Here is a 260268-nt window from a genome sequence, read left to right on the forward strand (position 1 = left end):
CATCTGCCTCCTGAAGACTGATCTAGGTCATGTGTCTGGTAGGGGGCAACACTAAGGAAGAAGCAGGAAAGTGAAAAGCCAATTAGTGGCTACTGAATCAGCACTGCAGACTTTGTGCTTCCCCTTACACGTGCACTTTCAGGCAGGCCTCCTTTGTCTTCACTGGCAGGAGTCCCTGTGGCGGCTGCGATTGCAGCACACATGCTACAGCCGTGCTGACCCGAGTGTCCCGTGTTTTCCAGGGATCTGCTTTCCGGCCATGCATCTGGCTTGCTAAGAACAGGTGTTAATTCCATCACGCTTCTTCCAACACGCGGCTGCCCCACGAGACAACCAGGGACACTGCTCAGGCAGGTTCCTGACTGTCTATTAAAAGGCCTACAAAGCCGCATCCGGCCCCTGAATGTAAATTAGACTGATCCAAACGAATGAGGAGCAAGCAGAAGAGAGCGGGCTCCTAATCTGCCGTGCTGTATTGCAGCTGCACCCCGGGACTTGCTGGAGAGGAGCCGGTCGCTGAATGTGTGCTGTCATGGACTAAGCACAGAAAATGCAAGCTGGAAGGGACCCGAGGAGGCCTAACTAGGACCGTCCCCCAGCCCAGGCTCTGGCTAGCTGCCTCTTAAAAACCTGCAAGGGCGGAGACTCCACAAACTGCCCCCGTGTTTCCCCACCCTGCTGGCCTAATATCCAGCCCAACCCCCATTGCTCCTTGCCCTGTCGCCCGCCACCGCTGAGGGCGGCCCAGCGCCATCCTCTTTGGGGGCTGAGGGCCGCTCCTGAATGTCTCGCCCGGCGCCCCACATCCTTTGGGCCGCCACGCGGCCTCCCCCCGCCTTGCCGGGGCGCTCGGGAGTGGCGGCGGGGGCCGGCGGAGGCGGCGCTGCGCATGCTCGGGCCGCGCTGGGGGCGGGGAGCCGGCGCTGCGCGCGCCGCTGGCGGGGCCGCCCGCCGGGCGCTGTCCGCGGTGCTGACAGGATCCCGCGCCCGGCCCGGAGCCATGGCGGCGGCGGCGGCGGCGCGGGGCTGCGGCGTCTCCGCCCTGCTGCTCGTCGCCTGCGGTAGGTGCTGCAGCCGGGGGGCTCAGCGCCCAGCCCAGCAGGGCCATGCTGCTGACCGGCGCCGAGGAAGGGCACGCGAGCGCCCGTTTGCGCGCCAACCCGGTCGACGGCGAGGGGCCTGGGCCGAGCCCGTCCACAAAGCCCACCGCGAAGGGCGAGTCGTGAGGGGGGCTCTGGGCACCCCGGCGTCACGCGGCGCGGCGAGGGGGAGCTACGCCTCCGTGCCCGCTCCCGGGGGGTCTTTCACACCGGGCTCGCGAAGTGCTGTCCTGTCTATAGCGGCGTTAAGTACTCTGGTGGGGGGAAATAGGTAAAACTGTGGCAAAGCGGATGCTGGTGAGGTAAACTGGCATGAAGCAATCGCGTGCCATTAATTATGGTTGGTTATGGATTATTTATAGAGTTGGTGTGGAGAAAGCAAGTTTTAGAAAGCTTCCATTTTAGACTTTTCTGTGCGAACAGTGGCGAACAAAATGGTTTGCCATCGGGGGATATGAGAGGTTGGTAAAACAACATCCTGAATAAACAGTCGACTTTTTTTTCTCCGCTTCCCCCCCCTGTCTGTCTCGCCTCTGCTGCGGCTCCTCGCTGTCTGCTCCCAGTTGGCTTCTGCTCTCCCGTGTGTGTCGAGGTCCCGTCGGAGACGGAGGCTGTCCAGGGAACGCACATGAAGCTGCTCTGTATCTCCTGCATGAAGAGAGAGGAGGTTACCGCCACCACGCTGGTCGAGTGGTTCTATCGGCCTGAAGGCGGGAGAGATGAACCTGTACGTATGTTTGGAGCCTAGCTCTTTGTTTTCATAGCTCTTTGCGTGAAGAATGCAGGTAGCAAATATACGAAGGCAAGTGCTACCGTTGCTTTGTCTTGCCTTTGGGTCCCAGTTGGCATGTCTATACATCCGTTACTGTGCTGTAATTACGGCACGTTAAGTTTAGCACCTGCAAAAACAGGTACTAACTTAATGGACCGTAATCGGTACTACTACCACGCAGTAATGCCGATGCATGTCTTTTGCGTGATGCGATTGCGCAGTAGGCTAATGCTGTGCATCGCACGGCGCTTGCTGTGACACGCTAATGCACGGTAGAATTGGCCTACTGCACTTTTAACATCTCATGTAGATGCACCCAAGGTATTGTAAAGAAAAGAGAAGTGAGTGGGGATATGAGTCTCTCAATATTTTAAGTTTGATTTGAGAAAGACAAAAATGTCCAGAGGCCACTTGGAGGTTTCTGATGATGCCCCTCATTCCTGAATTACAGAGCTTTAATATCCAGTTTTTTTCATTCAGTATTTGGCATACATTAATGAAGTTTCACAGTCTTCTCCCCACCTTCACTGATCAGCACAGCGAGGCACAGATTTTTTGCATTGCAGTGGCACTTTGAAGCCCCATCTGAGCTCAGAGCCCCGTTGTGCTGGCAGCTGTACACACAGGCAGCAGCAGTGCCTTTCCCGAAATGTGTTAAAAGCCTAAACAGACAATCTGAAGGACAAGCACGGAAATAGAGGTGCAGAGATGTGAAATGACCTTTGGCATCTTCCATTCATACAGCGCACGCTTTTGGTTTCCATCATTGCTATTTATAAGTCAAATCATGTCCCACTGAAGTGCACAGCATTTTAGTAATTGAAATCAGTGGGACTAGGATTTACTTTTCTTCACCAGACATTTTAATGGGGAAAGTGATCCCATCCTCTGGCCCAGGAAGCAGTTAGACTATCCCAGTGTTCGGTTTCTTCCTGGCTGGAAACTGGAGCCAAATGAGTCAAGAGAGAAGAATGTGACTCTAGTGAACAAGAAGCAACTGTTGGTGTAGAAAAAATAGGAGCCGTGACTCCTTGGAGGCCTGCATCTCCTGCATACAAGCAATTACACTAATATCCTTCCTTTCTTCCACAAAGCAGAGTTCGTGGCAGATGAGACACAGAATGATTCCCCCATCCTTTGAGCTTGGATCTGAAAAGGCCACTTTGAAAAGCAAGAGAGGAATTCAGGCTCCACAGGCCTTTTGCTCATTGGTTTTCCAGCGTCAAGAAATGCTAATGAGTTTGATGGGAGTGGGATTTGCATTTTAATAGCACCGACTCTTGATCTCTAGAAATTGGCAAAAGCCTCAACGAGCTTCACAGGCGTGTACAGAAAGGGAGCGAATGGTAACAAGTTCGTTGCAGTGCATGCAGATGTTACTTGTGACATATTTGGGCTATTTTTTAAAATTGTATTGAACCCAGTCATTTTTGTGGCTGCAATTTTGCCTAATAGAATAAGCACCGGGCTGGAAGCCAGGAGATACAGGATTCTGCCACTGGCCTGCTGTATGATCTTAGTCGAGTCATTTTTCCTGTGTGCTAATCAAAGCTTTTGTCCCATATTTCCTGACAGATCTATGAGTACAGAAGAACCTACCATGAATTTCCAAGCCGTTTCAGTGGCCGGCTACAGTGGAATGGGAGCAAAGACATGCAGGATGTGTCCATTACCGTGCTCAATGTGACCTTGAACGATTCGGGGATCTACACCTGTAATGTCACACGGGAGTTTGAGTTTGAGATTCACCGCCCACTCTTCAGAAGCTCCAGACTCATCCACCTCACCGTGGTTGAGGAGGGTATGAAGGATTGGAGGGAATGTCAGTTAAGCTGTCAGTTGTAAACTGCTGCATCAAGGACAAGTTTATTGCAAACCAGACTAATAGTCTTTCAGTAGTATCCCTGGAGAGAGGCAGAGAAGCTGCTAGCTGCTGGGTTATTTGCAGACAGACCTATCTTCCACTTTACTAGATCAATAGTCTGGCTAAGCTTGGAGATGAAACTGTCCCCTTGCTTGAGGGATCTGACTATTTTAAGTGTGAATCAGGGAAGATGTTCAGATGCCATCAGAGTGGGAGGAAAAACCAGAGCAGCACCGTGTACCAAGCAGATACCTCACCAGGCTTTTTTCCCAGCTCAGGACACAGGCTATTCCCTGGTGCCTGTAAGACAGTATCAGGGCTTCAGTGGGTCGGAGCAGCACTGAGGTGGTGACGGCTGACCCTTCCTCTTTTCTTCCCTCTCCCACTGTGAGCAGCTCTCCATGCATAACTCCCTGCCTTTGACCCACACTGCACTTTCTCCCTCTGACCTTTTCCCCTCTTCCATCCTACTAGTGAAATCTAGGGCCCATTAAAGTCAGTGGGACTTCTGCTGCTGACCTCACTGATGCCAGGACTTCACCTAGTCCATTCCCTCGCATGAATTTGTCTCCGTCCCCCAAATCACATGGTTTCTTGGTCTCTCTCACATGCCCATCCTCAGTGCACTACCAGACAAGTAGGGGTATATCAGGGACTAGAAAGCACAGTGTAAACGAATCAAAGTCCAGGATGAGCTGGGCTAAAGCTGGCAGTCTATCCATGTGTGCTACAGAGAGTGTAACATGGAATTAGGGGGCAAGCCCTGCCCAACAATCCCCCCTGAACCTGGAGGTGCAATCCCAGTTTCTGCCTTGGGGATAAGGGCAGGAAGCTTCAGTCCAGGGGCATTCATTCAAAGTGATGTACTGACGGATTATCCCTAGGCTGCTTCAGTGCTACTGGTTCCACTGGCTGTAGAAACTCCACACTCCTATTCTGGCGGGTCCTTGGACTCCTGATCTTATTTCCAGTAAAGGAGATGGTGTAAGCCCTGCAGTCCTGTTGCCCCTTCCTGTGAGGTTTTGCATCCAGTTGAGGAGAGGAGGGCACTGGTCCTTTGAAGACCAGTTTTGTTTTGCACCCTCTGAGAAGGGGACCAGTGACACCTTTATTCTATTTTGCCGACAGCTGGAGATGACTTCACTTCAGTCATCTCTGAAATTATGATGTATATCCTTCTGGTCTTCCTCACCTTGTGGCTGCTGATCGAAATGGTCTATTGCTACAGGAAGGTCTCCAAAGCAGAGGAAGCTACCCAGGAAAATGCGTGAGTATAAAAACCCTGCGGGCTTGCAAACACGTGCAAGCTGTCCTCCTCCACAGAAATACCAGGTCATTCAGAGGGTTCACCAGACCTCTGACCCTGGAGCTGTAAGGAAAAGGGTTCTGGTCTCATATTAATTTCTCCCAGATGCTTTTGCTATGTCTCTCTCCATTGCAAAATGTAGCTGTATCGTGAATGACAGCACACCAGCTTAGCAGAGGGTGGTATTAGGGATGGAGGTGGATTGGGTAAATGTGGGCAGGGCCTTGTTAAAATGCTACAGATGTTTTCCCAGGACCTCCATGCAACACATTTGACAGGTTAAAAAAAAATAAGGCCCTTTAAGTGTTAGCCTGCTTTGTCCCTTTCCCTCTTCTTGAGGCAAAAATGCTTTTGTCCACTGTGGGCGTGAGAAGTATTCTAGCACTCGATAACTACATCCAACTTTGCCTGGTCCTTGAGAGAGATGTTTGCTGATGGTGCTTTCTGAAGGGAGGTCACAGCTGCTGTGCTGTCGACTTAGCCAAAGGCAGTTGAGGCCTGGTATTTCAGAGGTGCTAGGTTATGGGTGCTTGGTCTCGGAAAACCAGGCCATGAAAGCTCTCCAGCACCTGGGGTGACCCTTTGCTCTTCCACCCACAGGACTGACTACCTCGCGATTCCATCAGAAAACAAGGAAAACTGTTCGGTGCCTGTGGAGGAGTAGCAAAGGGGAGACGGTGGCAAGATGCGCCACAAGGTAGGTGAGTTCAGTCCAGTTCCAGGGAACGGCTGATTCCACCTTTTGGAAGTGGTAGGAGAAAGGAGCCACTTCCTCTGGGGTGGGCTTGAAATGGAGAGATGTGTTATACTGACAAAAATCTTGGAAAATTGATGAGGTGAGGGGAATGATCCATGAAGTCCCAGGTTGGTTCTTTGTCTAAGGCTTCCCTGGTGGCCTTCGAAGCAGTTGGCATGTAGACACTAGGGGTGGGTTTAGATTATTTTTAAACTCAGTAGCACAAGACCTGGCTGTGCCTGAGCGTTTTTCTGCCAGGAATCTATCAATCATCCATTGATCTATGCCCTCCACATCACCAGGAGCAGCTGAGCACTTCAGTCTTTAGTGCGTTTATCCTCACAGCAGGGAGGTGCTATTATCCCCATTGTGCATATAGGGAACTGAGCAAGGGAGACTAAGACTAGATCCAAAAAAAGGACTTTACTCAACTGGGCCTCAACCTCCCCGAGTCAAAAGGTGTGTATTTGTGGTGGGGGGAACCTGCTTCTCAGCTGCTCTGCAATAAGTGTTGTGCATCTCCTCAGAATATGGTAGCCTTTATGCCAGGGTCACCCTGCCCTGCCACCTGCTTGGCTTTGGACCACTACAGCTAACTACCTCTCTCTATCCCGTGGTAAGTGGAAGTTTAACCCTGAATAAAACAACTGCTAAGTTAATGTAGTTTAACAGTTCTAGTTTTGCTTCCACTTACTGCAGAATAGCACCAATCCATGGACAATACATATTGCATGTGGTAAATCCCACCCCCACCCCCACCCCTCCTTCTTTTAACTCATAATTTGTTCATCTTGTTCCTCTCCACATTAAAAAAAAACAAAAAACAAGTTACTTTCCCTTTCCCCCCCACCCAAAGAAGCCCCCAGTACATATATCATTACACCAGAATCCCAGATCCAAATTTTAGACATCTAAACCCCATCTCTACCTTTCACATGACTTGCTGTAGCACTGATCTGCATCTGCCTACACAGACCCAAGGAAACATTGCCATAATACAAGACCATGTCTCTGTGGATGAGGAACGAGTCACATCCGGGGTTTTCTGTCTCTTGCAGGGGCTCTGAAGTTGGAAGGACCATGCAATTCCAGTCAGGTTTGGGGGAACCCTACAGCATCAGGAGGAAATGAGGGAAAGTGTAAAAATCCCTTCTGTTTGCCTTGGACTTTATACAGCCTTGACATCAGCTTCATGATTCCATCCTGAGCTGCCAGCCTGTTTGCTAAAGGACTCTCCTTTGAAGCATGCTGAGCAAAGGGCATGGGGGTATGGGCAGCACGGCTCCTTCCCAAGTTTCAGCCCCCACCTCACCCTAGCGGCTCTGTAAATATCGGTGTCATTTCTCACCCCCCTCCACATTCTCCTTTGTTTGCAAACGATTCTAATCCTGCCTGGGAGCTTAGTGGTGTGTCACATTACTCTGCCCTGTGTGACCTGGAGAGGGGTCATTTTAGTACAATGCTCAGCCATTCAGTAAAGCAAACTTAGTCACTAGAGTATCCCAACCCTGCACTTGCTGCCTCCCCTTTAGGTGCCTGCTTCTTGGTTGTGGCTGCAAGCATGAGACAGAGGCTGGGGGTACCAGAGTGCCTCAAAAAGCCTGACACTGCACCAGCTGTCTGGGATATGGGCACTGCTTGTTGCTGAGGAAGGGATTGCGAGAATTCACCCCAAATGGAAAGCATCACTGCCAATCTGGGAGCCCCCCACGCTGATTTGTAACAACTCTACACTGATGTCTGTTGCATTCAATGACTTAGGTGTCTGCTAGTCTTGCATTGCCACTTCACCCTTCAGATAGTCTGAGTGTTTCCTGATCGCTGACATAACCTCCAACAAACAGCAGCAACACAGAGGAGCAGCATGAGAGAGATTTAGCCTACTAGAGGATGCTGCTAATTTCAGGAGGACTAGAAAGTCAGCAAGCCTGAAGACAGGAGACTGGTTTAGGTAAGAAAGTGAATGAAAACAGATTATTCTTTCATAGGGAAGTCGGGACAAGGCTTTAGGAATTTGTGGAGCAGAGATAAGGCAGGCTAGCAGCACCACCTAGTGATTTTAGAAAGGAAATGCTTGTTTTCTTTATAACCATTAAGGATGCATTATTATTTCCCCTTGATAATATGAGCTGCTATTGCACAAGATTCCTATTGCAAATCAAGTTTCTCTTAAAGCACAACTACAGTTTGTTAGGGTAAAGGGTTATGGCGTTATTAAACAGACCATGTAGCATGATGACTGAAGTTTAGAGTTAGAACCCAAGCTGGTTAGAGGTGTTTCTTTGTGGGAGGAAGGGCAAATAAAGGGGAAGCTGTGCCCCATTCATGAAACGGGATGTGTCCTATTAGCAGAGAGTGTGACATCCCTGCCGCATTAGTGGCTTTGCCGCTTGTAAGAATGCGGATGGTTCTGCCACACTGACTCTTTGCTTCCAAGTAGATAAAATGCTCCCCATCCAGGCATGCTTCCTGTGTAGCCTTCCTCTGCTTTATGCTACAGCTTAGAGATGACTCTCCTGTGACTGAACCAAATTGGATGAGAATCTGCCCATTGTCCTGGTTTTAATAATAGGACAAATTGAAAGCCCAGCTTCAGAGGGTTGAACGGTAGCATGTCCAAAACCAGATCCCAGTCTTGCATCTCAAACCTAAATTAAGCGTGCTTTGTATATAATGCCACTAAGATTGGGCACTGTTTTCTTAGTACCCCGTGTTTAAAACAGAGGAAAGTGTCTCCACTTTTGGTTCCTTTTGGATGTCTTCATTTTTCTCAATGCTTGCTCATCCAGCCTAAGATACTATTGTGCATAATACTAACCCTGGGGGCCTAGCCCCAGGGACTCAGGCAGCGGGAATAAATCTTGACTTCATGGTTTCAGGTGGCCACAGCCTTGGTGCACTGTGTGACTTTAGGTAGGTCACTTAACCTTTTTCATGCTTCAGTTTCTCCATATGTAGGATGAAGATGCTCCAGCAAAGCCATAGGGTTCTTTAAGAGTTATTGAATGATAAAATGCTGAGAGCTGCCTCAGAGGGAAGGAGGAAAAGAAGGGTTGCATTTAATCCCCTATCCTTTCCTTTCATGATTTTGTCTCAAGATGCTGTTGTGTGTGGCTTTCATCTTCTACTCACCCACTTCTTTAAGAGGCACTCCAGCAGACAGGCACTACCAATCTCCTGTGAGTATTTTCAGGCAGGGGGAAGCATTAAGGTTTCACCTCCCCATTGGAAAAAAAAAGGGTGTTAAAGGCTGTTTGTGTCTTCTGGGAAGATCTTCCCCAGCTGGTGTCAGGAAAGACCCTCTGTGTATATGGAAATGACATGAGAGACTTTAGAAGTAGGTAGGACAATAAAACAGAAGCACTCCATGAACTCAAGAGTCGCTCTGTCATTTGTTCAATACTTTTTTATTCATACTGTACTTCCGTTGTACTAGCTACTTTACAGTAAGATTTGGCTGTGTAGCCTTTATAACTCCTAGGATCTAGCAGGTAAGTTTCATTATCGGGCTTATCGCACCTTGCGCACAGCGCAAAGTTTATTACAGTTACAGAGCCAAACACAGAGAGCCAGACAACCCCGAAAACACAACTGGTGTTCATTGTGCACGTGGCCCAGCCCCAGAGTCTGTCTTACTACTACAACCCATGTCCGCTCTAAACCAGGCGAATGTAGGTCCTTGGCCTGTCAACCCTCCTTTCCCACCACGTGGTGTTACAAGTCAGAAGGGTTGGGCACTCCTTGGGGCTGACCACACAACCCCCTCCTGTTGAAATAAATCAGTCCTTACTAACCAGGGATGATTTGCAGCAGTCAGGGTTGCAGGAACCTGGCCCATGACTGGGGGAAAAGAGCTATTTCAGGAACGCAGCAGCTTTATCCAGCCCTGGAGCACTTGGTGAGCTGGGGAAAATAATGCAAAGCAAACTGCTGGAAACACCCCAAACGTGCGGTCACAATACTATACCAGGCTCAGGGCAGGCAGCATCCGCTCACAGTGGGGAGGTTCAGTTTGCTCAGCCTTCCCTTCCAACTGCGCTGGACCAAGAGTGTGGGTAAGTGCTTCCATGTTTGTTCTGTTAAGTACCCTTTACAGGGGAAGGTGGCCTAGCCAGCAATGCAGATGAACAATGCAGAGCTGCTGCTGCTTAGCAGCTCACAGTCTCTGGTGCTGCAGGGGATAGTTTGTACTGAGACTGGAGCTACAGCAATGCAGCTCAGCTCTCGAGCCTCCTGGTGAGGGTGGGGAAGGCGGCTGCTTAATGTGAGCAGTAACATTGGCCAAAATGAGTGAGGTAACAGAGACGGTCAGAGGAGAAGCCTCCCTGAGCCACGTGCAAATAGATTTCCCTCTGCAGAAGGAAGTCCTTTTCCAACCCAAACCGGAACACATTCGCTGAGTAGCAGGGCACAAACTGCTGCAAGGAAAGGCAAACCAGAGACAGCACCAGGTCTGTCCATCTGGGGTGAGGGTGATCTGGAGAAAAAAGGGGGCGATTGTCCAGCAGCAAAGGTAGGAAGGGAGGAGGTGGAGCCAGGCAAGCCTTGTAGCTGCAATACGTGTTGGGGGGGCCCCATGCCCATGTGAAAGACCATATTCTCCCCTGCACGCGCGGTGCTAAGAGTGATGCTTGCGCTCTCCGCCTTGTTAAAGGAATAACCAGCTGGGGGGCTGAGCAAGAGAGGGAGAGAACAGCATTCCTTTTTTGGCTGGTGTGCACATCTAGAAAATCAGGGTTATGGCACAAACGGGTTTGCGTGCAGAGGGGGGAGAGAGCGAGCACGGGGCAGCGGCTGACCACAAGGAAGAGAGCATGAACCTTGAGCACGGTTCCCTCAAACAACATCCCTGTGATTGTTTCTCAAACCAGCTGTTTCAGATGCTTTGGTCTCCTGGTTGCCAACCAGAGTGGTAGTTCTACAGTTCATGCCCTCCCACTTCTCCAACCTCAAACCAGGCTCTGTCACAATAAGAAACCCCCGAATGGCAGCATCGCAGCCTTGCAAGGACCCCACCAGAATTAGCCCTTCAGGCAGCTTCCCAGGAGGCACAACACACTCTAAAGGCTACACGTGGGGTTTGGGGAAGCAGAGCAGCTGCCTTGGCAGAGATGACAGGCTGGATACAGTAATGGCCCAGTTCAGTGCAGTGGATTTATTGACCACGACAAGACAGGCCTCTCTTCCTGCAATGGGCAGCAACTGAAACCTTTGAATAGTGAGACCTGCAGCTCGGGCCTTAAGTATTGTATTAGCTGCGCTCTTTTTCTGTTGCCTGTTGGGGCACTTGACTAACTACCCAGAAAAACTTGCCCTCAGATGTAAGATGTAGTACAAATGACCCAGGGTGGGTCCACACACCGTCTGGAACATCACTTGAGAAATATGCAGGTCAACCTGGTGGTGGAGGGGAGAAAGCCTGTTTGTGCTGAGGGATTGATAGTGTAAGGCTTGTTAGACACTTGGGTGGATTCATCTCATTCAGGAGCGATGTGACCCTAGAGCACTGAGCTTAGGGCTTGTCTACAGGGGAAAGTGCGCTGCACTCGCCCTGCTCTGAAAGTGGAGTTGGTTGCCTTGCATTTACCATGCCTTAAGAGTCTCTACACAAAAAGCAAGCCGAAAGTAGGTAGTGCACTGTAAATACAACCCCTCCCTGACTGCACATAGACAAGCCCCTTGGATTACTGTGGATCAAAAGGCTAGTGAAGCCACGTGCCTTTGGAATGGAAGCGCCCTCATGAAGGTTTAATGTGCCCTGACTTCAGTGCATTTACTTTTAGTTTATGCACCTTCACTTTCCCATGTGTCCCCATGCAAACAAGCCTTAAGGGTAGGGAATCCCTGGAAAGACACTGGGGGAGGAGAGAACATACCAACCTGAGGTGACCCATTTCCATCCAGTAGGGCTGGGAGACCCTACACCACCAGCTGGCAGGGAGAAAGGGGAGGGGAGGAGACAAGGCACATTGACTTGTTTGACGCTAACCTCTGTCTTGCAGGTTGTCTGACAATAGAAACACTGGCCGTTTTAGCTTTGGGCTGGATTTGGAGTGGAGAGCTCTCCTCCAGTTCCTCTCTAGTGCCAAATGATGGGAAAGCCACCGCCTGCCCCACTCTAGCTTCTCTCCATTCAGGCACCCCTAGAAAAGGTGAGGAAAGGTCAAGCCCTAAAATACAAAGCTACTGTGGAAAGGAACAAAGTCAGGCCACGTGCCACAAGTCCTCTGCTCGCAAGTCCTCTCCTCTGTTCCCAGGACCCCCCTCATTTTCTACTCCTCCCCTGCTCAGCGTGCTCCCAACTGAAGGTTATTGCCGTTATGCCCTGCAATCTCTCCTGCCATTCTTCAACATCACAGGACATGTGGAAAGCAGGTATCTGGAGAAGCCAGAGAGCAGGAGAGCACTGGACAAGGTTTATATTTCTACCTTATGTCACTCAAAGTTTCAGCTTAAGTTTTTCCACGTATTTGCCTCTTTCCCATTTGGGTACAGGGTCAAGTTCAAGCCAAACCAGTCATTTCTGGTGTTTGTCATGCACCCATGCTGTACCCAAGACTGGGGACAGAGGAGCCTGTGCATCTCGCGAGAGGCACTTCTTATGAGACTTTCTGCCCAGCTCCACACCTTCCAGCCATTCAGAAAGGTGTCCAGGTAGGTAGTCAATCTTCTGAGAGCTTAAATACCCCATATGCAGCTCCTTCATCACGTATGCACATAAATAAGGTACTGCTAGTCATTAAAGTCAGAGCAGAGCCTTTGCAAAATGTCTTGTGGTGATCAGCTGAGGTCCAGGTCTCTACTGCAGCCTTCCTTTTGTGACAAAAGAGCTCCCCCCACACACTTGTGTGCTATAATTTGGCAAAAGAGCTATACTTTGCAGCTTATGGAACTGTATGGCTCTACATAAGAGAACAATTAGGCCCCACATCACTGACGTTTTTACTGAGGTGGAAAAATCACTTCATTTAATCGCAGCAGCAATATTGCAGGAGAGCAGCTCTCAGACTAGGAAAGCCAAAGCAGCAAAACCCCACCTCTTCCTTTAACCTCTACAAGAAAAATAAGCTGTAGACGTGCGTGAACCTAAATGCTAATGGAGACGTGATGTACATCTCCAAGATCCCCTTGCAGAAAGGAGACCTAGAGAGATAGATAATCGGTTCCAAGTGCGATGGGGTAGTTAAAACTGCAGTGCAGTTTTACCAGTCGCAAACATGGGGTGCTGACTGCAGGTTTAGATACTAACATTATCATTAACAAATACAGTCCAAAATCAAGATATCCACATGTGCTAAGGGTGGAGATACTGTGCCCTTTGTGCGTCTAAATAGGAGCTTTTTAATTGTGCAAGTATAAAAAATGGTACTTATGCCCAAATGATTCTATTACTCCTGCGGTGTGGATGTAGAAATGTGCATGCAGTAGGCTGCGCATGGGCCAGCTACATACCTGGACATGTACAAATACCTATTCTGGACCTGGACCTGTGTCTTAAGTTCAGAAAATGTAGGCAGCAAGAAAACCATGATTAGCAGGTGTTAAATGGAGAAGGAGGAAGAAGATTTTCTCGTCTTAAAACTGAGTGGTCGGTGCATGTGCCAGGGTGGCAGAGTCATGGGGTCCCCTTACCCAGAGTGGGTTTGACCATTTGTCACTCTGACTTTCCAGTCAGCTGCTGCAACCCCACCAAAGGTCAGGCATTAACCAGCTAATTCTCCAATGTGCCTTTTGAAACTTGTGCTTTGGGGAGCCAAGCAATGGAGATGTGCAAGGCCAGGAGAAAGGGAGAAGGAAGAGGGTGTGAGGCTTAGCGAAAGTAGCTTTTAGCCTGAAAGGGAACAAGGTTCTGGGTTCCAGCCTGAAGCCTTACTGTCATCTGTCCTTTTTTTTTTAATCCAATGACTTATTAATTGCATCAGGCAGTGGCTTGGGCCTGTCAGAGCAGGCTCTGGATAATGCCAGTCCTGTATTACCTCTAAAGGTTAAAAGAACTTACTAAAAGTGTGGTTGCCCTATAAGCAGCTGTACACTGGCTGATTGTACCCACTGCTTTATGTACTCTTCTCTTCCAGTAGGAATTCAGCATGCCCAGCTGTGCCCGTCTTAGACAAACTTGAAAACATGCTGCTTAAAATGAGCGTAAGCCTGTTGGACCCCTCCTGTCTCCAACACCAATGCTGCATGCATGCTTAACTCGCCTACAAACCTGACACCCACACAGTGTGAGGCTCACTTCTCCACAGCTGCGGCCCATTTCTCCAGCGCAGGCAGAATGTAGATACCTAATTTATACGTTCAAATCTGAAACCTGGGCTTACCAAAAAAGGTCCATTTTTCCACACATAGAAGGGTTAGTGCCAAGAGCCACTGTCACGTATATAAGTGTCCCTCCCTGCATGCAGCATCTTACACAGTACTATTTAGGCCATTAGCTGCTGCAATTAGTTTGCATTAATTGCATTTGGCTACTGCATTAGTTGGAGTGGGAAGAGAAACCTTTTCTGCAGCAGACACTGGACATGAAAAACAAAGCATTCTGCCTGTGAAACCGAGCTGTCATCAACAGCAGAAGGGTCAGGGTTTTCAGGGGTAGGGCAGAGCATCACCATGACCTGGTCAGCAGAGAAATAAATATGGCAAGACATTTGTGCAAAGCATGTGCCTACTGAAGACCCTGGGGTGGGTGAACACTAACCTTCACTTTATCCAGGCTTGCAATGCTGCAAAGGCAGTAGAGCTCTCCCTTCCTGATTACACCCTTCAAGTCAGTCCCTGTTTTACCAGTAGAGCTGCTGGATTATTAAAGGCATTGAACCATAAACATCACAGCCTGGACTTTTTAAAGGATCCCAAAGGGCAAGAAAACCCCTAACAGGGGCCTGTGTCGAGTGGAGGAGGTGAAGGCAGGTCTCAAAAAAAAAACCCCAAACTGCCTGAAACTTAGCACTGACCTAAAAGACAAAGTGTAACAATACACTGCCCGTCGAGAGGCAGGGAGAATTATTTTTGGTGAGCCATGAGACTTATTATATAACTAGGCATCAGAGAGAGGCAAACACCAATGCTGAGGAACAGAATCAGCTCCTGACCCTGAGGGCTTGTCTATAAGCAGCCATATTTTTGTTTTACTAAGGGTTTGACTTGTTTAACTGGAATAACCTTATGCATGGAGACTTGGATATCAGCTTAAGCCTAGTCTGTAGTAATTTAAGCTTCCACCTATGAATTTGCTGGCTCAAGTTAAGTTAACCACATGTAAACTGATGTAAACGGCTTCATGAGAGGATGCACCAGTTTATCTAAAGCTGTGCAAATCTGCATGTAGACCAGACTCCCTGATCTACCTGCCTACAGAACCAGTCTCCTTGGAGAAAACTGTGGTGTTTGGGATGTAGAACTAGATTAAACAAACCCCCAAAGCTGTGCTTCTGACCAAGTGAGCAGGGCAAACAGGTCTTTTCCCTCTACCTGGCTGGAGATTAGGACTGAGAGATTAGGACAGATTCACAGAAGTTAAGGGCTGGAAGGGACCCTGTGAGATCACTGGGTCCAGCCCCCCAGTGACGATTATTTGTGGCCTGAACAGACGGACAGGTTCCAGCACCTCTTGGCAGATCTGCACGCTCAGTTACAGAGGCTGAGATGCCAACTGTGCTTGCAGGAACCAGGGTTTCCCCTGGCACAGCTAGGGCAGCAACCACCCAGCTCCCCGCTGTCCTCCTGATTAAACTCAAGAGAAGAGGGAACCAGAGGCAGGGCAGTTGCGGGAGAAAACCAAACGCAGAGCAATAGGGGAAAGCAGCCCCTTCTCAGCCAGGGTGCTGCCTCCTCTGACGAGCTCAGACTTTCTGTCCTTAGCACAGGCCACCCACCCCAGCAGCACCTGCCCCATCTTTGCTTTCTTCCTCCCACACATCCTAGGGCTCTGTATTGCTCTACACCTAAGCACTGCACCAGCAGTTTCTGGTTCATCAGGGAAATGCTAGGGAGCTGTACAGTAGTGAGCAGCATTAAGTTAAATAAATAATCATAAATACAATAAGTTATAGCAATCCCTTGGTGCCCAGGCACGTATCTGTCCTGTTCTTGCTCTCTCCACTCCCTTTTGACAGCCTGACCTCCCCTTTGCTTATGAGAAATTTCACAGTTAAAGTTTGTTCACAGAATCATAGGTCACAAATGACACTAAAAGCCTCCAGCCAACCTAGACGACAAAGCCATGGGGAAATAGCTTAGTCCCACACACTCCTCCCAGGTTCACCAACTGTGGAGGGCAGGTCCTCATGCCGCAGGGAAGCCCGGTGACCCACCAGTGCTCGTTCCCTGCTGCCTCAGCGCATGCAGGAACAGACTGGCTACCTCAGCTGGTCCATGAAACTGTCCCTAACTGGGGTGATGGACCAGGTGCTCCCACCTTAGTGAAGAAGTCGGGATATTCTTCCAGTGTCAGACAAGGTGGAGCTAGAGAGCTTCACAGACCAGCTAATCCACCTGGTCGGCAAGACAGGAAACCGTGCGTTAGTCACCAGAGCAGACAGCCACCTCACTAAAACACAGTCCACATTCAGCACAGTCCTCTGGTTTCTTCCCCTGGTCAATACTGGCTTCAGATTTGCAAGCCAAAAATTTCAGCATTTGAAATAAACTTTAAAAATAAATTAAATGTAACATTCACACACAACTGTAAGCATCTAAGCCTGCTCTGTGGACCCTCCTGTAGCTGCCCTGCTTTAGACCCACTTTGCCTCACGCTAAGGGCGCAGCCTTTCAACTCCCCAAACCTTCCTCAATAAGAGCCCTCTTTATATAACGACTGGTCCCCATCCCCGTTCCTACCCTCTCCAAGTATCAGCCATGCAACGGCAGGGTGGGTAGGTCCCTGGGCCAGAAACAGCCGTATGGTTTATTGCCATCAAGGTTTTCTTCTTTTTATTTATTTTAAGGAAAGCTGCTCCCTCTGCATACAAGTGGCCATCAGAGGTGAGATGAAGCCAGTGTATGCAGGCGCATGCAGAATGCCCTCATTCCCTCCTAGGGCAGGGTGGGGAGGGAGGTGTCAGTGCCAAGGAGTATGAGTTCCAGGACCCTTGCTAAGCACCAGCGCTTGGTCCCAAGATACAGCCCATGGTTTTCTGTTTTTGGCAGAAGAGGGATTGGAAAGTGAATAACAAAAATAAATACCAGGGTGCTTTCCCAAGTGGGGGTCCATTTAAATCAACCGCTCTCCCCACTGGGGAGAGCAGCACAGATATAGCCCTTTCAGCACAGCTGCAGTTGCTTCGCATAGGGATGGCTTATTAATGGGGACTCAAGTACGTGGAGGGCTGAGCTAACTACAGAGCATGTAAAGGGGACACTGTCATGCCGCAAAGAACCCAATTCATGGCTGGCTGAACTCTGCTGATGGAAGCAGAGTGACACCCAGGTAGATCTGAATGAACAGCCCACAGCAACCCCCATTTCCTTTAGCAATAATGAAGCACAGAGCATTCTCACAAGGATTTGATTCAATTTGGTAGGTTTCTGTGCTCCACTGAGTGAACCTGGGCTGAAGCCAAAGGGTTTCCCTGCCACAGAGTCCTTGGGGATGGCTCCAAACAAGCCCCACTCTCTATGGAGCAGGTTCAGTCCTTGTGCAACTCTCCTCATTAACAGGCAGCTGAATGCACTAGGGACTGATGGCAGTAGTGAAGCCCCTGTCCTTAGTGGAGCAGGGTGAAGTTGACAGTGCCCCCTTTATACACCTGCGGGTCCTTCGGGGGCCCTCACACGCAGGGATGAGCAGGACGTTTGCTCCAATTCTTCCCTTTTAAAATGAACAAATACAACAGACAGACAACTAGACAGGACTCTACAGAAGAGAGGTGCGAGGGCCTAGGTGAGCGCAAGCTGTGGTCTCCCCTGATGGCACCAAGGTGCTGGGAGAGCACAGCCCTCCCCCCACTACATCCCAATTCTACCCCAAAGACGCTCCATTTCAGCCAGTGTTGGAGGTCGGCACCCACTCCTCCTCAATACATAGGCTTTTTTCTCTTAAAATCTGTATATAATATATATATATATATTTATATTCTGTGTGTATATATATATATATATATTTATATATATATATTTATATATTCTATATACACATATTGCACACAATCCTCTGGCCTCCTGTGTTCCTGCCTGTTAGTGGAAGCGCTTCCTTTTCTCCTCTGGGTCCGACCCATAGTCACGGGAACCAATGCCGTTCTGAAGGTTTATTAGTGAATCCTTCATCTGCAAGATAAAATAGGCCTCATATGTGTCACTGCTGTAAAGTCAAGCAAGCACTGCAGCTTGTGGCTTTTATCTACTTATCAGTGTACCCACAGGACTTATCTGTCTGTTTAAGGTTTCTAATTGCACTTGTTCACCTGGCACCCAAGCACCTGGACTGGGATATGGTGGAAGTTGGCAGCAAGACAGGGACTGAGAAATGGATAGGCAGAGAATCAGCGCACAGAGAGCTGGCAAGGGACTGGGGCTCAGAAAGACGGACACATAGCCCTGTGCACCTTTCATCCCAAAGCACGTTCGAAATTCACAGTCTGTACAGGCAGCCATCTCTCTGTAGTGGAGTCCAACCAACAAAGAAACTGGGGAGGCTTTTTTTCTGAAGGACACTGTCTTCCTGTTTTGAAGTTCAGAGGGATTTCTAATGCTCCCAAAGAGCAGCTCCCCTCTGCCTCATCTCAATGCAAAGAGTCACACACACAAAATCTGCAAGGCACCCAGGTTATCTATTCTGCTGAGGGACTGAGAAGGGTTAAATGGACCAAACAGTTCAAGCTTTCCAAACCTGGTCTCTGATCCCCTAGCTCCTGTTCTCTGGCCTACCATATAAGTCTGTTTAGTCTTACCTTGAGCAGCCTTAAATGACTGCTTGCCCTGGTCCTGTTTGATATGAGGCCTAAAGTGTGTATGTGGAGATAGCAAGACAAGAAACAATGGAGGAAAGGAAGCAAGATATGGAGACAAAGCAGGGTGAGTGGGGGAGTGTTCAGGAAATGGATACTCCTGGTCATTCTCACCTGGTCTAGAAGCATCACCGAGGATTTGATGATCTCGCGCCATTTCTGCAGCTCTGAGTCGTGATACTTCTGCTGAGATTCTAGTAACTGGGCCCACTCTGTCTGGGACTGGGGTAACCTGCCAGGGACACACAAAATGCAAAATGAAGTGGCTTTACAAAGGCACTTGCTGTTGGCGGGGTGGCTAGATAAACCGCATCGTGTTCCTGTGCGTATAGGCTTATTCAAATTAAAACGGCCTTCATTCCAAATGAGCTACACCGTGCTAAGGTGATTCATTTTGTAAGAAAATGCCCATGCAGGGGGCCAAATGTGGTTTAACTAACTCACTTTAGTTCACAACCTTAGGTTAATATGGATTACATTTTCCAAGTGTCCCCCAAGGACAAGCCCCTTAGTCTCACTATCGAAAACATCCTAGGCACTTAAGAGCTCAAGTCTCATGGAAAATCCAGATGATTTGCATTCCCTGGCGCCCGAGATACTTTAAAAACTTTGGTCCTGGATACAATTTTCATATGCCTTTTTATGTTGCATGACAACCAGCATTCTTGGGGCGCACAAACCGCTGCCTCATCCCTGCCTTTTCCTCTTTCAACCCCTGATTCTGTAACAATTTGCCCAAACCTCAATTCAATTATCTTGAAATTTTTTTTTCTGCAAAAATGTATTGTGTTCCACAATCCCACAGCCAGGTAAGGGGCTGGGGGGTCCCTGTTACTCAGTGCAGTAGAGGAGGAAATGAAACCCCAGAAGGAGACTACTGGAGGGCCCACAGCAGTCATTCATAAAGCCTGGAAAGGAACAGAGTCTTCAACTCCTGCACATCCCACAATCCTCCTCAGAGCTAAGACCTTTGCCTCCCTTTCCCCTACTGCAGCTATTCATTAGCACCACTTATCCAACCACTTTATGACCACAGTGTGTCCACTGACCGCTATAGTGTATAAGGCTGGAAAGACGGCACCAGGGCACCTCTACGCCGCAGAGATCAGGAAAAGCTTGCAACGTTTGCAAGAACAGAGCAGTGGGGGCACAGAGAAAGCCGATGCCACGTTACCTTTCGTGTAGCCGCAGGCCTTGCCAGGCAGTGAGGGTCTGGGTGGTGTATTCCAACATCCAGAGTTTGTAGAACAGCATCATATTAAGAATTACCAACAGCACCAAACTGGGAAGGAGAGAAAGCAAAAGGCACCTATTAAAGGGAGGCTTCCCATACTCTGCTCCCTTCCCGACCCCCGCAAAGGGGAACTCCCCTGATAATGCAACTCAAGCCCATTTCTAAATCGGGTTCTGGGCCTTGCTGCCTCAGTCAGCCCATTCATCAGCTGAGATGCATGGGAGTTTTGTCAGAAGCAGGAGTGCGTGCTTGGGGCTTGGAGCTTTGCTTTGAGAGAGACAGGGAGAGAATTTCAAGAGAGACACAATCAAGGACAGATCAACAGGTGAGACTTGACAGCCCAGACTGGACAATACGCAGACCAAGCTTTGTGGTTGGATAAAGTGGACGCTGAACAAAGGCAGGTGAAAAACAGGAGAGTAAAGAGGTAAAAAAGAGACAGTACCTGAAACAAATCCTAATGGGAGCAGGAAAGAGAAAAGATGGAGGAGCTGCAGGTTAGAAACAGACCAGCACAGAGACGGAAGAAACTGGGAGTGGGTGGGGATGGGGTCCTGGGAGGTACATGAAATACACAAGAGAAGGCAAGAAAAGGGCAGAGGGAGGAGAAGAACTAGAGGAGAATAAATGCCCATGCACCTGCAGCCAAGGACGATGCTTTTTTTTCCCACTAGTGGGAAGGTAGCTCCCAAGTGTCTCCTGCCAGCACACGGGGCAGTTCACCTGCTAGGGTTATGAATCCACACAGCGAGTTGCAAAAGTCTCTCTCACTGTTGGCACTACGCTGTGTAAGAGGAAGCCCATGGCAGAGCACATCAACCCAGGCTCTGGCTAGCAACATGCAGTTCTCATAGTTATTGGCTGCATCAGCACTTCAGCAGAGACTCCAAATGAACACGTTTAGGGCTGTCCGGAAACACCCCCGTGGCTCCGGAGACTGGGGAGCAGCCCGTTTTCCTGGCAGAGGGTTTTGTCTGCTTGCAACTGGCAGTGCACAGGAGTCTGACCATGTCACGGACACTTTGATCTCTGGTGTGCCGCACTGAAAGGCGTCCAATCGGTTGCAGCTAAGTCCTCCCCAACAGGCAGCTCTCTCTGGAAGCCTATCAACCAGGATTGTTGCACACTGAACCTTTGCACTTTTCTACCTGAATTGTTGGATGTATCAGGCTGACCCAGCAGAAAGCACCCAGGAGATGGGGCACTGGAACATCCTTCTGCTGTCTGATTAGTTTAACTGGAAATATCAGCACTGCTGTTGAACATGCATACAGCAGGGGGCTTGCTATAAAGGCAGGTAACATAACTGCCTCCCCCAATGAGAATTTTGGGTTGGGGGGGAAAAAAAAAAGACAATTTGCAAATGTGAAGCATTATTTCCCATTGCCTGTTTTGTGTTAAAAGGGCCAAACTGACAGTGTTGGCTTTATGACCAACACATCTGTCCAGGCGAAAGCCTGCAGATTCTGAGCCTCTCCTGGTCAACGTGGCTTCAGAGCCCATCAGACTGAAGCCCAGTTTTCCCACTACCTGGATCTGAAACGCTTCTCCCCCATGTTGCCAATGAGGTTCCTACCCCAAGGGTACTGGAGACATCCTCTGACATAAAATGCCCTGGATGCACTAAGCTCTTGGCATGCACCTGAAACCTAGAACAAGCTCCAAAGGCGCATGGGAAAGCCTGTGCAAAAATAAGCTTGTGCCCTTATTTCCAAATGTACCCAAAGCCCTCACAATTCCATTAACCTTGTCTGTATCAGTCACAGTGGGGAACATAGGTTTTCATAACTTAACCCTATAAAGAGGCGTTCATGTTTCATCGCAGCTCCGTCTTGGCTACTGCGCTGGGCTTTCATTTCATTTGCAAGCCAAACTGCAGAGCGCTGACCTGATAGCTGCCTTCTAGGGGCTCATGTGCAGTACAGCAGGAATGGTGAACTCTATTAAAGAGGTTACCACTAGCCCCAAACCTTTGTGGGTGGACAAAAAGGCTTCAAAGGACTAGTTGTGGGTTTGGTTTTCAAGCTCGTCGCTCTGTTTCATCCTTGCAGTAGCCCCAATAAAAAAGCACGGCGATTCTGATCCTCCTAGTACCTTACTGGGGAATCAGCAAGTTACTGGGGAAGGGCAATAGAAAGTGTCCCTGCCTATCCCTGATCTAGCAGATGCTGTCTGCCCGAGTGCCAGTTACTGAGACACACCCAGCAGGAAGCTTCTGCCTCCTGGAGAAGGTGCAGTTGTGTTAATCAGGAAACATCTGTGGCCCATGTCCCACCTGGGACCAGGAAGCACAGACAAAGTGTTACACTGAACTTGCTTGAATCTCAGGCAAAGATCTGAGGCAGGGGCTGCATTTTCCAAACAGGTTCAGCCAATACTGGACTATCAGGCTAAGTCCTAGGCATTAGGATTTCTCCTTCTGTGAATGTCTTACTACATCCTTCATAACGTATCAACCTTGTGTATGTGCCTTTTCTTCCAGAGTCCCCACACTGAGCATGAATGAATGCCCCAGCAGGCCAGCTGACTTGAAGAGGCAGGTACTGAGTGGTATGCATGTTTTACAGACCAAAGACATCTGTCAGGAAGCCAGGGAACAGGGTGAGGAATAGAAGCTACAGTCCTGACCTTGCTTGCGCTAGCTAGTAGGCTGACCTGTTTCGGTCTCTCCAAACCCTCTGCTTTCATCTTCCTGCTTCATCAGTTTATCTGCCTATTTCTTAGAAATCTCCTCCAAAGTGGCCTCATTCCTTTCCAAGAGAGGATTTCTCCGCAGCCCTGGAATGTGCCCCTTTGCAAGTAGGTTTCACTCCTGGACTTGATCAGAGGAGAATAAATAGGAAACAGGCTTAGCACATCCAATAAATGCCCACGGTGCTGAACACACTGCTGCTGCGGGGTAGCAAGTTTCTTATTACACCACAGTAATGTTTTAAAGGACACATGCACCACATTTTCCCTTTCCTGGCAACTGCTGGGTTACCTGGAGCTGGTTCTGAATGTCTAAATTAAACACGACAGTCTCTGCAGGACTTGGAAAAACCCTTCTTTGCAAAACATCTAAACCAAATCCCCCGGGTTCAGCGAAGGAAGCCTGGCTTATTTCTGGCTCTCCAGAAACACTCCCGTTGTTCCTTCCAGCTCCCACACTTTGGTCGCTCTTTCAGTGGCTCCATTAGTTTCCCTGGCCTCAGTCTCCCTCGTCAGACTATAGCTTCCCCACCTTCCCACCCAGTCTGCCCTTTCCCCAGCACACAGTCTGCCCTGTTCCCCATACACAGCAGCCAAACTACCTCCCAGGGATGGCAGGAGTGTACAAAAATGCAGGGCTCTGCCTGGTTGAGAGCAAGGTCAGGGAGTGCTGGAGCTGATAAAGAATCTGGGGTGGATCTGGGATAGGCTCGTCTCCAGCAAGAGCTGCCTCAGCCCTGCAGCCAGAGCAAAGCCAAACCTAACCTTTCAAAAAGGGCTACTTTTCATTTAAAGGCCCATTTAATTTACGTTTTGCTTTTGTGGCTTTTCGGCACTTCCCAGCTTGGGAATGGAGACCAGGAATGGGGTGGGGAGTCGGAGAAGAGGGGATGGGTGAGCAGAAAAAAGGCAGAGACAGGAGGATTAGAGGAGAGATGCTGAGCAAGTGGAGAGGGCAAAGGGAGGCACTTACACACAGCTGATAATGAGCAGCAGTTTGGAGACACTCTGCAGGTGGAAGCCACCGGGACTCTCCTCCGGGACGTGCCGTGTCTGAGTGGAACCTGAGGGGAAGCCGGTTGCTGTGGTTAAATGATCCTAGGGAGCATTTGAGACCCTTCCTCCCCTCACTTCCATGGCCCTGTCACACCCCCCACCCCTCATCCCCCAAGGCCTGATGCCCTACCTGGCTCTAGCCACACCCCAACAGGCCCAGCTCCAACCCCCTACCTGCCACATGCTTGATTCGATGTACAACCTCCTCGTCGGTGGGGGTGGTGACAGGGCTCAGCACTTCCTCCAGGTGTGGCACCCGCAAGTGAGCGTGGGGCCGTTTCCGCCGGCGCACTGTAGATTGCTTATTCACCTTCTCTTTGGGGGATTGTCGATGGAGCTCAGCCAGGTACATGCTCTCGGTTTTGGTCAGCTCACTCTCTGCAGGGAAATCGGGTTAATAACTGAGTCTCCCTTGATCCAACGGCACCTTTATAATGAACTAGGGGTCCTCCAAAGGCACAGCTGCTGCCCAGTGCCCGCTCTAGGTCATTCTAGCAGGGCCCAGGGCTGGTCCCTGCAGCGGGTGATAAAACCATACGCACGCCTGTTATGCGTCTGATCGAACGTTGGGCACTGGCCACCTGTCCTTGTGCTAGAGCAGGAGATGTGATTGCCCACAGATCTTACATGCAGGTCTAAAGAGGGCAGTAATGACCTCAGCTGACCCGGTATGAAATCTGGCTGCAGAATCCAATCCCCGCTGGTCCAGGGCCAGATCCCAAGCCTGGAGTCCGACTTCCCATAAGGGTAAGTGTGCACAGGAAACATGCCTGTGGACTTCAGGGCTTCCCACTCCCTGGGTCCCTGCCGCAGCAGGCACCACTGCCGCTCTCACCTAAATGACGGAAATAGTCTTCGAGGCCACTCCAGAAGTTTTTTTCAATGAAAGATTTCACCAGCCCCCACGGCTGCTTCCTGTAACGTAGCTCTGTGGAAACCCTAAGGGAAGGCAAGAAAGAGTGCAGTCACACCTGAGTTGGCGCGTTAAACACCGCCCTCCTTATGGCACACCGTAAGCCTTTCCTAAATCCCCCAGGCATGACCTTTTTCACTCTCCCAGTATTTCTATGGTAGCTTCGGCCCCCCTGGATCCGGATGGGAACTAGGGCATCAAACCAGCAAGCCAGATTCTCTCTCCCCACCCGGGAGAGAGAAAACTCAGTATTTTAAAGACCCATTTAAACTACGGTGCTGGTCCAAGCCAGACCTGAACCCCCAAAGTTTCTGAGATTCACCTGGCCCTACCCTGCCCGGGGGTCTGATTTTCCGCCTCGCCCCTGTGATCCCTCTCCTGCTCCCTGAGATGGTGTCACAGTGCCACTGCTTCAGTTCACAGCACCCAGAAGCTGATGCTGCAACCACATATTCTGTGACAGAGAAAAGGGGGTTTGTTGGGTTGCGGCCATCTCCCCACCCTGGCTCCACACCTTTGCTGCAGCTATTCTGTGTGCTCATGATCCAGTGCATTAGACAGCTACCTTGTTTAACTTGCCCTACAGACAGGTCTTGCTTACAAGGGGCAAAAACAGTGGCTCCTTGTGGTCTCTTCACCCTCCTTTGACACACCATGGGGCAGGATTTTCAGCCTTTAGTTTCTATACAAGCCTGTGAGACCATTAGAGGGGAGGCGCTATTCATAAATGCAGAGCCCCATAGATACTGTACCTGAGTCGGCTTTTGTTTTTGGCGACACGAGTCAAAGTGTAACGGTTAATGGTGTAGAAATAATCATGGTAGGGGACATCATGGGTTAGCACCTCTGCATCTATCACATAGCACTCGCTTTCTTGGCTGGCTTTGTACATTGTCTGCATGAAACAGAGGAAAGGACAGGGGTTAGTCTGGTCACAGTAATGCCAAACAGAACTGCAAAGTATGGGTGGGACTTGGGTGTCTAAGTCCTTCTCAAGCAGCTGAGCTCTCCTGGCCAGAATGCTCACAAACACCAATATACTAAACTCAGTATTTTCCAACAGCAGATTTGTTATGAGAAATCCAGTGATGATGCTCCGAGCTCAGGCAGTTTGGTTGGTTCCTTGCATCAGGCAAGCCAGCACCTGACTTCCAATACAGACGGGTGCTAATTGTTCTCGCCGAGCTACAGCTCTTTACAATTTACAGGGGAAAAAACCCAGCAAAGAATTCCACTAATGGTTTTCAACACCCCAAGTGGCAATTATTTGTCGGCATGAGGGCTGGTCAGGGGACTTCTCTGCATTGCATCACTGATTCTGAAGAAAAAGGGGCCTGTTCTCCACTGTCCTGCACCTTGCAAGACCATCTATGCTAGTGCTGACTAAGTGGAACCTGTTAACATCCCAGTTCGGCAGCCTTTCACCCTCGCTTGGAGAGCCGGCTGCGCAAGGTGCGGGAGAATGGAGAGCCCAACCATCTACTATCAGGTATCTGCGCTAGTTCCTGCACTTGGGATACTTTGGCAAGCCTGAAGCCTTGTCTATACTCGCCTGTGTCAGCCAGAAGAACTGGAGACAGACAGCAGCTGCCGCTGTCTGGCTGCTAGAGTCTATGCATACCCACCAGCTTTGGGAGCTCTGCCCAGCTCCCCCAGCCGCTGGGCCAGAAGAGCACTTAAGGAAGGCACCAGCTGCTGAAGGGAGAGCAAGAGCTAGTGGTAGGCACAGAAGTGTCTACACCAGTGGCTCTCAACCTTTTTGGACTCCAGGCACCCTCGGACTTAAGGCAACCCTCCCTGAACTCCACATAACTTTTGTGCAATGAGCAGCCCCCATTTCAAAAGCTGATTTATTTATCGCAATACTTACCTTCTTGCGGAGGGGCTGGTTAGTGGGGGCAGGGGAGCAGCCAAGTAGGGAGAGCCTGAGCCTGCCCTTACCTGCTTTTCTCTTCAGACTTCCTGGCACCTTTCCAAGGACTTTGTGGCCCTAACACCCTAGTGGAGAATCACAGGTCCACACGTATGCATATCCAGCCCACTGCTCAGCAGAGGGGAGGCAACTCTGTCAGCAGAGAAGAGGGCTGTGCTGCTGCAGAGGAGCTTTGAGTGCGGCTAACCCTAGTACGTGGCCCAGGCCCCGGACTGTGCACACACAGGGTGCACAAGTTTGTCTCCACTGCAGGCCTAACCTGGGTTATAGCCTGCGCTGTGACCATTGGGATTAGCAGCCAACAAGTGGTGCTTAAATAACATACAAGGGAAGCACGCAGGGGAAAACAGAGGTAGGCAATGGTACCACAGAAAAGACAAAGAGAAAGAAGGGTGAGAGGCAGAGAGCTCGGCCCACCGATCAGCGTGTGAGACGGTCAGTCTCTGACCCTCTTTGCCTGGCACCCACCTGCTCTACTTCCTCATACCTGAGTCTCGGTGACAGTGGCAGTTTTTGGGGCCAGAGGGTTGGTGAGGGTGATGGTGTACAGGATCACTCGGGTCTGATTGCCATTTTCTTCCTTCTTCCAGGGATGAAAGATAATTTCTGGAAGGGGAAAGGCCACTGTGTTAGACTCCTGAACTGGCAGGAAGAGCCCTCACGCCCCGCTCCCAGAAGGGATGCAGCCACATACCCAACCCCAACAGGAATGGCAGGCGGCTCCCGCAGCAGGCTGACCACAGCTCTCATGTCCCAAGCAATAGTCCCTCTAGAGACAGAGGCGCATTGGTGCTGGGGGGAGTGGACTGGGGAAAACTGCTGCCTTTGTTGTACCTGTCCCAGGGTTACATCAGGACATTCGTCTCCAGGCCTGTCGAGCTGGCACACTCAGACAGTGCTAACATTCACATATCATTATATGAGTATTTTACTGACCTTTCCAAGTCCTGCATGCCTGCCAGTTGCGGAGGGAGGGGGAGCACATGTAGAAAGAGTCTCATTGTTGTATTGCTTTACATGTAGAAGGAATTTGGATTTGGAAGCCTGGGAGTTTTTTCCCCTTCCAGTGCAGGGGCAAGGGGACCCTTTGAATCTCACTGGAGTTTCAGTGAAAGGAAAGACTGTAGTGTACCAAGGAGCCCTCTCTTCCTAGGCTGCAAATGACTTTCTGGGCTATTCTGTTGCGTGCACGTGGAGCTGGAGTGGTTTTCTACTGGGGACACGGTATCTCATGCTGGGCCTGAGACAAAAGCCTCATCTTAAAAACTGGGTCTGTGGCTTCCAAAGACTTAGTGTCTGCTGGCCAGATCATGCCAATCCTCCCAGCCCCATTCTCCAAACGCTTCTGCAGCCCAACCGCATCATCCAGTTGAGAAGTGCATGCATTTTGTTGCAGAACCTCCAGAAGGATGTGGGGGTGCCCCTTCGACAGGCACCTCGCCTGCTAGTGCTCAGAAGATCCTGCCTTAATCAGTCCCTGGGCATAGGGTACGGTGCTACGGGCTGTGATGGAACATGTCTCACCAGAAAACCGACGCTGTTCCATGAAGTCCCTCTGGAACTGGGAGTCAGTGAAGAGCAGGTCATAGAGTTTGTCCACACTGAAGTTGAACACATCGTTCACATACTGCCGGCCGTTCAAATCATCATAGAAGGCCTGAACCTCCCCTGCAGAGAAGGGAGTGGTAAGCATCTCCTGACCAAGACTGCGCTTTTGAAGGGCCAAGAATACAATTTAATCCAGGCTGAAGAGGAGAAAGCCTAGAGGAGATTCACCCAGGTCCTTCTCTTGTAATACGTCCAGGGCAGTAACTGCCCCAGGAGAAGGGTAGCAAATCACATGCGGTGATTGTATTATCCTATCAACTGGCCCATGAGTGGGCTTTCCCCAGCTCAGAATACTGAGTTAGACATGTCATCCTGGTGTTAATGAGGAAGACGGTGCGGCACACCCACCTTTCCCTGTCTTGCTCACTCACACACATGCACCCCCAAGGAGAGATAGCACAGGGCAGCATGACACACCCCAGAAGCTTGGAAGCCCTCACTGAGCACCTTCATCGTGGGTCTCTGACGAGTCGCTGAGCTCGGTTGGGATGTCCTCGTTGTCATTGAAGTCCAGTGAGGGGGAGTTCACAGGGGCAATGATCTCTATCTTCTCTCCTATGATGTTGGCAATGGCCAGCTCCTTCTCTATGGGACTCTCAGCCACAGCCTCCTCCTCCTCCTCAGGCAGCACACCGTCAAACTAGGGCAGGGGCAGAAAGGCAGCAGTGAGACCACTGCAGAGAGCGGGTTTTTTTTCCCTTTTGCAAACTACATATATCAATATTGGGGCCAACTTTCAGAGCTCTGGACAGCCACGTGTCCCGTGATGGCTCAGCGCTATGTGTGGGCAGACAAGTGGATGGGCATGCTGGCACAGAAGTACAGCAAGTCCAAACCAGGGTGAATACACCACCAAGGCTGTTTAAAAGAAAAACCCATCCCATGAATGATGTTGCAATTGCCACCAAACAAGCCCTACACATGCAGAAAACACAGAGTTCAGCTTCATTGAAGCAAGTCTGCCCTGAAGTGATGCCAGGAAGGAAAACAACATTCTTTTGAGAAGGGGAGAGGAAAAGCCTGATCTGCTTTCACTAATCTGTTTTCTCCAACCTGGGATCAGAGACAGGAAGGCACTTGTAACTATCATCATATAATAACCCTGTTTCATTCACTTCCAGGCAGCCTGCAAGTTCCGCTTGTTCCCCTTCATAAGAAGGCTGTTATTTTGTCAGCGACCTGAGCAGCCAGTTACAGGCTGGTTAATATAAAAACTGTCCTGGAGAGGCTGGGGAAAGGGACTGGTACAAGGATCACACAGGCCTAAATAAACCAGGAACTGGAACAACAGTATTCCCCAGCAGGCTCCCTGCGATGTCTGCAGTCTGGCGTGCCTGCATCCTGCCTCTGTCCACTCAATGCACAGGGCCACAGCCTGCCTTTCTTCCCACCTGCCTGCACCCGTCTGGTCCTCAGCCATGATCAGAGGGCTGGGGTAGAGGCAAGGGGTACGTACCGAGGCCGGTGCTTCACTGCTTCCTGTGGACGTCAATGTGCTGGCAGTGCCAGATGTGAGAGACTTCTTGGGCAGCTGTGGACTTGCATCAGGCTTGGCCTCCATGCTGCTTTTAGAGGAGCTGTCATTCACCTCATTCTCTTCTACGGGGATTTCCTCGCAGTAACTGCAAACCCAGACAGTGGACATGCGTTCACAACCCTCCATGCCTCCCTACGGCCACAGGGAATACCGGAATGGGAAGGTTTCCGAGGTGTCCCCAGCAAGAGCGCACGCCAGTATGGCTTGGGTCCATGCCCCGTGTTGCAGGAAGCTCAGAGGTCTTCCAGCAGTGGGAAGCACTGCCTTGCCATACACTGTCCTGTCTCCCTGCTGTGGCAAGCCCTGCTGACAGGGACAGCCTGCTGTTTGCTAAGCGCTAACAGCATTCGTCCTTGAACTCCGAGGCTCGGGGACAGTGCCCGCAGTGTTGAAGGCCTTGAGTTCAGTTCCCACGGACAGCTGTGACGACTGTACGCACACGGGGGCACAAGGTGCATTTGAAACGTTAGGTGCTCAGCCACAACTTCTGGCCTCACCCAACACTTGGTTGTACACTGACGTTCATGGTTCTCTGAGACGTGCCATGAACCGGAGCCCTGTCGTTCTATAAGAGCTGTCAGTGTTTGTGCATCTTCACCTTCGCACGCTCACTCACCCCATCGTGTTGAAATCATCATCAGGAGGCACGTAGTCTTCATCGTCGCTCGTCAACCCCAGTTCATTCCCGTAACACTGATGGACAAAGTGCCAAAGCTCCTTTGGACACAAGGGCTACAGGGGAAGACAAGATAAAACCATGCAACGCTTCACCTGAGAACCCCCCACACTGATGAATTCATCTCCCTTCGCACTTATCCAGCACTTCGCACCTCAAAGTGCTACCCTAGCAATGACTCAATAATGTGCAAGATGCCCTGGGCTGGACTCAAGTAAAGCAGCACCGCTGTGAAAAGAAGTGAGGACTCCCAGCACTTCTTTCCCCTGCTCTAAGCATTAATTGTCACTGCCTACCAACAGGTGCCCAACCCCAGGAAAAGCCTTGCTGACATTCAGTAAACCCACAGCTTTCTCAGGCCCTGTGGAGGCTTCTCGCCATTCTCCGCAGCTTTGAAATGTTATAGTGTGAAGCAGTTTCTTACAGTGCTGCTGTCCCTTAGGATAGCTGTGTTTTAAAGCCAGGCCTTTCACTGTCAGGGGAGGGTTGTGTCCTCCCTTGAGGGCTCGTGCAGTGTGCTTCCCATGGCATAGTGCCCTCTGCTTCAGGGTTGTCAGCCTCTCTCTAGCAACTACCCCTGGTTGCTGCAAGACTGACTGACTGCTCCACTGACCCTGGCACACGGCATTAGGTGACTGAAGCTCGGCAGCAGGCATACTCCTAGCCTGAGCAGGGACCAGCCTGGTTTAGGAGCCCAGTTTTCATCCTGCCTGCTTTGGTATCATCTCAGGTGCTGCTCTATATCAAGCACCACTAGCCATTAAATAAATCGTGCTGATAAGAGGTTTTCTCTTTTAGGAAGCTTCTCTCCTTCATGTACGTTTTCTTCTCTCGTGCTACCAGTGCTGCTCCCATTAATGTGCCTCCCATGGACGCTATAAAAGATTTCTGGGTCTTTTATCAGGCTACATTGCTCTCTTAATGGAGGCTGCCCACAACTGAAAGCCTCTGAGAATCATGTTAAAAGCCAGTCCTGAGGGGACAGAAATATTTTTGTAAATCGAAGACAAAGCGAGAGTTATGCCGAAGAGGCTGATTCCCCGGGTGTCATTGTGCAAATATCCCATGCCTCGCAAGCTTGGAGGAGAAACAAAAAAATACCAGGAATGTCCCTCTGGAAAGCCCAGCCCAGCTGGGAAGATCAGTGGTCACGGTCTGATCAACATCTTCCAGTTATTGAGGCAAGGGGCCGGGCACTTGTGACTTTGATTTCTTGCGGACAATAAAGGGCTGGTCTGCTTCTGAAGAGAAATTAAATAACGGACCACAAAAATTTCTCAGTAATTGGAGATGGGAGGGGGAAATCCAATGAGCTTTTCTGGATCTGATAGGGTTGGATTTTTCCCAGTTGGCGCTGGTTGAGATGAGATGGGAAAAGCCATGATAACTTTGGGTTTAATAGCGTTAAAGTAATAGTCAGAATATGTCAAGGCTCAACCGGGAAATGTTTACCCAGGGAAACGTTCATCTTCTCCAACATGCTATGAAATTCAGATGTCTTATCAAAGGGACCTGGCTGGCTTCTCCCTCCCTCGTTCTCATCAGCCCTAGACCCTGAATTCAGGGAAAGAGCACTTCAAGTATTTCCTGTCTGCACTGCTCCAAATCTCAGTTCCTGTTTGTTTCAAGCCTTGAAACCAAAGGCTACAGATTTTCGCTATGCGTGTCAATAAGGTTGTTTAAATAGCAACATGTGGTGGTGACACCAAGCTCAGTACAAGGCTACTGTTCTGCATGCTGCCCTGTCCTGAAATCAAGGCGTTTTGCTGCTACTCCAGTTAATGCTCTTTGTAGGCTGTGAGCTGAAGCTCCGATGGCACCGCAGAGCACATCTCCAAGCGCTCGCACTTCCATCCAGGAGCCCTCACTCCAGCCACGAGGACAGAAGCACATGGTGCATTATAGCATCACGGCCTGCTAATCAGGCCAGAGGCACTCCAGGCTGCAAATCAGCTCCGTCTGTCTGGTGGGTTTGAAGCTCCACTCGTCCAAGCCCTACCCAACACATCCTGCACCCCTCATTGCTCCAACGTGTGCCTGGGCTGTCCAGGACTCGCACCCTTTCCCCGTCTCCTCCCTCCCGCACCTGCCTCTAAAACCAACTTGGAACTGTTTTCTTCTGGAGCAGCTCATCTGGCATGAGGACTTTATGACAACTACTACAAGGCAGCTCATTCATTTCCATCCAAGATGTGGTAAAAGAGGCAGAACATGCCATTTAAAGAGGGGTATGTAATCTGTGTGCAAATATGCCTATGCATAAAGGTCATTTTGTGAGTCATAAGGGAAACGGGACCCATGCAGTTATGTGTTTTATTTGCACAAGCGTGCAGTTACTGATTTTCCAGGTTCATAGATACAGTTCAACCACAAGCGCTGTGGATTTCTGCAAGGGTCTGAGCTGGGCGAAAACACTGCTGTCCCCTCTGATAACGAGGCCCAGCTGCCTGTGTGCCTGGAGTCTCTTTACCTTGTCAAGGAGAGCGTTCTGCCAGAGTCTGAACATCATCATGTACGTCCTGTCTCGGGCACCAAAGGAAGTGAAAAAGTGCTGGACAGAAAGAGAAAGAGAGAGATCCTTTCAGAAGAGTCCAGCCAAAAGGGAGAGGAGCCCGGTCAAAGCATTTCACAGGCTGAGCGGGTGGAGAATTATAAGCCCATTATAAGCAAAGGAGGTGAGCTTCTGAGTGGGAATGGAGGAACACCATAGTGCCTTTAAGCCCCAGCAAGCATGTGAGAGGAAGTGATGCTAACCAGCAACTCGGCAATCTCTGGATGTGATATAGCAATCTAAGGGTTTACAGACCTTTCATCAGCCCCTTAGGTCAGGACCATCTCCTGCCCCACTGGCCACGTGTGCTAACCCTGCTCCGGACTCACCCCTACTCATTACATACCATCGCCCCCCCTTCCCTTATGCACTTCCCACCAGGCCACAGGTGCCATAAGCCAGGAGCACAGGGGTCTGGGACATACCTTTTCAGTGTCAGTGCAAACTTGGATAGCATTAGGAATAAGCCGTGCTGTTTTTTCCTTGGTCATCGAACAGATATCCTTCAAACGGACAGTCAACTGCAACGAGAGGTGTGAAGAACGGGAAAGAGGGTGAAAGGAAGGAGAGAGCAGAGAAAGGAACAAGTTTATGAGTAAATCAAGCTCAAAATGCTTCTAAGACAGCCCCAAAAAGCACTAGACTGACAAAACAGTGAAAGCGTCTTTACCAGTGTTTCCCAGCGGAAGATGTTGCTGTAGAAGCAGATCCAGTTTTCGGAGAGGTAGAGTCGGCCCTGCAGGAGAATGTCTCTTTGAAGCGCGCACGAGTAATCTGTAGACAGAGAGCAGAAGATTAGCAAAGGGTAGGCCAGCAGGTATCTTGCTGGGACAGGCGGGCACATTAGAGCCTGGTTGTGCCAAACCCAGGCACAAAGCAGAGTCAGAAAGTACACTTAAACCAGGCACATGCCAGAATCAGTAATCCCAGCAACACCAAGCTGCAGCTTGAAGTGGCAATCAAATTAAGCCTCACAACTCACAAAAAAGGTAATACCGGGCAAAGGAGAGCATCAGCAATAGAGCCAGAATCACAGGAAACCACCACCATACACAGGCCAGAACTAACCATCGAGAACCAGACCCCGGCCATGTACCAGCTCGAGCGAGGTCTGGCAGTGCACCAGTAGAAGAGTAAGGACCTGAAAAATCCCAGAGCCAATACCCAAGCCATCTCCTGAAGACCGACCAACTCAGGGCTGCAAACACGCTAGAGGTGATCATACACCTGAACCTGCTGGTATTTGTATTGTGGTACCCCTACGAGCCCAAATTGAGATTGTACAGCGTGCAGCACAGTGGACATGCTAGAATTAGCCCTCAGCTCCAGAGTTTTTAATTTAAATAGACCAGCGAATCTATGTATAAGGGGAGATGCTCCACGAGGAGAAGTGCCTTGGTTGCACTGCAGAGCCAGGAACATAACTGAGGCTCCCAAGCTGCCAGTAAGACCACCCGTCCTTCCCCACCTGGCACGGGGGGTGGTTCCCGGCAGCCGGCTGAGTGGCCATTTGGTAGTGCCTCAGGAAATACGTCCACAATTTTAGCCTCTCTCTTCCTTTCCATACTCACTGCTGTCATCTGTGTACCTCCCGCAGCCCCACCGACCATCCCAAACAGCTCTTCTCCCTGCGTTCAGAGAATTATCAGCAGCTATCAGATCCTCACTCCCGAGAGGTACGAGGTGGAGGGCTGGTCTGCAGAAGGCAGCAGTTAAATCACTGCAAGGCTGTTGTTTTGTCTGGCCGGGGACTGGGGAGCTGCTATTAACCAGGAGCACAAGGTACCTGCAGAGAGGCTGGAGATGGGGCGATGCTGCAACACAGAGGTGTGGGACCCAAAGCAAGCACGGAAAAGACCTGAGCAGCTTGCCAGGTCTGGGGAAGCACAAAGGTGGACAGGAACTCTGCCGTTTGGAGCCATCTGCACCTGAAACTTCCCCACATGCCTACTGTAGACTGGGCTCGGTTCCTCTCATCGCCCTCCTTTCCACGCACCGCTCTGCTCATTTATACTTTGTCCATCTCTCATTAAATGCCTTCAGCAGATGAAGACTGTGATGTGGAAGGGAAGAGTTAGCAGCCACAAGCTCAGCTACCGTGCTCCCCGCCTCACCTGACAAACCCAGGAGGAAGAGCGGAGGAGGTATTAGAGGCCAGATTCTCAGTTAGCGTGAACCAGCACCGCTCTACTGAAGAGTGCAAAATTAAGCTGACTTGCCCCAGCTGAGGACCTGGTTGTGCGTGCACAAGAGGCAATTAAAGGGCTTGCTCTTTGGGGGTGATCTCTGCCCAGAGATCCACCTGCTCTTGGGCGTCCTCCTGGAGCATCTTCCTGCGGCACAGCAGGATGCAGCGCAACAGGAAGCAAAGGGGCTGACAGAGGTCCCACTGGCCTTACCGACTATGAGGCGCTCAGTGTCGGGAAGCTGTTTGAAGAGTTTCCTGAAGTCTTCGTTCCGCTGTTTATACGTTGGACTCAACACCTGCAAACAAGAGAGCGCCTGTTAATGAGAGAGGCAGGGGCTGGGGCAGGAGGAGAAAGACATGGGCGTTGTGGCAGAGGGAGGGCAGGGACTACAAGTGCTTACCATGCGTGAGACCAGGACTTGCTTTCCAACCTGATGCACACGGGGTAAAATTCGGGGCGCCCTTTACTAACTGCATAGGAAATGGGAACAGAGGAGGAAGAGAACCTGACTTGTCAGAGAAGTGGAAATTACTGCGCTGAATCCTAGACCCAGCAAGGGTGATCCCTGGGAGTTTTGCCACTGACAGCAGGAGCTGGCTTGTCTCTGCTATTTACTAAGCATTAACACGACTTTCCTCAGCTTTGTAATGCTAGCCAGACAAAGTCTCTCACATGCTCCACAAGGCTGGCCCCCTGGAAGAGCCGAGCCCTCCCTGCACGTGGGGCTGGCTTGGAGCTTCGTATGGAGACAGAGCAGAGATGCAGCTTGTCGGCATCTGCACCTGTCTCCTGTAAGTAGAGGGAGGATGACCTGGAGTACACGCTGATTCCCTCCTCTCCCTTTCCTAGCAGGACAATATATGTCCCCAGAATCAGAGACACACAAAGACCTTCCAGTCAATCCAACAGACCTGCAGGACCCGATGATCTTCTGAGGTCCCTTCCAGCCTTGCAATCTATGAAACCCCTGAAGACATCTCTTTCTAGAGGAACATGGGTGGGCAGGGAGAGAGAGAGGGAGGCAGGGACATTACTGGCCACAAAGTCTAGGACTGGAAGGAGACATGGAAAAATCACAAAAAAGCATCCCCGCTTTCTTCCTCTGGGAGCTACCTCCCTGCGGTTAGCTGCACCCTACTTAGCCCCCACAGTTTAATGACTGATTTCTTAATACTGGTGCACAGACCATTAGAGACATGCTAACTGATCCCTGTAGGCTCGAAGGCAGAGCATTTTGAGAGTGTCCCGGACTCAGAATGGCAGGCGTGTGCAGCGGGAATTCACTCACCGAAGTGTCGGTCCCAGCCCCTGTGCCTGGGTCCTATTTAGAGGTGCGCCCAGCTGGGTTCAGGCCCAGAATTTCATAATGGGACTACAGACAGGTCTGACACCTGGGTCCAGCCCACTGTAGAGACTGAACTGACTTTGGATCTGGATTGGGACGTCCCTCCCCTGCAGGCAGCGAGGCTATGAGCTAGGGTCTGGCTTTGGGAAGCCCCATACTAGACAACTGGACTCTCTCAAGTCTTCCCTGCAGCTGGGGGATCTAAGTGACAGGAAGAGGTGGCACAAAAGCTTCTGCTACCCTGATAAATTGCTCAGTTGAGACACTCACAGCTGGAATTTCTTCTGACCATGGGCTGACATGTCGCTGGGCCAGGTCCTGCAGCCTCCCCAAGTACTGCAGCAGCCTCTGGTTGTCTTGCTCCAGATTCAGGCTCCAGAGCACCCCGCATTGCAGCAAGGAATCCATTGCACCTCCTTAGCACTCGCTTAGTCCCTTCACACGCTCCAACCCTTCCCGTCTCCTGTTCACACTGTCACTTGCTCTTGCTCAGCTTCAAAGCAGACAGACACAAGAACAGCAGCCTGGTAGAGAGACGCGTGGCTTCCCCTTCTCGTCTGACATCCAGCTGTTCTGCCCCAGCAGCCCCTGCAGCTCTCCAGGAGACTTGGAAGAAGGGGCTCATGAGGGGAAGCTTATCGGTCAGTGCTCCCTGGGCGCCTGTGGCTTCTCGCCGCTTCGCTCTTGCTGACCTGTCACTGCGGGGATCCCAAAAGCGCCCGACCGGTCCAGAGCAGGAGCTTGTTGGGAGCTCACAAATCCAGGCCCAAATTCCAGGGCTGCCCAGGACGACGGATGACTTGTCCCGTCCCAATCCGTAGGACCACAGGATTTGCAGGACCGCACCGGGCTAGTTTCGGCTCCGGAGCTGCATTGCACAGCAAGCGGCGTGCAGACCTAGCCTGCTTATCGGAGCAGCGGGAACTCTTGTTTCGCCAGCGCCTGCCTCAGGCACTCTGCTCCCATCCCCTTTCTGCTCTGAAAGGCAGCTTCGGGCTCTGTTAATTTTTCTCATGGAAGGAGCGGGTGGGGAGATACCAAAATGACTCGCACATGTTTTAAGTTACTGTATCTGGGTAATTCTGTCGGTCAATGCCCGACAGTAACCCGGGCTCAGCCCTGCCTCCTAACAGATGTTTCCTGTAATGGAAAACTGTTGGACGGTGCGTGTTTGGGGGAGGGGAAAGGAGAAGGAGAGACTGGCCTGTTGAGCCCAGTGATGATGAAATCGGCAACGTGAGACCCAAACAGCTGGACTGGTCCGGGGCTCTCTTACCCCAAATGCCTCCAATCTCAGAAAAACTAGGGTGCCTTGTGGGCTTTATTCACTCCCCAGTGCAGTAGGACAAAGATTTCCTTCGGACACTGCCCCAGGAGCGGTCTGAGAGCCTCAGGAAGATCGGATGGACCTTTCTCTGGAATCCACCCTCACCCCTTCACCTTCTTTACCTGTCCCCATGCAAGCAGACAGGCAAAAAGAGGCAAGCAACCCATAAAACACAGCTCCTGTTCGGCTACAATGCTGGTCCTGTGAAGCTGGACATAGGTACGGCAGGAAAAGAGGAAAGATTCAAGTCCCTACAGAACTGAGCACAGGTACACCCCCGAAGCCTCAACTTTGCAGGGCCAGAGGAACCAGGCTTGCATGCTAGCTTAATTTCATGACCAGAGGCTGTGACCATCTGATAGAAAAGCCAAGCAGGCAACTTTCATTTAAATCAGTAATCTCTCACACCGCAGACCCTCTGAAACAGAAGTTCGTGTGCATGCAGGTGTATCTCTGCGCCGACAAGAGAGAAAGCAAGATGCCTCATCTGCCATCACAAACGGGGAGGCTTCCCTTATGGAAACCCCTGCCCCTACGCGCTCTAGAGCGGGCTACAATGGTGCAAGCAACTGCAGTGCGAGGCCCTGGTCGCTTGAATGAATGGCACGTTTTGCTGGAGCTGGACGAGAAATGACTTCCTAAACCTGCAAGCATGGCTGATGGGTCTGTTTCTGCAGAGCAGGAGCAGCAGGGAGCAATAGCAGGAGCCACGTAGGGGTGGTGATGGTAAACATTAACTCTAGCACAAACACAGGGAGCTGGGACAGGATGGCACTGGAGACGTGGGGAGGAGGGAGGGGTGGAGATCGGGGAGAGGGTGGATTCCTCAGTAGTGAAACCATCCTGGGGGAGCTCAAGCCCGTGAGGTTTCTCTCCAAGTCTGCAGGGAGGGTTCACCTGACTTTGGGACAGAAACGGACAACTCCTACAACCAAGGCCTGCCCTGTGCCCCATGGATATACTGAGTACCCGAGGAAATTAGGGTTGCTACCCCCTTGAACAACAAGGGACCTGGCTGCCATCCTTAAATCCAGACAAGTTTCCAGCATGAGCTCTGCAATGCTCGGTTGGGGTCTGCAGCCCCTCGGGGCTTTCCTCAAACATGTTAATGGAGGAATCTCCTGGCAGAAACGGTGAACAATTTTCAAGTGGGCAGACAGCAAATAAGTCAGGTGGTTTCTAAGAAAGTATTCGTGCCTTTGGGTAGCAAGAAAACTCTGAATACAGGATCATGAGTGTCTGTGCCCACAGCCCGGGTGTTAGCAGTACGTGGGTGCATCTACATGTTCATTAATGCGCTTTAGGTAATACTGATTACATTTAGTACCTCCACTGTGAGGTACCAGGAAAAGGCGCATTCGCCTATTTTATTGCACATAAGCAAAAATGCACTTTTTCTGTGATGCTTTAATGTTCACTAAAATGTGCTAATGCATATTAAATTGCGAGTGCAGACACACACTACTTCTCCAGGAAGGGAACAGACAATGCCCACAGCCTGCAGGTTATGTCAAAAGTACCCGATGCAACCCAAATTCTGGACGCTGCCGACAGGTGATGATGACTGGCTGGTGAACAAGGTGCGCACCCATACTTCCTTGCAGGAACGCCTGCATGAATCTTTTCAAACAACAGCAATATATCTCAGGAAAATCTCAGGTTGGCAGCAGCCAATTCACCCCCAAAAAGAGACTGGGTCTTCATTAAGTGAACTGCTGCCTCACCTTGAGCACGGGGCTTTGGGCACCACGTCTGCCTGCTGCCGAGGCAGTAGCTCAGGCTGCCACGCTAGGAAGCTGCCTGTGCCAGCACTTTCCTGCCTCCCAAAATTGTTTCCCTCTCTTTTGAAAGGGGAAGGCCTTTGGTCTTTTCAAGAGCTGGGGTCGCTTTCCTCCTCTCTCTTATGCTACCTTTTGGCATGCTGGAAGCACAGTCTGGGTTAAAAAAGGTGGTTCTAGTCTCTCTTCCTCTAGTGAGAGATTTCCACTCTCATCCCTTCCACCTCTCAATCTGTACTCCTGGTTTGTGTATCCAAGCCCCGAAATCCTGAATACTGCACCACCATTTACTGTGGCATGCTGTTCTAGGGTGAGGCATACACCACCAAACCTCCGCCTGCACTCCAAGATTTCTCTTCCCCCAAAACAGTCCTTCCCTGGGACCGCTGCACTGATTGTGCTAGGGTTTGGTCTATCCCGAACACATCTCTGCACAGAACAGGGCACAGATGGAGTTGTCCAGGCCCGAGAGAGAGAGCTGTGCTCATCACGTAGCGCGCGGTGTTGAGGGGAGGCACGCGTGGCTGTGCGTGAGACGGGACTAGAAGCTGCACGTTCAGTTGTCAGCAGAGGTCGACTCTGGAGCCGTTGTGGGGAATACTCCCCTGTGTGTGAGTGCAGCATTTGTATGGAGAACTGCAAATGCAGGGCTTCTGTCAGGGTTGTGTCCCCTACCGCCGCCGTCTGTGGCACAGACTTTGCCTTCATAAAGACAAATGGGCGGAGTTGTGCTGCCACCAAATCTCTTCAGCAGGAGTCTCGCAGGGAAGTGAAATGTGTCTGTGGGTATTTGAGTGATGTAGTGGGTGATTTTTTCATTGTAAATTGGTTTTATAGCTTGTCTGGATTTCTCTGCTGCCCATATGTACGGTTAGGGGTGAGCGATAGGGGAAAGCAGGTTGGAGAAATAAGGAAGAACGAAGCCAAACATGGATGGGGGGGTGAAGAGAGGGAAAGGAAAGCAGGTATGCACAGAACGAACTCTGAGGGCGCACAGCCATGCGGGGTAGCCGTCCTTGGGATCCGAGTAGCCCTGCAGATCCCATGGGTCTCGCACGGCCCTCCACTCAGTGCTGTTTGCTCTCTTTCTTGCAGGACATCACCCTCCTCTCTAAGCTTTTTCCCTCACCGGGATCCAGAGAGGACTATTCAGCTCTGCTGCATCCCCTTCACTCTCTCTGTCTTTCTCTGCACATCGGAGGCCATTTACAGAAGCAGCACTTGCTACACACAGCAGCTGGAAATGCTGGAGAAGGCCCGACTCTCCGGCACCAGGCAGTGACTAACCCTGAGGGCATGCACCCTACTTAAGGAGAGGCGGGTCACCAGTGATTTATGGTCAAGCAGACACAAAAAGCAGAAGCCTGGCGCCACTCAGCGTCCCCACTCTGACCATGAGGTCTGGGGGATACAAACAGGAAGCTCCAAGCTCCAATAGGGAATAGGGCCCCATGCATGGGGTGCAAGAAGGGCAGGAGACGACCTCTGGGATGCTTCCCAAGTGGGGGATTCCCATGGCCACCTTCTTCCCACGTGGTAAGCTCTGTGCCAAGTGTGGCCCAAAACAAAACTAAGACCCTGCCCCCCTAGACTGCCAATCTTGGACTGAAACTGCATCCTGAGCCCACGGCTGGGGTCAGCCCGTGGCCGGCTGCACCAGGAATCCAGATGCAAACGAGGAATGCTGGACAAGTCCGATTCTGGGTCTGCACGCTCTGGTTGATGCCCATCGTTGTTGTGTAGGGATTAGCACCCTGACTGTCCAAGTTCAGCCTTGCACATGGCTTTGCACCTGTCCCTGCTTCCTGACCTCCCCCCTTTCACTTTCTGCTCTCCCACTGCTGCTAGCGCTTGCCATTTGAGTGATATTAGCTGCTTATTTTCCCTTAAAGACTCTGCTCCAGGAGTCAGGCTATTACCGGAGAATGACACCTCTCGCGTAACTAAAATCATTTTCAGCCCTGGTGTTTGCAAAGAGAAGCTTGAAAACATGTAACCTGAAGCCTTAAAAACCAAATCCACTATTTCCTATTGCTGCCCTATTTCCTATGATTAAAAAGATCGCTCGTGGTTTACAGAGCCCTGTTCATGACTTTTGACCATGTGGGACTGGCCATCCCTGTCGTTCCTCCCTCCTCCCCCACGTTCTGGTTTCCTTTCCAATGCCGTTTGCACAAGACCATGCTGCTAAACAACATTCTTCAAGGCAAGAGGTGTGGGCAAGTCAACCCGCATTGCACATCAGGGCAAAGGCTCCAACCAGGCGTACCAGAGTGCAGAGAAAGCCGCAAGGCGACTCCTCGTGCCCGCCACAGCACTTACGCATGGGATAGCCCAAAACAGGGACTCCTCTCCCACCCTCTTTATTTAACTGCAGCCCAAGCTGGTGAGCTGCCAGGTGCACTGCCCGTGAGCTCGTGCAAGTGATTACTACTCGTAACTATTATGAGGGATGTGTGGGGGCTCGGGAGGAGAAAAAGCACATCGATATATCTAGATATGGGAACCCTCCCACAGTGCCAGCGTGTTCCTCTGCATATAGGAAAGTCTGAGCGCTCTTTTTTTTCTTATAGTGGGGCATCAACGGCCCATTATTGCTCTCTGTGTTCTCCAAAACTGGGTGCTAGAAGCTCCTTTTCCTCCGTGCCTCAGGGAGGATCTGTGTGCTCAAAGCTGTTGCCATTGTAGCCATGCCAATTAGGTGACATAATTTTCACAGCATTTGTATTCTGATAAGGCCCCGGTGTAGGCACAGCTGCATTAACAAATACCTGGTTCTTTCTGCTTTTATAGCTTACTTAGCCCAGGGACCCTACCTAAGCTATCCCAGCAAAACCACTCTCGCTTGACAGTGCAGGCTACATCTTCATTAGGAAAATCAGCTGGGATGGCTGTAACAGTCCAGCTCCCCTGGCCAACCGTCCTGGTGCCTGGATCCGAGTCACCCTTCACTTCTCCCCAGCCTTGGCGGGTATGGGATACACACACACGCGTGCACATGCATGCACACACATGCCCGTGCACACACACTGACAAGCTCCTGTACCTCAGAAGCCCAGTGCTGAAGCAGGCTGCCAGCTTAAGGCTGCACAGGCAACTCCTCAACTCAGTCATCCTTAATCCTACCCTCCCCTTTTTTTATCAAGGAGACACGCAAGCCCAGAGCAGGGGCGCTGAGTACAGCCCAAGGGCTAACATGGACTTGCAAGAGCCTAAGGCATGGCTGACTGGCACTTAAGGATAGAATTGTAATTCATTAAGCCTACAAATTTAACAAGCCAGAGGTTTGGGTCTGGTGTTCCTCACTAACAGCACAGCGAAGGCCTCAGGGGACTTTTTCTCTCCGCTGCCAGGGAACTTAGCCCCACCAGCCAATCCTCGTTCCTCCAGCCAGAAGATGTGAGCAAAGCATGGGCATCCATTCCTAATCCACATCAATGCAGGAGAGGTTGTTTAGCCACCGCGCCGGTCTCCTGGCTATGTGACCTCCTACAGCTGCTGGTAACAGAGGGGTGGCCCCACCAAGCCAGGGTCAGGCAGGGGCACGTCTTAGGCAGCGACAGAGTACAGGTTGCTGGGAGCTGTAGATGCCAGGCTACTTAAACTGCTAAAACCAGCCCACAAGGAGGAGACTTGAACTGAACCTGAACTGGCATCATTATCTTAATTCACTGACTGGGCACCTGCCTGTTTTGGGGGACAGAGGAGAAGGGAAGGTCCCTTAGGATGGAGGAAAAAGACATGTCTATTATTTGAGTTTGGTGCCTACAACTTCACAAACTCTAAACACCTTCCCGCCCCATCGAGCTGGTTGGGAAAGCATGGGTGGATCCAACCAGAGCATGTGCTTAGAGGCAAAGGAACAGCGATCAAAGCAAATATTCACAGCTGGAGGTTGCTAATGTCTTAGAAGAGAGAAAATGGGATATAGGAGGAAGTCTACTTTAAAGGAGACAAAGGGTCAAGTGGGGTAAATGTAAGAAAACCAGTTAAAAGCAGCAGAAATAGAGCTGTTCCCTTCACAGCTGAGGCTAATATTTCAACAGGCAGCTGGAGTATAGGACTGAGGCTGGGACTCTGTTTGGCTCATGTTTGTGTAGCACCTGGCCGTGACTGTGCCTCCTAGGTGCAATGATAATCCTGATCCACAAGTGAATGTGCATGTGGTAGGAACAGGTGCGCTGCACGTGCATATGTGCTTGCGCATGCGCACGTGGATTTAAAGACTCTACCCTGTGGTAGCTAAATTGCAAGCCAGCTCAAAGGTGGGCTGTCTACACCATCAAAGGAGAGGGACTCTCCTTTAAGAGTCTCTTCCAGTAGGGATGGGAAGGGGAAGTGTCTGGCTGTCGTCAGCACTGGAGAATCCTGGCAGGACGTGTGGCTCTACAGGGGGGGAAATCCAATGCAGTAGGACATTTCTGACAATGACAGCACTATTGTCTCTCTCCCTGGGGCTTGGGTAGCCCAACCCTATTTCCAAAGGGCTGCTTTTATCTGGCCAGAATGGTTCTATGGGCTAGAACAAAGCGGAGAAAGGAAAATGAGGAAAAGAAATAAAACCACAAAGAATACAGCCAGTGCTTACTCTCCGGATGTGCTGTCTCTCATGCTGAAAATATATGGAGGAAAAACAAGAGAACAGAAAGATAAGATAGAGCGGGCACCAAAACACAAGAGAACCATAGAAGCAGACCACCTCAAAGCACCATGAAGCAGGGACGGCTCCCAGCAGCCACAGATACAAGCAGCTCTCGACTAAAACGCAGCTACAGTCAATGGTTTCTTCATATCTGGAGTTACGAATCTTCCTGGCTGCCTTCTCTCTGTGTCCATCTCTAGGTAACTCAACTTCTCTGTGCATGTCTGTCTGCTCTGAATACTTCACACCACCCCCTGCCTTCCTTACTGACTCCCATCTATGCTCGCTCGCGCCCTGCTTGTCCATCCTGCCTCTCCCCACGCTCTCACCACTTCCCAGAGGGACTTATCTAGATCGCTCCTGGCCTTGCTTCTGCCCAGCTCCTATCATACTGGTGCCATACCTATGGCCAACAGAGTCAAAGGGAGTTTAGTCACTGCCTCTGCTACTTCCCCTGCCTGTCTACGCTCATTACACCATGTTCTCGTCCACACTGAAGTTGCCGTGGTCTATGTTCCACCCCGGCACAAAGAGTTGCCATTTTGAAACAACTCATTTAAGACCTCAAATCATCAGCAAAAGAATTTGGTTTTAGAGAGACAACGGGCTTAGAAGGTATAGAATTGCAAAGCCAGACACGTGGGCTGAGTTAGTGGAGGAGGGTAGAAAAGACCTGCTCGTTTCTCCGGACATGAGCAAAAAGCAAGTTCCAGCCTCTTCAGGTTTGTCCACACTGCAATCCAGACTGCATTTTTGGCATACCCCAGGCAGCCCAGACTAACCAGCTTGCATCATGACAGCAGGGCACGTGTGGCAACATGGATTTCGGGCACCCAGTACTGACCTAAGTTTAGGCTCTGTGTGGCCAGCACTGAAGTCTGTGCTGTCATGGCTGTCAGCACTTGAACTAGATACATGAAAGCTAGCAAGGGGCAAGCCTAAGATGAGCTGCAACCACACATCTGGATTGCCATATAAATACATCCTGAGATACCAAGAGGAGAGAGGTGCAGCATAAAGAGTAGAAGACCTGCATGTTGATATCTGTTGAATGTAACACAGTCCACAGTCTCTTCTCTGTGACTACTTCACATGGATCATGCTAGAGCTGTAGGGCAGGGTGTACAGAACTCAACACATGGGAGCTGTTGGACATGGGCACTTGGCTACCACCAGGCTCGTCCTTGTAATGACCGCCTCAAAGGCTAGGCTCTGGTTTCTCCAGCAGACATGTCCTAAGCCACCTCACTTTGGGTCCATCAGGGCTACCCATCATGGATACCAGATGGACGCTCCGTCTCGAAGGTTCAAGGCCTGCCTGAATGGATGCCAATATTCAACCAGCACCCTGCAGCGAGGGGTAACCAAATTCAGGTAGAGGATAACATGACCCTAGAGATACCCAAGGGAAAGAGCAGGAGGAGGTGGTGGCAGAGGAAGCCCTAGCAGGATCACTTAGAGCCACATATGGATATCACCCTGTATTTTCAGTTTTTTGGGGGGACGGGATGGGATGGTATTTGTTTTTCATCTTAATTCTGGATGGCCAACACGTTAATGGGAAAGTAGGGAAAGACCCTCTTCACCTTTTGTGGGGGCTGGTAGCCTGGAGAGCCTGATTATGAGGAGCTACAAAAGCAAATCAACATGGATTTGTCATAGCTGACTTAGCATCTAGTCCAGACCAGAGGACTAGGAGCTTATGATGTCCCATTTCAGCACAGCATTCATTTCTATTCTCTATCAGTTGTCAGAAAACCATTTATGTGCGTACTTAAGTGCCTTCCTAAATAGGGACAGGCTACTAAATGGAGGAAAACTCCTAGGCCAATATCAACTTTGAGTCAGAGCATGAGAGTTTAGACCATGGGGAACCAGAAGAAACTTCTCTTCCCTAGAAAAAAAATCTCATAGTCTGAAGATGCTTCAGCCTTGATACTACCCTACCGGGTGCTTTCATGTCAGGTCAGATCACACAGAAAGGAAGAACAGGACAGGGCCTACCTCTTCACAGAAAGAAGTGGGTACTTTAACCAGTCCGTCTGGGATTTCAACCAGCCTTCCCTATTAATGTACCCTGTAGATGCCGAGAACTCTACATTGATGGATCAATATATAAGATAAGGAATGTGACTTTAATCCTTGTTAGGCAACAATCTTAGATGTACCTACAAGGCCAACTGTCCAGTGACTCATTCACATCATGATCATTTCCTGGGCTTGTGAAAGGCACTATTATCCACTGGGCTAGAGTTCAAGGGCAAGATTTTCAAAAGTGCTCAGCTCCCAGTACCTGCTGCTGTTTGATATGGGAGCAGGTCAGCACTGCGCGCTTCATCTGCGTGTTGATGAAAGGTGAGCTGAATTCTCTGGAAAATCTGGCTTTGAAGTCCACTGTTTATACAAAGAAAGGTCACAGTAAATCCAGCAGCCCACAAAGTCAAACACTTGAGCAAGAGCCCAACCTAGGGAGACAGCCTTGGCATGAAAGGGAATTCTTGGCCTCTCTGCTGAGACTGCGGCTTTCACCCAGCTACCTTGGGCACCAACAGCAGCGATGCCACAGCAGCAGAGTCTTCCTCACCAGCTGGCCACCCAACTACTTACAGTCCCTGCCTAGCTTGCACGCCCTGTGCCAGCTTTTAGTCCCCAAGGTAGCTATGGCATGGGTGTGCTCACCCATAATGCAACCATCCCTCCTGATTGCACCGCAGATGCCTGAGAGACTTCCCAAACTAGGAAGACCTGTCACAGGATAACAAAGGCCTCATCCCTAAAACCTGCCAGTCCCTAACAAAAATGTGTACGTCTTCCACCCCGCAACCACAAAAGAAACTCTATGTCCATACAGATCCGCTTTGAGGAAAGACAGTGAATCCAGTGCAAGCTGGAATGGCACCGCCCTTCGAATGAAGTGTTAAGTGTAAGAAGCTGATGTGCAGCAAGGTAAAAGATACAGAAGAAAATATTCTTGGCATCATTCTGCCGCTTTTGATCAACAGAGTTCAGTGCAATTACCCCATACAAATGACTGGCTCAACAAGCCTGCGGCACTGGCACATTAGCCCTTCGCATCCTGGCTAAAATCACCCCCCTTCAGCATCACTGCTGCTAAAGTCTGAGGCTGCGAGTAAGTGGGAGTGACTGCTGGGGGCTGGCTCCCTGCTGCTGCATTTGCCTGCATAGCCACAGCACTGCTGGTCCCTACTGCCAAGCACTGGAGGAGGTGGGGAGCAGTTCCGCTGTGCAAAGCTGCCGCTTTGTTGCTCGTGGAAAATTTGCAGGCTAAGCTTTATGCCTGCGGACGCGGCCACTCAAGCTTGCAAAGGGAAAACCAGCAGCAAGACCGACGAATGGTGGCCTGCCTTTCTGTGAGCTCTCTGGGAAAGAGACTGCCCCTCACGCCACAACGGACACGGACATTTTTGCGCCCTGGAGGCTCCAAGCTCAGCTTTCTCCCACTGGGATCCGAGGGGAAGCAGGGTGTGAAGAACGCAGCAGGTGTGATTGAGAGGACGCGGCATCCTTGGGCCCTGCCCCAATCTGCGCTCTCTCCCCCGGGGGGAGGCCTGTCCGGCTTTGTCAGCCCGGAGCCAGTCCCCCGCCTGTTTTGGAAATGCTCCACATGCCCCAGTGCTACTGCAAAGCCCCTCTGCACCCTCACCTCCCCAGCCCCCACATGCACCAAGGGACAAGAGAAACGGGAGTACTTACATTATACCAACTCTGGCTTTTCTGTAAGGACAAAATAAAAGAGAAGCATTAGTTAGCACAGAGATCTTAGTACCAAAGACAGAAAGAGAGCGAGAAAGAGACAGGCAGGGAGACAGGCAAACCAGGACCAATCTGGCATGTATATCGAATCAGCAGAAAGTGAGATTAAAGAGAAAATATTTTGATGGGTTTCAGAGCAGTCTACAGTGTTTACTCCCAGTTATCTGGCTGAAGAACCAGCCCAGAAGTATGTGGCTGTAATAGGAAGCAACTGAGGCTTATCCACTGCCACAGACACACACACACAGACACAGACACACACACACAGACACAGACACCCCCCCCCCCATTTCTGCAGAACAGCAGCGCTCACTAGCAACGCAAAAGCTAATTCACCAAATCACCATCCATTTTTAGTACAAGCTTCATTTCTGCACAGGCCTGCTGGCTTGGCCCTAAAACCCACAATGTGTTCTTTCCAAATAAACCCTGGAGAAACTGCCAGGTGAGGGAAGGGCTGTTTCATTTGAACCACTTGCAATGGGCTTCAGAGACATCCTTCAAAGGTAACAGAGAGAGAGAGGGAATATTCATGGAAGCAAGCACCTGAGCCAGATAAAGCGGATGCTGCAGTTTTCAGTGAAAGGTGTGCAGTGTGAGGCACTTGGCAGCACCCATGTGTGTGACTTTCATTTATCCACTTCACATTGTTCGGGGAGCCTGGGCCCCTTGTCACATTGGAGCATGTGGAAAAGGCAGTTCGGCTTGCAAAGTCGCACTTGCCAACAGTGAGCCGGGGGTGAGCTCTGACTGCAGGGGGTGGCTGGAAGGCAATCTGTTTTGCATTTCCGCCTGCTGCAGGGACACCGGGTGAGGCTGCAGAAACTTAGGTGCCACTTTCCATTGTTCAAATGCTGAACAACGTTACCAGTCCTCCAGAGCCATGGGCAAGGATTATTGCTCCAGTTTACAGAGGAGAAAATGAGGCAGGGGACAAGTGGGCCTAGCGGATAAGCCTGGGGCCTGGGGATCAGTGATCTGGGCCCTCCTGTAGCCCTCTTTGGGAAGGGACTTGACCTACGACCTTCAGGCAAGTCCCAGGCCCTTGGTCTCCCTGGTAAAGGGAAATGGGGAAAATGTTACTTGTGAGGCAAAAGAGGGCATAAAAGAGCTGACTTTGAAACACGCACGAGCCGTGCTTGTTCACACAAACAGGCTGACTGCACCTGCGCTGCTCGCAGGAGTACGGGGCTGCGGGAGACGGGACCCTGCTGCGTGCGCATACAGCCCGTTACTAAAGACAGCGAGTGCCGGCAATTGGAAAGCACAGGGCTGCTGCTCCAACCCTGCGCTGTCTCCACCAGTCAGCACCGCTTCTAAATTACACCCCCCGCCCGATTGTTCCTTGTTGGGACACTTTGCCCATGTCTAGGCATCAAGAACAGGATTTATTTACCTACGCCTCGGCACAGGAAAGCTCCTGTACCAGGGATTTCAGGGCACGGTTCTGCTTCGAGTTCCCGCTGCTCCCAGGGCAGGTTGCATAAAGTGTCATCTGTCCTAATCTGCCCCAGGCTGGGGACGAACAGGAGCCACGGCATTAACACACGCATGGCCCATTCTGCAACATACGTTCATGATATCAGCAGTGTGCTGGGTTCATAGCTCTCGACCTGGAAGTGATGGTGAAGCCTGAACTGTGGCTTGGACCCAAACGGTAAGTTTTTCATACTGTAACTCAACAATCAATCATCGCGCTTGACTGAGGCCTCCCAAAATGCTCTGCTCCCATTTCCATGAAAAGTTAGCATCAGTGTCAGAGTCCTCAAGTTGCTTTGGTAGAAAACCAGAGGCAATATGCTCCAGAAAACAAACTCCCTGGGGCATGTCAGTGAGGTGGAGAACTAAATCGGCACCAAGACATCGGTCCCAAAACCAACCCTTCGCAGAGACCTCATGCAACCTTGGCTGCTCTTGACAGCAGTGCACACTCGACTGCCTGCACTAGCCTCCGTGAAAAACAACTCAGAAACACATGGGGTGCAATGCCACCCTCCGGAGAGCACGGGAGCCACGTGCAAAGAGCTCCCAGTGGGCTGCCCACCAGATCTTTGGAAAAGGAAATGAATCACAGAACTGAAACACCTTCCCGAACCATTGACTGAATCATTGAGAGAGGATCTCTGACTGGTCACACGCTTCTGAACTCTAGCCCTCTCCAAGACTGGCTTTGTGCTCTGCTATATGTCCGGAGGCAACTTGCATCCAAAAGCCACTCATGTCTATAAGCAGCCCAAGGAAAGGGCGCTGTGTGGCTCATTTCACTAGATCTGAGCCCGCAAGAGGCTGAGAAGCGATGCTAGTAAGAGAACTAATCCAACCACTCGTCCACCCCATGCTCATCATCCGGTGGCTGGGGTACAGTGGTTCCCCTGTGGATTTCTTTACTCTCGCTAACAATCTCTGGATAGAAGGCGGAACACAGAAATGCCAGAAATAAAAGCCCTAATCAAATCAAAAGTAACAGAGGGAGAAAAGACACATCACATGTGCAACATCGGTGCATTGTAGCAGAGATTTGGCCCCTTTGCTGCAAAACTGCGGCACCTTGCTGTCAGAGAAACCTGCGCTCAGGTGGTTTGTTTTCTGACGTTCGGTGTCAGCCGCCACGCTCGTGCCCCAAGCTGCCACAGTGACCTCCCTGGCACATGCTCTTCCTGCTGTGGTCATGCACAACCCCCCTGTTTAACTGATTTCCTTCACCTTTGTGTATTGAGAGTGCATCCGGTTAGAGTGTTTATTCCTGCATGAGAGATTCATTTCCTAGGGCCCTTTTATTTCTGCCAGAGCTCGATGTGAGTCATGGATGTGTTTCCATGCATAAGAGGGGATTTCAGGAGCAGTGAAGGCTCTTGCAGGGAGACCTCAGGCATGTTGTACCCCCACCCAATTGCCCTAAGCCTCTCGGTGCTTCCCAGACTCCTATCTTCTGATATAGGTCTGTTCCCCGAAGTTTTACAAGAGAAAGCCAAGAGACTACTGAACACACAGTGAAGTTAAGTTAAGCAGTAAAGATGCAAGTCAGAGTTAGGAGGAGGATGGCCTTTGTGGCCTAAGCGGCCTGGGGATCGCTTCCTTCTAGCACAAGAGCAACAGGGGTCAGAGACGGGTCCCACTATCCCGCTCCACATTTCTTCACAGATGACTGCTGGTGGGATTGGGTAACAATAACATTGATCGAACTCCTTGCTTTCCCTTCAAATTAGTCCATTTACTTTCTTTGCTGAGCCAGAGGGAGCCGGGATAAAGGAAGATAGAGTCTGAAAGAATCAGCAGGGGGTTTAAAGTGGGGGGAAAAAGAAAGAAACACGTTCTTACTTTGATCAGGTTAAGTCTGTCATACTGGAAAAAGAAATCATAGAAATTAGAACTGAAAGGCGACAGGGAAATAAACAGTGTCTGCAATAACAGGGGGGAGCAGTCACACACAGGCTGATGAGAGGTGCCACGGACACAACGCTACTGGGCATAGAGAAGCAGATGCCAGGGATATCATTGCACACAGTTACTCATCTCCCGCAGCCAGGCAGTGATGCCGGGGGAGGAAAGTTGGGCTCTTTGCTGAGCCTTTGATTAATGTGCTGCTGGATCTCTCTGCTTAACAAGCACCTGCTGGCGCTAGCAACCATCTTGTGCATAATGGCATCTCTGCCTTGGGAGACTCCAGGTTACACTACAGCAGTGGCTCATGCAGCATGTGTATGTAATTTCGGTTGCTGGCTGCTTCGGCCAGGCCTATCCTGCTCCCAATAAACTCACCAAAGGCTTTCGCCATTGACTTTAATGGGAGGAGAAACACTTTGGTCATCTATGCTAATGCCTCCACAGTATGCAAAACATTTGGGCATGGCCGCACCTTTCTTCTCATTTTACAGCTGGGGGAACTGAGGTACACAGGTTAAATGCCTGTCTGAGGTTATAAAATGAGCTGGGACCAGAAGCCCAGCCTCCTGAACCCCAGTCTAACCACTGGGTCCTGTTCTCCCCAGCCAGTTACCAAGAGCTGACCCTCCACCGCCAGGCTGGACTTTGGGAAATCTTTGTTTGCACCACTAAAGTGTTCAGGGGGGTTAAAAAGCCATCTTACTCCTGGGAAGCTACAGAATTTGCTCCTATTCCCCATTCAGGTGCAAAACAGCTCCAACCTGTAGGCCACGTGGCAAAGCTCATCTTTCCTATAAACCTAATAAATAAATATAGACCGATTCATCCTCAGCATTCAGACTCATCACAAGAGGATCTACAGGCTCTAGGGGACAGGGAGGGGACTCGGTGTAAGGATCAAAAGCAAAAAACATGCAGTTCGGCTTTAGTAGCAAAGCAATAGCTGCTGTGGTCGCGGCTAGCTGGCTGCCAACCAAAGCCCGAGATAGGGCAGGATGTTTCTCCGCTGTGCTGGCGGGTCTCTGTTTCACCTGACAGCGGTGGGGGGGAATAGAAACAAAGCTCCCTAACAGGAATTATTAAAGCATTCAATATTACTTGGATGCTTAAAACTCCAGGTATAGTGGCTCCCTCTGATGGCAAAACGGGGTCATGACAATTAGCACAAAAAGCAGACAAAAGAGGGGAAGTGCGACTCCAGGGAAAGCTGCTGGCAGTGGTATAAATGGTGTCAAACTCATGGGCTCAGGCATTCTTGTCTCACCAACATGAGCTGGTTATGGCTGAAGTAGCAGCCCATTTTTTTTCTGCTTGCAGAGGGAAAAAAATGCCCAAGGCAAGGGGGTGAGAGAGGAAACAGGGATTTCTTCCTCCTCGGCCTGGCTGCTCTTGTATGCGATTCCCACCCTGCCGCGAGGGAAGAATTCAGCCTGCCACATTCACTAACCCTGGGATTCCTCTCTCCGTGCCGTGCCTGCAAGAGGAACCGACTCTGACGGGCTGCAGGGGAGTCAGTCTTTACGCCAGTGCATCCCAGGCAGCTCGCCCTCAGCACAGCGTGATGCAAAAAAACCAAAAAAGGGCACACGGCACGGAGCCACGGCTGGCTGTCCTCAGGGGATGGGCTTGTAACCCTCCTCCCCACCCGAAGCCACCTCCCTTTACCCTCCTGATTTCCGTGCTCATCAGAGGTTTGTCTCACTGCTGTTTGCTCTATCGCTTCTAAAGCCTTGACTTCTCATGAAAGCCAAAGGTTCACCGCTAGTGGAGCAAACCAGCCCCACATGGCTCTTCATTGCTGTGCGGCTCCCCTGCCCTAGAGAGCTGCTTGCCATTCGGTGCTGAGCCTCCACACCGCTCCGCCAATGTGCCTTCAGCTTAACACATCCCTCCACCATCTCCGCTGGCCCTACCAACAAGCCTCGCGTAGCAATTCAGTACCTGGGCTCCCCAAAGAGTGCTTCTCATTCTTGCCCTGTAACGCCAGTCCCCATAATCCCAATTTGTACCATCTTGAGTCGTAAGCCTCGGGGAAAATATGGACCGAACAGGGATCAATCAAGAAAGACCGAGCCATATTTTGCATCACGAACAAGCAGAACAGCAGAATAAGGCCAGTGGCTTCACTGTACGCTAACTGGAAGTTGGGAGCCAAGATCTCTGCTGGGGAATAGCCAGAACATTACCTCTATGGGACCCCACACCAGTGGGAGCCAAACTTTTTGTAAGTGTGCCATAAATTAGCTTTGCACCCTCCCCAAGAGCTACCCAGTCCCTTTTCCCTGCCCAATCTGCTGCTACGCTTTCTGCTCCCTGGCCCATCTGCCACCATGCAGCCTGTCCACACAGAGGCTGCCTGTGCTACTTGTGGCATTTGTACCACGGGTTGCCCACCTCTGCCCTATGCCAGCTAAGCTATTTCAGCTTTAAACCTCGCTCGCACGTACTTGGAAACATCAGCGGCTTCATGCTTTATCCCTCCACCTTCTACCTTTTGATTTTAAGATCCTAAGGCTGACTTAAGAGCTCTTGTTTGAATGCACTGAAATCAACCCTAAAATACACCCCTCATTGGGAGCTGGCTTCCTATCCAGAGGGACATCTTTCATTTAAAACTTTTCACAGTGAGCCCATGAATTCTGAGGGGTCCTTAGGGAGTAGGTCTTTTCTCAGGGGTTTAGCTGGGTTCATTTGAGGTCATAGATGTTTAATATTCATGCCACACCAGAAAACACTCGGGGTCCAGCCAGATCGCGATCAATGACCATGAATTCCTTACTACAGAAAGGGCAGGCGTCCAGTTATAAAAGTGGTGTTGAAACAACACAGGCACACTGACAGGTCTCAGATTTCTAAGAGCTACTAAGTGGGAAGAGGAGAAAGGAAAGAGGGGTTATGGAGCCAGATGACCCATTGCAGACAGCTGGGCTTGTACAGCATACTGAAAGCCAGCCAGTTTAAGGGACAGGGTAACAAAAGTAAAGCACAGAGGTTTAAGAAGGGGCCAGTTCTCATACCATGTGAATGAATATTAATGAACCCCTCGGTGACTTCAAGCGAACCCAGCCTCACAGCTACAGGCAGCAGGGTGAGCTCTCACTGACATCCCCACACACAAGGACTGGGAAATGTCCTACTCGGAGCCACTTGTCGGGACTACAGGAGGATTTCTGAGCACTACGACAAGTCTACTGAGGGGGACAAGTGAGAAGAAAGAAAGCTTACTTTGGAGAGGCGCCTTTGTGACTAAATCAGAGAGACAGCATGCAGGAGCGAAGAGAGAATAATTACAAAAAACAATCCTCACAAGGACAAAAAGGGAGGACAACCCACAGACATAACAGACATTATCTCCTTCCGTTTCCTTGGGGCCCATATAAATAAAACTCCATTGTGCAGCGAGTCCTGGCTTCTCCGCTGGGACTGACAATGAAAGTGCCCTGGATGGTCCTATAAATATATGTGTGTGTGTGTGTGTGCATGTGTTTGGGTGCACTAGTAAATTATCCAAGGATCAACCAGCTCCTTTCATGTAGGCCAACAGCATAAAGATGACCAACGGCAACATCGTGTAGGTACTCAGGGTGAAGCTGGAAAAAAACAAACCCTATACAAATGCACACTTCCAGGAGCAAGGTGCCCTTTAACAAAGTCCCATGGTATTTAAAGTTTTGGGAAAGCTCCTGTTGTGTTCACATACACCTGGAAACCTGTATTTCACAAGGCACCGTGGACCAAGACTGGTCTAGCAGGGCCCAGCTCCAATATCCAACCACACACTCATCAGACAAATCTCTGTCTTAGGAGGGTGTACGGTGACAGCTGACTCAAGGAAAGTAACAAAAAAAAAGAGAAGTCCTGCCCCATCTGCACTAAGGATACCTGCTCTGCCATAGAATAAAGCAATTTTTACATTGCTCATTCAGGCTTGATATGTGAGGACATAAAGGGGTGAGCTGTGGGTAGGCCACTTCTGTTAGGTGACTTTTCCTTCATGACTTCTATGTCCTTGTCATAAGAAGGAGCCAGTGAGGGCAGTATGACCAAAAGGAAGAGACAAAGGGATGGCCAGGGTACCTGGGAGCAAAAACTGACCCTGCTTCCAGCTGGGATGGGATACACTGGCTGTCGGTAAGCCTCTAGTTACAGCCAGGCACTGTGGGGGGGAAAAATGAGTCCTGTGCAAAGCACCAGCAAAAGGACATCCCACTGTGCTTTCAGTCTTGAACAGGACTTGAGTACTGCCCAGAAGGAGCGTTGCCCTTAGTGAACGAAAAGTTTGTTGAAGACCCTTCTGCATCCCTGCGTTCCCTCCCCACAGTGTAAGCCTCAAAGTCTCCAGCTGAGTGGATAAAATGAACTGGTCACAAAGGCTGGTCTTCTGAGTCTCACTGGGGTTGGTGTAGAGACTCCTGAGAAAAATCTGAATTCACAGAAGCAGCAGCATGGGCCTGCTTACCTCACCAGCCAGTGTCTCACGGACTGAGGCTAGCGAAGAGCAGACGGGCCATGCTAGTACCTGCCCGGTTCTGCCCCAACCGGTTGAGTGCTCCCGTGGCCGGTGACACCTCAGGTGAAGGTCTTCAGTCATTTAATATGGTAAAGAAGGGGAGTTATTCAGTTGGAAATAAAAAGGAGAGGGCAGAAAGTCAACACAGCACCCCAGGGAGTATAAAGAGATGTGTCTGAACACAAGTCACCTTTTCCTCACCTTGGAGTTCTTGGCCCCGCTGCGACCCGACTGAGAGGAACAGCTCCGCTGCACGCCCTGCTCTGGTGTAGAAGGGGATTTGTCTGAAGAGTGGTCCGAGCCTTTCTCCACCATGGCGTCCCCTTGGGAGTCCTGCGGCGTCGGAGACCGGGAGCGCTTGCGCAGGATGGGGGAGCAGGCAGGCGTGCTGCGGTTCGAGTTACTGGCAGTGCTGGACAGAGAGAAAGCAAAGTCCATTAACCATCAGGAGAAAGACACTCTGTTCACAGTACCTGCACTGCGTGTGGTCTAGCACAGGTGAGAGAGCGCCCAGGGGCTTCTCCATGTGCGTGCTGGCCAAACTTGGCATCCTCAAGTGAGAGGCTAATGCCACGCAGTCACGTTATTCTCCGGTGGAAATTTAACCTGCTATAGCTAAAACCACAATACAACAGCAGGCACTTTACTTTGGGGTTTTTTCTGGCCGCTTTCATAAAACAGATGCAGCTGAAGGTTGAGAAAACCGCACACAAAAACACCCACTGCACTTTTGAATCTAGTCCCATTCATGTCATGTATTCTTCCCTCCCCTGTAAAAATTGCCCAGCTCACAGCAGACTGGTTTGGTTTCTTCAACACTTGGGGAAATGCCCTTTTTCCTCCTACAAAGCCCTGCCTTCAGACATGGGAACAGAGTGATTTTCCTCCTGTGTAAAAAGCTCCAGTCATTCGGCCAGGGAGCAAAAACAGGGCTGTAAGGTTTTATTGACCAATCACCCACCCTGCATAAAGAACAGTGGACAATTCACTAATTAACCATAGGGTGCATTTTGTTTGTAAAATTGGATCTGGTGACGTGAACTTCAGATATAATCCAGGCAACTAACAAATATGTTAACAAAAGTCAGGACTTGTTCATGAATAGGAATAAAGGGCTAAATTGGAAGGGCAATGTACTGGTAATAAATAATTCAGCCAGCTACATTATACAGAGAGGATTCCCCTTTTTATGACTCACACTGATATTCATCATCTGTTCAAGAGACAAGCCTAAGCCACATGGTTTGGCCAACCCCAGCCACTGAAAACCCACATAATTGGCTTAAAAAGAATGAGACACTGGGGCTTTGGGGAGGGGGCAGGGGTTGTCATCTGGTTTCTGAGCCTTAAGATGCTCTGAGGTCCCGTGCACAAGGCTCTGCTACCAGGAGGAACCTACTTGCAGAAATTCAACAGGGATTCCCCCTGCAACCCCCCGGCTCCAGAAGCTGGGCCTTCTAGGAAGATTACTTATACCGCGAGACTGGCAAGAAAAATCACAAGACTTGGCAATGCTGAAACAGAAAAGGATAAATCCTTTGCTCTGGACTGTACAATGGCCTTCACTTCCAAGTTTTTCAAAGTCTCTGGGTATTTAGGGAGGGGAGAGGGAGAAAGAAATGAAGGCCCAGCTCTTGACCGATAATGCTATCTTTATCAGGTATCAGTTAACGATTTGCAGAGGAAGTCTTCAGAGATCCTGAAGATATCCAGGACAGTCTCTTCCAGCAAGTACACTTGTGGTCCGAAAAGTGGGTGTGTAAAAATATCACTTTTTAACCTAACAAATTGGTTTCTTTTGTTCATGTCAGGCCAAAGCTGCGTATTCTAGTGACGCAAGCAAGCTTTAACTCTTCCTACCCTATTATTCCTGCAACACGGAAGAGGGAACTGAATACTGCTCCGGCTCATGCATCATCTACAAAATGATTTTGTTTCAACAGTCAGTCAATCTTTTTCACCAGCACGTAGATCTAAACCCGGCAGGAGGACAAAACCTGAGAGTGGCTTTACATCCCAAGGTTGTGTTTGCAAAGCCAGCAGCTAGAATGCAATTTTTTAGTTGTAAATTGAGACAATGTAATATGGACATTACCAAGAGAGAGCAAATGGGGAAACCTCGTTATGTCTTTTAAAAAAAGAGCAACACTTTCCAGATAAGAATCACCCTTAAAATATAGATCGCTCACCGAAGCACACAAGCTCACACCAAGAAGTTCTTCTTTAAACAAGATGGGAAAAGCATTGCCTTGAATACACAAATGAGACACCAACACATCATACCTCTCTTATCTATCAATGACATTCATATGCCTCCCATTGCTAAAGTGCTGGAACACTTCGCTAGCACTCAAGCCTATTTATCCTCACAATGGCCCTGGGCAGTAGGGAAGTGTGATTATCACTATTTTGCAGAGAAGGAGCTGAGACACACAAGGCCAAGGTCACCAAGAAAGTGTGCAAATTGGACACTGGTCTACCAAGCCCCTGGATAATGCCGTGACCATGGACTGTCCTCGCTCTCTCCTCTATACATCTATCCCAGACCCAGAGTGCCCATATAACATGGGAAGGCCGGCCCTACCAAGAGTGAAGCAAGTGAGATAAACAGGCGGAGACCAGGACACATGCAGTACCAGCCGAGGGAAAGGAAGGGTCTCAGTATTAAAACACAAGCAAGAGCGAACAGGAAGTCTCTAGGCTTTCATCGTTGACATTGAGGACTGTTTTATGCACATAAAGACTTAAACTCTCTCACTTGAACTGCAGACAGGGCTCATCACTTCTGTACCCTTAGGAAATTTGCCTGGCTGGAGAACAAGCAGGAAAACAGAAAGACAAGACACACACAGACAACACAGGAGAACACTTTAGACTGGAACAGAAAGGGATGAGCAAGAAAGAGAGCAAGAAACCAGAAAGAGATAAGGCCGGCCCTTTATTTGTACTGTGGGTGAATTCCCCAGTGCATTAATATGCATCAGGGAGATATCTGATAAACTTCTGACCAGCCACTCACTTCTTCATTTGCTACTATCTCTCCCTTTCCCACACTCCACCCTTGTTTTTTTGATCTTGGCAGAGTGCAGCCACCTCCAAGGTATCCACTGCACCCAGTCGTGTCGGTTCACAGGGGTCCGCAGCACCTAGTCGCACCGGTTCACAGGGGTCCGTAGCACCGAGCCCCGTCAGTTCACGTGGGTTGCACACAAGGTGATCACAGCTCCCTGCGGAGGGTAGGATGGGACTCAGTAAACCCGGTTTCTTGTTTCCCAGCCCCGGCCCTTCTGACGGGAATTAGAGCAGGGCATGAAATGGTCTTCCTGTTACAGAAAAACCTTCCTAATTAAATATTCCCACTGCACATTAGGGCAAAACCAAGACCTTCCAGCGTTTTCATCTAAGTCACTGGACATTCGTTGAAGCAGTCGTTTGAACCATGATTTCCCACATTTCCAGTGGGAATGACTAGGCTATATAGAAAGTCTGTCTCGCACTCAGTTATTCATACAACATGCAGCATACCTAGTAGGAAAGCTTGAGCGTCAGTAGCCCCAAAGTAACCAAAAGATTGGTAGCTAGGGCATCCATCTCAAATGCTGGAGACAGAGAATCAGCTGTCTGGTCCGACTCAGACAGATCAAGGGCTTGAACCAGGGTCTCTTGCACCTCAAGTAAGCGCTGTTGCCACTGAGCTAATAGGTACTTAGCCTCTCCCCTGAAATTGCTACCAAAACAGCTATGCAGACGCTCATGAAAGCTTCAGTTGAAAAAAGCGCTTTGTAGCTGCACAGCAAATGAAAATGAAATTAGGCTGCCATTCACAGCTAGGCTTATCTCCTCCCTTTGGCAGCATAACCGAAACTGCAGAACTCTGCCCTTCACCCACCCACCCATGCCCCCAGCTTTAGTCACCCTTGAGTCCATGACACTGTATATAAGATCTCCTTATTTGCCACTTGACCCCAACCTAATGTTATTGCGACATGCACATCTGCCATCACTCCCTTTGCTTCTCAAACCTATATGAACGATGTTAAGAAAAGGTTGTTCTTCTACCAGGGGGAAAGGAACAGCAGAAAGGAAGAGAAAAAGTCACTGTATTTTCAAAATGTCAAGAAGGGTATAGGTTTACATCTTGATAATGAACAGAGGTATTGGTGGCTACTGTGTCGGAACACTTAATTTGAGGCACGCCCACGGGCTGTTTTCAGCGGCAGGTGCACGGCACTTTGTGAGCACTTGCTGTCTCCAAAAATCTCTCAAGCTAGGCAAGCAAAATCACCAAGACACTTTTTAAAGTCTTGGAAATGGTTTTTAAATGGGCCAAAAGTATAGTCAACGGTGGTGGCAATCTTTCCAATTCTTTGTCACCTTTCCATACCACGGACAGCTAGATAGAACGTATTCACCTATTTATGTTACTCAGCTAGACAGATACCCACTCATGGCACAACCCTGGGATTTCTTGCTCTTGTTATCTCCTTCCCCACTGAAGTATGCATTATACTGATTCAGTGGACATGTACCATCGCCCAGCTCTGTAACCCATCTGCATTTATTTTTCTGTGTACTCACAATGTTGGTAACAGCAGGTGGCTTTCTTTTTTCCAGTCCTCTCTCTCAGTATCCATATTGGCTTCTTGCTGAGAAACCATTGATTCAACATAAATCATTGCTCCAAAAACCCAACTGAGCTGGTCCCATTTTTATTTGCTCACATCCCAGGAGTGCCTGAGTGATGCAGTTTTTCTAGCACAAACGTTTCAGGAAGCAAACTGAAAAGCGTGTGTGCAAACAGTCACTGAAATCAAGTGCCTGTATGCTTATCCTATCAGGGAGCAGAGAGACGAGCATGTGACTTACTAAAATAAAATTAAAAAAAAAAAAAAAACCAACCCAAAAAAACCTCAGAGTGACACCATATGAGTTCTGGAGGCCTGAGGTCAATGCAAAGAGCAGAAAGCGTGAAATATTCATGCAAATAACAAACAAACTGGAAAAAAACTAAGATGCTCACAGATGTTCTGTGAGCAGGAGGAGAAGCTGAATGAATTATTCACTGTGAATTATTCCATTTCCTCTGTTACAAAGCAAACCAATCTTTTGAGATATAGATGGAGAAACTGAGGCAGGGAAAGATTAAAGGACTTGCTCCTGCCAAGAAGTTAGGGCGAGAGCAAGGAGGAGAAAGAACCCAGGACTCCTGCCGCCCCCATCCCCTCCTGTAACCTCTGAGCAAAGAGGCACACTGAAGCCGGTGTTTAATGCAACGTATGATGACACCACGGGCCAGCCAAACCTTTTGAAATTCTCTTCTCTATTGTATTCTATTGCATCTGATCATTATATGGGAACCTTGAACCCTACCCATGCTAATAGAGCAGTTACGGAAACATCCAGGTATTAATTCCTTGAGGACACTACTAGAAATATGCCACTCAAAACAAAAACATTGAGCAAAAGTATGCGGGCCATGCTTTCACCGATAAGAGCTCAGGTATCCCTCTGAAGCTTATGAGAAATTGTTAGAGACTCTTTGGTCTAATAAAACACAGGGCAGGGGCAGATTCCTTCTTGAGACTTCAGTTCTGGGGATTGGTGCTTCCTCTCCTGGCTGAAACCAGGTGGGTTGTTGCTCGCAGCTGTCATGACTATCAGTACAAGTGGCAATATTTTGATTGTGCCTCACAGCACTAGTCACAAAGTGCTTCCCATTGCACTAGGCTCTATGCAAAACTTCTACAAGTTTGCCAGAAACGTTTGCACCCACTCAAAGCCAGGGTGAAAGCTCCATGCGGTCCTAGATGCCATGTTACTGAGCACTCTTCGAAACAGAGCAACAAGACTTAGTAATGCTGAGCATGAGCATCTGCATAACCTAAATACCTGCACCACATTATACCAACTTCCAAAGTGCCACTTCCACGTACTGGGCTCAACAAAACATTGCTGATGGTTTCTCTAAGGGTAACGCTCTCAGTTTAGTAGACTCCAAAATCCAGGCCAGGAATGTATAGGAAGACAGGCACTAAAATGAGTGGTTTACTCCTCTCCACTATAGCTGCTTCGCTGATTTTTCTTTGTAAGCCTTCAGGGGACCTTCCTCTTTGTTTCACTTCACGCGGGCTCTCACGCATGCAAGTTTCACTCCGCTCCGGCTTCAAACCAACCCAAAAACACAAAGTGAAATTGTACAAAGCTCTGTCTAGTTTCAGATTTAAACCACGCGAGAGCACAGAGCTTTTCCTGGCTCTCACCTGAAAGCATCTGTCAGCCTTGCCTGCAAAACTCAGGCAAGATTTGATGGAGCTAGGAAAACTTAACCAGCCTCAGATATACGTTGCCTCTAAAGTCTGTACTAAATGATGTATACAAACTCCAACCCAGCATTTCTGGCATGGGAATATGCATGCATGTACGTGCACACAGCGAATCAGACTAGCTTTTAAGCTCCCAACTACAGCAAAACTGCGGTGTCAGCAGTTTGTGCAGACATGCCCAAGCTCGCTTTGAACAAACTACTCTGAGTGTCACTGACAGGGTAACTACCACCTGAGCCTTCACCTGGGTCTTTGGGCAGGTTTTTAAGCTATGCTGAGCTCCGTGCTGTCACAGCTACATTACCAGCAGTACCTAAGCTTTCTAGTTGAAGCTGGCTAGGGAATGTCTACCTGAACTACAGTGTAGATACAACCTTTAGCACCTGCCTTAGGGGCCTAAATGCTGCGGGGGCATTTCTGAAGAGCAGAGTTTGGCCCATAATATTTACTATCACTTCATATTTAAAAAAAATAATAATAATAATCACTCCACTTGATAATCCTCACATGCTTCAGCAGGATGCTGGGCTAAGCAACACGGCACATACAGGGACCACAAGGCTCAGACAGACTTTGCTGAGGCCCCCCACCCGGTGACAGGGCACTGATTTTGGGGTGTTGGTTGTGTTGGTCTAAGGACATTGGCAGACAAGGGGTAGCTGCGATATCTTTTATTAGACCAGCTAAATCATTGGAAAAATTGTTCTCTGCAAGCTTTCAGGCACAAACACCCTTCTTCAGGCAGAGGGAGAGCCTGCTGCTTTTTTGTGTGCTCTCCTGGGTAGAACACAAGCCAAAATACAAAATGCAGCTTGGGAGGCCCTGGCTCCTTGTCATATCAACACTGAATATCCCAACTGCTTGCATGGAGACCTCCACTGGAGTATATGTAACGTGCATGGAGAGTCTATTTGTTCAGCCTTTCAACCCGTGTACAAAGAGGCAGAGAACAGCGCGCACAAGTGCAAAGCTCGGCCTCCACTCGCCTCCCCCCATCTCAGCTCTCGCTGCTCCCGTTCAGTCCCGGGGTTTTGAATCTGACCCAGGGAACAGCCATGACAAACGCTTTCTGTCGTTTCCATAGTGACCAAGGCCTGCAACAGAACCGGGAATCCACGCTTGAAATGCCAAAATGGCTTGACCCACTTTGAAAAAAATATATATAATAGTAATAAATAATGCTTTACAGGCCCAGTTGCCCAGAGGCCATTCAGAGCCTCGCAGGCTTCTGCAGGGGGGTCTCCAGATAGTCCCTGGGGGCAAAGCAACACCAGCCCGAGAACAACAGACTGTATTAAATAAAATCCCTTTGGGGCACCCCCCTTGTGTTCTGTGTTTGAGTACAGCACTGAGAGCAATGGTTATATGAACTAGCACTTCAGAAATAGTGAAACCAAGCATCACAAGCACCATGCACATGTGCATGAGAGAGAGATCAGATTTTGTTCTCCGTTATGCTCCAGTCAATGCAGTGCTGAGGTGCCCTGGCACAACTCGGTACGTTACCAGGTTCTGCATAAGAGGAGACAGAAAGGGGAAAAGGGCTTTCCTCTTTCAGCAGTGTGTAGAGAAGCCCACTGGTCGCCTTCGCTCTACCGTCACTCCGATGAAGTCAATGAAACGGAGCAAAACTGAGGATGGATTTCAGGAGAGAAAGTCCAGCTCCTAACAGACTGCCTAGAAAGGCTCGCCCCAGCTAATGGATGGAGAATCCAATGGGCAGCAGCGATTAGGAATGGCTGCAATCTACAGCGATAAAGGGATTCCTGTGTCATTTCTCTCCTCCTCCTCCTCCAAGAGAGGAGTCAAGCACTAACATCCCATTTCACTGAAGTTTGTTGACTACTTCTGAAGCCAGGCTCTTCAAAGGGCCTTAAAAACAAGGAAAATGAGCTTGCCTATCCTAACAGATTATGAAATCACACCAGTAAATGCAGCCATCGCTGGGTTCAGAAGTGACAGCTGTTTAACAGTCCATGCCAACGGTACTCAAAGAAAAAGTACAGCTCTGCGGCTATTTTCCAAAATACTTCCAAACACATTTTATCCAACTATTCAGCTGGACTAATAAAAGATATCACATCTACCCAAAGACCCTTGCCTGCCTATGTCCTCAGACTAACACAGCTACAACCAAAAACCCTGCAAAATACTTCTAATGCACTGACCTCCTGATGCCCCTTCCAACCCTAATTTTCTATGATGCTTACAACTGTGACCTTGAAGCATCTGGCATTATTAGTGTAAAAGGCTGGAGTATTTTTTTTAAAGGAAGGGATGATACACAGCATTTAGGAGAGGAGATGAAGAAAACTACATCTATTTAAGTCTGCCAGTTGCAAAATGCACACCAGAATTTAGCCAGGACCCAGGCTCATAATCATTACGCTCCAAACAGGGATCTGTAATGACCAGGGAAACCCAGCTGCAAAAAACTGACAACTTCCCCTGCACAGTGCTCCCTTCCATCACCAAAAACTCAAACAGAAAAAGCTCTATCTACTGAATTGCTGATACCACTTCCTGTGCACACTCCGCACAGGAGCCTCCACCCGGTTAACCCAGAACAACCTGCTTCATTTTGGCTAGCTAACAGCATCTGAGGCCTAGGTAACTTGGCATAAGTAAAAGGATACGAAACTCTGATTCCCAAAACGATGAGTTATAACTTGGGTTACATTTTAAAGAACGAGCACAATGAAGCCCCTCCCTTCCCTCCCCCTCCCCCATGTCCTGTTTGCTAGACTGTGCGCTCTAAGGGCAGGAAACTAAGGTATTTGAGGGTACTTACAGCACTCTGCAAAATGGGCTTATCCTGCCAGGTGCTGAGGGCTATGGATAGCACTGAACTCAATGCATATACTCAATGCTACATGGCCATTAAGTGCTAAATCAGGACCAGAGTGCTCTGTGCTAGTTAAGACCGAGCCACAGTCGGTGCTATGTGATCAATAAGCTAACTGATTACTGGAAGTCCTCGGTCTCGGGAGACCACGGAGGTTGCACCTTTGGGGGGTTACCCCATACCACCGCCGCTTCTCGAGTGGCTGAGAAGTCCGATGGGTGACAAACAGACCCTATGACATGTTGCACATATAGACTCGGTTGAGCTTGTGCCGGCGTGCTGAGTACCATCTTGCCTTGCCTGCCTCTGATGCCTCTTTTCTCTCTCGTCAAGCCATCTGAGGACACTGCTGTAAACCGAATGCAAAATCCTAGCGCGGGGTGACCGTTTGGGGAAGCTGGGGACAAAGGGATGCTGCTGCGTGGGTACGCAGTGTCTTTCCAACAGAAAAGCGAATAAAAAAGCTACCTCCGTGTTCAAAAATTAGACCCAGACCCTTTTTCCTCCCTGTGCTATTTTGACTGGGGTAGAACACAGGCCATCCATCCCAGGCCTGCTCACTGAAGACGGGCGAGCCAACCTGCACGAAATAAGCTGCAACAAAAAGCAGCTGAATTCAAGCCAAATCCAAACAGAAACGTGAGATTCCACGCTACCCGCAACTGGCCGTTTGTTGGTCAATTTTTCCACCGTCTCTGCATAGCTGCTGAAGTGACAAGTGCCACATTTAAGCCTGCTCTCTCAGGGCTTCTGATTCAATACAAAACAGAGATCACTTGAGAATTTCCTGCCTGGTTGTACAGGCCACAGTGGTTCAGGATACTTCTGATAAGAATCGCAGCTTCTGAGAACTTAATCAAACCTGCAGACATGCTGAGGTTCACTCATTTCTGCTCACAATTTACTCGCGAAATGCTCTGACCCTTAATCTCCACCATCACCACGAGCCAAATCCATTCGGCAGAGCTGAAATTGAAAATGTTGTTCTGTGATCAGAGGTCAGGAAAGAAGCTCAGCTGCGAGGCCTCAAGGAATAACCATTTATGACATTATATACACATCTATATACATATACTGCGGGATGCAGCAAAGGCAATACAAGAGCATGGCCCAATTGCCAGGCCTGCAAGTCCGGGAGTCAGGATACCAGGGCTCTACTCCCAACTTTGTCACTGGGTTTTTGTGCGACCCGCTGCCGCAGTCGCTGTGTTTATAAGCCGAGGCATAATACCTGCATGTCGTTGGAAAGTGCTTTGAGGTTTGTGGACAATAAAGCCCTGATTATGCAATCGGCTTATGAGGCTCTGTAGCAGGAGACACGGGGTTCAAGTTGGTGACTACAACTTTGAAAAGGGCGAGATGGTAATGTATGAAATTTAGTAGCTGACAGTGAAAACGGGCAGCCCGCAGTGGATCTACTAGAAAGCTGATACAGTACTACGGCGAACGCCACCCGGTCATAAATATGCCCCAATCCTGTTTAACAGCTGGTATAGATCCTAAAAAGGATCACACATGTAGCAGAAACAGAAGAGTTCATTTCTCTCTGCAGAAGCTGCCGTCTGTGGAGCCACTTTCTGTCATGGTCTCATCGCATCCCCTGGCAATAGGGTAGAGACTCACCATCAGATGGTCACAGCTTTTGGTTGCAGTCAACCCTGACTGGCTTCAAAGTAGCAACCGATGAATGAAAAGATCTCTATATGCCCAGAGCCAATCCTCTGGACTTTCTGGTCCCTTACCTTTCTGCCAGTAAAACCTATAGACCTTCACAAGGACAAAACTATTAGGCTTGTACAGAAGCAAAAAAGGATCGTGTGTGAACTGTTCAAAAACAAAACACCAAAAAAAACCTTAACTGAGGAGGGGATCTTTTTAAACAACCCAGTATACTTTAACAGAAAATCACCAGTATATCCCTGCTACAGAATAGGAGGAAGTCTGTTCAAACTTTCTAAGGAAAGGTTTCTATTCTCTGTGAAATTTCACATGTTTCTTATGCAAGAGAAAATTAGCCAAATCCTCATGTTTCAGGACATTAGCAGATCATCGCGGAGGTCAGGAAGAAACTGATCTTTTCCCCGTATATGGACGGTACTACATAGTTGGTCAAATCTATTATTAATAATGCCATTGTCTTCCTCAGCGTTCCTCTGACATTGCCTACTGCTCGAGACAGGACCTCGCATTCAATGGACAACCGGTCTGATGGCTTATGGAAATTTCCAGCTTTCTGCAAGACCCTGAAGTGCTTGCTCCCTTCCCTGCTTCAGCGCTTCAGAAGATCCCAAGGAAGGGCGGAGAGGCACTTTCAAACGAGGGTGGGGAGGTTCTGGTGACCCAACCTCTATTAAAATACGGCCGATGGTCTCGTATGCCAGTCTGCATGTTCTTCCCAGAAGGTCCTCAAGCCCTTTACAAACTATAGGCTGAAAAAGGCCATCTCCACAACTGAGATGCAACTGAGGGACATTGCGGCGCGGCGCGCAACGCAAGCAGTAGAGAGGCAATCTGGCCAAGGACTCCGAGGCAAACGTCTTAAAAGAGGTATTTCCCATCCCGCTGGAACAGCAACTCAGTGTATATTCCTCACAAGGACAAAGTCATAACTTTGCACTGGGGCTTCCTCCCTACAACACAACTGACAGCTATCAAGATTTTCTTTCAAGTTACACTGCATTTGGGCTCTGTGTAAACCCCCAGGTGCCCGGAGTCCTCTGCTTAAGTGAATCACGGCGGTTGCTTTCATTACAAAGACAACAATTTCTAATCCCTCTTGGCTGCACAGAAAAGCGGACCGAGGGCACCCCAAATGTTCAACAACCAAAAGGCAAATAAAAAGATAAATTACTTTCAACTGCATTATTTTCAAGGTAAAGCTCATGATTTGGTGGATGCTTGGTGGGGCGGCTGGGGGTATAACGCCGTTACTGCATCAATATTCATGTGCAGGGCTGCCATACGAAAAAAAAAATCCAACTCTATGAAACACCCAGTGATAAGGGTGAGTGCTAATATTTGAGAGGGCAGCTATTTGTATACCTTCCTATATCCTGACTGCATAAAAGGGGAGAAAGGATCCCCTCCTGCTCAGAAACAACTCCAAAAGCATCCCCGAAGGGGCTTGGCACTGATTAGCGCTAGCATCTCTCCAAATGCATGTTATTCTTTGGGCAGGGGGCTGCGCAGTGTCTAGAGAGGCCTCACAGCGCACCAGAGGCAGCTGGTAGGGGGTGCACGTACCCCCCCCGATGGGGCCGGTGCCCCCCCGGATTCAGGAGGCGCCAGCCACTCACGCGCCACATGGCGCTGGGGGCGGGGGGGGGGGGGGGGAGATTGCCTTTCCCAGGACAGGAAGACGAAGCCAGAGCCTGACATCCTCCCACTCGCAACTTGCTGCGGATCATCTTCCCGGGGCTAGTGGAAGGTGCTGCGGGTAATGGGATCAAATGCTGCAATAAAAGAGATCACCTCCATCCCCCCCCCCCGCCCCCGCTTGCTTTTTTTTCCTCCCCCCCTCCGCCGGTCACTTGAGGATCCGCCTACAGGCCACGGCAGCCCCATCCTCCCCGTGCCCGGCCCGAAGCCGTGGCCAAACCCGGGGCGGGGGGCGCGGGGCCCGGCAGCATCCCTGCCCGCTGCAGCCATCATGGACTCCGGCGTGCGGAGCGGCACTGACCTGGTAGCCATTAGGCGGCGGCGCGGGCGCTCATTCATTCACTCGCCGCCCGGCCCATCGCGGCCCGCACCGCCGCCCGCCCGGGGCCGCTGCCGCGCCCGCGCCCGCGCCCGCTCCCGCTCCGGCGGCGGCGCGCGGGGAGCCCCCCGCAGGACCAGGGCTCATGCGCGGGCCGCGGGCGGGAAGGGGGAGGGGGCAATCCGTGCAGACCGGGACAACCTTGCACAACCCCGCCTGTCTCCAGACAGACAGGCTGGGGAGCGGGCCGCACTGGAGTTGGGGGTTGGTTGTTTGTTTGTTTTTCAGATCGGGGTGACGCTGCTCAAGCAACACCTCTGTCTGGGGCTGGCCGAAGGCCCCCCATGAGCTGCAGCCTGCAAGGGTAGCGGGGTTTGGGGGGGCATCGCTTCAAGACATCATGGGCGCTGCTGGGTCGGCAGAAGGAAGCGCGTCTTTAGGAGGCAAGGGGTTGGGAAAGGCTGGGCCCTGGAAATGGTGCGGTTGCCCATCCGGGGGTCTTGAAAAAACATCCTGACGCCCACCTTGCCGGGTCGTCTGATCCCAGCGGTCTTTCCCGCCCAGGGCAGGGGGCTGGACCCAGTGGCTGGTAAGGCCCCTTCCAGCCCCTTTCAACCATAAAACTATGAGTTTAGTTGCGACTATTAAGTGCATGTGCATCCATAAGGATTGGTAAGGCCCCTTCCAGCCCCTAACAACCATGAAACTATGAATTTAGTTGCGACTATAAAGTGCAGGTACATCCATAAGGATTGGTAAGGCCCCTTCCAGCCCCTAACAGCCAGGAAACTATGAGTTTAGTTGCAACTATTAAACACGCATGCAATCACAAGGATCAGTAAGGTCCCTTCCAGCCCCTAACAACCATGAAACTATGAGTTTAGTTGTGACTATTAAGTGCATGTGCATCCATAAGGATTGGTAAGACCCCTTCCAGCCCCTAACAACCATGAAACTATGAGTTTAGTTGCGACTATTAAGCACACGTGCAATCACAAGGATCGGTGAGGCCCTTTCCAGCCCCTAACTATGAAACGATGAGTTTAATTACAGCTATTAGTTTCTACCCAGGAGAACTTTTACAATCTTTTCTCCGATGCCTGAAGAAGGGTGTTTGTGCCCGAAAGCTTGCAATTAAACAGTTTTTTTTTTTGCAAAAATCTTGTTGGTCTAATAAAAGATATCATCTCTACTACGAGTCCTGATTGCCTTTTCCTCTAGACCAATACGGCTACCATCTAGCTACAACTATTAAGCACACGTGCAATCACAAGGATCGGTGAGGCCTCTTCCAGCCCCTAACAACTATGAAACTATGAGTTTAGTTACAGCTATGAAGCACATATGCAATCACATTCATATTTGCTCTGCAGCCAAAAATTATCCAGCATCCTATGTTATGTTACCCCTTGGGCCAGTTTGCTTCATACGGGATGTCAGTGAATTCAGGGATGAGAAAAATATCCGGGCATCTGAATGTCCGTTGACCTGACAGGCAGCATGAGCTTCCCTAGCCAGAGGTGCAACTTGTATTAAAAGTCGTGGCCTCGTTGTCCCCCCTTAGCAGCTAAAATGACAGGTCAACAGTAATCACCATAAAATATTACACATGCAGTCCATTTAGTTTAACAGAGGAAGCAGACAGGTGATTTGATTTGTATCTTTATCATGTCGTAACAATGGGCTCTTCATTCTAGCAGACAGGTCTAACAATACCCAATGCCTGCAAACTAAAGCTAAACAAACTGTGGCATATGTTCTTAAATAGTGGGGGTACTAATTAACCACTGGAACAGCCTCCCAAGGGTTCTGGTAGACAGTCTCCACCACTGACCATTTTTATGCAAGAAGCTATGTTTTCCTGAAAAATCTGCTCTCATTCAAGCAGAGAACAATCCAGGGCAGTCCTATGGCCTGTGGCGTGCAGGCGGTCAGATCAAAGTGCCCTAATGGTCCCTCCTGCATTTATAAAATCTAAATTTTTGAAAGCAAGCTGCTTTGGCTAGATGCGGTATCTTTTAGTACAGTAGACCAACTGAGTAGCTGGGAAAAAGTTGTTAGTAAACTTTCGGGTGCAGTCGCCCTTCTTCAGGCATAGGGAGTCGCTGGTGGTCCGAGACTGCAAGGAATGAGAGAAGCTAAAAGCTTTTGAAACTTTAAACACTTTCCCCCCCCCCAACTTTTGATGGTAAAAGCCAAAGAACTTTTTCATGCTTTTTTTCTAATGCTTTTTGAAATCATACAAAAACAAGCCCAAGCTGTGAAAACAGACACGTGCAATTCTGTGCTGGGGTAGTTAAGAATTACGTTTGTTAAAAGTTGCAACACATTTCATATAAATAGTCAAGGCTTTAAAAAGCTACTATATTTGAATGCGCATGAAAAAACTAAGTTGCCAAAGCATTCCTGATGACACAATCTTTGACAGCAGCATAGGAGTAATGTCAACACCATCTTAAAAAGCAGGAGGACACAATAGATCAGAAACAAAGCTCACACAAACATTAGAAGACCTCAGAAGCTGCAACTGTAGTTCACTCTAAAAAAAACCCTCTTTCCCAACTGGAAGAGCTGAATCACACAGTGGTTTTATGAGTCACCTCCCACCTTTCACTTAATAGACTTGGATCTTTGGCACCTTTTCCTACTGGATCCCAAAGTCTCAGGTTCAAATCCACCAACTCACATCTGGGCATTTGAATGCCCATGGACCCTGACAGACAGGATGAGCTTCCCTGGCCAGAGGTGAGACTCATGTTAGCAAAGGGTGGTCTCTTTGTGCTTGTTAGCACCTAAAATGCCAGGTCATTTTACTCAGGTCAAGAGTGGCCAAGTGAACACTGGATTTGTGCACTTAAGCACGAGCTTCGGCAAATGGCCAAGACCATTTGACCAAACCACAAGCTGACTCATAAACACTACAACGTGTTGAAGACATCACTGTGTTATCAAGCGCTACATGATATTTTGAGTGGAGGAAGTAGTTCACAACATTTTAGACTGCCCAAGGTATGTTACGCCAGTCAAGTAAAAAGTGGGTCAGTGTCTGCACAACACTTTTCTTTCATGCTAGCTACCATCCCCATTTGCCACCCCCCGCTGGCCCTGACTGTCGGGGCACACAGCCTTCTCCTGCTGTGCTTTCCTTCTCTCATCAAATCACATAACCACAGCAGTGAAGTTGGCACTGCTAAAGCAAAACTGTCTTCTTCAATGAGCGGATTACGCAACGCCTGAACATGTCCATCTGTTGCTATAAGGAGCATCAATCACAATCAAGTTTTTTTCATGCTAGAGCTGAATGAAGTCAGGCTACCCATTTGGTGCATATTAGGAATGGTAGCAAATGGCTTGGAGGCCAATACTGGCAACAGGATTGTCACTGAAATGCTAGCAATAAGGAACGGCTGAAGATTTTTTCTTTAACTGGTTACTTTCAGGCTTTGAGGTTTTGCATGGGTTCTACACTTCATTAAATGCCATTTTTGTTTGGGCCAATAGAAAACCCTGGGAAGGCTTTGCCCCAGATTGTGATGGGCAGGTTATAAACATTAAGGGTCAAATAGAAGTTTGCCTACATCTCTGAACTGCTGGGGCATAACAAGTGTATTGGAAGTCTCATGAAAACAGGCTTTCTGGAAAAAAATGTCCAGTCAAACCCTTAGGCTCATTTATAGTAGCAGGCAAAGGTCAAAACAAATGACAGTTTGGAAAAGTGTGCATAATTTCAAGTATGTTTCCCAAGTCTTTTCAGAGGTGCAACATTTGGCCAGGCCTCCTGTAAGACTACGTACTCTTATTACATTTCTGGCTCTTCCTACTACTATTCTTGCTAATAATACCATAAAGCAGCTTTTCTTGTGGCATTTTGGTAGGACTAATCTAGAACTAGAGGCCTCTACAAAAAGAACAATACGGTGGGAGACATGGGAGTTATTTTATTTGACCCGGTTTGTGCATCCCTCTGCTTGTCATGGTCCTCCTGCAGGCCCCTGCCTATAATGACCAATACTCTCTGGCTTGTCACTAGAAGACAAGGGACCGTCTGCAGCATTTGCAGGCACTAAGCAAAGAGACGAGGCAAGGCAAATCAAAGTCTAAGATTCAAAACATCCCAACTTTGAAACAGCTTGGAATCAAAGGAGCAAAAGCAAGTCTCCAATGCCAAACCACCCTGAGTTTGCTAGAGAGGGGCCTGGCTCGAGTCACAGGATTTGGATTCCAGCCCCCCAATGGCAGAATTAGATTTAAGACTCTTCTCAGCTCTACCAAGTAAGGATTTAATAATGCAATCCCTGAGGTTAGGGCAAGGGTCGAAGTGCTGGGTTAGCTGTAGAGCTGATGGACTGTGTCAGTAGTCAGGGCCCCGGGTGCAACCTGAAGACTCCTGGAGGCAAGGTTTTGGCACAAGGAGCAGGACTGGAAGAGGATATAGCCTGTAGGGCAGCACAAGCTGTCATGCCATGGATTTCACAGTAGCCAGTCAATATTAGGAGATTCTGCTGTAGGACCTGCATTAAGCACTAGTTATTTCTGGCTGTAGGGATAGCATTAGGATGCCTTGAATGCTGAGTTGCATATAGTGTGACGTTCCCTCAACCCCTAGCACTAGTGAGGAGACAGACAGTACAGCAGCACTCCCAAATCTTCTGGAAAGGAGAAAAAAAGACACAGAGAGGAGCTCTCACGCTACATGGGCCTCTTCTGGGTGCTTCATCATGACAGGCACCTCTCAGGCAGACTGCTTAGTGCTCACCCTGACAGCAAGAGCTATACCTCTGCCGCCTGCTGAAATCAGGCTTTCTGGGCTGGCTTCTGTTCTGCTGTCTCAGACCCAGGTGTAACACAAGCTTACTCATTAATATTGCACATCTCAGGTGATGGGAAATGACGCATCTGTCCAGGTAATTAAAGCCCGAGGCTGATGATGGATATGTGGGAGGCAGTCTGGTAACTCAACATTCATGTTTGTAAAGACACTCTGGTTTGGAGACAAAACTTTATACCTAAATGAAGCAACTCTAACCTCTCCTATGGAGCATGCGTTTGAGGCAGACATCACAGACAGCAGGCCCTAGAAAGCTTGCCTGTGCCACCAATACAAGGCATGTGTGAGTGATTTCACAGGAATTCGTCTGCTTTCCAATTTCTCCCTGCCCAATGACAAGTCCTATGCTGAAGATCTAAAATCTCTGGAAGTCTCCCCCGGCCCTACATACATACACACTCCCCTATTTTCCAACTGAGATTTGAGCAGAAATAAACAGACATGATTATTCTTATGGTATGTCTGACCTTGAATCAAAGGAGACAGGTCTGAAATCTCATGAGAACACTTGTCCACGGGTGATTTCTTGCTCAGTTTTTCAGTCTCCAGTTGCAGGTCATTGGCACAGCAATTAATACCCTGCAAATCTGGACAGCCTTGCATGAATATAGCATCCTTCCACAGAGGATGAAAACAATGTTACAAAGTTATATATCATTATCCTACAGATGGAAGGTGGACAGGCTCGACTTAACATCGCACAGTTGCAAGAGATCTTCATGCATTTGACCCTGCTGCCAGATCCAAGAACTCTAAACCCCACGAGGTGCCTCCATTCCTAGCGACTATACGATAAGCCCATCTCCAGAGCCACCTCCGCTCTCTGCCTCCATCTCTTCCACGCAGAAGGAAACTCATGCATTAGCAGCACATTTAGTAACAGTGTGCAACAGCAATGTGGGCAACGAGGAGGGAACGCTCAGAAACCTGTCAAACGAGGAAATTATGGAACGTGGAAAAATCAAAGACTTGTTCGTGGCAGATGCAGCCCCGCCAAGGCACCGACAGGCAAGTCTTCAGGAGGAGCACCCCAGACGGTGGCTCACCCTGACCCGTGGATGTACAATCCCTGCTTTACCGAGGGCACTAACTCCTCCCTGTTGCCCCTCCAAGAAAGGAATTTGAAAAGCAGAGGTATTAGGACAGTGTGGGGAGATAAACCTCGCTGCTCCCTAACACATGGAAACGTCTGATGCAACACAAAATATAAACACACGCCCTGGATATCCTCCACAGGCTCTGTGCCCTTGCTAGCATCTAGGGCAGAATTTAGTATATTCTTACCTCCACTTCCAGCCTACAGAACCATGTCTCCTCCATACTGGGTGCACAAAGGGCCCCCTCCTTTTCCCAGACTACAACATGGGCCTTAATCCCAGGGCACAGAACAGGTTGAAGTTCCCAATGCATAACGCCCACGTCTCCCCAAGGCACAGAATCAGCTCCCTTCTTAAAGCATAGTGTAGCCTCTCTTTCCCAGCCATGCACAGATTCTGCTTTTTCATTAACACCCAGTATGTTACTCTGACCGGGGCATGGATACTATCGACTACTTTCTGCTGGGAACAGAACCTGCCCTCCCCACCTCTGACACACAAATAGGCTTTATGCCTCGGTACCCAGTATTTGCGGGAGCTCTGCTCCCACCCTCAGACATGGGACAGGCCCTCAAAGTCCCTGGGCAAAGAGGGGTACTGCCACGGCTCAGCCCTCTCCCTGCTGGAGGAGGCAGGCTCTCCATCAGACACCAGATCAAGCCTACCTCCTGATGTGCACCCGCTTTTGGGTCTTCGGCACTGGCAATGGCATTTTCATGGCGTGAGACACTGGGGCCGCCAAGCGCGGGCGGATTCTCACCGAAACAGGGGAGGGAGTCACTCACGTGATCAAAGGTATAGGGAGGAGGGGGCAGAGAGAGAGAGTGAGAGCCGTCTTCAAGAACAAAGTGTCAACATCTTAACTGGGACATACAAAGAGCTGTTCTCAGTAAGAACTTAATCCACGATTAACAAGAGGTCAACTACCTCGGCAAGGAGACTGCACTAAAAGGAACTAATTAGGTCTCCTTAATGGCACAAAGAGAGCCCCATGCAGCTAAAGACACTCATCACACCAGATCCCCCACCTCAGCGCAAGGAAGACAACTCCACCCATTGTCCCCAACACGATGGCCTGGGAGTGTGCATGGAGGGAACCACTTCTGGTAACCAAATGGAACGGGATGAAGTAAAAAATGGGAAAGAAGGTGGTCTGAATAGCAAGGCAAGAAGGTCTACTACACTTCTGGTAGAAGATATGGACGCTCCATCACTTAAGACAACATTTTCGTACTGGGGACCATCATCTACATAGATTTCCCCAGGGATCACGATCCCCTTCTGTCTGAAATTGCATAACTCTCCTATGGGAACTATACTAGATGTTTCCAGAGAAGTAAGATTGGTAATTCTAGCTTTTTTTTGCATAAAACATGCACCAGAGGACAAGCAGGCGGGACAGCACTAAGTGCACAGCCAGGTCTCTGCATACCCAAAAAAAAGGAAGTGCTTCCTTGATCGTGGGTGGATCAGAGACCCCAGCGTGGGAACCACTCCCTGGGATGCTTACAACAACATAAGATCAAGCACTAGAAAAACATAGGGAACTGTGCCGAGGGCTGACCTAAGTGACCTCGTGCATCTTCTCCATCTAGAATATCTACGACACACCCCGAAGACAACGGCTTGCGAAACGAACACCTGCGAGACTCCCAAGGGAATGGCTATCACTTGAGACATTTAAAGTCTAAGCTGTACTCTTTAGCATGTGCAAGGACACTTGAGCTTTATGGCTGGGAAAGGGTTTTGGATAAGAGTGACTTGGATCAAAAACGGGACTTTATTTTAAGCCCTGCAAAACTGAATCATCTGTCATCCCCCGGACCAGGAACGGCCGGTACTGCTAGGTCACCAGTGGGACATGGATGTCTCTAGACATAAACAGGTCACTGAAGTGTCACGCCTCTCACCAGAACAGCTTGTTTCTGTGAGATTTCCAAGGCAAGATGTACAGGGACTACTTGAGGGTAGTGGGACTAAACAGGGGAAACAATGATACTGGTTAAATCTAGGTCTGCAGCTGGCCATGAATGCTGTGACTTTTTGCCATGCCACCGAGCTGAGAAAAGCTAGGCTTCCAGATTGAAACAGACTCCTCTAATCACCTTCTAGTTACAGAACCCTAAAATAAAACCCAAAACAAAACAGAGACGCTGCCCAAATCACATTTTACATCCATATCAACAAAACACCCCCTCGTATTTCACATGCAATGTGTCCCTGCCATCATGTCTTGTAACCCAGGAAATAGAAACTGTCACCCCTTTTCACACCCACAGCAAGAGCCCACCCACAAGACATCGCTCATGTTTACAGACACCCGGCACAATTCACGAGCCTATGAACGTCGGCTTTCTTCACAGTCCATACCGATGCATACAGGACATCCCATCGCACCAACAGTTCTAAAAAGAAACCCATCCCAGGTCCATTCAGATCCCAGGCTGCTAGGAGAGACTGACATTTGCATAAACAGGACCAGCTCCATCACATCTATTACCATATTCTTACTAAGCCACGCCACATTTGGTACTCATTTAAGAGACGCCACTCTTAACATTACGTATTGCCCCCAAACTCCATCTTAAAACAGATCCACATAAGCACAGGTCTTTTTTTTTTTTAAAGAAGAAACATAACGCCAAGCCTTTAACCATATGTGGTCATCAGGGAAACTACGGGACTTTATTTGAAAAGGTGAACCTTAGACACAAGGCTAAAGTCTAAACGCTGGTCGCATTTTTCAAGTTTTTCCAATTAACAAAAATCTCCAAAATATTTCCATGGATGTCGATGACCTCGAGAACTGGTGAATAAATGTTCTGTGCTTGACAAGATTATGCTGGAGTTTTGAAATGTTTGTCGTCTTTTCCTTTAAAAATGTCAACTGGGAAACACTCCTCCAATATTTTTATTGTTATTAATTTTTTCTAACCATCCCTATCTAAATCCAAACACTTCTCCTCACACAATTCCTCTGTCAGTTTTCAAGGACCAACAGGAATTTCTTCATTTCATAATCCAAGCCATCTTGTCCTAACCAGCTGCTGCATGTCCCACCCCACAGCTGGCTACAATCCACTCATGCATGGAGCAATCGTTTTATCTAGTAGGTGCACTTTAACGAGGGCATTGGGAGGCTAAATTCGGCAAGGTGTTTAACATATTTCTACATGTATTCTTACTTATTTATTCTACATCAGGAATTCCCTAACTGTGGTACACTTAGCCATGGGGGTTTGCAAGGCATCTTGCAAATAATAATAATGTTATCATAATGTTGCTAGTAATTGGTATTGAAGGGGTTAAAATGCAAACCGTATGCTGGTCGGGGTATGCGGGCAGCTGGTAAGTCTGGAAGGGGATACGCAAGAATCAAAAGTTTGGGAACCTCTGCTCTGCAGCACTCACAAGAGTGCTGGGCCTGCTGCAGTACGGACGGTTTGGATTGTAAACTCTTCTAGGCAGGGACCAGGTCCTCTTGATGGGGTTACTGCCCTGGAGAATCTAAAACCTCAACCCATCAGGGCCTGCACCTGCTCCAAACCCCACGGGTGCCAGTGGAATCTCTTGAACATACATGATTGTCTTACAAATTGGAACTGAGCCTGCAAATGAGATGCAATGATAGAAAGGAAAAAGAAACAAATAACAGTGTGGGGATGAGAGAAGGAATTCACATGCAAAGAACAGCAATGATCCTTAAGAAGAAGAAGAAGAAGAGATCCCCTTGAATTACAAGTCCTTGCAGAAACGCATTATAAGGCTGTTTCCATTCTATTTTTTTTGCCGGCAGGCTAGGTTTGTATTTGATGCTCTTCCATTGTCAGGTATATGGAGAGCATCACCATGCAGAGCATTTTACATAGCCGCTAGGCGGGGTGAGGACCTGTGAAGCCCCAACCCACTTGGTGAGTACGAATCCCATGCTCACATTCCCACCCGCAGTGCAAAGAGCCCTTGCTGCGTTTCCACTCTCACTACTGTAATGGGAAAGGGGCCCTTGCGTGCTTCGTTCTTGTACACACCAGGTACGAGACAGAAAAAAATTTCCCAACATCTGCATAAAGCATCACTAGCTGCCAATGGAGACACCAGACTGTGTATCAGCTGTCCTGTATCACTCTCTGCCCCTTGATACCCTAGAACTGCACCCGACAGATTGGTCCTGAGCCCCCCCTTCTCACAAGACGCTCCTGCATGAATGCTTTCAAAGCCCCATCCCAAAGACACTTTCCTGAATCCTTCCTGACTCATGAGGATTGACTGACAGAGACTCCCTAATCCCCCCCAAGCCCTTTTCCTCAGCGTCCCTAATATCTTTATGCTTCCCCTGAGCCCTAAAGGGCTCCTCAACCCCTCCCAGTAAGACCCCCTCTGCTTGCGTGTGCTCCCATCCCTTCTCACCAATATCCCACCTACCTGCCTGAGCCTTTCCACTGCATCCCTTCCACGAACATACCTTGCAGAGACTGCCTGGCCTCACTACCTACTTCGTGCATACATCCGCTGGCACAGGCTGCACTGCCACACTCATCTGCAGGCAGCTGCATCCACCCATTGCAGCGCGACAGCCTGATTTTTATATGAAAACCGGTGAGCTGCCAGCATCACTTGCTCGCACGCTGCGCTGTCCAGTAGTTGTGCATCCCCACCCCCTGCTCATCCCATCGAGTCCAACACCCCAGGCTAAACAAAAGACACGAGTGATTCTGCTGGAGGAGAGATCATTAAACCATACAGGAATCTTACTGCTCTGATGCATTTTATGTTCTCAGAAGAAGCTGACAAAAAGATTCCCCAGTCTGATAACGGCCCCGCATGGCTGAAACAATGGCCTCTTTACACCACACTACTCAGCTCTGGCATCTGAACTGGCTGCAGTCCACTAGAAAAGAAAAGCGTTCCCTGTCCCTTTAAGAATGCCTCCTATTCCTCATCGGCTGGTGCTTTCATTAACCCTGCCTCTTCCTTCCTCCAGTGTTTGCAGACCGCTAACAACACCTCCAGAGCTTCTTCTGGCGTGTAATCAGTCCTCTCTGCACCTCCTTCTCTGCCTGAAGACCGAAAGCTTCCTCAGTCCCTCTGAATGCAACCCTCTCTTCCACACATGACCATTCCCTGGTGGTTCATTCTCCCACGTGGTTGAGACGCTTGTTTTTAAAGGCCACCCTAGCAGTTCTCCATCATGCTCATGCAAATAAGACCTCAATGTACCCCAATGTCCTTGCGCACAAAACTAAGCTCACCAGCTTTCCCAGTGCTACAATGCTTGCTTCCACCCAAGCTACCAGTGTTCCTGGTCCTCACTTGCACTCTCTTCAAATGCGACCGTCACTCCCAAGTGAGCACAAGCACTGGCTTGGAGGTGTTAGATGATGCAGAAAGTAGCAAAATAAGCATCTGGGAGGGAAAGGAAAGTGAAAACTGCTCCCATCAGAGGGACAATAACCCAAAGCAAAGTTGGGGGGGGGGGTGGAGCTGGTTCATGATGGTCTTTTACCCCATGACATAATTTTTATCAGTATAACGCAGGGGTGCAAAGCTAACCCTCGGATGGGTGCAAATAAAGGTCTGATATGTCAGTTCCAGCCTCTGAGCAAGAAGTGAGATGCCTAGAAAGCAGTAAAATGGAGACAGTCTTCGGGGTGGCAGTGCCCAACAAATTAGACGTGGGTTTGCAATGCGATATGGTAGCAAGAAAGGGTAGCGTAATTTAGAATAGCAGACGCTCATCAGCCATGTCGCACAACAGGCAGATGATACACTTGTTGTGTATGACCGGTTTACCTGTACCTGGAATACTAATATAGGCGCCAGGAAGACCTTAACAAAACAGGAAGGATTTCAAAGAAAAGCAGCAAAAATTATTAAGGGGCTGGAGAGTGATTTATGGGGCAAAACCTGAAGGCCAAGATGCACAATGGCACCATGATAGCAGTCAACAAATGTGTGAACGAGGTCAAAGCCCAGAATGGGGAGGAATTATTTATCATACTAAAAGGTAGTGTAACTAAAAGTAAGGAGGTGAAATGAAGCAAGGAAAATTCTCCCAAGCAAGGATGAGCGCTAGACAAATTCTCCCAACAAAGAGAAGTGGGAGAAGCCTTCTCAGCTGGCACACAGGTAACACGACAGGACAAATCATTAGTCAATGCACACTAGGAGACACTCCCACACTGGCAGGGAGAAGGATTAATCGCTCGATGCCAATAAGTCTTCTCCTGTCTCCGGTATACTGCCTGTGACTGACTTAACTGGACAGCAGCAGCCCAGCCTCACTGGCCTTTCAGTTCCTGCTGAAGACCTTTTAAGGGTTGGGTCTGCGTTGCGCTCGGATAAGCACTAGGGCTGTCTGACCACTGTATACGACTCCCACGTTCTCACTGGGTTGACTCAATGTATGTACGGTCTCCTAATGCCAAGTGAGGAGCCCCCAGAAACTCCCAGGCTTGCAAGCAACACCTTGCTGAGTGCTGTCCAGGCCACCTGAAGTTTGAGGCTGTCATGCAGAGCTGGGAATCCTGGCAGGAACAAAGGGCTCCTGGCTCCGATCATGTGCAGCTTTTGGGCACTTCGGTTTTTTAAACCAGGCATCAAAATTATTATCCAAACATTACTGAGAACAGGTGGGTTTGAAATAATGGCTGGACAAGAACTAGGCTCTGTGGATGCAATTCCTGAGTCTTCAACAGACGCACAAGGTCACCTTGGTCAGCTCACTCAGGCTTGCTCTACGCTTAAAAGGCTCGCCAGCAGGTTTGTATTAGTGTGAGAAAAAGCCGTCGCTCCCCCGACCAATGTAACGGTGCCAGCAAAAACCAAGTCGCTTTGCCAGCATGGCTTGTACTGTTCAGGAAACAGATGTAAGCTACACCAGCTAAAGAACTTTTCTGCTGCCTTTGCAGCAACACCTGATAAGAGCAATAACCGCTCACCAACACTGCCCCTGCCAACGCTTTCCCTACTGGATATTCTGACGACACTACTCGAGAGCAACATAGCACCCAGGTACCAACATGTTGCTCCTGACAGACTTATATTGGATATATAAGTTGTACTCTTGCTACTACAGCTCTACTGGTGCAGCTATTCCAGCAAGCTTTATTAAGTGTAGACAAGCCTTAAATCTCTCCGTACTTCATCTGCAAGACAGGGATAATACAGCTTCCTTTCTTCCACCCTTTGTCTGACTTGCCAATTTAGGTTGTAAGCTCTTCAGGGCAGGGATTGTCTCTTAATATGTTTATACAAACCTCCTGGCACAATGAGGCCCTTATCTCCTCTGGGTGCTTCTGTGCACAAAGAGCAGAACCCTAGAAACTCCTGAGTTTCTGCAGTTCATCTGTCAACATTTCTCTACCCTGACTAAGGCACACAGTCTTTAACAGGGACACACAGACAGCTCAGTTTGCCTCTTACATCGAGGATGGACACTTGATCAATGGCCACTGAGTGGCTCCACTATTTCCTAACGGCTGTACGGAAACGAACCCCAGTTTTTAGGGACCTCGTCGCCAATGGAGGACATGCCTTGAAAATCCCCCACACCAATTGCAGAGACTTTTGCACCCTGACAAAGGGTTTTTAAACCTGAAAGCTTGCTAAAAAAAAAATCCAGCTATTTCAGTTGGTCTAATAGAAGATATCAGATTCACCCAAAGAACCTTATCTGCCTTTGTCCTTAGACCAACACGGCTACAACCAACACCCCTCTCCAACTCCGTTTTTATCCCTAAAGGGTCTGAAAGGCATTTGCACCACAGCTCTAGTCTTCCACAACGCCACTCCTTTTAATGCACGCCTTTTATTCATAGCGCTGGATGTGTCACCACCACCCCCACCTATGTTAGGGACGGGTAAAACCTTGTGAACTATTTTTCCCGAATTCTTAAGACTTTGCCCGATTATTCCCCTGTCATTTAAAATGGTGGCTGTTAGCTGTTGTTTCAATTCAATGAATAAAGCTAGTAAAACAAAGATCTCTCGTCCCTATTTCAGAGGGAGGTAAGCCACCCAAAAAGCTGAAATGGCATAATTCAGTGCTCTGTTGGGTACATTTCTTTTTTCAGTGGATTTTTTCTTTCCTGAAGCTCTGCGTCTCCTGCGTACACCCCCATCTCTATTTCACTTGACCATTTTCCAAACTGAGATTTCACTGCTTCTATCTAGCAAATTCTCTTAAGCAGGATCTGAATGCTTCAAACTCAGTGCTCAAATTGGTTTGAAATTGGGGGAGGGGGGGAAATCCAGTCTCCAACTGTGCTCCCTTGACATATGGGCAGGCTGGGAGGAGCATGTATGTTGAAATCAGAAAGGCAATGTTCCCCACCTGCTTTACATTCATCCTGAAAGGCAGCAGAGAATCAGTTTCCAATGAATCTAGCCAGCCATGTGCAAGAAAAATGTCTCTGGAGAGTAAGCCACAGACAGCTGGAAGATGCCGTGTGCGGTCACTAGCGTGGCACCAAATCTAGCCAAAGGGAAAATACTGGAAAGGAAGGAGCCTAGAAAACAGTCTAGTCCCTTATACGTGGCACATGGCCTTGGAAAAACACAGAGGAGTTACAGGAGGGAGGGAAAAAAGCTACCCAGGCTACATAGCATCTCTCCCCTGTTCTTTGAAACTGCTCACTCCAGAGTTTCCCAGATGCCTTATACGTGTCTGCCATTGTTTCTAGCGTGTATTGACTGATATAAGTGACCTTTACAAAGTGCTGAAGAGAAAAGCTATTGGACATCATAAAATCTCTAACAATGACATAAATGAATGCTTTGCCATTATATAGCATTTTCCACCTGCAGACAGGAAATCACAGGCATGCTGTGTAAGGCCTGTGTCACCATACAACTGAAAGGCTCTGGGGTAGGCACAGCAGTTGTTTAATAAGCCATGTCATCTCTAAACAACCATTTACATACACTAGCGCGTGAAGAAGAATCCTGCATTTATCCAAGTCGAACTTCAGGAGGAATTTGCGCTGGCAGGATTCTTGCAGAAAGTGTCAAAGGATCCTTAATGACCATTTTAACAACATTTCGCTCTTATAGAGCATGGTCCTACAATTTGCTGAACGCGCAGTATTTTTACACATGTCAGTGCTTCCACCACCGGTTTGGGAGCTTTACATGAATCATGCACTTAAATATTTTCGAGCTTGGGAACAGAGATCTCAGTCATTGGAGACTTGCGCCCCTCTGGCACATTTTATCACTGGAACTCCAAGAGCAGATATGATGAGCCTCATTTTACAGATGGAGAAACTGAGGCACAGTCCAGCAAAGCGGATTAGTGATACAGGAAGACCTAAAACCCGGCTCCTGGCTTCCAGCTCTGCACCCTATCTACTAAACCACAAGTACTTAGCATCTTCTTCCTGTCCCCTCTGCAAGGTGGACAGCACCTCTGTTAGTTCCACAATTAAGCACCCGAAAGGAAAATTGCCACTTAGTGAATTTTACCTGTTACCTCTAGGTGACTGCCTCCCTGTCTCTCTGCACTTCCTTGTCTCATGAACTAAAGGCAGAGCAAGAGTTTTCTCTAATCTCTTCTTAGGTCCCTGCAGAATCAATGCTGATAAAATGCCAGCCCCTGTCCTAAACAGCTGCCCTTCATTTGACATTTCCAAGATGTCTGAAAGACTGTACAGAGCAAGGGGACTTTGCAAAGCTCCACTTGCAACACCCCTGTAGCTCTTCCTTCAGATCTGTGCTTGGGCTGCAAAACATGTTGGCTCAATGAATTCCAGTTTCTTGTGACAGTCCAAAATTATATTGCATTTTTTCATTAAATGGCAAAGCTAGAGCCTCCAGATTGCAGGAATCAGGGAAACTTTGTTTTTCTGGCCTCAAAGGGGTCCAGGATGTCTCATGCTTTAGCTGAGCAATACTTCGTGTGCATGCACACACAGAAGAGAAGAAAAGGCCGAATTGTTGTCGGGTTTAAGGTCAAAATCGGGCCAACACGCACATGGGGACATGACTTCTGCAGAAGGCAAGAAGTGCAACAATTTTTTGCAGGGTTTCCACCAAACACACCCTCTCAGCCCACAGCAACTCAGTTCTCAGGGCCAGGCTCACATCACACTTTTATCAGGTTCTCTCCAAACAGGCGACATACACTGCAAACAGCCTTACCACAGTTGTCATTTTATCAGTATTTTTGAGGGTAGCATGAATGGCAGTCTTGACTCAGAACAAGCAACACAAGGTCCAACATGACAGTCTGGACCCTTTGCTTCTGTTCGGTGTTAGCCACCAATTTGCTAGTGTGAAGCCACGGACAAGTCCTTAAAGTATGACCAATGTCAAATGAAAGTTAATGCAATTTTTTTTTATTGACTTGCAAGGCTTTGCAATCAGCCCCTTCTAGCCTCTCTATTCATCAGCTCCCTTTTGGCTAAAAAGGAGATAGATAGCAATGCCACTTCACCTGCTCAAAGTGCTTTGAGACCAGGGGATGAAAGCATGCCAAGCAAATGTTGAAGAGTCATCACTGTATCCCACGGCCAAAAAAACACAGGGAAACTAGCACAAAGCTTGCCGGTAACTTGACCTCATTGTAACACATAACCATTTACATGCTGGGTTTACAAGATACTGGTCAGCAAAGTTTTCTGATGGAAGGAAATGTAGAGCATTTATAGATGCACGGTCAGACAACTGAAATCAAACATATTTTGTGCAAGTTCTGGTCACACAGGAGGACATTTGACCTGCCACAGAATACACCACACTCTTTTCCTATAGTACTGTCAATGGTCAAGTTGGAAAGTTTAGGTTCCAAAGGTTAAATAATAAAACTTATAAATCCAGAGAGTTAAAAAAAATCAAACATAAAAATCTTGCCCAAACTGTAACTGAATCATGTTGCACACTGTACATCTGTGGGACTATTTTGATTGGTTTAAAAGAGAGAGCGATCATCACTGGTTTTTATTTCAAAAGGGTAGATGGGTGGGGGGCAGAGACAGGAGAGTTACTGAATATACGGAAAAGAAGAGCGTTGAAGTGTCACCCTTGAATCATTAATAAGAGAGAAAACCCTACTGAACATAAGGAAAAGAAGAACACTGAAATGTAACCCTTGAACCATTAATAAGAGGGAAAACTCTACTGAATGTCATGTCATTTTAACTGAACTACTTTGTAAGGCCTCTTCAAAAAAACTAAGCAAAAGTTTAATTTTCAATTGAACTTTTATTCCCACATGCAACAGAACAAAGTTCATTTCCACTGCATTTCGAGTAGCTCTTAAATCTCTAAAATATCCAGACAGAATTGGACATTATGAAGGACTCTGCTGTTAATCTATGTAACCACAAGGTAAATGCAGAGAATCCCAGACACACAGCCAAAATTCAACTCTGTTACAGCAGGGCAAATACAGATTACACCTGTGCTAGCTGAGAGCAGAATGCATCTCCCCTGCTTCACTCTTGGCTGGCCAATTATTTCTGACTTCAAAGAAGTTGCATTGATTTGATTTTTTAGGAGCAAAGTCACATGCAGCTGATGCAATGTTCAGGTGCCACTCCCCATCTTCCCCACAGACAGTAGCGAGCCCTGGGGTAGGGGGAAAGGAAAATCAAGGAACAGGGGAGCTGTCATGTGCACGGCACGGATACAAAGCGATTCTCAAAGAAGCAGCCTCAGAGCATACAGAATGGATACTGCCTAATATTAATACCCCATCTCCTGAGATCAAGCAGTTGCTAATGTTAGTTTTGCTATTTTATAACCCTCCCTAGAACTTGAGCCTTGCCCCACTTCCACAGATGGATAATAAGCCTATTCCTGCACAGGGACACTGGAGAAGAGAGATGGGTTTGGTTTTTTTTTTTTAAATTGAACTCTTTGGCCTGCCTTTTTCTTACTGGTTCCCCAGAGCAGAATCTGCTGATCCTCCAGAAACATCCTGATCAATAACCTGACACCAGAAATGGGGAACTGGAAAAAGAACAGAACAAAACCAGGAGCTATTCCCAGCACCTGTATATGACTAGGGATAAAGGGGAAGAGAGACCCAGCTCCAGCAGGTGGCCTCTGGCTGCCAGAAACAGCCGCTGCATCTGCTTTTGTAGGACAGACCTAAATTAGCACAGTCTCTAATTGCATCTGCTCTGCTTTGGACCATGATCTCCCCAGATCTCAACACATAGGCTGGGGGTGGGCAATTATTTCGGGTGGAGGGCTGCTTACTGAGTTTTGGCAAACCATCGAAGGCCACAGAATAGGCAGCCAGGGGCAGATAAAAATTAATTTTTAAACATTTTTTAGGGACCAATGGCCTGGCAGCCCACATCTGGCCCGCGGGCCGCATTTTGCCCGCCCCCGACATAGGTCCTAGCAAAGAGCTCCAACAGACAAGTGCGCAGGGAGCTGCTAGAGACTCGAGAGGTGATGTTCCTCCCTCTTCTGCATTTTGAGTCCAAAGCCCAACTTCGACGTGAAGGAAGTTCCACAATTTCAGTGGAGCAACGGACCGGGCTCTGACTGCTTACTGTCCTGAAGAAATCGGGGAATTATGAACCCAGAATGAGGCAATACTACTTGATGAAAATTCAACAGGTTGTGACATTATGACACCGTTTTATAGCCTTGCGATACTGGATGCTATGCCACGATACGCGGCTGTCGCAGGCCATCGCAATACCGGATCCCGCCGTGAATTTCAGTTGCGACATGACAGTAATGCACTCCGGCCCTTCGATATCAGAGGTTGCATCATTTTGTGATGTCATCACGTTACACCATTCATAAAACGTATTTTAGTAGGACGAACGCTCATCAAGTAATAACACGGATGTCACGAAGTCTCACGACGACGTCATTAGACTGTTTTGCGATGCCCGCGTCGTGATAACCACTAGGTCCCAAAAAAACTTTGCACAAGAACTCCACAATCTATCGTGCAGTGATGCTGGACCGTGGCATACCAGTCACGATGTGTAATATTACACTGTTTCACCCTGAGAAGGTTGTGCTGAGCCGCGGCTGCGTTTTCTCACTACGTCAAGGTGCGAGGGCCTACGCGTGCGCCGCCTTGTTGGCGCGACGCATCCTCCTAACAAGCCGTATGAACCCGCACGGCCCTGGGAAACGCCGGTTTTGTCCTACAAATGACCAACAGCGAGTGGACGTCCTCGCACTCAGAAAAGGCTGCTCTCGCTTACAGCAGTCTGTCCCTGTGCTGTTGCTCTTCCTGGCGCAGAAAGGCATCATGTGCCTTTCTGAAAACTGCTCCGTAAGGAAATCTGCAGTAACCCCACCGATACCATCTGTAACTGGGATCAGTGACTTAGGCGCGGAGGACCGAAAGGGGCACTAGTCTGCTCCCCGCCTGCAGGCGCCGCTTCAGAAATGCTGCAATCCAAAGCTCCGGTTCTTCCGTAGGAAAAGTGCCGAGCTCCCTCCTGCTAACACTTTTTTTTTTTAAATTTTTTTTTTCCCCCTCTGCAAATTTCAAGGCTTGAATATAACCCGGCAGGCCTGATCAAACACGAGCGAGCAAAGGAAACCTGCATCCTGGCCTTGAGTCTAACCCCCTCGCTCCGATTTACCCTGCACATTGCAGCATTCAAAAAAAAAAAAAAAAAAAAAAAGCACACACAAAAGACCCAGGTCAATAGGACTGTTGATAAAAGGGGCCAAGCACCTGGGTACCCCAGAAGTAGTGGGCGCTTCTGGCTCAGGAGGGGGCCAGTCCGGTGCACCTGCCCCTGAGCCCAGCCCGGGGAAGAGCGACGCCCCCCGCCCGCCCCTCCCCTCCCCTCCCCTCCCCGCCGGGCCGGGGATGCTGCAGTGCGCGGGGCCCCGCCGCTTACCAGGCGAGCTTGAAGCCTTTCATGAGGACAGCCAGGGCCAGCTCCGCCGGTCCCAGCACATAGTGCGAGAGCCCGGCCGGGCCGCACCAGCGCCGCCGGGCCCGGGCGCCCCGCACCGCACGGCCCCGCACCGCCGCCCGGCCGGGCAAGGGCAGCGCAGCGCGGGACGGGCGCCAGGGGAGCGGGGAGGAGCCGGCTTCCCCGCCCCGAGCCCCCCCGGCAAAGCAGCAAACTCCGCGCCGGAGGTTTCGGCAGCGAGGAAAGACGCCGCGGGGGGATAAAGCCGGCTAACCGGGGGGGCACGTACCCCCGAGGGGCCTGCGGATAGCTTTCAGGGGGTCCGTGAACTTGGATGGGGGGGGTGGGGAAATGACATCTTTATTTTCGCTAACCTCTAACCGAAATTTAGCGTTTCCTTCAATTACCAATGTAGGCAACAAACCTCAGGAGCAACCCGGTCGCCAGCAGAAATCGCGGATCTTTTCGTATTACATTACAGCTGTTGCAGATATCTGGAAATATCGTTGACGCGCATCACGACGGTGAAATTACGGTCCCTTCCAGCCCTAATGTCTATGAAAATTTTAATCTATGAAATTATTAGACCCGCCGCTAGATCGCACGTGATCGCAGTCTTCCCGTCTACGGATGCTCGTTATTCTGAGGAGGGGTCTGTAGGCTTCAGCAGACTGCCAAAGGGGTCCATGGCACAAAAAAGGTTAAGGTTAGACTCTAACTCCTTCCAAATGCTTCCCAGCGGCATCTCAGTCCCAGCTGGAAACAGCAAAGGAGGTGTTTTGTAGGGAGCCACATGCCTAAAAAGCACCGGAGGGGATGTACTGGCCTCTCTGGAAGCATCCTCCCATTGCTGGGCCGGAGTTGGAGGTTTCTAGCCTGGTGCGGGCTTAGAAAAAAGACAGTGGAGGGCTGAGTTCAGTGAAAATAAAGCAAGAGGGTCTCACTCCTTGCAAATGTTTCCCAGCGGCATCTTAGTCCCAGCTGGCAATAGCAAAGGAGGTGTTTTGTAGGGAGCCACGCACCTAAAAGCACCGGATGGAAGATGCTCCACTAGCATCTCTGGAAACGTCCTCCGATTGCTGTGCCTCCTCCACAGCAAAAGAAAGTCCGGGTCAAGATTTCTGTTCTGAACGGGCCTGGGGAGTCAGCCAGCCTCCTCACCCGAGACAACGCTGCTGATAATCAGGTGGGAGAGGACAAAGAGGGAATAGTTGGGCGCCCTTCCCGTGGAAGTGGCCGGTATGGGAAGCCTTCATCCCCTTTATGTAACAAGGACTAGCCCGCCAAAGGATCCAAATGCCATCTTTGTTCAGATGGGCCGGACCTCTGCTAAACAGCTTACGGTCAGGCTGGGACAGCGTGTGTTGTAGTGCTTCTGGTAACTTCGTGCCCAGCCTGAAACTGCGGGGGAGGAATGAATAGCGACTGCCAGGAATTAAAAAAAAAAAAAAAAGAAGGAAAGTTTTTCAGAAGTTTTTCAACCCACAATAAAACATCTGTCTGGGGGGCTGAGGCAGATGATAAAGCTCAGCTCAGTGCTAGCTTTACGCAAAAAGGCTGAGCGACGTCTAGGGAAGAGGGAGCGTCCGCTCTGCATCAGTCAACAGTGGATGTCCCAGTACCTGCTTCAGGTTAAAAAAACTGCTAAAAGGCCCAGCCCTGTAGGGTGCTGAGCCTTTTTAGCTTCCATAAACTGAGGATGCCCAGCACTCAGGAGGACTGGGCCTAACACCGAGCGGATATGGACATGAACTAAACTCTTGATGCCGAACATCCCATGACTTAGGGGGCAGCTGGTTCTGAACCAGACCTCATGGCTGGCCTTGCTGTCTACTGCTGTGTAAAAAGCATGGTACATTTATTAATAACATTGGGCAAATGCATCTTTTCACAACCAGTAAAAAGAGTGAGTTCCCGCTCTCCTCTCCCCACCTACACACGCCAGGATCCAGCCGCTCTGGTGATGCACAGGCCTGGCCCATCTTGGTTTCTGAACTGCTTCCCCAAGCTGGGATGCTGTAAGCCTGCGGCCTGGTGAGAGGCAAACTGCAATGCTGTAAAATGGGTCAGCAGACCTGAGAGCCTGGCAAATCTGGGGCAGACCGATGCTGCAGAGTCCCACAGTTGGAAATGAAAGCTCAGGTGAGGGAGGCATCGGGGGCTGAACGTGCAGGCACGTGCTGGTCTTTTTTAAAGAGCAGTTTGGTCATGAAATAACCGAGGGAGAGCCAGACCGAGGGGAAGGGGAGCAGATAGCATCTGAGGAAGCAGCAGGCTCCAGCAGGATCAACCATGTCTCGGTCGCAATTCAGCCAGGATTTGCATTCTGGCATCTTTGCAGAGGGAGCCGGGGGAGAGGGCTGCAGCTGGCCAATCATCGGTGGCAGCTCCCCATCAGGTGACTCCCACTGTCACTCTTCGTTACAGTCCCAGCTCTGCACTTCAATTGCCCTGTCCATCCCTGTCAGCTAATTCTGCAAGGCACGACCTGGCCTCTCTGCTCCCCCTTCCCCCGGCCATACCCACAGCAGTGGAAAAAATAAAGCAGCATTAAATACTCAGACCCGCTAACAACACTGCCCGGGCTTGGAGGGGAGTGCCCCAGGCATGGCAACTCCATCTGCCTCCACAGAGTGATGAATCATTGGAGGGAAAGCTTAAAAACAACTCCATGAAAGGTGGATGCCAGTGAGATTATCAGCTGCTGTGCCCTGAACACCTCCCCTGTGCTTCAGACAAAGGGAAAGGAAGGATGGTCTGTTGGCTTAAATACAGCACTGGGTTCAGGAGATCAGGCTCTGACACTGCTTCTGTTTTGGTGCTGGCCAAGTGACCGAATCTCTCCGTGACTTTGTTCTCACCTGCGAAGCTGAGATCATGCTACTCCCCCACCCGCCCTTTTGAACACTGGCAGGTAAATGCATTCATTCTAATAAAAGACATTGGATTGACCCAAAGAACCTCGTCTGCCTGTGTTTCTTTAGACCGACACGGCTACAACCTACACCCCTGCAATAAGCTTCAACACTGCGTGGGTCTGGATTGCGTAAACAGCCGGATAAATACTGCAGCACATCAATGGTTCTGTTAAAAAAAGAAAATCCTTTTTGACCACAACAAAATTGTTCATCGTTTTCATTTGTTTTTGAAAGAAGGTTTTAGATGGAAGAAGGCCAAAACGCGTTAACCAATACATTGGTATGTTTAAACTTTTGCTTTGTTTTCATTGACAAATAAAAACATAGTAAGAAACTAAAAAGAAAGATTTTTCCTCCCCAAACAACGTTTTCCAGTGAGTTGCAACAGTCAGGAAATCCTCACACCACCACTGCAAACTTTTCTCCATTGTGTCTCTCCTAATATAACCCATTCTGGATCCATACACTCCAGCTGTGGCACATATAAAACATCTGGAGGTTCAAATCCCTTTGGAGAACATCTCTTTTTCTACCAGTAGAGCACCCTGATCACCAGAGATCCCAGTTTTCTCTGATTAAAAAAAAAAAAAATCCCCAATTTTCAGTTTAAAAAAGGTAACCCAAAAACAGATTGTTCTGTGATTAAAATGAAACACCACTAATATATAGATAGCTATATAGCAGTGCTTCATTTTAATCATGGAAAAATGTGGATTTTGGATTGCATTTTTTTTAATCCAAAAATTGGTTGGGTTTTTTTTTTCAGGGAAAACCAGGATCCCTGCTGATCACCACAACCAGACTGCACACATGTTAAGAAGAGATCTTCTCCTGGCCCTCCCCAGAAGGCTGTCTCTCCCAAGACAAACATGCACTAAAATCACCTTTCGCTCACACAGCGTCCCCCAGTCTCAGAACTGCTTCACTGACAGCCTGCTCTCTTTTCTACATCCAGCTCAAGTACCTTGTTTTCACTTTGAAGGTCTGACATGGCTCACTTCTCCCTACATCTCCTACTCCTCCTGCACTTCTCTTACATTCGTCCCTGGCCACACTGCTTGTGTCCCATTCGTGGCTTCACAGCCTTTCCTGTGTTATGCCTTATTCCTGCACTTCTCCACTGTTCACCACGCTACCTCTTCTGCTCCTCCAAAGCTTTCTCACACAAAGCCTCCTTGAATCAATCTCCTTCCAGCCCTGGCATTCAAACCTGGTGTATGTGCATCCATTTGTATTTGATCCAAGCCCCCAAAGTAAAACGTATTTTCACTGATGGGTAGAATTTACTGGCTGGTGAGGGGTAGGATGGCCACTTTATTGATTACAATGCTTCCTTCAGCCTAAGAAACCCATTCATCCATCTCTTGGAGGTAGTCCAGGCAATTGGTCCTTTGGGGAAGGACCTCATAAAGGACTGTGTACGCCTGTTCACCAGAACGCCGCAAGGGATGACAAGGTCCAAGGGTACAAACTCCTCCAAGACCATTTTAGGCTGGACATAAGGAAAAACTTCTTTACAGGCCTGGAACAGACTTGCCCCAGAGGTGGTGCAAGCACCTACTCAGGACACTTTTAAGAAACATTTGGATGCCTATCTTGCTGGGATCCTTTGACCCTAGCTGACTTCCTGCCCCTTGAGCAGGGGGTTGGACCTGATGATCTCCCAAGGTCCCTTCCAGCCCTAATGTCTATGAAAGCTATGTCTATGAAATCAAGTGTAAATAATAAGTAACAAGGGGTCACATCCACAGGTCTTTTCTTAGGCAAAATTCTCAGGGAGTTCAAGAAAAACTGAGCAAGATATTCAGAATTCAAAACTTTTTCACAGTTTCTCCTCTCAGACAGACCCAGGAAGCAAAGCAACATTCAAACGTTAAAAGCAACAAGAGAAATAAATGAATTCATAACTAAATAAATAACAACAATAAAACCATAGCATTTTTTTTTCCCGAAACCAGAGACAGGCCTAGAGATTACAGCTGGCAGAAGCTGCTCAATAAGTCTTGATGCTTTTCTGAATCACATCCACAAACTTTCAAGACTTTCTGTTCCTGTCAAACTAGACTAGAATTCATGCGGGAACAGTGGGCCTAGTTCATTCTTGACCGGCGCCTTGGATGAAACAAGTGTGAGATGCTACCATTCAGGCTGGGTAGGGCTTCACACTTATTTTATACAGGTGTGAGTAAGAGGTAGTGAAGAGTTAGGCCTGGGCCTCTCCCATGTTACCCTTCCCCTGAACCAGCTCTCCTCATAGCATCCCGGCATTTACTCTTCCAGTCCTTCATGGAAGTGCAGAAGTCAGCATGGAAATGAAACACACTTGGAAGTAACTGTACTCTCCATTGCATCTGAATGTTGTTTGATAAAATAATGTTTTGTTTAAAAAAACCCCAAATATATTTTAATTGTGTTTTTCCACACAACGGTTCACGGGTTAGGTTCAATTAAAATCCCTCACATGCTATCTCCACCCCCCAACACACACACCTCAATCCCAGTCTGAGTAGGTGCTGGCTAATAAAAGCCATGGAAATAAACAATCTTTAAACCAAAGCCCTGAGATACAGTAAATGGGCATCTTTTCTGGCTTCATTCATCATTCTAATTACAGTTCCTAACAGAGGAAAACACGTCTCCTGCCAGATGGAACAAGTATATCAGGTGTTTAATTAACTCCCCTTCCCCCCAGTTTCTCCTAGGATATTCCCAACGAGTACAGAGATAAGCACTTTGTCTTCAGCATCAGAGGATTGCAAGGCAGATCTCCGATGTGTATTGTCCCTCGTTCATTGTGGGTCACTTTTACCTAGGACCCAATTCCCTCCTCGCCTCGCTGTCCCTTGGCTGGAGAATCCCAGCCTCACGCTGGGGCTGGTTGTCTTTGCGTTGTGCCAAATGAACTGCTTCCCACCTCTCATTTAGCAGCAGGGACAGGCTGAGTATGCCACCACTTTTAATGCTATAAATTCATAGCAACATGCCGTGGTACAATGGTGGGAGGTCACAACAAGTTGCCCGTCTTGCTGCAGCACAATATCATTGCACTGTAAAATGATAGCACAGAAGAGTAAGGCTCAGCTTCTTCCAGGAGTACTGGCCAAACCCACTGGGAATGAAATAGGGACTTGCTGATGGGAACATTAAGGAGATGCCAACTCCTGAGATGTCATGACTAGCAGAGAGGAAGGACAGCGCATGTACAAAGGAAAGAAATTGTAGCAGTAATTAACATCCTGCTGCTTCATCCCATTGATGATCTCAGCGCTCAGGCTGAGAGAATAAACCCTTTTCTCATGAATTTCCTGCGAGGCCCTGGAGAAACTGAAAGGACTTACAGAAAGTAGGTATCATCCTTCTGAAGACTCCAAATGAGCAACAAGAGGAGACGGAGACCGAAAATAGGAAGTGAAAAAATGCAACAAGTAGCATAAGTCTACTTAGGACTCTCTTCTTTGACAAGGTACATGGGAAAAACTCACTGTTATTTACCCCAGGGAAAATCCAGAATGTCTCTACTGAAGCTAGGGCTGGCTGAAAAAGCAAGTTTCAGAAGCCTTCGTGCTCAGCAGCGGGCCAAAAGAATTCCACTTTTCACTTAAATGTTTTTTTTTCACAAAAATATCACCAGGCTCTCTGTGTACACCTCTGCCCGCTCGCAATGACGGGTTTGATAAAAGTGTCATGACAAATTACCCCAAAACAAAAATCATTGCAAAATATCTTCAGATTTTTTTTTAAAGGCCCTTGTTCAGTGGAGAAAAGCTTGGGAGTATTTTTTTCAGGAAACCAAGCCCTAATTGACATCAGGCTTATTCCAATACCAGCAAATTTCAGAAAGTGTCCCCAAGTCCTGGGCCTCCAACATTTGTGACAGTAACTCCAAGACTAAGGACAGGCAACCTCAGTCCTAGGTGAGCCGACTGTCACTGAAGATCAACAATGATGGACAGCAGGTAAGCCAACAGGGTAATGGGGATCACGTTAGATGTTATAGTCCCTCCAGAGCTTAATCACTGGTTCTACAAAAACCAAAAAGCTGTTGTAAAATGCAGCTGCTTCTGGAGTAAAACACCTAGTTGCTCAACACCACAGCCGTTTGGGACAGGAAGTGAAGACAAATACCAGATCCAGACGGGAGTGAAGAGGAGAATTTACTTAAGGAGCAAATACGTATTCAATTTGAAATTTGGCCAAGCCATGGGGATAACACTAGACCTCTGTGACAAGCACCATGGGTGCTTTAGTAACTACAGGTGCTCAGCTGAAAGATCGTTCCCTCCAGGAGCACAGCAGCTCCTCCGACATCAGGTTCAACGCTGCTTTAAATGGAAGAGTTTCTTAATCACTAATATTACCTCCTGGTTTTCCCCACCAAACTTTGAGTCTTGCCAATCCTGTTCAGTCCCATGAGCTGTGGAGGTGATAGGACTGCAGACACATGGGCCAGTTCCACTGTGGGGTTCACAATACTGGTAGGCTGGTGCTGTGAAAAAGCTGCTGCTGGGGCGATTTGCGGGCACTGACCCCGAGATATGCCACGGTCCAGTGGCCAGATATATACATGCACCCCTGGTCCCAACCATGCTGGAACAATGCATAACATCCACCTCTCATTTCTGCCTTGCAAACCCAGCCCAAACTATCCAGCCACAGTCCCGCGGTTTCAGGCCGTTTCTGATCAGGAAAGCAGCACCTACAACCTGGCAAAAGCAGCTACTGCAGGCAGCATGCTGCAGGGACGCAGAAGGCCCTGCATCCCAGACTCTCCACTGACTTGCTCACTTCCCTGCTGCAAGTTCCCCTGAGGCCCTCTGAAAAAACAAATCAAAAAGCTGAAAGCCATTTCTGACACGCCAGTTGGTTTCACGGGGATGGGAATCCTGCCTCTGCCATGCCCTCTAGCTTTGCTTAGGTGTACTACAGCAAAGCTGCCTTTAGCCAGCAAATAATTCATCCCAGCTAATCCCTGCCTTTCCTATGAGGGCCAGACAAAGGAAACACAAGTGCAACAGCAGCCATCAGCCAAGGGACAAACCCCATCCCTGCAATGGCCTAGACTGGCGCGTGACCTCTCTAGGGCAGGAGGATGCTAAAGTCAGACCTCAAGGGAAAGCAACACATGCATCCTCCTGCAGACGGGTTCCCCTTACTGTTGCCCCTGGTGCTAATGCAACCCTGGCAATCTGGGGTCGGGAGGGAGGAAGTAAAAGGATGAGTGAAAAAAGAAGTTGCCAAGCGAAGCCACTTACGCACAGTGAGGCCGGCAGCATTTCCATCCTACCTTTGCTGTCGCCATATCAGACGCCTCCATGTTTTCTGCTTGGCCTATCAGTAAACAAAATCATTGGGGGAGAAGAAAGGGGTGGGGGGGAAGTCAAAGATGAGGAGGAGGAGGAGGAGAAGACAAACAATTTGACAGGTGGATGAGAATCCAACAAAAGCCAGTTAAGGATTAGCCCCAGGCCCTCCAAGTTGCTCCCACATGGGGGGAGGAGGAACAAATGCCCTGGGGGGCTGACTTCCCTGTCACCATCCAGGTTTAGACTCTTGGCTAGAGGAAGGCACAAGATTTGATCCATTCTTCTGTTCCTTCCCACCCCACCCAACCCGTGATGCTGAGGAAGACAGCATCCTCCCATCTTCCTCTGCAGTCTGAGCTGCTTCGGGGAGTCGGCAGGCCAGCTGCCTTCCTCTTGCCCTATGGGAAGGAAAGGCAACACCAGAAACCTCCCCAAAAAACCGTAGGACACCTGGAGGGAGGGCAAAAGCAAATGGGTGCTAGACAGTGCATGGGTGCAGCAGGGGGACTGATGGGTGACAAAGAAGAGGGTGCAGGGAGGGAGCAGGTAGCTTCTGAAGAGAAAGGTATGAATAAGTGCAGGGGGAAAGCCAGACGGGTGGAGGAGAGATGGTGCAGGGATAAACTAGAGAGATTCTTAAGAGAGATTTACAGGTGCGGGGTGGGGGGAAAGAAAAGCAACTGGGGTTTGATCATCCGCACCCTTCTGAAAACACTCACCTCAAAACAACACTCAGAAATTATTAGGCCTAATCTGGGAACTCTGGTTCCCACTCTCAGCTCTGAGCCTGAAAATATCAAATCATCATCTAAGGTAAATTTGTACCAGTGCTGAAAGGCAGCTGCATCTGCAGAGGCCCCTGCCTCTCTGAGACCGGCTGCCTGATTGGAGGAGCAGGATGACTTCATACAGCCCCATTCATCATTCAAGGTTTCCTGCCCAGCAGGGACAGCTTCTCCGTTCTCCGTTACTGCAGTTTTCCTTTTTGGTCTACTTTATTATAGTAAATCAATCTGGATTCTATTAGCTGGCCAGCCTGGGAGTCGAGGCCTGCAACTGGTCACAATGCTCCGGTCCTGGCAGACAAACGATCCTAGCAGGAGGGACAGGAAAAAGTGCTGCAGGGTCAGGCCAGTTGAAGTGTCTGAGAGCCAACAACATCACTTCCTGAAGGCACTTGCTCTCTCTCTCACATACATGGCCAGCACAGCACTTCACTATGCGTGCACGTATGGGGCAGTACCGTACAGCAAGCACAGACTATGGGGCACTGGTAAAAGATGCACAGCTCTCCTGTACTGTACACACAGACTGCAGGGCACTCATACACAGTTCACAGACCGCATATGTGCACCCTGCAAGGCACTAGATACAGCAAGCAGCTTGAGGACACATGCGAGCTGTGCCATCTAATATGCAGCACGCACACACAAAAACAAAACATAAGATACTGGCGCCTGAGAGCCCACAGATCAACACGAATAATGCCAACCTGCCTACACCCGAGGCCGATACACAATATGCACGTTCAGAAACACTATTGCAATCCTGGGTGGATGCATGTGGAAAGTCTGCATGTCTGTGCACCCCAGGCAGTGTGATTTTGCTGAAGAGACTGGCACACAGCACTTACCCTTCCGCCCAGTCATGGCCTGATGCGTCCCCATCCTGGCTGTGCCACCCGTTATTCTGGCAACTCGGAACCGCTCCGCACAGCACGTTCTCAGGGAAGTGCTGGGATCCTTAACACCCGTTCTGTGGGCACCCATACATACCCATCCTCAGCCCTGACCACGAGACTCACAGCTACTGCACTGATTTTTGTGACCGTTATGTCAATTCCTCCCACCATGGCTGTGACTATTACACATCCTCAGACCTAACCACCTCCCAGTCTCTGCTCCCCAAAATATTTAAGTTGGCTTGTCTTTGCTGGGATGGCAATGATCTTCTTCGGCATTTGTCTTCACAATGCCTAGCACAATGAGACACTGAGTGCTGACTGGGGCTCCCACATGCTACTGAGAGATAATAAGGTATCTAAAAGCAACCACAATACATATATGTAGCTACACAGGTGCCCAAACAGCAAATACACACACCTTCCATAGTCAGTCTAGGCCAGTGGTTTTCAATCTGTGATCCATGGACTATGTCTAAGGGGCCCATGAAAGATGGCTACAATCAATCAAAAGTATATGCATACCCTCACACACAATTAAAGGATCCGCACAGGTCCGCACCTCTGTTCAAAATTTCCAAAGGGATCTGTAAATGAAAAAAAGGTTGGAAACCACTGGTCTAGGCAGTTTTGCTCTATAGCCCTGTCTTCTGGTCCAAAAGCCTTACACTACCACTCTGAGTGCTCCACAGGCAGCACACTGCCCGGTTTATATCTACAACCACCACATGCATGTAACAAGGATGAGTAAATCAGCCTGGACCCACACAGAAGGGACACCAGCAAACTCTCACCCAGAAATCCAACAAAGCCTGGCATGGAAATTCAGAGAAACCTGGGCTGACATGCTGGGTCCACTTCTGCAGCAGCATCTGTCTGATTCCAGCCCAGCACAGTGGCGGGTGAGCCAAGACACCGCAAAAGCTGCTCTTTGAGCAAAGCGCAAAGGGCAGTGGTGAAGGTCTTCCAACGAAGCCCTTCCTCAGGAAATAACCAGCCTACTAGCACAGACAGACAGACTGAAAAACCTTCAGGTGGAAACTGAGTGCCTCATTCTGACTGCAACCCAGCATAACACCAGCGACAGGCACTGAAGCATCCCCACTTCACACCTCTGTGATCTCAGAATCAGGATCCCAGATATTTGGCTGCCTAACCCAACTGGTCTGCAAAAGACCACAACAATCCTTCATTGCTAACACAAATTCGGGGAAATCTTCAAAGCATTCAGCTTGGCTTGGAATTGAAACGTGCTGATTTCAATAACAGCTACAAACATATATCCCCCCCCCCCCCCGCCCCCACCCCCACACACACAGACACACACCCCTCTACCACTCCTTGGCACATCTGGAGTGCCACAATTTGCACGTACCCCACATCAGCATCAGTAGCCATCCAGGCAGGGTGCACGTACATGCACACACATGCAGCTGCTACTGTGTACAGCATTTTTTTGCAGGGATAGATAACAGTAATCCAACTGCTGTCAAGGAATTAGTACTGTTCCAGTTCCACTCTCACAAGCATCTGTGGGATAGCAGCCCCACTTCCGAGGGAGGCCACTAAAATTAAAAAAAAAAAAAAAAAAAAAAAAGGCTGTTATGTGAGCACCGACCACAGCAAAGCCAAAGGGCACGCAGGGCCTGAACACATCGGTCTCTTGGGAAACATGGTTGCACTCCTGTGTATTTAGACCAAGGTGCTACGTATCAGGCCTGTCACTTCTACAGCACAGCTTATCCCATCAGCCACAGCTGCAGAGCAGTCCGCAGAGCACTGGGCAGGCCCAAAGGGATGGGGCCGTCACAGGCCCAGATTGCAGGTGGGGCTTTGCTTACTGAGCAGGTGCAAGGCAGCAACTGTTAGTAAGAGAACTGGTGAAAGGGAAAACTAGGGGGGGAAAAAAACTGAGAGACTTCAGGGAAAAAAGAATGATGGCAAGGAAAGGTGTGGGGAGGGTGGCAGGAACACAGGAAAGAGAAAACATGAGAGTAGGGGACCAAGAGGCGTACAGGACCCTGGGAAAGGATGCCTGCTGGAGAGACCTGGCCGAATCCTCTCTGAAGTCACCAGTCTTCTGCAGTCCTGGAGTCTCTGCTGCCAGAGGAGCTCATTTGCAATCCCAGCATCTCCAAGCTGGGACCCCCCTGCCTCTGTTTCCTCGGGGAAATCTCAGGAGGGACTGGCTTTCTCTGTGTTGCAGCCGCTGGGAAATCATGTGAGGCTGCATTTCCACAGAAAAAGAGGATGCATCATACTCGCTGCATCATGGGAGCTGTAGTTGTGCAGTGTGCGGCACTCGGCGGATGGGAAAGCTTTTATTTCTGTGCTCCATAGGTGCAGTAAATGCAAGGGCCTGTGAGTCCAATTAGCGGGCAGGGAGGGGGCCCTTGGGACTGGGAGTGGGATCTGAAGTGGGAGGAAACGGGGAGCTCTGGAAGAAGATAATGCTGTTCCCTGATAAAGCTGCTCCTTGGAGAAAGGTGGAGGCAGGCAGTTTGAGAGACAGCGGAGAGGGAGGGCTCCCTTCTGCAAGGCGAAGGAGGTCCAGCCTCTGGGAGGTGGAAAAGAGGGAGGGCAGGAACTGCTACACATTTTCTGTCAAGTAATCTCGCAGGGATGAAGCTGCTTCAAGCAGAACAACACCCATTTTCATATGGCATTTTGCAGTTTCCTTCCTGTTTTATGGTTTGCACTAGGACTTTGGGAATTGCTTTGTTTTGAAGCCACCCTTTGCTTGGATGGGCTCTGGTTTCTTTCAGAAGTCGGCTTGTTCGCACCGAATAAGGGGCCTGCAATCAACAGGAAACTTCCTGAGACTTGATGGATTTTTCACTTAAATTGATCCATTTCCCGAGTTTATAAACAACAGGGGGGAAAAAAGATCACCTTGCACTGCAAATATTTTGTGCACTTCTTCGTGGAAAAATACCTCGTATCAGGGTCTCTCTTACACCTTAGGTACTGGATAAAGAAGCCATAACTGGGAGAGGTTATTTCCACTGCCTGTTAGGCCACGGTTTTCCAAAGGCACCAGTGATCTGTGGTGTTTCCATTGTTGGATGCTGACAAACCCCAAACTCTCTGGTTTGCAGAAACCATTGACCATGGACGGTCTGGATACCAGAGCCCATTAAGCATGCCAGCTTGCGAGCCCCACTCTGAAGGCACCCAAAACCACAGCCCCTTGTGAAAACCTTGACTTAACAAATGCATGAGAAAGATAGCAAAGTGCTGGCCTTTATACAGAAGCTGCATCCTGCCTGGAAACCCAGAGACATCTCTAATAATTATACCGTGGCATATTGCATCAAATCCCCCTTCAAAAGACCTGCCTGTTGGATCAGACCCAAGGTCCAGCACTGTCTTTGATAGAGGTCAGCACCAGAGGTCCCCACAGTCAGATTCATTTCTATTCCTAATTTACAGTTAAAGCTGAACCTAAGTCTTTCTAGGACAACAAAACTAGGTGCTCTGAGAGAGAGGGGAATTAATGCGAGTGAGACAGAAATAGATGGAAAGGGCAAAAAGGAGGGAGCGTGTGGAAAGACTTGAGTTACGGGGGAGTTTTGTGGGAAGAAAGGCTTTACTGGCTATGCCTTTCTTAAGGAATACAAAAAAATGGGGTCAGGAGCACTGAAAGGGAGCTGAGGAGGAAGGCTAATTTTTAGGGACCTAAGAAGAGTTAGGGCTGGAGGAAAAGGAGCGGTGAGGTTTTTGGTGTAAACAGAGGCAAGTAGCAGAGGGCAGATGAAACAGTTGAGCTGCCGTGTGAACTCTCTCCCTGGCCCTACATTATGGGCACTGCAAAGAGAGGCTGAGAGGAAAAGATGTTTAGGAAGTTGTTAGGAGGTACAGAAGGGGTTTGGGTTGGGACAAGCTATTTCACCAGTTGGAAAAGAGACATTTGAGGGACAGTCCTAAGGATAATGAGTGGAAAGGGATTACAGCAAAAGGAAAAGAAAAGCTGCCGGCTTCCCATCATTTGGAAAGCCCAGGGGAAGGAGAGGCAGGGAGCGGGTAGGATAAATTGCAAGAGACAGATCCTGGACTCAGGATACTAATCTGGGGAGAGGAACAGCAGCCACGTACTCAGCTGTCTCAGCAGGTCCAGCCAGTCACAGGAGCACCATCTGCCCCTCTCCATGACAGCCCAGGACGGTCCCTTCAATTGCCCATAGAGGACAGTGCTAGGGAGGGTGGCAGATGCACCATTTCTAGCTGGGAGCAACCCAGCTATGCAAAGATTGTCACTGTCCTGTGCACCAACCAAGGCATGCTCCAGCCATGTCCTTGGGGCAGAGGCCCCCAGAGACGACAACCACAAGCTGAGATGAACTTGGAAGGAAATCCAGGAACTCGGGTGCCCTTAGATAAAGCCCAGGAGATGGAAGGAGGTGGTCTGGAAGGAAACACCTTTTCCAGGGCAAAGCAAGGGGAAATCTTATGATGCTTGAGACTTCAGTGGACCCCAGCCCCCAGCCCATCCTTCAAGCCAGTTGCTGACCAGTTGAAATACAAGCGAAGGGTGGGAGGAAAAAGCAATGCTGCAGTGGAGACAACTGAGGGAAGAGGGCATGAAGAGCCCAGCGAGGTCCAGGGAGGGGTTAAGTCAAAGCATGAAAGAGGAGAAGAGCAGGGCATGGCATGGGAGAGAGCAGAGGGGACTCTTCAGTACTAATGACAATGCCTGACCTTTTTATGGTGCATGATGGAGTGGGGTGACACATGCTGCCATCTTATCACCAGACTGGGCACAAATGCTCTGAAGCAGGCCAAGAAACAAGTGTGAGGGGAGTAAAAGGAGCAGGAGGAACAGTAGCAGCACACAGGTCGCAGCAAACACTCACACGGTTACAGTCATTGCAAGGGGGAGGTGCTCGGTCCACGTGCCAACGTGCCCCCCAGGAACCCAAGGAAATGCCTCTTCAGCAGCCGCCACCCTGGCACCGAGAACGACGTTCCCAAATCCTCGGGGGGCGACGCCGTCGGCTCAGTTACAGGCACGCACAGCACTTTTGGGGAAGGAAAAGTCCCTGTGGACTGACGCGGCTCCGCCACACGGTTGGCTCGGGGTGCTTTTTTCAGGCACCAGAGTTTCGGCCCTGGAGGGTGATGGGGAAAGCTTGGATGGATTTGCTACACACGCCCAGGCACCAGCCTCCTGTCTCCGCTCTCAGATTTCTTCTGTCAGGGGAAATCCAATTTTAAAGGTGCAGCTGCCTTGGAGTCTGCCGAATTCGCTGCTGCCACAGGATAAGATGGAAAAGAAAAAAAAAAAAACAACCCTGAGAGATTAAAGAAGAATTTTGGACCGGAACCAAAAGGATTTGAGGTTAATAATCATCAGAATCAAATTCTCGTGGCCAGGATTAACTGATATTAGTGGTGCTTTCAAGCTAACCTTGCCCCGATCCTGGAGCGAAGCTGCTCTCATCTAACACTGCTTTCCCCACTCGTGTCCCGGCAAAGGTCTGATTTGAATCTCAGTAGCGCCAAGAGCAGACGGCTTCTTCCTGGAGGAAAGCAAGGATGCTAGGAAGCTCAGATGAACGCTCCAGTTTGGCTGGTAGAGGAAGAACTGGAGAGAAAAAGATCCAGGCGCTGCTACTCCATCCTGGGGGGCGGACGGGTCCTTCCCACTCTCCAAGCCTTCTCCCAGGACGCTCGGGCTTGCAATCCACTGGTAAGAGGGGCAGCCCAGGCAGCCCAAGGCAAACTCAGGAGGCAGCCGGCGCTTCCCGCACGCTTGCTCCTTGCTTTCTGCTTGCTGACTCATTCATGAGACCTGCTCTCCCCTGCCCCCCAAGCAGCACGTGGCCGGCTCTTCTCCCCACGGACACATGGGCTGGCCCGGCTCTCAGCACCCCTCAAGGTGAGGCTGGAAGGGAAGGTCCTCACCTGGAGAGAGGGGGGAAACCAAGGCCGAGATTTTTTTTCCCCCCCTAAAGAAAATCAAAAGCCGTTGGGACGACAATGCTGTTCTCTCCTCTTTGCCCCAGCTGGCTCTAAGAAGGAGTTAAAATCCTTGATGCTGAGGACTATGCATTTTGAGACCTTGGCATTGAAAGCACAGATGCTCAAGGGGAGCGGCTAGAGAGAAGTGGCTTCATTTTTAAAGGGGCAGCAGTGAACAGGGCGAGCAAATTTGGCTCAGACACGACACAGCACAAGACTTTGCTGAAAACGTGGCTGACCCTAAAAGGGATTTTCACCTCTTTGGGTGCTCGGACCTCCTGCAAGAGTGCTGGGGCCAGGACATGAGCTGGTAGCAAAGCCCAAGCCCTTGGTATTTTCATGTTGTCTGGAGTTTGGGATGGGACAGGAGGGGTCAGCTGGCCTAGGGAACAGCATGTTGCTGGGGCAGTGTCATCTAACAGCTGGGATGTTAGCCCAGGGGGGTTGAACCGAGCAAGCTCTTTCCCAAGTCTACCACTGCCATGGTGCGACCTTGGGGGAGTCACTTCTCCTCCCCCATGCCTCACTTCCTGCCCATCTCTCCAGCGGGCAGGGTGCCATTCCCTTTCCTTGGAGATCAAGAGATTAAGAGCTCAGCGCTCAAATTACACTGCAAGGCTTGGGCGAGCTGCACCAGGGCAGGACAAGGAGATTAGTCCCAAGCCAAGGTTGAGGGAGGAAACTTGTGCCTGATCAGCAGCCTTGGAGGCAGGAGTGGTTGGGTGGGGGCATCAGAGCTTGGCTTCCAGTGAGGAGGGCGACTTGTCTTCCTGGTGAGGGAGAGCTGCTCCCCGCACATCCCTCCCCAAGGCATGCTCAGGACACAGACTTCAGTCCTGGCTCTTAGTTACACACAGCTAGTCTCTGGGCTGCAGGGGTCTGGGGCTTGGTCCCACATCCCAGGCATTTGGGGATCCCGCCTGTGTGCTTTGTTTGCTATAATGTCTACATTTCCACCCCCCCCACCAAATGTTCAGGTAATACTTTAAATGCTTATTTTTCAGCCTGCCTCAATGGCTCTGCTTTTTTTGGTTGGACTAGAAGCTGGAGTGTCGTCCAGGCTCCAGAACAGCCGCTTGTCACAGCCTGGTTCAGCGCAGCACTGTGCGGACACCAGTCAGGTGCAATGGGACCTATACAACAAGTCCCCTGGGAGTCTAAGTCAAAAGGATCTGGGTCAAGTCTAGTTGCTGTTCCTAGCTCTGGGATCTCAAATCTCGTGCCTTTTCCCTGAGCTTTGAGCCCAACTTCCCTAGCGCTCTCCACGAGTGCTTCACATCTCCGGAGCCCCCTCATTGCTTACCCAAGGGTTCACAGAGTGCCACTGAGGGCAATACTGTTTCTAGTGACCCCTCAGGGACAACATGGCAGGCAAGCAAGTAGCACAGGATCAAAAAGGACCTCCCAGGTTATCAAGTGCAATCCCCCTGCCACTTGCACTTCACATAATCCTTTTTAATAAACCCACCAAGCTCAGCACTCCAAGGTACGGCAATTCACACTCCATCCATCAAAGACACAGGGATTTGAACACACAGCTGCTAGCATAAGGAGCCAAGAGGCATACCACTGCACCACAGACTTTCTTAAGCAGAGTCACTTCACTCTTACAAATAGTGCTGGCAAGTCACCGGTCTTTATACAACAGGAGAAGTTTAAACGCATCCAGTTTTAGTCTGATCCTGCCCTTCTGTGAGTCCAAGAACTGCCAGTGCATCAGACCAGGTAGTCTCATCTTCTCTCTCTGTCCTGCTCATCCATGCAGAGACTCCATGGTTTTCCAGGCTTGGGGTTAATAGACAGTCAAGCTGGTGGTTCTAGACTGCTCTGTGCCTCCTTGACAGCAACGGGCCTTCAAAAAAGTGTAATGCACTTTCCCTGAACGGGGCTGCTATCTGGAATCTGAGCCAGTAACCTTGTCTCCATCAAGGCTTTGCCAAAGACGTAGCACAAATTCAAAACTGAAGTTATGGTACAGAACAGTGTTCACAATTTGATACGGACATCCCATGTTATGGCTCCCCCAGTACTTCCATCATGACTGCACACAGGAAGCAGCAAATATGTCATGGGGAACGCCTGATCTCATGAGATCCCTCCCCAGGAGGCTCAGATTAGCAGCCACATTTTGGAGGTGTGATGTTCTGAACAGAATCACACCTCCAGGCCTCTTGGATACTGCAAAAATTGAAGACTTCCCTCTAGGGCAGCAGTTCCCAACCCTGGATCACAATCCAAATGAGGGTCGTGGGGGCAATGTCGGCGGTGCCGCACAAAAATGATGAGCCACACCGTGTGCCAGGAGCTCCCCCGGGCCGCCACTGCTGCACTCCACTCCCAGCAGCGGGGCATGGGAAAAAAAGAGTTGGCAACCACTGCTCTAGGGGATATGAATAAATACCTGACAACCCAGTTTTGGCTCCTATCTCTTGCATGAGACTTCACATGTGCATTGTAGAATTCCCTTGCAGGGACACCCTGCATGTGTGGGATAAAGATGCAGCAACTTTCTACAGTTCTTCATATCCTTCTCTCCTGAAGATGGGGTGCCCTTGCCCAGGAGTGGTTTTGCAAATGATTATATGCCCGAGACAAACTACACGCAGTGTATAGAAAAGGCACTGGCCGGCGTGGGGGAAAAACGATTTCTCAGGGGTACCGCATGCACTTTGGAAATAAAAAAAGCACAGAGCTACCAGCCGCCAGGAGTGGGGGGAAATGATTTCTACTGGCAGTGGGTGAATGCAACAGGATTTCAAGAGAAGGTTTGAACAAGTGTCCCAAAAGCTGGGACTTCCCCCAGGAAGGAGGAGCAATGGCCATAAACTGTTAAAGGATGGTTTCAGGTGGGACGCAAGGAAAAGCTTCTTTACAGTAAGTGTGACCAGAATCTGGAATAGACTTCCCAAGGAAGTGGTGCAGTGCCCAACCTTGGAAGTCTTCAAGGGGAGACTGGGCAGACAACTTGCTGGGTTCATTTGATCTCAACAGTATCACTGCCCAAACCAGGGGGCTGGACTCGATCTTTCGAGGTCTTTTGAGGCCCTTCATTTCTACTATTCTAGGACTCTTCCTCCACCTTTGCACTGATGGGACAGCCCACAAGAAGGGCCCTGTTTGGGGCAGTGTCTTTGCATTACTGATTCTCATTCCAATTGCTATGAAAGGGCATGCGACAGGGTGTTGGGCAAGATGGGGACACAGCATTTGTATGACTTTCTCTCAAAGAGAGTGAAGGTGCAATTCCCCCTTAAGTTTGGGGAGGTTTTAAGCATTCCTATTACCCATGCTTATCTATCTATCCCTCCCTTCTCTAAACCCGGCATCCAAGTACTCCCCACCGTGACCAACCTGAGAACAACAAGCTTTGCATGGCAGCCTGGCATCAGATAAGGGCGATGGGTGCACTGTAAACAAGAGTCGCTGGAGGACTCTATGAGGACAACAGCGCGTCTATCGAGCTGGAGGAAGCTGGTCCCAGAAGCTGCTCCCTGTTCCTCCAGCCTCGCCTGCCGAACCTGGAGAAGCTGAAGCAGCGGTGCCGGTCAGCAGCACTTTCTCCTCAAGCTGCAGGCCCAGGCAGTGACTACACTGTAACAGGCAAAGGCCAACTTTCTCAGGCCTCCAGCTACAGGCCAGCAAAGCTGGCTCCCAAGTCAGATCTGGACGGGGGTCCACACTTCCTTGTGGTTTGAGGTGGGAACAGACCGAGAAAGAGCCTCTGTAAAAGTGCGGCTTCCCTATCTGCTCCCTGCCATCCGCCAGTCTTATCTGCCAACTTACCGACTCCAAAGATTTTAATCCTCTTAGCCCAGCAAAGCTACTACCCACCCACCCACCCACCCAGGTGCTTATCTGCTTCCCACTCTGAAATATCGGAGAGTCAGCAGCACTACGAGGAGATTTAGCTCTGCTTTCTCTCCCAGCTTGCTGGCTAAGCTCTGGCTGCAAAAGCTTTATTATTACTGTTTCAGTAGAAGGCAGAAAGGGCCCAGCCTCATTTCCACTGCCTGGTAGGAATTTCCAGGGTTGCTAAATCAGGGCAGGAAGGGAACTGTCTGTTTTGGCTTTCACTATTGAGAAAGAAACTGTCTATTACTGTCTGCTTTGCTCCACAGCCTGCAGAACGGTTATGGGAAGTCATATTGTGCCATTGTCCCATGTACCCTCCCCCCGTGTGGCCACCTTTCATCCCATCTTAGACATGACTGTGAGCTCTTGGAGGGGAGGAACCTTTCCCTGGTTCCTTGTGTATGCCGCTTACTGCCCTGGGGTGCTGGTCTATGGCTCCCAGCCACTACCATCATGCACAGAAGTAACACTAGTGGGCCCAGTGTCTTAGCACTTGCCAAGAAATGAAGGTGGCAGAAGCCAGAACAAGGAGCAACAGTCTCAAGCTGCAGCAAGGGAAGTTTTGGTTGGATATTAGGCAGAACTTTCTCACAAGGAGGGTAGTAAAACACTGGTTACCCACAGAGGCGGTGGAGTCTCCATCCTTGGAGGTTTTCAAAACCTGGCTAGACAAAGCCTTGGCTGGGATGATCTAGTTGGGGCTGGTCCTGCTTTGAGCAGGGGGTTGGACTAGATGTGACCTCCTGAGGTCCCTTCCCACCCTCATTTTCTATGAGTCTATGGCCCCAGGACTAAACTCACAACTGTTTCATAGTTGTTAGGGGCTGGAAGGGACCTTACAGATGATTGGGTCCAGCCCCTCTGCACTACTGCACAAAGTCAGGAAAGACTGCTGGGATCAAATGACCCCAGCAAGATGGACATCAAGATGCTTTCTGAAGATCGTGAGGGTGGATGAGCATACCGCCTCTGTGGGGAGCCTGTTCCAAAGCCTCGGTACTTGACGTGCATCTCCATCTCACGTCTGACTCCAAACCCAGGTAAAAATTGTGGCTTAAGATGCTACCTGACCCAAACGACAGACCCTGCTGTTATCCCTTCCTGAAACTGGAGGCTGGGAATGTAACAGGGAATGGCAGAGCAACATTTATTCAGTCACTTTTCTGGCTTCAAGAAGATAAGAAATTTCACTCTCCCCCTTCGTGAAGGACAGGGGGTAGGAAAAGGGGATCCGAGAGCTGCTACATCACTGTCTAATCATACCTTTGTTTTCCTGCCCTCTATTCATCAGTCAGTCAAACTACAGAGTAGACGCCAGCAAGGAGGAGGAGCATGCTTTCAGATCTATTTCCCGCAGCAGCATTCCCAGCATGACTCACCCACGTGCTCTCCAGTTTTGATTACACCCTTCCCTCCTTGGGAAGGGAGGGTTTCTCTGACAGGAAGACAGACAGGCCTTGTCTACACTAGATTATTTGGGCAGAAACTTCCTACTGTTGCTCCGGGATCAGTTGATCTCCCCTGCTGGTAGTAAAACAAGGGAGCCTCCTGGTATAGAAAGGGCATAGTGCTGGTCACGCCTGCTCAGACTAGGGTATGATGGCACTGCCACCAATGGCACCACCACAGGGAGGGGTACTGCTAAGGTCTAAAGCCGTGTCTGTTTCTACCTGCCTCTGCCAGCAGACCCTGCGATGGTAGGGAGCCGTTGCGATTGCCAAGTCCTAGAAAGTGCACATCCATACGCTTTTGGCAGCACTCTGGGAATGCACCAGCTGCTGAACGGGCCATGACACCCGGCTGAAGGCATGGGACTGTCTTCTTGTGCCTTTTGCTGGCTATCGAGCACTGGGAGAAGCCTAACTCTCCGCAGCTGAGTGAAGGGCTCTGTCGGCGCAGAGAGGTTTGAGTGAAAACCAGCTCAGAGTTTGGCTAAAACAACCCTGTAGCACGGGCTAGGCACCGATATACACACACCCTGAGAGCATATGGTCTTCTGCACTGCTTAAAAGAGAGTGGGGACAAAAGAGGATTTGAGTATGAGTATAAGCCAGTTTTCACATGCTAGCTGGAAAATGAGTATGCGCCTGAGGGTGATAGGCGAGTGTCAGGGTAGGACTGAGAAAGGGTGGCTATCCTGCCGCTAATGAATCCCAGCCTCTGTGCCTGGCTACTGCACGTGCACATGTGTCTAGATGTTCATCACAGGTGAATGAAAACCCATTGCAAATTATAGCTGCCTCTGTCACAGTGGTGAACACAGGTCAAACTTTCTCCCTGTCGCAGGGAGACAGAGAGAAGAGAAAGGAGCAATCTCTCCCTGGTAAGTAGGACTGTCTGCACAGAAGGACATTCTGTACTGCCTCCTTACAAGTTATGCTCACACTTTGCTGATGGGTGATTGTAGGCTAGCAATTAGGACACAATGACCGACCACCAGGCCCGGCCCAGCCCTGGCCCAGCCATTGTCTTACTTTATAGCACCAGGCAAATTGCCTCCCAAAGGGCATTAGGCACCAGACTTCTTTGAAAACTCAGACTTAACCTCCCCGTGTCTTAGTTTTCCCATCTTCATAAATCCTTGGCAGTGAGTATATGTGGCTAAATTATTAATAAAGCTGTCTGAGGCCTTCCAGTGGATGGAGCTACAGTAGCATTTGTACTGAAATTTTAATGCCCCGCTAGAAGCTTTAAAATGGCCTCTCTTTCCTCATCCATGTTGACCTCCATTTGGCCAAGAGATGATCTATACGTAGAAGTCTCCACCTCAAGGTGCCATGGGATGGAGCCAGACGTCACCACGCCGCCACTCAGGCTGCCTCCCCCTCCAGCTGAGACGAGCAAGAAGCAGAACGAGTCCAAATCCACCCACTGAACAGTCATGCTTACACTCAGCAGAAGGGAGTTGTACCCACCATACCTGTGCCACATTAATATCCCTATATTAAGACCTAAATCACAATTAGTATGGCTACACACATGCAACCTTTGGTAGGTAACATGTATAGGAGAGAAAACAGGGACTTGGGGCAGTCAGAGCTGTTACTGAAGCGTGCGGACACAGCCAGCCCAGCTTTAAACCAGCAAGCATGGGCATGGTTAGAGGGTGGCTGCAGCATCAAGGGACTCAGAGCAGAGCCCGGCAATAAGCACGTGCCAGGCTCCGTGCTTCTGCAGCTGCTCCAAGACCAGCTAGTTTAAAGCTGGCTTGGGTATGCTTGTGCACTGCGGTCACGGCAGTTAGACACACCTCAGGTAGGGCAACAGTAGAGTCAAACTAGGGCCTCCGTTGGCTCAGTGCTTGTCCCTGGCTCCTTGGAGCCCCTCGTGCATGCAGTGCTGGTCTGGATTTCAGCTGGTGGTTTCACCTCCCACTGTCCCTTGTCGTTGGGCCACGTGGGACAGTGAACATCGAGGTACAGGAGGTCCCCCAAGAAGGCAGGCAGAGGGCTCAGCAGCTGATGGCATGCTGCTCAAGAGCCTGCTGATAAGGGGTGAGGAGGCCCGTGCACCGAGTTCAACCCCCTGCTTCTCCACTTGCTGCAAGAGCGCAACCTTACTGAGTTGGATCAAAAGGGGAAAACCTTAGCTGAGGCCAGCAGGTGGATTGCCATTATGCAATTGCCCCCTCTGCTCTTGGGAACAGATGGGCGTGAGAATAGGTGCTGACTCCATGGGTGCTCTGGGGCTCAAGCACCCCCCAAAAAAAACTAGTCCACAAGCCACGTCAGACAAGCCAGGTTGAAATAACATGCTTCCTCATCTGGGCATGCACAGGGCTCGGTGCAGGATCACACCCACATCCACAAAGCACCCACCAGCAAAAACTAAAGTCGGTGCCTATGGGTGTGAGACACTGAAATTTGGATCCTGTACAGTTGGGATGCCCGATGCAGAAGGGTCTAAGTTGGGAAGAGAAGGGAAGAATTCATTTTATTCTAGCTGCTTGTCAAAGCCAAATTACCCGACAAACCCATTCATGGGCACGTGCTATAATTAGCAGCCTGCCTCTGAGCTTTGGAGGAAGAACAATGCTGGCGTATGAGGAACAGGGAGCAGGTGATCTCTGTGCCCACGGCAGGCCTGCTGACTGCAGCAAATCTGGTAGTCCTAGCAAAGCAGCGTTGCTTTCATCAAGCTGCTACATCCTCTGCCTCTGTCCCACAGCAGAAAGTAAGTCCCAATGCTGCAGCAGCAGTTGAGGAAGAGAGAGAGAGAGAAAAGGATCTCAGAAGAGCCCGATTCCTTCATTGCCTGGTGGAGCAGAGATGTATGCTTCGCATTTGAATGTCCCAAAAGCACGTCTCAAGTATGCAGGTCAAGGATTTCAGCAGACATGAGGTCTGCATCCAAACCTAAGCTTTCTCCAAATCCGTGGTGAGCACCAGGGTTCTGATCTGAAGCCACGACTCATTAACCTCATCACCCCACAGCCTTCAGCACGCACAGAGCCACCACAGACACAACTGTAGCAGGGCTAAATGCTGACCCCTTGCAAGGACTCCCATTTCTGCACTCCAGACTTGACCTGAACGGTTGACTGAAAGAGCTGTTTCCCAAGTTACCCTCTTCCATCAAAGCCCCGTCCATTCCCTCCCCTCCTCGAGGAAGTTTTTTCTCTTTCATTGCTCAGGGGACCCAGCATCGGGTTGGCCTGCTCAGAGCCATACAGCTGCAAGACACCCTCTCCCTGCCAGAACAATCAGAGCAAAGCATTGCACAGGCCCTGTGGCCAGGCACGTGAGCAAACAGCCCGCTGGCCTTTTCCGCCCAGAGGCAGAGGGAAGGAGCATCCACCACTGCCCAGTCCCAGGACAGTGCCACGTTCTCCTGTTGGCTGTGCTGAATGGGCCCCACTGACTTTGGCTGCCTGGGCTTTGGGAATAAGATTCCCTGAAGGTACGGCTGTGGCAGGGGTCATGCATGCATTGCCTCTGTCTGCAGGTGAACAGGGATGGAAGCTGCATTAACACTAACACCGCTGTCTCTAAGGGGAAGAGTCGCAAGGAGCTGGGGTAAAGTATGCTGTGCACCTCAGGTACAGCATTAAGTGAGAAAATGCATGTGACCCTTTACTCACTCACACCAGTGGAAGTCAGGAGCACTTCCATGGAGCTCAGAGGTGAGCTATCACAGCTGACAGCCTGCAGCCCTTTGAGAATGAGTGAGCTGTCATGACAGTGGGACTTCTGAACAGGACACTTTATCTTCTGAGCCTCCCTGAGATGCACGGTCCTCCCCAGCACCGGTGTCTGGGTGCAGCCTGGAACCCACCACCCCGTCGCTCCTGTCGTCTCACCACGCTGTCCCACGTCCCCTCCGCTCGCTCCTCTCCGCAACCTACCTTCCTCACTCTCCTCTCCTGCCCTTAGCTGGTTTGGATGTGAGCACGACTGCATCCAAAGTATTTGTGCACGTGAGCCAAAGGCTTGAGTTAAGTTTCTCACAGGCTCAGTAGCTGGTATTGATACGCCCTCACTACCAGCCTGCCTCAGGGTCGCAGTGAAGCACAAGCCTGCGGTTCAAACACAAGAAAGCCCAAGACTGAGCCTGCCCTCAGCAGGGGTGAAAGTTCAGTGCAACCCGTGTGCAATCTCAGCTCCAGGCACTGATTAACAACCTCAGGTCTGTGCCCTGGGGATCCTATCCAGGTCTGCTTTTTCTAGGAGGAGTCCAAAGACTGAACCAGAGCTCTAGCCATCGACTGAGATTATTTGGAGATGAGATCTCTCAGCTCTCCTTATATGACAGCACCTCGGCGCCCAAGCAGCTCTCAGATGTTAACGAATTTGTGCTCGCTTTGGTCCTGAGAGGTAGGGAAAGATTCTCCCCCTATTTTTGTAGATGGGAACCAAGGCCCAGAGAGATGAAGCGACTCACCCAAGGTCATGAAATCTCAGTCCCAAGAACTGAACCCGGACCTCCTGAACACTCGCCATCACCCCGGCTACAAGGCCACCCTCCTCCCGAGCCTCTCTTCTCACTCTCCTTTCCCACCGCTCCGCATATGCCCGCATAGAGCCCACATGCAGCTCTCCTGCCTGGGCACCTGAACACCACCCTGCACAGACACCGCCTCGGCGCAGGGAAGAGAGCTCCCGCACGGCCGCACGCACGCTCCTGGCGACTTACATGACTCTGAGGAAGGAGAGTTTTTTCCTCAAGAAGGACACACGGAGATGGCAGGCCTGCTTCACCACCGTGCTGCAGGAGACCTTCTCGAGGCACGGGTTCTGAACCATGGCTGTGCCCTGCTGTGCCTCGGCCAGTTCTGGTACCTACATCCCTCGGGAAGGCAAGGTGCCAGCAGCAGCGTCCTGGCTGGAAGTATCCCAGAGCGCAGGCACCGCGCTCCAGGGTGTGCAGGCGGGTCCGGCCAAGCCAGGTCACCTGCAAGTCAACTTGGCTGGCAGCATCCCTGGCATCACCTTTGCTGCGACGTGCTGGCAAGTCATTAAGATAAGGCTGGAAACAGCCAAGATAGTAACCACCCCAATCACATCTTCCTCTTTATGATCGTTTTTGGAGTTACTCTATCGGTGCAGTATCCCTCTGCTGGAGACTGAGATATCTTCACTCAGCTCCCAGCAGCTTCCCAGGAGTATTGAGCGGGTGCAGGTACTTCTGCTATCTCTCTCTCTCTCTGTCCTAATTTTGCAGGAGTGAAACAGTGCAGCACGCAGAGCTCTACCTGTGCGTGATGTCAGGTGTTGGTGTGCCGGGCCGGGGGGGAGGGACAAGGGTGTTCAGTCCTCAGATCTTGGCAAGCTGCACAGGAAACTCGATGTCACGGGGGATACACTCTTGCTCCTTGCTGTAAGTGCAAGGACTGCTGAGTGCAGGGCCACCCGAGAAATGTATTCAGAAGGACAAAGGCCATTAGAGGAGCGCACGCAAACACGTGCACTGCATCAGCCATGCAGGTGTGAGCAGGAATGGAGCACCTGAAGGATGCTTTTGAACAGGGGTTACATGGAAAGGCTGGGGGCCTAGGGATTTATGTCACTCAGGCAAAGACCAAAACTCATGCAAAACTTTTAGTGAAGTCAAAAGTCATCACAGGCCTCCTCCCTCCCCGTGTCACTCTGGAGATCCAGCAGATTTAATGTTATTTGTCAACTTTTTGGTTCATGACTCTTACCATTTACTAAGCCAGAAGGGAAATACAGAGCACCCAAGCAAGGGACCAACATAAGAGGGATAGGGGTGAGGAAGGGAATGCAACTAGGTAACAGAAAATACAGTGTTAGTCAACTAAGCCCAGCAGTGAGTAATATGTGAGCAATACTACAAGCGGTATTGCTCACATATGTCAGAGGAAGTGCAGGCACTGAGTCTCTCTCTCTCTCTGGCAGGGTGCTTTGTAAGTGCTCCTGGTCTCTGAAATGCTGCTTAACCCCACTCTGAAATAACCTGGCCTTGCTGATTTTGCAGTATGCTGCAGGGTCTATTTGTTGCTTCTGAACTTTCATAGACTCATAGATGTTAGCGGCTGCAAGGGACCTCACGAAATCATCAGGTCCAGCCCCCTAAAACTTTCAAAAGAGTTAAGGGATATGAAAGCACTGGTTAGTGCATTGGAGTAGCTGTTTGTATTCAGAGCTGCTGCATGATAGAAGGGGCAAGTGGGTTGAACTATACCTTTGCTTTTGTCATGGGCAATAACAAGCTGCACTCCAAGCCTAAATGGGGGCCCTTTTGTTCGTGACAAAAAAATCAATCCATACAATGGGAAAGTCCCACCTTGTCTGATTTTCAGGCTGGGGTGGCAGATTCAAGGTGTACCCACAAAGCTAAACCTCTGGATGCTGCTTATTGGAATCCAGCCCAGACTCCAAACCGCTGGAGTTTTTCTGCATTGCTATTTCATAGCCACCTTAATACACTATACCCAGCTCCAAACAAATAAGTCTTTGTCAGTCCAGTGAACAAGAGCCACTGCTACCAAGGAGAGATTACAAACCCCATGTCAGCATAGAAGCTGGACAACACCGCAACTGCCAATAAAGGAGGTGAAGGCACCTCTATTCAGTGTAAATTGCCATGTCCCATTTTGGGCCCCCTGCTACAGAAAGAATAAGGACAAATTGTAGACAGTCCAGCAGCGAGCAGTGGAAATGGTTCAGGGGCTAGGACACACGACGTATGAGGAGAGGCTGAGGGATTTGGGTTTATTTAGTCTGGAGAAGAGAAGAGTGAGGAGGGACTGAATAGCAGCCTTCAACTCCCTGAAGGGTGTTTCCAAACAGGATGGAGCTGGGCTGTTCTCAGAGGTGGCAGATGACAGATCAAGGACCAATGGTCTCAAGTTTCAGCAAGGGAAGTTTAGGCTAGATATTAAGGAAAACTCTCACCAGGTGGGTAGTAAAGCAGTGGAACAGGTTACCCAGAGGTGGTGGAGTCCCCATCCTTGGAGGTTTTTAAGGCCCGGACACACAAAGCCTTGGTTATGATGACATAGCTGGGGCTGGTCCTGCTTTGAGCAGGGGGTTAGACTAGATGTGACCTCATGAGGTCCCTTCCCACCCTCATTTTCTGTGATTCTAAGGCCGTTTTCCATCCCTGGATTTAGGTCATGTTAAATATTTGCCTTTTCAACGAAAGGAACAAAAAACCTGCTTGGAATTAAACATAAGCTGAAGCAATACTGTAGATCAGCCGATGACAGAGACAGGTCAGTAAGTTCAGGACCGTCCTGACTGCAGAAACAGTCTTGACACCTTTAATGCTGATTATAAATGGTCAGATGTAACGCACAGGTATCCTAGCAGCTCCAGCCAGACGGGGCAGGACCATGGCAGCACTCTGGTTCAGTCCAGACTTATGGAGAACAGAACTGCCCGCTGAATCACTTCTTCCTCTGCCCATAGGACTCCAATCTAAGTACTTCTCAGGCCTTACCTTGTTAAGTTTTGCAATCCCAGGCTAAGGTGATGCTCCCATGTGTTAGCCAGACAGAACCCAGGTATGATCTCAGCACCCATCTGCTCTGCTGTCAGCTTCCCTCTGACCTAGTAGTATGCATTGCTCCCAGCTAGTCAATTATCCCAGGATCAACAGCACCGTTGAGACTGATAATTGGAGTGAAACATATGGAGAAAAAGGTTAGCTACAACTACTAAGTGCTAATTCTGAGCCAAACCCTCCGCTGGGTTATTAATTAGCTCTCGGGGGTTGGCTCATCCTCTCTTGAGATTCAGATCCTCAGGTCTTTGCAAGGCTGTTACTCATTCCATCTCCCATTAACTCCGTTATGGGGAAGGCAAGTTTACTGGGAGCTTGCCTTAGTCAACACTGAATAAGCTGGACTTGTGATGCAGCAAGAGGAAACCCAGCTGGGAGGACGTGCCCTCAGCTCACCCTAGGAAAGAAGTATTCCTGCCATCAGAAAGCTTTTAACCCCAGCTGTGTCTTAAAGAGCTATGCACCCTATTCCAATAGGAGCAGAGCAGCGAGAGTGCAAAAACCCCTGCACAGTCACCCCTTGCAAAAGTGCTAAGCCATCTCACATTAGCTGCAGCAACAAAAGCAAAGAAGAATGGACAATTAACTACCAATTCAGGGTGTGCACAGTTGCTTATTGTCCCTGCAGGTTGCAGTCAAAAACCAATGTAAGCCAAGCAAATTCCAGCTCCATAAGTATGCTCACTGATTGTGGCTTGAGAATTATTGGCTGGTATATAGCTGACAGGCAGCGCAGAAAGTACTTTATGAAGGGGACAGGGATGAATTTGCAGCACTGTGGGGATGGAGTGGTCCTCTGTCAGGACTGGGCCTGGTTCAGTGACCAAGTCAGCACAGTTTGGTTCTGGCCAAAGCTCTTGACTCTTGGGAAGAGTAAAAGCCTTCATCCACACTGCCTGACTTCAGAGCTGACCTATGGTAGCAGACTAACAGGACTGGTTCAATGCAAGAAACCAAACCTCAGATGTAGCATAAGCTTAAAGGATACCATATAAATCATGTCAAAGGATGAGTACTGAACAACATAAAGGGGCTGCAGGAACACCCTGTGTTTCTTCACATGCACTGGAAAAAATGGGCCGTGTCTGGTCCAATAGATCAATCAGGATATTTAATACTAGTCCTGCTGCTCTGGGCAAAACAATGATAATGAATCACATGCAAAAATCAGTATTCACTTTTCAGTCCCTTTTGTGCCAATGCTGCAGTTTTGAAGTGAAAACAGATCAACCTCCCAAGGAGAATATATATTAATTTAGACTTGGTTCTGAAAATTCACAGCAGTCTCTACCAACCTACCAGACAACTGCCCTGGATATCCAAGAACTGTCCTAAACTCGTTGGGCAAAACATTAGGCAAACATGCTTCAACTACCTGCAGGGTGGTCCCAACGAGGATACAACTGCACTGTTTTCACTGGTGGCAGATGACAGAATGAGGAGCAATGGGCTCACATTGCAGCAAGGAAAGCTTAGGTTAGAGATATTAGGAAAAACTTTCTCATGGGGAGGACAGTAAAACACTGGAGCAGGTTACCCAGAGGTGGTGCAGTCTCCATCCTTGGAGGTTTTTAAGACCCAGCTAGACAAAGCCCTGACTGAGATGATCTAGCTGGGGCTGGTCCTGCTTTGAACAGGGGGATGGACTCGATCAGTGTTTTTCAACCCATGGGTCATGACCCTGAAAAGGTTGTGAATAAACTTTAAAAACGGGTTCTCCTTTAAAAGAGAAAAGCATGGGAAACTGTGGCTTTTCCCTTGCAGGCTGGCAGAGCTCCTGCCTGCAAAGGGCTGCTTGGGGACCCCTGTTCCTCACAGACAGACCCCCCCTGCCCCACACATGCACCCCTGCCCCACATACTGGGGGGCTGAAGGCAGGGGGCTGAAAGCGAGTGGCACTGAGTTGGGACTGGCCATCGGTGTTTACAACTGGGTCCTGGTACAAAAAAGGTTGAGAACCACTGAAATAGATACCTCTTGAGGTCCCGTCCAACTCTCATTTTTCTATGGATCTATGAATAGGTCAATCATGAACAGTTCTCAGGGTCAGTCCTGCAGAGGCACCTAGCAATACAGACCACATCCAAGATGGGGTTTGACTGTTTTAGGGGATAGAGGACCTAATGATCAGTTAACAGAGATGTTTGCAAAGGGTGAAGGTGCAGCATCTAAAATGCAGGGAAAGCAAATTCACAGATTTGACTTGCAAAGAGCATAACAAAGAGTTTGGTTTCCAAAAGCCACTCCCGTGCCAACAAATTTCTTCCCAGTGTACAGTTGTTAGTGCTGCTGTTGACGAGAGACAGGTACAGCCAGAAGTGAGTAAGCCCAAGTCCAGGCACGGTGGAGCTGAGCCAGAGTTATCAGACATCTCTAGGGCTTGGAATAGATCCAGTCCTCATGTGTCCTTTACAATTTGCCACCACTCCCAGCATAAAAGGGCCTTAACGTTAATAAGAAATAGGCCCACAGGTTACTGGAATGGAACTGATGGCTGGAGCCCCTGGGTGTCTAATCCCATCGCTGTCACTGGCACACACGGTCGGTGGCCTGGGGTATTTACCCCCCCGTACTTCAGTTCTCCTACATGTAAACTTAATAAATGGTATTTCTCTACTGCAGGGCCATGTTGAGGATTAATCAGCTAATGTCTCTACAGCACCTTGGACTCATTTTGAAGGCAGTGGTGACACAGTGTGATTTTAAAGCAATTCATTCATTCCTTTAGCATATGGACCAGAGAGGTTCTGAAAAGTGACAAAGTACCAGGGAGACTGGCAAGCTCTTTGGGATGGCTTTTTCTGGTAGAGGCAACAGAAAGTGATGATAACTTCAGCTAAAAGCCAGCTCCACAATTAATAATTTACCCAATCAAACCCTTTCAGAAATACCAACATCAATGATACTTTGGATTTGTGATCTCTCAAGGACCTTTCAGTGCTTTAAGGCAGAGAATAAGCGTCATTAGTCAAGCATTTCCATTGAGAAACTGAGGCACAGAGAGGGGCTTGTCTGATGCCATATTTAGGAACCGAATATGGGTCAGCAGACCATCTAGCTCTGTAGCCTGTCCAATGGACTGTTCTGCCTTGCAAGTTTTAGGTAACCAAAGCCTGCATTTCTGGCAAGGTATGTGACAGTGATTTGCATTTTAGACAGAAAGCAACCAATGTACAGTACTTCCTTGACAACCATGATACTTAATGCATGACAACAGTCTGTGTCAAAGCAAGCCAAGCATGCTAGACAGTGAAGGATAGAGCTTTCTGACAGATATCTCCTCCTGACTTCCCCTTCAGAAACACCTCTTTTATTCGACATTTTCTGTTTCCAACACCTGTCATTCTCTTTTCCAGTACTTCATCCTGACCTACCACGCCGCTCTCATTCCAAGAATGTAATCGACCCTTTACTATGAAATGCCCATACAGACATGCCCCATCCAAACTCTTCTCCTCATTTAAAGTTCTGCCTTCTTTCCTGTGTTGCACGCTGCGCCCGCGTTTCATACACCTCGAGGTTCCCTGCTCTGCAGCGAGAGCTCAGTCCTGCTCACATAATATCAACAATATGTTTGGCATTGTCCATGGTGAGAAGTGGCTGCAGAAGATACCCTGGCAACTTTGCCTTCCTGGTGCCAGCCCATCCCCTGGACTTTAGACCTCCAGAGTGCACATGTGAGATTTCTAAGTAGAATATGAGAATATTCATCTTTAAAAGAACCTATATATATCTATATATCTATATCGATATAGATATCGAGATATAGATATAGATGTATATAGCCAGAAGGCCCTTCTGAAGAGTTGAGCTAGCCTCTTCCTGATGATGAACATGAAAAAGCAGGGCGAAAACAACCACCATAATCCCCAAAACAGGCTCGGGCTGGGCCCACAGCCCCTTCCTGAGGGGTTACAGACATTGCCCCAGCTCCCTTATCCTGGAGGGACCTACCTCTCGTCACGCATGCGGGGACTCAGGAACCGGGACGAGTCATCATCGTGGCTGCTCTGCTGGCTGCTCTGCTGGCTGCTGCAGGATGAGACAGAAAGGGAGAAGCAGTCAGAGCATGGGACGCCACCACCTAGCAGAGTGAAAAGGAGGAGAACTAAACTGCCCAGGGCTTGTACTTGTCTCTGTGCAGCTTGTGTATTGACTCACACCAGTTGGTTTGGATGGTGCTGCAAGCCAACTCCTGCTCCCAACTCCTGGGATTAGGGTTATTTTTCTGGAGCCGGGTAATTTTAGGAGAATGTCCATTATTGCTTAAAACAAAACAAAACGAAACGAAACAAGCACTCTTGTGGTTATGGAGAGAAGTTCATAAGTGTTACCTGAGCAGAAGGCTCAGAAACCAGAAGAAAAATAGAAAGATCCCCAGATTCATTATTTTTAAGATCCCTTGCTTTTTTTGTGTGTGTTTAAAGCTAGTCCTGCAATTGCCGGCACTACACCCTTAAATCAATATAGCAGTGTCTACACACAAAGCTGCATCAATTAATTAAACCGGTGTGAAGTCACACCTGTAGTTATACCGATTTCACCTGTATGTCAGTTGAGGTTTACATTTGCAGAAGAGCAAGTAACACGTTTATAATGGAGGCTCTATACATGACACCCAGCTCTACATTGCTAGATCATGCCCTATTTTGGTGGCAGCCAACCTTTTGGGGCAAGCAAGTCACAAATGAAGCCCTGCACCCTCTCCAAGTACCACTTTGATCCCCAATCTGCTGCTCTGCTTTCTGCTCCCTTCCCAGACTTGTTCTGCTTTCTGCTCCCTGTCATGTACTCCCTGCCCAATCTGTTGCTCTGATTTCTGCTCCCTGCCCTATCAGCAGCTATATTCCTTCCCCCTTCCTTTATCTGCTGCATGTATGCACATGCATGCTGCATGCCTGTGCCACTTGCGGCACGCCTGACATGGCTTGCCTATCTCTACCCTCTGCAGCCATGGGGGGAAGCAAGATGACTCCCCCTGTTTGTGCAAGCTGCATTACAGCTCCCCACATCATTGGAGGTGGTTCAAGCACCTACTCTGAACACCTTCAAGAGTAAATCTTGCTGGGATCCTATGACCCCAGCTGACTTCCTGCCCTTTGGGCAGGGGGCTGGACTCAATGATTTTCCAAGGTCCCTTCCAGCCCTAATGTCTATGAAATCTATGAAATCATGGTTCTGGGTGTCCTGGGAATGCAGCAGCTGTGACCTGGAGAGCCCCCTCCTTCAAATGCAAAACCGAGCTTTTCTCTGTCCAAAGGACCAGCCACAAATATCTTGCAAATTACTTTTCGCCATAGCAGAGTAAGCAGGAAGCTCTGCGGGAACCCAGTGCCATTCCCAGGGCCTAAGAGCTGAGCTATGGTTCACATAAGGCTCCTCTCTTTCTAACGTGATGTGTCTGATAGGAAATCTTTCTCCAGTGGGTCAAGGGTGCATCCACTCCAACTCAGTTAGCTTTGCACGGCTCTGTTTTCTAACCGACTATCTTAATACCTACAAGCAGCTCCTTCCCCTTGCTGGTAACCCAGGAGGCCAACCCACACCTCATCTTGGCGGGGAAGAATATGAGCAAAGGAAGCAGTTTTCTATCGGCGAGTTATAAGAAGGGCCCACAAGAGGTCACTCTTTGCTTTGAAACTGCCAATTTTCTATGCAAACCAGCCTGCCAGCTTCATTTTTTCCTCCTTCAAAGGGTCCAGTGTACACGCTGCATCTCCTCCGGCCGGCAGCAGTGGGAGCTCACCTGCCCAGGTTTAAACCTAGACATTTCTTCCCAGGAGAATCCCATGTCTTCACGAAGCATTTCCAGGGTTGTTGGTTGTAGCCGTGTTGGTCTATGGACATAGGCACGTAAGGTTCTTTGGGTAAACCTGATGTCTTTTATTAGACCAACTAAATAGATGGGAAAAAGTTCTTTGCTAGCTTTTTTTTTGTGCTGGGAACTTTGCAAAGAACTTTTCCCCCATCTATTTAGTTGGGCTAGTAAAAGATATCACATCTACCCAAGAACCTTGTCTGCCTAAGCACTTCCATGCTCTGATCAGAGGTGCTTTTTGCAGCATGGAAAGCAGACGCCTCAGAGCCAGCCTTAATCTACCTTGCTCAGGTACCAAAAGCAGAGTAGCTGGGGTGCCTTATCCTTCAGCACAGGCTACATAAGTGCACTGGGATGCTCAGGGCTTACACAGGTGACTACAAGCTATTCCAGCTTCAATGCTACTAAGCAAGACTAGGTATGCTGCATCCACTGCACTCAGCTGTCTTGCTGCAGTGTAGACCAAGTCGAGGAACACAGAGAGAGGGAGAGATGGGTGAGAATGTATCGCCATTCAATTAGGGATCCAGTTCAAAACTGCTGCCTTTGTATTTAAAACTCCCCAGGGAGACCTTGCCTCTCCTTGGGCCCACTTCACATTCACCTACTCGAGAGTCCCAAGCCAGCCGCTCACGCAAGATCACCTGCTGCACCGCAGCCGACTTCTCTATTGTGCCTGCTACCCAAAATGAACTCCACACCTCTCTCCAACTCTACAGTGCTTCCTCACAGTCTTCAGTTTCCAGCCCCCTGAAAACCCACCTCTGCCTCCCACTCTACCTGCATTGTGCATTGTTGGTAGGATTTTGAAATTACAGAGTTATCATTACTTCCACCCATCTAGGTTTGTATTCCACAATCAACACTGTGGGATCTGAGTCTTTAATAAATGTAATACCCATGTGTGACTATTCCAGAGTCACATATAGAAGCTGCCATATAGAAACAAATCAATTAAACAAAGACACTTTTTGACAGCTATGCTCTCAAGTTACTGAAGTCACTGAAAAATGATGAAAATCAATAGAGCAAGGCCCTAAAGAAATCCAGAAGTTTACTGCTGTCACTGTCTAAGTGCTGCAGACGGCTGAAACGATGATACATAGGGTACCCCAATCCAGGAAGTGCATCCATTTCCAAGCCAGGTGCTTCAGCCACTGCAAAACTAGAGTATAAACCAGTGACTGCCGGGCAGCTTCGTCCTTCCGATCCAGAAGTGAACTCTGCACGCTCCTGATGGAGAGAAAGTGTCTTCCCAAATGATTCTACCGCTAGGCTCCCATTTCAAGGACCATGTCCACGTCTTGCCAGGTAAACATGTCACAACTCTGGTATGATCCCTCCCTATTAAAGGTGTCCTGTTTTAATAAAGTAGAAGATTTTTTGGAAAAAAAAAATGTTGCGTTTTTTTTAGTTTGGTTTCCTATGAAACTGAGAAATAAACAGTTGAGGAGGTTTCAGTTCATCATTTTTCTTTCTTTCCTTCCTTTATCTTCCACCTCTCTACTTTTCTCAACCACAAGATGGAAAAAAAGTGAAACAGAAAAAAACCTCGCCCATCTACCCAAACCGGGCAAAAGAAATGTTCAAAATCATAACATTTTGATAAACACCTTCCATAAAAGCATTAATGAAAACAATTAAATAAATGAAAACTCACTCTTTTCTGAGAACTGCGGGACTAAAATAACTTCACTATGTTTTTGTAGGTGAGGAAATATATTTTCTCCAACTTCTTGAGCAACTACACACTTCAGCACTTGGAACGGAGGTCTCACCTGACAAAGCCTTTCCAGTTGGGAACTTCTCTGTAGCCTCGGGCATACCCTACACTGGCCATTGCTCTCTCTCTTTTGTCATCTTTTTTTTGTTACAGCAGAGAGTGAAAACTTTCCAAAATTAGCTAACAGCATTAAAAATTAAGCACTTAATAATATGGGGACTTGTTCACACAAAAAGCATGACCTGCCTGCCAATAGGTTTTTAAAGTATATGTCTGAACCATGATCTCATTTTTACAAAACCCCTTGAATTCCACTATTACTATCTTGCTTGTTTCTTCGTTATCAGCTGGATAAGAGTGGCTTGGTACAAGAGATCCCTGACACTCCTAGGCACTCTGCCAAAACAGCCTTTCAGGAAAAGGGCAAACAAGTCTTTTGTCTCCTCATGCAAAGATTTTGCCTTTTCTCCTTTGTGCAAACACCATTTGGTGGAAAGGACAATGTGGGGGTGACAAATTCTGCAGTGACCTAGGGGGGTGCTCTGCATCACATGTCTTTCTCCCGTTTACTGCTTCTGAAACTGGCCACATGAACCAGTTTGGACGGAGAAACCAAAACCAACTTTTGCCTCCAATTCAAAGAAAAACTTTTTTTTCAAATAACTTTTTCTAAAATGTTCTTCTTCAGACTTTGCAGCTGCTTTTCTTGCACTTTGTGGCTTCAGATGGGACTACAGACAGAAGCATCAAATACTACAAAACAGTTTGCCCTATGCCTGAAGAAGGGTGACTGCTCCCGAAAGTTTGCAAAGAACTTTTTTCCACCTACTCAGTTGGTCTAATAAAAGATGTCACATCTCCCCAGAGAACCTTGCTTGCTTCCTTCTCAAAGGATTTCATTTCCCAGGAACAGCACAAGAAGAACCGGTGAATCTCATAAGAATGCCTGACTTCTGAAGGCTAAGCCAAACTGAACATTAAACCCTTTAATGTTCACGTACCCATCCCTAACTGGCTTCTGGACTTCTGGACAAAGTTCTCCTAATAAAGCTGTTTAAACATTTAAAGGAACACTGCAACTGTTTTCTCTGTGCTTCTTAAGCTTGCTAGAACTGAAAGAAATCAGAAAGGAAAAACTATATTTTTCTAGCTTCTTTCCTTAGGCATTCAACAGCACTCTTCATATAAGTATTGCAGATTTCCCTCAATTGGGTGGACCTTGCACACAGCAACAAAGGAGAGAAAAATCATGTTGCAAATAAGAAAATGCAGTTATTAAACCTCTTAAAGGTTACCAAGCGGTGCAAACTCATACTGGGTCATACCTTTTGATCACACTTTAAACTGACCAGAGGTAAAGGCAACAACAGTCTTTCTTTAAGTGATTGTGTGATTTCCCACCCCTCAAGATCCTGAGTGACCTGAAGCTGATTGGAAAACAATGCAATTTAGGAAATCAGCAAAGCAACCAAACAAGAGAGTTCTTACCTCATCCCAAAGCTTAATGGTGCTCAGCAGAAACTCAGATAGGGCCCCTTTGAGATGCCCCAGCGAAGTGGAGGGTAGGGCTGACAAGACAGATGTGTCTGTATTTCACTGGGAATGCTTGCCAGTGACTCGCCACATCCACAACAGGCCTTATCATGAGGTTACAGTCAATTCTCAAGCTCCAATCATTATTTCATACATCAGAAATTGCCGGAGAGCTCAAATACAAATTAACCAGGTTATTTAAATATTAAATCTGTGAGGTGTCTATTCCCCACTTGCCTGTTACCTGAGACAATGCCAGACAAGCGACTGTATTGCCTAAAGCTAACTCAGCAGCTTAGGTGCAAGGGTTGCACGCAAGATTTTGCATTTATAGCCTGAGTAATATAAGACATGTTTTTCTCACCGACTGAAAGATCAGATTTTCTAAAGGCTTTTGGGAAGGATTGCTCTTAGATCCTGGCTGTAACTAATGCTAATTTCCCACTGGCCTTAAGGTTTCCTTAAACTAAAATGAAGCTGAACAAGAGACAGGTTTCTAGTGGTGCATATTATTGCTACAGTCCTCCAAAAGTAGTTCCTTACAAGCCATGGGAAAGAAAATAGCTCCCGACCCAGATTCCTAAAAACCCTGCCTTCAAAGTGTTATTTCTCCTAGCATCCCATTTTTGATACACCACTACCCTCCGCCCTACTGAATTCATTTCTCACCATTCTTCTGACCTTTTTCAGCACTGCTATGACCTAGTATGATCACTATGTGACCAAATATTCTCTCTCAATTCTGCAACACCCCCAAGACAATTTGTCTCTCTATAATCATTGCCATTATCACCTCTGCAAACATGAATACAGTTTGTTGTGTCAATAAAGCCTCTGTGCCATTCCCGTCTCCACCAGTCTTACCATGTCTTTATCTGTCTCCGTGTGTATATGGGGCTCAGGTTTGTGATAACAGTGCATCACGCTCCTCCCCAATTTATCTCTCAGTTGAAAATTAAGCACTTTAAATTATTGATCCACTGTTTAATGGAAAAATATGGTTTCAGCACAGAATGCTTTCCGACTATTTACTGCCACTATTGCTTCCAGTTTCCACTATTTGTGCTGTGTGATTGCTAAGCTAGCCACATGGTATCTGCTGTTCTCCAATTCCCTGGGAAACTCTTAAAAATAAGACAAGGGCTGGAATAAGTCACCGGGACAGCTGAACTTAGACTAAAATGTTTCACTGTGAACAACTGCACAAATTCATATTTGCACACGTAACTTGAGACAGACTCATGTTCTTATGCACAAAAAAATCCTTCCACCCATATTTATGGAAAATGAACAACAAGAGATGGCAGCTACTGAAATCTATAAGCTAGTTTCAGCCCAGAAAATGCTCACTAAGCCCTCTTTTTTACAGTCTTCTCCTATTCAAACCTTTGCTGAATATTTTAAAGACTTGTCTCATACATTTGGCCTGATAATATGGAGGATAATAGGCTGTGTTTGAACTATTCTTATCTTCCTGTACATTTTTTTTATTCTTCTATTCTGAGATAGCCCATTACCATTTTAGGTTTTAATCAGTTCCAACTAACGCACTTTGGGCCATATTTTAGAAGCGCTCGGCACTAATATACACCTATCACATATTTGTGGTCAGACTTCTATAATTTTTTGACACCCAGTTTAAAGCAATCTGGCTCAGATTGGGGATATACCAAGCAAATCTGGCACACTGGCCCCCTAAAACCTAAAGGCAAGAATATCTAATATTTTACTTTCCCATTACATCTTCAACTACTGGTCAAAGAACATTTTGCCATGCATATCCAAATCCCGCTCTCTCTCTCTCTCTCTCTCTGTGTCTCTCTCACTCCCTATATATACATATATTTGCAACATGATTTTATATATATAGAGAGAGAGAGAGAGAGAGGTTTGGATATGCATGGCAAGATGTATATGTATATATATGTATAAGTGTGTGTGTGTATATATATATGTATGTATACGTATATGTGTATATATATGTATATGTTACTTCAACAATTTTCTTCTGAAAAATGAATTGCTTCAGAATACACCCTTCCACTACACTGAAGCATTTAAACATAGACATACCTACATTATTCTTGCATGATCTATGTATTATTTCATTTTTTTAAACAACACCTAGTAGGCACGCAGGATGGATGGAGTTTATAGAAAGTGCAATTTCTTATGGTGATTCGGTTACAAATAAACAAACATTTTTCACAGCTAACGATAAACAGATCACATAACTTCTGTGGGATTTTCTGGCTTGCAGATCTGTGCATAACAGTGTCTGATAAATTATCCAGATACAAAATTACTTTCCCTTCAACCCTAGATGTGATTTTCAACCAATGTGGAGAAGCAAGAGAATGTATCATATTCTTACTGAATATTCTTGATGTAAACTCAAAGGCTTTTATTCAGAGGGTGCTTCCCTATGGTAGATGGATAATCATGAAGGAAGAAACGGCAATACTGAAGAAGATATAATCTATTAATGAGACTGGCTAGTAAATGATTCACAAAACACGGGATTATAGCAAACCTCACTGTTTTCCAGAACTAGTTACCAAAGAGTTTCATAGAGAGATGCTTCTAGCTTCTAAGTCCATCTAATATTTAGCATTCAGGTGGTTTAATTTTTCCTCCCATTAGATGGTTTGGGTCTGACTGCCTACCCACATAACAAACTTTTTTAACAGAGGAGCATTTGCTCAATAGTCAAACACATCTCTCCTATAAATGACACAACTTTGGTAATGATTTCAGAAAGAAAATGCTTATGAGAGATGTTTTGCCTACACCTAACTGCTACACTAATAGGGAGGTGCACGTAATAGATAACGCAATCCCATGACTCAGTGAATTTGAATTGGCATCCCATTGTTTCCATTCAGAGTTATAATTGTCATTTTATTTATCTGTTTCTGCCATTCAACCCACTCCAGGATTTTTGTTCTGTTTTTGGATTCTGAGTTCAACAGGACAGCGACTGCCCCTACTTAAAATCCAAAATAATTAGCCTATCTTGAGCACCACTACCAAAAATATAGGAACAAACTCATTTACTACTAATAATCATGATTACTGTCGAACTTGCCAGGAAAACATTTTCAAAAGAAAATAACATTTTCACAAGAAAAAAGCTCATATCCCAAGCATGCAGTTGGTCCAATAAAAGATATCACACACACACACACACACACACACACACACACACACACACACACACACACACAAATCCCTGTCTGTCAAAAAGGAAAATGTTGTAATTGTTGTGAATAGCTTTCTTCAATTTTGTGCAGATGTTGGTAAAAGCCCAACTTTTTTTCTAATGGAAACACAAAATTCAGATGGACAAAATCCATTTTGCCAAAAAAGTATTTCTCCTGTAAAATGTTGCACTGACAATCGCTGTCCAGCTCTGATGATCTGGATGGCAGCACTCTGCCTGCTAATCTCACACAACATTGGAAGCCCTGGGCATTTCTCTGACAGTGACTTTGCGGGAGCCTTTCCCTTCGAGGAGATGTAACAGCTGGTCCGAAAACAATCTCTGTGTTGGTCTTGACCCTGAGAGCTCTGCTGATCATTCCCAGAATTGTGCCATGAGATCCCCTTCGGCCGAAAGAACCCCGCCCCAGTCCCAAAATACCATGAATAATTCATCAGTCTGGGCAAATTGAAACTCCTGCCATCAGAAGTATGAATCATAAAAGGAAGACCCCGTTCAGGATGGTCAGAAAACTGTCACTGTGGGGGGGAAATAAGCACAACTCACTGGCCTAAATTCCAAAGGAGGATGAGAGCCCGAAGTGCACCTGCAATCGCCTCACTCAGCAAGAAGGGTTTTCCCTTGATAACCCTGGGGCAGTCAGGCAGCAAAGGAAGGGGGAAGCACCTGAAGGCCCGGCTTTCCTGCAGCGTGCAGCTGCAAAATTCTCAGGGGAAATAGGAACCCTCGTGGCAAAAATCAGCAAGTTAACATAACACTTTCTTACAAGAAAAAGGAAGATTCACATCCAGTGAGCCACACGGCTGCACTGGGATAAGCAGGGATCCCTGGTTCTCTCCGATTTTAATACAACTCCAGATTTTCAGTTTAAAAAAAGTGACCCCCAAATCCACACTTGTCCCCCAATTTAAAAGCGGAGTTTAAAGGACTTAATTTCAATGACTTCAGTGAAATCTGGGATTTAAATGCAATATATATAAATGTATATTGGTGGTGTTTCATTTTCATCACAGGAAAAATGTGGGTTTGGGGTTATTTTAAACCAGAAAAATCAGACAAAACCAGGATCCATGGTGATAATGCACGATAGCGGGCAGGCAGCTAAATGTTACCATGGGGATGTATAAGGCTTTGCAACACCCTCTCCTTTCTGGCCAGCGATTTCCCAAGGTAGGCACAAGTTGCTGATATCCGTCTTCAGAAATGAAAAAGTGACAGCTCAGTGACTTGCCAGAGCTCCCAAAGTGAAATCAGGTTTTCTGACCCGACAAACCTCTAATTACATATAGTGTCTCCTGCCTGAAGCACATTTTTTTGGCCAGAAGGCAGAGGAGTAACAGGACAGGGTGTAAAAGAAACATTGAATTTAGACCTTGTACTAGCTACAGCTTGTGTAGCTATTTCTAAGACTAGAACAAGCACTTCCTGTCCAAGATCTCATTTGTTCTACCGCCTCAGCCTGCTACATGAGCAAAACAGGAATGTTTAAAAACAAATCCCGTTACTAGTGATAACAGAGGTTTCTGACAGCTGCATCAGTCCATTCCCTAGTGGCTAGCTGCTCACATCATGAAAGCTACCGGTGCAGTTAGCATCAACTGGTAACCTTGCTGGCCACTCTAAGCACAGAGGTGATGGCATGAATCAGTGGCAGAAAGAGCTTTCTCCTTATATATAAAGACAGCAATTCCCAAAGAAGGGGCTGTGTCCCCAAGCAGGGTCATGAGACCCAGAGAAATAGTTAGAAAAGAGCTAAACTCACCCTAGATGTGGGATCGCAAGCCCAGAAAGGTTGGGAACCTCTGCCCATAGGGTTCATAGATGTTGGGGGCTGAAAGGGACCTCATGGGATCATCGGGGCCAGCCCCCCTGCACTTGGGCAGGAAAGACTGCTGGGCTCAGATGATCCCAGCACGGATTGGGAAATATCAGATTGCATTCCTTTTCCAAAAAGAGAGAGAGCATCCCTCTGCACAGCTGTCAGCCCAGCCCCTTCCATCCACACGTTCAGCAAATGTCTTTATAATGAAAACGTAACTAACTTGAGGACAATCATGATGATGAACATAATGATGATGATGAATTGTTAAAATGCCAGCTATGGGCTCAGGATTCTGCACTGCAGAAGATGTAGACGGTCCCTTCAGTAAGTATTTGCTGATTAGGTGGGATGAGCAACACTCAGATTCTAGCTATTTGCAAACTGCTTGCTTTCACTTTTCTTTTGTCATGTGGCTGGCCAGCCTAAGTCCTGTGAATATGGGAAGACAAACATTTCAACTAAGGAACAACAAATAATGGCATAAATATAGTAAGATGCTTGCCAAACAACCACAACTGTTGAGACTCAGAAACACTGGCATTCATCCAAGTGCTAACGTACAACAAATCATCGGATTGCAGGAATCGAAGTGAACCGCATATCATGCTTTTCATTAGAAATATGCACGCCTTATCTTATTTATTAAATATTCAACCAGCTTCACTGAAAGGTCAAACACCACCTAACCCAAACTGTTTTCAGATTTAAAAATTACTCTCTCTCTCCTATGCTTTCATTTTCTCAGCCACTTACACACTTCTCCTTTCAACTCAGCCAGAATAAGAGCAGGTGAGGTGGGGAAGTGTCACTGTAACACTGAAATGTTTTGCTTATGATCTGTCCATCCCAGCCAGGAACAGAAAGGCTTGCAAGGAGGATTGCTTATAAGAAAACCCCCAGCCGTCGTCTGTAGCTACAAGGAAGTCTGGATAACAGTGATACTTCAGAGGGCTTATTCTAGCTCATCCCCAAATCCAATCAGCATGGCATTCGCTCACCATTCAGATTTTATGCAGTAACCGAACTTCTTAATAACAAAGCTAAAAGGGGCAAGTCAGGAGGAATGCACTCATCAGGATTCAATGAAGTGGTTGGACGTGATAAAAAAGCAGCTTCTGCAGACATCCTACCTAAATTAAACCGTGCAAGATGTGACTCATGCCTAAAGTTTGCCCTTCCGGAAGCATCAAGTGACTGAACACTGCTAAAAACAGGATACCGAAGAAAAGAAAACTCGTACGGCTATTCCAGCCTGAAAAAAAATCGCATGGGCTGCCCTAGACGCACAAGTGCCCACTTTGCCCAGGCGCTTAGAAGAAGAGGTGCCTTCTCATTTCGAACTCGTGTACACCCTTCCAATGGAAAGCTTCCACCCCCGCACTTTGTGCGACTTAACCATGAAATGCAAATATTCATTTAAAGTGAGAGGCACTTGTGAGCTTGCCAGTTGCAAGGAATTGCTCATTTAGGCACTTCTCAGAAATGCAGAACCGCAAAGGTAACCTGCTATGGATCAAAGCTTTATTCTACAGATTCTTTTCTGACCAAATTTACGTTAGGAGTTAAGTTTCATTTCTCACGTTCGGCTGTTGTTTCCAGAAGTCGTTATATCTCACTACACGGACGTACAAAGCCACAGTTTCCCTGGCAGTCAGAATACAAAAGCATTTGCCTTCCACGGAGCTCTTTGGTATACAAGTCTTTACTTCCTCCCTGCCTCCTCTCCTGTGGCTCAGCCCTTACACAGGCAAAAGCAGTCACAGATTTTAATGAAAGCTTTTCCTCAATAAAACCAGTCTCCCCCCCACCTCCAGATTTTTCCATGGTGTAGGAAGGAGGTGAAAATTAGTGTAATATTCATTCTCTGGCTTTCCATTGACAGCTGATCATCGCTCGGAAGCTCAATGGTGTGGAAAACAGGTATTGCACTGGAGTTGCAAAGCTGCTTCACCTTGCGCCACAAAGTGTATGGACTGAATCTATAAAAGCTGCTATGTAGGGTTGTATCTAGCTAGCAGAGAGACCCTGCTCCCCCCAGCCTGCGCTGTCTTGGCAGCAGGGATCACCTATACAATACAGCTCTTGCTACTTAAGAAATGTAAGGGTCCAGGGGTCAGTGAATTTTCACTGGTGGGCCTTCATCTTCAGCTTATAACGCTAAAAGCGGGTAGACACCTGCAAACAACCACTTGCTGTATATCAATCCTCCTGAATTGAGGATGCATTAGAGACTGTTAAGTACCATCAATTAGTACCTTATCCATTAATCATTTACATACCTCACATATAAGGTATTCATATCAGAGCTCAGGTCTGTTGATTCCTGAGGCCCAGCACAGTAACCAGCTATTTACTCTCTGTTTTTGACAATACTTGTGTGTGTAAAAGGGCACATTTGTTATTTATGCAGGGGTGGGAGGGGGTTGACAGAGGCAGGAAGGAGCAGAAGTTTTCCCTTTATTTTGGACAGGCCCTGGTTCATCATTTTTTTCAGTATTCCTAATAATTTGCACATGCTTCCAGAAATTATGCAAATGCTTTTTAATAACTAAACAATACATTAAGAGAGACGTGCTATCAGGTTTGCTGCATAAATAATGCATGTTCATCACAGGCGTAGTCCCATACAACAGATTGCATTTGTCTGCCTGTGAGGGATGTGGTTATGGCTGCCACCTTTCTGCCCTGGTAATAATACTTCGCTTTTCCATACCATGGGCCTCTTACTCTGAAGATGAAATAGCAACCATGGCACACTGAGGGATGAAAGCTAGGAACTGTTTTCTCAGCCTGATGAAGGATGTTCCTCTATTTATTATTTATGTGGTGCAACCACATGTAAGATTTTCAAGCATGCACCAGGACCCCTTTGTGCCGGGAGCTGTACAAACAGAACAAAAAACTTACTTTCACTATGGGTTTTTTTAATGCCTAACCTATATGGATATTAAGCTGGCACAAGTGTCTTGTACAAACAAGACTCTTAATTCACCATCTCTTCGGCTGCCCTGGTCTCTTATGATTGTGCCATCACCAAACTAACTAGGAGCTTGAGCGAAATGGCAGGCAATTCATACTCAGGAAAAGATAGGTCTTCAAAAAGAATGAGCGGTTTGAGCTCTTGTGCTTGGGCAACATTTCTGAGGTTGAAACCAACCCTACCCAAGTCTGGAAAATTACGTCTGTTGGTGTGATGCACGCTCAGCTGACAGTCAGGTCTACTAGATTCTTAAAAATGCACTTGCCACTGCAGTGTGACAGCTTTTCAGTTGGCAAAAGCTGCATAAGTTCTGGTAAGAAACAAGGCACAGCTGTTTTACAGCAAGGGCAGTTCACTATTATGACTTAACAAGGTAGGGGGAGGGTTTTTTTCACGTTAAGTTTTTAAATCAAGATGGGCTAAAACCATGTTCCTGTTCAGCTGCAAGATACAGGCTTGACAAAACAATTACGATTGAAAAAGTATCTGGCCTCCGTTACTCAGGAATCAGATTAGAGGATCCTGATAGTCTTTGCTGATCTTAAAATGTATGAACCAAGCATTAAGTGATGTGACTCTCATGGAAAACTGCATCTTCACGTAATAGTGACAGGAAACATCCCATTCTGGAAGAGCCAGTGCTCCCCGGGTGCATCCAGGCTGCACTGCTGCCACTGCCAGAAGAGCGCGTGCCCAGCAACGCCTGCCCCAAACCTAGAGAGGATGGTGAAGCCACACTGGAGTCTGCCTTTTGAAGCTGCTCTAAAACCTGCTGGGGAAAGTGGGTTTGTGTGGGGCTGGAAGTGGGCATCCCCAGTACAGTTTTCACTGAACTTCTACATTTTGTAAGTGCAAGTAGTAGCAGGGCAGGGTGAGCAGGGCATGCTGTGAAGTTGGTACCCCCAAAAGTGCAGACGTGGCCTCTGGAGGTACAGTTAACTGGAAGAGGATGGATGAGGATGAAGATTGTTTCTGAGGTAGCCAGCCCTCTCCCATTGCTCCTCCAAGAATACAGTACATGCCGCAGGCAGGTGCATCACACAGCGGTGCTATCCTGGGGAGCAGCCTTCACTAACTCCCCCAGGTACTCCAGGACCAACTCCCAGCAATGGCCTCTGTGTTTCTCCTCTTCCTGCTGACCTCTAAAACTCCACCCTCTGCTTTCTCTGAGCTTGCACACTAAGCAGAAAAGGGCAGGAGAATAATTTAGATGTTGTTTTCCTCCGGGCTGAAAAGGAAAAACTTGATTTCCCCATTGGAAAAACTTGATATATTTTCCATTGCATAAAGGTAGATGTGGAGCCTGTAACGTATGAGACGAGGAGGTGCCATGCTGGCCGTGGTATGCTAATGCCACTTAATCTGGGAACTCCTTTAGCTTTTTTCCAGTCACTATTTCAAAAACATAGTCAAGGATAGTGAAGAAATATGCACAGGAGGGCGAATGTGCAGAAAGTTATATCAGCACTACCATGGAAATGTCACACGCACATTGCACAATTCATTCTCCCCCTAATACAATCTTTCTCTTTCTACTCTCCCTCTCCCCCATAGAGGCCCAAACTAAAGCTCTGCAGCTGAAAAAGCCACCAACTCAACTTCAGATCTAAACTCTGTAATCAGACACACAACTGCACATTACTCTTCCTATGTTTTCTAGGCTGTCTCTACCTGTAGCCTAAACCATCACTTGATGTATGATAGCTATGTGAAAATGACCATTTACAGTGCCAGGGGATGTTTTCCCAGGATGATTACTTTCTGCAAGGGAAGCCATTGTGAGGTCATTCCTAAAACGCTTAGAAAAATGCATTCATCCGCAGAACATCCTTCCTGCAGAATCCTTCCTAAGCTGTCCTGTGAGTTCATAAAAGAAAAGTGAACCTCGGTGAAGAGCTGCAAAAAGACTGGGGTGGGCTTAAAGTCTCCAAGAGATGGCACGATGGCTATAACGACTCTGTCAGGCCACTGGAACTGCACAGCTGCCAGCAGGACAGCCTGCCAAGAAGGGGTAGAGCAGGAAGGGCTCATCTTATGCTCTACTGGGCTTGTTCTTCTTTTTTGGGGGGGTTTATTTGGAATATGCACCTGTAGAGCTGAGGCAAACAACAGAACTGCTCAGAAAGTTGTTTTCCCACCCACCCAATAAAAAAAAAAACCTTAAAATAAAAAGAACTAACTTTCTTAAAATGTTTACAGAGTTTTATTGAAAAATAAGAAAACCCATTGGGTAGCGGGGTTCTTGCTTTTGAACAAAATGAGCCACTTTTTTATGGAAAAATTCTATTTTGTCAAAAAGAAAACCCTGCTATTTTCTAATCAGCACCTGCTTTGATAGAAACCTTTGGCCACTTCTGTTTAGGGGGTGTCAGAGCTAATGCCCAGCCTGGTTATGAGCTAAGTCTCCAAGCGCCAGCTTCTGCTGGAAGCCAGTGTCCTTATCAGTACTCAGACGTGTCACTTCCCCTTTTTCACAGTTCCAGTGAAAAACAACTCACCACCCTCATTTCATGTGCAAAACACTCACATATTGCATAGAAGAACCTCACACCCTCTCCCAGCTTTCCCCTTCCTGAGTCATTTCCTAAGGTACAGGGCTACTGTATTAAATGAGATGGTGCTATTTTTTACTGAAACTAATATCCCATGCACCTGGATGCACAGAAGAGGCCGTGATGGAGTTCAGATACCCCCTCTTAGCCGGGATAAAAAAAATATCTCTTTGGGCTGCAACCCGAAGTAATAAATGGAAAAATGCATGTGGGCAAAAGCCTCATAAAGCTACCAATCCTTACAGCAACAGCAACTTCAACCCTTGTGCTACAGTCAAAAGAAAAATCACCCGACACCCCTAGTTGGCTGGTGTTCACATGCCTGTTACAGCAGGTGAGGAAGTTTTCCCAAAGGAGAGCTGTTATTTCTTTGTCAGCAGTTTGAATCAGCCCCAGATCAGGAGACACCATTCAGTCTGGCAATATTTGCATTCCCGTAGTACATACGAGAGGCGAGGCTCAAGGCTTGCCTGCGTGTGGAGGTCAGTGCGCAGTTAGGCAGGGTGTGGGTAGACAGCATCCCAGCTACACCGTGCTAGCCCTCCGTGGGGACACACAGGGGGCGTGGAAGGGCTGTGCACACCTGAGAGGTGGATGTGGTGTGAAAATGGTATATACTACCTTCCACCTAGCGTTGCCTAAGGGTTTGTCTGTGTGACATAAGGCAGTACCATACCCTGAGCTAGCTCTGTGTGTCGGCTCTGGAACCGGAAGCAGTACAGCTGCATCAACCTGCTGCTGTGTTGCGCCAGGACCGATTAGCGCATCGGTAGCTGAGGGATGCTCCATGTGGCACTACCTTATGCCGTACAAAAACACACTACAGGGGAACAGATAGTGCACGTAAATTCACACCCTAATTGACTGGGCACTAACTTTCCTGTAGGGCAGACAAGCCCCAAGAGTTCTTTGTGACTAATTAGGGTTTACCTTCATTCTTCAAATTAAGGGACCAAAGCACAAAGAGAAACTAAGTGATGTCCCAGTGTTTAATCCTGTGCATTAGCCCCGAGGCCAATACACCTCCTGCTCCACCCTCCTCACCGTCTGAGCCAGTTCAGCTACCTCCAGTTCCCAAAGGAGAGAGTCCTGCGTTACGTGAACCTGCCTTGGCAATCCTACTAGAGAAGCCGCTCACCCTCTCCAAGAGGCCAGGCCTCAGGCACAAAGAAAGACAGTCTGGAAAATCACCCTGTTATTGCCACCTCTTATGGACACAAGCAGGACTTCAGTCTCGACAGCCACCGATCCCCGCTCTTTTCACTAGCATTAAGTTGATGACCAGTACGGGACTAGTCGTGAAACAAGATGGACCCCAAGACCTCTGGATCTCAAAGCAAGAGTCTACTCTTGGAGCCAATGGACCGCGCTTCTTAGCATGGAGGCATCAACCATTTAATGAACCACTCCACGCAGCCCAGTCACCAGATGCAGACAAAGCCCTGGCACGCGGTGGGCCCGCCCTACAGCTCCGCGTGGGCCTCGCCGCCTTGTCCTTGGCAGACTCTTCTTGGCTGTGGGGGAGGAAGGAGGTTTGGCCAGTGACCTACCTGCTCTCACTGGTTTCCTTCTTCTCTCTTACGCGCAGCCACTTCCGGAGCAAGAAGCGCTTGCGCCGTGGGGAGGCGCTGGGCGTCGAGCAGTTGGACCAGGGGGTGTCCTCGTCGCTCGAGGGGGTGATTTCGATGGAGGGAAGCTGCAGAAACTCTTTGCTGGGGGAGGGCGAATCCTGATACCTGCCAGCCTCCAGGCTCTGCTCCTGCACGTTCTTCATCCGCCTCATCTTGAGGCGCCTCCGGCGCAGGGTGGGGGTGGACGAGCTGGACCAGGCGCGGCCGCACTCCACCACCTGCTGCTCTGGGACTTGCAGTGCCGGGAGCTGGAGGGTCTCTGTCATATTGGCAGCTGGCATTAGATCCCCTTTCTCCTTCCGCTCCCACCCCCAGGCTGGCTCTGTCTGACCTTAGTGCAAACCACACCACACAACTAAAGCTTGCCCCTCTCCTCCCTCACCCAGCTCAGCATGTTTCCTTTTCCCTCAAGTCAGAAAACTCGATTCCTCAAGTGCTTTCATTTAACGGGCAGGGGATTCAGGCCCTGGGCATGCCACGAGCAAAGCTAGTTTCGAGTTTTTCTTTTGTTTCCCTGGCCCCTTCCTCTCTGAGAAACAACTTCTCTCCCCTGCCTGGTCTCTCAGGGCAGCAAGCTTAGCGTCAGAGCGGGGGTTGCTGGCGACGGCTGGGCTCGCGTTTGGCTTTTTTCATTCCACTGCCAGTGCTTTCTCTCCTCTGTGCCTCAGGTTGCCTCAGTGAAAAGTCTCCTGGAGCTGGGGTGGAAAACTCAGCTGTGCATCTTCTGGAGAGACCGAGCAAGCGGGGAGCGGCGTGGAGCTGTGAGGAGGTCAGAGAGAGAGAAAGAGAGGGAGGAAGCAATGACAGTAGATAAAATCAGGAGTCCGCAGCAGAGGCGGAGGAGGAGGAAGGTGTTCGCTTTCTGTAGCCGATCAGACATGCACAGGCAGCTGCTGCAAATGTAACCGCGCTCCCGGTCCCAAGGGACGGGGTCTGTATTACCGACTAGACCGCGGCTGCAAATCAGGCTCGTGAAAATGGATAAAGAGAGGAAAATAACTTTTCATACAAGCTGATTGGCCGGGCTCCCCCACGTCCCACCTTCCTGCTTGGATGTCCTACCCGGCAGAGGGAGGGGAAGGAGCCGGCCAGGAGTGCCAGCCTTATTGTGTGATCAAGGTGCTTATGCTTGCCTCTTTCAAAAGCACGGGCAGAAGGGAGGTGGCACTAAACCTGGGGGCTGGCCGGCTTGTTTAGCTGGGGCTGTGTGTCAGGGAGAGCTGACAAAAGAGAGGCTGCTTCCAAAATGACACACGTGGTCTCAGGTTTTGGAACCAACAAAGACACCACACAGAGACAATCAGACACGCAGGACAGGCCTAACAGCGAGAGCAAGCCCTAAGACACTGAGCGGCGAGCGAGGTCTCTACCGAGGGTAACGCACCTGGGGGAGAGATGGGCAGATGGGAGAGCTTCACAAAACGTCAGCAATGAGACCAGGATGCACCGTGGCAGCCCAGTTCCCCATTCAGCTCGTCGGGGTTTTGCCAAAGGGTTTTGAGCAAGGCGGCGCTAAGCCGCGGCGTCACGTGAAAACCGTACACTCGGTAGACTCAGCTGTGGGCGTGGCTGGGATTCACACCGCGGAGGTGTGAGCAGTTCCAACAAACCAAATAATAAAATCATCACTTTTGGGTTCAACCTACAACAAAGCGTTTGTCGGTGTTTTCAGAGAAGTGAAAAGTTGAAAATGTTCATTCCAGGTCAAGTGCCACATCCAGGCCAGAATGAGACAGCTGGTTTCTCTGGAGCTTTCTTACACATTTTTGAAAAATTCAAGCACAGCGGATTTTAAAATAATTGTGGTTTCAAATAAAGTAAATGTTTCACTTAGGCAACGTTGACACCAAAAACATGTCACTGGACTGGAATACGGACTGCATTCATATCAGTAGGGTAGGAAACCGCGGGCCTGGAGACACCCAGGCCTGGATCTGGCAGGCGAAGATCTTTGATTTCTGCATCTGGATTTTACAAGTTGGGGTTTGCTTGAATCTGTTAGGATGCAGCAAGTGAGACCATTCATGGGAACAGTGAGTGCAAACACTTGTAAGAGGAAGATGTGTGTTAGTGGGAGTGTGGGAAGCAGGGGAAGGGGAAAAAAGACGTTTGCTGGTGCTAAAAAGCCTTTCCAACCTATGGGCTGGTACCTTGACATTACTTTCTTACAATACAGAGTCTTCCTTTAGTCATTGCTCCTTCTGATGGTTGAGAGGTTGACTAGGAGTTTATGTGAATTCTGTATTTAACCAAGGGATCTAGCTTACACACACACTCACACCCACACACTCAAAAGGCCTTCAATAAACACACACATCTCAAAAAATATCATAAAACCAGCTATTTCAAATAAGAAAAACACTGGGCTTACAGAGTAAACAAGAGAATAAAAGGTTTGTTGTTTCCTTCCTGGCACAAGCAGCCACGCACTACAGCTTCTTACACAGATTAACTGATACCTTCACTTTTTCTTTTGGGAAAACAGAGAAACCTGAACCTAGAGCTACCCAAGAAGTGCAGTGACCTGCTGTAATAACTCCCTGAAAGTCACCTTGCATTCAGTAGCCACCTGTGTCATGTGCTCTTGGTCACCTGTTGAAACTCACAGAAAATTCATCCTGAACAGCCTACTAACATATCTTGAAACCCAAAGCTTGCAATACAAACCCAAGGGTGCTGTATACAAGTGAGGCCTGCAGCTCAGCTTTAGTCTGTATTGTCTTATTTCATAGGGCTTAATTCAGCAAAGAACTGGGGTGGGTGGAGGGACATGCATAAGAATTTTATTCCCCAAATTTTGCTTTTGGCCTAAGCTCCAGAGCCCTCTGTGCCTACTTCTTATGTACGGCAGTGTGCAAATGAGCGTGCTGTTTGGCAGCCATCGTTAACAGGTTTTGTGCTGTACGTACCAGTAGGTCAGATTCCCTCGGGAATCTCCTGAGAGATGTACAAGGGTCTCTTCTCTGGGTATTGCCTTCGGGACAGGAAGCCCGGGTCAAGAAATCCCAGGGGTGGAAACTGCTTCATTTCTACCCCTCTTATACTTTCCCACTTCAACAACAAATTGTACCGAGCACTTTACACCTTCAAAACACTGCACAAACATTATCTAATTAATCAGCAAGAGACTTGGGCTACCAGTGCTCAGGGCAATTACGTGATCAGCTGGAAATGGCTGCTTATTATTTCTTCGGGCAGGAAGAATCTCCCTTCACATGTCTGCACAGGCAGAGAAGCAGCTGCCCCCTCACCGCAAGGATTCAGATCAGCCTGCAGCTCTCTCCAGGTGACTAGCAAGATTTGTCCTGGCCCAACACCCGGTTCTCTCCCCCCCAAAATCCCTCTAAACATGATACCGGATCCTTCACCGTGTGACAAAGATTCCTTGAACACAACTCTCCCCCCGTCAGGCCAGGAAAATCTCCTTGCCAGGGAGCTATGACCGGTGGACTATATAGGGACTATCCCTTTAACGCTAAGCTGTTCACTGATTGCTAAGCATCACTTATTTATGTTCAGAGATTCCCAGTCATTTTTATTTTGGACAGGCGACACCGGACACCTGTTTGATGCTCGCTGAAAAGTAGAGGTTACGTAACAAGACAGACAGCTCAAACTGCTGCATCCCTGGCATGAACTTGTACCAGCCACAAGCTGAAATTCTTGCTGTGCAAAACACAAGGCACGAAAATATTGCTCCCTAAAGAGACTGCCTTGGCAGTGCTAGCTCCCTGGTCAGCGATGGGTTATGTTGGGAGTGTTGCCTGATACCAGAGAGGTTTCACTGTTTCTGTTTGGTGTAGTGCAGAGCAGTATAGCATAGCTCTGAGATCTTTAACTACCAACGAGAACACGGGGCTGGATTTTTTTTTTCTGCAGACCGGCATCAATACTGGGGACAAGTGCATTCACTTTGGCTAAGTTTGAGCCATTTCTTGGCCTGACTCCTGCTCAAACACTCCAGGGTTTGCAACATGCTTAAGAGAAACTGGGGTAACAGAAGCAAAGAGGGAAGATGAAAGCATTTTACTGAGGTCCTCCTGGCCGGTGTGTGCAGGCTAGGCCTTCCACTTCTCCTAAACAAACATTCTTGCTAAGGGAGGAAAGCAGAAAGACACGGACATAAAATACAAGAAAAAATAGTCTGCAGATTCAGACTCAGTTTGCAAATACACAGAACTCCCCAAACCAGTTCAGAAGCTTAGCAAACCTTTCCTGTGCAGAAGGTCTGTTCTTCCCGTGCTTTGGGAAATAGTTTGGTTAAGACAAGGAGACTAGTCCTAGTTTTCAGGTCAAGCCCAGCTTTTACCTCCCCACCAAGTTTCTAAAAAGTTTAGCTTGTTGAACAGTCCCCCCCTGCGCACGCACCTCAAACCCTGCAGTTTTCACACCCGCCTGGGAATGCTGTCCTGCCTCAAAATTCATTCTTGCCAGAACATATTTTGAAATCCAAAATTCGGCCTCCCACCCCACACCGGACGGTTTTCGATATGGACTTGCACAGCACTGTTGTGAATGTGAAATAAAAAATAATAGAAAATTCATTCAAAAAATAGTTTGCACATTTCTGGATCCCGCTAGGCTCCTCCTTCTGTACAAAAGCCCAGCAACAGCTTTCAGCCTTGAAATGCTCCTTTAAAAATGAAACTTCTGAACTCCTTCCATCTACTGAACCTAGTAGCACCTTTATTTTCAGCTGCAGTTAGCATTTGGGATCTGATTTCCTGTGCACACAGACACATGTCCTGATTCAGGAGATGGAGGTTCAGGTCCCCATTCTGCAGCAGATAACCAGGGTCACCTTGGGCAAGCCACAAATTGTTTCTGTGCCTTAATTTCCTCGCTTGGGGGAAAAAAAAGGTGAAAATGCTACTTCCTGCCCTCTAAATGACACAGGAGCCTTCCTCATCTAGCAAACAATCCCTGGACAAGTCCAATTCTTATCTCATGCCATAAAACTCTTCCCCTGTGAAATATGAAGGATGATGAAAGGGAAATTCCTTAATAAATATGAAGCACCCAAACGCTAGACTGATTATAACGAAAAAGGCAATTAAGCAATAATTGCAAGTAATAACTGTAAGTAATAATTGCAAGTAAGCAATTATTGATGGGTTGTTATGAGCTGTCCATTCTTGCTTGCTTTCGTTCCCATAAAAAGATATGCTCTACCCCTTTAAAGCACTCAGTAGCAAACAACAGTTGCTCCCACTTGAGCACAGAGCCCGTTTTATTTTGGTTATAGGATACCGGACACCCACATGTGTTATTCTCCGTAACCCAGAGCCTGTGTTAAGCGACAGACTCCACAAACTTCACAGGCCGTGGGGTGAGAAATACCAGTTACAGGCTGAAATTCTTAGTGTGTCACAAAACATGATGGAAACCTATCTGCCGCCCCATATCCCCGCTCTGTCTTGCTTGCGATGGCATTTATCCCACTGCTTTTGACATGGCCTGATCCTGAGACATCTTGCACTTGCAGTGGGCATGAGAACTTCAGAAAAGTAGCACCTCTCTGGATTGGGCTAAATCTGATGTGAAATCTCATCCCGAGCCAACACCACGAAGGAAGGAAGGAATACCAGTAAGTGTCATAAGAAACGTAGGCTCGGCCACATGTTCAGACAGCAGGGTGGGTTTTCACTAGTCCCTGATCAAAGTTAATAAACGCACATTCAGTTATGTCTCCAGCCAGTAAGAAAGCAGCTTTCATTACAAATTGCCCAACTCGGACCTCATAAATAAGCTGCCATTTGTCTGGCTGAAGATTACAATGGGTCTGTTTTATAAGTCGATAAGAATCAATCAGGTCAGTAATGGGATACTTTGCCGCAGCAGCCCTCATTAGATAAAGTTATGATGCCTTATTTCAGGATGCCACAGACAGTCATCTAAGCGCAGCATTGAGGTATATGATCAGTGCCTCCAGCATTATGTCCCACGAATGCCTTGCAAATTAATTAGTCGTTATTCTCTGACACAGCTCTGTTATACTGTCTCTCAGAAACACATAACTCAGCACGTGTCTAGCTTGAAAGCAAAATACAAGTGTCTGCACTGTACAAGGTCAGATAGGCATTGGCCTTAGAACTGGAACAGAAGTATGACGCTTCCAGGGGGCGTAAATGTGCACAGGATACGGGCATTCGATGTACTGCACAAGGCCAGGTGATTCTGAAACCAGGGCCACAGGCTGAAAGCTCATATCCACACCCCAGAACTTGCGTACATGTTCAAGGTCAATAGTATTCCACTTCCAGCACCAAAACTCAAACACTGAAAGTGCTAAAGAAACAAGCCAGAAACAGGCAACCGTGGGCTTAAACATCTTTCTTCCAATGACTTAAAACTGATCCCAAAATATAAAACTCAGGGAACACTTATTGCATGGTTTTCCCATCGCTGGCCCATGAAGTGGTGAAACCAAGCTGAATGCTAGCAACGCTTTCTTCTGCGATGTGTTATAACCTACTCTAGTCGGCGATACCTAACGGGAGTTTGCATGTTTGTAGCCCTCTATCTAAAATAAACAGGTCTTAAAAGCTGTGGGAAGGATTTTTGCACATCATGATTAGCTGAACACATTTGACTCTTGACCTTGTGCATCATAACAACCTCAAAGTCCTTTTATACACATCAAAAATGCCCTGACTGTTTTCATTCATCATTCAATACAAACAGAACATTCTTCATGTTGTTCTTGGTTTTGTGTCTTGTTGTTGTAGTGACATAACCCGTTCCTTTTAAGGTAAGCTCTTTGGAACAAGCTTTGTCCAAATGAAATGGGATAGTTGAGCATTTCAAAGGTCATCAGGCACAAAAATGAGGCCACCTGGTCTCGTTCATGTGACCACTGTAATCTCATCACTTTCTAATAGCAATCCATCATGTAGATGACAGCAAACCCAAAGCCCTGGGCACCTAAGAGTCTCCCCATGCAAGTCTAAGCTGTTTTCCATGACTGATTTAGTTTTGGAGCACCTTGCAAATTGGGCTACTTCTGCCTGGGTGTTTGTACAGCCTTAGGCATAACTATGCTTCTTGGTGCATCTCACATGCATGGGATCCAACCCTTCTCCCACCTAAACCAGATGGGCCCCAGGTCAAAATGGGTACGTTCACCATTTCCTCTGGCTTTCACTGGCGGGACAGAGCTGAAATGTGCCACAAACTACATGCAAAGGCCAGGCCTTTGTAGACCCTGTAAACATAACATAAAGCATCCCTTGCCCTAAGATCCCTCATGGCATGCGTCTGCAATCTGGCAAGGCTGCCTTCCCACGGTGAGTTTCCTTAGGGACTTGTGTTAGTTTTTTACCAATTGCATGCAATAAGCAGGAGCGACTCTCTCTGGATCTCCTTTACCTGTAGAGCGCTTTCATAATGGGTCACAGCTCACAGCACATACAATTAATCACAGGGGAACCGGCTTGCAAGTACAAAAGGTCTTTGAACAGCACATTCTTTCCTATTCAGCCAGAATATCTGCTTCACTAGCTCAGGTCAGTAAAGTCTGTTGCATTTAAGCCAGCTCTGCACATGAAGAAAAACACACACCAGCTCCAGGAAGGATCCCAAGGCATATTTGTAAGGGTCCTGACAAAACCGTCGGGGGCTGCTTTGCCCTCAGTTACCTGAAAAGTTGTGCCCTGTGCTCATAGCTATCCTCACCAGTTTTTGCATCCCTTAACTTTATTCAAACACTGGGGGTCTCATTCAGGCACAATAAACTCACCCCACCTGGTAAAGCTGTATGTACACGCAGTATCGGGGCTTTGGGTTCTCTCTCTCGCCCTGTTGTATTGGGCAGAAATCCCATCCTGGCCCTGAGCACACTTCCTGATGAAAGTTTCTGTGACCCGACACATTTCCGTGAACAGTTTCAGGTTTCCAATCAGCTCAAGCAGGAACATGGGAATTGCCAGACTTCAGCAGGCCAGAGCTCTGCCTAGCCCAGCATCATCTCATCTTTCATCATGGCAAGTCTCACATGCTTCGGAAAGCAGCACAGGAAACTACAAGTGCAGTTCTGGGATGGCCTTCCCCTCTTCCCTCCTTCCCCACTGCCCTTCGCCTCCCTGCCCTGCTTCCCTGTGAAGGTTTCCTCCTCATCCTAATCAGTTAGCAGTTGGCCAATGCCCCAAAACATCAAACCCTCTTGCCCCAAATGCTCTCTTTCGCCTCCTCGAGAAGCGGCCAGCAGAGCATTGCTGAGTCTGGTACAAAAACTGCCGAAAGAGCACTATTACTCACAGCTTCACCCTGCCCAAGGGAGGGTGGAAACCTCTGAAACAAGCTCTGAACTCCCAGAAGCCACAGCTACAGAAGGTTCTCTCCTACAAGGGGTAAACTCATTTAGAATAAGTGTATAGAAATTGCTTCATAAATACCGGTCCTGTCCATCATCTCTCCATTATCCACAGCCTCAGCAGCAAGGCTGTTAGAGCCTATTTCCTAAATTAGATAAACGCCTGAGGAAAAGTGTCATTTCTCTTCATGATCTCCCTCGGAATGGGGCTATTTGGGAAATGCTTCATGGACAAGTGAAAAATACCTGCTCTGGTTGGTTTTTGTCATTCACACTTATGATCCTACGCTTGCTCTTACAGAAATACATGTCTGCAGCAAGGAGAGCCTCTTTCCCTAGTGCATGGTCCACATACATGCCGCATGTACACCCATAACAAACTTCCCCACTGCATGCATCTAACACGCCCAAACGTCTGTGTGCTCTTCAAGGAATAAGTCTGTGCTATGAAACTCATACCTGTTGGATACATGCATGTAGAACAGAGCACGCCAGCAATGCAATGGTGATGCACATAGCATACGACATACACTGAACACATGCAGTGTCCCGGCATATGAGGACTGGTACATGTATATGGTCTGTCTGCACAATGTACTTGTCATATGACTAGAGTATATGTCATACATATGCTGAACAAGAACATAGTACATACTCTGTGTGTGCGTGAAGCACTCGTGTGTGTGTGTGTGTGTATGCTGAACATAGTATATACTCTATGTGTGTGAAGCACTCATGTTGCATATATATATATATATATATATATATATATAATATATATATGCTGAACATAGTATATGCTCTATGTGTGTGTGAAGCATTCATGTTGCATATATATATATTTATATATATATGCTGAACATAGTATATACTCTATGTGTGTGTGAAGCACTCATGTTGCATGTAGGAAACAAAAGTTGTGTGCGTATATGTAATGTATTTGACACATGTTGGACTTAAAGGACACACTAGGTTCATGTTGTTTATAATAAGGGTATAATACAGCTCATACCATAGCCATGAAGCATACTTTGCACCGGCTGTACAAGGCTTTCCTACTACATACTCATATTTTTCCAAGATCATCCTTTGTCAAGACATTGTCATTTAAAGCTTGTTTGCTGAAACTAGCAATCCCTAGTGATGTACCGTGTGCTAAGGCAAAAAGAGACTGAGTTGCCTTTCTGCTGGGGCTGCAGAGGAAAGAGAAAAACAATTTAAAAGTACCTCTATACTGTATTCAGGACAGATGCTAGCAACGCCCACCCTTAATGGCTTGACTAGACTCAGTGGGATCAGGTACATCAGTGAATTGTAATGGGCCCTTTACTGATAGTGCTTAGAAACCGCTACTCCTTGTTGCCCATAGGTGTCTTTGTGAAACAGATGAACGCTACAGTCTCCTTTCGTTTTCCAGTGGCCAAAAATCCACTTCCCAGAAGCCCCCTCCATGTCTCTCACCCGTGGTCTCATGGAAAGGCTCAGCGAAGCAAGGTCAACGATTGTATGGAGGCACTCCATTGTGGTCAGGGCTGAGGCACACGGCGGGGAAGCTTGTGCTAGCAGCGCCTGGGCTGTGCTCTATCTGTTTTATCTGTCCCCCGGGCTAGCACACCAGTGCCAATCATAACTGCTAAAACCAACATTCCCGTACTCTCGCTTGCTTTTGTTTGCCTTTCTTTACAAAAGCAGTGGCGCAGACAGGCTGGTGACATTTCTTCGGCTCTCTTGACTCTTAAGCAGCGTTGGAAAATCATATTTCACACTTCAGCACATTGCAATTTTGTTCAACAAGTGTATTGGATTTGCCTTCTGCTAATCGGTTTTTATCTTTCCCGTATATCATATTTTATACCATGCAAATGTTTCCTCAACAGCACCCACAGGATTGCAAAGCAATATAAAATGTCTTCGGTGAGCAGAACGATCTGAAAACACTTTCTGTTTTGCAATTGCCTGGGAGACACTGAAACGGGGTCTAAAGAAGGGTCTAAAGAAGGGTGTCAGGGCTCCCAGGCTCTTATCCCACGGCTCCCCTGGGAGAAAGTCATTTCACATCTCAGCTTTCACATCTCTTTCCCCACCTATAGAAGGGGATGTTGGCACTTGCCTACTTTGCAGTAGGTGGAAGAGCTTAGTTAAGGCTTGCTTATATAAGTTGCACTGAGATCCTCAGATGAAAGTTGAAATAGGCCAGAGGCCTCTGAGCCAGCGGGGCTGAAAACAACACATTCCTCAACCAGCAGGAGCAACTGTGACAGCAATCAAGCTAACATACTTCATGATATGTCAGATAAGCCATATGATATTGTTTCTCTTCCCTGATTGAGTCTGAAGCATCTAAGCGAGTAGAAGGGGTTGCCAATTTAAACACCCATTTCAGCAAACATTTGCACATCGGACTTGGAAGTTAACTTGCCACGAGTATTCTCTGTGAAAAATTAACACAGGGCATGTGAGGTCTAATCACAGCTAGTGCATTTAAAAATCCTAACAACTTTTACCAGGCTTGCTTTGTTTTGCATTATTTCCCTGGCTCTAATTCTTAGCTGGCAATGTTACGTATTGCATTGGGTTATTTCTTCTCCCTCGCAGGTCTGAACTCTACCTAGGGGGCCCCGCATCAGGAAAAAATCTGCTTCAGTTGTGCCTTAAAAGGCTGCTTTAATAAAGCAGCTTGCGTGGGCTTTTTGGGATTCCTGGTAAATGTCATGCCAATCACCACACACTAACCTGGCCCTTCATGAAGAAGAAATATAGGAATTATTTAACTCTGAAGTAGAAGGACTTCAAAATCCTGCATGCCTCTAGTACCATGATGAATGCACCAAGTCTGACCCACACATCCTGGGGAGCAATTTGTAATCACCGCGGGTCATTTTTATGACCACGTTTATACCTATTGGCAGAATTCCCTTGCCCTTTCTCAGGGATTGTATTCAGCATGCAAAATCACACGGTCAGCGTGATCCCCAAGCCTGCAACATGGTCTACCATGGACAGGGGAGACGTGACAGAGGGGACAGAGCATTACTTTGCTAGCTGTGCTGATATAAGCTCCTTGGAGCAGGGATTGTTTGTCTTGGTCCATAAATAAAGCCCTCGGGCACTACCACACCACAAGATGTTAATAAAGATACAGCCGGCATCTGGAAAGCTCAGATCAGGACGCGAGCAAACTCTGTGGTTCCAACCCAGCTCCACTTCACAAACAGTTCCCTTTACACCTCTCTTCTCCCAGTTTACCTAGCTGTAAGTGCATCCTCTCCTCCTCAACCCACACCATCTGCCATCAGGTTTTTGGGTGGACAACCTAAGAGCCCTTTGCCCACATGCACTGACCCCTCTCCCCTTCTCTCTCTCTGAGATTCCCTACCAGGCATATGGTAGTAATGGGATACAGCTGCAAAGGGATTCCCTACCAGTAGGATTCTGCTGCTCTCTAGCGGCTAAGGAGCTATAGCATTAACTTGCCTGCATTCATTACAATTTAACTTACATGAAGGGAGTGTCTTTAAATTCTGGAAAGTATCTTTGGAAGCAAGGAGTCGTGTTGGCCTAACTTGCTGACTGTCCTCAACTCTTAATGTGATCAGGAGGCATCGAGTCCACTAAGCACATCTCAGAATACTACCCTGCTGTGTGAATCCAATCGCACAGGAGCCCTGTGACCCCTTTCCCCAGCCAAAAGGGCAAAAGTCCTGAGCTGTTCAGGAGCACAAAACCTTGGCAGTAAGCAAATCCCACAGTCTGAGAGATCTGCTTGCCATCTGGCCTGTGAAGCTTGTGTCTCTTCTGCATCCAGTACTCCAGCATCTCATCTTGGGGTTCCTCCATATCAGCAGTATCGATATTGGCCCAGGGACAAGCAGTCTTTCCTGGGGTGGCTTAATTCCAGCAGGCGCAACAACTACTGTGCTTCTTGCCTCAGGGTACAGGATGTCCTGAGGTTTTATGAAATGCACTTTCAAAAGAGAAAAAGGTTATGAGTAGGTGTTAGCAGATCAATGAACGATTTGGCACAGAGGAGATGTAATCAGCTGAGTGCGCTATGGCTTTGCCCAGCACCTTTGTTTTCATTAGTAGGTGGTAGCTACTCTTTCATCATGAGATTTTCATACAGTATTATCCCGGGCAGGCATTCGGGGACACAGATGAAGGACTCGGTGAGCACAGCAGGGCAGTTCTTAGACAAGTCGGCAAGGCCTGCGACTTAACATCTGTTGAAGGGTGACATGAAGTCCACTGTAAGTCCAGTGCATTCAATGCAGATACAGCAGGCCACAATCTAGCCCTTCAAGTGTATTTTTCCCCCTTTTCAAAACCTAAACCTATTTCTCATTTCTTTGCCTCTCTGGGGAATAGGGCCTAATGAAGCCCAAACAGCAAGGTTGGAGGAAGGAATCCCATCAGCCAGCACTTTCAGTATTTTTGTGAAAACTCTGTCAAATTATGAGATTCTTATAAAAAGAAAAAAGCCAAGAAGTGGTCAGAAATGTCATCTTGTCAATAAGGGCTTCAAAAAAAATTAGGAAAATATATTTCCTTCCTAATTCTGCTTGACAGGCAGGAGTAGCCAGATGGATAAGGCACAGACAGAGGCTAGGCCTGGGTCAGGGCAGCTAGAGTTTACTTCCAGCTCTGCTACTGATCCACTGTATGGCCCTGGGCAAGTCACTTCAGCTCGCCATAGCCAAGCCTGACCCTTCATAATGTGAGAGATGTAGTTATCTGTGTTAATCGGAAGACAAGTGAAACTGCAGCTCCACCATACATGCCATCGCTTGCTGACAGTGTGCCTCTGCTGTCTACATGGGAAAGACTGGGTGATCTCTGTGTGACAAAATGACTGAACACAGCTCTGTTACCAGCTGCAGGAAGACATGCAAGCCTCTGGCCACACACTGTAACCTCCCTGGACACCCCATTGCTGATCTGAGGTTGGCTTCTCACAGCATTCCTGGACAACAGCAAATTAAATGCTCATAGCTATCTTGATGTCTTAAGACTATTTTGATATACACATTTTTATCTCAACAGTAGGCAGCTCAACCTCACTGCTGAGTGAGAGAGCAGCACTGCTGGTATAGCTATATATATACACATACGGGAAGCAAAACGGCTTTAATATCACTTCTTGCCTAACCCTTGTCTCTCTATTTTGTTGGTAAGCTCGTTGGGGCAGGGACCCACTTGCTTTTTGAATGCTCATTCCTTATAATACCTAACAGAACATGGCTCCAGACTTCAAACTTCTAGGTCCTACTGTCATAGCAAAAATTAAAAATAGTAAGGAGCAATGCAATTAAACCCCAGGACATGAAAGGGCTGACCTGCAGGCAGCTGGTATAGGGTCTGCTTACCAAAGTTTTGTAAGGCTCTAATTCTTGGTCACAACATTATCCAAACCAAGACCAGTACCTGACTCGACATCCCCTGCAGAAGTGAAGCCCATAGCTGCTTCCCCTGTGCAGTCTTTGATTTGATCTAGATACATCTGCCATTCATTCTTCCCTGCTGGGAGTCCTACTCCTGCTTCTTCCCAACCAACCACCGTCTGACCTGAACACACAGTGGCACTTACTATGAAACGAAGTTTTAAATGAAACAGGTATTACTATTTATGGGTCTTTTATCACCACTCAGCATCTTCACACTGCCTCGGATAAAAGTGTTCAACAGCATCTCTTTAAATACGCAGCCAAAACCTAACAAAGGGACTAGGGCAGAAACCCCCCGTGACGGGGAGCTGAGGAGGTGGAAGCTCAGCACAGCACAAGATTTCTTTCCTTCTTTAATGTGCTGAATTCTGGCTATTACCTACTTTGCATGAATCAGTGTCTCTGCTGTGAATAACATCTAGTAATTAAATCTAAGGCACAGAGCTTGCATTAGAGTCAGACTTGGGTCTAAAATAACTAAAAGGCTTTATAATTAGGCATAATTAAAAAAAGGTACTGATGACAGCAGCATGGAGGCCTTCTGCAAAGCTCTCCTATACCCGTTCATTGGCAGTTATTGTACCACAAGACTTTCCTTGGGCCAACATTTCATCTTTTAAATTTGTATTCAAAATGCATTGCAGAAGAGCTCATTCACTATTCACTATTTCAACCTTCTGGCAAAAGGATATCTGCAAATCGTTCTCAGTCTGCAGATGGATCTGTGCAATGTGTCAAGAACATTCAATACCTGAGATGTGTCCTTTTTACATACGGGTCACAAAATGCTGTTTCGGATCCCTGACTATGTGAGCAGAACACTTGGAATCAGGTGTCGAGATAAGACTTGTACAAGTACTAATGGAAAATTCACTTGCTTCCTGTCTGTCCTGGAAGGCAGGTGATCTGGGTGACCATGTGGCCTTTATCCTCTCCTGGGATTCCAGACTACTCAGAGCCATATGCCTCAAGGAGAGGTGTCCATGGGTTTAACCCACACATTAGGAGATGGGACCTGTTGTGTCTTCAGTGCCTACATAACGTTAAGAAAGGGAGAACATCAGGGTTTCAATGCACTGCATACATCTCTGTATGCACACTGCAGCACTATTAGGATTTAAAGGAGTTCTTTACTCAGGTCCTGTACACCGCAGGATCTATACCCATTGCTAACACTGATTAAAGGGGTCCCACAAGGCTGGAGTCAGTGAGACAGAACATCTGACCTGCTTTATCAGTGGGGCCACAAACCAGCTTGGATCTCCCTGAGGATCCCCATGATGGGAAGGAGCCCTCTGGCCATCAAAGCAGAGCTGGTACTTCCACCCTAGGGCTGCCAGTCTCCTCACAGCAGCGGATGGGAACAGCGTGAACATGGGAACAGCATGAATAGCTCTGCTCAGCTAGTGAAGGATTCACATCAGCAAATAAACTTTAGAGCAAACCTTAGGGTGCTTTAAAATTTGGCTCGACTGAGCACAATTACAGCCAATCAGGGAGTCATAATTAGTATCCTTTCCCCAAGCCCTGCTGCATCATACACAGACTGCACAAAACAAAGCAGGTTCTTCTAATGTGATTTAACAGCTGCAAAAGCGGCAGCAAAACAGCCAACACCAGACAAACAGCTGTATCTGTGCAGACCAGCATGAACAAATTTGCAGTCCACAGTCTGAGAACTTCCACTCCCTGAAAACAGACTGAAGCTTTCAAAAGCACCTAAATCACTTTGGCAACTGGTGCACGAGCAAGCTGCTGTGAGGCAAAAGGAGGCAGGGACTACTCAGCTATACCGCAGTAAACACCCATGTGTCTGCTCCTATCCCATGGTAAGAGGACTAACCTATTGCAGATTAGCCTTCAGCTAACCATCCGTTTGCTCACCATGCCTCTAGTTTACAGAAAATATGAGAGACTTGTTCTTCGTGGCAGACCCCATTGGTGCCAAACAGGGAACAAAAAGGAAAACCCAGCTCCAGACCCTGGGTGTAGCAGCGCTTCTCTGACTCTGGTTACTAGTGGACAGCTGCTGTCTCCAAAGATGTCACTCAGAGAAAGAAGCCACAAAAACCTATCTATGGCTGTAGCAGAGGACTATAGAAGGGGGTAAATCTGCAGCAGCATTAACTCCAGTGGAAATTAGGGGGAGTTAGGAACTGATTTGTCATTTGTGCTCCTGTGACTCACCCTGTATCCCCAGCTCTGCCAACGTCGGACTGTGGGATTCCCAGCATTGTGGAGTTTTCAGGTGATTTAGAAATGTAATTTCCAGAGACTTTCACGGGGACCCATGTCCCTAGGCCACATAGGGAATTTCGAAAATCCAGCCCATACCCCTCTGCCCCAAACTTTACCCAGATAGGGAAAGAGAGAATGCCCAATGCCCGTTTTATAGCACATGAGATGTGGATAAGAAGAGTCTGTGGCATGTCTGAAAGTTATTACAATCATTGCTCACCATTACATGAAGAGGCATGTCATGACTAAGTAGACTGCACAACTGTCTCATCAATCAAATCAGCCTGAGATAAGTGTGTGCTTCTCGGTGTAATAATGTCAGAGGGAGCTTGACAGATGGCCCTATACACTGGATCTCTCCCCACTCAAGGAAGTGAAAATTTAATAGCATCTGCTTGTGACATCCAGGTTGTGTCATGCGAATAAAATAATAACACTAAATAAAACCTATTAGTGTCTCCCCCAAGGGGGTTAATCAAACCTCTTCAAGACACTCGGATGGAAGCTCAGATATTAAAACCCAGCTCTAGACTAGGAGGTGCCTCTTGAACTAGAGGAAAATCACAAGAAAAGTCTTAACGAGCAAGTAGGCTGTCAGCATCAGCCTGGAGATTGGGGAACCCACGCCTGACGTCACTGCTGGGTGGCATTTCCCATACAGCGCGTGCTTTGGGGAAATTGCAGTAATTAGAGAAGCCGTGGAGTGTGGGGAAGCCTTGTAGGCACATGTACAGCTTCTCGGCAGGTGCCACTGCAACGAGTCCCTAAACAGAAGTCCCTGTACACAAAAAAAGCAAGGAGTTTTTGCTCATTTTATCTTGTTAAGGAAGCAGAAGTGGAAACATGCCTGGCTCTGGGAAGACTCTTCCCATATGCTCTGAGAGCTGGAGGGGGTAGGGGAGGGGTGGGGAGAAAGAAAGGGAGGGAGACAGAGGTGAAAATGAGGACCTAGCCTTCCTCATGTCAGGGAGGGCTCGATCGAGTCTCTAAGTCACAAATTTGAATCAGAATCAAGGCTGACAGCCTGATGGCCTATGCTAATGCGTCACTGGTTCTCACTCCACTTTCCCCTATCAAAACTGACCTCGGTGCAGTTGAGGGACCAAATTTGCCACCAGCACTGCTTCATCTGGAGTCACTCCCAGTTATGCCAACTGTGAATCTGACCCGGTAGTCCTGTCTGCCAGTCAAGCTGAAAGAGCAAAAATTGTGAGCACATCCCAGGCAGCCCTAAGTGAATCCTTGAGATGAAAGGAGGTGGCCAGGGTGGCCAAAGGAAAAAGCAGGGTTGAGGTGTGTGGGCAAGGGCTGACTCCAGCAGAACGATGAGCAGGGAAAACTCCCAGGAAAAGGTGGGACAAGTAACAGATCTGCCTGTCATTGTATTGCCGGAAAGACTTGAGCATCTCTCCTGTTCCACCCAAAGACCCTACCCCCTCAAGTCAACATTTTAGACAAATAGGTTCTACCCACCCTAGCAACTACTGAGTAAAGTGCCAGCTCAGATTAGCCCCAAATGCCACCAGTTTTGCCGGGCTGTAACTGATCTCCCCGTCTGCAACCAGGAGATCCTGGCTAGCTCAAGAAGATAAAACAGCATCACTGCAGCAATATATTTGGAGAAACAGATACACACACACACACACACCCTATACAGAATAATACTTGGGAAATGATCAGGATGTAGCCACACTGGTGGCTATTTCATCAGTAACATATATTGCCAATGCTCAGATTCTCCAGGGCACGAAACAACTTAGGTGTGAACCTGGAGCAAGCCATACAGACTTAGAAAAACCTTCCCAAAGAACAAGGAGCAGCCCATTTACTGGTGCATTAATACCTGTTGCTAGCTGTTCAATAGCTCCAGCTATTGCATTATAATCCAGTAAAATAGTTCTGGAAACTAGAAATAACAGAATTCCAACAACTAAATTACTGTTGAGTCCAAATATGTAATTTATAACAGTGCAGCCTCATAGAAACTGGGCAATTGAACCACTGCTTATGTTCCAGGAATGGAAGAGTATAAATCAGCCTTCAATATGAAATCTATAGAAAAATGGAGAAGTATAGATATGAATTATTCATTCAATGTTATTTATATAACTTAAACATTGAATGAATTATTAAACAATGCAAAGCAGGCACTTAACTTGCATTATAACACAACATAAACTCCCTCTTCAGATAGGACATAAATAGTACGTTATGCTGAAAACAGCCATTTAAATATAATGAGAAAACCACATAGTAATATTTTCCTTTAGGCTTTTCTTATTGTGCCTTAGCTCTAGGGCTAGCAAAAGTCTGACTTGGAATAGTTACCAACTGCATGCCACGCAGTCCCTTAAAGTACCATGAAATGCTTTCTGTAAAGGACTCCGTTCCTACACCTCCACTGCTTTTCAGTAGCGACTTCAGCTCTTAAAATCATGACGATCAGTACTGGGATAACAGAGGACCAAAGAAAAGCCCAGCTTCTGCAAGAAGTGCCAGTGGACATTCAGTGGCTGGCCGCCTTCTGAGTCACTGTGCACAAATCCCTCTCTGTTTAGCAGGGTCCTTAAGTGAAAGGACCTCAGCACAAACCTAAAAGAGAAGCTGAAAACTATGGTCCAATTTGCTTGCAGACGTCAAATCTTACTTAGCACTTTTCACCAATCTATGGGGGCCTATCCGTCGGCCTGTATACCTCACATGCTTCTTACTTTAGGGTCGCACCTCTCCAGTTTTAAATAGACATGGTATTCCTCACTGCTAGCCCTGAACTTCTCCATACTGTTCCTGGGTACTGCTGCCATTTCAAGCCTAAGGTGGCTACGTTGCAAGGAAGAGTCATGCATAAAGAGTTTGTGAAGTGCTGTTCTGAGTATTTTGATCATTTTCTAGTTACATATGGTCTGTAAATAGGTTAAATTCTTCAGACTCATTCACTATTTCAGCCTTCTGGCAAAATCATATCTGCAAATAATTCTCAGTCTGCAGGTGGATCTGTGCAGCGGATCAAGAACATGCAATACCCAAGATGTGTTGATTTTACACGTGGGTTGCAAAGTGCTGTTTCTGATCTTCGACTGTGTGAGCAGAACACGTGGAATCAGGTGACCAGATACGAATTGTACAAGTAGTAATACAAAATTCACTTGCTTCCTCCCATACTGGCTTAAAATTCAATGCCAAGAAGGCTATTTATTTGCCAGGATATTCGCAGGATGTGACCGCTGGAAGGCTGCAAATACGAAGTGGCAGTTGGGAGAATGCTCAGACTTTCCTCCTCTCTCTTTCAATTTTCTGACCCCCCCACCTTTGCCAACAATAACTGTAGATGACAAGTACTAAAGAAATATAGCCATGCAGCAAGGGTATGCTTTGTTTTTTATCCCTTAGTTCCAGTATTTTGTGCAGAAGATGCCAGGATAATGGCGGGGAGATCTGTGCATCAGTCACACAACTACCTGCAAACACCAATTAAAGATAAAGCAAACGAGCCAGAGCAGTCGTGAGAACACCTGAAATGAAAGCCTCAAGCGGGAAGTTTCCCTCTCATCAGGCCTTCATGACAGTCCTTGTCAAATTCTTGCATGCCAATATATCTAACCAGCAGGAGAGCTCTGATTTACAAACCAGCTTTGTGGGACAGGTTCCACGTTGCACCTTCTCAAAAACAGAGCCCAAAGCCCTACGTGTTGGGGGAGGAGTGGAAAGGGATCTATAACCACCTCTGTTAGCACTGAAGTCAAATGCCACTCAAAATCTGCCCCTGCCCATGGTACATCCCCAATACCAGGGCTTATGCTTGTGGGACAATGTGGGTTTTCAACCTACACTGTTCCAGCACCAAGACAATTCTCCTTTGGCCCTCTGTGACTCTTGCATGCCCCTACCAGTGTAAGTTCCTCTGATGGGGGAAGTAGGAGGAAGCTTTGCTTGTTCAATTTGCAGTCTGCTTTTGCTGAAAGCAAGGGGATGCTGCACATAGGGCCCTATGAAGCAAGCTCTTAAAGGTTAAACTTGTTGGAAGGAGTCCACAGGTCATTCTGAAGCATGAGCCCTGCTTCCTGGAAATAGGAAGGTAGTAAGAAGACTGCTACAAGGGTTATAGGTCTGCAGTCATCGTTCAGGTTGCATTGCTCAAAAATTGATCAGCATTTCTTCATATTTTCCTTTCTTTCCCATTTCAGCCAGTTTCATGCTGAAGACAGGTGCTGGATTCACAGCCTTGGTGATTTAATTCCCTAAATATGCAATATTTGCAGTGCTGCCAATATTGGGGGCAGGGGGGGAAGTGGGGATGGGGATGAGGAGGAGAGAGAATAAAAAATGCAATGCTGCCAATATGGGGGGGGGTGGTGATGGGGGTGTGGAGGAGAGAGAATATAAAATGTTTTCTGGCATTTTCTTTAATTGTTTTTAATTAAACTGCTTCCATGAAATCCTTCAACTATTTTTACATCTCTTTTGCCTTTGCTTTCTGCAAATCTCCTCATACATAAGCCTCCTGCCAGGAACATTGGCAGAAACAGCAAATGTTAAGTAAACATCATAGAATCGTTGCAAAAAGTCCCTGTTTTTAATTAGTCATTGGGAGCATTAGCACTCTGGACTTGACTGGAGACCTGGTCTCAGGTGCGGAGAACGCAAATGTGCCACGTGACATTTGTGTCACCTCAAGGCAACTCAGCTTGTAAATATTAGGCTGTAATAAACTGTTCACAAATAACACAGAAAGCAGGAAATTGGATTAGGCATAATCTGTTTATGGAAAGGTTGCAAGCCTCGAAAAAAAGACAAAATTAATAATTCGTTATGAATTATCCACTCCATTCTTCCTACCACCACATACCAGGGCTAGCTTAAAAATGGGTGTCTTCTAAGAGTGAAGCACAGAGTAAAGGAGCAAGCAGGCCCCTTGCCAAGGGCCTGGGCTACCAACTGGGCTGAGATGCATCAGTTCATCTTAAATGGGTCACGGAGCAACCGTGAGACATTAACAATTTTAGTCACCCTTAATCCGTCTTGGATAGAAACTGGCAACCCGGAGCGAAGCCTATAGTCCCCGAGCCATCCAGCCAAGGGTAGGAACATTTTCTGTAGTGTTAAAAATGAGAGTGCCCGGCTGTCATCTCATACACACAGTTCCATCACAGACAGACATTTACTACACATGACATATTCAGTGCATTCATTGCATGAACATCCCTGCTTTAAAGGAACGCCATATCACCACTTGCACGCTGAAAACAACACGCTCATTTTGTGCAGCAGCTTGATGTTCCCATTTCACCAGTGAACGCTGAACAACCCTCTGAATAGGCTGTAGTTTCCTTGACAAACGCTTCAGTTGCTTTTGTTTTATGCTGTCACACACAAAGAGAAACCCCCACCTGCATTAACCCAATTAACCCCCCTGCACGTGCTCGACCCTACTCTATTAGCTGAAATAAAGCAGGCTGCAAAATCCAGTCTCACAGTAAGATACCATAAGTTCATATTTTAAATGCTCACTGGAGCACAGGTTTCAAACAGGCAGAATGAAAAGCACATGGCAGCACAGGACTTACGGGGTTAAGTGAACAGCAGAGAGCATAGGCAGTCTTCTGTGACTATCTTCATCGGGGAAACCTCTAAAGCACAGCATCGGATTCATCCCATCCCCTGCGGGACCAGCAGTTGGGATGGAAGGGAGACGCACTGTCTGTGTGAGTGTGTGTGGGGGGAAACCCGGGGAGATGGAGGGAGAGGAGCGCCACAGAACAGAAAATCCTACTCGATAAAGTGTAAGGAACAGGCAGGATCTTCTGTGGGTCTTTGCCCTGCTCAGGAACAGCTCTCAAAGCCCCGCGAGGCAGGCTGTCATCAGTCTGTGGCTAACGGAGTTCGCATTAATAGCGCTGTCCCTAATCTGTCTGAAACTGCAGTAACTCACAGCTCGCTGCGGCGTTTCAGCAGGCAGGGGGAAAACTCCAAGCAGCCGCTGCTGCAGCAGTAGCAGCAGCCAGGGGGACCGGAAGGAAATTCAGAGCGTGTAAGGTGGATTCAGGCCTGCAGAAGACGCACAGACTCGCAAGGCGGGGGTTTCTGTCATCTTTCGTTACTCCTCCTAAGGCTCTGGGATGGCTGGGCTCTTCTCCTATTCTCTCCCCTTTGAATCCATAAAAGGAGCAGAAGCTGGAGCTCATTAAGATTTGGGGTGGGCAAGGACTGTGTTACAGAGCTGTCTTGGTCTGTGCATTCAGAAGTGAGTGGTGCTTGGAGGTGCTTCATCTGAGATGCTTTTAAAAGGGAGCAGGTTCCCAGGTGGCTCTGAAAATCAGGTGCTTTTAGCAGGTCCCGTCTGGGGACACGGAGGTTGGGGCCCCAAGACTGCTAGTCACTGGTCAGTAGGAGGGGTGGAAATTCCTAGTCACGGATAGCCCAGTGGCTCCATGTCCCAAGACCATTACTCCCATCTGCAGCAGGGTTTAGGTTTCCTTATATATGCAAAGTGAGGATTTCCATAGACTTCACTGAGCAAGGAAGTACCCTGCACTGCACAGCTTCCGGCACCATGCTATTTGGGGAATCCTGCTTATGCACATATCACACCTGCAGTGATATACATATGCACAAATATATGTACACACGCACACACACACACTTTGCACGGCACTGAATTATTTCTAGCTGCAGTTGAGCATTTCTCTGAGTCTCTGCAGATAAAAGCCTCCAGCCATCTGTGCTGACAAGCACAAGCAGTAAGTACATCTGTACAGATACTTATGGGTGTACAAAGAGAACGCTTTTTCAGCAATGCTTTTAAACAGAGAAAGGATAATAAGCAAACCCCAATATAAGAAAACCTGCTTTGGGGGCGAACTGCAGCAGAACATGTGATGCTCAGTCACTCCCTCTTACATTACACATATATCACAGGTGACTTGTAACTTGGTTTTTCACAGAGGTGGAGCAGTCACCAGTGCCACAGGTGCCTCCCAACCTAGAACTGGGCCAGGAGGACAATCCAGGGACAGGAGGACCCAGACAGCATCCCACCTTCCCCAGCTGTCTGGCTTACAGAAACTGCAGAGAGGAGTCTGTCAGGGGCTGAAGCCAGCACAGCAGCTGCAAACACAGTTGAAGCAAGGGCTGAGGAGTGCAGAGGATCTCTCAGATGGACATTCAAAATAATGGGCCAGCTTCCCTCCCCCTTTCTACCCCCCCCATCATGGGATTGGCATCAAAATCAGAAGATTGAAAAGTAACACGTGGTGGGAGCTTTCATTTCTCTGTGGGTGCTGGAGATCTTAGGATTCACACTTTCAAGCTTCTCTTTGCACCCATAAGAGAGAGAAACTTTAAAACAAAAAAATAGAAAATAAAGCAAGCCAAGTTTCTTAGGTTCAATTAATTGCAGAGTGAAAGGCTCTAAAGAAAGCACCTAGAAAAGCAAGGTTCATGATAAAAGTCACACCACTTGGTGACCCTGGGATCACTTTTTGAAGTCACTCTGACCGCTCCCTCCTTGGTGGTGATGGCTGCTTGCTTCCTCCTCTCCTTAGGCTCTCCAGAACCCTCATATCTATTGTCGTTCAGCTACCCCCCTTTTAACGTCACCCCACTTCAAATGAATTAAGGAGACAGAAGAAAAAGAAATTGTAGCAATAACAAGACTTTTACAGCTGCTCTATTGTTCACTTCTGTGGTCTGTCCCTTCCTCTTGGTCTGCATCTGTCAATGTTCAGAGGCAGGGCAGAGGCAGTCTGTTATTCTGCGTTTGTATAGTGCCAGTACTGTGCTGGCTGCATTCACTATGGGCCACTAAGCAATACTTGAATAAACTTAGTGGATAGATTGATGAAAAGGGGTGCAGGCAGTCTGCACTTCCATAAAAGCTTCTCTTTATGACAACACCACATCATGTATATATGGCTGTGCTGAGGGATCCAGTGCAAGTGCCTTCCGGGAAATAAAAAGAAGAGACCAATACCAGGAAACCGGGAATTATTGATGGACCTGAGCTGAGCCCCTGCGGGCCAGCGCAGCATGACTAACATGCCAGGGAAGGATAAGGGGCACTTGACAAGTGCAACACCTGAGTTTCTATACTGACAAAACGTGGGTGCAGAGGTGAACTGAAGCTCACGATACAAAACACAGCAGCTGTCAGTGGTCCCAGCAGCGAAGATACACATGAATATTAAACCGGGCACTTACCAGGAAATACTCCAGCATTAGTCACTTCCAACTCAAGAGTTTCTCAAGAGAAGGCAAGTGACAAGAATACAAAGAGATGTGCTTTCGTAACCAACGTGAGCTCAAGGCCCTTCTTCCCCAGAGTTCCCAGCATCTGATTGCTGCCTTAGACATCTTTAATACAGCAGTGGATAACCCAGTCCACCCCCACCTCCACGTGCTCGCAGCCTCTCATCCAAGCTCACAAAACTTTCCGTTCCCACCTGCCATTTCTGAGTCATGGGTGAAGCCTTCCCACATCTCCGCTCCCCTAGCACTTCTGAGTAAGGCTTGTTTTTGGCTCAAATCACATTTGTACCCAAGCAAAACCCTCTGAAACTTCTTTATGAGTTGACAGTTTTGGTTTGTGTTGATTTTTGGTTTTGGCTTTTTTTTTTTTTGGACAGCCCTGGTCCCTAAAAGACACCCCCTCAAGATGCAAGTCATTAGGCCAGATCCAGAAACCCTATGTGCAAGTAGAGGTCCCATCCACTTGCACAGGCAGGGTGAGAAACTGAGTAAAGACCACCAGGATTGGGTCCATTTGTTATAAAAAATGGCACAAACAGGAAAACGGTCGTTACTGTGAAGCCTGTGGTGTTGAAAGCACCTCAGATGAATAGAACAAAATGCTGAAATCTCAACGCAGCTTTTTTCACTGGCTAGCAGAGAGGTCAAAAGCTAGATAGAAATCAACAAGTTTCCCATAAAGTTTGCGCCAGTCTTTAACCATCTCCTTCTCTCCGTCTAGTTTCTTGCCACATCCTGAAATCTCGCATCTGGGCTGAACTGCCTGTTCATTTTCTGACCTTCAATCTGCGTACAGACATGGCCTCCACTTCCTGGCACTCATGTGAACCTATACCACTGCTGCGCTTGAGTTTCCAGTAATCATACTGAGGGTTTAATTTTCTTCCCTCCAACAGAAAATATTTCATTCTTTAAACAAATCAAGGCGATGTTTCCATTTGGACTCATGACACTGTTATAAAATATCATAATGGAAAGAATTAAATTGAGGGCTTAATGACTTGGAAGTATGCCTTTAAATAGCGCGTGGACTCGCACGGGGCCATCCTTCTGTGATTGCACAGCTCTTTACAGTCGTGCAGCAACTCTCTGCTCCAGGACGAGGGGCTGGGAGGTGACATTTTGACCAAGACGTTGCACTTTTATTAAAAGCCTTGTAACAAGATCTTTTAACATCTACACGGTGCAGAAGAGACTGTTTTAATTTACCATAAACCTGTGCTCAGAAAGCAGGCAGTAGGCTCGCTCTCAAGTTAGCAAATCTACCTTTCATCTCTAGAAACCCAAATACATATTTTATCCCGCGTCGCAGGCAATATCAGTTAGGCAGGTTTCATCCTAGTTCCAATTTTTGTCTAAAGTTTAGAATCAGCCCCTGGCTCGTGGTGCCACGAACGTCTTGGAAAAAGCCCAAAGGGTGGAACAGGAGCAAGTGCTGCAAAGCAGGTGCAAGTTCTGTTGGCAGAGCAGGGAGTGGGGCCAGGACTAGGATAGGGAACCATTTCTTACCCAATTTTCCAGTCCTAAAGTGCTGTGAAAAGGCACCTGTATTCTAAATTTTCAACAGAGCCATTAAGGTTTGATTTTCATGCATTTAGAGTCTGAATGGCCCTGTGGACATTGGCTCTGGTGGTCTCCTCTTTCACTGCATTTGTCCCACCCTAGAAACAAACCCGTCCAGGCAGAGTTGTGAACAGAGCCACATGTGCGGAGTAAACATCTGTGCATAAATGGATCCTGCCAGAGCTCGGTTTTCACATGCTTAAGATGTCTCAGTCCCTCCCTTCTCGCAGGTTTCCATGGAAACCTCATAAGTCCCATCTATAGGGGAAGGGGGGGGGGGGGAGAAAAATGGTTTCTAAGGTATGGATGAAACAGCTCCATGGAAACGAGCTCTGACTGTCAGAAGAGGTGGAGGGAAGGGGTTTGCGTAGGAAGAAATTGAGATGATAATTATCTCGATGTGTGAAGTCAGTGCCATGCAAACTATGCGAGTTGTCAGTCAACTTCTCCACCATGGCTTCATGAGACCCAGTGATGCAAGTATTCCCTGTGCTGGAGTTAAATTGTTGCTAACGATTTCAATTCCCACAGGGGCGCCAGCGGTGTTCAGGCATCTGCTTAGCTGTGGATTTCTAATGCTTCGAGCTGCTGCAGGTCCTCGGAGCCAGGTCAGTGCCGTAAATAGTCAGGGACAACATGGAGCAGGTTAGGGAAAGTACCCAGAAATCTGCATGTTCACCTGAATGCTCTGAACATTGAGTCTGCACATCCGGACAGCACATAAACTCTTTTGGGGATATTTCTGGTAAATCCAAATCCCACAAAAACTAAGGTATCACGAGAATGAGTTTTCTGATGACATGTCAGCACTTCTAATTCTGGGCCAGGCTAGAAGCACAGACCCTGCTAGAAACTGTAGACCAGGGGTATCAAACTCATCGGGCCCATGGGCTTTGGTGGCATGGGGCCAGTCCATGGGCAAGGTCCGTGGCACAGGGCTAGCCTGGGCCACATGCAGATCCGTGTGTCACTTGCAGCGTGCACCAGACTTGTGAGGTATCTTTGACACTCCTGGCTTAGAGGTAAAGGTGGGTGGACTTTTCTGAACAAACAACATTTCAGAAACTTCAGATTTAGCTGGAGACCTGTAAGTGAAGCCCCGAATCTGGGGCCCTTCCCCGCTATGCTCCCTTTGACCTTAGTCAAGTCACTTCATTGCTTAGCGCCACATCCTTAGCTGGCTAACTTCAATGAAGTTAGGCCAGTTTACAGCGGCTGGGACTATTAGTGCCTTGGTTTCCCCATCTTTAAAGTAGGGCTGTTACCTGCCTCTGAGGGCAATTTGTTGATGTTTGTAAGGAGCATTTGAGTGTGGAACAGTAAAAGTGCAGAATAGTTCAATGAAAGCTCCTGATTTCCACTTAGTAGCTGCATGAAAAAACCCAAGCATCTTCCACATTTCATTTCTTGGCCCTCTCCCTGAAAAAATGCTTATGTCCTCCATGTTGAGAAAGCTTGCCCAACCATGGGTTTCTTAGTCCCCAGGAATGGATGCATTCCTACAGTGCATCTACTGTGCTTTCTCTTTTCTCAAATTCTGCATGCAGCTGGAGAGAGGTTTGAATTAAAACGTGGCTTTGGAAACTCAATTGGATTAACACACTCAGATTTGATTTGGAACCTGGGAAATGGCCATCTGCAGACAACCGACAAGTACAGCTCACAGTCGCAGATTGCACACACAGAGATCCCTGTTGCAAACCCTGAACTGTATTTGTTTCCGCATAGGAGAAGACTTTTCCCTTTAGAGAAGGTGTACACCTGCTCTTCCAGCCCTCCAAATCCCTGAATTCTGCTATTTCAGACTCCTACCACCGCCCCTTCCACACACATCCAGCTCTTAGTCCAAACAACGCCATAAAATACCAGGAACCCCTCGCAGCCTTCACTCTCTATACAGCTCAGAAGAAACACTGTTTCTAACAAAATGTGCCCTCCCAGCACTTCAAATCACACTCAGGAGTGGGTCATGGACAAGAGCCACAAGTTGACCATGCTCATTTAGTTCACTGGAACATACTTTACAGCGATGCTGAATTTGACCCTGTTTTTCTGTAGTTACAAACTATTTGGTTGGGGGCGGGGGAGAGCTGGATTTTGGGGCAAATGCCAAAAATTAATTTTGGAGAGAAGTCACTCACAGAGCAAGTTGGCTCTTCACCCCATGGACTTCTGCAGTCTTGGTTTTCATTCAAGTAAGCAACTTAAAGCTAAGTTGGGTTATGGCCAAGAGTAGGAGCACATGCATGTAAACCACAGATGAAGTAAAAGAAACATCTTCGAGTCCCCAGCGGATGAAACCACCGAGCTGTGCAGAGCTTTGATAGAGCCCTCTCCTCCCCTAATAACCCATCTTCCACAACACAAGAGAACAAACAACTCTTTCTTGCCTTGGACTGACAGTCAAGTATATAAACAGATTGTATAAACTCACAAGAGAGATATTAAGGGTTCACAGGCAGAAACTCAGATGCAGTTCCAGTGCTGGGGCTGCTACTTTTTCTGCTCGTGGTTATTAATGCTAAAGTTAAAGGAATATTTTTCATGGCACTTATTGGTTGCAAGTGTCTTGTACATCCATTTCCTGTCAGAGCTGGGGTTTTCCCCCCCAAGCATCGGCAGCAGGGCTGAGTGGTAATTCTTTTTATGTTGAATTCTAACGTCAGGGAAATGGAAAGCGGAGATGTGATTTGTTAACCCTACGGTGTGCTTTCCACTCAAGCAATCTCTTTCTGTGTGTAATTAGTGGTGCCTTGAGGAAAGGCAGCGTCAGCTAGAACCTGGTCTAATTGCCTCCAGGGTTACGAGGGATAAGGTCACCCTGTCTAACCCTTGGAGCGCACATTTTGGCTTTACCCCTTTAGTACTGACTGTTTCACACACCTTCATGGTTGAGTCAATTAGGATAGATAGGCCATTTTTCTTCATTCAAGCTCCTACCCTTGTTTCTGTCCCTTCTATCTGGAAGCACTGAGCTTAAAAATGATGGAACAGGAGTGGAGATCTAATAAGACATAATTTTAGTTCTCAGGTGAGCTAGCAGCTTGGTTTCAGCTATGGTGGGAGAAAAATCATTCCATTTATTCACAGAAAACTGTGGCTCCTGCTAGACTTCTCCTACACAATCTTTGCAATAGGCTCTGCTGCAAGGAGTGCTTTCTTGTGGCTACTGGATAACTATATTGGGTGTGATCAGCCAGTTCTCAACATAGAGCACAGGTGTAAGTGGGTTTACACTGTGTATGACCACAGCCAATGGGTTTTAATTTCTTGGCAGGGGGGGAAATGGAGAAACAACAACATTTTTCTTTGCTAGAAGAAGGTATCTTTTGCTATTCCAAAGGTCTTTTAGCATCATGCACAGGGATAGAGCCAGTCAACTGCCCCTGCTATGTTCACATACATAGTGCGACACCCACCTCTATCAAGCATGGCTCTAACATAGCCAGGAGGCAGCAATAGGGCACCTGATGTATGCAACACTTTCACATTTCAAGCTACCAGCCTGCCACTAATTGAGTTGTAACTAGTGAATGGCTGGTTGGTTATGTGGAACTTGCTGAGAAATGCCCCGTGCAAGGATAAAAAGCAAAGCATTACTGAAGACGTTAGAAATAATCTTGGCTTCCTGAAAGTCACTGTCTGGAAAGTAAGCAAATTTTGCACACAGAGTTGTCCCTTATTTGACAGAAAAATTAAAGCTGTGAGAGATTTTCACTTGAACAGTGGGGATTTGCATGGGTCAGCACATTTCCTTATGGGCTATCCATTAGAGACAGACTGGAAGTACTCATAAATATGGGCACTCTCTTCACACAGAATCGGGGAGTGTGTTTAAGAAATAACAGAACACATGTATTCGTACCTCTGAATGGAAGTATAATATGCATGGGTGAATGCTCTTTGTACCATCCTAAGTATTACCGGAGAGTAATAAGAGTGACCATTAATGAAGTTCATTCACAATAATTGTGCCTAAATAGATTAACAAAGGCATTCCAGCATTCAGCATACAATTAATGCATATACCCCACTGCATATGCATGTATGTGTGTGTGCAAATGGATTTCCTGGTATAAATCTAAGCCTGTTTGTGTATCTTTTATAAATATTTATGTGTTTATGTAAGCTACTCTATATGCACGCAGATGACTGAGATTTTGTATAGGGCACCTGTTGGAATGAGCAATGAGATTTTTCAGTGTGTATTCGCAATGGAGAGAGACACTACATTTCTGTGTGGTGGTCATATGAAAGGCACTCCAAATGATTTTTTTGTCAAGTCATTAATGTCACCACACGATATACTCAGCACTTCTCAAGTGGGGAGAACCATGCATTTAGCTGGGAGTGGCAAAAATAAAAACAGGCCTTAATGACCACCACTACAGATCCGAGAATCTACCTAATTTCAGAGCATTTGTCTGTCTGCAATGAGGGATTTTTGAAAAATGCTCAGCGCCTACTGCTTCAAATGAAGTCAGCAAGTGGCTGTGGGTGCTCGGGTGGTTGGAAATCTACTGTCCTCCCGCTAAAAGAAGAATTTAAAGTGAAATACAGAACTGCACAAAATGCCAGAAATGGAACAAAGCAAATCCATCTGCAGCAAAGCCAGTCCCAATATCATGTATTGCAGTGTACAGATCCAGAAACGGATAGTCAGGTTTTCATTCCGATGTTGTTTTAACATCAGAAACAAGGCACCAACATCAATAAAAATAGCAACCAGTCAGACTGTGTATGAAAGTTTTCTCATTTTGCAATCTTTCTGTTCATTTCTACCCTTTGAGATATTCATGAATAAGAGTTTTAACTTGTAACACAGACAAACAATGAATATAGTGCTCCCCATATTATTATTCATACACCCAAGCACATCAATAAGTTGCAGAGCTACCTGGTGAATGAATTTCTCGTGTACTTGGCCTTTGCTTAGCAATCTATGTGTTATTTATTCTCAATCTCATCATAGATATAAAGTCTGAGATCTTGTGCCATTGCGGGAGCTAATGTGGGACCTTTATATCATTCCAGGCTGAATATCTCATTCTCCAGTGCTTGCTTTTAGCCCTGGGATGACTGGACTTAATGGAGTAATCCTTATTCTCCTTGACCCCGAGGGCAGAGACCCAAGATCAGGTATCCCAAACTACGCCTTCCAACCCCAGCAGCAGCACCAGATAGCCAACCTAACACAAAGTTCATGAAGATCAGTCTTCCCCACCCTTCGTGCCTGCATTTTATGATTATCTGAATCCCGTGATAGGATTACAACCTTATTATGGGTAGCAGGGGAGGTCTTCACTTTACAGAATCATATTCTGAATACCGCATGCAGAGTTATAGGCCATTAGCACTGCAAAAAAGGGCAATTTAGAAATACAAGCAGTTGGACATTGTCTGCTGATTTGCAGTAATTTAGCCAAGTGGAAGATCAATATAATTGGGGGGGGGAGAAAAAGTCCCACCTAAAAATATATTCCTGAGAGACTCTCTCTTACAGCTGAACAGAATTATTTTGCCAGCTTGTTGGTTTTCCATTGTTTATCCATAAACAACCATTTCCAAACTGTGTGTGTGATGCATTTTCCAAGTCATTTTAAAGTTCATTAGTCTCCAACTGCAGCTGGGCAGGTAAGTTGCAGCTGCTCATTTTATGGGCCTTGACGTTGCTCCAGCTTAGACAAATGTCTCTCTTTTTATTTCAGTATGCCCTTTCCTGAACCAGGAAGGTCATTGCAGAGGTGTGCACTAAGTTTTGATGCTTATATGAAAGCGCTCGAGAGAAGAAGCGTAGCCTCGCTCACTGGAGTCCCTTAGAGAAAAGGCTGCCCTGTGAACTCTGCTCAAAATCAGAGGATGCTACAGAAACTGGCAAAACACACCCGTGATTAGCAAGGTATTGAAGTTCTGTATTAGCAACACACAGAGATAGTCAAACAGACAAGCAAGACCACACAGACATTTTTATGACATTTTGGAAGCAGCACATTTGGGTTTGAGAGCACCAGGCTGTTATTTGGAGCAGTTACGTTTGCTGCAGACAGAAACTTCTACCCAACTTCTGTTTCCTTTTCAATGCCTGCAGCACGTGCCTTTGAGCACGCTTGTAGTAAAACTATTAACATGGATTGGCTGGGTAGCTGTGATCAGGTATTTACCCTCCACCCCCGTTGCGCCCAGAAAGGAACTGAAGGCTGAAAAGCAGTAGCCAAGGTAGGCAAAACATATCCGAAGGAGTAAGCTGCAGAAATTCTTTCTGGTTTCTGGATATGGACTTCAACAGTAGGGGGGAGAAAGGCCTGTAACAGCTTCTCATGCCATTAGAAATCAAACGTCCCCACAAGTCCTCCCTTTGCAAAGTTTGAGCCCAACATTTTTTTTTTTTTGTGCCCAAAACCACATATGATTAAACTCCCCAATTCCTATTTTTTTCGAATGGAAGCGGAAGTTCAAATTGCTTTGGGCAGCTTTGCAAGTCTCAGTGTGAATGTCTCAGCAGAATCATTCCCTGCTGTGCATCTGCAGATGGACAAAGATCACAAGATACATTCAGAAATTCTACAACATGACATATTGTATAATATTTCTGGAATAAGAGGACTTGATGTTGCCTGGACTCTAACATCCATCTGCTTCATTACAAGCCTCGGGACCTTCCATTTTACAAAATAATCTTCTTTACCTGGTCTCTTGCAAATGAAAGAGATGACTCCCAGCTGTGAGGCCAGCTTGCAGCTAACAAGCAGCAGAAGATAGGGGTTTAAAAAATACTAGACAACTGATGGTGTGTGTGTGTTATCTCTCTGAGACTGAACCCCCCCACACACACACTAAAACGATGAGAACAATTTAAGCGTGTGGTTCCCATTGGCATTCTGTATGCAACAAGAAGGAAAAAGGCAGCCCATATCAGGTTTGCGCTCATTTTACGGCTCACATTTACATTTATAAAACATGCCAAGTCGTTTACATGCAAAAATCACAGAGCAATTTACAGACTCTGATGAGGTAACCCCAGAATAACCCCTACTGAATTATCTTTATTGGAGATACATTCTGAATAAGCAAGTTCAAATCTGGATCTTAACAGTCCTAGAAAGTCTGAGGCTGCTGGAATCTGGGGGTTCTGGTTTAGGACCATCACTTTGGTGTCAGTCCTATTCCTCAATCTGGCTAAATTAAATTCTTAGCAGTAGCAGCAGTAGATACTCGATGCTTTTGTTGAGACTGAAACCCCACTGTACAAGGCACCGGACATACACATTGCAAGACACCATATCTGCCATGGCCTTACAATCCAAATGGGTATGATTTACAAAAGGTGGGAGTACAGAAGTGTTAACGTCATCGCCAGGTATACATGGTAACTGAGGCAGACCCATTTTAGGGGAATTTTTCAAGAGCTGAAGAAGACCCATTTTCAAAAGTGACTGAGAGGCTAAGGCTTACTGAAAATTGATAGGCCAGAGGGTACAATTTTTAACAGGTCACAGGGGGAGTGATCTGGCAGAGCGCTATGGTTGCCTGTAAATGTGTGAGACACCTACTCCAACGTGGAGCAGACTTAATGTATCAGGTCTACTGGAGCATGCTAATTAGCATGCTCCAACAGCCTTGGCATGTCATGTATTCACCGTCCTCATGCTTCAAAATGGCAGCGGGTTCATTTTGACTACAGCTCATTGAACGTGCTTTAGTTAAAGCTCCCCCACCACCATTTAGAAATGCAGGATGCTGAACACACAAAATATTGCAGGTGTTTTAATTAATTAGAGCGGCTCCCAAGAGCTGCTTTAATTAAAGTGCTCCCAACCCCACCTCCAGAGCACATGTAAAGACGTCCTAAATTTCCTGAGTCTCAATCCAGTCCCTAGGCTTTTGAGTGCTCCTTGAATGGTAGCAGAGAAAGCTCAGCTGACTTGTCCACAGTTGCTCGAGCAGTCATGGTACCACAGCAGAGGACAAAACCCAGGAGTTTTCACCCCTAGACTTTGGCTGTAGAAACCAGACAACATTGAGATACTGGGGTAACCCCAAAGTGAGAGTAACTTGGACCCATTCAGTCCTGGTAACTTTGTTGCCACCTTCCCATTCAGTTAAATGATTAGTGTTTAAACAAAGACTAAATTAAATGGGATAAAATGTTGCTGCCGTTACAAGCAGAGCTTATACGCTTTGGCCTCAAGTGACTTCACCTAAACTCCCATTCTCATCAGAGGATGAGGCAGCATCTCCAGGCTCCCACAGGGCACTAGTAAGCAGATCGTTTTGGCAATAATTACATTTGACATTTAAATTATAAGCCAGGATAATGTCATTTAGGCTTCTGCTGCAATAAGTGACAGAAATCTTTTTTAAAAAATATATAAAAAAAATAAGGAAACACTGCCAAAAGGAATGATAAGCTAACCCAAGAGCAAATGTTTTCCCTCTTTGCAGTTCAGCACCTCAGGATATTAAACAATATTAAACCACTGTTTTCAAAATCTGCCCTTTAGTCAAATCAGTTGGCTCTTAACAGGCGTGGAGCACAGAGCAGCTGCTGTGGGATGCTGTGAAGGCTCCTGTATAATAACTACAACATGGTGCCTCGAATCTGCCAGGCCGGAGCTTCAAAAGCTACTTGCTTCCCATAACTGGAGCCGCATTTTTCAAAGACCTCAGCTCCCTCTGCATGTCAAAAAGAAGTGGCCAGATTTTCCCAAGGGTCCAGCAGCCCCCTTTGCTTTCCATGCACTCCTGAGGTTTTCCATTGTTCTCAGCTGGGGCAGCTGAGTCCTTGAAGTTATGGACCTGAACATCCACATACAGAGTTTCTGGGAAGAAATCAAATCCCCAGCTAGTTTAAGCTGACATTCTTCTGATGCAGTCAATGGCATGATGCTAATTCGGGCATGGAGAGGATCTAGCCCAAAAGCAGCTACCTCAGCTATGAAGGCTGCGCCAGCCAAAGGGACTTACTCCATCCTGCCAGCATCTGAGGAAGTCTTGCTTTTAGCAACCACCCACACTTCTTCCTCTTTGCCCCAATAAAATATTCCAATGCCTATTAAGCAGGTTGGCCTCTCCTCTTCGACACCTCATCTCTGGAATAACTGATGAGAAGAAGTAATGGCGAGGGAGCGCAGGTACTGGACAGAAGAAGGCTGGGCAATGTCACGAACAGCCACATGAAACTGGGTCAAAAATGAAAGCTCTGTGGGAAAACTGGTGTCAGTGCAGCAATTTCAATAAAGTCACATCAGTACACGGCAGTAGGGAACTCGGTCTACAATCCACCTCCTTTGGGCTGCAACATCAGACTGACTCGAAAGAAGAAGGATGGATAGACAGATGGACAGACTTGTGGACAAAACACAGGGCAGAATAGGGGGGTTGTATTTTTATTCCAGGCTGCAATCTGAGCTTGAGCTGGTCACATATCTTCCCTGTGCCATGACTTCTCCTTTCTTTATAATGGGAATATTAATCTGCTCAACAAGAGCAGAGCTATTTCTCTTAAAGCAGTGCCTGGAAGGCACAATACATGTGTGGGGGGGGGCTTCATATTGTGTGCTGTAGCTGTGCCTTGTCCCAGAGAAACAGTCTACAAAGTTGATGGAGGGGAAACAGAGGTGCAGAGAAGTCATTGCCTTGCCCAAGGCCACGCAACAAGTCAATGGCAGAGCTGGGACCTAGCCCAATTCTTCCACAACCCAGTCCTATAAACTTGTGCTGTCTCTTTAAGCTACAAAGGGGGGTACTTTAGAAACACAAAAAAGTGCTGCTTTCAGAGCCTTCCAGCTCTGCGAGGAGGGGGGCTTGGCAGACAAAGTCATCTCTCTACCCTCATAACATCAGCCTGTCAGCATACCTAGGTAGCAAAGTCTGTGCGCACCGGATAGGTTTCACTCTAACCTTCCCTTTGTGACCAAAGGAAAATAAATCATTACACTGTTTGTCTGTGCTGGTGCTAAATAAAGTAACCCAGCCATTTCCCTCTGCTCTTTTGCTAGCATAGATCTCTGCACTCTCTCTGGCAAAAGTCAGGAAGCACAGATGTTCAGAGCAGGAGAGCAGACTGGAGACTAATGTGCTCTATCGATTTTTTTTTTTTTTTAGCCTGTCGAGGAAAGGCTAGAAGTTGGAAGCCAAGCCAAGGTAGGATGCTCACAGAGTTGGTTCCCAGTTTTGGAGAAAGACTGCCAAAAATGGCTAACTTTGATATCAAGTGGAAACCGCAACACGTGTGTTCCTAAGGAAATTGGTTATTAAAAGTTCTTTGAGTGAATGAATGAGTAGTTGCTTCTGCAGCAGACTGCTAATTCTACATCCTGCCACGAACCAAGGATGGTTATAATTATGGGAGTGAAATACTGGTTGCATCTTGCAATCAGAAGGATCTGAAGCTTAGGAAGAATCCTGAGAGGACAAAAAGGAAATCGAGAGGCCAGAGGGACTGAGCAGTGAGGAAGGAGTAAAAGGTTTCAATGCACGCATCTTGGCTAGATGAAAGCAACAAAAAGAAAGACTGACAACTCTGAGGATGTGAACACAAAGCAGAGAAAACTGTTTAAAGGCGTCCCCCGGGGATAAAACGGGGAGCAACGGGATGCAAAGGAAGGAGAGGAAATGCTGCAAGGACGGTTTGCAGCCACAACACACTGACCCGGGGGAGGGAGGGGGATTGGTTCAGGTCCAATAAGATCAAGGCTCTCTGCAACATTTAAATCCAGATCCAGGCTGGGATTCCTGCTTGCCAGCCTTGAAGCAGGGTCAGACCCCTCCTTAGCAGTATCCTAACAGACCAGCTGGAATTGTTTCTGACAGGAAGCTGTGGTAGCTGTATTATTTGAGTCCTAAATCAAGGCTGGACTCATCAAAGCACAGGGGAACATGCCACTGGGAGCAATTCCGCAAATGTGAATGAGATCAGCTCTCTTCTCCATTTCTGCTGCTCCTCTTTCGACAGTGGTTTTTGACCACTGGGTCCAAAGGCCTTAGGCAAGGGAAGTTTCATCAACACAGGGTATTCAAAAGGAACATGAGTAAGGAGCAAGCTTGCAGTAAGCCTTGCTTTATTGGATGTGAGCCTGCCTGGGTTGCTGCTCTGATTTCTGTGTGCAACAAGAGCCATCTGGCTTTATCTTAATGCAGCTAACCTGGCACCGGTAGGCTGAATGAAGGTTCAGATGAAGGGGCTCCAAAGCAGAGCACCTTCATGAACTTCTGCCAGCAGCCCAGCCCCATCCCCGATGCTGTCTTTAGAATGGGAGGAGGAGAAGGGAGGGGAGGGATTTCCACTGGGGTTTGCCCAGCCTGTGCTGGAGGGTGAGGTGGGTGGATTTATGGAGTGGGCAGATGGCTCCAATCCACCTGCACCACCCTCTAGCACAGGCTGGGCAAATCTCAGACAGAGCTCCCTCCCCTCATTGTGATGATAGCACTGGAGCTGGGGTGGGGGGAGAGTAGCTGTAGACACACAGCTGCTCCAAATTGGAGCTCAATCTCCCAGCCCTCTGGACCCAACAGAAAGGGGTCCAGGGGAACTCTGTAACTCATGACGCTTCCTGTAAAGTGCCATGAGTTACAGTGGGGATCTGCATGTCTGTCAGCGCCCTACATCGCTGAAAATCCAGTCACTTCTAGATCAAATGATCTGGCCACCCCCTCCCATCTCAGTCATTCCTTTGCAACTTCTTCCCCATCTTTTTTTTTTTTTTTTTTTACTCTCTTCAAGGTTGTTTATTTATTCTGTGTGTCGTGAATACAGTGCCAAGATAAATTCAAGCTCATACGCTGTAAATTATCAGCACCACATTATCAGGCAGTGATGTTATGGAATCAAATTAGACTAGATGTTCTCACAAAAACACTTGCTTACTAGCAAAATGTACTGTCGTGTGAGTAGACTGGCTGGAAAGTATGAGGGCAACAAAATGTCAAGGTCAGTTCTCTAAGAGCAACGGAAAATTTCTCATTCCTTATGGTTAAGTTCTGCTGCCTCCATTGCTGCACATCCCTGACTAGTTCATCTATATACATACCAGCTTGTGGTCATGAGCCTGGTCCATAGGCAGCACTGGGCTCTTAGTTTTCCTGGAATATACTGAGGCTGTGCTTCATTGTACTCATTTTACTAGTGTAAAATAAATGATTTTACAGGTATAAAATAAATCATTTTGCAGATATATGAGCAAAGCTCATATGCAAAGATCAATGCTCTGACCACTCAACTTGGTCTCAGTTTTGAGGAAATTGTTTGTTTGGTTTTTTTTGACCAAAGCAGTTAGCTAGTGTTCAAGGCCTACCAGACTGCTTCTGCGGGGAGGACAAAGTGATGAAAGAATCAGCTCTCTAGCCATCCTGTTTTCTACAGCATATACAAATTCCTGAAAATACTATGTGTCTAACAAATAAGAGGAAATGCCTTTGCTTGCCATTTCAAGCATGTTTCAGCCAACATTTCACCTCAAGCTGCCTCTCAGTCTTTTCTCAAAGCCACACAACCACAGCTTTTCTTGGGCTTCTTTGCACTTTTTTGTACATCTTGTTGCTTTGCAAATGCAAAATTAAAAGTTCCTAAACAATGACCTGCTCCTTGCTTCTGCTATATCAGTCTCCCAGGAAAGTCACTGGACTACATGGTTCTGCCTTTGTTCAAGACTCATCATGCATTGAGTGGTTGCTCCTATTGTTTCTGCAGTCTGGTTCCATAAAGAGGAGGTACACTAGAGAGAGAGAGACAAGGAAATGGACTTTGGGGACTGAATGAGAAATCAAGTCCAGCTTTGTTGGGTATGCTCTTGAAGTCACATTTTAACAAAACCAGTTCGCTGAAATCTATACCTCCTACACCCTACAGGAGGCTTTAACCTGAGAGAGTGCATCAAGGACAGTGCACACATTACAGACAGAAAATGTAACTGCTATCACTAGCCTTTTTTTTGCTTTGAAGAAGCAGAGGTGGTGTTGAAGTTAGCAATCAACACAGGAGCCTCAAAAAAAACAGCAATTCTGTTCCAATTATTCAAACCTTTGAATTCCACAAAAATGGGGTAACAATCCCCTAAGAACATGAAAGATGGAAAGCTAGTGGGAGCTGTAGTAACAGAATTAGTTTGCTGAGATGGTCTAATAGAGCAGAGAAGTTGGGGTGGGGGGAAAGGATTCTTGAGTTCTCCTCCCAGTTCTGCCATTGAGAGTCTGGCATTGGGCAAATCGTTTGATCTCACTGTATATCAATTCTCTCACCTATAAAACAGGAATAATACTCATCAATCTCTGTCAAGTGCTTTGAGATCCTCAGGCTCAAGGTGCACAAAGGCAACTGCTAATCAAGACTAACTCTAACAGGGCCTCTGGCAACTTTTTCCCTGGAATCAAGTTTGCAGCCCTGAAACTAATGAACTCTAAATGGCTTTAAACATAGCAGGCCAACGTAGCAGAAATGTGGAGATTCTTCAAAGCACGATGAAAGGCTCTTTGACTTCAAAGCCAGGGCAGCTAACAGGACTGAAACTGATATTAAGTGGAGGAAGGGAACAGGCAGCAGATACACACTCAAGCCAGGTGATAAAAATAGATTTGGCTGCCTTCTCGTTCTGTTTGCCTGCAAATCCTCTATTTACTCAAATTTCTGTGCACTACATTTGCACATTTGGTCTGCATCACTTGATTGAATTTCTTTCAGTGTGTGCCAGTATTTTAGACCCCCTTGTAGACTCTTACGGGGAAAAAAAAAACATTCTCTAAATTCTGAGCCAGCCAGGGAGGAAGCCTATTTTTTTCTTTTTCTGCAGTATCCATTTGCTGGGCACAAAGCTTCTATTTTTAGCATCACTGATATTGTTCTTTATTGTATCTGGGCCTAGAAGGTGAAAATAATGATGTACCCAAACTGCTGCTGATGTTCACCTTAGCAGTTCTTCAGCCCTGTCATGCATCAGCAGGGACTCTATTTGAGCTCTACACAAAATACTTCCAGTTATTCTACAGTTGATACACCAGGCGTCATGATGTCAAGCTCCCCATGCAATGCCACAAGCTATTCTACCTGCAGGACAGAGAAGCCTTGACTATACACAAGGCAAAGGCTTCCTGCTTCTTCATAAACAGCTGTGCACAATTGCCCCAGGTATGTGCCACACAAAACAGCATGCAAAATTGCCAAGCTCAGAGCCATTCTGCAACTGAAGTGCATAAATATCTTGGCAGTAGCTCTATGAATAGCAAATACAACCAAAATAAAATTGGGGATGTCACAGGAATGGTTGGAAATGCAGTATTTCCATCTTAAACATACTGCATGCATCAATTCCAAGAGTTCCTGATCAAATCCTTACCTCCCAAAACATATGGATGTCTTTCAAAATAGGCATGCAGTCTCCATTGAAGCAAAGTTGGTGGATGCTGTATGACACATGGATGCCTTGGACCCACCCAGACCAGAAACCTCAGAGTTTATCTACATTTGTACATTAATTGGGATGAAGGCAGGGTGTGTAAGCCCCCCCCCCCTTTAAATAACCTCATGTTGGGGATGTCTTTAATTCTGAAATAAAGTGTCTTGTTCTACATGTAAACAGGCTCTGAGGCAAAGCCAGTTTGGACTGCCTGAGAAAGGGGCATAAGTTAAGCAACCCCAGAAGTCAGCAGATGCTTACCCTCTACAATGCAGCCCTTTTCAGGGTGTGATAGGTTTATAAACCTTATTAAGAGGTGTGCACACTTACGGTAGGAGGCTTGAGGGACTACCCTTTTTATTGAAATCTGTTCTCCCGGCACTCTTTGTCGTGCTAACCTTGGCTCCAAGGGCTGTTCTTTGTGAAATCTTGATGAAGCAGCTTTTATGCAAGGTCACTTGTTTAAATTAAGTTTTGCACATACGTAAAAATAGATCCAACTATGTTTAGTGAACATGCTTGGTCTTTTAAATGAGACACAGCATGAAAATAACACAGCTCTGTGTCTGTTATGGCAGCAGCTCACTTAATCTCAGCTATTAACACTTATGGCACAAGATGTAAAGGGGAAGGGAAAAAAACAATTCCCAAGGAATCTAAAACCAAGGTCATCATCTTCCACCTCACGCACTGTTTTCATGGTCCTTTCTTTTTCCGACTCCTATTTCTCTTGCATGACTACCTGTCTTTATCTTCCTCTGTGTCATTTGCAAGTATTATTTGCATTGCGGTAGTTCCTGGAACTCCAGTTATGAACCAAGATCTATAACTATAAGTACAAAACAAAAAAAGAAAAGGTTCCTGCCCTGAACCGTATGCAACAGAATAGTTATTACTAACTAAGTAACTATTCTTTTCATCTCCCTCCATCATTCTGCTCTCGCCTTTTCTTTCCAAACTCCTTCCTGCACCCTTCAATCCATTCTCCCTTTCTCTCTGCTGTTTCAGCAGTGCTCCTGTCTGCATTTACTCAGGACACAGATGAAGAAAGGTCAAGAATCATTTCAGTGAGAGAGAAGCAAAGCTTCAGACCTCAGCTGGCCTGCAGGCCATTTGCTGGACTTTGCGCGGTTTCTGTGAATCGGAGCAATCGTCCAAAACCGGTCACTGATGAATTGTATGTTTTAGAGCATGTTATCCGCACATGTTTGAGGGCACTTTTCATTTCCTGCCTCTCCACCACAGAGCTAATAAAAAGACACCAACAAACAGTTCCAGGAGGGAGTCTTCGTGCGATCATTTGAAGCTGCCCGTATTTTAGTCTTCTCCATAACATGACCCTGCTGCAGCCGTTCAGATAAAAGGGGCCTAAAAGAAGTGCCACCCATTTCTGAAAGGGAAATGGGAATGGAAAATGCATGTGGTTAAAACTGTGATAGCCTGGTCTGCAAGCTGCAAGCCTGGTTACTCTAAGTGACCTACTTAGCAATGGAAATGTGTGTGGGATGCAGGAAAGCCACTCAGATCTCTCACACTTCATCAGTATCACTGTGTGAACACAGCGCATTTGGTTTAACTTCCCCACCCAGCTGGGCTCAGTCCACCAACGGCAAGTGTCTCTCCGATGAGCCCAGTTACGCTGAGTCCCAAGCCACCTGGATGGTTCAGTTTGAGAAGACAAATTCATGGTGTTCGGGAAGACGCCGGTCCACGCATGTTCTGTCTCACATTTTATGCAATTAACTTGAAAACTGAGCCTGTCAGGTTGTGTCGGGGTGTTCCTGCGGGGCCATGCTCCTGCTTTGCTTAAGGGGTAAAAGGGCAGTAAGGGTCTCTCAGCTAGCGGGTCTCTGGCCTTTTTACTGTGTCATGTGTCACAATGATGAGTGTCGCACCGCGAGGAGAGACGACAGCCAGTTCTTTTGCATTAGCTTCTCCCTCAGATTGTACAGGGCTGGAAGACGGTCAACATCACCTCCGATGCATGTCTCGATGGCATTTCCAATCTCTTTTGTGCAGCATGTATGGGGAACGAGCAGCACAGTGACCCAGCCCACTCCCAGGGCAAGAAAGAAGAAAAAAAGAGAAAATGAACAGCAGGATATTCCAAATCCAGGAGCATGTGTTATATTGAAGACTACCCATCCTAGGCGCCTGATATAGTGGGACCAATAAGAATGATCTAGCTGATCAGATCAATGGCTCATCTTATCCTAAATCGTGTCTCCATCAGTGGCTTAAAAAAAGGCTTTAAAAGACATTATGGAACAGTATATGCAGAGGCAGAGCTTCCTCCTTCCCAAAACTCATGAGCCTCTTACTCTCACTTTTAAAGCAGTAAGTGCTGTCATCACCCTTGCTTTGAATCCCGCTAAGCTCCAAAGGCACTATGAAAGGAGAGGAGAGGAAAACAGGACAGTCTGAGGGTCTGGAAATAGAAGTGAAGTGTTTTAGGTTGACAACAATGAAAATGTCAGGGATCAAGAGGAATCAGATATGCAATAGTGCTGTCGAACAGTTTGGGGAATAATATACTGCCTGTGGGGTGAGTGAATGATGGGGAGACAGCAAAATCCAATAATGATTATCAACAGCGTGGTAGCAAATGATGGGGAAATGCTACACTGCAGTGGCTATCTACAATGTGGAAGTGCAATGCAACAGAGTTACAGTAACGTGGTGTAACCCTGATGTACTACGACACAGACAAATAATTAGGCACTGAACTACTGGGGTGCAAGGCTGACAGCTATAAAGCAGGAACAATAATGGTCCTGCACTGGGTGAGAGAATGAAATGGCAATGCACTGAACTGTCATATCCTGCGTGGGTGAAATGATTTTGCCCCGCCACTGTACTGGACACAGAGCCTTCAATCCAAAGCACAGTGAGCAGGGTGGCACAGCAGCCAGACACACACACAAACAAAAAGTCATCAGCGCCAAACAAACAAGCTAGTATCAGCCACTGGTGATGTTAAAGTTTCTGCAAGAAATAGAGGAGACCTGCATTGCTAGAAGAGGAGGAAAGGAGACACTCAAGTCAAAATGCCCAGGAGACAGGGGGTGTACCTGGCGGGGAACATAGGCTAGTCTAATGGGCCTTTGAGGAAAAAAAGCATTCCAGACTATCAGTTACCCATTTAAGATACTGTACTAGTGTTGCCTGCTGTCCATAAGCACCCATAATCTTTAATGTGTTTACCCTCACAATGGCTCTGCAAAGTATGGAGTGGAGTGCCATTATTCTTGTTTTATAGGTGGAATTGAAGTCCAGGGATATGACGGGCAAGATTTTTAAAGCTCTTGGTATTGAGTTTAGAGATGGGCATATATTAAAAAGTACTCTGACGCCTAAGGTCACACAGGAAGCCTGTGGCAGAACAGGGATTCATACCCTGGTCTTCAGTGTCCTCAGCTCCTGCCCTAATATCAGATCTTTCTTCTCACATGACATGTAATTATACCTTTAAGTGCACCTTGGGATCATGGTGCATCATGTAAAAAAGTAATGTTCTGCACGTGCATCAAGTACAGAACACAATAAGGCTCTCACTGATTGCACATGCTGCAACACTAAGGACACACTTAGTTTTGGGTTAATCTAAAATATTAAGTGTGATGAAATGCAGCGGCTGGGCTCAGCAAATAAAGCACCAATCACGTGCAGTAGCCAGTTTCCTACCTTGACTCTTAACCAGTTTGGGTTGCTTGAGGTGTGATTTGGCTTCCCTAAAAAGAAGCAGAAGGTAGCGCAGGGTGGCACGTAGAGACTGCAAGACCGTTTTAGGCTGGACATAAGGAAGAATTTCTTTACTGTCCGAGCCCCCAAGGTCTGGAACAGTCTGCCAGCGGAGGTGGTTCAAGCACCTACACTGAACACCTTCAAGAGTAAATTGGATGCTTATCTTGCTGGGATCCTATGACCCCAGCTGACTTCCTGCCCTTTAGGCAGGGGGCTGGACTTGATGATCTCCTGAGGTCCCTTCCAGCCCTAAAGTCTATGAAATCTATGAGAAAGGCATGAGCTTTCATAGGCAACAACCTACTTCATCAGATATCAGGAACGCAGATGGAGCACCTGAGGAAATTGCTTGCTACCTGTGCAAGCTCACATCTCTCTGAACCAGCTACTTTTGAAGGTGTCAGCCTGCCCTACTTTCTGCCAGACTTCATACTAACATGGTTAACTACCTTCATTATTAAAAGAGAGTCACTGGTCTTAGAGACTCCAGGACAGAGACATTTCTTAAAAATATGAAGTCAGTCTGGGTTGCAGGAGCATAGGAGAGAAGATGTGAATTATCTGCCTTCCCTAATCTGTCTCCAACTATCCTTAAAATGACTGCAAATCATAGAGAAGTAGGACTGGAAGGGATGACTGTAGATCACCTAGTCCCACCCCTGACCCAACGCAGGATCATCCCCATCCAAACCATTTTATACAAATCCATAATCTAATCTCTTTGTAAAACTATGCCATCAACCCTGACACAGCACAAGACCCTAGCATGCCACAGGTAAAGCAGGGGGGACCACGGTGGCCAACATCCTGCTTTTATAAAAGGTTGGTAATATGCACTCAAGAGATCTCCGGAAGATGCCCACACTCCCCACTACATATGAAGGCAAAACCCGTCACAGTCCATACCAGCCTGACCATGGGGTAAAATCCCTTCCTGACCCCAAATATAGTGATCGGTCTGACACTGAGAAGAAGGGCAAGAGCCTCTAACCAGGAACCTATGGCTTTAAGTCCCAGAAGAAGCACTGGCCCAGCCCAGTCCAAATTCCTAGCCTTGGCTGCAGTCATAACTACGCCTAGATCATTTCTGACCAGTGGCTGTCCAACCTCTTCTTGAACACCTCCAGTGATGGAGAGCCCACAACCTCCCTAGGGAGTCTATTCCACTGCTTCACATTTAAGCAATGAAGAAAGTGAAGAACATTTTCCTGATATCCAATAAAATCTATTTTGCTGCAACTTTATGCCACTGGTTCATTTCCTACTGTCTACAGCGAGACAGAAAAAGGGTTTTCCCTCTTCTTTATGGCATCCCTTCAAGAATTTGAAGATTGCTATTGTGTCCCTTCTTAATGCTTTTTCTACATGCCTAGCTCCTTCAGCCTCTCCTTGTAGGACTTGTTTTCCAAGCCCTTTATCATCTTTGTCCCTGGCCTCTGGACCCCTCTCTAAGTTCTCCACAAACATTTTCAGTCTGAGGCCCTTTTCCACTTTAAGGGGACAATGTTGACTAATGAACTGTTGTGCAGCATAATTCCCTGCTAGGAGGAGTTTGGATTAAATGGATTGAGTAGAAATCAACAGAGCAGTGGGATGGTCACTGCTATATGACTTGACTAGGGGAAAGTGCAATATATATAGAAAGAGCATACAGATGCACAAGAGGACAATATATGCTTGTGAAATGCACTCAAGAGATCTCAGGATTTTTAAACATCTTGGTACTGAGTTTAGAGATGGGCAGAATTTTAAAGTAACATGACATGAGATTTTTAAAGTAACACCAGATGAGTGCAGGATAGGGGGATACATATGCAATCTGCAACCTGTGGAATGGAGACTAAGGAGGTCCAAAGGAAGGGTACATATGAGACGTGTAAGTATATACTCCCATACATCTCATGAAACCCCTCCATGGTACGGGAACGTGCAAGGAAGAGTAACAGTGTTGGATATTTCACTTGGAGCTCTTTTTATTCGAAGAACACAAACGTATCATATTATGCATGTCTATAACAGTGATCTCCAAGGGTAAGCACCTATTTATCCTGGTCTTTCACTGTGGTGGTTTTATCTTAGCGCTTATGCTAAAATGTATTTAACAACCTTTTAACTAAGACCCCCAAATCCCAGCATACCTTACAGTACAGCTTGGTTCCACAATCTAAATCAATATTCAGCTGAAGAGCAGACGGCACAACAGCTTGGCTAAAGGACCCTGTTTACAGGAGTAGTGGAAAAAAGTATACCTTTGCAATTTATATTAATGGCATATTTATGAATAATTCCTACAAAAGTTGATGCATCATCTATAGACGTTTTACTAAATTGTTAAACAATTGTTACAGCTAAAAAGAGTCTAACAGGTTACTCAAATTCATTAGGGCTGTGCGAAGCTTCAGTCCCTGATTCGATTCGGCAGAGATTCAGTCCATTTCGGTGGCCAGATCTCTGAATCCAAATCGAATCAGAGGATGCTTTCATCTCTCCAAATCGATTCAGAACCCTTCAAAATAGATTTGGACAGATTCAGCAATTTGTACATAGACACAGCTTTAAATGTTGTTTCTGTGTGCCTCTAGGTAGCAGGGGCTCCGAACTCTGTGGTGCTGGGGCAGATGGAGCTTCTCCAGCGTGCTCGGCAGCAGACCCAGAAGTGGACCAGAAGTACTTTCGGTCCACTTCTGGATTTGCTGCGGAGAACTCTGGAGAGCACCCCCATGCTCCTGTGGGACACTTCATGCGCCCCAGCACTGCAGCAATCACGAGCCACATTGCTACCTCAAGGTATGTAGAAAAAAACCTTTTAAAGCTGTACCTGTGTCTGAATCACTGATTCACCGAATCAGCATTGAATCGTCAGATTCGGATTCAGCCCAATCGAATCAGGGACAGTAATCGAATCAATGGATCAAATCACTGTCCCAGATTTGGGCTGAATCAGAATCGAATAGGGCTCACTTCACACAGCCCCAGTAATCATAGCTTGGAACCATCTATAGCACCTTCCACCAATACGTTCATACCTAACTGCACCATGTCTGCTAAACGCTGATTTACAGCTAATGGTCAAAAGTAAATAATTAACTTTTTGTGATTTACAAATGCGACTTTTGTATAAAATGTAACCAAACATATAATCGAAGTCACCCAGTGTCAATGAATTAAGTCATATGCAGCCTTCCAAGTGTAGTCAAGTATCTCATTTTTGACCAAGACTGAGACACAACCTATTGTTAGGGACCTACTTAATCCACAAAAGTCAACAAAAAACTTAAGAAAAATTAAATGCCGGCTCCCCAGATGATGCCAGGAGGGGAAAGCACCAGCTGGCAGTGGGTCATGAAGGGCAGTAGACAAGATGGTGGCTGCCCCCTTATCCCACCTCCCCCTACCAGGGCCTCTCCACCAATTTTGCGACTGTCCCATCCTTTAGCACTGGCTGAGGGATGAGACCATCGCAAAATGCCCACAAAAAAAAAATCAGTTCTGCACACGACGTGCAGGCTGCAAAAACCCTTTGTCTTACCACAATTTAAGTATGTCCATACCCATTATAGGTTTCAACCTCTAACTGAGTTTCTTCAAAGTTCTTTGGACACTAGAGGCGTAGGCAAAAAAAGAAAAGAAGCAAATGTTGGATGATGCTTGCTTTTTTTCCCCCTGTTTGAATAATGCGCCATCTACGCTGTGGCCATTTACACAGGTGACTTTCTACAGCTACCTGTTAGCTCTGACCCCCTAGTCGGTGAGAAGCTCCTTGAGGGTATTCAGGTTTTGCAACTGGTCACAGAGTTATTTCTAGGAAACATTTTTCCCATGTTTGCCCACCTCTGCTTGTTGCTGCTGTACATACTTTCCGTATCTCTTCTTAGCCTAACGATCCAACATCCCCCAGAGATGTGCATGCACACACTCTTTGCTCAGCACCTGGGAGGCTGGCTAGCCATGATGTGGGTGGGTATGTTGCTCCTAGCATCTGTGCTGTGAACTAAAGTAGGAATCCTCCCAGCTCTCCACAGCCAGGATTCCCTCTTTGTAGGGGAATGACTGATGAATAATTCCCCACCCTTTCATGAATTATCCAGTGCACCTCCTCTCCCTTCAAGAGCCTAGGATGCAGCAATGCATTGGCAGCTGTAACAACAATGGCAGCTACTGCCATTGCTTATGTGGAAATTTGTCTGGGAAATGTATGCAGCAGTTGGCTTGTGAGAGTTAGCAAGGGGCACAAGGAATGATTCAGCTCCGTAGTGCTAGGAAACTCGGCACAGACCACGACACAACCAGGGAGCTACTACTTCGGTCACGCTAGCATAGGATCTGAGGCATGGGATCTCACATGCTCTCTAATGAAGCTAGATAAGGTACCTCCCTGAGGCATACATGTTCATTTAGGGGACATCCATGATGTGTTGCCCTCACTGGGGTCTCTCACCTGCCAATTCAGAGCCTTTAGCCCTTATCTGACCCCTCGGCTGTCGGGAACAGATTGAAATAGCAAGCTAATTCGAATGATGGAGAATTGTCTATATTCATAGAAGAAATCAATGCTGGCAAGGAAATAGCAGGTTAGTTCTACATCTGGGCCAAAAAATGAAGCCAGTAAATGCTCCTTCTTGCACTTTATGGCTAGGGGGGAAGAAATGAACACTGGATGGGACCCTCCAGACCTACTCCTGAGCTTGTACACCAAAACCATAAAGTCCGGTTTTATCCAGGTATTTATCAACACTCACCAAAACCAATGGCTTCATACAATGGGATCCAGATCTGAACAGCCATCGTCTTGTGACACCATATCTAAAAGAGATTTGCTGTGCAATTATCTGCTCAACATTCACCCGATGGGTTTAGCCCCTTTTCCTGACTGGGAAAGGTCAACAAGCAGAACATGATAATGCTGCAGTCACGATTTCCTTACACCTATGTTACGATATTTTATTTTCTATTTATTCTGGCAGCTTGTTTGTTTGTTTGCTTTTTTAAAAGGAAAAAAAAAAGGAAACCGCACACTCTACAGATTATTTGATGTTTGGGGCAAAGATTTGATCCGTGAGCTAGGAGAGGAGTTGGCTAGCTGCAGTTGGTCAGAAGTCATGCAGCAAATCTCCCTTTGCTGATTGGATGACCGCAGCTTTTATAAATTGGGAGTCAGGTTTGAATTCCTGCTATTGTAGAGTGAATGAAAGCTCTAGAAAGAGAAGATGCCAAAATGGGGAGGAAACTGCACAAAGACTTGGTCAACTTAGAGCATGTGAATTTTTAACGAAAGTTTTCACAGAAATTTCAGAAATGTTCAAGTCTTTCGATTGTCTCTATAAGCTGGGTTTTAAAAAAGTCTGAATTTCTTCCCTCTCGTTTCCCCAGTCAAATTTTGAGATTTTTGCCAAAAACATTACATTTCCACTCGCTTCAACAAGCACTTTGGGATTTTGGAGAACTTCCAACCTTTTTCTTTCTGGACTAGCTGGCCCCTTACCAAGGAGTCAGTGTTAGTAAAATTAGGCTTCTGTAAATTTTTATCATGCACACAAAGTAATGAACGTGCTGTCAAATCCTTTCCTAACTCATTTAATTGCCTGTGTCAGGGCTCTGGCAAGAGGTTTGGCAACTGTATTCAGCTGCAATGTTAAGTAAATCCCATGTGATATAAAATATACTAAGTGCATAATAATTATCTGTTTTAATTTCTCTCTCTCATCACACCCACTAATACAAAACCACTGAACATGCATGCACAAAACTAGCTATGAAAGGTATGGCCAGATTGTTATGTATCATTTTTAACAGCTTTTTATGCCAGTGCTAAAGTGAGGGTTCAGACCTCATCTATTTCTTGCTGCATTTAGTTCCCCAACCCATGCAAAACACAACATTTCTAATGCAGATGCTTAACTGAACAAGCTAAAAAGTCAGGTCTTATGTGCTAAGCTCTGATGTTTACAAAAAGGCAAAAAACACCCCCCAAAAGAGGCACAGGCATGGAAGAGGAAGGCTTGATTTCCACACTCAGGCAATGCTTGAGGAAGTGTTCTGCAGTTTCCAACAGCTCTAGAGAGTATGCCATGTTATAAAATATGCTGTTTATGAAGATGCTATGCATCCAATGTAAACACACGCGCTCCTTGCATCGCTGTACAAGGTGCGGTATTTTAACAGTGTGACTTTAACAGACATCCGGACCCTGTACAGCCAGCCCCTCCAAAATGGACCTTTCCCATCACAGCCTTTTTGACAGTCCATGTTAATAGCTTTACTATTCAGTCCATGTTAATAGCTTTACTATTCACTTGCAGTAACTTTGATGCTCCAGGTAAAGAAACACAGTGGATAAGGCAAGAGAACTCCCCACATGGACAGCTCAGAAAAAAAACCAAACCCCGTATCATTGATTATCATCAGGACTTGTGCTTTTCTCATGATAAGAAACCAACCTGGTGAGAGAGTAGCCTGGTTTCACAACAATGGGCAAAATCAGATTCCAGGGAATAACCCCACTGACTGCAGCAGAGTTGCCTCTGGGCTGGATTTGGCCTCTCTTGTCTTTAGGTTGCAGGCTAGAAGGAATGAAAAGTAATGCTATGAGTCTTACCTGGCTCTGCTCTGAAAGGCACTCATTCATTCAGACAGTCAGGGGAAAAGTCCTGTTGAAGCCACCAACATAAACTCCTCACAGCAGCATACCGGAGTCAAATGCCACCATGTGCAGCAGCGAGGGTCCCCATCCAGGGGAAGAACTGAGGCTCGGGGCAGGGAGGAGGGGGATTCTTGGCTGTTGCCAGACCCTGGATCCTGAGATTTAGGCTCAGCCTGCCAGCTGGTGAATGGAATCGAATGCACCTCCGCTCCTTCTCTTACATACTGTAATACAGACCATCCCTCACTGCCAAGTACATACTCTGCCTGCACAAGAGCTGCTCATTTTGTTAACCCTCGACTGGCTGCAGGGCAGGAGAAAAGAGCTCTTCTGTGTTGCGGAGTATTCATTCTCTCGTGCTTCCCAATCCATCCTTTCAGCCCATCTCCCTGGAAAGCCCTGCTCCTGGAGGAGAGGGTTTTGGAACGGAACCTGAGAAAAAGAAAAAGACTGAGATTTAAAAGAATCAGACAAAGACTATTTCAAAAAGAAAAGAAAAGAAAAATCAGCTCTGTTGTGCAAACTTAGAGCACAGCCTGAGAGCATCAGAATAAGGGCTTCTTATTCCTCCTAGAGCTGAATCCCCTATTCATTTAGCACGCAGGTTTGGGGTTTGAAGAACTGGTTGAAACCAATCCTGGACTAGTTAAGTTCAGATGTTTACATTAGCTTCATTTCCCAGCCTGGTCTGGGGGAGAGGAGAGGCTTGCTTATTTGCTGCAAGCATGTAACAGGTCAGGGGGTATGCCTATGTATCGATTCCAAGCACTGGACAGGTTTAGGTGTTAAGTTGCTAGGTACCCAAGAATAGTGGCTAGAAGACAGTGATGGTCAAATACACCAAACAGGCAAACACAGAGTTCAAGCAGGTCAATGGGAGCTCTGTGCATTCCTGGATAAAGCCACCTTTACAGCTCCAAACTGAGCCGGCAGCCAGCATCCACAGAAACTAGCTCACGTTCCCAACACCGCATCCCCTGTCCCCAGTTGCACCATCTGTTTATCTACCCTGCTGCTTCATCTTGATCTCATGACTGTGGTCTGCAATTTTTCCAAAGCTGCCTGAAGGATCTGGACACCAAACTCCAATTAATTTTAATTAGTGTCAGAACTGTGAAGCAAATTTTGAAATTATCAGACTTCCATGTCTACCCTTTACCACAGGCCTGCACACGGCACCCAGTGCAAAGGGCCCTGATCTGATGGCATCATTAAGTGCTGTTGTATAACTAATGATAATACATCCCAGGTGGGAAACTGATATGGAGGGCTTGCCAAAGTTGGTTAGATTTTTAGGGAGACAGTGTTACTGTTTGTTCCAGATAATTTGCTGTTGATGGATGCTTTTCATTCATTACCTTGCTATTTGCCCTTCAACCCAGCTTGCACAACAGCACTGCTGGCCCAAGTGCAGAATGGTTAACAGATTGCAAATCCTCACCCACAGCTCCCAGAGATCACAACAGAGCTTGCTTCCTACTAATAAAAAGACTAGCATGTACACCAGGAGAGTTATATACGGTTTTACATGAACCAGGTCTACAGCTGCATGCTCGCACAGCTCTGATGTTGGGAGATCGGAGCACTTCACTTCCATTTCTGTTGCCACAGGTGTGGATCATTATGCATGTCCTAGCTGCAGTCTATGTAACTACTTAGCTTACTAAGAATAAGATTAGATACTAGCATGTGGACTTAACAGGGAGGATGGTTTCCAGAACACAGGAGATCTGGTGTTCAAGTCCATGCTCTGCCACAGCCCTTCATGTGACTCTATGCAAGTCAGTTAGTCTATGATACCTGGTATTTGGGATAGGTCCAATGGGGGTAATAGCATTTCCCTACCTTGCATGGTGTTAGGAGGATAAATACATTATCATCTGTGGACATGCTTAGATACTATAGCAACAGATACCAGATAAATATTTAATATAGGTAAATAGGCTTACTTGCAAAGAAATCCATCCCTGCTTTTACTAGCAGATATCTTGCCCTTAAATTGAAGCCATCTTGCTCATTAAGTAACATTTTGAGATGCACCATAGGGCAGAGAGCAGACAAGGACTGTGCCCCAAAGATGTGAGGGAAACTCTAGCAATCCATATGTAGCTGGAACAAATTGATCAAATCATCCTAAGACTGCATTCTTGTTTCTGTTTAGCATTTCTGGCATCAACCTCATGGATGAAATCATCCTATGAGCATTTTCCCCTAGCTTCCAGGCTCACCTTTTGATTGTGTACTAAACACCAGAGACTCCTTCATTTTTCTCCAGTACTTTAGCAGCAGAAAACACTGTGTACAGCAGGAAATGATCCTTCCCCATCCCGCACCCCCACAACAAGCCTCTTTTGACCACTTCCTTATGCACACTGACTATAGTAGAAAGCTTCACTTATTTAGCCAATTTCTGATGGCTCAGAACGGTCTTGTCCCCAAGAATTACCCTCTCCTATTGTGTAAAGCTTAAGTAAAGTTCAGAATAATTAGTGCTTGTTTTATTTGTTCCTACTGCTTTCCCCGCCCACGTCATCAATAAGCATTATTGGACTTCTAGAAGCTTTTGATTCCTCTAGACAGCGGTTCCCAAACAGATTGTGCGCCACCAGTGTAAAATAATACCACCTTAAGTACCACCAGCAAATGTGTGTCTTATAAAGTAATTATAATAAATCTGTAAATGTGTACCATGGACAAGTTGTCTGCGTATCACTGGTGGTACCCATACCACAGATTGGGAACCACTGTCCTAAGAGATGTCTCGGAGCCAAAAGACTCAGACTTGGGTCTGGAACACCTCATTGCCACTTGTTGGACCAGTCTTTTGATCCTGTTGCCTGGCCTGGGACCCAGCACTGAAATTTGGATCTGGATTGTTAGGTCCTCAGTCCTTAGATCTAGGCTTATATACAGAACAGACGTACATCAAAACACAGTCTCAATGCCTGGCTTTTCTGTTTCCTTTCCTTATGACCACTTTAAAGTTACAGAAGCTGTCCTATATCCTTGCATCTACCATGAAGCCCAAATAACTCGGGTGCTCCTGTGTGATCTGAGACAAGGTGCTTTCCCAGTTCTGAGCTTCAGTTTCCTCTTTGAGAAATGGTGTCGCATCCTTCTAAATCCAGATCTATTTCTGAAGGAGCACCGCAGGAGGACTGAAGTTATTCATTCAAATTCCACAGCCTTCAGCTGCCATCAGCTCTGAATGAAGAAACCAGGACTCCTGGGTTCAATTCCTGGTCTTCTACAGAGTCCCTGCGTGACCTTGGGCAAGTGCCAGCTTCTCTGCATATACATATGCCTGTACTGTACCACTTACCTAAACTCTTTGCAAAGCTGGATTCACTAATGAATATTTGCAAAGCTCTCGAGTGAAAGACAGGTATGGAGGGACAAAAGCATCAATTATTGGCCATTCTGCAATGGCTAGCAGCAGAACTTTGTGCCTGCATGAGATCCAACAGTGTGTTTATCACCCATTTTCAGACTCTTTTCTTTTGACAAGAGAATGATTAATTCTTCGCTGCTGCTCTCCAGCTTCCCACAAATTTTCCCAAATCCATTCTCCTTTACTCCCAGTATTGCTGGTTCACTTCACCGTGAACTAAAAAAAATCCCCAGGAGTCAGTATCTGATTGTGTTCTGTGTCAACTGGGATGGTACTAGTCCTCCCTACTGGGGTAAAAATAAAACCTAGCCAAGACAAAATTCAATGATCCTTCCTTGACAGAAAAGCTTCCAGAATTCAACTGCTCCCTTCTGCCTGTACAGCTGATGACATGGAGAAAGGCAAACTTCAAGCATAGATCTCCCTTTCTTTTTCGAGTTACAAGGAGATAGTTTGCACAAACCCACACCCTGGCATTTTGGCTTAGGTGTGGGCTCATTTAACATAACCTCTGAAATAAAAAAAGCTCCACATACCACCTTGGGAACATTTATTTTCAGGACCAAAGTGAGTGCACCATGATTTGACTATGGTCAGAAAAGCAAGCATTAGTTCAGGTGTATGGCTGACAGCAGGGTAAAAATACTAGCAAGAACTGCCCTGCTCCCTACCCCGCAAACTCTTTTCTTTTTAGCAACACACTCACAGCCTCCTCTGTACCATGCATCAAAGAAAGCCTCACTATGTCTGGGCAAAATCTGACGCTCCACATCGAGAAAGTCCAGTGGACTTGTAGCAGTTCTTTGTTCTCCTGTTAGCAAATGCATTCAGACCCTGAAAGCCATGAGTGGACTGTAGCAAAGGAACAAACAACACCTGATTCAGCAAGTGGCATTAAGGGATGTCAAAGGAAACTGCATTGTATTGAGGCTTGCAGGATGAGAAGCAGAAAGAGAAGAAAATCGGGATAAGACTAGAGGTCTTCAGGGTTCCCAAGTGAGAAGACAGTCTCCATATGCTGAACACAGATCTCCTCAGCTCACACAACCCATAGCAGCACTCTCACATATCACGTAATGGGTACAGTATAAATATCTAGATGTACCATATGGGTCACAACTCCACTGAGTCATGCAAATAGTTATCTCTAGCTCTATATATGATAATATTGGATATCTCAGGGGCTTGTGGGGAGAGGCTTAGTTAAATGCACTCACATAGAAGATGGTTAATATTTTTGCCACATCTTAGACAGTCAAAGCCAGGGATCCAACACATGGAAAAGAAAGCTGCCCCATTTAGAAGTCTTGTTGCTTCTGGCATTACTTTCACCTCTCGAAACAGCATCTTCTGGACTCTGAAGCCATAGGATTGGTACTGCACAAACATTTGAGCCAACAGAACTGGACACTATGTGTTACCCCTAGCGTTCATACCTTGCTTTACCTGGTATGTGACCAAGATCAGAACTGTCTTACAGCGGGGAGAGGTAGGCATGAAGCAGGAGGAAGGTCAGGAGTGGCAAAGTGCAGAGATCTTAATGTTTACAATGCTCACCAGGTAACTGGAAACTGCATTTTCACTTATTTCCCTCCCACCAATTCCCATATCGACATTTTCCCAAGAAGACTAAGATGACAGATGCAGGCTGCCTTCCTGTTTTATTTCCCACAGGCTCTAATCTCTCACCTGTCAGCAGATAATTAGCACGCAGTTAATCTGTTCTCTGTGCAGCACGGGAATTTGATATCAGAGCCTCACACGGACACTGATGGGTTACAGCACGGGTGTTGTTATCTCAGGACAGAAAGGGAGTCTTGGAGATCACATCTAGAGAGAAATGTTATTTGGGTGTGAACAACAGGGGTCCAATCCTGCCTTCCAAGCAGCAAGTCATCGGCTTATGGATAAGAGTAATAAGTCATTCCTACCAGCAGATGTTCTGTTTCAGTTTCAAAATCAGTAACTAGAGATGTCCAAATGGATAATGCAGTTATTTCCCAGGCAGAGAAAAGATGCCTCTTGCCTGCCACCATGCAAGTAACTTAGACTTGTAAAAAACAAAACGTAGCACTTCTGTAGCACTGTGAATTTTCTAAGTATTTAGACATTTCTCGTAATAGACCTGGGAGGGAGATAAATGCCATCCCAGAGAAAGAAAGAGGAGCAGAGAGATCAAGTGGCTCGCCCTAGGCCATACAACAAGAACATGGCAGAGCTGGAATTAGAACAAAAGACTTGGAGCCAACCTGTATTAGATGAGCAACTTCTCACAATTGCCCTGTGCTTTGGGTTTGTTCACAGACATTTTAGAGCCACATGTCCCAAACTGAGAAAGGAAAGCAGCTGGGAGCCCAGCACTATGACATTTTAATTATTCATGACTCCAGTTGGCTTCTTTCAGCCAGAAACCCTCCAGCACTGGAGTTTTGCATTTTCATAAGCCAAGATTAAAAGGGAAAAAAATAACAGGGGTGAGGGTAAGTTTCTTGTTCTGGTCTGAGGAGGCCAGGAAGTCCCGGAGACATCTGCAGCTTGGTTGCTTCATCCCAGGAGGAAACAAATTGGTGTGATTTCTTTCCTTCCCCCAAATAATTTGAAGGGGAACCCAAAAAAGGAACACAGATAGCAAACAAGAACATGGATTATTTTATAGCAAGCAACAAATCCAAGTAGAAATTGGGCAGCTTCTGGTACTGAATGCAGCAGCTGGAGTATGAGATCAAAGCAACTACATGCGGCTAATGACCTTTTAAGTTACTCCCTCCCTCCCTTCCTCTACCGGAGGAGAACTGATACAATACATAGCAGTGTTTTGCACAGTGCAGCTTTTAAATGACCCAAGGTCACTTCTTTTGCTGTCTGCTCTTGGAAAACCACTCTAAAGTTAAATCTTTCACAGGAAATTTTTCATAAGACTCAGCCATTCCTTTGCTCAGTTTTCCCATGTTACTTGGTTTTACCCAAGGTGAACTCCCCTAATCAAGGAGGCAAACTCATCAGTTCATCTTGAGACTGAGTTTACAATTCATTTCCAAGTGAGAGAGGATTTGGAGTTGCCCAGGTCCACAAAAGAGGCTGTTCAGAGGCCTTTGCTTTCTCATTATAACCCTTGCTTTGATCAGTCCAACTGATTCACAGTTTTTTTTCCCATACCAATACTTATGTTGGAAATTAGAAAAGGGCAGGTAATTCGGAGAGAAAGATGTATTTGATTAATTTGGCCTTTCTTCTGCTTGCAAGTTGTCTGCAAACAAATCAGGAATTTCTTGTGTTCCTGAACTATTCACAATTATTCATCACACAACTTTGGTGAGTAATTCTTTGACTCTCTTTCACTTGCAAGCAACCAACAGAAGGATTCTGTACTTGTCATTCATTAAAATTGTGCCAGACAGGTTTGATTTAAATACATACATAGCATGATGTCATTCCTAGGCCCCGATCAGATATTTCTGTTGTAAAATATTCCACTGCAAAAAGTCAAACTTTGCTTGCAGTGAGTTACAAAAAATATCTCATCCTTGACTCCCTGCTTTCCTCAGATTCTCAGACTACCCAGTGGATAACTAATACCCAAGTATAAAAAAAAGCTCCAGCTGTAAAACTGTGTCATGAGAAACAAACAGGGGCAAATCTGAAATGATGGGAGAACAATTCATCAGTGAAAATATTCTCTGCCTAAAGAGTAGTAATCCCCACCCCCCCCCATATTTCCTCTTGTTTAGTGAAGTGAAGCACTTTCACAAGCAGCTGGTTTCACCTCCACGTTGGAAAATCTCCTGAATTTCCCTTTGATACTGAGGAGTGAGTTGCTGAAATTTTAGGCACAATAAAACCTGGTTATTACTGATATTACTGCACAAGTTTTTAGCTGGATTGGGAAGATCTGCATTGGGTAAAGAAGCTTTTTGAGTATAGGTTTCTTTGCTACATTCTGGGTCAGGAGGAATTTTCATGCGTCTTACTGAAATGATTTGGTAGCCAGCTCCAAGTGGACAAGTCTCCCCACAGATCTTCATTTCATCTCTGTGAATTTGAGTAAAGTGACAGAATAATCCACCGTGACTGAATGCTCTCTCATTTCTAGAGGTGCAACTTCCAGGCCAGGCTTCAGGTACATCAGTGAGACTATGCTGTAAATCAGTGGTTCTCAACCTTTTTATACTCAAGGCACTCCTTGGAAATGCCCTCTCTGTTTTCACCAACTTTTTGACTAGTAAAAAAAAATATATTCTTCTGTTGCAAAGGACTTAGAAAGACCATAACAGAGCAGAATGTCTTGAACACTATGGACTTCTATGTGAAATGTCTGAGTTTATCTTGTGAGTCATGTCTGCACACCTACCAATGCTAACATGGCATGGTACCTCATGACACCCTTGAAAAGATCTCAAGGCACTCCAGGGTGCTACAGCACCCTGATTGAGAATAACTGCTATTAAAAAGAGGATCTCTGCTCCACACAGCATCTTCTGATCTCCCATGAGAGCCAAGTTTATTTTTAAAGTTTCTTAACCTTAGATCAGTACTGCTGCTCAGACTTCAAGGGGGATCCTCATTTGAATCCTATTGGACTCTCTGGATGAAGCATCACTTCCATGTAAAGTGAGTCAGCTGCACTCTTTTCTCCTGCAATTTGCAGCAGCTTCAATTGCTAGCAAAGTGCTAGGACTCAGGTGTGGGAGAAACCATTTAATACACGAAGAAATTATATCAGCTGTTCCTGTATTTAGAGAAGAGGCACAATATGTTCCCCTTTCAGGGGCCATTTCTGATGCAAGGGTTACCCTTTATTTTCCTTTTGTACAGCATTTAGATAGATAAAATCCAAGCACTATCCAGGATGAATTTTAGTTATAAACAGAGTGTTTTTGCTCAGCTGTGTATAATTAAACAGAAATGCTTCAACCAGGATGGATGTGTATAACATTCACTGCAAATCTTGGGCAGGTCAGCTTCTGAATGCTTTTCTAGGAGCAGTTATTCTGGACCTTCCTTTTGGGAAGGGCTTCATTTTAAGGGGAACTAGGTATTCAAATACCCAAGACAGCTTAAGGGAAAAAAAAGTTCAGCATGACTGACTGGAGTCATGACTCTTCACACACAAAAATAACCCTAGTCAGATATAAATCATTTCTATTCTATCCGTGCACAAGGCTCAAATATGGTCTTGCATTGAAAGATGAAAAATAAACGAACTTGTTTCCCACCACCCTTGTTTCTTACATATCCCAGTGAAAAGTAGTCAAATAATAATGCTTAGGTTGATACAGCAACAAAGATTTACTGATTTTTTTTTTTTAAATGGCAAGTGATTTAAAACTAGCAAAATGATTATTTATTATTTTACTGTTTTTATAAACCGAGTATCCAAAATCCTCAATCAAGATCAGGTCCCCATTGTTAGATACTGTAGGACATGTGTAAGAGACAGCGGGAGGGGAAAACAAGGAAAAAGTCGGCAAGTCACGGAGCAGGGCAATGGCAGAGCCAGGAAGGGAAGCCAGGTTTCTCAGCTCCCAGTCTGGTACCGTACCCACAGTAGTATGATCACTCCCACATAATCGGTTGGACGGCTCTTATCCTTATCCTCCCTTTCATTCATGTTGCATCTTCCTTGAGAGTTGATCAGTCTGGCCCTTACAGATTCTTGACATCTGAAGTCCAACACACTTGTATGTGCCTAAGAAAGCTCTACTATAATAACACGGAAGACTTCAAATGAATACATACAAGGAGAAATAGGGCTTCTCTCCAAATTAAGGGTGCGTACAAAAGTTGCTTTTTTCCCATTTAAAGCACCTTATTGCTGTGACTTAACAGAAGTGCATGGCTTTACAGCCTTATAGAAGTGGATACAGTGCTTAAAATTAACCCTTGTTAAATGAGATTACATTTAAAGCTCTGTATTTTACAGCAGCAATTCTCAACTAGGAGTCTGCAGCTACCTGAGAGGTCGCAAGCCGGTTTCAGGAGGTCCGCAGGGGATGCGGATCTGGTGCAACCGTAATTTCCAAGGTCAGCTGGGGCAGTCCATGCCCAGGCTGAGCCCACCACTGCTGCTGCCACCAGGTTCACAGAAGATCTCTTTAAAGGAGAAAAACCTGGGAAACCACAGGTTTCCCCTTGCAGGCTGCGAGGAATGGGAGGCAGCAATACGGCTGGGAGTGCCACGTGCATGTGTGCATGCACACACATGCACATGGCAGCCAGGCAGCAGTGGGGAGCAGCTTCTGCAGCTCCCCACAGGTAAGTTGGGTGGGGGCAGGGAGGTGGGTATAGGTGATGTGTTGAGTGGCTGGGAAGCACATCCCCCACCACCCCAATTTCTGCATCCACAGTGGGCATAGGGCTGCAGACTGGCCAGACCAGGCAGTGGGACCCAGTGTGGGATGGCAGAGTGGGGCAGCAAGACTTGTTGCCATCAGTGCTGCTGCATCCATGGAGACCCCCAAGCCAGAAGGGGAAGGAGTAATGGACTGGGGATGACCCACGCTGCCATCACCTGGTCCCTGGAGTAGTGATCAGCATGGGCAGCCTGGGGGGAGTTGTGGCAGCTAGGCAATACCCCCCCACCCCACGTCTCCCACCCGACCCACAGAAGGGGGTACGTGAGGGGCACCAGCAGGGTCAAGGGGCTGCAGGTCAGGAATGAGGGCACAAGCAAGGTAGGAGCATGGGAGACTGTGGGTTGGGACTGAGGAGCGCCACCAGGGCCAGGGGGCTATGGGTTGGGAGTGAAGGGGGCCTCAAATCTGAAAAGGTTGAGAACCACTGTTTTACAGCACTTCAGCAACCTTCAGTCCTTTAAATAACTTCTGTACGCTGCTCAAATTTCTGGCAATTCTGCCAGTATCCCATGGGCTTTGCGAGCTGCTGCCCAGCCCCATGGCAGAAGTGGTGCCTATTCCCAACAAAGACTGGTGTTGGGGGGGCTTTTCATTCGAGCTCCACCTTCTCCACTGGTCTGCTGCTGTCTGCAATCTCCTGCAGTCCCAGGAGGCTGATGAGTGGCCCCTGCCTCCTAGCCTGGAAAGCACATGGATGCTCAGGATCCCCTACCAAACACTGCACTTCTGTCATGTTTAAGAGCACTGTAACTTTATAGTGCTATAAAAAGTGCTCTAAATTACAGTGCTGTAAAACGTGCGTGGAGAACTTCTGTACACACCCGAAAGCTGGATTTTAACTGACAGATAATGACATGTTATTCCAGGACCCTTCAAAGCCAGGGGAACTTTTGATCTTCGTCACAACATTGCCACTAACATATCTATGTAACAGGATGAATCAGGGCACCAGATTTTGATTCAAACAAATCCAGGTTTAGTGCCTATTCACATACAAACGTTATAGCTCAGGCCTCACTCTCCACAGAACAAAATTGACATTAATTATTTACAGGACCTTGAAGGCACTGGATAAATAATGTTGAAAAGCTAAAGATGGAGATAGGCATTGTGCTTAGATGGGTGAAGGTCCAGCCTGCCTTCCAGAGAAAGAAGCAGACAGCCTAAGAAAGATACAGCTTGGCCAATATTTGCTTCTTTCATAGCTCTGGGGAAAGGCGTTTTATGCCTGAAACCTCATCTATCATCTCCCAAACTATAATTGGGCCAATAAAACATATTACTTAACGAATCTTGCTTCTCTGAGCTTTGTGCCATGTTTGTTCCTCATGCACCCCTCTCTTCATGTAAGCAAATCACTGCAGCCAAGGTAAAGAGGAGATTAATGCTGATAGATGATTATGTTAGAGACAGACAGACAAGAGAAGACCACAATAATAAATGCCACAGATAAAAGCTAATGAGGAAAACTGCAGCTTCAAGGCTTCTCTTCAGGACAGGGTATTTAATAATAAATGCAAGAGTAATATTCCTCTCTTACTAATGGCATAACCACAGAAGCAGCCATTTACATAGAGCCCTAAAGGGGAAAAAAGATGTGTGGGGGGGGGCTTAAGCTTGTTTTATTGCAATCATTTAAAATCTGCTGTCTGATCCAGTCTGAAGATTACCCTCCTAGATCAGAAATTACCCTAGGTCATCTCTATAGTTTCCCCAGATTCCTCCCATTACATTCTCACACCCAGAAGAGAGGCATTTTCAGTCAAAAAAATCTTTACTGCAGACAGAAAAATCAACAAAGCAAGTAAAGTCTCTACTAGAAAGGACACAGGGCATGTATCAATTCTGTCTAAGTAGACACCAAACAGGATGTAACATGGCTACCTGCCTACAGAAGTCATCTGAGGAGAAAGCAGCACCAGATACAGGGGGGAAAGGATCCTGTTGGGTAGAACGCCTGCTTTCCCGCAACAACCTTCCATTTCCATTTGGAGTAGTAAATAAGCAGAAGGGATACGGCAGGGCAAAGCAAGAAGTTTGATGATTACCCCACCAAAAACACTGATAAAAAATTGTACTAATTCCCCGGAAGTGTTTCATGGGAATCTACATCCTGCACTAGAAACAATTTCAGCGAGCTCTACAACACCAGGAGGCACCTAAGGGTTTAGAGCAGTGGTTTTCAACCTGTGGTCTGCAGACCCCGAGGGGTCCACAGACTGAGTGCTGACAAATGTGCACCTCCTCAATCTAACTCATGGTGCTTCACGGAAAGTGCCATGAGATACAGCGACTCTGCCAATCCAACAGACATTTGCTGTTGGGTCTGATGGTTGGGGGGAGGGGAAAAAAACCAAGCTCCAATTTGGAGCCAATCCAAGAGGAGCTGCCTGTCTGCAGCCTCTCTCCCCTAACCCCTCCTCCCCCACAGCTCTGGTGCTGTGCAGGATGGGAAGGGGGATGACAGGGGACAGGGAGGGAGCTGCAGGCTGGGGTTTGCTCTGCATGCACTGAACTGGGGATAGGAGGACTGGAACAACTCACCATAGGGCCAGGGGGGCCTCCAATGCTCCCAAATCCTGTCCAGCACAGACTGGGCAAATCCCAGCCCTCGACTCCCTTCCCTTCCCCCCTCCCATCCTGCAGATAGCACCAGGGGTGGGGCTGGGCTGCATCAGCCCAGCTCTGCTTGCATGCAGGGACTGACAGAAGTTAATGAAGGTGCTCTACTTTGAAGTGCCTTCATTTAAACCCTCATTATATGCTTTTATTGTGCAACTGGGCACTTTTAAAGTGCTCTTCAGCAATGCACTCCTGTCAGGGCATGGCTGCAGAGTGCTCTCAAGGAGCCAATTGCAGGACAAAACATCACTTCTGTCAGTGGCCACTGTGTCTAAGGGGTCCACAAAAGAGAAGCAGGATCAATCAAAAGTATATTCATATCCACACTTACAATTTACAAACTAGTCAGGGGGGATCAGCAGGCATTGGAGGAGTCCCTGTTCCCCCGAGCACCGCCAGGAGTGACTAGGAATAACGGTCACAAGCTGGCAGAGGGTAGGTTTAGGTTGGATATCAGGAGGCGCGACTTCACGGTCAGGGCGGCTAGGGTCTGGAACCAGCTTCCAAGAGAAGAGGTGCTGGCCCCTACCCTGGGGGTTTTCAAAAGGAGGCTGGATGAACACCTTGCTGGGGTCGTTTGCCCCAGTACTCTTTTCTGCCATGGCAGGGGGTCGGACTTGATGATCTGCTCAGGTCCTTTCCGACCCTAGAAGCTATGAAACTATGAATCCAAGAGGGGTCTCTGCACCTCCATTTGAAATTTTTTAGGGGTCTGCAAACGATAAAAGGTCAAAAACTGCTGGTTTTGAGGATGCCTATTTTTGGATTTGAGGCAATAACTCAGACTATTTGTTTTGCACTTGACCAGTTCTTGTTATCCACCGAGACTTCACAGCTTGTCTTTGGATGGGTTTAGAGATACTGAAACTCATGCCAGGGCTGAGCTCTGCCATTCAAATAGCTCTATAATCTGGACTCAGAGGCTTTATGCCTATATGTGATCTTGGCTGGTGCAATGGTTTAGCTTTCCACCCACACATAACAGCAAATAAACATTGACTTTCAGAGCTTACAGCTTCTGCCTTCTGGGAAGAGTCACTGGGCGGCTGATTACAGTGTTTCTCTCTTTTTATGCCCTGTTCTAAGCATGTGTGTACCACAGACCACTAGTTCCCCCCACCTAAGGATGCCAGCAACTCAGCTAATCTGAAAGCAAACAGACCCCTACAGTCCTTGTCTCTGTGGTTCATGAACCCCCTGAGCTCTATTCTGACAGGCTGAAGCTGAGCTTTAGTTATAGGGCCTAACAGGGACTACTGCACATTGTGCTTTTCTTCAATGCTTCCAGCTTGCACAAATAAATTTGCTACAAAATGTGTGTGCCTATGTGCTGCACTAAAAGCTCTGGTAAAAAAACAGTTGCAGTGTTCAATTGGAAGTGAAATCCCTGCCTGTGCTATAATTGTGAAAACACAAGAGCTCTTAGGTGCGACATCTGTTGTGCAAAGCAACATACCCTGACTAAAAAGCAAATTAAGTCTCAAGCAAAAGGAGAAAAAACACTCTTAGGACCTGGAGGATAGTGAAAGCATTAGTGATGATGGCCTGAAGAACCAGGAGTTCAGATTTGGAGGAAGTAGCTAAGACTTTAGCACGACTGGCATTTCTGAAGGCTTCCTCTTATGCAGCGTGCCCAAGGCCCCTAGGAAGGAGGTGTAGGGAGTTGGTTAAGAGTCAAGGGTAGAAGGAAAAAGTAGTGGTATGGGTTAATTGTACTCCTAAGGGAATAAGTACATGATTAACTACTCATCATGTTTTAACCTTTGAGCAAAATAATAAGCGAATGTGCAAAGGGCTAAGGAGAAGACAAGACACAAAGGAAAAAGCAGGCAGACTTATTACCAGATGGAATTATGCATGTGTCAGAGTTAAAGTGTAATGAGAGATAAAGCCAACAGGGAAAACAAACTGTTGGGCATGGCTTATTTTGAGAAAAATGTTCCATCTTTTTGCCAGCTCTTTCTTACTATCCACATAGACTGCAAGCTTTTTGAGGCAGGCAGATGAAGAACTCTTGGATAAAGAAGGTTATCTAATATGTAGTGTGCACATGCGTGCACATGCACATCTCTAAATTTATACAAATTCCTGCTGGACTACAAATCTTGTGGTGTTCCTGAAATTTCCAGTTATGGATGTAAGCCAACATTGCTCAAGGTATTTCCACACAACTGAGCTGTCAAGTTTGGAATCAGAATAAACTTCCTCAAAGTTCAGGGATATTCACATCTGGATCCATTTCTAATTCAGTGCCTCCTGGTTTGGAGAAAAACTAAAGAGTAGAATAGTAATATAGGTAGTGGGGAAAATTAGCTGCATTGTCACACAAGAAAAGGGAGGACAGAAGAGTTGGTTGATTGGACTTTGGTTCTAATACAGAACTTAAAAATGGAGCATCTTTAAAAAAAAAAAATAGGGGCATGAGGTCAGACTCAATTACCTACTGAGGTCCCTTCCAGCCCTAACATCTAACCTGAATATCTATGAATCTAAAAAAAGAAGAGGAGATGGTGCAGCTGAGGTTGTGAAAGCCAAAGCTACTGAAGGACTGATTGCCTACGTGCCATTAAAATTTGTGGCACTCCAAAAGCCTCCACCTATCTCTTTCTGTCATGATTCTGACAGCCTTTTTATTAATTTAAAAAAAAAAATCATATTGATTACACAACTTTTGGGCTCTTTTTATTTGATCTTATCTTTAAAAAAAGATAATGAAAATACGTAAAGGCTTGTGAATGTGCAATAATTAAGGGTATGGGAAGAAGAATGTTTCTCTAGATTAACTAGTTCAACACATATCTTCCATGAAGTCTGCCCCTTGTTTTGTACAGGGAGAGCAACTTTTATCTGCCTTGAAGTCACTGTGCAGACACCAGCCCTGCAGAACATGGATGGATATTTGAGACAGGTCCAATTATTCCTGTTACACACAGTACTGACTGTGCATGAACTAAAAGGAACCAAAAGAAATCAGCCAGACCTAAAATAGTAAAGACAAACTTCCTGCAGTCTGAATTCCAGTGACTCGGAGACATCTATAGGATTTTTAACCAGAACACCATAGGGAGTCAGAGTCACAGTGTTTTTTTGTGGGTTTTTTGGTATAAGATGCTAGTAGAGATATTTTGCTCCATTGTGGTTAGTTGAGATCAACTGATAAACCACAAGTTGAGGTCAATAATGCTATTATAAGTAGAAAAAACATAGATAAAGTCCATCAAGGGATAGATTCAATAGTTTATTTTTTTAAAAAGAAGACTTTTATGAACAAAAAGAGAATCTGATAGTTGAAGGAGACCAAACAATAAATCAGTAATTTTGTATATTTACAAAGACAAACATCTGAGAAAACCCATGAGGATGGATAGATTAGTTAAGGGAGAGAAAGAGAAGGTAAAACTGCTATAGATCGAGATATGAATTATGATTATTTCAATATAGTCGGTACATTCCATAAAAAAGTCAGAAGAAATTAAAAATGCTCGTTTCCCTCCCCTCATATATTTGAGGTTTCATTTTATTACTTAACTGAACATTTTTAAAGAAATATATTTTTATAATTTTGTTTCTGTTTTTAAGGAGGCCATATTTCCTGTGAAAATCACAGTGTGGTCTGTTCGTGCCTCTGAATGAATTTAAGTTTGGGTTATACATTAATGACTTTGGAAACATTGCGTTGTACTTCCATGGGTGGAACGTGAGTCCGTTGGGACATTCAGTGGTGTTGTGGGACAACCTGCTGGAGCGGTAAAAAAAGAGCACTCTTGGTTGCATAACCGTGTGGAAGGACTGAGATGAGGCTGGTTTTAGATGCAACTAAAGAGCAGGAAAGGGAGTCAAGAGCTGCATGTTCTGAGAGCTGGCTGCTGCATATGCACATGGAGTGGTTTTAAAATGAAGCAAGGCTACTACTTAGATGGCAGGACGGGCCTACACTGCACTAGTGGCGGTTCACATAGTGGTACTCGTTTTAGCAGGTATACCGTCTAACAGCATAGCCCATGCCAGGATCCACCTCTTCCCAGGCAGTCTGCTTCGTCTGTCCCTGCCCAAGTTTACCTAACATGGTACAACTGGTGTGTGCACACAAAGCCTTAGATGGTAGCTGGCAGGGGCGCTCATTCACTGCCCACACAGAGCTCGTTGCTGCACCAGGGTTTTGAATATGATTCACTGAAGTCTCAGAACATCACAGATGGGTGGGTATAAATTTTGGGAGACTCCAGCTTCCTCTTGGTTTCTGTGCAAGTTGCAGTTGTCATGGCTGCTTTAAAGCCCTGTGCGGAGCATATACTGCGCTCATGCGAATGTTCTCACTTGGCATTTAAATACATCTCTGATTGGGGTGGGGGAAAGATAAACCAAACTTATTTAAGGAGGCCACCGCTCCAGAGAGCTCCAGTCTCCTGACAGCTTGGTGGATTTTGACTTTGCTCAGCTCACTGCAATTGTTACAAAGCATCTGTACAATATCCCTGAAGTACAAAATCTAATGCTGCAGCTTGACATACCAATAGTAACACCCAGCAGCCACCCAAACACCAGACAGCTATTGAAATAGGTCATGATGATACTTTACCAGGTACTGCTTCAGACAGCAGCAGCCTGTACTCGCTCTTGGAAAAAGGAGCCAGAGAGAAGGGTCTCTGAGCAATGGGAGGTAGGAGGTTTTGGTCCCTAAAATGTACATTCCCAACAACAGTGAATTTCAATCAGATTTATATTTGCCCCTTGCTCAAAAAAGGTCCTGTAAATTAAAGGTAATAAGCCAAGACTGAAGAGAACCAAGGTCCCAAATCTCGATATTGCCACAGGGTCCCTCTGCACCCATACAAAGGGGATACTTATACTTACTGCTGCGTGGCTTTGTTTGTTCCTGGCTATTTCGATTTCATGCCTTTGGAGGAAGAAAGCTGTAGTATCCACGTGTATCAGTCTTCAACATATTTAGACTTGCTAGAAGTGGAGGGAGTGGATGAATTTTCCTGGCATCCCAGGCTGAGGCACTGAGGGGCAGCGCTGGGGACCTGGAGGGCGAGGCAGGCCTGGCTCCAGGTGATCCCAATTAGAGCTAACTGAGGCTGAGACAGGATTACTGCAGCAGCACCTGTGCACCCAGAGCTGGGCAAACAAGTGCCAACCCTGAAAACCAAAGCACACTCTAAAGTAACATAGAGGTCAACGCCCAGGATCAGGACCAGATCCTCCACGCAACCCGGCTCCGTGCACAGCAGCTCCCATTGAGCCCAGTGGAAACTTCCCTTCGAGCCCTTCCCCTTCCCCCAAGTACAGCGGGAACTGCCGATTTCTCTTACAGACTCGAGGAAGATGATGCTGGATGCTTTGTTTGAGCCCCTTGCCAATAGCTCCGAATTCTTGCAGCGCATGGATATTGCCCCTAGTTCTGTGAGAGTCTTGGGAAGACACTTTTAAAGGCCTCCTGCATAGATAGGGCATGTTTTGCGGCAGGTTTGATGAATGTGCATCGACTTTTATTGCTGAAGGCCTTTGCCCAAGGATGGTCTCCAAAGACCTTTTCAGCTTCAGGCTGGACTTTTTGGAGATGTCTAATAGAGCAAGATCTGTATATTTGGGCTTCAGACCATTGTACTGGCATGTGAGTGCTGGCTAATAGGGGAAGAAAACCTCCCTCTCCTGTTCACCCAGTAGAAAAACTTCCCATCCATCAATACCCAGCATTCAAAACAGTGACTGTTTCAGTACACCAATAACTCAGGGGAGAAAATCCACAAATGAGCATCAGGTGTAGGTTTGGCCAGCACTCCTCTTTGTCTCCACCACAGAAAGAAATTAATTTCCTATTGATGAAATGTGTTGGCAGCTGTGTTGAAGGAGAGACCAGGAAAGAGAGCAGCAGATGCAGGAACAAAGCTGCACTGTCTCCAGCAATGAAGACAAAGAGATGAGATGAGAACGCCTCCTCCATTTCTTTCATTACACCTCTGTTCTCAGACAGGATCTGCTGTTCAATCAGTGCCTCACACTGCTGGCAAAACCTAAGCTGTCCATACAAACTTAAAATTCATCCCCCTTCCCAAAATGCCGTCAAACAAAAAATCCTCGTCTGGATTTTTATGCCTACTTCCTTGCTATTCCCTTCCAGGAAACTCTGCAAAGCAGGTACTTTGACTGCTGGTTGACAACATCTCGCATTTTTGTATAGCATTTGCAGTTAGGAGCCCCAGCAATGGACCAGAACCCCCTTGCGGTAGGCTGTGTACATGCAGGGGCGGTGGAGACCACGACGCTGTGCACAGACATCAAAGTGGCTTTACCAAAACGGACAAGTGCCCGCCTTCCTTTTATGAATGGAGAAAACTGAGACACAAAAGTCTCATTTATATCAGACTTATATTCTGTGACTCTCCTCCTAATGAATCTGTACCTGTAGAATTGTTAGTGTAGGCAGACCACCACCTTTTTAGCCACTGCATGCACCTAGAAATACATGGCTAGACTACAAAAATGCCAGTTTCTCAAAAATAACAGAGCTCCCATAGTACTCACCCATCACTTTTAAGACAAAGGTAGGTGTCAGCTGTGTGTCGGAATAAATGACTTGCCCTAAGCTATCTAGGGACTCAGTGGCAGAGCTAGGAATAGACTCTAGAATTCCCTATTCCTCGGCGCTGACCCAGCCCCGGCCCACTGCAAACTCATTTCATTTCTCACTTGTAATGCAACCAAGCCTGAGCAGCGAAGAGAGGGGAGTTAATGAGATAGCTATTACTTTTTTCTGGGAAGAAGGCAGGAAAGAGGTTACTGCTTGAGAAATAATCATGTTTCCCGTCTGCGACTCCTCCACCGAGGTGCAAGAGAACTAAAAATAAAACAAGGAGCAGCCGGCTGGACAGGGAGGGAGTTCTTACCGCAGAACCAGAGCTCGCTGATGAGCTACGGAGAATTGTCTGGGGTTTCAAACTCTGCATGACAAACTAGTCAAGTCCCACATTCACAATGCAAATAAGCTCAGCATGTGCATCATGCAGCAGGCATATCGTTCACCATAATTTCTGCTCACTCGCCCCTAAATCATCATGGAAACAGTCTGCTTCTACAGTGAGAGTTCACTGTACACCCCAGAGCAATATATTTCTATTCAACCTTTTTTTTCCCCCCAAAGCCAGGACCAGTTTCCCCTTTCATGGTTAGATGGAGATCTAGGGCAGCCCTGTCTTTAGCTATGAGAAATGTGGTTGGAGTTTCTCAACAGCATCAGTCACGGAAAACTTAGCTTAGCTATGACCTGGAAATAATCTCCTTTCTGCACCTTAGACAATGTAGACACAGGGATACCACTAAATCCACTTTGCACTACAGAAGTGCACTTAACATTGCTGAAGAACCTAGTTGGAAACCCAGTTGCACTGGGGAAATTTTTCATCAGCAGAAACCTGGCAGAGAATTTGGGAATGCCTGTAAAGAGAAGGAGGGAAAGTCTAAGCATATAGATGAGGCTGTTTCAAGCCTTATCCTGGTGGCTCTTTTGACTTCTAGCAGTTCAAGGCTTAGGACCCAACCAGCTCCTTACATACCCCTTTCCTTCGTCTCAGCTGGGGTGGGATGGGCTGGAGAACCAGGGCCTCAGAGTGACTCTGCAAACCAAGCTCTGAAACATGTCTGACCAGAGCTCCACTCCTGTTCTCATTTTATCTCAACTAGATCCTCTGTCTTTACTCCTCAGTTACCCTGCCAGACTGGAGCCATCCTGCTTCAGTTCATTTCATTGCACCAGGGACCAGACACATCTTAATGCAAAAATGATAAAAGAAGACTCCATCGCATGACTAAACCCAGTCAACCCCGTGGTTCATTTTGCACAGCAACCGGGGGCTGCTTGTTCCTTTCTGACCTCACTTTCCAAATGGCTTGGCTTCTCCTTTCTTCTCTGATGAGGGACCCCGCTGAGGTAATAGCAGGTTGTTTCAAAACTCATTTCTGTTCCATTGGTAAGGAAGAAAAAACACTAATGAGCCTAGAAGTGCCTTAGTTAAAAAAATAAAAAAAAAAAAGACTCCATATAAGGATTTCAGTATTTAACAAGCAAGAAACAGAGACGAGACAAACAGCAGCTTTTCCTTTACATTAAAAAGTGTCTGTGCAGGTAACAAGCACTCTGCAACCTATCCACAAAAGGCCCCATGACCCAATAGCAAACAGCCATTGCTGGAGAGCAAGCCAGCAGCTATTCTGGACAGACAGAGTACCAATAGCCACCTGAATGTAACGTGCATCCAGAGTCTCCATTTTACTACTATTGGTTCCTTAGCTTTCGCATTCCTCTTATTCATCTGTTGAACCCCCCGCTTATCCACTTGTACAGCGCCTAATGCAATGGGGCACTGAGATCTGATTAAGACCTGTAGGAACCACCACCATATCCATAAGCCACCACTGCCCCCAGAAACTTTAGCTACGAAAGCAAACTGCAGTCACTGTCAGGAGATTTAGCCAATAGCCAGGATTCGCAGAAAACCTCCAGGGGAATGCAGAGGACCTGAACCTCTTTATACGAGGGAGTAGAGGGGTCTCTCAGTCCATTCTATATACATGCAAGGGTAGAATGGGAATTAAGGCATGAAAAATTTACCATGGTGCAAGCTAGGTGTGAATTTACAGAGTACCAGCTACTCCATAGTAACTTTCCATGTGTATAATCCTAGTCCTGGGTAAATACAAGGAAACTTGCCATTCAGTGGAAGTGTGGTAAGCTACATCACATTTACTAAAAGACTGCGCATGTCTACACGTGCATTTACACCAGCTTAAATTTACTGTGCAGTAAGAGGGGATAGGCTGCCATCTATACATGCAGGCGTTAAAACGCATTAATGCTGTGTGTGGACTGACTTGAGATATTTTGTGTGTGGACCAACATGGGACTAAAGTTAGTCCCACGTCAGTCCACACAAACAGTGTTACTGTGCCGTAAGGCATCTGCAAGTACATTGCTGAGCAGTAACTAAATCGGGCATAACTCTGATATTTGCATGATGCAGGTATCAAAGTTACGCTCAAGTTAGTGTAAGTCACCAGATTTACTGTGCAGTATGGGCGTGTATGTGTAGATGTGTGGCCGTACTGTGCAGTAATTTTGGTTACTGTGCAGTAAGTGCGCATGTGTAGACAGACCCAGTAAGAGCATGCACATGGCCAGTAATGGCCTAGTTACACACCCAGCTGACGTCATGGCGACTTATCTGTGTGCCCATACCTTTAGAGTAAGAGTGCCCAACACCTGCCCCTCCAGGCCAGATCCAGGCCCTGGCACCCTGTAATGGAACCCACAGGACTCCCCACAGGTCTGTGGCCCTGCATGCTAGATCAGGTCTGATCCTGCTGTGTGGCCCAGAGTTTATTTTTGTTGCTGCACACTCTTATTAAATACCCCTTTTGCAACCTGCTGGGAAAAGGTCCTTGCTTTGATTGAACTTGTGCTTTCGGGATTAGTAGCTCAGAAAACAGAAGCAGTGCCGAAATCAGTCACAAAGGGAGTGCTGAGGATCAGGTCACATCTTCACGCAGTAAGCTTCACAAGAATAGCCCAGGAGGCAGAGAAAAATTTACCTGAGAGAGAAGCCAGAGACACTGGTTAAGAAATTTCAAACGAGAGCTACTGAGAGCCTGAAAAACACAAGGTTCTTGTTAATCAGTGACAGGAGCCTAGTATTCACTTGCAGGAAAAATGGAAAGATCCTCTGCTGTCTTTGGCAGCTCTTTCAGTGCTTGACCTGGAAATATATGGCAAGAAACACCCAATCCCTCTCTTCGGTCTACCCTGAGTAGGCAAGCATTTTGGCTGCCAAGGTCTCAGATATATGCAAACTACCTGGAAGTCAACTACTCCAAGTGGCACCTTCCAGCATTCAGACATCCAGCTCCAAAGAACTTCAGATGAGTAAACCAGGCCTTCAATGAATCTCTGCCAAATGGTGGGTTATTCAGGCTTTTTGGTGCATGGGATCCCAAATATCCTGCCCTGCTGAGCAGAGGAGCAAAAAGATGTGTTGTAATAGTCCTCCACACGGTCTGTTAGCAAAAGGCCCAGGGAAGGAGGGTCTTGCTAGCATGCAGTGAATGCATGGAACAGAATCAGCCCATAAATGCGGAGTCAAGCAAGGCAAGCCAGTTTTTTTTCTTGCTCTTATTAACCCCTCTTTTTCAATCATGTTTTCAAATTTAGCAAATATAGCAAATATGCACAATGGGGCCACAAGGAGCTTTTAACAAAGCCATTTCTAGAGATTAAGTGCTTTAAAACCATGGAGACGTGTGATGTGTAGAGCCTGCAGAGCCATTCCCATCTGCTGGGACAGAAAGTTGCCCTGCTGGGGCTCCTTGCTGTGACTCTCTGTCATCCTAGCCTGTCCTTGCGGAGATGTTAGAGTAGTCTGACTGCCAGAGATGAGCCAACTTATTGGCACATGAAGATGCTTAGTATTAAGTGAAGGGGGAAGCAGAATCAGTCTCCAGCAGGGGCAATCAATCAGAAGGACCAGTTACTCAGCCAAAGTCTAGCAGTCCTCACTGAATCTTAGAGACCCCATGATTGAAGCTTAAAACAGGATACTGTAGGTGGATCCAGGTAGGATGCTACTTACCTTGACTAATGAGTAGTTGTGCATCTGGTCCACCAAAGCATCATAGAAAAGCAAGGCTGTAAGAGACCTTGGGAGGTCATCTAATCCAATCCCTACTCTAAGATGATCTGTCCCTGACTTAATCATCCCAGCCATGTTCACATGATCTCAACAGCTAGTGTGGGGTGGGGAAGCTATGATTTAGAGCATAGGGATCTTTGGCTAAGCCGTATCCTTTTCCAGCAACAAAGGAAGTGGGAACTAGTCTTTTAGCAGAAGAGAGAGAAGTTGTAGCAGATACATCTAAACAAGGATTACTCTTTGTCAGCATCATCCAGACTTCTAGATGGGGTTTACCCTTGCTGCAGTCTTTCATTGCTCAGTTATGATACTCCTGGAAAAGCAAACCCCACCCCGAATTCAGATCCAGCTGGGCACAAGGGAAAAGTGTGAACCCTTCTCACCAGAACTTGGTGGTTGACTGTTGAGTAGTGTCACCTGGTGCAAGGAGACAAAGCATGGAGAGGTGGTGCTGGTGTTCCACCTACCTTTGAGTGACACCATTTTCTCCAAAAAGGAGGAGAAGTTCCTTTATATTTGCAACAAGGGGATGTTACTATACAGCCCACTGGGGCTGCTGAATTCTGCATGAGGCCCTATTACTCCAAATGAATTCAAAGGGAGGAGAGTTGTAGTGACGGGATCTGCGTCATCCTGGCAAGAAGTGGGCAGCAGTGTCCTGCAGGGGGTTGGTGCTTGGTCCAGTACTTTTCAGCATCTATATTAATGATTTGGATATGTGGGTGAAGAGCTCACTGGCCAAGTTCATGGGGGTGTGCACACGTCTGAGGATAGGCTACAGTGACAGGCAAACCTAGACAGGCTGGCAAGTTGGGCAGATCAGAACCTGATGAAGTTCAATGTTGAGAAATGTCAAGTGCTGCACCTCGGGATGAACAACCCGCTACACACCTACAGGCTTGGCAGCACCAAACTGACCAGTACCACGAATGAAAGGGACCTGGGGGTAATAACAGATCACAGTGTGAATATGAACTGGCAGTGCAATGCCGTAGCCATTAGGGCAAATAATAATCTGGCATGCATCAATCTGCATCTCCAGCAAAGCCAAGAAGATGATTCTTCCGCTCTTCTTGGCTGGCACTGGTGAGACTACAGCTGGAGGACTGTCTCCAGTTGTGGGCACTGTGCTTTAACAAGGACATGGACAAGCTTGAGAGAGTCCAAAGAAGAGCCACCCATGTGATCAAAGTCTTAAAAGCCAAACCAGACAAGGAAAGGCTGAGGGGCCTGGGACTTTTCAGCCTGAGGAAAAGAAGGCTAAGAAGGGACCTGGTAGCAGCTTACCGCTACACAAGGGGAGTACACCAAGGGCTTGATGAGCAACTGTTCAGCAGGGCATCCAAGGGGAAAACCAGGAGAAATGGCCACAAGCTCCTGCAAGATTGATTCAGGCTCATCATTAGGAAAAACTTCTTTATGGTTAGTGTCCAGACTGTGGAATAAGCTCCCTCCGGAGATGGTGCAAATCATCTACCCTGGAAATCTTCAAGAGGAGACTACACAGTCACCTCGCTCGGGTCACTTGACCCCAGTTATCTTTTCTGCTTGGTGCAGGGGGCTGGATCCGATGATCTTCTGAGGTCCCTTCTGGCCTTATAATCTATGAAACCTAGTGCTTACCCTAGGAAATCCAGGGGCTCCATCTGAATGTTCAGTATTGAGAAGCAACTGTACAAGAGCCTTGTTTTCTCTCCCTAGGATGAATACAGCAACAGCCAAGTCAAAGGGCTCCTGTCAGTCTGAACTGAACACTACTTAGTGCTTTGACATCTCTGAACAAGGAGTACAGAGCGACAGTGTTCACTGATAAAATGCTGTAGGTTTTCCTGCCTTGCACAAAAGAGAAGGTGTGAAAGACTTTGCCCAGAAATGCATGCCATGCCTGTGTAATGCTCAATGAGGTGTTATTTATAGCACCACGCGTGCATATTTCATGTGGTTTGCTGTCTGTCTCCTTTCATTTATAATCCCTTCCCCTCTGTTGTTAGCCTCCCTCTGGTGCTTAGTTCCCGAGTTCTCACTTCCCATCTGCGTGCCAGCTCTACCCTACTGACATTTATGGAGGCTTGATGATTTGTAGTAATCACTGCTCCGCGATTCCCCAGTCTGCTTCACACGTGGGGAGCAATTCAAGCCAAGTTTTCTAGACTGGCCTGACTGAACATTTATGCAAGCCATGAGCCCTTGAAAGAGGAAGCCAGTTACAGAGCTTGCTTATGGCCATCTAAAAGAGCATGGAGACCTGTATAGTTGCCATGGAAAGATGAGTTGCAAACCCACTATAGTCAAAGGGAGATCTTCTGTTGGCTTTGGTGGGCACTGAGTTAGACCCTGTGGAAGTGAAGGGGATAAAGGAGAGAAATTATGCTGAATCCTGCACCCAGCAGCAATCCCAATGCACACACAATGGTCGAGTACAGGCAATGCCTTCCATCTAACCCAGAAGGGATAACACCTTCAACATCTCCATGCGATAACACCAGTCAGCCTCCTTAAATGACAGTCTGACATGCTTTTACAGGCAGGGCACTTCTCTCCATCTCAGTAGCCCATTTCTTCTTATCCAGAAAACACTATTATTCACCCCAAAGCCAAGCACTTGCCTTTGCAAAAACCCACAGTGGTACCTCTTCTACTATATATGTCACACTGAGATGCCTGGATCCTTCTAGTACCCAAGTCTGTTAATGCTCCTCCTCTCCCATACAAGTCCATTTTTGCACTTCTCGTTCACAAGATGCACTGATAATACACCAGCACTCCAACACGTAGTCTGAAGAGCCAAGATAAACATGGCTCTTGAAACCTTCCTGCATTAAGCAACTCAGAGGAAACATTTGCATATATTCATTTATTTGTGTGACATTTTCCACAATCCAAGACCCTGTGAGCATACACACATCCAGACAAGAGGTTAATTACTATTTCCTGCTAAGCACCTTCAAACTTTACTTGCCTTTCCCCTGATGCTAAATACCAGCCTCCCCATCCCGGATCCTACACAAAGGGCTTTCATTTGAGAGCAGATGATGCCACAAACTCCTGCTAACTGCACCACTTCTAGTGCCTCCTGTTGCCTTTTTTGCATCCTGCTGGCATCCATTATACTGTCATGGGCAAAGCACAGAGCCAGGATTTCCTGCAAAGTATACACTCTTGGGTTTCTAAACGAACTTCATGCCAAGATACAATTTTCATTATGGACACCCCCTTTCTGTATACAGAGATATACAGTCCACAGAGGCTTTCCTCACATGCCTGGCTAGTGGCTTGCTCCACTCTCTGAGGACACTGAGGCCAGGGCCACATCTTGGATTTCCAAAGCAATTATCACCCCAGAGAGAGATCCTAAGAGCTTGGAGAAATTTCCCCTCACTCCACAGAAATCTCTTTACCCACCTATGAAGTAACCTACCCCCTGGGAAAGCAGTTGGCAACTGTTCAACAGCGCACGGCAACATGACACAGCAGCTCAGACAACTGAATGAAGACTACGTTAAAACAGAATATAGCAAACTTAAAAACTTAAAAATAGCACCAAGATGTGGTCTTAAACCATTTGTGTCTTTTAACAAGTTTCATATGGTGACGAGAAACACATCTTACTAATAACCGCGCGTGGTTAAGGACCTTATCTTTCACATCGCAGCCAAAATAGCACCGCCTGCAATACAATGCCCCTTAACACTGTTTGGTGGCGAATGGCTGGTTCTGCTTTAGTGATAAGACGGTCCCTACTTCTGCAGCATTGTAGGTGTCCCTTAAAGTGCTCCTATAAAAATATTGGCCAGGAGTGACCCTGTCTAGCTTGTAAGAACTGATAAGATTAACCTCAGGAGGCACCTGCTCTGGAAAGGAAGCTAGGAGTGGAGTCCATTGGAACTGCATGGAAAAGAAAATCAAATAATTAGAAAAGTATCCCAGTTGTAGCTTTATTGGTCTAGAGGAAAACGCAATCAGGACTCTTAATAGAGATGATATCTTTAATTAAACCAACAAGATTTTGGGGGGGAAAAGTCTTTAATTGCAAGCTTTCAGGCACAAACACCCTTCATCAGGCAGTGGAGAAAAAAAAGATTGTAAAAGTTCTCCTGGGTAGAAATTAAAGTTCATATTTCATAGGATTTCACAGGATTTCAATCATCTGAAAGGGATTTTTTATTAAGGGACAAACAGTTTAGCTGTGAGCTGCTTTGTCTTCAACCGAAGATTTGATGCTGTTAGCACCTAATGCAACCAGGCGCACTTCATGCAACAGTCAAATGGGGAGGAGATCACACTGAGCCCATCAGAACATGGGGAGATGCGAGCTCAGACCACAGCTCAGCGGGCTGCTCCAGTCTCTTCAGCAAAGGACTCAAAATCTCTTTGCTGATTCCACTTGCCTTAGAGTAGGGTTAACTTACCCACTAAATCAACTAATTCAGGTGAGGGGAGGGAGCACAAGAGCAACAATTACTGCTCCTCCATGCTCACACCTTTAACCCTTTTTAACTGCATCCAGACTCCTCCTCGGGGTACATTCATCATATTCAGAAACACCAGGAAAAGGGAGTGTTACTGTGGAAATAAGTGAGAAACCTCAGCAATAGCTCCATCTACTGATGCATGGCAGACCTTCAGCTCTAACTGGTCACAGCACGGGGAGATTACAAAGCCAAGGAGAAACTTCATGACTGCCAAGATGACTGGACTGAAAGAAAGTGCAGCACAAAATCCATCATAAGCTGCCCACCCTCAGGGGCTACCTCCAGGGCAAGGCAATCTCTGCCCTGATAAGTTTACAGCCAAAGCTAACCTGGTATCAAGCACCCCAGGATGCCAAGAAGGCATGAGGCTGGCAGATCAGATTACTGTAGCCTCAGCAGTGGCCAAGGTCTGACTAAGCAAGGGAGGCTCAGTTCTTTTCTTGCCCTAGAGGGAGCACCCCCTACTCAGTACCTAGCTTTTCCTAGCTTTCTGATCAGTCAGAGCCCCATTACAACAGCTTATTTCCTCTTCAGCACAACTGAGCATTCAGGGCTTGCCTGCACAATGGCAAAAGTCTCATTTTCCAAAGCACCTAAGCAGGTGGGAGGCCTGATTCTCTTTGAAGTCAATAGAAGCCAGGCACTTTGCTCCTGTAAATGCTTGCTTTTGCAAATTCACTAGGGCCAAAAAAAGATGCTTGCAAAATTCTGCCCCAAAGCCCTTGGGAACCCAACTTCAACTGAAAGAAAAAAATCAATAGGATTTATGTTCCTAAATGCCTTGGGACCTGACATATTTTCTAAGTTATTTCAACACCTAACAGGGCAGACATCCAAGACTTTAGTAAACATGTACGAGCCTACTGCAAGCTCTCTGGAGTCCTGTTACATGTGGTGTGTCAGGCCCAGATCCTTCCTGTAGGGGGGAGGGGGAATGAGGACAGACACACTACCCCAGTGCAGTGCAACAGGATGGGACTGTGCACAGCTATCACCTGCCTCTTCACTGCCTTCACCTTAGGTAAGTGCACAGCTGAGCTGCCACTGCCTGGCTCGTCCCCTCTCCTTCATGTCTTCATTTGTCTGTCCCCGGCAGAGGACAGACGGTTTGGGAGCTGAAGACTGAACTCCCTATTTTCTTAGATCTTGGCTTTGTTTTCCCAGTACTCCGCTTTCAAAGTCAAAGCAGTCCAGCAGATGGATCTGTTTACATCTTCAAAAATATATGTAATGAAACATTAACAGAAAAATAAAACCCACTGAGCTCCATCATGTTTAAGTAAAAAAACAAGTTTATTTGATGTATGCAAAATTTAACAGGGCTTTTAGATCCTAAGAACAAACACATGGGCACAGATCCTAAGTAGCGGTTGACAAGCATCTTTGGCAATGGTCCAGATTAAATCACTTAAGCCAAGGGTGGTCACCAAAGCAGTCATTGTCTTCCTCGGCACAGAGCTGGACCCTTTGGCAAATCAGAGCAATCTTTAGGACTGCTGTACTTTGTGCTAATAGGTACAAGAGGCAACTGTAGCAGCTGGGGATCATCAGGATATAAGTACATGACAACTATACTGGTTCTTCCTAGTCCCTATGCCAATGGATAAGTGATGGCACACTTAACATCATTACAGCAGCTTTACAAGACATGAAAATCCCCTACAGTTGCTGTGGATCCTTCAGAGACCAGATCTACCATTTTAGGGCTGCTTTGCACCAGAAGAACAGCACATCACAGCTGTGAAATCTGAAACTTGGGACTCACATCTAAATGACACAGACCTCTGGATTCTCATAAAACACAACTAGGGACCCTTGTTTAATAAAATCTAAATTAGTGCAGTGTCATGAGAGTTTAACACATAATTGGAGAAAAATTAAGAGAACAAAAACATTATTTCTTCCATGAAGTAACGAGAGAAACAAAGAAGATGTGCACTCAAAAATCCTTGTTCCAATTGCTTAAGAAACAAACACGCACACAACCTTTCCTCCTGTCCTACCTCAAGGTATTAATGCAATTGTTTTCTTCTGCTCCTCACTGTCACAAGATATCACAATATATATTAATCAGAGACTCTTTTTATTTGTATGGTGAGCCTGAATTTCAGCTTCCTCTCCATCCTCTTCATTCTCAGAAGTGCTCAAGGCATCTTTACCAATGCACCTGGTCACAAATGACCTTTCAGGACCCTTTTCTAGGATACAATTGAGAAGTATAATGTGGAGTGTGAGTTGATTCTTCTCAAAGCCCCTCAGAGAGGCTGAAAATGAAGCGGTTAAGAGAACGACCACTAATGCTAGAATATGTTGAGATTTGAAGAATCTACCTCTCTGTGCCTCAATGTTCTTAGTTGTGAAATAGGCATAATATTTAGGTCACGGGTTTAAAGCCCTTTGAAATCTTGAAAGAAAAGGATCTGCATTCAACAAGAGCAAATTATTAGAAAATATTTCACTGAAGGAATAGCTGTAAACAGTTTGGGTCCGTGGCATATCTGATAGTGGTATCGAAGAATACAATGCTATTGATTTCTGATGATAGAATTAGACATATTTTTAATCCTTCCTTTAAGATTTTCCCTACTATAAACACTACCAAAACATATTGGCTAAAAACTAAATATAAACTATTAGGTGGTTTAACAGCAACAGTGAGATTAGAGTGGCTGCAGAGAGGAAAAAAAATCAATACCCTCAGATGCTTACACAGATATAAGTGTCATGAATGGGAAGGTTGAATTCAACTTGTTCGGTGTATATTTGTACATTGGGTTCCCTTCCGTTTCATGCACCAAGAAAAATGGTTGGATTAAGAAGTCATTTTTGGCTACAAACTTTTCTTCTTATTAAAAAACAGTGCTCTGCTGATAGCACATTGATGGACTTCTGCCAACTCACCATCATCTTGATGATTTATATTCATTTGCTTTGTCTATTTTTACTAGGTCTGATCAAAATGTCATTAAAAGAGACATGTTAGACAAGCTTTTGGGAACAAAATCACTTCTTTAGGTCTCAGCAAGAGCTTTTTTATGCACAGAAGGTTGTCTAATATATCTACAAACTATACAATTGGTCCAATAAAAGAAATATTACTACATAAATCTTGCTTCTTACTTTTTCCCTGGGCCATCATGGCTATAACATCACTACTCAAAACTTAAGCATTTGCAATTGTAACTAAAATAAAGAAGTGGAAAGAATTTTCATCAACATTTTCCACAATATTCTCCCCCCCCCTTTGATTTGCAATTAAGTCATGATCGGAATGTCCTATTTAAGTATTTAATACATGTCCATGCAAGTTTTTCCTTTACTTTGCCCAGTGAAGAATCAGCATGCTATTTTAAAGAAAAAAATGCCTAAAGGAAGTCAAAGAAACAACATAATTTCCTTCAACTAAGAATCTGTCCTCAGGCGTTTATCTATCCTCAATACATATGCAGTTATTTCATATTACACACATCATTCTTTCTGTACAGAGCAGGAAGAGATTTCCTAGACATTGGAGACTTCCACCTGTCCCACAAAAGCCGTCCCCAAGGACCCTGGACACTTGCCAGAGGACTTTGTTTCAGAACACTGGACAGCGCTCCCGGTCCTCCCTGGAGAGCCTGCAATGGACTGGGTTCAACGTGGTGGACAGCTTTCTCCTTCATGGAGCTAGTCCAATGTATGGCTTTTAAAACATTATTCGTTAAAGTATATTTTGTGCAGCAGTTAACCCGAAGGACTCAATGCCACAGGATGTCACTGAGGCTAATAATCTATTGAGATTCAAAACAGTAATGGACACTGATATATAGATCTAGATATATATTAGGGCTGTCAGTCATGGTTAACATGTTAATTGTTGTTCGTATTCATTTTTTTTTTTTAATGTGTTAATCATGCACATGTATTTGGAGCTTGTGCCCAGTCACTGCCACCTCTGAGCTCCCCTGTGGGGCAGCAGTGGCAGCACAGAGGATCGCAGGGCAGGCCAGGCGCAGGCCCTGGGTGGCTGCAGCAGGGGCAAGGAGGGGTGCACAGACAGACATACAGCTACAGCTTGCAGGCGGCCAGGAATGCTGCCCAGGGGTGTGTGGAACAGCACCCAGTAGACAAGCCTGTGAATCATAGAATCAAAGGACCAGAAGGGACCTGTAAAATCATCAAGTCTGGTCCCCTGCCATGGGCAGGAAGTTATTGGGCTCAGACAAGCCCAACAAAGTGCTTGTCCAGCCTCATCTTGAACACCTCCAAGGGGGGCGACTGCACCACCTCTGCTGGGAGCATGTTCCAGATTCTGGTGACCCTTTCAGAGGAAAAGGTTTTTCCTTATGTCCATAAGCTGAATTTACCCTGTATCAGCTTATGCCCATTGGTCCTCACACTCCCTTGAGGTGCCTTCCTGAAGAGTTGCTCCCCTAGATCTTGATGCTCACCCCTGATGTACTTGTAGGCAACTATCAAGTCTCCTCTCAGCCTTCTCTTACTCAGACTGAACAGGCCCAGTTCCTGGAGTCTCTCCCCATAGGGCCTACCCTCCATGCCCTTAAGAAAGTGCTACTGTCCATGCACGGTCTAGGGCAAATACTACAGAGTATAAAAGTATATTGTATTTGCATATACCATGTTGGACATACTGACCAAAGAGTGCCAGCATACATGAACAAGGTGCTGTGTTCCTTGGGACACTCAATGAATTACATTGTTATACAAAGCAGACATAATTTTACTGTGTATTTAGATACTGCAACTAGGAGCACCCTATACACAAGGTAATGTTTTTACAAGACTGCATCCCTGTTGAATAAAACAGTAAAGGCAAGATCTGCAAGAACTTCAGGGGAAGGTACACCACTGCCATTTAAGCACAACCTTTGCAATTTATTCCATGCATTCAAGTTTATGGCCAGGTATTTATTTTAGAGACAATCTTAAGATGTTGCATTCCTGTACTTGGAAACAAATGAAGCCCCAGTATAAAGAGTCATTGGAAATAAACCCACAGCCAAACAAGTATGCAACTTCAGCTCACTTAAGTAGATGGGTTTGCCATTGATAGACAAAGGTTAAAGGAAAATTGACCTAGCAATATAACACCTTTCCCTGCCCCCTCGCCTAAGGGGGCCATGCTAGCTGGCCTCTGCCCCCACCTCTCTTCCTCCCCACCCACCACCCCTGCCACTGGAGCAGCGAGGGGGAAGCAACCCTGATGGAGCAGCTCAACCTTTTCCCAGCAAGGAGCTGCACTGCAGGGGGGGGAGGGGGGAGTCAGGCAGAGAGATGACACAAGCTGCATGGGGAGAGTGATGGTCCCAGGCTTCAGAGGGGTGGCTGTAGTCCCCCCAAACTCCCCTAGGGCCACCACCACTTGGCCCACACAGTCTGCAGAAGGTCTGACCACCCTGCTCCTGCCCACAGTGCAGCCCCCCACCAGGAAGAGTCATGCACTTCCTGGGAAGCCATCAGAGGAGTTGCTGTCCCCATCATGGTCCCTTCCCCATCACCACTCCAGCAGCAGGGGCAGGAGTGTGGCCAGAGGCCATCCAGCATGGCCCCTTAGGCAAGAGAGAACAGAGGGGGTTATTTTCCACCTCCCTCTGGTATCTGGCAGAGGGGGCAGAGCTTATTACACCACTTGCCCCACACAGGGAGCAATCGGTGGCAGTCGGGCTGGCAGACCCCAGCTGTAGTTCCCTGGGGGCAGAAGGGGTGGAGAGGGGAATAAACCCCCTCCCTGCCCCTTCTGCCTCACGGGGCCATGCTGACCAGCATCTGGCCACAACCCTACTAGTGCAGCAGGGAGGGGGGAGCTCCAGGTGGACCCTGGCCGAGGTCTGTGCCAGTAGGACAGGGAGGGGAGTAATTAAACCCCCTCCCTGCCAGTTCACTTGTGGCTACTGCCAGGGCTAGCCACATCCCCACTGCTGGAGCAGCAAGCAGAGAAAAGTGCTGCACCCCTGCCTGTCAGACCCTGCTGGGGTCTGTACTGGTGGGACAGGCGAGGGAGGGTGAAATAAACCTCTTCTCTTCCCCCTTCACCTTGTGGGGGGTCAGCATCTGGCCGTGCCCTGTCCCTGCCCACCCACGCTCTGGCTGGGGAGCAGAGAGGTGGGGCCAGCCCTGCTCCATTGGAGCAGACAGCACAGCCCTGCCCATGGCATGCCAGGATGCTGAGGACTCTGGTTTAAGTTAAACAAGGAAAGGGTCTCGGACAACAGTAGCATAAACCAGTTTGAGTTCAAATCACTTCAGTCTGATGCTACATTCAACCAAGTTTCTCTCAAACCAGTTTTGGCCATTTTGAAACTGGCTTCTGTGCACTAAACTTATGTTCTGTACAGGTTTAAACCAGTTTCTGATCACTTAGGCCAGTTTATTGTCTCTAGCCTATGTGCATCTTTTAAACATTTTTCTACTATGAGCACTGCAGAGCACACCCACTAGGTGGCATCAGTACTAAATGAATCCAGCCAATGACTACAGGACATCATGTCACAGCAGAAAGCAGCATTTAATGAGATTCAAAGATATTAGATATAGGTCTGTGTTGCAAAGTCTGACTTTTGTTAAAATCCAGAGGGTTTTGCCTGAACTGGAAGTAAGGAAAAAGTAACTCTTTAGAACTGTCTTTTTTATTCTATCTTTAAACAGCCCCTCCATCTCTGCAGGGCTCCAGTTCATAACTGGGGCTCCAAGTCACTGCTGTAATTCAAATGAATAAAAAGCACAGTTTGCCTTTGATCTGGGGTCAAGGATATGCAGAAATGGAGCAGTTCCTGCCAGCCCTGTGGTTTTAATAATCCTGTACCTACCATGCCCCCAAGTATTCACTTTGTTGTGCATCTTCTCTCCACTTCTGCTTTCCATAACAACTGCATCAACAGAATAGCTTCCCATCAGTGTAATTGGTTTTGACAAAAACCTCAGTTTTTATGGCCTTTCTAGACCATCTTATCTTACCCTTATTTCACACCCTCTGTTACATTTTAATTTAAAGTCACAAGTCTGCCATTTGTTTCTTAGTTAATTTTAGAAGCACAATTACACACACACAGAATGCTGTACATTTGTAACAAATACTGTATTTTCTCACATACCACATGCCCCCGAAGATATGCATCCTGTTTTGGGGAAGGCAGAATGAAGAAAAAAATATTTTTTTCAGAGTTATGGCTCTATAGAGCAGGAACAGGGCCTTATATTCAGCTCACTCATTTTTTCCTGCTTACCCAAAAGCTGGAACCCTAGTTGCTGTTAAAGACTGGTCTCTATACATGCATCTACAGTTCTGAAAAAAGATAAAAACAATCTGCAAGGCTGGAAAATAGAAGAGAGACCAGGAGTAGCTAAAGACAGTAACATTTCCAGAAGAAAGGTTAGCGGAACATAAAGGGTGTTAAAAATAAGAGACAAAACATTAACACCTGAAGAGTAAAGAACAATGAGCCATTAAGTCAACCACCTGCTGCTAAATAGAAATGCCACTATGGCTGCAAGCCAGAAGCTAAGCAGCATGTTTTTATTTTAGGCTGGTGGGGGGGAAAAAAAAATCAGCTTCCCCACTTAAAACATACATCACAATTTTGGGTGTCTGATTTTTTGGGGAAAGGTGCACGTGGTACGCAAGAAAATATGGTAATGGTGTTCTGATATGCATACATAGTGCTTGTAAAATAAAGCCAAGGAAGATGAGAAGCAAGAAGAAAAGGTTTAATAAAGGATTCTGAAACTTTCTGGGTTTCACTTCAGTGAAAAAAATCGTTCCTGAACTGCATATCCAGAGCTTATTTTTATAACTAACCTCAATTCTACAGTGGATCAAACAATCTCAGCATCCCAATAGCTTTGAACACTAGGGAGACCTGGATCTGGATCGGACTGTATATTTTCAAATATCTCCATTTTAAAATTACTGCACAAGTAGGGCATGCCCCATTGCTGGGCCTTTTTAAAGTGTGACTTCATCAGGTTGGGTAGATTTGGGGATCAGGATGATGATGACAGTGTATTGTATTCAACTGAGTTGAGTCCACTTAAAAAGGTGGGGGGAGGGGGGAAGAGAGAGAGACAGGGAAAGTCAGAGAGAGTGAAATGGATCTTTGCCAGTTCAAATCCTCCCCATTCCCCAGGTTACAACATTTCCACATGCCAGCTCCCTACTGATGAACAAAACTGCTAGGTATCCTAAACAGACACGGAAGTTAAAATGGCACCATTCCCCTCCTGGCCCTTTCTTTTTACAAAAAGGATATTTAATCATTAGAAAAACTCTTGCAGATTTTCAAGCACTACCAGTGAAAAACTAAACTGAGAAAACAATCTAATTCTAACAGTACTTTCCATCAATTTATACTTATCCAAACATTTTTTTTTAAAGGCATTTGTCCCAATAGACACACTCTTTTACTAAACACTACAGAAATGATTGGAAATGCTGGAATAAACACCTTCATGAACTGTAGCACTTTGGCCCATTACTCTGTTAAAAACACATTGCACTCATATTCTAATAGCTATGTGCAGGGTAGCTACAAGTATAAAGCCCAAATAAAGCCTGATATATGAATGTCCCCCGTGTAACAATGGGAGAATTACACACAGGTATGTTAGCCCACAGAAACTTCAAAGCTAAGGTCAAATGAACCCACCCAATGTTGTCATAGCAAGTTCGGGATTCATTTCACCTGGCACCATGATGGAGAGACCCTTAGAACAGAGGCAGGCAAAATATAGCCAGTGGACTGAATCCAGCTCCCCAGGCCACTGTATCTGGCCCATGGGGCCTCTCCAAAAAACATATTACCACCTGCTCATGGCTGCCCCTCTGAAAGCCAGCAAGAGGCAGGCTTTCAGAGGTTGCATGCCATCAGACCAGGCAGGATCCATGCCTCCACCTTTGTGGGGCTCCCAGCACTCCAGCTGGAAGGCAGCGAGCACAGGGGAGCTCCTGCCTGCAGGAAGGAAGGATGGATGTGGGGGACTTTGTGGGTGGGTGTGGGGCTTGTGGGTACCTGTGGGTTCCCCCACCAGCAGCAGCAGCAGGGCAGTCGTGCACCATTGGGCCAGGCTCCCACGTGCGGCTCCCTGCTGCAGTGCTGGAAGCCCCATGTGAAGGCACGGAGCCAGCTTGGCCTGGTGGTATGCAACTCCTGCCCGCAGTCCTGCGAGCCCCACGTGCTGGCATGGAGCCAAACCAGTCTGGGCCAAGGGCCCGTGCCAGCAGGCTGGGGACTCAGCTGGAGCCACATGCCACTGGGCAGGGGGGAGCTCTGCCTGCTGCAGCCATGAGCACCCCGGGCCCACCACCTGCTGCTCTGCTGCTGATGATGATCATGGAGGCTGTGTGTATGGTGGGGGGCATGTGGCAGAGGGGCCTACACCTAGCAGCACAAGCCCCACTCCTTCACAACCCCCTCCCCCCGCCAAGTGCACACACAAGTCTGGCACACATACATACCCCAACTCCCCCCAACAACAATATACAGGACTAAGACTTTTTTTTTGAGCTATTATGCAATCACCTGTATATATTATGCAAACACATGTAAATCAGGACAAAAATATTTTTTGAAATAACGTTAAAATAGGTATAGTAGATGTTCCAGTTTTAGTATCTGATTTGCTTGTTTTTTTTCTGGTTCCAAGATGGCACCCTCGCCCCTCTCAAAATGAATCCTTTTGGGGACAAGGGAAGGGACTTTCAGCGGCAAAGGTCAGGGATTAGGGGTAGGACGTCCAGTCCCAGATGGCAATTAGAGGGCAGGGCACCTGTCAAGGGGCAGGGCTACCCTTGCAGCCCTCAGCAGCTCACCAAGTCATTAAGTGGCTTTCCAGCTGAAATAACTGCCCACCTCTCCCTCAGATCCATAGGAAACTCTCTCCAAAGTCCTTGAGAGAGAGACACACACATGCAGAGAAGCTAAAGGTTTAACTTTAAATAATTTAAGTTACAGTGATTATACTTAGCTAACTTGCCTGAAGATTGTATGTAAATGATGCCCAAAAGCATTTTTCACAGGAGACAGGACAACCACCTAACCATTAAATATAGAAGTGAATGAGACAGAGAGAGAGAGGGACTGCCTTACTGCACACAGAAATTGCACTTGCTTTTTAATTAACAGGGTCTCAGAGCAGGAAATATCTACTGTCAGTCATCATCTGATGTTGGGAAGAAATGTTTGTACATGCTATGTACATGCTAGCACATAACCATGTCTCAGGAAGGTTTTATATCTTCCTTTCCAGAAGCTGACACTAGCCATTTGCAGAGACAGAATACTGAAGTAGATGGACTGACGACCCGAACCTGGGAAAGCAGGAGGTGTGATCCCAAGCCATATAGTTTACTGATACGATTTAATGAAAGTTGGAGATTTTCCATCTGGGCTGGATTTCCCACTGGCCTGGCTCAGCGTTTTAAGTTCCTGTGTTCCTACTACTGGATCCAAACATCCCATAACACAGAGGATATTTAAATCCAAAATTGAAAAATCTGCCTTTGGCCCAACTCCATTGGAAAAGCAACACCCATGTTGAGGAACATCTAGTATTTTCTTCCGAGCATGAAACACAAGAGTCATGGATTTCTGCAGCTAAAGATCATCCTGTCGTTCTGGAAGGAGACTGTAATTGGTGTGACAGAGAAGAATCTGAAACAAAGGGATGTTTTCTCCTTCACTGTGCAGGGCACTAAATACGAGAAGAAAGCTTTCCTGGGGCTATCAGCAATAATATGGCCTTACCTTTCAAGAAAAACAGACTAAAAAAGGAAATACTGTTTTTGGTGGGGACTGGACAGGGAAAAAAGGCAGAAACAGGCTAAAAAATGTATAACAATCTACCCTAGGTGTTGTGAAGTAGGCAGAAATGCAAAGAGCTTTGCAAATAAGTGAAGTTTCAGTTCCGCGGCTGAATCCAAAACACATTTACAATAAACTCAGATGAAACAAAAAAATGGGAAAACACAACCGACCAAAATGTTTTGCTCAACCAAAACATGACATATTTATAATGATTATTTTTATATTATTATTTGAGGGAAATAGACTGATCCAACTTTTAGCTGAGCCTAAATTTACAGAAAATGAACTTTTCCAACCTGGAGATCTTATACCACCTTTCAGCTTTCCTGTGAAATATGAATTTTCATTTCCACCTGGAAGAAATTTTACAATCTTTGCACTCTCCTATGGCTGAGGAAGGGCGCATGTGCCCAAAAGCTTGCAAATAAATACAAATTTTTGCAACTATCTAGTCAGTCTAATAAAAGATATCACCTTTACCAAAGAGTTCTGATTCCTTTTGCCTGTGGACCAAAAACAGCTACAACTTGCATCTGTGACATATTTTGTTTTCATGGTTTTAAAACCCCTTTATATCATCAAAGTGTAAGCAATTTAAAAAAACAAAACAAAAAAGGCTGTTTAGACATTTTCTTAACAAAATATTTGCACTTCCATTTTATGGAAGGGGAAGCCACAGCACAGGAAAGGGGGCAGACTCACCAAAGGTCACAGACTAGGTTAATGGCAGAGCCATGAATTAAAAAAAAGAAGTCTTTTCTGATTGCCAGCCCTGACCAGTCTGTACAGCCCTTTGGCAGAGCTTTGCAGGCATAAGTAGATGCAGGACCTGGCCCACAGTTTTTTAAACACTTTTCATTATATAGCATCAAACCATCAATCAATTTTGACTTTTCTCTTCACTCCACTGGGCCAAGTTGGAGAAGCATGAATGGCCAATCATTTAAATGAATAGTATCACACAATTGGCAGGGTGGGGTGCAAGGAGTGGCTCTCTTCTGCTTGCTGACCCGGCTGTTTAACCCTTTTTAACCCTGAGCTAAGTCCTATTGCCTCTTACTAAATATAAATAAAATGATACAATTCACAAGCTGGTGACCTCCAAGGAGACGCTAAGTGCCCCAGTAATGCAAGAAATGCTCTTGGGATAGGTCAGCTTAGCATGGGTTGTACATGCCCATTCTTGTCTCAATAGCCAGAATGGCCCTTATAACCCCAATCTTTTGCCCTTTCCCTGAACAGATTCTTACGCTATAGACACAGGTGGCTAACTGCACTTTGGGCCAATCATTTTATCATCATAACCCAGTACAGAGAATGGAGGCAGGGGGAAAACATATAGAAGAACCTCTTCTTTATCCTAATTAAAAGCAGGACTTGCATACAAAATGGGCAGGGAAGAGGGAAATGACCTATTTTTTAAGCAAAGCTTTTGGAAATGACCATCAGAGCCTAGGCTGCCCTTTGAAACAGCCCCAAATACTTCCCTGGGTTTTTCAGTTCTGCTCCATTCTCAGCCTAGTCTTCCCCTGGTTGACCTGAGGAGGGTGCTCCAGCCCACACCTCATACCACACCAGGCAGAAGTAACCCTACAACCTATGCAACATAGTTTGTGCGGCTTCATAACACAGGACGAGATGCACAATTAGACCACCTGCTGAATTCAGATTCAGCAAGACTGGGTCTCTTAACAGCTTTGAAGAGCCTTATTTCCTGCTAACATCCCACATGAACTCTTTTTATATAGCACCTTTTATCCAGAAGGATCTTCAATGCTTTACAAGGGCACCTCCAACCAAAAGTTCCCCCAAGCTGCGTTTGACATGAAAAGACTTTCGGATTCCACCAATCCCTCTTGTATTCTTTCACAGTGGTGTATTTACATCACACACGTGACACTATTCATCGGCCTTTCCAGACAAGGAGGGAACAATGCCATGTCCAAAGCTGCTTCCTCTTCACCCACCCAAAGAAAGTTGCTTGCATAACTTGCTGCATGGGCCCAGATGCCTTTCCTTTTTTTTCTTCCCTGTGCTCCGGGGGACTGTCAAAGAAGCTAGTAGCTCCTTTTCTACTAAGGTTTTCCAGCCCTTTATAGCAAACACTGAGCTCCTCCCCAGGCCCAGAAATCTATTTTAAAAGGGGTTGTCTCTTTCTAAACTGGTTCTAGGAAATTAATAATTAATTATCCCCAGAACCATAACAGGAAATTTTCATGCCCTGTGCAAAGTTCCCAAGTTGTGTCCCCCTGCCTGCAAGCAGAGATTGGGACAGTGGGCACTCCCATGGATATTGCTTCCAGTTCCAGATGTACACTAAGAGTTTTATCAGCTCCCTAGGCCTGGGTCCCTATGCAGCTGCACCGGTGACACCACCCACGTGGTGATTCTGATCATGCTCATTTTGAAGATGAAACACAGATGCTCTAGTAGACCCAGGAAATGAATCCAGATCTCCCACATCTCAGTCCAATGAGACAGAAGGAAGAAGAATGGTGAGCAGACTCAGAATCCCAACAAAAATGGCGAGGAAATTAAGTCACCTACATTCCAACAGTTACCTCTTGAGAGATGGTAAAATGAAGCTATATCCATAAAGCTTCTGATCTCATGATTTTCACTTTATGAAGAGCATCTGCTGTGGTCATAAAAAGAGCATGCAATATCAAAACTACCAGCAGAAAAGGGGCAAAATGAATACTGTAAATACTTGCTGAATACTTCAAATTGACTTAAAGCCAAGCTCACATCCCTCAACCCAGAAGGGACCGTATTATTGGGGAGCAAGGACTGTATCTGTTGATTTACTTGGAAGAAATTTGGAGTGCAGCAAGCTGAAATAATGACAAGGAAACACAGAAGAAAGCCTGCTCCTCTTGGGCCACCTCAAGTCCAAGTACAGCAGATGCTCCTATTGTTCGGAAGCCAGTCCAAAGGAAAGGGCGAATTAGACTTCACAGCCTATGCCAGTTTAACTTGAGTGCCCAGGAGAAACCCTGCAGGTACAAGGTACCAGACAGAGACAATATCACTCGGTTCCCCATGAACTCAGTCCTGATTCTGATACTCCAAAGTCTATGCAAGTTAGAGTTAACTTCTCCCTCTTTCCCCTACCTCTCCCTCCTCCCCAAACCAAATTCTTCTTTTTGAATGTTGTTACAAATGGCACAAGTGACTGCTTACCTCTCAGTGCTTTGGATCTTTCTATAAAGCAGCATGTACATATCCAGATTTCTAGGACATACAAGGTTAAGGCTCCCTGTATCATCCTGCATTTTTTAAGTCTGTTACTTCATAGGGACTAAGCTAAGAAAGGGAAATGGAGAATTGTAAGCCATTCCTTACCGAAATAGAGCATTTAGGCAGAATAAGGGTTAATTAAGTCACAGAATCATAGAAAATGTGGGCTGGAAGGGGGATCTCAGGAGGTCACATCTAGTCCAGCTCCCTGCTCAAAGCAGGACCAGCCCCAACTAGATCATCCCAAGTCAATCAGTAAATACTAACTAAGAGAGACAGAGGCACTTTCCAAAAATGGGATAAACTAGCTTTTGCTCAGGTTTCTGGAATTAGACTTCTCATGGAGCTTTGGGATCCAAATCTTGCTTGTGTACAATGTGTGATCTGATCAAATGGACAGCGTAATTCCATATTCAGTCATTAAATGACTGACTGGAATGTAGTCACTGCCTTGATTTGAAATCACTGCTTTGTTCACTTATTGTTGAAGTTATAACAATTTAGTTAGGGCTGGAATTGATTTGTGATTTAGTTATTTGCAATCAAAACCCATAAAAAGCACACAGTACTGTTTTCTCTTTCCTAATTGCAATAAAATCACAAACCCCAGAAGGTCAGATGTAACCTCAGGTGATAAATGCGTAAGCTGCTTGGCACTGCTTTGAAAAGCATAAATATGTCTCTCTTATGCAAAGATCGCACAGCAAGTCCATGTCAAAACCAGGATTAGAGCCTAGATTCTCACCTGGTTTGAATCAACGCAGAATTATCCCAACTGAAACTGCGGCACGATCTCTTCTGACTTTCATAACATGAATAATTCACTAGACAAAATCCGGGAAGATAAACATTTTTCCCTATTCCACTTCACTGTTAGAACCATCAAGGCCTTTTGCGAAGGGAGTTGGAAACATTTAACTTATTTATCCATTTTTATCCACGCATTTAGTTTGAATTCGTGCCTCTCTTAAATGGTATATCTAATGCTGAACCTTCAGAAACCAAGATGTGGCTGCTAATGAGAAATTAACATCCGACATTCGCACACTGCTACCGCCATACAGAATTTGCAGGAAATTAAAAGCCCTGGTAGACACACACACACACACACACACACACACACAGAGTGAGAGGCGTGAATCCTCATACATAGTCTCTGAATTATGCATGAATTAGTATTTTCCTTCTTTTGTGGTTAGACCCTGAAAACCACAATATGCCGCAAGCATCTGTGTCATTATCTGTAACAATTTGAAAGACTGTCTGAAATCTTGTTTTTTTTGCTTTTTTATAGGCTCCTAAAAGATGTCCCAACAGGATATGCCTGGCTACTAAACTCGGATGTAATCTAACTTGTCTGAGTAATCTATAAAGTAGCTTTGCCATGAGAAACCAGTTCAACCCACAAGGTCCTCCGGTCTCCATGGCAGAGTCTGCAACCTTCTGTTTAAACAGCTTTGAAACGGAATGATAACTTGCCTAGAGTATTTTTCACCTTCATCTAAAATAAGTTACAGTCTCAGAAACCAAGACAAAAAAGGATTCTGTTAGGTCTTGGTCTACTTCCTAGTGAACAAGTGTTCACAGCGTAAGAAAGTTAACATCACAGCTCTAATTAGCAGCTGAAAAGCCAGGACCTGAATGCTTAACTTCTCCACCTTGCACCCTTAGCCCACAACAGATGAATCCTCCCATGCAAGTTCAGTCATATTGGGGCGAGAGAGTGATGCTTCATTGCTGCCGTCAATGAATCCTGTCCTATGGATCAACTGAGGGCTCCAGAACTGTCAATCCAGCACTTTGCAGGAGCAGTAACCTTCACGTTCAGGAAAAAGACAGCATCAATCAACAGAACAAGTGATGAGCCACTTGACAGCCTACAGCGCAGCAATGAAGAGCTGTGCAACTTACACCTGGCTTCTCTGAGTCTAAAAAGAGTAGAAACTAGTTTTGATTTTCTAAGAGATTTTCCTTGCCCGGCCCTCAGTTCAGAGGGGAAGCCAGCCTTGATGTGATCACAATGAGAAATGGAGGTAATGTAAGAGCTTCTGACATGCTGATCAAAAGGAGAGAAATAAAATTAAATGCTGTACTTGATAAGATGGTTTTACATACAGCACTGATTTCAGTCATGACAGTGGAGTTGCTGTTGAACCCCAGCCTCCGATCATCGTGTGCTGCTTCTTAGAAACACTGAAGCAGCCGTGGAGTGGGCTAGGGACAGGTCAGACTTGCTGCAAACTCACTCCTGGTGACAGAGCCTCCACTTTCAGCAGAAAGCAAATGACAAACCATGGGACAGTTTAAGTCACCTACAAAAGGAAGATGAGGATTGTTGGTGTCTTTTCTTCCTTTTTGCATGCATTAAGATGGCTTGAAAGTTGTTTCTGTTGATATCTGAAGTGCCTGTTTCCTTTCTGTTGATATCTGAAGTGCTTCACTCTTTTTAATTTATAAATGTAGGTTTCAGCCAATCGATACTTCCTCGAAGACTTTAAAGGCAGCTGGAGATTTTGTAGGATTAGGACCTCATGGGTACATTTTAGAGCTCTTTGTATTTTATTTATTTACTTGCTTTTGTTCATGCTGAACAGATTTAAAGTTAAATAATGGAACAGTTGGGGTAAAGAAAACCTCTCTTTATCAAAGATTTAGTAACTAAGACCTCTACAAGCTGAGGGCAGGGGAAGGAGAGGAAACTCTCTCTGAAAAATCAAGGCCTGCGACCCTCCAAGAAGGTGTAGGGTAACTTAGGGAAATGGCAGCAGGAGAAAAAGGAAGACAAAACCTGGTGGTGCAGATGTGTCTGAAGTAATATCTTAAAAATTACTTTCAAGCCTTTATTTATCATAAAACAGCAGGAAAACGGGACAATACTTCCCCTTCTTTTTTTTTCCTTTGATCACCTTTTGCTACAAGATTCCTGGAACCGTTCTATCCAAATACAGAGGTCTAACTGGGTTCTTCACCCTGGGGAGAGGATGGTGGTATAGGCAGTGGCTGCAGCCCGGATGCCAGCAGTGGCTATTATTTTTGTGCCTACCCCATTCAGTACTTGGGGCTGGTGCCCTGATCACTGCCTCTTAGTTCTGCTGCTGCCTGAATACCCGAGTCCAATTCCATTTACTTAACTCCATACCACCCCCTAAATCAGATGAGCACTTCACTTCCTATTCTGAGCTGTTGGCTCTGTGCACAGTTGAACAGATGTCACATTTAGTTCCCTGACAACAGCCACACTCCCACAGCAGATGACTAGATCATTTGAGTTAAAAAGCACTATGTGACTGTAAGACACAACTGAAAGTTGCCAATACTGTGAAAAGAAACAGGTGCCTGGAGTTGGAATTTGTGGTAGGTCGAGCCATCTCCAGGTTCAAGTCTCTTCTCCACCACTGAAAACTCTAGGAAAGATGTATTGCTTAGATCCTGCCTATGTAACGGGTGAAGTGAAGCAGAGGACAATGAAAACAGCACGCTCCACCTTTGCACCTCCAAAGGTGGTACTGTCACAGCAACAGCATGAGGTTTTCAAGTACAGCTTCAAGCGAAGGACCTTGCTAATACAAGGGCAGATGCATTATCATTCCTCCACGGGATGGTCATCCAACAAGAGGATACAGCTGGGACCCCCATTATACATGCTACAGCATCTAGCATGTACTAGCCAGAGATTTCACACTGTTCTTCTTCGTAGCTTCAGTGAAATACATTTCCCTGTCTATCCAGTCCTGCCAGCAGAATAACTCACGCTCGCCAATATAACCTTGGCTTGTTCCTCACAGAGTCTCAGGATTCAGTTAAACAAAGCATTGCTTTGCCCATCAGCAAAATGACATGGGCAGAAGGTCAAAAATTCAGGTAAGCTGACCGCCTCTATCCAACCCAGGGGATATAGATAACATGTGCCAAAAAGTTAAACTCACTGCTACAGAGTAACACAGGCCCAGAATGAATGGAAAACCCTTTAGCTTGAAGAACCAGCGTCTCACTGCTTGTTAAATGTTTTGCTAAATTGAGTGGGAATTGGACTTGCAGGTCAAAACAGCCTGCTCAATCTGTAAACAATGCTATAAATATTCCTTTTCAGACAGCTATTGCATTAGTAGTGTAGAAGAGCACCATTATCCCAAGTCCCAAACTGGCTAGTAAATTATCTTACTATTTTTCTTCACAGTAGGGAGAATGCAATTAAAAATGTGAACCATATCTGTCTGTCTGCAAGCATCAAAATTGTCTCTCCTATGAACGATGGACAGACCACCCAGCATTTCTGCTATTTGAGAGAGACTACCTGCTGAAAAATATGTTCTAAAGAGATTTTGCTGTCTTATCTCCCAGAAATGCTATTTTGTCTTGAATTCCAAATGAAGACACAGTGTACTGAGGAGATGTACTTGTGTTTTTTCAAAGGATTTCACTTAACTAGCAATTTTTTAAAAGGTCAGTCATAAATACTTCAGAGGCAGCTGAAATGTCCACTGAAGGAATACTCAGATATGTAGATATAGCCTTATACATACTCATAAGCTTATGGGCCCAGCTGAACACATTAAATGCAGAGAATCATATTCACCTCACCATGCACTATATGCCATCTCATATGTATACACATTTATATGCATATAGGAAAGCAATGAAACCACGTGCATGCACGTTTATGGCTCCAGAAGCTAAGCAGGCACAGGGAGACAGTTATTTACAAACAGATCAAGCTGCACTGTTCCATCTAAGGACATAATTACATAGGCAAAATCATGAATATAGTGAACAATGTCCTTTCCCGATACTGTGTATGCTGTGGCAGCAGCTCCAGTGCACATTTAATAAAACACCAAGAAATATTCTCTAAGAATCTACTCTACATTGGCCAGGCTGGGTGGTCTTAATAAGCAAGCAGTTCTTTTCCATCTCTGCTTTCTGTATTTCCATTGCGTTAAAAAAAGTCTGTACTTTTATCTGTAGATTGTTTCTATTTATATTGAGAGACAGGATTAGAAGAATATAGTGAAACAAAAAAATGGTTGCAAGCAGCATTCGTGGAACAGCAAGACATCCTCACACCATATGTGATAAGTATACCATCTTGCAAATCTTTTGAAAATCTCAGGCATGCATTATGCAGGTGGCGAGAGCAGATGATTATTATCATCCCTTCTGTTTTCGGAATATACAAATCCCTGTTGCAGACATTTTCAATCTGGTTCTGCCTGGTAAGTGTCTTTTTCTCAGGATAGGAATATCTTGGAAGCCAGTGCACAGACAGAAGAGCAGCTATCTGCTGTAACTCATAGCGCTTCACAGGAAGCGCTATGAGTTACAACAATCTCCTGGACATAACACAATTGCCTCATGTTCACATGCAAATAGGGGGAGGGGCGCCATGCTTTCTCTACACCAAAAGCAGCTCTTGCAAATTCACCCATGAAAGCCCAACTTTTATAGGGGGGTAATATTGCCCTCCACTGCCCAATTCACAGAAAGGATGCAAGGCCTGCTCCTGGTTGTGCATCCAGCTGGAAAGCTCTTCCACAGGTTAGGCAGCAGAAGCTCGTACTTTTGGAATGGAAGGATCCAGGTTCTAAACATGGCCGACTACCTGCATGGATGCGCATTAGGGTTTTTAAGTCTAGACTAGCTGTAGCATTACCTTTATCTTAGTTATATTTCAAGCTCCTCAGGGCCAAGACCATCTTCTTGTACTTTTTTACAAAGCCTGACATGATTAGGAAGGGGTGTTATTGCAATGCAAATAACAGCAGCATTTTTGTCACATACAGCATTGTCTTCACCATCACACACACTGCATGGTTAGCCTTTCACCTGAAACCTCCAGGTCACTTTCTGAATTTACTGTTGACAACCATCCCCTTCAGCCAAGGCTGCAGGGGTGTGTAATTAAAACCATGTTATGTTGAGCTGTTGTCAAAGTAACAGCAGGGTTCACATGGCTATCACTTTACAAACTGTTTATGGGGACTCTTGTTAATTCTCACAGTAACACATTGTGACAAGTTGTTTAAAAGATCACTAAAACATTTATAACTTAAATACACACGTACCAACAAGGAGGATGTGACTTCTCATGGAGTACCAGCTCCTTACCCTTTTAACCAAACTTTGAAAAGATGGAGGAACAAGGAAAAGCTGAAGAAGACTGGACTGGAGGCAAAGCACTGAAAATACAGAAGATAGTAACTGGGCCAAAAAAGCCAACAAAATAGAACTGTGCCTTGTATAATGCTTAACATTTTCTATACGCTACGTTCAACGTCCAGGATGACCGGGTAGTCTGCATTCAGATAAGAAGAGCTTTTAACATTTTTGATAAATGGAACAGTTTAACAGCTTTAATTAAAATCCAAACAATTTATGGGAACATTTCAGCTTGGAGGATTTTTAATAGAAAAAGAAATTTAAAATGTTTCATTTCAACAGTGTCATAATGTTTCATTTTGATTCCATCCATTTGACTACTTTCATTTTAACTGTTATATTTATGTATGTTAATTAATCTAAATGTTGAAAAAGAAATGTCCAGAAACTATCAAAATGAAATGTTTCAATGGTTACAATGGGGGGAGGGGGGGCAGGGTTTGTAATGTTTGATTCTCAGAAATGTTCTGCTTATTGATCTAATTTAAACTGAAAGTGTTGGTTAAAATGTTAGGGAATCGCATTTCATGACATTCTGGTTCCTGATGAGCTCTACAAATATGGAAAGAGCAGGGCTAGCCTGAAATTAAGAACTCCATTCCATGAAAAAATCAGGGGATTTAAAAATAGTTTCATTCTTGGTCAGAAAACAACACTAAGATCTATTGTCCAGCGAGTCATGTAGAATGAACGAGACCCAATTTGGGCCCTGCTTGCAAGCAGAGAAAGCGCAGCCTTCAGTATGGGCTTCCTGCTTCTCAGGTGGTTGCTGACTAACAGGCTATTGACGGTTCTGGGCTCTCACTCCACCTCCTAACCCTTGACTTTTAACCATAAATTCTATGTTGGACCAGAGAAAACCTCCCCAGAAGTTTCACAGAAACCAATCCACCTCCACAATAAGGTCCAGTTTTGATCAGCTGGCATTTTTTGGCAAACTCATTTCTTCAAAAAATTCCAGACAAGTACGTATAAAGTAGCACCCCATTGTTTTTGTACTTGTGTCTAAATTCAATTCAAAATTTAAAAAAAACCCTAGCCTGCTAAATAAGAAATGCTCAGTTATGCACTCAACTGGCTTAGATGGTCTCTGCTATGTGCCAGGTTAGTAGCAAGATACTATGTAATCACCCCTCTTGCAGAAAGATCCCGTGCAAAACAGGTCTTAAAGCAAAAAAACAAGGGAGACTGGAGGAAGATAGAGGAATGGAAAGAGAAGAGGTAAATCACCAGCAAGGGCTGAAAAATAGATGCACTCTGAAAAAAGAAAAGGGCACATACCAAATCGTTATTTAAACAAAGCCAAACTCTATTCTCTTGCCTCAGAATGAATGCAGTACCCACATTGAACGTTACTATACTTTAGTCCAAAATACTGAACTCAAAAAAGAAGTGATCTGGCTTCTAAAATTCCTCCCCATAATCTCTTTCTTAGAACAAATGGAAGACTTCAGATTCATGTGACATACATCTCTGGAAGAAACAGTCTCCAATTATGAACAGGACTTTTCTATCCAGAAGCCTAATTGAGCCAGAACATTTCCTTCCAATGTTTTTCTGTTGTTCAATAAACCAAAGCTGGAAGATGATTTAGCTGTAAACGTAACCCCATTCCATCTAGTTCCTGTCCACGTGCAAACAAGGGCTCAGGAAATATTCTTTCAATTATTGTACAAAATTTAACTCAACTAGCTGAAAATTAATCTAGTTATTGTGCACCACCTCTTTCTGCTGAGCACTGAACGCAGGATACCAGACAATAGCAACATCTCTACCAGCTGGGCACTGAACCAAGCCCCCCAGACCCTAGGTAACTGTACAGGTTCGGCCTCACAGACCTCCTAGATCACCATACAACGGCCACACCATTTGACCATTGAACTCAGCCATCTGTGCACTAGAGCTAGGTCCACTTTCTGCAGGCTAAGAAAGTATGTTGCCCACGTCCCGTGCGTCAGGGAATTCTGCATTTGAATCCAGAGCATGTATTGATATAACAAGCTACTGAGATGTTGTTCAGGCATAAAAAAACCCAGACCCCTAACACATCCATTAGAGCAGCTAGCAAGCTATCCAGAATAAGCTTAAACCTACTGCATTTGGTTTTCAGCACCATCTGTTTCTGATCTAGTGGCAGGTTGCTACATAGCACAGTGCTATGAATTAAACTACATACAGCTTAAGCACGGAGAATCTGAATTTACTATAAACAAGGCAAGGCAAATAACTCAAGAGAGATCAGCCACAGGGCACAACTGAAGTGCCTGATACCTTCCCTCATTACTTTTGTTGAGTGCCACGTGAAGGAAAGCACTGTTCTCCATGCTGCGAATTCCAATTCTACCAAAAATAACAAAATAACAAAATTCAATGCACAAGGGAGCATCTAAATGACTAACACAATTCACAAACTGGCCCCTTCTCCATCCCAGCCTCTCTCTCATCTGGCTCATTTCAGTTGAAGCCTTTAACCTCCTCCTCTTTCTCCCCTCCCCCTTTTTATAAGTCAGTTGTAGAAATTTAGGCTGGAGTTTTCCAGGTTGGAGCCTTCAAGTCCCTGTCAGCAGAAGCCCGTGAGTTATACTTAGAAGTTTGCAAAAATCTGACACCTGCCACTTTCCATTGAGCTTTGGGTGGAAAATGTCCCTGGCCTCTTCCATTTTTAATGTCAAAGTCAGCCTGGCGGAAGAGATTACCTCCAGGTAAAGTCATTCGGCACAGGAGCTTGAGTCTGCAGAGCCCTTCCTCTCCCACTCAGCAGATGCGTCACTATTTTCAATACCGTTCAGCCCTCCAGACCCTTGAGAACAGAACAGAGAAGACCCTTCCCTTCATCCTTTTTCAGGTCTTGAAAATCATCTCCTTCGGAGGGGTGAGCAGGAAGACACTAATTCATGGCACGGTAGTCTCAAACTGCCTGGCAGTAAGCACCCAAAAATCTGGTTCTTAGACGCAGCTTTCTGCATGGGCCTCTTTTAACATAGGGGACTGTTTGGCGTTGGAAAGTAAAACTGGTTGGGAAGGAAGGAACTGAAATTCTGCCATGGTTGAGCCTCCTTTAACGCAGTGGCTGGCGCGTGGGCCCCACCACTTCGTACTGCCTAAGGAACATGCATTCCTCACATTCCTCTGATCTCTCTCCAGCTGGAAAATCAGGCCAACCAGACCTGTCAGCCAACTTTCTCTAACGCACGGCACCCTCGGGAGAGGCTTAGGGTGGACTTATGCAGCAGAACATCCTTCACTGAGTTTAATGGATTCAGCTAGTGCAAGACAAAGTGGGTTGGTTTTTTTTAACAAAACCTTCAAAAACTTGCTGAAAGTGTTGGTTAGAGCTGAATATTATAAACAGAGGGTTCTAAAATAGGAAGAAATAAAAGCAAAGAGATGTCAGCCTCTCCCCACTAATGTCATAAGATACTGATACTCTTTATTTATTGATGTAGCATGCTCACTCCAGCCTGGCAATCTCAACATCTTCATGAATATTTCTATGTACAGGGGAGAAGATCCTTCTGCTTTCTAGCGCATTCTCACTGGGGACAGGAAAACAGCCTCTTTGAGGAGTCCAGGCCATTAAAATGCAGGTGGTAAAAAGCTGCTTTCTCCAACTGCTTGTCTTAAAATAGCCTTTTTCAGGAAGTGTCAAGTGCTCAGTCTCTAAATCTCCAGGAACATCCTGGAGATGATGTATACCTCGACCTGCTTATTGCTGTTATTTACAGCACCACGTACCATGTGTTAGGACCGTCCCAACATCCAAAAAGGATAGCCACTGCTTCAAGGAGCTCAAAGTTTAAGAAGAGAGACTTGAGAGGGCAGAAGAAAGACAATAATAATAAGCAGCATATGTACAAGCCCGCTGCAACCAGCAATCAATCTGTAAAAGGAGCTTAAGTTTGGACAGCAAAGGGGCCATCTGGAAAAGTTCAGAGACCTCATATCATGGAGTAAATGAACCATGTGGACAGAAGCACAAAGTTTCAACAGTCCAATAGCTCTCAGAGCTAAAACACAAGGACTAAACAGCACATGTAATAAAATATTTTGTACTTACATACTGCTGTACTTCCAAGGACCTCAAAACACATGAACATAGTAAATGTAGTCTCTTACCTCCCTGCTCTGTGCCACACATGTAAACTGGAAGAGACCTGCCCAAGGGGGCCTACCATATATGCAGAGCTGAGAACAGAATGTAGGAGTTAGCAGGACACCCCGTTTTTTTCTCTAAGCACTGGATAATATAACATGCCTTTATTCTTACAAGTTATTATGGTTGAAGGTGGTGGACCAGGTGAACTCAGAACACCATTGTGCTAGGCACCATGCAAATATTCAGCAGGAGATGATCTCTGCCAAGTCTTCAGTGAGAAAGGAGCAAAAGAGGAGGGGCATTTTCCCAATTCTACAAATGTAGAAATTGAGATGCAAAGAAATAAATGACTTGACCAAGGTGACAACACTGGACATGTGAGACACCTGGGAATTGAGCCCAGACCTTCCAAGTCCCAGGTCATATTCTTAAAAGAAAAATCTTCCTTCCTTCAAATAAAGTAGTCTGATGTTTCTAACTCCTTGGCTACCTAAAGACATCATATCATTTATCTTCCTTCCCAAATCCAGTTTGTCTCCAGAAAACATTTACCGCAAAGTGTTGAAGAGTCTCCCCACGTACTCATTTTAATATCAGCCCACTCCTTGATACAGGGTCGTAAATAAAGCTACTCATTAAGCAAGAGTTCTTGCCTACTACTGCCAACTTGAAGGAATTGTTTCAAACTAATCTGTCTTCTATGCACTAGCACTTATCTCTTTACACAGAATAAAGGATATGTGTATCTTTGCCTGAAGCAAAACTTTGCACTATGGCTTTTCTGTAGTTTGCCTTAATAAAACATTCTCATTTTAGGATTTGACCTCTTCAAGTTCTCCAACACAAGTTATATTACTCTACAAGTCTGCATAACTCCAAGTCTAGGTTTCATAGGAGGCATAACCCAACACTCAAATCCACACTCCAAATACAATATGCCACCTAGCACACTGGTATACTATACATAACTGATTAGGGAGCAATTCCATAGCCAAGCATTCAGATCCAGGAGCTGACCTAATGGCCAGCTAATACTTATATATAGCTCCTATGATAGGCATTCGAGTTTTGTATAAAACTGCAAAGAACATTTAAACTGCACAAGAATTACCTTCTCCCCTTCATCTCTGGGATGACAAACACTACATACTGGTTTATTAAGGCATCATGCCATATCACCCAGTTTCCAGTGCTCTGTGGCACTGGAGGTTGTCTTGGCTTGAATGAGATTTGCATGGCATGGATGATCCAGGTTTTAGCAGGAAGCTGGACTAGATGACCTCAGGAGGTCCCTTCCAGTCCTGTTTGTCTAATATTCAGTGAAATAAGCTTTGTAAACTTGAGCACTGTGCCCTAAATGGCACTCTTACCCTTTCAAAGCCTTTGCTCAAATTCTCTCAGTGGCTGGAAAAAATATCTTCACTACAGGCAAAAACGGGGTCTAAACTTAGCCATGTTTCTGGCAAACCCTGACAATCCAGTTTCTGATTTGGTCTGCTTAGCAGAAACCATCCACAACTCAGTAGAAAGAGTGCAATCTGCCCTCCCTCTAACGATATACTATTATCCATCTACTTAGAAGTACCTTACCCTTTGTAGCATCTGAGCACCTCAGTATTACTGAATAGATGTTATGCTCTCTACAGAGTAAAGGAATACTTATTATCCCCTTTAGTCTGTGAGGAACTGCAGCACAGGATAAATTAAGTCCCTTGCACACTGTCAGTCTAACCCAGGTCTCGAGTCTCAGTCCATTTCTCTGCGCACTAGACAGTCATTCCTAACAATGGAACTTCAAACGGGTTTGCTAAAACCAAACTTTTTCCCAGGGTAAGTGTGGATCAACCATCTGAAAAACCCCAGACCTAAAAGGTTTAGGTCAGTGCACATGGGAGGGAAAATGGCGTTCTGACCAAAAATATTAGTTTTCTTCAGGTCTGTGTCTTGCATTCAGAAGCTCATCTAACTTTATCCCAGCTACATGTTTGGTCCAAAGCCCTCATAAATGCTTGTCTTGCATAATTCTGGATAATCATGGCTACAACATCACTCTTACACTACCAAAAATACTAGTTATCTCTGTGCTGCTTCACTGTTCAGCCCTACAGTCCACAAGGTTGATTTGGGGACCCAGGAGAATAACTGATCTCTAGAGTGAAAATTCACACAACACAGGGTTTTACCCAGTGGACGCCAATGGGAGAGGTAGGTCATCCTTTTAAGCTCGAGAGAGTCACATAAAGATGTGCATTGGCCACAGTTGCTGTAGTCAGAGGTCTCTGCACTGTACAATTTCATCCAGGCCTTATTACTTCTTTATGCTCTTGAAAGTCATTGTTTATCATAATTCCCTTCCTCCTCTTCTTCAGGCTTCAGGTTTGCACATTCACTCACATTAGAACCCAATACCCAGCGTACGTCCAGCTATCTGCTTTCTCACATCTCTTTGACTTCTCCCAGTGATCCTTCCGACCTTTCTTACATCACCAAAAAAAAAAAAAAATCCCCGGAGCCTACCCACTTCTTTATCCTGCACCTTGGTCTCATTTTGGATTGTGATCCCTTTGGGACAGGAAATGAGGTTTATAAACCTTGGCACAAGTCTTCAACAACATGTATTCAATTTCCTTACTGCTTATTATATACAAGCTCAGAGACTATTTTACAAACCTGCATTTTCATGCAGTGACTCACTCACACAAGTTCAAACACATTAAATGGGCATTCCCAAGCAGCACAACTCTTGAAGAGGTTGTCTTGGCTTGAATGAGATTTGCATGGCATGGATGATCCAGGTTTTAGCAGGAAGCTGGACTAGATGACTTCAGGAGGTCCCTTCCAGTCCTGTTTGTCTAATATTCAGTGAAATAAGCTTTGTAAAACTCATTTATAAACTTCCTATTATTCATTTCTTATGTTTTGGAGAGAAGGTAGAAGCTAGGGGGAGATGAAAGCTTTTAATTGTGAGTTCAATAACTCAAGCATTTTTCTTTACCAGTATATCCAGCTGGACATTGCCTCTTTTTTAAGTCCAGCCTAAAACATTCCAATTATAATCCCAACCAAATCTACCACAAATCCTTACTCTCTGTAAAGCCACTTATCTTTCCCCTTAGGAGTAGATTCTTAATCAGGAGAAAATTATTGGCTTGTAAGAAGTAGAAGAAAGGGGAAGGATGTTCAGTGATTACAACACGCTGCAGAAAAGGACCTGGGGGTTACATTAGATAATAAGGTGAATATGAGTCAGCAGTGTGCCCTTGTTGTGATGAAGGCTAACAACAGCATCCCAGGCTGCATTAGTACAAGTGTTGCCAGCAGATTGAGGGAAGTAATTATCCTGCTCTATTCAGCACTGGTGAGGCCACATCTGGAGTCCTGTGCCCAGTTTTAGGCCCCCCGCTACAGAAAGGATGTGGACAAATTGGAGGGAGCCCAGGTGAGGGCAACTAAAATGGTGTGGGAACTGGGGGACATGACTTATGAGGAATGATTAAGGGAACTGGGCTTATTTACTTTGGAAAGGACAAGACTGAGGGGGGATTTAATTGCAATCCGCAACTACCTAGGTCACCCAGAGATGTTGTGGCATCTCCATCCTTAGAGGTTTATAAGACCTGGGAAGACCAAACCTTGGCCGGGATGATCTAGTTGGGGCTGGTCCTGCTTTGAGCAGGGGGCTGGACTAGATGTGACCTCCTGAGGTCCCTTCCAACCCTCATTTTCTATGACTCTAAGATTAGATTTAAAACACCAAGAAGCAGGGCTCTGAAGTCAATTATATACCAGACAAGTTAACTAAGCCGAGATTCACAGGCCGAATTCAGATGTGCAGGCACGTGCATTCTGTGCTGCCACAGACCTCTTTGTTGCATATTTAACCATGCCTTGTACTGTTAGTTTGCAGCACTAGGGAAAAATTTGCTTCCCCTGATTTCCCAGTAGCAAAAAAGCCCTGAGAAAAAAAAGCAGCGCAAAGCATGCCAGAGTGCTGTGTGCCCAAAACAAATGCAGAGATGGGGGAGCAGGAAGCCCTGGACTGTCTGCTTCCCCATCTCTGCATGCTGCAGAGCTCCTGTGCTGAGGCACCCTATGCCTCAGCCAGCTCCCGCTGCAAACCACATGAGCAGGGGCGTGCACTGCAGCACAAAGTAGCAGCACAAATTTGTACCACTACCATTTGTGGTTCTGCAAATGCCCACTCCTGCTCGTGTGGATGGGGCCACAGGGATATGTAGGCACCTAACATTTTATTGCAGCGGGAGACAGGCAGCAAAACACCTTAACAATAAAGAAGCAGAAGACACTCAGATACTCTGGAAATAGAGGCCACGTCACCTCAGCATTAAACTAATGACGAAACATCCTAAATCACCAAAGCACAATCAATTGTTTGAAATTTAAATTTATACACAAGTCCTTCCAAGCTTTCCCCCTTTTCTTTTGTATTTCATTGCCAGAAAAGATAAAGATGATAAATCTTGGAAGCTTGCATGCCACAGAGAGGGAAGGAAACTCTGCATGCATGTATGAGCAAAAGGAGAGGAACGTTCCAGGGTAAAAAAAAAAATACCAACAAAGGTCTGAATCTAGAAAAAGAGGCTCCGTGTCCTGTCCCACCAGCTGCAATGCAAACTTGCCCTCTGCAGCTCACAGCCAAATGCAGTTTCCTAAAAGATCCTTTTACAATCTGCCTGTGCTTCAGTTGTTACCGAGCAGGAATATACTTTTCTTCCCTGCCCCTAAAAGGCTTATCATCTGTACATATTTCAAGGGTTTTTCTCTCTCCTCTCTCTCTCACTCACAACTTTACATCTGACCCTTTGGTGTTTTTCATAGCTACAATTAGCTGAAGGCCAAACGCAACCTTTAAAAACACTAGAGCACCCCGTTTCATCAGTCATTCTGCAGGAAGCTGGAATTAGGTCTCCAATGTTAATTTTATCAGGCAGAGAACTGATTTCCTCTAAGGGTGTTACTGCGTCAGCAGAGACTAACCCTAACTGCCTAAATCTGGCTCCCACGTGAGGCAAGTCTTGGGAGATGGGGTGGCTGGTGGACAGCTAGATTGCTCAGCCTGACATATCTATGCCACGCGACGTTAGTCCGCTGGAGCTGAAAAATTGAATTCTCACTGTTCTGACCCTCAAACAGGGAGAGGCAGAAAGAGATAAAGATGGGATCAGGGAAATATGAAGCTGCCTATGCCAAGTGTACAGGGAAATAATTATATATTATTCCACCAAAGCACACCAACTGAAACACTCCCCCAGCTGTAAGAAATATAATATAATCTCATTACTTGCCACTGAAGTACAGTCACGTCTGGAATACAGCAGCTGTTGATCAGGCACACAGCAATGAATAGCAGCTCAGGTAGGAGGAGAAGAGCATCATAGCCACTGGAAACAGCAAACAGAAAATTAGGTATTTATAAGTCATTCACCCTTGATGGATTTAGAGCACACATTAACACCCCTTACTCTTGCAGAAAGTGCTGTGGAATCAGGAGAGCAGCTTCATATCTTTGAAAAAAAAACAGACCACCAAACATGTCCAACAGCAGAGAGAAAAAAAAATCAGGATGGACTCAGAGGAATGGGTGCCAAGCATGCCTGGCCTTATTTTCTGTAACACCAGCATCTCCAGTGGATTTGGAAGGAGAATGAAACTCAGATCGGCTTGCGAGATTTGGCAAAAATCCTTCCATTTAAAAACCAGGAGACAGGAATCGCACTCCTCCTCAATCAAAGTTGGGTTGGTTTGACAGGCATGCTGCCTCCTGGCAAACTCCGGGCCGTGGAGAAAAATCAGTGCCAGGCCCAGACCAAAGCAACACTCATATGAAGCCCATTAATTGTGGCCCTATTCCAAGGTACCCGGTCCTTCATGAATTGCATATCAAACGACAGTCTTACTGGCAAAGGGCCCAGACTCCAGCAGGAAGGCATAGTAGATAGGCCTGTGCAAAGCGGCTAGTATTTGCTTTGGATTTGACAGCGATTCGAATCGCCGTTTTGGTCAGATCTGATTCAGGGATTCGGCTGCTGCTGAACCGGAGTCAGCCAGGCCCATCCCCCGCCCGCCCTCCCAGCCCGGCAATGGCTGCCCGGCCTGGCCCAGCTCCTGCCGCTCGTGTGGGGGGGAACCCCGACTCCGTGCGTGCTGCTGGGTGGGGGGCGATCCGCACTGCCCCCCGCTGCCCCATGCTGCACGGGGGCTCTGCCGTAAACCCCCCCGCCACGCTCTCCCAGCCGCCTCACGGCAGCCTCGCCCGCCACAGCTCCAGCCCTCTGAGAAAAACAAAATGAGAAAAACCCCACGCTCACCCTTCCTGCCGGCCCACACCGTGTGGGGGGCTCCGCGTGAGCCCCCCGAAGCCCCGAAGCTGCTGCAGGAGCGGTAAATTCTGGGGCTTTTCTCGGGTTTTTTTTCTTAAAGGGCCGGAGCTGGCCTAGGTGAGGCACCCGCGGGGCTGGGGGAGCGAGGGGGTGGGGGGGTCATGGCAGAGCCCCCCATGCAGCGTGGGGCAGCAGGGATCGCTCCCCGCCCGGCAGCACCCAGTGAGTGGGGGCTTTTTTTTAAAGCACTGGGAGCTGGGGCAGCAGGGAGGGATGGGGGCTGGCAGGGGTCCCCCCAGTGGTCCCCTCCCCTGCCCTTACCAACCAGCTCACAGTCCAGCTCCCAGGGAGTGCCCGAATCATTGAAGCTCTCCGAATCTTTTCCAAAGATTTCAAGAGCTTCGAATCAATTTGGACCTTTTAATCGGTCCCCTGATTCGATTCGGATTCGGCGGTTTGGCCACTGAATTGGGCTGAATCTCCTCCAAACCGAATCAGCACCTGAAGCTTCACACAGCCCTAGTAGTAGACCCGCGAGGAAAAAACAAGACCCTTCTGCTAGAAAACGTTTATGAAAATGGTCTCCGATGCCTCTCTTTTCTTTATACTGGCCTCTTCTGGAAAGGGTGGGGGCTTTCACACAGTTTTACACCCCTTCCTTCTCTGCGAGGGAAAAGCAGGGACTTTAAGAAGTTGGCAGCGAAGACGTTGGCATGGCCTGCATCCCTCCTCTCTGTTAGGCGACTCCTAACCCCCCTCAAAACTGCTTCCTGGGTCTCTGGATTTAAAAGGTTTTGATTTGTGCAACTGGGACTGTCAGGAAAGGTTTAGCCACTGACGAGTAAACCATTCTGAGTTTCTTTTAGTCACAATGAGACACCAGCATGGCATCGGTGACCACGCTGCCATTTTAATGGGAACTGAAAGAACAGGTCTTGAAACCTTCACTCCTTACAGCTCAGATTAGATTAGCAATATGCATTAAATGATTATCTTATCTGGCATTATTTAAACACACCTCACAGGACATTAGCTTCAAGCAGACTGCGAGAGAAGAAGACCGATTATGTAACTTGTGTGCATATGGGCATACGTCAATGGGTTTGTGCCTGTGTGTACCACATCCACAAGTCTGTACAACTAGTCAGGTGTGTGGGCATGCAGCTCACAATGGTATTTTATAAAAAGCTATACATGCTGGCTGGGACATTCATGGTGACCTGCTGGAGAGCCCTTAAAGGGCACTGATCTTTCAGAGGATCAGTGACTAAAGGTTTTCTGGAAACCAAACCCTGCAAAAAAAAAGAAAAAAAAAGGAGAGAGAGAGAGAGAGAGAGCAGAGATTAAGCACCCAAAATGTTTCATTTAAGCCCTGCTGAGACTGGACTTGGAGGCTAGATGCACACCTTGCTGGGGTCGTTTGACCCCACTACTCTTTCCTGCCACGGCAGGGGTCAGACTCGATGATCTCCTCAGGTCCCTTCTGACCCTAGAAACTATGAAACTATGAGACTGAGGGGGTTTGCCTTGGTTGCACTTATTGGTAGTATAACAAATCTCTAATGTAGACAGGTGAATCTATCAATAAATGAAAGCTAATCAAAACCCCAATTCGCACTAGTGCAAATGCAGTTTTAAGTATGGTTAGACAGCACAGTGCAAAGTACTTCAGCCCCTCTATGACAGAAGCTTGTACTGGTGAAACCACATGACTTACTGATTATGAATGGCTGAAATCCCTGGTCGGTGCAAGGCCTTAGCAATAGCAGCAGGTACAGGCACAACCTGTGTACAGATGTACTAGAAAGGAAACCTTTTATAGTGAGCTAAAGCACTCTCAGGGAGGCCAAAAGAAACGCTTAAAGGACTCCTTCAAGTCATCCCTGAAACATTTCTACATGGACCTAAAGTCCTGGCAAGATCTCACACATGATCGTTCCACCTGGCGAAGCCTCTTCCATACTAGAGCTACCATCTACGAGCGGAGAAGAACTGCTGAGGCAGAGCAGAAGTGCAAACAGCAAATCTTGCAATGGCGGCATGTGCGCTGTTGATCAAGCAACCCATCTCAGTGCTCCACAGATGGTTCAAAGCGCAAATTGACCCGATCAGCCATTCACGTGTTCACAGAAACCAAACCAACAAGTGATGTCATGCTCCTCTTTGAATGTGAAGGATGAACAACAACAACAGGCCAGCAGTGAACATTTTAACAACAATACTGTGCCCTTCGAACATGTTGAATACTTTTTATAAATCTTAGATCTTCTTTTAATGATGTCCTGAGCCAGTCAATGCAGTTACACAGTGCAAGAAATTGAGTCACCAAAATATTATGTTCAAGTTATTGCCATAAACTGGGTTCAAAGACTTCCAGCCTTTAGAAAGAAGTATGCCAGTGCTCCCCACAGACAAGTCAAGTCAGCCATAAGGATTCATTAAATGTAGTTACCGAGTAATTGCAGCAGAAGCATGTTCATTATTTGCTCACTTTCCCCCTTCATTTTATCTAACATTTACACTACTGCTATTGAGAAGACCTCCCCAGCTTAACTCAGTGAGGAATTCATGCTCAGTACAGCATTGACAAGCTAGGAATTTGCCCAAATGGCTTTGTTCACGTTTTCTGCTGCAACGCTGAATACCTAATGAAATGATCTTGTCAGTCTACCACTGAAGTTAGCAAGTGTGACTGCTGAGAAGGGGGAAAAAAAAGGTTAAGTGCAACAATTGGAAGATGAGGGCAAAAATAGCTCATACATAAATGAACAGTTTGCACATGTGACAGCCTTGATCTGAGGACGTCAAAGAGCTTACACTCTTTAGCATACCTAAACACTTCCTTTCCCTAGGAAGGTAGGTACAGAAGGGTTATTACCACCTGTAAACAAAGTAGCCTAAATGAGGCACAGAAGGATTAAAAGTGTTGCCCACGGTCAAATACTGACTCAGTGGAAGAAACAGAAATGCACAGGACCCGGGATTCCCAACAGCCAAGCCCTACTTTAACAACGACATAGTAGTCCCTTTCACAGTTCCAGTTCACAGCTTTACATTTCCATTACTTTAAAACTTGCAATTAAAGATTTTTTTTTTTTTGCAAAAATCTAGTTGGTCTCATAAAAGATATGACCTCTACCATGATTCCATTACTTTAAAGAGTGTTCAAGCTTTTTTGAAATGCTCCATTTTGTCTTTGTCTAGTTTTGTTTAGAGTACATGATCAACAGCCTGAAGGACAAAAGATGCCTGTCTCCTGAGTTCCCCAGGCCAGGTCCACCTTGACAATGTAATTGAACCCCAACCTGGAAGAACTGGTCCTGGGGGACTGAATTCACAAATTTTCAATGACCCTTAGTCATTCTGCAGAGACTGCTGATTGCAATGGCTCCTCTCCTTTTTTGTGTCCTTGTGACAAGGGATTCAGGAGAATTTGCAGATTCATTGGACTCTGACAAGGCCATGCTATGAGCGCTTCTGCTATGGCTTTGAACTTGCAGCCTTTGGGCTGTCAACCATGTACCTAGTACATCTGCCAACACAACTGCCCCCCCATTGCAGTGGTGATTTCTCAAGATAGCTGCCCAGTAAGAATTTGGCACAGGCCCACCAAATTCATTTCCCATAGTCCCTCCATGCCAACAGCTTCAGCTTACTTCCAAGCAAGGCAAGATGCATGCCTACAACCTTCATCTCATATTAGAAATTCTTGAACCTCAGTGTGCCTCTAATCAAAAGATTAGAGATTTTAATGAAATATCAGTGCCTAAGAATCAACAATATCCAAGATACAAACTAAGAGCTATAGAGACAGTTTCCTCACCTGCTGACTATTTTTACTTTCATGTGCCAATTCTGTATAATTCTCACTATTTCTTTGATGTCACCTGAAACACCCTATGACGACTAAATGCTTATATGTGACACCTTATTACTAACAAACTGGTGACTGCCTTGAGAGAGCAGAAGATGAGGTTGCAGGGAGGTGGAAGTAATACAGAGTGACCATTTCCACCTAGAAATGACTTATATTATTTTTTTTCCTGCTGAGCTTGAAGAAATGAAAAGCACATGAGAGCCAAGCAGCAGCTTGGGATTTACAGCCTCCCTCCCTGGCTGGGTATTTCTGAATCAGCCTGCTTGCTGCCACAGCAGCCATTTCCAGTTCACTGCTGAGAATCTATAAATGTGTTTAAAAGGAAACCCTTAAGGTGTCCATCCCACCCCTCCCCTTCCACACACACACTTTTGAAAAATGCTTTCCTTCTAACTCAGCACTTTAAAATAATCCCTTGTACAAATGAAAGTGAAATCTTGCTTGCTAACCAACGCATTTACCACCCATCATCCATGCAAAATTGCAGACACAGCTCAACTTTGGTACAGGCACCTGCGAAGTGGTAGTACAAACTGGTTTGTTACTATGGAAGAGTTCAAGCAATGGCTTAGGTCTAACAAGTTACTTCAACGGGATTGTTTAAAAGTGCTGGGGTGCTCAGACAGTGAGAGAGAGCAATTCCCAAATGCTGTTTATGCACACCGACTTGTTAATATAGTGACACTGTATTGGACTGAGCCCACAGATTAGTTATTTCAGGGTTTTTCAGGAAGGCTTCTAATATTAAAAGGGATTAAAATGTGTCTGATGTAGAAATCAAGCATACAGGTTCAAAGCCTAACGTTCATAGTCAAGATTTATCTGCAAAAGAACTTCACTGAAGAAGGGAATTTAAGATACTTTCTTCCACGTAACAAGATATTCATACACCCAAAATACATCTAAAAAAATTGAGCTTTGGATCTACTAACCTTGGTAATGTCCCTTGCGAAGTTAAATGTCTACAGAGTCAGGGCAGTGCTTGCATTAAGCCTTCTTATTTCCAGTCTGCAAAATAATTAAGTTCACTTAATACACAAAGCAGCAGCCCAGAACTTTGCAAGCTTAAGTCAGAACTATTGCAGAGAGATTTTCCCAAACCTGGGGAAATAATGCCTGCTCTGCATCCTACTATTGACATTATTTTTTGTATCACATGTATTCCTATAGGTCCCAACTGACTCGGGGCTGGGAGGGTCTCTTGCTTGATGCTTAGTGCACAAATGATTAACGCCTGCTCTAAAAGACATACAAAGAGGGAGGATGAAAACTGAATGAGGAAGCAATTTGCCCATGATCACACGTCAGTAGTAGAAGTAGAAATGCAATTTGGAGGCAACAACCTGGTCCAGTGAAAGTCACTCCCAGTCTATGCCATATCCACTAGGTAACACTGCCCTCACAACTGACACACTTTCATAAATAAGGATTATTCCTATTTAACATGCAGGGGAGTCACTGTGTAAGTGACCTGAACAAGATTTCACAGCAATTTAGTCTCAGCTGCAGGATTAGAATTTGGGATATTTCCATTTTGTTGCTGATCTGAAAGGACCGTGAAACAAATCTGAACAATTTTTCCGCTATCTAATACACTAACCACGGACCTTCAAACACAGACAGAGAATTACAACCTGCTTTGAAGCCGTTCCAAAAGCGCTCACACATCATTTGTAATTTTCTGTAATGACCTATCCACCCCTCTACGTCCCATTCCCATAGTAACGTGGAAATGATAAAATATGTAACATCGCACTCCTCTCCCAAGTTGGAGTACTGCATCTGCTTTTAGTCGAAATAGAAGTCTTGAAAACATCACCCAAGAGCATGCGTCAGGTGAGGGAATGCTCTCTGCCCCAGCGAAAATATTCGGTGTTGGGAGACTGACACTCATACATACAAAATATTTCATCCCTGGAGCTCCAGTTCTGCAAGAGCTCTGTGTAGGCAGACCTCAAAATGCACCCATAAAAATCACACTGAACAATTTAACTGATAAACTAGAATCTGGCCACAGTTAATCAGGCTGATAACCAAAAACTGGTACCATTTATGAACAATAACAAAAACACCTGAACTGCCAAGTCTCTTTGAACAAAGGTTTAAATTATTTTTCTTTCTTTATATTCCCTTATTTCACAATTTGGGAAAAGTCAAACTGTACAAAGCACAATCTGTCTACCCCCAGTTTTGTCACTTTTTTCCCGTTTACTACTATTTTCTTTTTGTTTCAATCTACCTGGTTCAAACAGGTTCTGCACACCAGGGTCTGTGGTCGCTTGGAAGAAATTTCAAAACAGAGAAAGGTCTAATCCTAGATTAATTCCCTTCAGCAGGTGAGTTTTAGTGATTGCTCTAATCAGCATAGGATTACTCTAATTAGCTCATCTTACTCTTTGCTTAAATTGGGTTAAAAGCTTTCTTTTTCTTCTCTGCCTGTTTGCATTTGGATCACTATTCCTTGCTTACTTTCTGCATCTTGTAAGAAAACACCCATTGCATTGTGCTGTAATGTGTTTGGTTTTAAGGCTCTCAGGGATCAGTCTCCAAACAATACTGGTGCAGGTAAACCAGTGGCCAAGGGGAAGATAGCTAACAACTTTGTTTGCAGAAGTTTACATCCTGCAATCTCTTAAAACTTCCTTTTAAGAGCAACTAAGGCTTGTTTAATGAGGCTGAAGTTGGTTGCTTATTCCCAGTTCCTTTTCAGCCTCATCTTGTTTAAAACTATGTACAGTCGGACCCCCAGTTACACGGTTTTGAGTTACACTGGTTCACACATACACACATTATATACTATGACCATGTTTCAACTTACGCAATACCCTGCTTCAGGTTTACACTGTTTGCGGTAGAGTCATCCTTAGTTTGGAGTCTGCTTAAGTAGCGTTAGCATCACTTGTCATCTCGTCCAAGATTGTCCATCATTTTTGGTTATGTTAACCCCTGAATATTTGTGAAAATGGCATCAAAGAAAGCCTTTGATGTTGTGCCCAAAAGAGCATGAAAGTCCATCACGGCCCAGAAAATCGAAATGCTTGCTAAATTAAGAGAAGGCAATAGTGCTGCATCAATTGCTCGCCAATACAGTTTAAGTGAATCGACTGTGAGTACCATTTTTAAAAAGGGAGCAAAAAATTAGAGACTGTGTGAAAACACCAACCCCTGTGAGTTCAAGAGTGTCATTGGTGACTAGAATTCCTCATTTAGATTAAGTTGAAAAACTCCTTAATCTTTGGATTGATGAAATGACCACTACAAAAGGAGCAGTTGTCAATGGCGCGGCAATTAGGGCTAAAGCTTTGTCTCTGTATGAGCACGTAGCCGGGAGTAAAAGCTTTAATGAGGCTATTAATTCCATTATTTTGTGTTTAAATATCCTTTTATTATGAAATAATATTATCAAGTCTTGGTCCTAGGTTCCTATCCCGCTGTTTTCCATTGACTTAATGCCTCAAGTTACACGCTTTCAGCGTACATGGTGTTTTTCAGAGAGGTATCCGTCACGTAACTTGGGGTCCGAGTGTAAAATATTACACGTTATACACATGTCCATTAGCTATATATAGCACCTATTGTTCTATCTGAACTGCTGTATTAAGTGGTCTTCCTGGGGTTTTTTTACTACTTTTTTGTTCACGTTCTCACCTCCCCACGAATCTCTTCCTCTTTCAAGGTCTGCTTTGCTTTGCTCTGTCTTTTCCATGTATTACACATTTCGTTTTTTCCTTCACCATGGCAGGCATTTCATTCTATCTTCTCTTACTGCCCTAGAATATTTTTTTTCTCTTTCTTGCCACATCCAGGACAGTGTTTTTCTCTGTTTTTCCAGGTTCTCCTTTAACAATTTCCTTTCTTCTCTGTTCCTCCTTCTTCCCCTGCCTCTTTTTTTGTTTGGTTGGTTTGTTTGCTCTCCTCCTCTGCACACCTCAGTGGCGTTTGCTTTGGGCCCAGTTTCTGTTTGAAAGACAAGAGGGATGAAAGCAGTGGGGACAGGCGTGTCAGCGGGGTTGGAAATGCCTTCCAGGCAGGGTAGGAGGAGCAAGGGGGTGTCAGAAAATGCACTCATCAGAGGTTAAGACCTTAATATATTTTAATCGTATTAAAAGTCTTCCTCATCGCTGTATAGCAAGCACCACAAAATTAAGCACTTGGATGCTTATCTTGCTGCGATCCTTTGACCCCAGCTGACTTCCTGCCCCTGGGGCAGGGGGCTGGACTCGATGATCTTCCAAGGTCCCTTCCAGCCCTGATGTCTAGGAAATCTGTAAGCCCCTAAGGGGCCCCATATGACTGTCTTGCACCAGGCCCCAACAACCCTAAGGCTAGCACTGCTGAAAATCAGCTGTGATGCGGGCCCTGTCATATATGCCTGAGCCAGTTCAACGCAATCTGAAAGGTCATCGCTTTGCTGTTAGGTAGAGAAGGGAATAAAAGGAGCAAACACAAAAGTGGCAATCCTCACTGCACCCCAGAGCATAAGTTACTCCTAGGAAAAATTTCATAAGGGGAAGAGAAGAGGGAAAACATAGCTTGACCAGGACTCATTACATGATAAAAATACAAGCCTAGCGTGCATGACTTTCTGCTTTCTTCCCCCTCCCTTAACCTCTCATGCTCATCCCGGCTCTGTGGCTTTCAGTGGACGCTGGGGAATAAGAGCAAATAAGGGTGACAACACTCCTCTCCATCTTGGTTCCTGACGCATTGATTCGACTAAAGCAAAGAAGCACTCTGGGTATTCACGGCATAGCCCCGGCCGTCTCCTGTCAGAGCCGTAATGCAGAGAGACAAGCTCAGTGCCGCCTGGGTTCTGGAGAGTGGGGGAAGGGATTAAATGCACTTTCCTCCATTGATTTATGTCCTATGCTGAACATCAGCACTGTTCTGCTCCACTCAACTGTTCGAGAACCAGCAGCTTGTTTGGCTGAGCGTGCGGGGGACAGGTCTGAAGGAATACAGCTCCGGCTCAATGGACGGAGGATGGAGACACACAGCTGCCTTTTAGCAACTGTATGTCATATCTGCCTATTAATGATGGTTGTGTTATCTGTCTCCACTAGCTGGAGAAGCTACTTACATTTTTTTTTGTCATTGTTGCCAGGAGAGCAGCTGCTTAGTAGACAATGAGCCAAGTTTGGCTCCTATATACGATCTGCGACGCCAACAGCGGTAATGAAAAAGTAGTTTGACAGAGTCTATCTAATGAAGCAACAGGAAGGGGAAAGAAGGCTTCTTTATACCTTAGGCACCGATCCCAAATGTTTCTTTTTGGTGGGATGTACCTGAAGTTCTGCTCCTCTTAAGGTCAAGGTGGCTACATTTCCCGTCAAGCACATTTCCTGTCCTGCAACAAATATTTACAAAGCTTGTGTCATAGTGAAGAGTCCAATACCAGAAGTCCTTAAAGAACCGGAATGGATATATTTAAGGGCTTTGTTTTTCCCCAGTGTCTTCTTTTTTGTGATGACCAATTAGCTGTAAAGATGTCAAACCTTTGCACACAGACAGAAGTGACAATTTTCTGCCCACAGAAAGCAGTCTGTAGCCGTGACCAAACACAAGTGCATGACTGCAGACCACTTAAAAATGGCCATTCAGGCAAAAATCTAAACCCTCATTGCATGAACATCTGTTCACCAGGACACCCCCGGGGAAGACAAGGTCCAACGGTCACAAACTCCTCCAAGGCTATTTTAGGCTGGACGTAAGGAAAAACTTCTTTACCGTCTGAGTCCCCAGGGCCTGGAGTAGACTCCTCCAAGAAGTGGTGCAAGTACCTACTCTGGACACTTTTAAGAAACATTTGGACACCTATCTTGCTGGGATCATTTGACTCCAGCTGACTTCCTACCCCTTCTGAGTTACAGTGGGGAGCTGCACTTCCCTGTGTGCCAAAGGACAGCTCCAGCATCAATAGCAGCAAGACAATCATCACGCATCCCGACTTAAAAGATATACCTCATCTCTGTCCTGATTGGACCAACTTTCAGGACTGGGAGGTTTATAAGAGAACTGCCAGTCCACAGGTCCTAGTCCTCCAAAAATGTCAGGGGTGAGGGGATTGAGTGTGTGTATGCTAAGAACTGGGCCCAGACTCCTGCTCTTTTTAAGAAGCCATTGAATAGTTCCCACATGCTGGTGACTTCCAGTGAGCCCTGTGCTGGTCTGGATCTGAACAAATGATAGAGGCCAAAAAAGCTCCTTATGCCCTGAAACATTCCTGAGCCACAGCGACAATTGGCAGAGGAGCCAAAAAACATGTCTTTGAGGATATGTCTATATGGCAAAATGAAGGCATGATCATAGTCAGCAGGAGTAACAAGCAGCAGCACTGGTTTTGGCACTGGAACAGCTAAGATGTTTATGAAGGTCCCCGGAGAGTTTGTATTTGGTTGCTAAAACATGCTGAACCCCTGTTGCCAAGTTTTCCCTGCTATAGTTTATCTGGCTGTAGTTGCACCTCATTTTGCTGTATAGCTATACCCTGAATTATTTATTGAGCTGTATTTGACTCTGCATCTTTGATCCCACATGGCCTATGGGCAGCTGGACAAGGAAGAGGCAGCTAGACATGAGATTTCCGGTCTGAACTCAAAGGGCAAAGCACAGCCCGATATGACCTGAACTTAGCGAGAACAATCAATGGAAATAGTCTCTTTTTTTTCAGTGTAAACTCTGCATTTTTTTTTCTTTAAAAAAGGAAATCTTTCATTCTTTCTTGGGCCAGAAAGCCCCAGTTCTGCCCCAGACTTAGTTCACAAAATAGCAATGTAGGATGATTTAATGAAAAAAAGTAGCCCCAATTTTTCTCCTGTGGGGGTAGGGATGCCTGAAAGCTGTTGTAATAATTAAGGCACTTATTTATCATTTGTATGGTGATGCAACTTAAGAAACCATGAGTCATGGACCATAGCCCATGTACAAATACAAAACCAACAACCCCTGTCTGAAGGGGCTTGAAAACCTGACAATGATCACTGGGTATTTCATTGTATGTATAAACCAATACCCACCATTACTGATCTTGCCCATTTTGGCAGATAAGACTAAATGACTTGGCCAAAATCACAAAGGAACTTTGTGACCAAGTAAGGCAATCAACCTCCAAGGTCTGGAGAAGGATGCCGACGTCTTAACCATGTCCACCTATTCTTTGTCTCATGCATCATGCAAATTGATGGCACTTTCCGAAAAGTAACATTCACCCGGTGCTTTTCCCCATATTTTCCCTCGTTTTTTTGCTGTGCGGTGTGTCGAATGCCGATGCTGCTTCACAGATGACTTCATCTCAGCGGTGATAAAAGCAGTTTCTATTTGTGTATGTCTGTGAGTGCGTCTGCCAACATGAGCTGCAATCTCGCTTTATACTAATTAGTTTGGCAACAATAGCAGGATAGCCAGGGTAGCAAGGAGCTCAAACCAAGCTAATTGCTTCAGTTTTACCTATGTCCCTATTATTAGTAATACCTAAGCTAGTTAGTTTAAAACTAGCTTGCTTGGGCTGCAATCACCTCTCTGGCTGCAGTGTAGATGCACCATATGCATCGAAGGTGCTGCAAATGGGAGCTGTGGGTCACATGCACACATGTAAACACCATTTTCATAGCTTTTTTTGTGTGTACAAGGGTGATTAACATCCACCCGCTCTCAGCCCAGCACTAAAAAGCTTTGTATGGCAACCGCAGCAGATACCTTCCAGCAAAGACAAAGTACCATTTTCAAAAACGCTTACAGGGTCCGAATCCCACTGGCTTTCAGTACAGCTTTGTCTACAGAGCACTCATCTATGCTGCAGTCACAGCAGTGATGACCACATCGCTGTGTAATGCAGAGACATCTAAGCTAGCTGGAGACTAGTCCTGGGACCAGTCCTAATTTACCCTGCTTCTCAGCTTGGTTTTGCAGGCTGTCACACTACAGTCACTTCTGGACTCCACTGCAGTCATTTCTGGACTCTACTGTGGTCCTCATTTAGCCACCTTTTCCAAAGAGTCTTCGGCACATCAGTTCTTAGGCACTTTTGAGATCTTGACCCAAAACCCATACGTTGAAATGCCTGGACTTGCATTCTTCTGTGTCTCCTGGTTTCAGGCAAGGTTATATATTTTAGTAGACCAACTGAGTAGTTGGAAAAAAGGTCTTAGCAAGCTTTTGGTCGCAGTGACCCTTTGTCAGGCACGGGGAGTCTCTGCTGGTCTGAGACTCCAAGGAATGAGAGAAGCTGAAAGCTGTGGTAGGATGTCAGTGAAAATGTAAATAGGTTAAGATAAGAAAAGCAATCAGTAAAGCAGAGAAGGGAGGGGGAAGAAGGGGCAGGGGGGAACAGGGAGACCCTCTCCCCTTTTTCTGTAGCTAGGTGGCAGGGAAGACCCAACATTCATGGGGAGGAATGGAGAATCTGTGCATGGAAGGGCCAGGTGTTGGTATTGCTGGAACAAGGAAGGAGCTGACTTTGTTTCCAGTCTTTAGGCATTTTCCCATTCTAGCAGATCAGTGGAGAGTGAATGCCGGTTTGGGGGACAACGGATGGAGAAGTACCTAGCACATCACATTTCTTTCACTGTCTGCTTTCAGGCATTGTTAGTGAAGTGTAGCTTTATCACATGAATGAAAGCCTGGCTGCAGTATTGGTGAAACAGAGCCTCAACGAGCAAGGACTTTGGCCCCTACTAGAGATGGTAATTTAAATGCAGGCAACAAGGGAGAAAACTTTTTTATTTTTTTATTTTTTTAATCTCTCTCCCACTTCAGGCATTCAGGTGCCATGGCTATGGCTAACTGCATACCTGGGCTGCATGGCCTTCATCCTTACCATGTCTATATTTGTCCTCCTCTTAAAGATCTGGTCCTGCAGGTAGATTCACAGAGGCAGACCCAGACCTGGCAGGGGAAACACCGTGACCACCAAGGCGGTGTCTTAGTTGCACCTGAGGAGAACCGTTTTCCTGGCATGGGGTAGTGCCCGCAGGGGTAATGTCATTTTACACCCACTTTAGGGAAATGGGAGACTCCTCCCTAGCTTGCTTCTGCAGCCATATGGCTGAGGGCAAGCAAAACTCGGGGGCATCCAAACCCCAAGCCTCCGGGCTTGGGTCTGCAAGTAGGATGCCTGCCAAAGGATTTGGAAACATCTGATGCCCCAGGTGGGGTGGGGGATATTTGCTGGTTGCAGGGCCACTTATGATTCTGGACTGACCTAGAGA

General features: G+C 46.8%; 2 protein-coding genes across 8 annotated transcripts; one reads left to right on the forward strand and one right to left on the reverse strand.

Moving 5' to 3' along the window:
- The first annotated feature begins 938 nt into the window (after window positions 1-938).
- SCN3B (sodium voltage-gated channel beta subunit 3) lies at window positions 939-9144 on the forward strand. Of its 2 annotated transcripts, none has more exons than XM_090026811.1 (6): window positions 939-1061; window positions 1664-1827; window positions 3448-3673; window positions 4865-5003; window positions 5643-5743; window positions 6837-9144. In XM_090026811.1, the coding sequence occupies exons 1-5, from the start codon at window positions 1001-1003 to the stop codon at window positions 5704-5706; spliced, it is 654 nt and encodes a 217-aa protein (XP_089882937.1). In that variant the 5' UTR covers window positions 939-1000; the 3' UTR covers window positions 5707-5743; window positions 6837-9144. The 2 variants fall into 2 exon arrangements, with proteins under 2 accessions (XP_089882937.1, XP_089882935.1); XM_090026809.1 differs by having other exon boundaries at window positions 5643-5739.
- Window positions 9145-9164: 20 nt separating this feature from the next.
- Window positions 9165-189252, reverse strand: GRAMD1B (GRAM domain containing 1B). 6 transcript variants are annotated; one of them, XM_090026803.1, is made up of 21 exons: window positions 188989-189252; window positions 138385-139224; window positions 121138-121215; window positions 56072-56282; window positions 47917-47937; window positions 35321-35405; window positions 33592-33695; window positions 33347-33442; window positions 32841-32921; window positions 30311-30426; window positions 29614-29779; window positions 28605-28797; window positions 28074-28217; window positions 27037-27155; window positions 25369-25511; window positions 24539-24642; window positions 23878-24081; window positions 23621-23711; window positions 19897-20004; window positions 18837-18954; window positions 9165-18042 (listed from the first exon to the last, which is right to left on the reverse strand). In XM_090026803.1, the coding sequence occupies exons 2-21, from the start codon at window positions 138744-138746 to the stop codon at window positions 17953-17955; spliced, it is 2634 nt and encodes an 877-aa protein (XP_089882929.1). In that variant the 5' UTR covers window positions 138747-139224; window positions 188989-189252; the 3' UTR covers window positions 9165-17952. The 6 variants fall into 6 exon arrangements, with proteins under 6 accessions (XP_089882929.1, XP_089882931.1, XP_089882932.1 ...); XM_090026805.1 differs by lacking the exon at window positions 138385-139224 and having other exon boundaries at window positions 188989-189244; XM_090026806.1 differs by lacking the exons at window positions 121138-121215; window positions 138385-139224; window positions 188989-189252 and adding exons at window positions 99782-99971; window positions 100455-100592.
- Between the last annotated feature and the right edge of the window lie 71016 nt (window positions 189253-260268).

This window comes from Crocodylus siamensis, chromosome 14, assembly GCF_052110815.1.
Source record: "Crocodylus siamensis isolate JL-2025a chromosome 14, ASM5211081v1, whole genome shotgun sequence".
In the NCBI taxonomy this organism is placed as follows: Eukaryota; Metazoa; Chordata; order Crocodylia; family Crocodylidae; genus Crocodylus; species Crocodylus siamensis.

Excerpts from the sequence above, each read along its gene's own strand:
- SCN3B (XM_090026811.1), top strand. The coding sequence starts at position 1,001 with ATGGCGGCGGCGGCGGCGGCGCGGGGCTGCGGCGTCTCCGCCCTGCTG. Across the intron at positions 3,674-4,864 it reads CCTCACCGTGGTTGAGGAGG|CTGGAGATGACTTCACTTCA; the intron begins GTATGAAGGATT and ends TTTTGCCGACAG. Across the intron at positions 5,004-5,642 it reads GAAGCTACCCAGGAAAATGC|GACTGACTACCTCGCGATTC; the intron begins GTGAGTATAAAA and ends TTCCACCCACAG.
- GRAMD1B (XM_090026803.1), bottom strand. The coding sequence starts at position 138,746 with ATGCCAGCTGCCAATATGACAGAGACCCTCCAGCTCCCGGCACTGCAA. Across the intron at positions 32,922-33,346 it reads TTTGCACTGACACTGAAAAG|CACTTTTTCACTTCCTTTGG; the intron begins GTATGTCCCAGA and ends CTTTCTGTCCAG. Across the intron at positions 18,955-19,896 it reads GGCCTGCGGCTACACGAAAG|GTTACCCCAGTCCCAGACAG; the intron begins GTAACGTGGCAT and ends TGTCCCTGGCAG.